At 39.4% G+C, this 288,358-nt stretch overlaps 1 protein-coding gene across 1 annotated transcript; it reads left to right on the top strand.

Moving 5' to 3' along the window:
* Positions 1-51,725: 51,725 nt before the first annotated feature.
* Positions 51,726-256,607, top strand: LOC124154781 (alpha-catulin). Its single transcript, XM_046528668.1, has 15 exons — positions 51,726-52,005; positions 132,997-133,201; positions 195,315-195,472; positions 202,252-202,461; positions 202,833-203,084; positions 211,845-212,018; positions 214,739-214,963; positions 215,728-215,985; positions 221,731-221,890; positions 222,845-222,966; positions 234,176-234,226; positions 234,739-234,847; positions 235,050-235,225; positions 242,961-243,167; positions 250,139-256,607. The coding sequence occupies exons 1-15, from the start codon at positions 51,898-51,900 to the stop codon at positions 250,286-250,288; spliced, it is 2,565 nt and encodes an 854-aa protein (XP_046384624.1). The 5' UTR covers positions 51,726-51,897; the 3' UTR covers positions 250,289-256,607.
* Positions 256,608-288,358: the final 31,751 nt, after the last annotated feature.

The following is a 288,358-nucleotide window of genomic DNA, read 5'->3' as shown; positions in this document are numbered from 1 at the left end:
ATTATTGATATGAAAATATTTGTAAGTTAGGTACTTGTATAATGACGGCAGTTTTCGACGCCCTTTCTCACTTGGGCGATGACTAATGACCAGCAAATGTGTCCTCTGGAATTGGGATCAAGACTTTGATGACTGAGGCTCCGTAGTATACAAAACAAAACGAGCGTAATGATAACCGTGTAAAAAAATCTAGTCTATTTTTTAAGTGTCCGGGGGACGTCCCCCCCTCAATCACCCTAAAACTGTTGAATTTGTTATCTTACAACTTTCAATATTCTATCTTTTCTCAGAGTAAGGATTGGGGTAGAGGGCGCTTTCAGGCTGCGCAGTGGCAGATTCTGTAGCCAACATGGTTACCACGTGACGATGGGAAGAAGTGCGGGAAATTTAAATCTGCCGTAGCACGGGTGGTATGAAGTTACCGTATTACGGTGATACAATGAGGACTAAATAAATACAATCGGGCTCAATTATTTCAAAAAACTCGAAGCTAGTAACAAAGACTCTTAGAAAAAGTAATCAGTAGAATTATATCTACAGTTAATTTCCATTTTGCTCTCACATATGATTTAAAATTTCAACTACGAAATTTATGTCGTAAAGCTTTGTTTTTCTTTTGTATGCTTTCAGCATCTAAAATGGCCAACAATTAAATTTTTCAAAAGAATATCAGAAATCGCAAAGTCTAAATTAAAATTTTGCGTAAGATTCCCAATAACTACTTAAGGGTGCGATTCATAGACGGCACTTTAGGCTAAAGTATACTTTAGCCGGGCTAAAGTCTGCTTTTTCCGTTTCATAAACGCCACTTTAGAAGAAAAATGGCCGAATCGTCACTTTACCGTAAAGTGCCCAACCGGAGCTCACTTTAGGGCTAAAGTGTCCTTTACGGACGAATAAATATGGCTGCACCGGCTGTTATTGAAGTTGAAATATGAAGATATTTGGGTTACGGAAATGAATATGAACTAATTTTTTGGTGAGAACACAGCAGCAAACTGGCGCGTTTCAAGAAATAACCAGACAGATAATATATGTCTTTTCCCTGAATATATATCGAGTCGGTATTGATGGAGATGACCCATTACTTATATTTTGAAGTTTAACTCTATCGGTCGTGTGATAATTACAACACAGTAAGTGGTTGAACAGGCTGGCATAATTTATGTTGATTTTATATACAAGTTAATTGTTAAGTTCTTAGGTTATTAATGCGTTTATTTTCTAGAATTTTCCTTAAAGATACTTGAATATGATAGCAAAATTCTGTTTACATTGGCGTCAATAGCCTTCGTATGCAAAGACTTGATTTATGTCGTTTGGCCAGCCGAAGGCTAGTTGCTATACCTTGCATTGCATTTTAAGCGTTTTCATTCAATATTCGCTTTATGTACTCTTTCCGTATGCCTGATCCATATCACGTTTAACATGTTTCTGTGATTTTGAAACTAGAGTCGAGTTTCTGTTTCGTTTTTAGACTATGCATTTGAATGTTTACAATGATGATATAAGATCTCGTCATGAAAGGCAGCAATAAAAAGTAAAACTTACTTTCCTTCATGGTCATATTATCAGCAGAAAAGCAATGTTTTCTCGAGGGTGTAGGATTGGTATGAAATTTTATTTACACAGCATCACAGACTTCACTGACATTTTTTACTAATGGATACTCGGGTTAGGTATTCACATATGTCGAGGCATCTTTTAAAGTAGACAAAGAGATGTTTATTGATATAAGTTCATTCTCACATTCAACATGTTTCATTGCGTGGCCATTCATTCATTGGTTTTGATAGTATAGATATTCTTGAATGTACATTCTCGTCCATTTCTCTAGAATATATAACCCCTTACGTCAACATTCCAAGAATTAAAATATTGGTAAGCACAAAAGAATTCAACAAACACCTGTGTTGTTGCCGTAAAAATAAGTAAACTCCGATCCGGGTTTCGGCCTTTTTATTCAGTAGCCACCAAGCAACTTTACACTGTCTGATTTTACAGCCAAAATAACCCCCGTCTGCCGCAAGACACGGCCTTTTATATCCGTCGCTCCCGCAGCTCCGCGACCTCGGCGCCCGCTGTCTATCCGGGGTTGTCATTAAATGGGGCCTCCGCGACGAACCCGCCACAACACCCATACCTCATTCAAAATAAGCGTCCAACTGAGACAACCACTGATCGGTAAATCTTCAAATTAATTGGTACAGTTTCAAGTTAACGCGAGAGAATTTCACTATTTCACCCACCTTCAATGAACGTACACCATCAAACTTCGACTAACATGTAGTCCAAACAACCATATGCAGTTAATCACACAAAATGATCATAAAATGACGTGAAAATATCAGAATTTGAATGTTTACTTCGCTGGAAACATCGAAGGGCATTCCCAATGCATGAAGCTAATTAAAAGTGAGCTTTAATTCAGCCAACTCAGTCATTAACGTACAAAAAGGATAGTGAGGAAAAGCTTTCAATGACGCAGTATTCATTTACATTTGCACATAATATGAGAAAACGAGAAAATGCAGCTTAATAAATCTTAGCTAAATAACACGAAAACCCAGTCGACAGAAATATGTAAACAAGTACGCATGTAATAACGTGTGTCATCTTTTTCATCACTTTTTCGCAGCGTTCATTGCCAACACTCAAAAATTTCAATGCATGATCGAGACTTTAGGAGCTAAAGTGCCACTTTATAAAGTGAGATCCTTGGGATGACTCTGAAACGAACTTTAGCTAAAGTCTCACTTTACCGTAAAGAGAGACTTTGTAAAGTGAGCAATTTCAGTGTCGTCTATGAATCGCACCCTAAGTAAAATATACCTTTTTCTACACTAGGGTCTTACTTCACGACTCGCAGCTCATACATTGCGTCAAGAATAAAACGTTTCCAAGATTTGACTGAATTTATAATATTAAACATGTAATTTATATAATGATAGTAAAATTATTTCACCATGGAAAGTAAAAGAATGCCTAGTTTTCAACTATTCCCACTATTACTGGTCTATAGTATTTGCATATTCACCAAAGCATTAAAATAATACATTTTTCAAGTTTAATAGGATTCTTTCTGGACTAAACAACGCACTTGATGTTTTCCACTTTTATTTGGAGATAAATGCATATTTTAATGATAAACTTTTTCCTGCAGAGAGAGCAAGAGTAGGATAAGGCAAAGTTGAGTTATATAGCATGCCCAATAAAATACAAATTTAAGACCCCAGCCATGCGAAAGCCATTCTACCTATTGAAGCCCACTATTGCCCCGAGTTGTGACTTTCTAGATGCCAAGCAAGTCAGCAGCCCTCATTAACGTGTCATTTTAGATTAACTTCACAGTGTCTTGATAAAATCAATGCAAGAGGATACAGGGCAAAGGGATACAATGCCCCTGGAGAAGTAGCAAAATTTGTGCTCATCACAACAGTTAATGTCCACTACATGCTGCGCTCCAGGTCACCATATTTCATTCAAGACTGCTAATTAGAAACATATTGAGCATAAACAGAAGGTATAGAGACGAAAAACGAGAGTTTGGGTTTTATTTCTGTTTATTTTCCTTACTGGTCAATACAATACAATGGAAAAAAGAAAACTGTGATTACATGAAAGGAATAGCAAATTATGTAGTACAAAAAATAAATGAGATCTTGAAGTAACAGTAGACATTATTAAATAAAAAAACCCATGGCAATGTGGCATCAAGCACACATGATACCATGCCAGGTGAATTGCAAATAGGAATTGCATATCATCCACAGTAAATTGGCTGCAAAAAATATCTTTAAAAACCTGATATTATGCATACAAAACAGAAAATTAATTGATTATTCCTTGATTAACTCAAGAATGGCACAGAGGCAACAAATCATGTGCTACACAAAAACACTAGGATCATACGGAAGATTTGAAGAATAAATGGAAGGAATAAATAAACAGGTCATGGTTACAAAATTAGAGACTCTTGGTTGTATCTACCAATATATGAAACATTTTAGCAAAGGATTTGAAAGATTAAAAATTTATCCAAGGAGGAATCTTGGCAAAAAAATAATATATATAGAACAACAGGTTTTTCGATCAACAGGTCTCAATCGATTAAGTCGAAAATTAGATACATCGTAACTGGCACAATCGAAAAATATATCGAGCGTAGCACAATCGATAACTACCTCCCATGGCCCTTATACACCCTTGCCCCTTTTATGAGGCAGGAAAGAAAAAAAACCACAGATATACATTACCGATATTATTTATTTTCTTTAGTCAATCACAATAATATTTCCAATTTTCCTTTCTAACCCACATCTAATTTGGCGAAACAATTACTCATATTCTCTTTCGAAAAGAAAATTATTTAAAAGAGAACCGGCCGATACATAATAACTATCTCCAATACCTTCTCCGATGAACGTTCACTATCACAGCATCCACTTGCACAAAACAAATCCACATCCACTTTAGATCTATATGTCACTTCTGCCACGATGTCTTTCTTCTTGACGACAGGTTACTGCGAAGCAATGGCACCTTCCTCCAATCTGGGCGCCTTCAATTCAACAAGAATTTTCTCCCCGTCTTCTCGTCCAAGACCACAGATTATTTTCTGATATCACAAGGTGTGATGTGAAGCTCGCACACCTGAAACTAATAAATAATAAAATACATTGTAACTTACTAGGTCACATATGTCGTATTATTGATAATTGTCACAGTTATTGTATAAAGGTAGGGCAATAGTCACAACATACTTATAGAGAACAACTCACTAGTGTACCTCCTTTATTAAAAAACACGCACTGATAAACATTGTAAAACAAAACACATACTATAATAGTGCTACCAACCCTACTTATACAAAATTATCCCAATGAGGTTATTGCCAACCTAAAATACATTCCAACAACATCATTTCCAATGTTTGGTATTTCTGCATGAGAAATCAAATTACTAGGCTCGTAAATATAATAAATAGTTGTATACCTGAATATTTTTTTTAACTATAGCATAAGATAATTTTAAATGATGAACGCCGACGTATAACAAACCATTGAGCGAGCAGCTGGAGAAATGACTAATATGAACTGACGATTGTACCTATGGAACACTACAGCTGCCCGTTTCTATTACTATGATTATCGGATAAGGACCTTATTTTAGAAACTGCTAGATTAGGAGAGAAAAATGTGATTTAAATGCACGCTTACAGCACTATTCATAACGTCTCCTCAACCACAATGTCCATCATTTATTAATAACATTTTCCTCGCGGGAATAAACTGCCTCACGTTTGTATCCGGGCGTTTTATTCTGCCCTCAACCTTACTGATAAGGGACATGAAAATATCCTCACTTGTCAATTATTATCGATAATAAACGGGAACATCGGCGACCAACTCCTTCTCCAACATGTTTAGCATGCTTATTCCAACGCTTTCATACCCCTTTTCCAGCCAAGGCCAAGTTCAGCATTCCTTCTGTTTTCTTTTTTTCGCATCTTTAATGTTCAAGAGGCCTGTTCAGACAATTTCGCCTGCTAAAAAAGAAAGAATCCTCCACCTCCACAAGTTTCCTAATTGTTTACATAAATATCGTCTTTCGTTTGTTTTTGATCAAAATGAGATGCATCGTGGGACACCCCCAGTCCAGTTGTATCAAAATATTTGCATCAAAATATTTGGACAAACATTTTGATGCAAATATTTTGACGCAAATTTGACCGTGGGACATCGGCTTAAGACACAATTTTCGATTCTATAAACTTGGCTGCTAATTCCTATTTTCTCCTTTAGCCACACGTTTACCGAATGAATTAATGCAAAAAAGACAACTAAAATGCAAGAATTTTCGAATGAATTGCTGCTATAAAATTTTGAATCACCATTTTCAGTGCTGATGTTATGCATCAACATCCCGACGCCACTAACTTAAAATTACATCCAAATAATTACAGCGAGAAAGATTAAATACCTTACTGTTTTTCGTAGAGGTGAAATGTTTTCTTCTTATCGCCCAAATGCACTTCTTCTTCAACTCAGGATCTTTTTGCGAGCTAAAAACTTGAACCATGTCCCGGAGTTGCCTTTACATCCCGGCAATACACACACTAAAGGCATTTTTAGCAAAAATATCTCACAAACACGTTTCTGAAGCCCAGTGAATGAAATTAAAGAATAAGGAAAACTTTACCATTACCAAACACTCTATTTTTCACCAACTTAACCACAAAAATCCCTGAAATGTGGTGAGAAGTTACGTAAACAACGCGATCTCCAAAGGCTTGTGCAGGCTTGTGATCGGGGATTGGGCCTTCTTCCTAGGAGAATATGTCACCACCCGCGAAAGAAAATAATCCCAGACCGAATACAGTTTTATCGATGAGATACAATTTTATCGATGCATATGAATTTGCCAGTCCTCTTGTATATTTTTTCGTCATTAGAGGAAATAAAGAAACAACCTTTTTAGTAACTTCCTAAGCGCGATTTATTGTATCTGATGGTCCACCCTCGTATTCAGATACGCAAATTTCCTGTGCCGTCTGGGACAAATATAGTAAATGGTAAGTTCCGATAGTAAAAGTACTTCTGTAAATTAATAATTTATGCTAAAAGAAATTTTAATGCAAAACAAATATCTTCTTCTAACAATAAATCCAAATCAGCATGGGACAACTACCCCGGTTAATCACAGTAAAAAATTTCTAATAACCCTGTCTTTCTTGAAAAGGACCTTTGAAAAGGTGTCTGAACCCAATGATATAGCCAACCATTTCAATCACCATTTTCTTAGCTTCCTTGAAATTACATTTCGTCCAAATCTTGCTCCCCAAATACCTAGAGGACAATACCCAGTCATCTCAGTTTCTAATAACATTTACCTTTGCCCAATATGTGAAAAGGGAAGTTAAATTAAGTAGAGTTCCAATTTGGCTTTATAAAAGGACTCCGATGAGCTTGCTGAACACAAATTTATTGACTCTGTTCTTGATAGCATAGATAATAATGCAAATATAATTAGCATCTGTTATTTCTTAGAAAAGTTTTTGACTCTGTTGACCATGTAAACAGTACTATGGACTAAGAAGTATTGCAACAGAATTAATTAATGATAATGAGAATGCAATATGTAACTACATATTTCCTGTGGAAAAATGAAGAAATGGTCATCCTTGTACCTGGAGGTTATCAAAGGGGTTCCCCAAAGGCTCCTGGGGCCACAGCTATTTCTGTTTTACATTAATTACCAAAGTTGTACCAAACCCCTTAAATGATGAGGATTTTATGTATTCAGACGATACCAATCATCTGTTAAAGCAGACTGGAAATGTAGTTCTTCCACCTCAAGAGGGTATGACGAATATGTAGAGTCGATGTTTAAAAAATAAGGTTTTAATACATAAAAATAAATCATCCTATATGCTGTTTGATACGCCATAAATTAATAAATCTATCCATCTGGAGTGAAGTCCCCAATGCAACTATGGGATAGATAGTCATTGTAACAGGAAATGGCATAATAAAGATAACTACTAATATTTTAGTAGAAGAAGGTTATTACTAATGTAATCTATGAGGTGCTGTATGGATCGATGTATCATATGTCTGATTTTTTTCATAAATTCTAGCTGAATTTAAGGGCACAGGTCTATGAGAGAGGGAGGGAGAGAGAGAAAGTGAGAGGGAGAGAGAGAGTGAGAGAGGTCCACTCGATTCAGAGATATCTACAACAAATATAAATCAGAGAATACAAAATTTTTTCTGACTAAGTTCGGAATGGAATGACATTGATAAAATTTTCAAATATTTTCCCTTAGAAAATGAATGTATACCAACAAAGATGATTTCTATTTTGCAGCAATTTGTCACACTGTTCTACTTCCTTCCTCCAACCAGAATCACTTCATTTGCAAACCCTTTAATACCTAGGATACCATTCTCTGTCGACACAGTAAACTTTTCCCACGACTACATTTAGAACATATGCAACCCAGTGGCATCCATTCTGTCTTTCATGCCCATGTTATATGATGAGTTAAGTCAAAACAGCCCATCATAATTAGTCAGCAAAACCTGACGCAGGTACTAACTATGAATCACCACACAACAGGTTATTGGTTGTGACACAGAGGTAGAAATATAATAATATAGCTTGCCTACAAAAAAATGGGAGATAGGGATACTTATAATAGTCAATTTATAATCCCAATGAAAACGTTGACAAAAAATATTAAACGTTGTAAATTGGAGATAACACTGCCATTATTCAATTATGAAAGGTAAATATCCTTCCTATTAAACAACTGTTACGATACCAAAATACTCTTGCACAGACATTAGGCTTAATTTGGACAACAAAATGATTTTGATGAAAGAAAGAAATGTTCGTGATTGTCAGCACCCTCACATCTGCATGAATGTAATTTTAACCACTCTCAAGTGCCCTATATGAGTAAAATACTCATGCCCCTATTGAAAAACTGGTAGCTTAATATACAATACTAAATAACCTAATAAATTAAATTACAGTTCTGATTTCAATGCATACACGTATGAAATGTAAGGAAATAAATGTAATCAAAGAATTTCCACGAAATCCAGACTCGACCATCTAAAAACAATAAACACCTATAGGAAAACTTTTCCTATCAAAAGATATATTTCCATCACCTTTAGGCCTCAAGATTTGCCTGATTCCAACAGCATACTTCGAGTTCAACAAAATTTATACACCCTGTGACACCTGTGACACCCGGCTAGCGATTTTTTCACAAGTTGTTTACTCCGTCATATCTTACGGCAAAGATGCTTGAATGAATAAAAATTGTAGTCACAGCGGTAGGTTTCCGCGAATGACCACCGAAATTATCACTGTCAAGGGATTCCACTGTAAGATGTGTCAAACACACTTGCTGGGCACGAAATATGCTCTCCTTACATTCCTCACCCCTATGAAAAAATTGTATAAAACCGTATAAAATTTCTATACAGTTTATACAGGTTGTATACAATTTGTATACATTGTATACAAATTGCATAAACTGTATTAATTCACATGCTGTATACAGCATATACAATTTGTATACAATGTATACAATTTGTATACAATTTGTACACAATGTATACAATTTGTATAACAGCAATTCAAAGTAGGCCTCAAAAACTGAAGTCCAAAAATGAACTTAGTAGGGGACAAAAATAATGTTCCACATTCGAGAGTTCAATTGCTTCTAAAGATCATGAATCGCGTTTTAAACAAGATTCTCGGAGATCCATCAACGCTAGTCATTCAATGCCACTTGGAAAACTTTCAACCGAGGCGTCAAAAATTTAAGTCCAAAAATGAACTTAGTAGGGGACAAAAATAATGTTCCACATTCGAGAGTTCAATTGCTTCTAAAGATCATGAATCGCGTTTTAAACAAGAGTCTTGGAGATCCATCAACGCTAGTCATTCAATGCCACTTGGAAAATTTTCAACCGAGGCGTCAAAAATTTAAGTCCAAAAATGAACTTAGTAGGGGACAAAAATAATGTTCCACATTCAAGAGTTCAATTGCTTCTAAAGATCATGAATCGCGTTTTAAACAAGATTCTCGGAGATCCATCAACGCTAGTCATTCAATGCCACTTGGAAGATTCAATGTCACCAGCGGGCGTCCATATCTCCATAGTGTCCCCGTGTCCCGTTTGTATGAAGCGGTACGAAGGTTTTAAACAGTACACTGACAAATTCATATGCAGCGATAAAATTGTATCACATACGCCCAAATTTCCTAAAAACTCGTGATTTAATATATGACACAGTAGTCATTTCGTTTCTGGATACTCTGGATAAAAAAATTCATATCCGGTGTGGGACTATTTTCTTTTGCGGATGGGGCCATAGCCACCGAGAAAGAGAGCCCGCGGAAGGATCGCCCACGATCGCCGTTGGAGATTACGTGGATTACGTGGTTTACGTTGTTTCACCATATTCCTTAGATTTTTGTGGTTAAGTTGGTGAAAATTAGAGTTTTTGTGAATAGTGAAGTTTCCGTTATTCTTTAATTTCATTCGGTGGGCTTCAGAAACTTGTTTGTGAGGCATTTTTGTTAAATATGCCTTTCTCGTGTGTGGTGCCGGTATGCGAAGGAAACCCCTGCAGGACTAGACCCAAAGTTCAAGTTTTTACCTTTCCTATAGATCTTCATGGATTGAAGAAGAAGTGTATTTTGGCGATAAGAAGAGACAAATACACCCCTACGGAAAACATTGAGGTATGTACCCTTTCTCCCTGAAATTCTTTGGACGTAATTTCTAGTTAAAAGTGGCTTCATGATGTTGATGTACAGGACAAAGTGGTGTTTTAAAATATTGTAGCAGCAATTCATTTGGAAATTCTTGCATTTTAGTTGTGTTCGTTGTATTCTGTCGTTCGGATCTGTCGTGCAACAATTGCTCTATGAAAAATGTTCTTAATTATAATATATGTATTACTAGTATATTTTATAACTTTCATTTATAAATATATAATGTATTAATATTTTTACTTAAAATCTTTTCTTTTTTAAGAAGAAGAAAAATCCAAAGAAAAGTTTCTAAAATGTTTACGGCCTAAAATGGACAGGTTTCCTAATTTTGAAACCTTAAGAATGTTAAACACGAGACTAATAAGACTGTAGTTTCCTGTCTTATGTAATCTGCTTGCTACCTACAAGAGACAATTTCTTGCTACAAGAAATTTTTATATACTTCATTACTACAGTAGCAGTGCAGGAGAGCATGTCAGTCCCCGAAAAAGATGTGGAGGTGGCTATTAGAAACTCACTAAGGCACGCCAAGTGACAGCAACAACACGGTTGCAGGGGGAGAAGAAAATTAAGTACATAATACTTATGTAGTTTCTTGTGTTGTATTATTTCACCAAAGAAGCCCAATAAATATTGTGTATGGAATTGAAGCCTAATTTATTTAAATTCTTGTCTGGACCTATTATTTAGATACTAGTATCGAACGAAATTCAGTCCTAACCTAAACGTGTCTTTAAGGTGTCCGTGTGCTGTGTGGGAAGTACCTTGTAGACGTTTATTTTTTTATGAGTAAGTGATGTTTTACTTTGAATTAATTACATGCTATTCTTAATTTCCACTGTTTAACTTGAGAATCCCCTATTTATCATTTAAAAATCTGGTATTGAATGGTTGGTTAGTTTTCAGTTTAACAATGTTTAAAGGATTATAATGTTATATTTTGGACAGCATTCACTCCATTTTTATTTATGCCTTTGTATGCATGTGGGTTCCTAGAGGAAGTATGGTAAGGGAAATGGTCTGTTGGAATAATTTTTATGAGTGTTTCTTTATGACCTGAGATGAAATGAGGGAGAAAATGGGTAGTATTACTCCACCTATTTTGGATGAGGTATTCTTAGGTCTTCTTTCATACAGTTTGTATACAATTCTTATTCAGCCCGTATACAGCCCATGTACAATTCTTATGCTGCCCATGTTTAATTCTTATACAGCCCATGTACAATTCTAATACAGCGTGTATGTAATTTGTGTAAAAATGCATATTTTTATACAAATTGTATATGTACACTCATTTTTGTATATAACTTGTATACAGACTGTATAACATCTGTATAGAGATTTTATACAATCTGTATTGAGACTGTATACAACTTGTATAACATTCTATACAGAATGTATACAAAAATTTTATACAATTTTATACAGGTTTTATACAATTTTTTCATAGGGTAGGTCTTCTTTCATACAATCCGTATGCAATTCTTATTCAGCCCGTATACAATTGTATACAGCCCATATACAATTCTTACACAGCCTGTATATCATTTGTATAAAAATGTATATTTTTATACAAATTGTATACACTCATTTTTGTATATAACGTATACAGACTGTATAAAATCTGTATAGAGATTTTATACAATCTGTATAGAGACTGTATACAACTTGTATATAATTCTATACAGAATGTATACAAAATTTTTATACAATTTTATACAGGTTTTATACAATTTTTTCATAAGGGCATCGATAATTTCCTTCTTCTTCACTTGCAGGAGACCTAAAGAGACACTTTTTAAAGTTAACACAAATCAGCCGTAAGAAATATTTAAGTAAAAGCCCATATTTTAAAGGAATAATAAAAGGTTAAAATATCCCCATTTCAAGGCACGTCAAACATTCCAAACACACTAAACACAAATTCCATTATAAAAGGAATACCGTTGAGGCTAGAAGGATACGGAAATTATATGAATACTATGACACTATGAAGAATCAATCTACAAAAAATATCAATGAAAAGGCATTCCACTTCCTTTCGCGAAACATTGTTTACAGCTCCAAGCATAGCAAAACATTACCATGCTGACGGTACGGTATTTTAGAAATAGGTCTCCGAACACCTATGTAGGTAAAGACGTTTCTGAAAAGTAGGTGTAATTATTAAGCTAAAAGTTATAACTATATGGCTGTAAAGTCATCTATTTTTTTATTATGAGCATTTAAAATACGTCTCACAAGCCATCAAGGAAAAACGTAATTCGCACCGCCACCATCTTGAATGACGTCAGCTCATGCAATAGTGTTGTTCTTAACCACCTTGACCGTGCACATTATTGAAGTTTACAGTGGAGATATTGTGGTTATTACGCCGTATTTTTCGTGTCGTAGTTATTCCTCGATATGTCGCAGCGTATAGCTTCAAGTACTGCATTGTGCCTAAGTGCAGAAATACGACTAGAAATGCTCCAAATAAATATTTTCATACGGTCACCCAAGACTTAGAACGAAGATTGGTTCGGATGAGAAAGTGCCGACGAATGTGAATGAATGAAAAAAATGAATTCTAATATTAACGCATTGTTTATCAGATTTGACACAATCCTATACCTACTCATCTTCACCAGTGGAAAGTTTTTTCACTTGCTGGCTTTATCCACTTCGAGGCTCTGTCCGACACTTTTTGAAAAATTTGTATTCCTCAAGGAGACTAATGCAACCATATAGAGCAACATTTGAGAAGTTTTACTTTAAAAAATAAAAAATATATTTTTAAAACATACCTTTCTCGTGTACTATTTGTAAGATTTTTTAAGATCTCTTAGTTTCCATAAGCTGAGGTGGGGTAAGTGCGACCCCCCTTCAGGTAAATCGTATTTCCGTTCTCGAAGCAGGTGGCGGTCGTGCAACATATTCCACTCGTAGTTATGAAACCAGAGCCAACGACTTTCTAATACTTATCCCTTAATTTCTCGTTCCACATGCTTAGGAAATATACCCGTCCGTTCATCTCGTAGTCTTAGTTGGTTGTGAGGAGAGGCTATACCGCAGTTCCCTCTGAATCAACGCATCGGAGGTGTTAGGTAAGAACTATATCTTGTTTTCTCTTCTTCATGGATTGGTTTTCCTTGCTTTACTTTAAATTAGGAACTCGGGTCATTATATTTAGTTTAGATGGGGGGTCGCACATTCCCCGTCGTAACCATTCATTCCTACCTCCCGGGGCAAGTGCGACCCCGTTGCCTGGGGTAAGTGCGACCCCCTGTCGCACTTACCCCAAGGCTACGAGGTTGAAGTATGGATTGAATTTTTAGCTTCTGTCTAACAGTTCTTGCGTTAAACATTTAATTTCTGTCTGGCAGTTCTTGCGTTAAACTTTCTTAAATAAATGTTGCAAAACACCGAAGTTTATAAAAACTGGGTCTTTTAATTAGAGTCCTCTCATTAACTCTTATTTTGAAGGCTTATCTGATAAAGATAGCTTACTTCAGTTTGTTGATTGATTATGATAGGGCATTGGATATCATGTCTTCTGACGAGGAGGATGTAGACGACATGGTATTAATTAATGGTCTTGTTTCAGGCATTAATGACTGAAACAAGATAGCATGAGTCGAAAAAGCTTAACAAATTCGGTGACTAACATTCAAAGTGGAGATTGGATTCTGGCTAGATTCAGCAGCAGCTCACTATGTAGGGAAAATTCTGGAGATTAATGAATAAGGTGATGCCGTGGTTTGCTTTTTGAGGACATTTTTTGGAACTGAAATAAGTTTCACCTGTCCATGGAATGAGGATTCCAGCGAAATACCTAGGGAAGGTGTTGTAAAAATATTACCGAAGCCCCCTGTCGGCCGTCGACCGGCCGGCTTACAAATGTTTTTTTTTTCAAAAAGTATTTCAAATACTGTTTTAGATTTCAAAATCCCAAGTCACAGGTATTGTGCACTTCAATTTTGCCCAGCCCTACTTACATAGTACTTAAACTCCTCTCAGAACTAGCTATGCAACCATTGCAAGAAAGGCTGTTAGCTTCCACCTCACCGTCCTCCTCAAAATCTCGTGCCTCCACATAATAGGTTGTGCCCGGGGCACACACGAGCTCGAACGATACATTCGTTTTGATTGTGCGTAATTTGCACGCAACCAATGGCAGTCTAAACATATGTTTAGACACTGTGGTTTGAACTGCCAATGGCGTCGTCAGCGTAATCTTCTCGTCCGACCCTAATAAATGTAATTTCATTGTTAAATTTCATAAACACATTTAATATTTATTTTACAAGAGCCGGTGATATTATATTTCCATAGCTATGCATCTTCACTCCCCGGCTTTCAGCATGCATGTAGCAATATCTGTTGCTTATGTAAATAAACATTGCTGCCGTTGTAATTTTCGGCAAGTTTCCGGTGTCAGCCTTGGTGAAGCCAGGTTCCGTGGCGTTTATTTTTTACGATAAAACCTCCGAAAGATATATAAGAAATAAAACCTCACGTTAAAGTCGTTAAATGAACCGAGAAATTTGGTGACAATGCGCAACGCCACTGGATTTCCCACACGATTGCATAAGCTGACGTCACTTTCCGGCTGGCCAATGGAATTGCGTTTTGAAGTGGATGTGTTTTTGGAACTGTTTCGGTCATTTATTTTGTAAATTCTTAAGAAAATATGTGAAATAAGTGCGTTAAAGTGGCCTTTATGACATTTTTACTATGTTTTACGATTTTTAGTTAGTATTTGAAGGGATATTAAAATTTTGTCCAGAGACCTATTATGCCCCGTTCACATTACCATTATTCTCAACCAGCGTAAGATGCCGTCAGAACTAGCGTGCGTTCACACTCAACCATGGTTAGACCCTAGCGACATCTGATGAGTGGTAAAGTAATTCCAAGTGAAAAATGAATTGACAAGAGCGAATAACTTGTTGGAAGGAAATAGAGACTGTGCAGGGAAAAGTTCTTGTGTTAATTGCAATGAATTTCAATGTATATGCATATTATGAGCTGCTTATGAATTAAAAATTGCATCCCGGCGTCGACAATCATTGTTCCTTGCTACGTAGAAGGATATTCCAACCGTATCCAACGTTCTAAGGTCACGTGACACCATCTTGACTACATGCGCAGTAGCCAAAGCGCACTCTCCCCCATCCTTACTCTGAGTATCTTTTCTCCAGTTTTTTGTTGTTGTTATGTTTACATGACAACTTGTATCATGAAATGTATTTACTTTTTTCACGTATTGTTGTAGCAGGACTAAGCTCTTAAGGCCGTATCACACTAGCGACTGCGACCGCCGCTGCGACCGCGATTGGCCCGTCGACCAATCAGAGCGAGGCAGTCGACGCTGCGACTCAGAAGAATAGCCGACTCTATTTCAATCTCGCGTGCTTGCGGCAGACGTGTTTGTTTTGGTTACCGTAGCGAGGGAAGTTCAAGAAGGTTGTGAGATAATGCTGAGATAATTTCGGATTTTTAAAGCGAAGATGGAAGCCCAGCATATTAGATATTGGACCCGAGTACACAGGTGAGTCATAATGAAGTACGTTTTAACATATTTTAGGAACAATTTCAACAATTGCTGCTCTCTATCCGTTCTTTGGGCTTTCGTAAACAAACAAGCCACAAGCAGAAACGTCCATACGTGCGCATGCGCGACCATGGCGTCGGCCGCAATGTGTGATCGGGTGCAGTCGCAGCCGCAGCCGAAATCGCGGTCGCAGTCGCTAGTGTGATACGGCCTTTAGAGTAAACTTATTCCACTTGTGTTAACTCTATTATTTTAACAAGCTATGGACCCAGAGAACGTGAAAGTTTTTCTTTATTGAGTGTTATATAGTCCGTTATTAACGTAGTGAACATGGGGAATCCCCGGAAGCCCGAAGATAGTTTGGCGACATGCCCAATGACGATTTCCACTTCTGTACCTAATATTGACAAATTAGAAGGCCAGCAAAATTACGGTACGAGGAAATTCGCTATGAAAATGAGCCTCATGTTAGAGGGATTATGGGATATCGTGAGTGGTAATGAGACGGTGACGGACAGTAATCGGGATAGAGATTCGCGGGCGCCAGCCAAAATATGCCTGAGTGTTAAATGTTCCTGTTATATTCATGTCCAAACTGCTACATCCGCTAAAATGGCCTGGGAGAGTCTTCGAGCTGCATTTTAAGGGTCAAGTATGAGCCACGTTTTCGATTTAACAAGACGACTGTCCAACAGCCGTCAATCCCAATTTCCATGCATAGAAGATTTTATTAATGAAGTAATTGCAACTCATCGTAAATTACTCGACATGGGTGAGATCATCGAGGACAAGTACCTTTCTTTTGCTCTGATGAACGGAGTTGATGAGAGTTATGAGACTCTTGTCATGATGCTGACGCGAGACAAGAAGACGACTCCTCCTTCGGACGAAGTTAAGATTGCTTTTCTGGAGGAAAGTGCTCGTAGAAAACTGAAGTGTCAAGAGGAGAGTTCATGTGCATTGCTGTCTCAAGGTGCTAAGAAGAAGCAATGGAGACCAAAGAAAGAAAATGCTAAGGTGGTATGCTACGGTTGTAATGAGGAAGGACACATGCGTCCTGACTGCCCAAAAAGGTCAAGTTGGTCAAAGAATGAATTAAATAGAAATGTTAGTAAAAGTGCTAACTCTGTGCGTGTTCCTAAACAATCTACTTTGTTAACCACAATGCTTTTGACTTCTATATCAAAAGATTCTTGGGTTCTTGACTCTGGAACCACTAATCATACGTCTCCCAACAGAAGTATGATGGTTGATTTTCATAAAAATTGCTATCAAGATATTACTGTTGTTGATGGTAGTAAAATTATTTCAGATGGCATTGGTGATATTAATGCTAACTTTAAATGTTCGAATGAAAATATTCCGATGACGGTTAAAGATGTGTTAAATGTACCTTCGTTAACTTCTAACCTCTTATCTGTTTCAAAAATTGCTGAAAAGGGTTATGTTGTAATGTTTGACAAATATGGTTGTAAAGTGTATGATGAAAGTCTTATTTCCATAGATATTGCACCTAGACTGTCTGGAACTCTTGTAGGAGGCCTTTATATTTCTGATCAATATAGCCAGGATAAAGAGCAAGTGAGGGCCACGTTGGTGAGTGCAATCGATCATGTTCTATGGCATAGACGTTTAGGTCACTTAAATCGAAAAGGTTTACGCCTACTTCAGGGAGGTCTTGTAAAAGGGATCGCTTTCAATAAGGCATGTTCGGACCCTTGCATCATATGCTTAGAAGGTAAACAGACGGTTACTAAGTTTCCTAAGTGTAGGGCTAAAAGAGCCAAACAGCTTTTAGAGCTTGTTCATGCTGATATAATGGGACCGATGGAAAAACAATCTTGGTCAGGTGCTAGATATTGTCTGACATTTGTGGATGACTTTAGTCGCAAAACTTTTGGCTATATGCTTAAAGGAAAAAGTGAAGCCTTCTCTAAATTTTTGCAGTTCAAGGCAATGGCTGAAAACTATACTGGTAAACCTTTGAAAATAATTAGGACTGATAATGGTGGTGAATTTACTAGTCATCAGTTCGAAAATTTTCTGATAAAACATGGTATTGTTCATCAAAAAACCATTCCCCACACACCCCAACAAAATGGAGTGGCGGAACGTACTAATCGTACTCTAATTGAACGTGTTAGATGCATGCTATTTGATTAAGGATTACCAAAGGAGGTTTGGGCCGAAGCTATGAATACTTCTATTTATATAAAAAATAGGTGCCCAACTGCTGCCGTAGAAAATGCAGTAACTGAGGAAATATGGTCTGGTGAAAAAGTTGATGTGTCACATTTGCGAATTTTTGGAAGTAGGGCACAAGTTCATATTCTTGATGTAAAGCATAATAAACTAAATAAAAAATCTGTTGAATGCATTTTTGTAGGATATGGAGAAAATACTAAGGGGTATCGTTGTGTTCTTGCTGATGATCCTAAAACACTTGTCTTTACTCGTGATGCTGTTATTATTGAATCTGATTCCAAATATGAAGTACCCAGTTCAGAAAAAGACAATACTTCTGAAATTGTGTCGGTCACTGCAGTTCACCATCAAAGTTTAGTCCCTGTGAATAGTATTGAAGGTGCTGTGGAAATTTTTATGAATCTGATTACAGTAAAAAGAGTGGTGATGACCAGGGTCAAGTCAAAGCTTTAGGTATGGAACCCCTACAGCCAGTACTAATAGGTGATAGATACCCTACTAGACAAAGAAATGATGAATATGAGTATGACAATTTTTCCTTCTTAATTCAGGATGGTGCTCAAAATTTTGTTGTTATTAATGAACAGGATCCACAGAATGTGAATGACGCTTTAGGCCGAACTGATAAAAATATGTGGAAACAGGCCATGAATGAAGAAATGGAAGCCCTAACTTGTAATGAAACTTGGGATTTGGTTGACTGTCCAAATAATAAAAATATTGTTCAGTGTAAATGGGTCTTTAAAATAAAAGTGAGCGCAGATGGCTCTACTCGCTACAAAGCAACACTGGTAGCAAAGGGTTTTTCACAAAAATATGGGGAAGACTTTATGGATACTTTTGCTCCTGTTATTCGTTTGACTTCAATGCGTATCCTATTTGCGTTGGCTGCTCAGTTAGACTTAAGGCCTGGTTACACGGTGCATTAACCCGTACGGGTTAATGTCTAAATGTATGAACGCGAGAATGAACGGAAAAATTCACCGTGTAACCACCCCAAAATGTACAAATGTATGAACGCGTGAACGGAAAATAGAACCTGTTCTAATTTCGTTCATGCATTCGCACAAGTTGATAACAGAGCCACCTGGTGGGAAACGACACATATAGTTGTCATCTGCAGGGCTATTCCACGGCCGTCTTGGCTATTCAGTAACTCTTTACGCGTATTTGTTCATTTGTACTGTATCGTAAGTGCTTGAATCCTACCACAAACTCACCATTTGCATCTACACTAATATTCGCGTAGATTATCCCTGTATGTATGCCGGACATACCAAGTTTATGCCTATGGTATGTTATTGGTTGTATTATGCCGGAACAAAACAATCGATGAGGTTGTCACAGAGTTTTCAACGCGACATTTGTGAAATACAACGGCTATCATACGACTTATAGAACACATTTAAACATAATTTATATCTTACGAATTAACGACAATTCTACCTTTTATACGTCCGAGGTGGGAATGCGCTGGCTCACCACAAAAATACGACTCACATTACGCAAGTTCATAAATCGACAAGACCTCTAAACCAACATCTTTTCCATCAACAGCAAATATCTTCTTAACTTTATAACCGTCCCGGACAAAAGTAGAACAAGGTATTAAAAATATCTACTCTCATACATCATCTACACTCAGTGAAACAGATGACAGAAAAATGTCAAGTAAACACGGCTTAAAAACAAGATGCGTCTACAAATTTTCAGCCTAAGTATTAACTTTGATAACGGTTTGAAATAAATAGAGTACTATTGAGATATAGCATTAAGCGAGCGATAACGATAAATATTAAATATAAATAAATATTACTGGCACGAAATGAAATAACTTCGGCAACTACAATGAAAACCACTGTTTACACGGCAGCGCAAATGTATTACCAGTATGTGAAATTTCCTGGTCCTACATGAAACAACGAAAAGGGAATTATTTTCTGGTAGGTATCGTCTGCTTCCTACCTAATGATACTGTTTTCACATTTAAATTTTGCGCACTGTAAAGGGAATAAACAAAAACTAAACGCCTCGCGTTACGAGAAAATGTGTGAAAACTTGTGCGAACGCATGTACCGTGTAACCGCTCATTCATGCTCCTCGTTCACGCAAACGTCCATGAATTCAGACATGCAAACAGACACGCATTCATACATTAACCCGTACGGGTTAATGCACCGTGTAACCAGGCCTTTAGAAATGGATCATGTAGATATCACTACAGCTTTTTTAAATGCGGAGCTAAATGAGGAGCTGTATATGGAGCAACCAAAGGGATTTGTTGAGCCAGGATGCGAAAATAAAGTATTGTAACCAGCCCGTTCAATGGGTCCTCCCTTCCCCTGATGCCTACGTCCCAAGGAAGTGGTTATTTGCAAGAAATAAAAAAAATTGGAAAATTTTGAAATCCCAGATGGGTGTTGGGGTTCGCCCACGAGTAAAATACGCTGATGATTCGGATGGAAATGACGGTTAGCCACCTTACAATACAGAAATAACAATTTATTATAGCATCAAAAAAGAATTGTTGAACAATGAAAGGACCAAGTTATAACAACCAAAGAGAAATCAAAAAAATCGTTGAACAATGAAAGGACCAAGTTATAACAACCAAAGAGAAATCAAAAAAATCGTTGAACGATGAAAGGACCAAGTTATAACAACCAAAGAGAAATCAAAAAAATCGTTGAACAATGAAAGGACCAAGTTATAACAACCAAAGATAAATTTAACAACAAAAAAAATCCCTTTTCCCACACACGAACAGTGTTCACCGTATACGAGGAGGGGGGGTTTTTACCTGGGGGGTGGGAATGGAGAGCAGATACTTTACGTTCTGTGCTTGACGTTACTGCGTCCGTATGCCTCCGCGGTGTCGAACTTCCTTTCGTTCTGTCCTTGACGTTACTGCGTCCGTATGCCTCCGCGGTGTCGAACTTCCTTTCGTTCTGTCCTTGACGTTACTGCGTCCGTATGCCTCCGCGGCGTCGAACTTCCTTTCGTTCTGTGCTTGACGTTACTGCGTCCGTATGGCTCCGCGGTGTCGAACTTCCTTTCGTTCTGTGCTTGACGTTACTGCGTCCGTATGGCTCCGCGGCGTCGAACTTCCTTTCGTTCTGTGCTTGACGTTACTGCGTCCGTATGGCTCCGCGGCGTCGAACTTCCTTTCGTTCTGTGCTTGACGTTACTGCGTCCGTATGCCTCCGCGGTGTCGAACTTCCTTTCGTTCTGTCCTTGACGTTACTGCGTCCGTATGGCTCCGCGGTGTCGAACTTCCTTTCGTTCTGTCCTTGACGTTACTGCGTCCGTATGGCTCCGCGGCGTCGAACTTCCTTTCGTTCTGTGCTTGACGTTACTGCGTCCGTATGGCTCCGCGGCGTCGAACTTCCTTTCGTTCTGTGCTTGACGTTACTGCGTCCGTATGGCTCCGCGGCGTCGAACTTCCTTTCGTTCTGTCCTTGACGTTACTGCGTCCGTATGGCTCCGCGGTGTCGAACTTCCTTTCGTTCTGTGCTTGACGTTACTGCGTCCGTATGGCTCCGCGGTGTCGAACTTCCTTTCGTTCTGTGCTTGACGTTACTGCGTTCGTATGGCTCCGCGGTGTCGAACTTCCTTTCGTTCTGTGCTTGACGTTACTGCGTCCGTATGGCTCCGCGGTGTCGAACTTCCTTTCGTTCTGTGCTTGACGTTACTGCGTTCGTATGGCTCCGCGGTGTCGAACTTCCTTTCGTTCTGTGCTTGACGTTACTGCGTCCGTATGGCTCCGCGGCGTCGAACTTCCTTTCGTTCTGTCCTTGACGTTACTGCGTCCGTATGGCTCCGCGGTGTCGAACTTCCTTTCGTTCTGTCCTTGACGTTACTGCGTCCGTATGGCTCCGCGGCGTCGAACTTCCTTTCGTTCTGTGCTTGACGTTACTGCGTCCGTATGGCTCCGCGGTGTCGAACTTCCTTTCGTTCTGTCCTTGACGTTACTGCGTCCGTACGGCTCCGCGGTGTCGAACTTCCTTTCCTTGGTTTCACTCACCACTCACTGCAACATCGTTGCACTCCTTTTTCTGTCCCGAGTCCTCTCTCGCCGCACCTTTTTATGCCCTCCCTAGGGACGGCGGCGTGCGAAAACCAGCCATGCTATCGAATCATCCGATTCGATAGCCCGCGAGTTCAAAACAAAGCATACAACATAAAATAAAATTGTTGGTGGCTAACCGTTACAGTATGTAGACTGAAGAAAGCAATTTATGGTCTAAAACAAGCTGCACGGTCATGGAATATCAAAATTCATTCTTTTTTGACAAATATTAATTTTGTGAGATCAAAATATGATCCTTGTGTGTATGTTAAACATCATAATGGAATTTTTATTGTAATTGGTCTTCATGTAGATGATTTTTTCATTTTGTCCAATAATAAGTCGGAGACAAGAGAATTAAAAAGACAAATTGGTCAAAGCTTTAAGATGAAAGACTTAGGCGAATTAAAGCAATGTTTGGGAATGACAGTTGTTAGGAGCAAAGACACTGGCACAATAAAACTCAATCAATCTAAATATGCAGAGGAAATGATTGCCAAGTTTGGCATGGAAAGCTGTAAGCCAGTTAAGACTCCAATGGAAGTTAATTTAAAACTTGAAAAAGAAATAGATAGTCATAAGAATTTTGATTACCAAAGAATTATTGGTTCTTAAATGTATCTTGCTGTATGTACTAGACCTGATATATGTTATTCAACTAGCTATTCAAGTCAATTCAATAATTGTCATGGTAGGAATCAAGGTACTCTTGATTATTCTTTGTGTTTCACGAAATTTGATAGTAAACTGACTGCATATGCTGATGCTGATTATGGAAATTGTACAATAGATGGTCAGTCTTATTCTGAATGTGTTTTGACTTATAATAATGGACATATATCTTGGATTTCCAAGAAGGAAAGTACTGTATCATTAAGTTCAACTGAAGCAGAATATGTAGCTATATGTGAAACATGTAAAGATGTTGTTTGAGTTAAAGGATTAATTTCAGAGTTGACTAAAGAAGTTGGAGTGACAACAATCTATAATGATAATCAGAGTGCTGGGAAACATGTGGAGAATCCAGTGTTTCATAAACGAACCAAACATATTTCAGTTAAATACCACTACATAAGAGAGTTGGCTGAAAATGGTGGGGTGAGTGTTAAATACTTGTCAAGCACTGAAATGCCAGCTGATATGCTAACTAAAGCTCTGTCTGGAGACAAATTGTTAAACTGTGTCAAACTACTGCATTTAAATACTTGAATTTTTTGTTGTACGCAATGTCAGTTGTTAGATTAAGTGAGGGTGTTGAATTTTTAATCTAACAACTTTCAATATTCTATCTTTTCTCCAGTTTTTTGTTGTTGTTATGTTTACATGACAACTTGTATCATGAAACGTATTTACTTTATTCACGTATTGTTGTAGCAGGACTAAGCTCTTAGAGTAACTTTATTCCACTTGTGTTAACTCTATTATTTTAACAAAAACCGTCAATGGCCATCGTAGAATTGAGCTGTGGTCAACGGTACATTTTGGAGTGAACAAGTGACGACAAATTTCCGGCGATCGAATTCCGGCTGTGACGGCGAAAAAATATGCATCTATTCATCATATTCACATAAATATTGACTACTCTAAATGGGCAGACTATTACGCACATTTCTGAGATTGTTTACAAAGGTCCTAAATTTAGTGGCCATCCGAAAAAAAACTGGCGATTCGATAAAATTCTATGGTAATTCTGATTTTAGAGTGTACTTACTTTGAGAAATATCCCGTTGACAATGTAGATAATGTATTTAACTCCATTTTGTTGGTATTCAGCCACTTTCTTCTCTTATTTTTGTCAATTGGGACACAAGCAAAAACCTTCTCCAGCCAGATAATAGAGGTACTTGAGCACGGGGCACTATACTTGATTTATATGGTTTTCACCCTTATTTCAATGGAATATCCATGCTGCAATACACTGATTCCATTTAGAAATGATGTAGGTGTGTAACGTAGATCACAATCCGCAATGAACTTATTTTCAATCTTTCCTAATCTCCCAAACAATCACCTTTATTTGTTTTAACAACGCCTTGGCAACCCAACTGCAGTTTGACGTTATAACAGCGATTATTTTATCCAAATTTGCGTTTGAGCGGGTGCATTCTTTCCATTCATCGACAAACGTCAATACAAGTCGACTTGCGTCGCGGTTTTCGTGTTCCATTCTATGTCTGTCGCCGACTGTTGTGACACAAGTCAACAAACGATAACGCGCAGGAATTGGAGAGTTATAAACAGTTACCGCGAGTCGACACTAGTCGAGTCGTGAGTCGCATGAATGGAAAGCACCCAGCGTGGTTTGAGCCCCATCCTTACTCTGAGGTTTGAGCCACTGCATTGACAGTCTTTTTTTTCTATCCACTCCCTCAGTCTGTCATCAGTGGATACTGTGCTGTGTCACGCGCGCACGTTCCGGTGACGTCCTGTTTTCAAGCAGCCGATGAAAATTAATTTTAAAAGACTTTTTTGATTTAGCTCAGCTAAAAAATATTATTTAACCGCGAAATTTTCGGCGGGTACATTTGAGGTATGGACCTTCTTATTCTAGTACTTAAAAATATTGTATATGTTCCCCAATCGTGTACATATACGCTTCCACAGTAGGAAAGGCGGTGTCCGCCATTGTTAGCCTTAAAGCCCCCCAGAGTTTTAAAGGGGAATAAATGGGCAGATATCAATTTGTTTTACAGGTATATTGACCGCACGAAGGTCGTCGGGAATTCGAGAAAAAAATGAGATGTTTTCTATAGCCTTTAAGTACCAAACTACAAGCATTTGAAGCGTGACAACTATGGGAACGTCGGAAATATTGTGGAATACCTGAAAATCCATCATGAAATTATTAGAAATGTTTATTGCTGACGAATTTACAATTTATTCTAGTTTCCAGTTGGGAAATTAAAACAAATGAATAATTCAATTGAATTCAATGAAATTTTAACGAGCTCCACATGTCTCGACGTCTATACCCTAACCACAGATGTATACTTCATATATACTTCGTGTATTACTACTACTAGATATCTGTGATTCCAAAGCAGTCCGCCATCAGTGATTTGCAAAAAACAATTGCTGCAATGACACCAATTTCTAGTTATTCTGAGGAAATCGAGAGGACTCCTCCCACCACGGAGCTTTCCCAAGGTCGGTGGCGTTCCCATTGCTAACTGGTTTGCATTATTTCTGGCTATAATGCGCACCTTGTGTGTGGTCATTGGGTTGGTGAGGGCACGGGTGGATGCTGCTGCTATGCAATCTCCGCCAAATGACTCGAGGTTTGCTGCTAATGTGTGTCGTCCGTTGGCTTGTTTGAGGCCGTTAGGCACCGCCGCTCTGACACTGAGTGTACACCCATTACCGATCGATCGCGCTGTCATTAAATCACTCCAGCCCATCCTTCCCTTCCTATCGTCTCCTGCCAACAGATATTGGTTTATCATCCTCTTGGGATGAAGCGTGGAGGTCTTTTTCTTTTTTGCTCCGAGGGAGCATCGGTTTTGTCTTACACGTGCAGCGGCCGAATATGGACCAATTTCCCTCCTTTTTTACTTTGGTTAGTCTCTGGAATTTCTCATTTAAAATTATCAGAATTTGCCTTGTGGGTTCAGAACATTATTGGTAGAGCTGAGGGAGTATTGTCAAACGTATTCGTTCAATGTAGAATACACGCCCTACAATATTTCTCCTTAATCTATAAGGGGAGACAGTTCGGTGATTTCCGCGATAAGATAAATTAACAACGATTGCTAGAGTGAAGCTAATTTTGTATTCCCATTTTGGCTGGTTTCTATATTGCGCAGTTGTATTTATTTTTTTTCCAATTACGTATAACTGTTTGAGTGCGACATGAAGGTTCCGATTTCTTAAAGACACGACGGAACCCCCCCCCCCCCCCGCGCAAATGCATCGCTCGACTCGAGGACTTCTCAGATATATATTATGAATTAATTATATTGTTAGATCTTTTAAAAATGACACGAGACTCTCGGCTTTACACATTTATTCGCACAAGTACAACACGACCATACATGTGCTCAGGCCAGGGCTCGCATCCAATATGCCGCCTCCGGACAGGCTTAGCTCGTCGTCAGTTCTCCTTCCCTTCGCGAACGCTAGCGGCGCACAGTGGTCTGAGATGCCCTTTTCGGCGGACAAAAGTCGATTTTTCGATTGCGTTCAAACTATCCAAAAATGCTAAATATGTAAAGCTAAAACATCATTCCATTGTGTAATATTTCTGAACCTGCCGCGTGAACGGCGGTGAAATATACAAGAATTGCCATGAGAAAAAATTCCCCTGGACCGGGAATCGAACCACGGACCTTTGGCTTTCCGGGCCACTGCGCAGACCGCTACGCTATCCAGGTTCTTTAATTCTCATGGCAATTATACCGAGGCTCATGGTACTAGGTGTTAGGCCCTCGCGGTCCATCAAGGATGGCAACGCGAGGGAGAGAGGACTTCCAAGAAGCCACAACCGGTTGAGAGCCTCAAACCTGCGCTATAGCCGCGCAAAGCGGTATGTGTAATATTTCTGAACCTGCCGCGTGAACGGCGGTGAAATATACAAGAATTGCCATGAGAAAAAATTCCCCTGGACCGGGAATCGAACCACGGACCTTTGGCTTTCCGGTCGGTTCGATTCCCGGTTAGCGTAGTGGTCTGCGCAGTGGCCCGGAAAGCCAAAGGTCCGTGGTTCGATTCCCGGTCCAGGGGAATTTTTTCTCATGGCAATTCTTGTATATTTCACCGCCGTTCACGCGGCAGGTTCAGAAATATTACACATACCGCTTTGCGCGGCTATAGCGCAGGTATGCGAATGAGAATTAAAGAACCTGGATAGCGTAGTGGTCTGCGCAGTGGCCCGGAAAGCCAAAGGTCCGTGGTTCGATTCCCGGTCCAGGGGAATTTTTTCTCATGGCAATTCTTGTATATTTCACCGCCGTTCACGCGGCAGGTTCAGAAATATTACACATACCGCTTTGCGCGGCTATAGCGCAGGTTTGAGGCTCTCAACCGGTTGTGGCTTCTTGGAAGTCCTCTCTCCCTCGCGTTGCCATCCTTGATGGACCGCGAGGGCCTAACACCTAGTACCATGAGCCTCGGTATAATTGCCATGAGAATTAAAGAACCTGGATAGCGTAGCGGTCTGCGCAGTGGCCCGGAAAGCCAAAGGTCCGTGGTTCGATTCCCGGTCCAGGGGAATTTTTTCTCATGGCAATTCTTGTATATCATTCCATTGTAAATAGATCTTTATATCTTCCTTTACTGCCCATTTTTCGAATTACAGGAGTGGTTTTTAGCGAAAGTTGTTTGAGTGTAATTTCTCAAATTTTTGACGGCTTTTTAACTTCATAAATACCATAACCAATTGCCATTTTTTGTTTTCTTTTGAGTTTATTTCAGCAAACTCACCTTTTTTATGATCCATAAACCTAATTATTAATGTTATGAAAGCGTCCGGGGTGTCAGGATAGCGCGCTATAATATCATATGCAAATATTTTTTTTAATTATGCACAGTTAGAGATATAAAAAACCACGCTCTACCACTGAGTTCTCATCTAATAGAATGCAAAGAAAGTAATATCCTTGAAGCAATTTAGAAAGAATTATCTGCCTTTAGTTGCCTTTTTTTAATTTATAAGCCGAAATGTGTCACAGAGACGCCTGGCTATCCTAACGCCATGGCGCGCTATATCTCTGCAAGTCGCTTTCGCTGATAAAATCCTCCGTTTTGAGTCTCTCTATCAGACGCAATTGGTTCATTTATTAGCATTATCAGCAACAATTTTATCCATGCCTAAACACTACATGATTCAGTGACCATATCAGCAACAATATAGCCTATTTGACACGGCTTAAACTGACAATTCGGCTGCCACTAGGCTTCTCCCAGTGTGCGACAACTCCAGCTATTGTTAAGATTCCTCTAATTGTTCAGTGAAAATTCAATACTTATTTTCTGTGAACCAGTCTTCGGATATGGCACTCGTGAAGGAATATTTTTTCAATTTACGAGAGAAGTGGGCCGAGAAGGACAGCGTTCGTTACAAGCATCTATATGAGTACATTTTAAGGTAGGTGGAAGTGATTTAATTCCGAGGTGCAACGTACTAAGTGGATTCATTAACCCATAGCTTGCGTATCGTATCATTTTTGTGTCTTATTCTAAGGTCACAAGGAAGGTTGGACGTGAAAGATGACAGGAAGCTTAGAATTCAAAACTGGCTGTTTTCTTTCATTACTCGGGCGACACTGAGATGGGAAAAGAGCCGTAGAACAATAATCGTGTTTTTGCAGAACAAAAATCTGTCTTAATTAAGATATTGATTTTTTTGGCGGGAAAAAATCGAGCCCCAGATAACGAGCTCGGAAACTTCTCAACCCTCTACCTCGGGTAAGTTCAATGCTATCGATGGGATATATTATAGCATTTACGTAAATGAGAGTATTACCTATCAAAAGATTGATTTTATTTAGGTGTGTAGTCCATTCAGTCGTCCGTGTAAGAATTTTGAAACGTTGTGCGAGCGATCAAAGCGGAGGAGAACCACGGAATTGCTCGACACAAAAACAACTGAAGAGCTGGTTTATGCGACGAACGCAAGTCTTCGGCCAAGCAAACAAAGCGATGCAGCTCATATGGTGGATGAGGCAATTCATATAAGCCCCAGTAGAGCCAGAAATATAAGGCAAGCTTGTAATATCCATAGATCTGACACCAAGGTAGTTCTTCCCTACAATGCAGACGAGGCATTAGGCTTAATGATTGAGGCAAAGTTGACTAAACATCAGTATACTATGTCCATCAGGAAAGGGGCCAGATCTCTAATGGCAGCAAGTCTTTATCCTCCCTAAGAAGAAATTCTTTCTGTAAAAAAACCTGTGCTATCCTTTTGGAGCTACGACTGCTTTCATCCCCAAACGTAGACTCTGCACCCGTGTACATATAGAGTGAAGAAACTACGGATGAGGAGTAATTGTTTTACTTCCTCATATCCATTTGCTTCCCTTAATTATTGATTCATTAATTAATTATTCTACGAAATACTTTCATTAAAGATATCTCCCCCCCAAGCATAATGGTCATGTAATTATCTCTAAGTGAGAAAACATCCATTCATTCGTGTAAAACTGGTTTTGGCGACTTATAAATGCATAAGTGTTTTTCAGACCACCATTGCATCATACGTCGTTGTAGTATAATTATTCAGAAAAAATAGCTAATGCGTATTTATTTTTTGAGAAAGTCATTATGCATGCATTAGAGGATATATTTAAGTTGTGTAACACCATCATATACCTCTACAAATGGGTCAGTCGACTTTTGTCCGGAAAAAAGCACTCCCCAGACCACTGTGCGGCGCTCCTTCCGCCACATCCGTCGTCAGCCCGACGTATCCCTCCGCCGTGATACTAGCGCGAATTCAAACGCTGCTAACAATATCATATAGCTAATTCTGAATATAGGTGCACTGAAAAAACACTTTGGATATGAGAATCGTAGGTTTGGGGTTTCACACCCAAACATAAAATTCACTCCAAACACACAATTTTTCTCAATCTCTTCTTGTTCATTCTCCTTTCCTCGTCAATAACAACCGTGCCAACGCTCTCGATGATTACTCCGCAAGGCTCTCGATGAATCCACCTTTATAATATCATAAAAAGTGCACAAAACACAGTGAATTGATATCATTATCAAATTCTACGCCAATAACATAAAATATTATTAAAATACAATCACAACATACTATAAATATCATCAGGAAATACAAGAAACGTGAGACAATTTAACCTCAATAAATAAAGGTCAATGTTAATAAGCACAGCAGCACTTCCGACAAAATATGATCTGAGAGTTTGAACTCTGTTTTAATAAGCACATAGAGATAACAATAGGAATCTGAAGAACTCATAAGGAAAGGGTGGTAGTGCGGGCATGAGAATTAATGCAACATGGCGGTGAGAATAAACACAAAATGGCCGTGAGAATAAACAACAACTCGCAACTTAACAACGAACACATGTATATAGGCTCCAAGTCCAGCCTTCGATAAGAAATTCGCCGTCCGCTCGTCCATAATCTCGAGCAGCAAGAGCAACGAAGCACAAGCGGCAGCAGAGTTCGCCCGTTTTGCCCACAACAAGTCCACACGTGTCTACGGCTTCCACGGCTGAACACAGAACTGCGGGTGCTAGAGAGCTTCATGAGATTGCCACCAGAGCGCGTAACAATAGATTTAGATTTCGCACCTAAAGAGTAGAGGGCACTAACCATAACTTTGGTTCTCCCATCCAAAGGACGTTGACTGGACGTGTTTGGTGTGATATTCTTTGCCTTTGGTTCTCACATCCAAAGAGTTAGTTCTGACGTCGCATGATTCTTGATGGCGTATCCAAACCTCCCCGCCCAAAAGGGTTTAGGGTGTAGCATCCAAACCTGTTCTCTCAGTGTGCTGTTATCGTATGCTAATTGCGTTTAGAATACTTAGTGTCCACGAGCGTGATGCGCCCGCTCCCAGGGGCCTTCCCCCGCTCTTTTCAATGCAGGTCCACAGAGGGATAGGCGCGTTTCTAATTTTAAAATGTAGAAAAAAAAGGCAGGGTCTTATGTAAAAATTTAATTGGAATGTTCATGTACAAGTTGAGGTCAGAGGACCTCTTTAAACACAACATTGGAAGTAATTACACTATCCTCTGTTAAACACACATGATGACTCATACTTACGTATCAACAGGAGACTTGAATGTGGAATCAGCCGCATTTTGATAAAAGTTATTCAAAGAATGCGAGATATTGTTGCAAATGAGCAAATGTATCAGTTTGTGCGCCGTTAACGTCAGGAATATTTACCGGTTTTAGTTTTTTTTTTTTATTTAAAAAACCAATTTTAGGAAACAATAGCAATATTTAGGAAGTAAGATATGCCGTCTGTCTATGTTCTCTGATAAATTCTGTGCATTTTGGTACTTCATTTGTAGATTTTGGCTGCGTATAAGTTGAGAAAAAAGTATCTATACAGTAGAAATAATATGGAAGATCGTTTTTTCCGCTGTGGTGCATTGGCCGACTCTGTCTTTCCTCACGGCCGTATTTACGACAGAAACAACTTGGAGAATGGACTGGTGCTAATATCGACTTATTCTTGAAATTTCAATTCTTGAATCTTAGTGGAAAATGAGCGATTAAGATGTGGGACGGACGGAAACCCTCAGATCGAGCCCAAATTGTTGTTGCCGCTCAGAACGTGAATAGCGATTCATTTTGACGGAGGAAAGATTTTCATGGCAAATTGGTCGTTTCCGGAAAATTCACCTAAAGATGAATGCACTTGCCTATGTGGTTCTGCAATTGCACGAAAAAAGTGTTAACGTATTGAATTTTATGCCTTGTTATTGTATTGAAAAATAGCAAGATTTAACTGTTTACCATTTTATCGCACTTTATTTTTACTCACAAGAAGCGCATGCAGGTACTTCTGAGATTCCAGTTTAACAAGAGGTGAGGGTTCTACACGAGACAGGTAAATGTGTTTGAAATTCAGAACAGCTCAATTTTCGGTCTTTGTAACCGGAAACTTTACGATAGCTAGAGACGAACATTGTCCTCGTGCAGCTGTGGCCGAAAAAAGTAGTTTCGACAGTGGTCCAGATACTCCCGAGCATTACTATATTGGAGAATGAGCGGAGGTTTCTTGGAAATCCTGTCGTAGTTTTTCCTTTAGAGCTAACTTGGCCTGGAAGATGGAGGAACGTGGGGTTCCTTCGAAATTCCTCCTCACGTCGAAATTATTGGGAAATTGAGGGCCTGATAGCTTATTGGTAAGAGCATTGGAAAGGCGGAGTTCGAATCCGAAATGGGTCGAATGATTTTTCCCTCCAATTCACGCACTAATATTCTCTGCCATGGCCGGATTTTGCATTCATCATGGAATGCTCATCGAAGCCGAACCAATCTAGAATCCCAATTTGGCAATTGCGGCTCCGTCGCGAAGATCCCCCCCTCTCGGCGGATCCACCCAGTGGGGATTTAGTGAAGAGTGCCAAATTAGGATTGACGCTCATTCGAGGATCTTATTTAGTAAGATATAATGAGATATCATTTTAAAATAATTTTCGGTACTTTGCATTAGTGAGGGACTGACTTGGTCGTTGCAGCTAGATTCTCCTTCTTGATTATCGTTCTTAAATATAGGTCTTACATCAAAATTTGAATGATTAATTTGAATTCAATGATTGAGGTACGTGAACAGTGTCTGTCTTTAGTTTAATGAAGCTTTTCATTTTTATTTGGTACTAGCTGACCCGACAGACTTCGTCCTGTCAAATAAATTTGTAATGTGGCAGTGTTTTGTTCCTACCTTTTTTATATTCTTTGCAAAAAATTATCCTGAACAGAACCGTCACCCTGGTAATAATTCGGTGTGAATTATTGGGATTATGCCTGAACGCCTCTAAGGCAGAATCCCCTCTAGCCGATGAGGCAACGGTGATTTGAGGAGGCCCGAGAGCCGGCAGGCTCGAGACACTTTTCTTGCTCTTAGTCGACGCGCCTTGCTTAGGGGTGCGTCGGCATCCGAGCCGACTTGCCGATCGGGGAAACCGGGGCTCCCGGGGCGTATCCAGCGCCGACGGGATGCCTCCCCCAAGCGGTCGAACATGGGTGACCGACTGAGGACGGCGTCGGGTCTCGGAATTGTCTGTAGACGACTTTGGTACCGAGCGGGGTGTTGTACTCGGTAGAGCAGCTGCCACGCTGCGATCTCTTGAGACTCAGCCCTAGCTTGGGGGATTCGTCTTGCTTTACTCGGCAAGACCCCCGCTTTCGAAAATTTTTCGAAGTCCCTCCGTCGTCTCAGGTCCGGCTTCGGACTTTGAAAAATGTCGTCCGAATTCCGTCGTCCCAGGTCCGGACTCTGGACTGAAATTTTTCGGCACTTCGAAAATCGTCAAAAAAATTTTCTTCCCTTCGAGCGCCTGCAGATTCGTAGGTCTATTCCGTAGTATGATCGTACTGGTGCCGTAGTCTGATCCCGCCGTGGGTTGATCTTTTTTCGAGATCCGAAATTCCGTCGTCCCAGGTCCCGACTCTGGACTTCGTCGTCCCAGGTCCCAGGTGTGAAAAAGAAAAGGGCTGTTTTTAGGGTTTCCCGGCAATTATTCGATTTTTTCTCGCCGTAAGAACCATCCTTGGACTTCAACGAACATTTTAAAAAAAGAATTGGCCAAATTGGTCCACGCGTTGTTGAGTTATGCGCTTACCAACACATTTTGCGATTCATTTTTATATATAAGATAATATTTTGGCTTCCTAAAATATTATAATGGAAACAACGCATAACAATTTCATGCGGCCGTTGTTGATTGCCAAAACTTAATAAATGATATTGGGCGAAGATTTTCACGACCGTTTTTTCCATTGGCCGAAGTACCTTTATTTTTTATTGGCCTAATTCAGGATTTTTTTCAGTGATTGAAGCAGATATATCAACTTATGCTTAGTCTCGACAATTTCTCTTCCTCTTGTTAACAATTCAATTTTGAAGAAGTCATCTCGGTACGATAATTCTTAGATTCTGATATTATGTAAAGCTCTGAAATTAATTGCTACATAGTGTCATGCGTAGTATTCGGCGCTGTACTCATTTTTCAGCTTATGTTGTTTCGGATATCAATAGTTGATTACACACGGGTTTGTTAAGTGAAGGGATCGCTGTTCACCTGATAAGAACATCCATTTAAGTTCGCGCTATCTGCGAGTGACTCTACCGCTTCGAGACTGTCGTATGTTTCTAAATAGTGGATGGACTGTAGTTTGATCCTTTGATTTGGATTGTCTCCGTTTTTAGTGATCCACCAATTTCAGACCCAGACGGCACAGAACCCTCCGTATCTAATTCGTATGTACATAGTACCCATTGACTACGGGGATACTATGCCGCTCCGTCGCTTTTCGTCAATGGATAATTTCCATTCGCGGCCTGTCGACGAAGCGTGTACGCAGCATGTGAATGTCCGCTATGAAGCACGTACGATAGGATACGAAGCGCGCAGGAACACAGCACTCAGGCTAATCTCAATCGATTGGGTCGAAAATTAGATATATCGTAACTCGCACGATCGAAAAATGTATCGAACGCAACACAATCGATAGCTACCAACCGTAGCGAGAATGTTATGAATCATTATGAATTGTAAGTTTTCAATAGGTAAATAATACTATATCGTGGTATTTAGAATTCATGATACAGTATTATTTACCTATTGAGAACTTACAAAACTTATTCGGCCACTTAAATAACTGCGAGAAATGAGATTCTCAAGGCTAATTCACGCATCCCCAGCATCCAGCATTCTTAAGTGGCTCGTACTTACTTGGAAACCTTGAGATGTTAATAAGAGTAAATTCTTATTAATTTTGACACTAAATAAGACATCACATAGCCCACGAGCATTAAAAAGCTTACCCTAAAGCCTGACGAAATAAAATTTTTAAATAAAAATTGCCGATGAAACAGGATTGCTGACACATCTGCTATTAGTATGATCGAATTCATCAAAATGCAAGCAAAAATTAACGTATAGTTCAGTCTCAGCTACTAAAACTTACCCATATCAGGCGCTAAAGTATTTGAAAATTTATTTGGGATGAGTAAAAGTCTCTAGGTCACTGCAGTAAATGTATCAACCTATTAAAAATATGAAAGTCCTGCCAAATCACCAGCATAAACACTTGTAAAATAAAACATGGTATCTCCTAGATCACACCTCCGATTTTATACTTACTTTGCATGAAGTCACCACCACAAGAAATTTTAAAGAGGCAGGAAAGAAAAAACCCACAGAAATACAATACATATATTATGTATTTTCTATTGTCAACCACAATTCTATCCCACATCTAATTTAGCGAAACAATTACTCTTATTCTCTTTCGAATAGAAAATTATTTAAAAGAGGACTGGTCGATACATAAAAACTATCTTCAATACTTTCTCCGATGAACGTCCACTATCACAGCATCAACTTGCACAAATCAAATCCACATCCACAAATATGTCACTTCTGCCACAATGTCTGTCTTCTTGGCGACAGGTAACAGTGAAGCAATGGTACCTTCCTCCAATCTGGGCACCTTCAATTCAGCAAGAATTTTCTCCTCGTCTTCTCGTCCAAGGCCACAGATTATTTTCTGATATCACAAGGTGCGATGTGAAGCTCACACACCTAAAATTAATAAATAATAAAATACCATGTAACTTATTAGGTCAAATCATTTCCAATTTTTGGTATTTCTGCATGAGAAATCAAATTACTAGGCTCGTAAATATAGTAAATATTTGTATGCCTGATATTTTTATTGTTTTAAACTATAGCATAAGATAATTTGAAATGATGAAAGCCGACGTGTAATACACCATAGGGCAAGCTAAGAAGCAATATTCGATCCTATAAACTTGGCAGCTTATTCCTAGTTTCTTCTTTAACCACACGTTTACCGAATGAATTAATACAAAAAAGACAACTAAAATGCAAGAATTTTCAAAAGAATTGCTGCTACAATATTTTGAATCACCATTTTTAGTACTGAATAGTACTATAGTACTTCAGTACTGAATAGTTCGGGATGTTGATGCATCAACATCCCGAAGCCACTTCTAACTTAAAATTACATCCGAATAATTACAGCGAGAAAGAGTACATACCTCACAGTTTTTCGTAGGGGTGAAATGTTTTCTTCTTATCGCCCAAATGCAATTCTTCTTCAACTCAGGATCTTTTGGAAAGCTAAAAACTTGAACCATGTCCCGGAGTTTCCATTACATCCCGACAATACACACACGAAAGGCATTTTTAACAAAAATATCTCACAAACACGTTTCTGAAGCCCAGTGAATGAAATTAAAGAATAAGGGAAACTTCACCATTACCAGACACTCTTTTTTTCACAAACTTAACCACAAAAATCCCTGAAATGTGGTGAGACGTGACGTAAACGATGCGATCTCCAACGGCTTGTGCCAGCTTGTGAAGGCATGTGATCTTTCTAGGAGGATATGGCACGATGGCACCACCCGCGAAAGAAAATAGTCCCAGACCGAATACAGTTTTATCGATGAGATACAATTTTATCGATGCATATGAATTTGCCAGTCTTCATGCATCTTTTTTCGTCATTAAAGGAAATAAAGAAACAAAACCTTTTTAGTAACTTCCTAAGCGCGAATTTTGTATCTTGATGGTCCACCCTCGTATTCAGGTACGAAAACTTCCTGTGCCGTCTGGGGAGATAACTAGGTACATAAATTCCAGTCCCTATTAATGTGATATTATGTAAATAAATATTTTAAATTATGATGTTTCTGTTAAAAGCAAATGTATTCCGGCGAAAAGTGGAATCTTTCATTTTCTTTCTTTTTAAAACGTTTTTTATGAACTCGCTTTGTTGTCTGTCGCCTTTTCCTGGTTAAATCTTGCAACTCAATTTCAACCCACTTTCCGATTAGATTTCAAGTTGAAGTTTTCATGACAAATCTGCATCAGATGAGAATGAAATATTCTAACACTTTAGCTAAGATTGGAACTGCATCTCGATTTTTATTCAGAATTAAAAGTTAACTATGGAGATTGGTTCAAAAACGGCCACCAAAATCCGATGGTGGCGCTGCTGTCATCAAAAGGAACGTTTTCGTTTGTAGCATTGAACTTTCTGTTTTAATTATCAAAAGACTCATTGCGTTGTACATTGTGGTTATTCACATGAAAGAAATTGATCGATTGCTATATTTCATCTATATCTGAAGAAGAAGGAAAATAATATTACAATTTAAAAATAAATTTTTGAAGAAAACAAAATTTTTCTCGCTAAGTAAAAATAATAAAATAAATTTTCTATGAGCCTGACATAGTCTTCGAGTAAATTGCTTCATATGCTAGGAAAAACGTTGTTCCACTATAGCACTCAATTTGTACTTAATGTCCATTAAACTTTAATTAGTGGAACATGCGCCTAAGGTCTTGTAGTTGATTATGAAGCAGTTTATTTAGAGACTCTGTCAGGCCCATAGACAATTTATTGTATTATTTTTACTTTGCGAGAACAACGTTTTCTTAAAAAAATTATTTTTATATTGTAATAGTTTAGTTGGTTGGGAAGTGGTTTCAGAGAGATAGATATGCATGAATCGTGTTTTGAAAAGGCATTGGTTGAAAATTATATGACATGAAATATTAATAAGTTTTAGAATGCCTAAAATGTACTCGTCATATTAAAAGATTTCTCAGTAAACTTGAGAGCGAGCAATATTCCCAGCTTTTTTGTTGGTGAATTGGATTCTTAATACATATACTTTAAATGATGCCGTTTCTCTGGTGCGAATCGATTAGGAATTAAGTATTAATGACTTAATCAATGAAATATGAACTAACTGCTACTATTACCAATGAGTATGACCAATGTGAGTGAAATTGTCAAGGGTATCATAGTTTTTTTTTCTTTTGATCGCGCTATTCAGAGACCAGTTAGTCAGAGTAGAAGTATTCATCTAAGCTTCTATTATAATGAGAATATTTTCTAGTACTTACTTCAGTTTCAAAATTATTCGTGATTCAAATTTCGTTTGATCTCTTTCCATTCATCATTTAAAATTTTATTGTCTTTATTTGGCTTCCGTTTTGGGATGAGTGCATGTTCATATGTTTATTTTTATCTGCCCAGCACGCGAACGCCCACCAATGTGACTGCTATGCGCGCATGTGCTCCAATAATATGCATCCATCTTATCGCATTGGCGTTATGTCCTAATCGGAAAAAGTTCTCCTTTATGGGAGATTTTAACAACGTGATTCCTGGCACGCCTGACGGATTATTAACATCGAATCATCTTTGGGGAATGATTGGGGATAGTGGTGGATATTAATGTCCTGACGTTTATTTTCCCCCTCCGTATGGCTTACGGCTGCAATAAAAAGCTAGCGTTTTAAGCTGTTACCCCTTAAGTCCTCCTTTTGATGTATTCCTGTTCACCTGATTAACTCCAAACCAGCTCCCATTTCCTTGCCTCAACAGCATCATCTGCTCACGTTGATTGGAAGCATGAGATTACATCGGAGATAATCAACAGATGAGGCCTCTGGGAATTAGAAAAAAATACCCCACTTCTCTCTCTCTCTTCTCTTCTCCTCCGCCTTTGACACGACGCTCCTCCCCCTCCCCTTACTCCCCTCGCCTTGTCGTGGCGCCTCCAACCCCATTCGCCCCTCCTGTCATCTTATTTACCATCCCCCCCCACCATCCCCTATTTCTATTGCTGCCACGAAATCAAAGTTGGTTTTTCGAATTTAGGTTGTCAGCTGTTTAAAATTAGTACGCCTGTTTTGTGCAGGTCCTCATGAGGATACCATGGAAATTTCCTTATGTTACGTTATTTGGGCTGCTAATATTTTGTTGCTATAGTAAATTTCTGTATTATAATCATCAAAGTGATTTTCCCCCGTAATACAATGGTGCATTGCTGTTTCAAATGAACGAGAAGTCGATATCAAAATAAGTGAAGCGAATTTATGTTATTTTTTTTCGAACTCAATAATTAGCGAATAGAGAGGGAAGCGACGAAACTCATCATCGTTCTCTGGTAATAATGGCCTCAAATCCCGTCTTACATAATCCAAATGCTTTCCCTTGTTCATAAATATTGTAAATGAGTTTATTGACTTGTGTTTGTAGTTTTGACCAGTGATGATGATGGTTCTGTAGTATGTTGACGAGAGTAATAGGATAAGAAAAATATTTATTAATGTCGCCGTTCTTTGCTCTCCTGGTGCACATATTCTTCTCTTTCTGGAGTAATTATTGTTTCTCTCGGTTATCTTATCATATCTTCCAAATTCGAGAGACGGACTCGTCGAGGGTTGTTTGGAGTGGGGGGGAGAGGAACGATGGTTCGACCTACCCTTTGACCCCCCCCTTCCCCCCTTCTCACCCCCTCCCGCAATGAAATCCCGCCATCGATCGCCTTTTGATGAAGACGATGCCGCCGTGTAATATCTCCCGTGTAATGGAGTCGCCGCTCGCGTCCCATTTATTGCTCTCCTGTTCGCCCTGTTCTCGCCTGTTCGAGCTGTTGGACTACGGCTACGACTTGCCGATTGACCAAGGTCGTATCGTTTGAGAGAATGGAGTGGAGAATGCATCGTTTGCTTTCTACTTAACTGACCCGTAGAAGTATCCTCAGCTACATAATAGATTGGCTTGCTATTTTTCCCTAGAGCAGTAAACGCCGAACGAATGATGTAACTGTATACAATGAATTAGAACTCTATGGAATGACCCTCGTGACTGTAGCGTCATACGATTATCCGAGAGGGGTCGTGTATAAATCGTTTCACCATCGCTCTCAGCTGGATAATTAACATTCAACTCATTTTTGTGCATTGTTTTATTATTTTTTAGATAGCTCTAGGTGGTAGCATCAAATTATTCGGTTAGTCTTAAAATATTTTCTTCTCTACGAGATTTAAACCAATTATTTCGTGTTTCCCGAATGCAATGAGTAAGTCAATATTATATGTTCTTTTAAGTCAAACCGCAGCCAAAATAGGGCATTAAGCGTCATAGGAACGCGGTCGCAGAACGAAACTCAGGATCGCAAAAGGATTAAATCTGTAAAAGGAACGTAAACTATTGGTCAAATGCTCGCTCTCACGAAAAGGTTTTCGTTCTAGTACCAGTCGACGCTGATAGATAAACTACCTATTGCTTGTGGGTAAACTTTTTTCGGGATTCCCACCGGGTCCGACAGTACTTGAAACGTTGGCCGATATAAAAACATTAACCCGGTGGGAATCCCGAGAGAAGTTTACCCACATTATTCGCCGGGAAAGCATTGAATCATATTACCTATTGCTTGGTGGGTTTTCAGAATGTAATTTTGGATTACTTTTGGTTTTCTTATTTTCTGCTTCTCCCAAGAGAGATTTATTCTTATCAATTCCATCCAACGATGAAGGCTTCCATCGTGATATGTAATTCTCCTGTATTAACTCAAAATTTCTATTGGCTCGGTTTCGCTTTCAATTGCCATCGCGGAGTAGTGCTTCATCTCGCAGGTCAATGTTTACGGGTTTCCCCACCAATCACAGATTGCCACGTGGAGTGGATGGGAAGGACGGTTGAGGCCATTGCTTATCGCATTCCGCCGCGCTTGTTACTGCTAGGTGGTCATTGAATGTGTCCTTTGTGTGGGGAGAGAACTTTTCCATGTTGGCTTGTGCGCTGCTGTGGAACGCAGCAACAGATAGCCCGCCTTGCTAACTACTGTTCGTGACCGAGCTGTACCAATGTCCCCTATCGTAGCGGAGAATTGCTTCAAGATGTCCTTTATAACAGAATGTGATGTCTGTGTGCCCTCTATCCTCATTGCTAACGATTACATCACCTTGATACTCCCTTCTGCTGTTAAATTTACCCGATCGGGTTTTCAGTTTGTATATCACACTCGCAACGATAACTATTTAGCACTGCACTCGAGCCCCATTGTCTTGGAACTTTCATTTTATTGGCGAGAAACGCGTAAAGCGTATTTAAAATTTAAAGCGTAAGCCGTAGAAAGAAACACTTAGTGGTCACATTTATTTTGTTTATTGAGGGTGAAAATTAATGTAAAGGCCCTTTTCGAAAACCAAGAATCCTAGACGAAGTGTTTATAACGCCCTCTGGGCTTTTATATAGTCAAGGCCTGCATGCCGATGGTTAACATTTTTTACGACTTTTTCGTTCGATTTGAGAAGCCACATGCTTACACGTAAGTCATACAATCACTTTCAAATTTTGCAATTAAAATCAGAGTAATTTATGAAGTGGGGGAGCTTATGATTCGAACATGAAGAAATGTTTTCAAGGCCACTTCACAAGTTATCACTTGAGGATAAACTTTGTGAAAGTTGCTTTAAGTCATAAGTTAGGTTCCTTGTTTAAAATACACTCTTATAATTTCCAAAATAAACCCGTGGGGTTCAACGCAGTCCTTATCAACATGCGAGTGCACGTGAGGGCATCCATCAAGACGGCGTGTGGGAAAGGAAGTGAAATGATCGAAGCAGTTGTTTTTATGTGTGGAGCAGGCGAAAAGAAATGGCTCTGCGCGTCTATCTCATCTCATATCCTGTCTGTCTATGTAGATTTTCCTCGAGTGAAATAAGTGATATATTTTATTTAAACTTGTATGTTCCAATATTAGATAACTATTGCGCAACTTATGTCAAGGTAAAAATATGTAGAGATTTCGGAATTACAATTCCTTCAACGGGGCAAACTGTTTTAATTGGAGCAATTCTAGCCAAGAATCAAATATATGTGACAAGTAGATGTACAAAAATTAAGGAGAAAAAATTCAGACTGGCGGTAATAGCCTTCTGGGCACGTATTCTGTTTATGCTTAATTTTAAAAAAATGAGTTTATTGACTAAACGATCACAGCGTGAGGAGACCAACGTTATTTAGTGCTTTTCTCGTCGTTATAAAAAATGATTCAGCTACATACATTATTTAGATTTAGTTATATCAGTTGTTTTTAATTAGATTTGATTTCATTGCTTTTGACTTCAGGTAAGCAATCTATAAAGATTTTACCGGAATATTTATAGCACAGCACCAGGAAACCCCGAAGTTAAATACGGCCGAATAATAACGGAGAGTATATTTTTTTGCCAAGACTTAAGAGAGTAAAGAATTTTTCTCCACTCAAGGAAGGTTTGTCTTATATCAATGGCTCGTGCTGTATTTTGAGGCTCTAAGTACTAATGCGTCAAAGTTAAACAAACGATTCTTCTCGTTCTTTTTGTTTTGGTGATAAAATCGAATAAGTTTATCTTCCAAGAAAATAGGTAGTGGTGGAACTGATGTAAGGTCGAAAATGTACGGTGTATTTATTGGATGATTATTACCTATATTGTTGTTAAGATTAAAATTTCGAGGCTATACACAATGGATAGAGAGGTTTTTGAAAGAATCCCTGTAAGTATTGCATGTCCATAGTAATTGTAATATTGCCGTGGAGGCATTTTCCATCTTTGCGTGAATTGGCCCCCGCGGAGTGTGTGTGAGTGAGTGCATGGATTCGCGGTTCGCAGTTGATCTGCATGTGGTGAGGAGCAGTCAGCCTGTAGCGCCGAGCGCGGCCTCCTTTGGTTCGCGAAAGCGACGCCGAGGCGGCTTTGAGGAATTGCGTGAGGGAGGGAGGGTGTTGAAGGTCGAGGGAGGGTGTTCGAGGAAGGGCCGAATGTGCTTCTATCCCGAATGTGAGTGGGCGTGTCCACCCCACCCCTTCCGCCTGCGTCCGTCTGCGAGGGGGTGAAGACTCCTTTGAGACAATGGCTGCGATCGAATTCGCGTGGGTGGTGGTGATGAAGGGCGACGAGGGGGTGATGGCGGCGTCGGAGGGGGTCGTTCTTGACCCCTCTAAGCCCTTGGAACACCGTGAGCATGAGGGTCCGAGCAACACGTTGGCGGCGACATTTTTCCCGCGTGATTCCAAACAGACAAGGTGAAAGTAATGCCACGGTCGATGTTGACACTGGGATTTGTTTTCTGAGGGTTGCAAGGCTCTCACTGGCTCTTTCTTTCTCTCTGGCGGTCCCCCGGATTTCCGAAACCTAGGAATGCCTTTATTTTTCTGAACTCCGAAAATGAACGTTAGTGTTTGAGTTTAGAAAGAAGAAAACTTTGTACATAACAGTTTTGGAGTTGAAACACTTTTATCACACAATAAATGTGATCGATTGCAATTTTATTGCGTATGGCGACGCATTCCTATTGAAAATAATGAATTTAATCCAAACGCTGTTTCTCTCCATCATTTTCCTTTTTGACATTATTTATTGCCTTACAATTATCATACCACGCAATGCCCATTGAATGCGTTCACTGCTTTCAAATGTTAACTCTGGAGCGGATAAAATGGGGGAGGCAGCCTTTGCGACTGAAAGGTGTACTTACCTCTCGTCCTATAAAGTGGCTATGCGGCATAAGATGCTCGGCTTCGACTCTCTTCTATCATGGAGTTAGTAATTAGTTACATGGACAGCATTTCACTACCGCATTAAAGATAAAATAACTCCTAAAATACGAAAAGGCTGAATCGAAAGCGATAATAGATATATGCCATACATATATTTAACTTATATAACTTAACGTCATAGCTGCATTAAATGATAAAAATTAAAATTTTGGCTGCCAAAGCAGTTTCAGTTGCTACAGCTTTAAGATCATCTCTCATGTTTACGAGTTACTTTACTATTCTTTCGGTAATCGATACATCCGAAAACATCAAATATCTGAAAACACGGACAATCAACCATTGATATGGAAGAGTTATTGCATTATGAGCAGGGATCCTTTAATCTGTCATGGAATAAAATGTACAATCAACAATATAAGCCCTCATAGCAACGCATTCAACGGAGAAGAATTCATTTTTAGAGAAAACGTATCTTACATTAGCTGCATCGAATTGAAGTTGGAGTTCCTCTCTTTATTTCGCGTTGGATAGCCTTCAAGGGATTCGCATCTCTCTCCCTCTCTCTATCTCTCTCTATATATTAGATGGAATACTCTCCGGACAGATTGAGATGACGATTTGGGTGTAAATAAAATTCAAATATTCCTTCATAATCTACTATATGCGAAGTGAATCGTCATGATTTTCACTGTTGATAGCAGATTCCTTAAGTATCAGAGTGCTACTAAGAATGAAAACAGCGGAGTCTGTTTGTGTCTTTGATATACTTATCATAGGGCTTGATGGGATCTTTAAGGTAATCACTGCGAAATCTACTTACAGTTCTAGCTTTTCTGTGTTCACCTGAAGATATCATGACGTTTACAGCCTTCGCCGACCATGCACGCCCCGTTATATCACACCAAAACAAGTCATTGAAGCTCACATTTAAGATGATTTACTGACTCAAGTTAATGACTTTCAATCTTTGCAGTTTCCTCTCCGTTTGTCGAGGTGTGTAAGACAATTAATAAAGTCTTTAATGTACCGAAATTATTATTATTGTTCTCAAACCACCGGATAAATCTCTCATTGGCCATTTTATACCGGGGTATGTATGTACTTATGCTTGAGTTCATTGAGGCTTTTATGCATTTTAATTTCGAGTATAATTGCTTCCTTCCCTTTCGTCATAGTTTTGTTCCTTTTTATTTCAACCAAGCTATGCGCCCACACCCAGGACTGCCTCCCATTATTTTGTCTTTCCTCACATTGTAATTTTCTCTTTCACTCCACAGGGGGTCCCTGTTCTCCCCCTTCCTCTTTTCAGCGTCCATCTCTCTTTTCCTGAATAAACCAACTGCCTCTCGAAAATCCATCCTGGTTCACTCTGCTTGTGGTGACTTGTTTTCCCTCATCTTCATTCCCGTTGCCTTTGCGATTTTCCATCTCCTCTTGATAATCCATCCTTTCACTTTCCATTCCAAGAGTCTTCTTATAGCTTATAAATAAGCGATTCTTGCTATTTGGTTTTTTCCATCACCTGTGCCCTAACCGCTCCCTGATGATCCATAGTCTTTTTATCTTTACTCCGTTATCTGTTGGGTCATCTATATCCACACACTACTTCGCAAGCTGCCTCAATAGATGTGAGGGGGGAGGTACTAGGACACCAGCCCTGAACTTTTACTAGAATACTAAGAAAATTACTTGCCCTCTGTTAGGTATTTGCCTGCCTGAATTTAAACTAGCAATAGGGTGGTTTCCTATTATTTTCTTATTGCCTAAATCAAAAGATTATTTCTCCTGAAGTACGCATTTCACGCTTTTAGATTTTTCAATGCCGATATCTATTTTTGGCGATTAAATAAAAAGTGAAAATTTTCAAGCGCGCGAAAACTCGACGGCTAACTATGAATCCTGGGTAAAGCCCGTGTGACATCATTCTGGTTCCCGGCTCCGCCGTGTGAGGTGACCTCGGGGCGAGGATGCATGCGCCACTGTGATGCAGGCGGCTGTCAGGTAGCTGAGTACCCTGCTAACAGATAGCTCTCGGCTTAAATAAGGTTTATTAATACCCTATCAAACGAAGGGAACTTTTTGACCATTGTCAGTTTTAACAGGTGACTTTTAAGACATGTTTCCCTGAGCTCATGTGCCTCATACATGGATTGGTAATCTCAGACGATGTAAAACTCCTATCTACTCGTATAGAAACTAGGTCCCTGTGACGTCACGTGGAGTGGCATCGCATGGGTGCAAATCTGGCCTTTTTCAAATGCGGTTAAAATTGACCATTGCCATTCGTCTAAACTGGGATTTCTAAAACCAAATAATTTGTGCATTATGAATACACTAATTGTGGGTAGCGAATCGCAATCTATGTCTTTCGTTTTATTTGATGAAGGAAACTGCACTTATTAAGTGCTTCATTGCCAGACGGATTTCCAATCCTTTTGATGAAGTATCTATTTTATTTTAATTTTTTTTCTGGCTGACATGGCAAAATGGTGCAGTTCCAAGGTGATGTCCGCTGGGTCTCTTTGAAAGGAAAATCTCTTCCTGGCCCTTCACCCAAGCAATTGTAGCGCGTCCGAGCATGTAGCGGCGGCAACAAGCGCAATTCGTGGAAATCTGTTCATTGAAATCTCTCTGCTCGCTCGCTCGCCGTGGTTTTCATCAGCTCTTCCATTTATTACGACATCTTTTTGGCATTCTTGCCTGAACTATTGAAAATTATTAGATCTTAATTTCATTGGCGATTACATTTTTCTTTGAATAGCCTTCTCTGCATTTACCGCTCTGCATTTTGATTTGATATCACACTTCACCCTTATTTCTTCGCTAATAAATCCGTCCGTATTTCCTAATGAATCTCTCACCACTTTCTTTTCAGTAGTACTCGCCTTTCTCCAGCGCTCTTCATGCTCTAGTTGATGGTAACGTGACCTAAATAAAGATCAATAATTAAATTTGATACCTGATATCCTGTGATTATGATTTCTCGGTGGTGTCTCCGGTTGAACCAAATAGTATGGTTTCTTAGTCCATTGAGAACAGAGTTTCTGTACATTCTTGTTCTATGCTCTTCCATCCATATCAGAAGAAAATCCTCTCTTTGGAGATGATGAGGAACATCACTCTCGACCTCCAACTACTTATATTGATGAATCCCTAACTTGGGATGAACATATCGACTTCTTATATTCTCCTGTAGCATCGGGATGTTATTTGCTGTGCAGGACTCTACTTACTTCTGAATTTAATATTGTTTTATGCGTGTATTGTGCTAGCACTTATATTCAGCAATCTGAAGCATAGTGTTGTGGCCTGGAGACATGCTTGTGATTTCTCTAGCCTGTTTAGTCTCCAAAAATGGGCAGTTACGATTTTAACTGATATAAATAAATACACAAGCCGCAAATATTCGTTGCAATTATGCACGTGATAGAGCAGCACTAAGCCTTGGGTTTGAAAATGTACTCAGGCATGGCACTAGAAGTATCAGTGACTTCAGAATTATGGCTCATAATATCTCCTGGCACGCTAACGAGCCATCATATGCGAGGTGCAAGTTTTATTATCTTTTACCTGCTCATATTGAAGGTTCGAAGAGTCTCCCCGGATATAATTCAAAAGTTAAAAAGTATATGCCCTTGCATGCACTTTATTCTGGAAATGAATTTTTGTAATCTTTATGTAATTTATGGTGCATTTTAAATCTTGTATATGTTTTCTGACTTTTCCCATACGTGTAATCACGTCTTGGGATCCATAAAGGTTTTTTTTGTTATTATAAAATTTCATGTCCCCTTCATCCCCATAACAGTCAGTCCACAACATTCCCATTTTCGTCCCCGCCGTTCTGCTTTTCTTTCTGCCTTTTAACACATCCTATGCCGTGAGTTACTCGAGGAGATGACGTCCGAATCGAAAGGCCCTTGAAGTTCCGTTATTTCTTTCAATTTGGTGTGCTTCCATTTCGCTCTGGGAAAGTGACGGTCCCCATTGCTTCTCCGGCGAAACCAACGATCCCCCGTTAAGCTAGCAGCGATTTTTAACGTGTTACCATCAACCACGGCTGTCCTTCGAGTGGCTGTCCATTGACTTCGTTGGGTTCCACTTTACCACGAGCATTCGCTCTTGTAGATTGAATGAAAACCACAGGCGATTTACCTCCGTTACTTAATTTCCATGATCGATTTCCATGTTTTCGCTTCTTGTACAGTAGGAAATGTTCCTGTGGTTTTCATTCATTGCAAAAACATTCCACCATATTCAACACGCTCAGGATATGACAGAATGGGGAAGACATTTTTTTCGTAGTAATCTTCGCAGTAAGTCTTCCATCTACCGAATTCTTTAAATTTGGTACGATTCGCATGCGAGCATATGTTAACACCATTCCCATGTACATATATGTCGTGGCTGGTGTTAGCATTCAGGCGACAGATGAAGTGAAATACCTGGGAGTTGCGATGACTTCTAACCTATCGTGGGATACAGAAATATTTGTGGCATATCCCTGAAAAAGCTAGGATTTGTCAAGAGTGTTGTGGGAAGATTTTCGAATGAGAAAGTAAAAGAAAGGTGCAATTTCGCACTCGTCCGACCACACCTTGAATAAGCAGCGAGCGTATGGGATACAGCACAGAAATTCTTAATCCCTGAAGTGAACATTAAAGCTGCGCTATTCGTCAAAAAAACTGCTGCGGGCGCACAAAAAGCCTTATAAAGAATTAGGTGGGATCGGCTCCAAACTCAAAGTCTTTGATATTGCTTCAGAAAATGGGAAAAGACAGATGGATATCTTTCAGAGCGACACGGAGAACTTCTTGCTATAATTCCTTACTTATTTCAGTGAGAAATGAACTGATAGAAAATATTGGAAGCAGCCTTGGAACCAGCGTATGGAAATTAATGGTTGGAGAATTCCGGAGTGCGACCAACCCCCGTAATTTCCTGCAAATATTTAAGTTGTGTCTCCAATGGAAGTTTTTTTTTCTGCGGATTAACCAGCTTATGTGTAAAAATAATTGATAAATGTATAATACCAACTTTTCTTCGCATATCAGGCCTCAGACGCATTACATCGTAGTAGTATTGCATATGTACCACCAAGTGACAACCGCGGAAAGTGATGTACCGTTTATTCATACTAATGAATGATGAAACCATGACATGAAAGATAGCATGACATGAATTACCCTCCCCCCACAAAACAACGACATTTATAGTGCAGACACGATGCATGGTATTAATTGCTATTTACTTTTCCCCGTCTAAGATAATACAAATCTATTGCCTCTGGTAAACAGTGATCCAAATTTTCCTAGATGCTCAAGTAATATTTACATCCGTCTCATGTTAAATGCTTCAGATTTATTTTTCCATTGATCTCTCGACGATATTGCAGTCTAATTAAAAAGATGAATCAATGTAAAATCATCCTTGGGGAACTCGATCTACAGTAGGTAATCTTTTTCTAATCTCGATCTAGACTAATTCTTCATCCAGCCTTGTATAATGTTTTTTCAAAATCAATAATCGTTCATTAGAAGTGGATGCATGTTTAGCTTCATTTCGGTGCTTGTGGGCCATTTAGAGCGCAATCTCTTCTCGTGTCGGTTTGCGAAGAGCCTATTCCAGTGTCCGGTTTTACTTGCCAGGCATTCCTCCTCGGATTTTTCTCTGGCTGTGATGGAGTCACTTGATGGTTGCTCTGTCTGAGTCATTCCCTGAATGATACTGCCTCGGGCGTCGTAGTTTGGTGCGGTATACCTACTGCCGAATGTATTTAGTTATTGTTTCGTTTGTTCGCGGTCACTTTGTTCACATCACATTAACAGCTATTGCATTTCTGTCACTGTCCTTGTTAAGGGATTCAATCATTGGCAGAGGTATGCATTAACATGTTACCCCGCTGCATGAAACAACTCCGAATTTCAGTACTGTGCCAGCCGTTATTGTGCCTCATCCTAAATGCTCTTTGGAAGCAAGTTATTGGAAAATTATTCGGCTGCGTTGCATACTAGCGTTGAATGTTTCACCTTCATTCTTCATATGAAATAATAAAATCAAAGGAGAGCGCTAGATTTTCTTTGTGGCAATTTTAAATTCATATTACAATCCCGCAATGAAACCATGTGGTCCTTCATGTGACACCTTCTTGCGAGGGCCCTCGGTGAGCGGCAGTAGCTGCCTCATGCCTATGTCTCTAGCCTCAGCCCCACGCAAACAAGTCTCCCAAACATAGCGATGGAATGAAATTGCTTTCTTCGGAAGGTAACCCATGCATTGGATCTCTTGCAGAAGGACTCAAATCTTATTCTGGTTGATATCAGGTAATGAACATTTTGTTGTCTCTTTTTCAGAATTTGAATGATCGTGAAGGGAATACGAAGTGAACTGTTGTCATCACTGTCATTCCTTCTTAACTCTTGTAAATGAACCAAATATGCGGTCACTTCATTTGTCGGACACTTATGATGAGCTTAGTTTTATAAAAGTGATCAACACGGGTGAATCTTCAATCGCCAATAGTTTCTATTTTTTAGAATATGGCAACGGGGTTAATGCGGTTTAAAACATGCTTGCACTACTTCTTACAATTAGCAGGGATGCGCTGAACAATCTGTCGCTTTGTATTATCTTTCCCAATTTCGGATTTTGTGACTCTTCATTAAGGCATGTGGTTCCATGTGAGTACAAAGGACGCACAGTGCGCCGTTCGTATCGCGTTTCATTTGTCGCCCCTCGCGCAGGTGGACACCCCCCCCCCCCTTAGGTGGGGCGCAGGTGCCCGCGTCTTCTCCGTTGGCTTATTCGGCGGGGGAGGTGGGGTGGGGTTGGGTGGGTGGGGGGCGGGAAGGCAAGTTATGGGGTCGTCGGAGGGAAGATGAGTGGATGGGGGAATTATTTCCGGGAATGAGGGGGGGGGGATGTCGTCCAAGGAATCTCTTTTGCCCCGGATCAATCGAACGTGCGAGTAGTCAACCCCCTCCCCTCCCCCCTCCTCATTATCACTCTCTCTCTCTCTCTCCCATAGTCTGGTGGACTGATAGTGGAGATGACGAGTCCCAAGGGAAAGATGCGAAAGATGAGGCGAGAATACAAAGCGACAGATTTTTAGCGTATCATTGCTGAGTAGTGCAAACATGTTTTAAACCGCACTGACCCCGTTGCAAGATTCTCCAAACATAATAGTTTACATGCGATTGAACAAGAGGTAGGGGTTTTGGGGGATAAACCCCCCCCTCCAGAGATCAGATATTTTTTAAAGTTAAACCGATTTCACTTAATTTCATTAATATTACTTATATAATTTTGTAATACTTTATAAAATATCCCTCAGAAAGTCGTAAAACTCACTATTTATCCTAATATTTCTCTGGCAGGGCCCCCGCACCTCCCGATTACCATGGCGGGTATGCCATACTCCCAGATTCCGAGGTATTAGCTGCGCCTAAAACTCCTCCTAGCCTTAATTCCTAGCTGCGCCCCTGGTCACCGCTGATCACTTTTGTAAAACCGAGCTGACAATAAGTGACGGGCAATGAAGTGACCGCTCAGCTGATTCTTTTAAGAATTCTTTGAGAGGAAATTACCACTGTCCATTTTATTTTTCTCCTTCAATGGTTGATATTCGGCGCAAGTCGCGAAAAATTAGGAGGCGACTTGAAAAGTACGCATAAGTCATTATCGTAGTTGCGTGCGTGGGGTTGGGGAGTTGACTGCGTCCCCCCTGCCCTTGTGTCGTCCGTCCGTCTGACTTACTTCCATCATCTGCCATCATCCCCGGCTCTTTCTCGGAGCGACCGACTGCTGTTGTCTTCCCGCCGCAGCTTGAACAGCGCTGGTGCTGCCCCCACCACGGCGGTGGACGTTGAACGCAGGATCATGGACTCCCCTCGCTCTCTTTACCCGCCACAGGTTCGTTGTGGAACCGCCAGAGGGCAGGCGGAGGATAAAAAGTGGGGAAAAACTCGTGCGAAATGGGGAAGATTTCGCGGAAAGTATGACCAGAGGCGAAGAAATGACTAATGGTGATGACTTCGTAGCAAAAAAACTTATCGCATCGTTGTCATCATTCTTGACAATCTCCTGCCACAAACCAACTCTTACTCTTCTCTCTCTCTCTCATTCCGTTTTTGCATTTTTTTACGCTGTCCCATCCGAATGCATGTTTACCCTCCTTCGCCCTCCCGCCCCCGACCTTCGCCCCACCTCCCCTGCCTGCGTCTTCAACTCCTACCAATGGAAAAAAGGGCGAAAAGAAAAAAATATACGTACGTGAGGAAGGCTCTTTTTATTATATTTTTTTGAGGGGTTGACGTGAAGAGTGACGGAGACGTGGGGATCTGGGTATGGGGTGGGGGACAAATATGAGCTGTCAGAAGGAGCGAGGGTGGGTGGTTGGGGAAGGTGGTGTGTGTGTGTGTGTGATGGAATGCGCGGCGGGGGAAGGGCCGTGGCGAGGGTTGCTTCGGCGGGGGGCGGGCATCGATTCCCGCCTCTGCGCATGCGCAAATCTGCATCGATCCCCCCTCGCCCCCTCCCGGAGAGGTGGGCTCTGGTCGATGGCGCTAGTTTCGCGGGTGGCGCCTCGCAGTCTCCGGCCGAAGGGGTGCCTGTAGCGAGGGAGCCGCTTTCGTCGAATGCGCTGCCCCCGAGTCGCCGCCGTTGGATGTTCGAGCAGGAGTAGCGAAGGGAGAAGCGGAGAAGAGAGGTTTCGGTTGGGAGGCTGAGAGGGAGGCTGACTTGGACCGCGGCGGGCGTCCATGGAAGTGGCGGAGAGGGGCGTGGGAGGAAGGGCGCCGAGGATCACTCGCAGGGCCACCGAGGGACCGGATGGAAGCATGGCGGCCCTCTACGACCGCCACCATCACGTGAGTAAGGGCCGGGGAAGGTCGCGGCGACGAATAGCTAGATGGTGAGGGTTCGCTCCGCTTTATTTTCATATTTCAGGGGCACATGCACTCGAGGGGGCGAGCACCTCGTCGAGGGCCAAGAAAAAATAATGCGATGGTGAACGGGAAGCAGTGGTGCTGGGGATTTGTATGGGAGGAGGGGGCGCGTAGTGGATGGTGATTGGGGGGCGGAGAGAGTGAAAGTGGTGTGGGGAGTGAAAGTGGCGAGGGGGGAGGGGGCCTTCTCCACCACCACACTGCCATCTCGGGCTCTCGACCCAGTGTTGAGTGTGGCCCCCGTAAATCTCACCCCGCCCCTCCCTCCACCCCCTCCCTCCCTCATCTCCCCGGTTTCGGCAACAACCTTCGCGAGAATCCTCTCTCTCTTCTCGCGGCCTCCTCTCGTTGAAACCTTTTCGTGACATTCGCACGCGCTCGCCACTTGCCTCGCTCAGCGCCCGCGTGTCATGGGGCCGTGGCGAGTGCAACTGTTCATGTGGAATTGACACTGGAATCGCGTCGCTGCCGTGCATGTTTCGCATCGAATCACTCCGCCGTCCTCCGCCCCCTTCCTTCGCCCCTCCGTTCTGCGCGCCGCCCCACTCCCTCTCCGCCCCCCTCAGCGGCGGGGGAGCGGCGTACTACCCGCACCTGCAGAGCCCCTCCCCCCCGCACCCACGGCAGCCCATTGACACCTTCTTCCTTCCCCGCTCCCATGCAGTGTTTGTAATCGAGAGAGAGAGGCTCCACCTCCCCCCTCGCCTCCTCTCCAAGGCCCCCGGACACCCTCCCTTGTGCTGTGCTTGCTGGGGGCGGGGACCTCTTCCTCTCCAACTGTGCATTCATTCCATTGTGGAGAGCGATGTGCGGTGCGGAAAATTCATTCGTAAATAATAACAGATTTTCTAATTGATCTCTGCTTAGTCTTCGTTCCACGCAATAATTTTTTCGACACATTTTGGTGCTATCTCAGGTTTTGGTGGCATGGATGCCAGCCTCAGATGTTTTGGTTGTGGAGAAAGCTCCCTGGCGCTGACTTCATAGATGAACTAGAATGCATTGGGTGAAGCCTAACCTGTATCCTGGATTTTGCATTCAATCGTATCGAAAACAAAAGACTCTCTCCCATCGCCTAACCCCATCAATAAATATGCATTCCCGGCGAGGGAGACGCGGGGAGAAGATATAACTCAAACCCGCGAAAAATGCGTGTGAAAGTGGCCATTGTAAATGGAATGGCACTTGGATTCCTGGGTCCCTGAACACGTTCCTCGAGACGTTGGAAGGAGACATGGAAAACTTCACCCGGTGCGAAACCCGAAAGATCTTCGCCATTAATCGTACCCATACCGATCCGTCATGATGGTGTTTCGATGGAACTTTGGGTGTAAGCGGGAGTGCGCTTATGTATGGCCCAGGAGACGAGTGAAAGACGACTCCTGGGAAGTGTCCTCTGTGCGTGCGACGTGTTTTTGTCCTCCCCTTCCCCCCTCCCTCCCTCCTTCCATCAGCTTCCCCACCTCCTCTCTCCCTCGAGGGGAGTTTTTGCGGCTGCATTCACTGTTCGCGTACTTAAAACGAACTCTGCGGGAGTGGAGAGAGAGAGAGAGAGATATGGGCGTATAGAGGGCGTGATAATCGAGGCGTGAGCATGAGCGTGGTCCCGGCAACAGCAGCGCCGCGTCCTATCAACAGGGGTGGCGGGCGGCGGGTGGGATGGGGCCTGAGTGGCATGTTGATCGCACTTGGATGCTGCTCGCAGGGGGGGGGGGGGGACTTTGGCACCGGCTCCTCGATCTCCTCCCATCTCTTCCTCTCATAAAGTTTCCTGGAAACCTGTGTACTATTTTTCATATCACGTCTTATCTTATTCCCCAGTTCAAACTCAGAAGGGGAAGTTAAGGAGTTAGGAGTCCCAGGTTTTTCGACTAGACTCCGTGATGTTTGCTCGAGGAGTTATTCTCCTGATCAAGTGCTCTTTTACCACAGACATGCTTGCCCAGTCTAGGGCTTGATGCCTTGACAATGTCGTTCACACGCACACTCAAAAGCACACTCGCGCATTCCTCCCAGAAGGAGGAACGATTCGATCTTTGTTTGTTACAGTTGCTGATGCACGTGTCGGCAAAGGGTGAGATGATGAAAAAGGAATTTAATTGTAAATATGTGATTGTAACCCGGTGCCTGTGTCTTAATTTGAAGTATGTTAAAGTTATTTAAGCACACCAAAGGATGAGTTAGCCATGAAATATTCATTTGTCTCAGCCGGGACTCGAACCCGGATCACCCGATTGCCGGTCTGGCGCGTTACACCGCCGAGCCATTTTATCAGAGCGAACTTCGGGGTGGGTTTTACCGAACTGCTTTCAACTCCCCGACACGCCTGACCGTCAATCGGTAGATCCGGGTTCCAATCCTGGCTGAGTTAAATATATTTTCTCGGTGAACTTCGTCCTTTGTTGTGTTTGCGTGGCTGCGTACAAAGTCACTCGTTTCGTTCATTGCTATGAAATTATTTCCTTATATATCTTTAGAAACTCTGATTATCCAATGTATTTATATTTTGAGGATCGAGTTAGCTTTTTTATTTGGGCTCTTGCTCGTAGGTGAACTGTAGGTACCAGTGAAAATATCACAGAGGCACACCCACAGCCAACGGCAATCCACAAACTATACTCCGCATCCTCGGAAGCTCTCCATGGCTAGAGTAAAATAAAACTTTTTGATTTTTTACTCTCCATAACTTATTGTGATTTGAGAAAAATAAAAATTTGTAATATGTTCGGCGTGCTTTTCCTCAATATCTCGCGAAATAAATGTCTTCTATGATGTTAGACACGATGTGGAGGAAGTTCTTAATATTTTTAAAATTGGAAATTGCAATATTTCCACTGAGTTTTATATTGGCATACGCGTTTAGTTCCTACAAACAACATGAACACTTGATAATGTTGTTTGCAACAAAGAAACGCGTAGTGTCAAAATAAAACTCAGTGGAAATATTGCTATTTCCAATTTTACTATTATCGCGAAATTCTGTTGAATGCGGCGTGCATATGGTTGCTTCGTCCCTATATTTTACTCAATATTAGAGAAGCAGTTATCATGAAATTTTATCGTTTATTGAACGTATTTGGCTCTTTCAACTGTGAATGAGAGATTGAATTATTTATGAGCTTTAAGAAAAACGTATCCTGCATTAGGAAAAATCTGGAATATTATGGATCACGCACAATCGCACATATGCCCGCTTCTATTGCCACTTATGCTCCAGATCCAGACTGTGCTGCTTTGACCCGTGCTGTCCTTAATGCATTGAAATTATCATGAATCAATCACATTAACAATTTATATTTTCAGTGAAACACTCCCATGTCAGCATGGGATTCGATTGCATCGTTTGAATAATAATAATAATAATATCAATGCTTTCAACGCACGCGACTCTTCACTCCGTGTATTTATCTTCATTCTTCACTCACTTAGCCATAACGCAGACAAGGTTGAATGCCAATCCAGGGTTGAAGTGCTTGCTAGCATATTTGATTGTACTACTTGAATTGTAATATATTTGCTGCTGTCCATTTATATCGTCGCGACGTTTCGATCGAGTGCTTTTACATCGTCCTCAGGTGATAAAGTATTCCAACGAAACGTCGGCCGAAATGGAGAGCTTAACCCAATTGGAAGCCGAAGAAAAACTCATCATCATCCTTGTTACTGCTGGCCTGTTTTGAATGATCGCTGAGACTGCGTGGGCGTTTCTGTGATGTTGAAAAGGTGACGGAGACATGTTTTAATGATGTTTAGCCGCTGATAGTTCAAATAATGATGAAATGGCACTTCTGAAGTCCCCTAGAAAGTGTTTCATGAGGCAGGGAAAGTATCAGTGCTAAAAGGATTACGCTTCAAGCGGCTGAAGCTTCTTTACAAGAAGCGAATGAAGAGTAAGCCCAAATACGTACGGAATAATAGTAGTTTCCTTCATCAAAGAAAACGAAAGGCATTTATTGCGATTCGTTACCAACAATTAGTATATTCATAATATACAATTTATTTGGTTTTAGAAATACCTGTTCAGACGAATGGCAATGGTCAATTTTAACCTCATTTGAAAAAGGCCATATTGGCGCCCACGCGATTCCACTCCACGTGAATATATACGATTAGATAGGAGTTTTACATCGCCTGATATTACCAATCCATGTATGAGGCACATGAGCTCAGGGAAACATGTCTTAAAAGTCACCTGTTAAAACTGACAATGGTCAAAAAGTTCCCTTCGTTTGATAGGGTATTAATAAACCTTATTTAAGCCGAGAGCTATCTGTTAGCAGGGTACTCAGCTACCTGACAGCCGCCTGCATCACAGTGGCGCATGCATCCTCGCCCCAAGGTCACCTCACACGGCGGAGCCGGGAACCAGAATGATGTCACACGGGCTTTACCCAGGATTTATAGTTATCCGTCGCGTTTTCGTGCTCTTGAAATTTTTCACTATTCATTTAAATGCGAAAAATAGATATCGTCATTTAAAAATCTAAAAGCGTGAAATACGTACTCCAGGAGCCATAATCTTTCGATTTAGGCAATAAAAAAAATAATAAGAAACCACCCTATTTCCATTTCACTGAGTAATGTAAACAGAAAACGTGATCTGTTGAGTGTGTGCGCTTATATCGGAAAAATCCGTTTTAGCAGCACGGATGGAACCTTCTCGTTCGAAGAAAAATTAGGTTTAGTTTCAGAATATCATCCAAGTCCAGCAATTATATTGTATTCGATTCTTATTCGCCGTAAACATTCCTCGTTAATAATACTTTTTCACAGCCTCCGCTCGTTTTCGTGCGATGCGGGAATTGAGTGGGACGTAGTCACAATGGGACTTTTAAAATTCTCAACAACCATGAGCTATGAAATAATTTTGGCCTGACTTTTTTTGGTAATTTTACTTTCAGATATGCGTGGGTGGTTAAATGAGCCTAGAGATCAAATTGCCGCTGCCCTCGTGCCTTTGTCTGTTTATTTTTTCTCGCGTACAGTCGTCGCACGTTTCATATCTTTCGTCCAATCGCCCTCTCTTTTCCTAAGCTCACCTGAATCACCTCTCGACCCTTCAAGTGAAAGGCAGCGTGATTGTTGGACGAGATTGTCTAAGGTATAGAATTCAATCCTGCCCCTCAACTACAGCCATTATCAAAAAAATTCCGTTTACATTTCATACTTTTTCACGGCTGCGTAGTTATTGTACTAACTAAACCCTTAAAACTCAGATAGAACTAAGCCTTTTTTACATGGATTAAAAGCATTGTTTTGGCCTTTTGTAAAAAAAAGGAAACAGTTCATGGAGTCTCATTATATTTCTTCATTTTTGGTTCTAGCTCATTTTCTCTTATTCTCATTTCAATCTTTTGTGTGATTTCTTTCTTAGTTTGCTCAATGGATTTTTCTCGGTACGGTGCTCATTTGGTCCTCATGGAACCATCTGTACTAGTATAATCTGTAAAAGTAATAATGTTTGAAGAATAAAGTTACTTCGGTCTTTCTCTTTATTTTGAAATAGATGCGATGGAAGTTAATTGCCTCGTAGCGGTTCATAAGCTCCGTCTCGGTTGACCACGGCGATGGCCACAGACGTTTTCACAGAATGTAATCCAGGAATGTGTAGAGTGATGGCATTCGGTTCTTTCCTCCTTGCGAAGGGCGCTTGCGTCTGTGCTGTTGCCTGTCTCTCTCTCTCTCTCTCTCTCTCCCCCGGATGCCCTCCACATCATATGAAAAGCCTATCCATCATTATATTGGCGAGACGACTTTAAGCATCTGCTAAAAGTGGACACTGTAGAGCTTTGTGTTGATGGACCTTTGGAAGTGAAAAGAAGGCAGGTTTGAACTATGAAGCAATAAAACTGCTGTTAACACGTCGTTGGATGAGTTAACTTAATGCAATATGAGCATAGGCTGAAAAAAGTTTTGATCTAAAAGAAAGTAACTTATTTTGCAGATTTTATCTGCCGATTTGAAGTAGTCCTTTGTCAGTTACGTATTTAACATGCAGGAATGTATTTTTTATGCGTTTTAAATGTTATTAATGAGGGATGTACGTTAATAAGTTTCATTTTCATCTTGCATCAGTATTTATTTTCAATTTAGGCGCTTCTTTCTAACCCAAAGTCCTACATATTTTTAAGCTAGGTCAGTAGTTATTGTAAAGGGTGTGGATTAATACTATTAAAAGTTTTTTCACAATGAAAAAATCTGCTTTTTTTACCTAAAGGAATTATTTTGATCTGATGTATTCTTATAGATTCTCCAGCTCACAATGGCTTGAGATGTTCTTAGGGAGACTATACCTTTTGTTTTTGCAGAATTGAAAATATTTGTTGAATGGCGTGTATGGATGGGTCCACTCCACCTGATGCCCGCCCGCCCGCCCCTCCCGCGATCATCATCCCTTTCCTTTCAGAGCCCGACGCACCCCCCCCCCTCTTCCTCCTTCCGTGCCCTCCCCTGCGGTAATAGCCTCGCTCCCCATCCTTCGCCACAGGTCTCCCATCTTTATATTTTTACGAAGCCCTCGCTCCAGTCGCCGTCCTCGGGAAGACGAAAGGCCCTCGCATCGACCCGTCCTCTCCCCCCCCCCCCGCCCTCCTCCTCATCCCCCTTCCACCCCAACGATGATGAAGCAAACGCATGCAAACTTAATAGAGGGCTGGGCTAGTGCCGCTGCTGCTGATCATCACAAGGGCCCATCCAAAAGGACGTGCAGAAAGAGAGCCATTCTTCTCGTGCGATGAGATGACCTACGGGCTCTCTCTCTCTCCTCACCTCTCGCTCTCTCTCTCTCTCTCATACCAACCATTTTCCAGTTTACTGCAGTTAGCTATTGTAGTTTATATTTCTGTTGCGTTCCTCGCAAGTGTTTTCGCGTGGCTTGAGGGACGACTCTTTTGAGTGCAGACACATTTTCGCAGTGCGTGCGGTGCCCAATCAATGCAAGCCATCATCGAATCTTCTTCCCATTGTCCCATTTTATTGGCTCCCTCTGGCAGCGTTAATTTTTACTCTGACCACTCTGGAAGGTTAGCTGTGAGAGGCCATTGAACTGACTTGGCCGTTCCATCATGTCAAGGTTCCGCGGTTTCAGTTTAGATACTCCATGCTAACAGTTGGTAATGATGAAAAGATATCACAGGTAACAAGTTTTTTGAATTTCCCACGTGAGGAGAGATTCTGGGACTGACCCTAACAGCAAATAACTCCCAACTTTGTTTGGTTTGGAATTAATGGACGAATTTCGGGTGTTTTTTCTCGTGAATATCAGAAAATACCTCAACTTGCCTTACAAGTATGCCGAAATTGAGTCAATAGATTGGTAAATGAATGATTTATGGGAGGAAGTCTTCGGAAGGTGTCTTCAGCCTTCGAACTTTCTCCATTCTCCTCTCTAACCTCTAGTTTGACGTGGCGTTCTTGCCTCCTGCCAGCTCCTTGTTACGGGACAATAGCATCACGGTGAATCCATGAAGAGTAACCCTTCCAACCTTAGCCTGGACCGAACATAGCTCAGCTGCGGTGATTTTAATGGATAAGTCAGTGGGGATAAGCATCTAACGCCACGGGAGCCGGTGAAACATGCGTAAGAGCTTCGGGGATAAGCATCTAACGCCACGGGAGGCGGTGAAACATGCGTAAGAGCTTCACCCCGCGTTGGCCGCTCCTCTGACATCAACAGAGTGCAAACGTCCGTCCTTATCTGGAATTCCGGAGGCCACGGGTGAATACGCTCCTTTCATACTCGCTGCGGTGCGTTCTTGTCTCAATAATAATTTATATCTACTGAATGACGTTTTCCTCAATATATAATTTTGGAGAATATATTATCTGGTATTAATCTTATTTTTATTGATAGAGACCCGATCGATTCTTTAAAGACGTTGTAATCATTTCTTGGATGTACCGAAACATTTGTTAAAACTTAAATTCATCATGTCAAATTTTAAGTCAAGTAGCAGTCGTCAGATGTTTTTGTTGCCATTAATAATTGTAATGTCATTTTGCCCCAACAAGGCCCTCCGCCCTCATAAATATTTTTCGGGAAATTCAATGTGAGGAGGTACTTTATTTCGCGGAGGTCATTTGGAGGGAAAGATTTTTTTATGTTTTCAAGTAACAATTAACTTTTATGCTTTAGTTGTTAGCTATCATTAGCGTTGTGAGCATTATCATTGCTAATATTTACGACTGATGATAAGTAGCCATGGATTCACTCATTTCCCACCGTATGCCAAATACCGATTTAGCGCACTGTATCCTTTTCGGCATTACTTTGGATTACCCCTTGCCCATTGGAGTTCAACATCATTATTGAGCTTTTCTAGGCCCTTGAAAGACTCGGAAAGGCTTGCATGCACGGAGAAACATTTTGTTTTATAGAAACTCAATTGATTTCTGTGCTAACTTAGAGTTGCTTTCTTCGGTGATACTTTCGCTTGGTGCTTTTAAGTCAAGTTATTGTTTTAAATTAATGGATATATGTATATATATCCATTAATTTAAAACATTAATATATTCCATTCAATCCATTAATATATATATATATATATACACACGTTTGAAATAAACTCACACGAGCATTATAAATAATGTAAAGGAACTTCTTCTTGCCCTAGGGTGGGCACACAAAAAAACTTAGAAATTGACAGAAAAACGAAAAATAAAATAAAAGTGAGGAACTTACGGGTGGAAAAAAGCCAGAAATCAGAGGGTAAAAATGCGGCCTGACTGGGACTCGAACCCAGAACCTCCTGGTTGCCGGCCAGGTGCTCTACCAGTTGCGCTACCAGGACGCTTAGATTTACCATGATTTCGGCGGGGGTTTATACACAGGAAACTCCCTTTGCTTTGGCCCACAAGAGTAACCAATAGATGGCACTGGGGCAGCTCACCACTCACCAACGGAAGGAATGGACGAGGACACAAGGATGAAAGGAAAGGTACACACTCACACGATAGCAGGAAAGAGACAGGAACATGCGTTTCGGGGCACGCAGAGCCCAAGTGAAATAAGCCAATATGGCCGATACACTACTTCATTCATTCACACGACGCCTTAAGCGTAAACATACAAATAAATTCACAGGTATGGATATATATATATATTGTTCTCTCCACAGTTTCAGGTATTATTCTTTGCCATTTTATGTTAATTATGGAACTATGGACGATTATGCCAAAACTTCTGCTTATTATTCGTTGAGAATATTTCTGGGCAATTCAATTGTGATGGAAAAATTTACCAGGTAGCCAGTTAGAAACTCCTTTAAGTCATTATGGATATTATGGCTGAAGAGGTCGAGAGATACTTACATACAAATAATAATGGCTCACTATTGCCGAAGCGCATGATACAGTTTTCGTTTTCATTAGATAAATAGGGAAATTAAAATTCTCCAATATTTTTTTCTAACATAATAAGGTATTTGCAGTTTGAATTCTTTCTCAATCAAGTCGTCATTTTGTATACCGCGGTTTTAATAGAACTGAAATATTTTTCTGCGTGTTATTGGTTTTTTTTCATCTGTATCGTTTCATTTTTGAGCCCTTTTAATTCCTTCACTTCGCGAGAATGAGGTAAATCGCCCTAAACAAACTATTCTCCGACTCGAGCTATTTTTTATTTGGACCACGAGTTTTCTGGCATCATCATGCCGTAAGTCTGTGACCTCTCGTTGCTTGCTTGACTCTACAAGTCGAGATGTTGTGAGCAGGTTAAGGCATTTCGTCAGCATTAATTCGTCTTATCCATTTCAGTATATGCCCGGTGACTTCGGCAGAAAAGTGTTGCGTAAAATAAAAATTTGACCCCACGAGAGAATAATTTATTTCGTCTATTAAACCTCTTGATCTTCCGTTATTTTACTCTTAATCAGTGAGACAGAAAATTGTCTAATTGTGTAATGTTGTTGTGTCGATAGCTCCTCGCTTTTTTTCTATTTTGTGTACAACGCGCCCAGTTAGTTGGTGGTGCGAAGGGACGTCGTCGTGCCATTCACCGCTGCGGGATTCACTCCAGAAAGCCATTCGCCCTCGCTCGCGCTCTCCAAGGTCACGTGACCGCGCGAATCGATCCCAGGTCCTTCGAGCACGGAGGCGCTCCCCTCTCCCTCATCATCTTTCTCCCGCCCTCCTCCTTTCCTCCGACTCATTTTTTCCTTTTTTTCCTCACGTCCTCTCTCCCACTCACACACACACACACACACCAGCTCGTGTGCTCGCTCTCTCGCGCTCCTCAACCCCGTGACTCGCGTCGTCCCAACGCCGAATCCCCGTCAGGGAGAGCGCGGCCCACCGCCGAGGGGACCGACCACTGCTGGACCTTGCGCGCAGCCTCTCCAGGAGGAAGGAGGAGGCGATCCCTTGCTTATGCGTTGACGTCTTATGCCTCTTAGTTAGTGCGAGCGAGGGACGAGCACCCGGTGTCCGACCAACGAATGAGGAAAAAGATTCATGCAATAATGGGCGTTTGAAGCTCGCTTTACTTCTGCGAAAAAATATTATAGGTATCGTACGTATTTATTATTATTTATTTATTCCAGAAATTCATAAATGTAAATTTTCCCTTGGAGACTCGATTTTGTGGGAATTAATACTCGTCTGAGGTACAGTAACATGCATTCTTTACTCAATAGGTACTCATGTAAGATTAGATTAGCGAACCTAATGGAAACGCGCGAAACTTATTCAAGTGTTCATAATTTGTATAAGAATCCATATCGGCATGAATCACCGTCGGACAACAGATATATCAATGGTAGTATGTAACCCCTTTGTATACGTACGTTTGGTAAGCATGCACTCACTTCGCCTTTATGTGGCCGCTGAAACCTTGTGATAGAGGGGAAAGTGTGGCAAAACCGACCGCTTAACCTTTGTTCATTGAACACTTGACCTTCCTGTGGTTAATATTAATTTAAATGTGATAATACTAAAATTTAAACATATAAGTTGTAGAATATTTATTTAAATGCATTTTATGATAGTGATTACATATATGTATGATTTTTTTCAAACATAGACAAAATGACGATTTTGCCCCATAGGTGGGGCAAAACAGACACCCATAGAGACTACGTAGATTTCCGCGGTGTTCAGGTTCCAATTTCTCCATATTTCCGGTGCAACCGCGTCGGTTTGTTGGTGATGACAACAGTTTCGCTGGCACTGCTGCCAGCGTCTTCAGGTCGAAGATGATGCCGGTCCACGATTTTCGTCCTCCTTATATAGGGGGTCAGTCCCGCCAGTTGTGGCTGCCGCTCTCCTATTGGTCCGCCTAATGAGCCTCCTCCAATGGGCATCCAGATGGTAGCCGTCGTCTCTGTTAAAATTGTCCGTCCGGGCTATCTCAATGGATTCGCGGATGAGTCTGGGAAAATATCTGCCTTCTTTCACTATTATCTTGGCGTCGTCAAACTTAATGTCATGTCCCGGGGTCCAGGCGTGCTCCGATATGGCAGACAACTGGAATAGGGTGGTTTCCTATTATTTTTTTATTGCTTTAATCGAAAGATTATTACTCCTGGAGTACGTATTTCACGGTTTTAGATTTTTAAACGACAACATCTATTTTTCGCGATTAAATGAAAAGTGAAAATTTTCAAGCGCGCAAAAACGCGACGCTTAAGTATGAATGTCGGGAAATATCCCCGTACGTCGTATTTCTGGTTCCCCCTCCCGCCCGGTGAGGTGACCTTGAGGCGAGGCTTAGCGCTGATACGTCGCAGGATGCTAGCGGATAGCTGAGTACCTTGCTGAAAGGTAGCGCTTGGCTTAAAAAAGGTTTATTAATACCTTATCAAACGCAGAAAACTTTCCGAACTTAGCCAGTTTTAATAGGTGATTATTAAGACACGTTTCCCTGAGCTCTGTGCCTCATGCATGCATTGGTAACCTCAGACGATGTATAACTCCTATCCTCTCGTGTAGAAACTAGGTCCCTGTGACGTCATGCGGAGTGGAATCGCATGGGCGCCAATCTGGCCTTTTTCAAATGAGGATAAAATTTGACCCTTGCCATTCGTCTAAACCGGTATTTCAAAAACCAAATAATTTGTGTATTATGAATACACTAATGGTGGGTAATGAATCGCAATCAATGCCTTTCGTTTTTTTGATGAAGGAAACTACCCTATTGCCTGTTTTTCGTTGCCCTTCGGTGCTCTTGCATCCGTATCTTGAGTGAACGGCAAGTCTCACCGATGTATGCTTTTCCACACGAGCAAGGGACCTTGTAAACACCTTCATGAAGGTCGTGCTGTAGTCTGTCTTTGGCTGTGGGCAGCAAGTCACCAATTTTTGTCGTTGCCAAGAAACTGTTGTCATCACCAACAAACCGACGCGGTTGCACCGGAAATATGGAGAAATTAGACACCCATAGAATTTGCATTTAAAAAACCTTTGTTGTACAATTTTGGAAGATTCATTTTACAAACACACTTTTAACACGTGTGTGATATTTCTCAACATGAAATAGTAAATTAACAATGTGTGAGATTGGATTTGAACTTAAGTACAGAAATCACAATTGAAATTGTCATCTTCTTCTTCACAATTTGAACACGCTTCGTGAGCCCACCCTTTGCAGTTCTGACATTGTATACAACCCACTTCATTCTTGTAACTGGAATACTACTCATTGCAAAATATACAACCCTCCTCGTCTCCTTAGTCACAATCATCCTTATCTTTATATCTCTGTCTCTTATAAGAGCATCCAACCTCTGTCGGTCCTTCCCCGTTCTCCAGTGACGGTTTTGCCCCTTGGCACGTAGCATAAGAAATATGGCAATACAAGCGTATCCATAATCAACCATTCAGCTACATGTGCTTAAAACACAACTCAAACACTAAGTTATTTTATTATCTTACCGTTGGTGAATCATATTGACATAATAGCTGTCAGATCCAAAACAAACCAAATAAAAATCCTTTAGAAAACTGTCTAAAACTTGAAAAATTTACAGAAACTAAACAGGCCATGGGCATTGCGATTTATTTACATCACTGGCAGTTTCAGGTCATAATTGCTTTATTTCAGTATGTCATTGTATTTAAATTCTTAAGACATTTCGTGCTTTCTTTTATGTCGGGTTTTCTCCTTCGAATCACAATGTCTTAGTGATAGTGCAAACACTTTAAACGATGGTTCCCATGATACTTTAATTGATTGGCGGCTCAACAGCATGCATTCTTAGCCGTTGAAGAAACCATTATGAATGTACACTCCAAGATTGACTCCGTCTTGCATGCGGAAATGAGAATACCTTTTGCAGGACATTATTTCTCATCATAAATGCTTTAAGAGTCGACAGCAGCTCGTTTAAACGGTGGCTACCGTTCTTTGAAGATAATAGCAGCGGATGTCGCGTCCTGTCTTCGTACTTTGCTCAGTAAATCCAATGTTTTTAATCTATTTTGCCGTTTGCTGCTTTATTTTTCGTTGCATTGTATCCTCCATAGGTATCGGTGATTTGGACCGCAAATTAGGATAATAGGGTGGTTTCCTATTATTTTTTATTGCCTGAATCGATAGATTATTACTCCTGGAGTACGTATTTCACGCTTTTAGATTTTTAAATGACGATATCTATTTTTCGCAATTAAATGAAAAGTGAAAATTTTCAAGCGCGCGAAAACGCGACGGCTAAGTACGAATGATGGGAAAACTCCGTGTGACATCATTCTGGTTCCCGCTGTTTCCGTGTGAGGTGACCTTGGGGCGAGGCTTTGAGCGCTGATACGATGCAGGCTGCTAGCAGGTAACAGAGTACCCTGCTAGCAGGTACCTCTCGGCTTAAATAAGGGTTAGTAATACCCTCTCAAACGAAGGAAACTTTCTGATCATAGGCAATTTTTATAGGTGATTATTAAGAGATATTTCCCTGAGCTCTGTGCCTCATATATGCATTGGTAATCTCAGACGATGTAAAATTCATATGTACTCGTATAGAAACTAGGTCCCTGTGACGTCACGTGGAGTGGCATCGCATGGGCGCCAATCTAGCCTTTTTCAAATGAGGATAAAATTGACCATTGCCATTCGTCTAAACTGGTATTTCTAAAACCAAATAATGTGTATATTATGAATACACTTATTGTTGGTAACGAATCGCAATAAATGCCTTTCGTTTTCTTTGATGAAGGAAACTACCCTATTTCAGCTCGTATTGAGGGCGATAGTCTAATACTTTCAGTCATTCGCACATTAGTCGTGAAACTATTATTATCTTATGAAATTACCGAACAAACTCCCTACTTTGCGATTTCTTGATCAATTTTTTCGAAATACGTAAATCGCCAGCAAAAATATCATGAATCGCATTTCGAGTGTCTGGACGGAGATCGTATCCTTGCATTTGTTTACGCTTCGATTAGTAGACAATACATTTGTAGATATTGCTGCTTAGCTTAAAGGCTGGTTTTCGTGAACTTAAATGAGTAGTTTCATGGATTTTATGAAATATTATACAAATTAGGTTAAATTATAATAATCACTTCTAGTACTGTCGTCTGTCGCGGCCGAAGACCCATGGCGGCACGCCATAAACCCGTATTCTCTCACAGTCAGTTAATCATAACTTTATTTGTAGTAAGACGAATCCGCGATTATTCGCCTTTATATTCTGTATTTAAACACACATTAACACTGCAGGAAGCGCAATTCGAATCAATAAGAATTGGATTTGTGTCTAACTCGTCTTGTAGCACGATCACATTATTACTAGGCCGCAGAAAATATAATATCATGTCAACAGGGGCAGTTGTCAGTGTAATACAGAACCTCATCACTAGTGACAGGGGAAGGTCAGTGTACAAGATTAAAGGTATAAATATTGGCAACTGTATTGGCTGCAAATATTTCAGTCGGAGGTGGATAAGCAATAATTATGTGAATATTAACCTTACTATAGCGATAGAATGATTAATTTCAAGGAAAAGAGTATAAGATGTAATACCATAAGGGACAGGTGTGGAAATATTTTAAATAATAAATTGAACTTCATTTCATTCCATACCGATTAGTTACCGAGATTTAGCACTGATTTTTGCGAGTACTGTATTTCCTGATGCTAAATCTCCGAAAATCCGCCAACTTCCAACTTCAATTCATCCCCATCAAGGCCCGTCGAAGATGTCCTAACAAAATTACATCCAAATCCATGATGGTTCCATCCGAATACTAGATTTGGAATGTTTCACCTTCAAAATCATGTCTTAGCTCTGCCATCATCTTTTGTCGATTTCACTCTCTTGAAGTACGTCACGAGTCACTTTACAATGAATAACCTACCAAGTAAATCTATTCGTTTGTACTGAGAGGTAGTTTCTTTGGAGCAATAGGGTGGAGAGAGACCATAAAGCTATTCACGGCACACGCTTTAGCCATTTCTATTTTATGGCATAAATTTTACTTAATAATGGAAAAGTCTGGGAAAGGTCTCCAGGAGGAGATTTTATCATGTGAATACATTTATCGCGTTTTTTCTCTGAATTTCTTTCCTCCGTTTGAGCTAAGACGGAGTGCTATAAAGTGTTTTTTCAAGATGACTGGCAGTCAGTTTCCGAGGCTATCTAAACGTAATATTCTATTTATTCATGGCAAAATACGGTGAGTAGAAGTTATTCCTCCTATTCTCGCTTATTATTATCTGTCATTTGCAGTAATTTTTACATTTAATTTGCTTCCTCGAAATTGTTTCGTCATTTCGCTCTTCGTCGTTTCCTAATTTCAGCTCGCAATACAAGCACTTTTCTTTTTCGGCAATCTATACTCATACTTGTTAAGAGTACATTTCTACTGACTTCTTATATCTGTGAGCCCTTACGCTGACAGTGACTCCTTTATACAGTCGTGGAATTTTTAGTTTTGATGGTGCTCACCTTAGAAGTATTGTAGATTTTAAATTATTTTATAAAATAAGTATGATTCCGTATTTTGGGATGCATATTCTCAGGATATCAGTTAATTCAATGATATCTAAGCATGAAATAATTCTATGTCTCGTAAATCAAACTTGGGTATTATTAATAACTCATACTTGATTATTTGTAACTCATGTTCATACTTTCGGCAGTATCAACTATTCTTTTTAGGTCTTACTCAGCGGAACTCGAAATAAGAAACAGATACGTTTGCCCAAAAGAAAAACTGATTAGCTGGATCTGTATCGCAAAACTCCTTAAAGCACGTTCAGACCCATATGTGATGATGCCGAAGCCGCCTTAGGAATCCAATATTTCATAATGCTTACCAAAATTACCGTTTTTAGGAATTCAACTGAGCGAATTCTATTGTATAATATGTTATAATTTATTCAAATGAGCTAAAGAATGAAAAAATATGTTTTGATACCATTTAAGGAATCAAACTGAAATGCAGTAAGTGGAGAATTTATGTTAAAATTGAAAGAAATATTTGGATATGAATTGGTTGTCTTTTATCGTGAGCTGAAATTTCAGTCTCACTGTTCTTTTGCGATGGACATAATAGGTCTCTGGACAAAATTTTAATATCCCTTCAAATATTAACTAAAAATCGTAAAATATAGTAAAATTGTCATAAAGGCCTCTTTAACGCACTTATTTCACATATTTTCTTAAGAATTTACAAAAGAAATTACCGAAACAGTTCCAAAAACACACCCACTTAAAACGTAATTCCATTGGCAAGCCGGAAAGTGACGTCAGCTCATGCAATCGTTCGGAATATTTCAGTGGCGATGTGCATTGTTTACCAAATTTATCGGTGTATATAACGTCTTTAGGTGAGGGTTTGGAGGTTTTATGGTAAAAAAACGCCATGGAATCTGGTTTCACCAAGGCTGACTCCAGAAACTTGCCGAAAATTACGACGGCAGCAATGTTTGCTTATATAAGCAACAGCAATTGCTACATTCAAGCCGAAAGCCGGGGAGTGAAGATGCAAAGGTATTATTACTGGCACCAGAAAAATATGTATTAAGTGTTTTATGAAATTTACCAATAAATTTCCATTTATTAGGGTCGGACGAGAAGATTACGGTGACGATGCCATTGGTTATGTGCAAATTATGCGCAATGAAAACGAATGCATCATTCGAGCTCGTGTGTGTCCCGAGCATAAAATTAGAGCTAAGGCCTATTCTGTGGAGGCACGAGTTTTTGAGGAGGACGGCGAAGTGGAAGTGAAGAGCCTTTCTTGCAATGATTGCATTGCTAGTTCCGGTAAGCAAAACTTGAACGTGAGAGCAGTTCAAGTATTATGTAAGAGGGCTGGGCAAAATACAGGCCTAGGAGTCTTTGAAATGCACAATAAATTTTTCTAATCTTCTAAATTGTATGAATCTCCTTCTCCCTTTTTTTTGACGTGTCTTATATCTTCTTGTAGATCCTTGGACAAATAAAATCATTATTATTATTGAAATATTGCCCTGCCCTGTATGTAAACCTAATTTTCTACATCTCTCTCTCTCTCATGCAAGCAAAATAAGTAGCTTTCGAACCGAAAAAGTAAGGTAACTCCACCTACCCAATCCCAAAGAGTGCCTACGTAATACTTGAACTTCCTTTGGAAATAATTTTAAGAATGTATAAAACACATCACCTGTGCCTTACTAAAGTCATTCAAAATTTACATGAGGTGGATGCAAGCACTCGCACGCTTTGCTCTCGTGGTTGCACAGGAGAAGTGAGGGAGTGGCATGCACTTCAGTGTCTTGCTATTGGAAGAAGCCAAGGCTTGCAACTGTCGGGGCAGTAGCGCGAACAGCCTCTGAATTGAAGAGCAGCTCCAAGAAGATGAAACGTGAAGTTTCATTGATAAATAGAATCAGCTTCTTTGATGAGGTGGTTGAGGAAGCCAGGAAAAGGAGTGCAACATCGCAAATGATGCTGCATTACTTACCATTACCATTGACAAAATCTCTCTCAATTCACCTGTTGATGCGAGATTTCAAAATAATTGGAGGAGGATCTGAAGATGAATTTTTACTTTTTTGTAAGGAAAGGTTGTCTGAGGTTTCAACCAAGGAAATAGGAGAATTAACAATGGGTCAGTCACATAACCCATCCTGGCACCATATGAAATATAGCAGATGGTCAGGTAGCACAGCTCATGAGTGTGCACACTGCAGAACAGAAGAGGGGTCACTTGTAGAGAGGATTTTAGGTGCCCAGCATTTTGTTACCACACAAATGCAGAGAGGACTCACCATTGAAGTTGATGTCCTCAATGTGGTGGGTAAGATGCTGGGATTAAAAATTAATGTTTGTGGTTTTTTAATGAACAAGGATGTGGCTGAGGGTGGGTGTTCACCTGATGGCATTACAGATGATGCAGTTTTTGAGGTTAAGTGCCCAAGTAAAGTGTCATCTCGTGACAATTATCTTGGGGAAGACAATTGTATAAAGCCGAAAGTGTATGAACAAATACAAATGGAGATGTGGTTTTCCGGAAAGAGAAATGGGTATCTTTGTTTGGCCAGTCCTTTGTTTGAAAAGGACAAGATGGTTGAAGTGTTCAAAGTAAATTATGATCATGATTTCACCGTTTCTCTTATTTCTAAATGCACGCAATTTTGGTGTGATTATATTTTTCCTGTGTTATACCAGAACACGTAACTCAATTTAAAAAAAATCAATTCTTCAATTTTGTTTATACCCCAGTATAAATTATAAAAAAGAACATTTAAGGATAGAGACTGGTTGAAATAAATGCTATCTTTATTTGAGTAGATTATTTTATTTTACTACTCTTCCACTAACCCTTATTAAGTTACATGTAAAGATTTCTTATATGCGGACCAAGGGTGAAGAGCAATTCACCAAAGCACAAGTAATAACGACAGTATCATCACAGCAGTCATGAAGGTGATGCACAATTGTGGAATGGGGATCTAAAAATTTGTATGCCCTTAACCTACCTACATCTACATTCCCTTATTTACGTTTAAAAAGAGACAAGCAAGAGACAAGTTTATCGGTTTGTTTTACTCTCACTCAAATCTCTGTTAAGCGCAGCTCCCGTCAGGTTAGCTTTTCTGAAATCCAAAGTTGCGATAGTGATAGGATGCCTTCGAATAGGTCACCCGTTGCCGGAGTTGAAAACGCCGGTGAATGCGAGGCTCTCGGAGACCGCATTACCGCGTTGGAGACGATGGTGCGGGAACTTCCGGCCCAGTTTGAAAGGGTGGCTGATACCGCTGAGGGGAATGGTCAGAGGGGTGGTTCTTCGAAATGTCTACATCTACAGCTATTTCGAATTTTGCCGCACCCGAGTGTTCCGCTGGATCGAGTCATGCTGACAGCTATCTACATCTAAATAATACCCTGCGAGCCATCTCTAGGGTGTTTGGCAGGGGGTGATCAATCACCAGCATGCAGCATGCATTTGGACTCCCACATGCACACCGCACCGTCCAAAAAACGTCCCGTATACTAACAAACTATACTACTATATGCTGTTAGAAACAATAATTGAATTAAGAAACATGCAGTAATTTTTACATAGGCTAGTAGGCTACACTACAAGTTACGGGAGAGGGCAGACCGCGAGGGTGTAAGCGACCGTGTAACATCATGGTGCATCCCTGGTGGCGGTGTTCCTCAGGTGACGCAGGCGATTGGTGCGGTGGTACGGGGCACGAAGTGCTCCAGACTGCGGGTTGTGGCTCATGTCGGCGTCAATGATGCCACCTTCCGTGGATCTGAGGAAATTCTAGATTCCCTCCGGGATCTGAATGCCGAAGTGAAGCGGGTGGGTGGGACCATTGGGGTCGGCATAGAGCTTTGGATTTGCAGTCTTGTCCCGAGGATCGATCGTGGTTCTCTGGTTTGGAGCCGAGTGGAAGGCATAAACCAGAGGCTAGGTCAGTTCTGCAAGGAAATCGGAGCCTCCTTCGTGGACCTTAGGCCGGACATCCGATCGTGTCGGACACCTCTGAACCGTTCGGGAGTCCATTACACGGCCGAGTCGGCTAGTCGGGTAGCGAGTAACATATTTGAGCCCTGTAGGTCTTTTTTAGAGTAGAGAGTAGGGGCAGAGTGTAGATACATTAGTGGGTTAAAAATAAAGGGGTTAGTTCAAAACTTTTCACAGACAAAAATTCTTCCAGAAATGAGAATAGAGTAGTAGAAAGAAAAATCAGCGTTTCAGAATCAGCATTACCGATTTACAATAATACAGGTATTACTTTTAAGCACGAGAAGCGTTAGTCGAGCAATACTTTCAAAGGCAGTACTCTCAAGTAATTTTAATAGTGAGACAATAACACATGCGTTTCCATTTATCATCGGTATAGAGCCTGTGAATAGTCTATTCGACAAAAGCAAATCAGAATTATTCCCGAATCGCAATAATACTACTTCCGAAGTTTTAATCGTGGCTGTGGTTAATTGCCGTAGTTTAAGAAATAAGATTCCCGAATTCCACCATTTAATTCATAGTACGAAGTGTAACGTCATTTTTGGAACAGAAAGTTGGCTAACAGATGATGATTCAGACAATGAGATCTTCCCAAAATCGTTCACTGTTTATCGGAAAGATAGAATTTATCGAGTTGGGGCGGAGTTTTTATAGCTGTAAAGAATTCAATCGTCAGCCAAGCGATAACCGTAACTGAGACCAGCGATGAATCTGTGTGGTGTTTAATTAAATGTCCAAAATTCAAAACTATTTTATCATGTTCGTTTACAGATCACGTAACTCAGATATAACGTCAATGTTGGATTTTCAAAATCAAATAAACAGCGTAGCATCCAAGTATCCTGAAAGAAACATGATTGTGGGTGGACATTTCAACGTACCTTCTACAGATTGGGAGACTTATAGCTTCATTCCTGGTGGGAGGGATGAAGTGATCTGCGAGGCTTTATTACACACTTTTACATCTAATTCATTGTTTCAAATAGCATCAGCACCAAACAGAGGAGAAAATATTCTTGATTTATTAGCGACAAATATACCACATCAGGTAATAAACGTTGCACTGTCGAAGGAATAAGTGACCATGGGGTAGTAACTGCAAAGTTTTCTCTAAATACCGCTGTAAACTTTAAAAAAGAGCGTAAAGTTTTCATTTTTAAAAGAGCTGATTTTGATGGGTTTAAGAGTCATCTGAAAAATGCTTTCCCCGAGTTTCAAGAATCAGTATCACATCTACATAATACCGCCACGAAGGAATGGAACCGTTCAGGAATGCGTTCACGAATTTTAAAAGATAAACACTAGTAGAGCAGTTACAGGATAACCCAAAAGCATTTTGGTCATATGTTAGGGAAGTTCAAGGTAAACCATCTACCGTATGTTCACTGAGAAACGACAATGGAGATGTGTTGACAAGCAGTTACGATAAAGCCAATTTATTAAATTCCTACTTTAAGAGCGTGTTCACGGAGCCTTCTGAATACTCACCCGAGACCGATGACAATCCCTGTATACATAAGATGCCACCTATTGACATTAGTACGCTCGGAATAGAAAATATATTGAAATCGCTCAGTCCAAATAAATCACCTGGTCCAGACGAAATCCCTTCTCGCGTATATAAAGAACTAGCCTCAGAAATTTCCCATTACTTGCAGCTAATATTCAGTAAATCCATCAAGCAACACGAAGTACCTAATGACTGGAAAATCGCTAATGTAACGCCAATATTTAAAAGTGGAGACAAGGAACAGCCATCTAATTACAGGCCGATATCTTTAACGTCCATCTCTTGCAAAGTCCTTGAACACATCGCAGTCGGCTCGGTAATGAAACATCTAGACGCGCAAAACTTATTGATGGCAACTCAACATGGATTCAGGAGAAGCAGATCGTGCGAAACTCAGTTGGCGTTTTTCGCCCACGATATTTTAGTCTCCGGGGAAGACAACATTCCAGTAGACGCGATTTTTCTTGATTTCAAAAAGGCATTTGATAAAGCACCCAACGGAAAGTTAATAATAGAACTGAAATCTTACGGTCTAGACGAAGATGTCATTTCCTGGATAAGAGAATTTTTGAGCGACCGCGTCCAAAGAGTAGTATTAGACGGTGCAGTCTCCAATGAGGTTAGAGTCACTTCTGGCGTTCCTCAGGGTAGTGTCATAGGCCCACTCCTATTCCTTCTTTATATAAACGACATTGGCGAAGTAGTGCAGAGTAAGTTACGATTATTTGCAGACGACGCTGAAGTTTACAGAGAAATCCGTTCCAGCAAAGATATAGATGAACTAACGAATGACCTTGCTGCTATCCAAGCTTGGTGCGATGCTTGGTAGTTAGAATTAAATTTGGAAAAATGCGTCGTAATGAATTTCTGGAAGAAGAATAACTCCCTACAGCGTAACTATATCATTCGGGGCACCCAGTTAAAAGGCAGTTGAATCCGTGAAATATCTAGGGGTTAGACTCAATAATGATCTATCGTGGAATAAACATATTCGAGAAATAACCGGTCAAGCTAATCGTAAAATGGGTTTTGTTAAATGAATATTAGGAAAGTGCGACGACAAAGTGAGAGAAATTAGCTACTTTTCCCTCGTTAGACCACATTTGGAATACGCTGCCAGTGTTTGGGACCCTCATGAAAAAGGCTTAATAACAGAGTTAGAACGCATGCAAAGAAGAGCTGCCAGGTATGTGAAAGGTCGTTACGATAGTCTTGTTAGTGTAACTGACCTATTAGATAAACTCGGATGGGAATCTCTGTCGGACCCTAGATTGAAAAATAGACTAAACCTTTTAGATAAATTCAAGAGCAGTGTCTTTTCTGACGAAGTTAACCATATCTTACGGACGCCAACATACTACGGAAGATCAGATCATATGAATAAAATAAGAGAGATAGATTGTAGAACAGACAGATTCCGAATGTCATTTTTTTCACGATCAATAAGAGATTATAACGGCAGCAATAGAACTCGTAAATAGATTGCATGACTTGTAGTGTAGCCTACTAACATATGTAAAAATTAATGCATGTTTCTTAATTCAATTATTGTTTCTAACAGCATATAGTAGTATAGTTTGTTAGTATAGGGGACGTTTTTTTGGACGGTGTGGTGTGCATGTGGGAGTCCAAAATCATGCTGCATGCTGGTGATTGATTACCCCCTGCCAAACACCCTAGCGGTGGCTCGCAGGGTATTATGTAGATGTAGTTGTAGATGAACCTCCCAATGCACCTTTAAATGTGGATTCTCAAACTCGCTACTTTTTTCCAAACATAGACACTGTTTTATTCATTACTTCCCCATTAATCACACTGAGAGGCCTAATTAATTTACTTCCCTGCTCCATCAACAGACACTCCAGTCCTTTAAATCCCCGATCAGCCATTACATGTACACCTTTTTCAAATTCTGACAGGAAGCCACTCTTTTTCGTCACCTGGCTATCTGATAATCTCCCTAAGAAAGCATTAGATATGAACATTATGGTCCCATAAGGTGATGCCCCAATTAAATATTTTAACGTATTGCATTTTTTGTATTCAGAATAAGTTTCTGACTGATCAAATGCATTAGTAGGTTTTTCAAATTGTATTTCGAATGTGTCAATAATCACATATGTTGATTTAAATGGAGCCAAAGACGCCAGAGGTAAATTCTCAGCGACTGTCTGGGGAGGTAACCATCTAATTAGCTGTCTCATAGCAGAGGCAACAGATTTTATATTCATGTTGAATAACCTGACTTAGACACACCGTACTGATGTCCCAATGTCTTGAAAAGGAAATTCCACCTTATCTTTCTCAAAATAAGAGTGAGAATATCCATATTCTCTAGGCATTTACCACTATATGATAACCTATTTTTCAATATGCCTAGCAGAAATGAGAATTCACTTGGTACACCCATGTAGTGCATACCATCATGTTCATTATGATATCTAGTAAGCTTTAGTTCCTGTTCGCCAAAAGTGTGAAATTCACCATCCGAACCTGATTCTGGCTCATATAAACTGCCACAGTCAGACTGGCCTTCAGATGAGCTGACTGAAGAATCAGATGAATAAATTTCTTCCACATTTAGCCTAGCCTTTTCCACACACGTACGCAAGTTTTTCACTGGTGAGATGCTTGCATCCACCACTTTTGGTTTTACTCCCTGATCAATGCTGGTCTGGACACCTTTACTTCGGTAGTAAGGTGACCCTTTGGTCTTCCGCCCTCTCCTTAATTCAGCAGAAACAGGTGACTTGTTGGCATCAACCTCAACGCTGGGTATCTTGGGGGCAGGTGCAGGGGCAGGCTGGGTATCAGCTGAAACAAAACTAATTTAATTTTTACTTTTTGTTATGATCCGCTCGAACAATATTTTGGCCATTAATCACTGTGTTGGTCTTTTAAATAATTACAATTATCTTTAATCATAATATTATCTAAAAATGTCACCTTTTATTTTCTCACTTGCTAGTTTGAAGATTGCACCATCAATTACAACAATAAAAATTATATCATTTTAGTAGCCTTTGCTTTTTATCATGTAAACAACAGAATCTGGTGCTGCATTCCTTAGAGGCAATCCTTCAGAGTGGCAAAAAATTCTATTTACTCATTCAAGTTCCATACCAAATACTTTTATAGAATCAAATGCATGTAAACACCCAGAGGTTGGCCCTACCGCTATGATTAGCACAAAATTTTGAAATACAATAAGAAATAAAATATAATCACCTAAATCTAACGGCTGTGCAGGCTGGCTAACATCATCTGACTGCTGTTCTTCGGTAGCAACATTTTCTGAAAGAATAAACACATTGATATGAATTGCACTGACAAACTGTCATAAATATTTTTAATAATTGGTCGTACTAAAAGATGTTCATTGGAATTCGTGTCTAAATGCAAAGGTACTTTTGACTTTTTCGTCTCATGGCCGATAACGCCAAAATAAATCAACTATAATATACGATGACCTCAATGTCAGGGGAAATATTCACAAGTATATAACATGGAAATTATTATAGGTATCTACAGTAACCATTACCTTGCACTAACTTGCTCAAAATTTCCTTTTGCTGTCTCTTCAGTGTACTTTTTCTGCCAGATCGTGGTAATCCTAATCCTTGGCAAACAAATTTTGAAGGCACAGCACTTTTCTTCAGCCGTGGTCTTGCTTGCGTGAGGGTCCTTTCGTAATCATTTTCAAGATATTCTTTGTTCTACACCATGCAATAATAATTTTTTCAATTAGCAACAAGCCATCATCAGTTACACTAGGTCCAGATATAAAAAATTACGATCATTACTATAAAATAAATACTTAGAAAGAGAAACTTTAAGACGAGGATTCATAAAGAAGGAAACTTTTTTTTAGATTACGTACGCAAAAAAGCTTTTTCACGCAATAAAGTAGCAGTATATAAGAACTAAAGGGTGGATCTCTATTATTTTTTATTGCCTACATCGAAAGAGGAAATTACTCCTGGAGTACGCATTTCACGCTTTTAGGTTTTTAAATGACGATATCTATTTTTCGCGATTAAACGAAAAGTGAAAATTTGCAAACGCGCGTTTACGCGACGGCTAAGTATGACTGCTGGGAAAAGCCCGTGTGACGTCATCCTGGTTCCCGCAGCCGCCGTGTGAGGTGACTTTGGGGCGAAGACATGCGCGCCGCTGCGATGCAGGTTGCTAGTAGGTAGCAGGGTACCCTGCAAGCAGGTTGGGCTTGGGATAAGGATTATTAACATCGGCGTCGTCAGCATCAACACTTTGGGGCGGACAGATGGGGGTTCGGGGGTATCCCCGGGGGACAGGACGGGGGTCCGAGGGTCCACCCCGGAAAATTTTAAATTGAGGTGGACGCGTCCCCTGTGGCGGCGACGCGTCGCGACGCCCGTGATTATTAATACCTTTTCAAACGAAGGAAACTTTCCTACCATAGGCATTTTTAATAAGTAATTATTAAGGCATGTTTCCTTGAGCTCTGTGACTCATGCATGCATTGGTAATCTCAGACGATGTGAAACTCCTATCTACTCGTCTAGGTCCCTGCGACGTCACGTGGAGTGGCATCGCATGGGCGCCAATCTGGCCTTTTTCAAATGAGGTTAAAATTGACCATTTACACTTGTCTAAACTGGGTTTTCTAAAACCAAATAATTTGTATATTATAAATACAATAATGATGGGCAACGAATCGCAATAAATTCCTTTCGTTTTCTTTGATGAAGGTTACAACCCTATTATCAGAAAATCTTCAATGGAAGACTTGTTTAGCAATAGGTTTCTAAATAATAATAATTTTCCCTTAAATATATTACATCTATATACAATAAATAATTAAGATCTTTATTCAACTTACATCAAAGTGATCATTACATACGCACACCGTTGCTTTTGCAGACAGGATGTGCATTAGGGCGGATCGCAAAAATCGATTTTTTTCAAATCCATTTGGCCCAATGAAAAAAAGTTGTGGGACCGATCAAAAATAAGGCCTGAAAAATTTGAGACCTGTACGTGAACCCCTGACCCTCGCTCAAATGCAATTTAGGGGGGGAGGGTCAAAATTCGAAAAATACAATATTTTATGGTCATTCCCTATAGATTTTGCCGAGTTACTGCCCTTCTAGGGCAAAAATTTCGTGCATTTTGACGTATCTGCCACCGTTTAGCCACAAAATGCCTAATTTGAGTCCGCGTCCGCGAAGAAAATATTCCAACGCCCACGCAGCGTCGCGGATACCAGTGCCGCAGGCCGATCCCTTCCCCTCCACGCTCGCTTCTCCCCCTCCCACGCCTCTAATACAGCAAAATTCATCCCGCGCATGCTGCTAGGAGGTCGTTTATCTTTGATAATATAAATAAGAAGATGGTAGAAGGTAAAAAGCGATGCGTAGTGAGACGACTTGTCCCTTATTTGGCGCCTCGTCGGCGTTAAACAAATCGATGTTACCAACTTTTAGACATGTGATGAAATAATTTTAGACCTGCGCACGCAGGAAAGGAGACTACGGTCTATGAAGAAGCCTCTCGAGTGGCTATGAAGGTGTGCGAACTACGGTGACGCGCTTCTCTTCCATTATGAATGTGACTAAATGGATTTAGCGGTACCACAGGAAGTACTAAAACTTACGGAAAATCGTAATAGGCCAAAAGTGGGTTTTATTGAAGTATAAGACTCAAACAATTTTAAAGGAACATTTTAAATTATGCGATATTTTTGCGTGTAAGTGCATGGAGGAGCATAAGGTTCCCCCAATGAGAAGTATTTTGAGAGACAATCTGACGAAAAGAAAGATGATGGCTGCTGGATTGAACCCTAAAGAAACTCGGCAACTGAGGAAAAAAGGGAATCAAAGGAGAGTGTTGAGTCGACATTGTCAATTCTTGTTCGGGAAAATAGTATCAAAAATTTTCTTCATCAATTCATCCGAAGAAAATTAAACTGGCGAGAAATTAGCCGATTTGTATCTCTACTTTCCTCATGAAATAAACATTAAGGACAATAACCTCAAATTGGAACTTCTTCGGGGAAAATGCGTCTGCCAACTGAGATAGAGGTATATGCAAGAACCAAGCAACAGCAATGCTCGTTCCCGCAACTTTAGCTAACGCAAAAGTCATAACTTCGTAAGATACATCAAAGCCAGTGTACCAGAATTACTTACGTATACAGAAAAAGATGCTAATTCCTGTAAATAAGAAAAGAGGGGCGTCATCAAAGCGTTCCATTTAATTGGAATGAAAGACTATACTCTTGTCTGATGAAAAAAGGCAAGATGACTTATCAATACAAGTTTAGAGGGGAATGTGTGGTGTTAGTTGAAGAAACAGGGTCCCACTTTTGGAGGTTTGCCTCCCCGTCGGAGGATTAGCAAAAGTTATAAAATTTGCGATTATCGATTCCTTTCCGAGTGAAAATCAGATACACAGAATTAAAAAGGATTTGATTATGATGGTACCAAGCGAATACCGCCCAAAAAGGAGGCATCATCCCTTTGCTATAAGCATAATTCCAACATCCCTTGCAGTGTGGGTAAACTCTTCTCGGGATTCCCACCGGGTTAATTTTTCCATAATGGCCAACATTTCAAGCTCCGACTGGGGGCTCATCCTAAGGGATAAATTTTGTTGAACCCCGAAAAGAGTTTACCCACATCATTCGCCGGGAAAGCATCAAATCGTATTTCATCACTTACAGTGGTCTTTTTGCTAATTGCACTATGTTGACTTGGATTTGCGACATGAACGTTGGGAGGGTAATCTAGGGACCGAATTTGCGTTTCTGCAAGGATGCGTTTGGCGACCAATCCGAAATTTTTTTAATTGCTGGATTTTAATATCGACATAAAGGCTGATGATATATTGGAGAGAGACTCCGGTTCCTTCAGCTATATCTAAGCTTAGCGCTGTGGAATTTAAAAATCTATTGATGAAAGTTCAAATTTAAATTTCAATATTCCTTTTATTATACATACGGACGAGAGATTCGCGAAAGAATTTACCAAAACTTTGTTGACAGCAGCAAAAGACGAGGAATGACACTAACATAAGAAATACAGACTGGAAAGCAGGTAATTGAGTAATTCCTTCGTGATTGTTCCTCACTGGACGATGCTGATACATCAAATATTAGTAAGACTAACGAAGAAAGACGCACTTGGTCTGAATTTTGTTGCATCTGGGGCGTTCGAGAGGAGCGGGGAGGGTACGCCGGCGGCCTTCACCCATATTCATCAATTTAGTCACAGCTGTCGGACAATACCGGAATAGAAATGCATAACCTAAGTTCCCAAACCTTCATAGCCACTCGAGAGGCGTCTTCAAGACCGTAGTCTCCTTTCCTGCGTGCGCAGGTCTAAAATTATTTCATCACATGTCTAAAAGTTGGTAACATCGATTTGTTTAACGCCGACGAGGCGCCAAATAAGGGACAAGTCGTCTCACTACGCATCGCTTTTTACCTTCTACCATCTTCTTATTTATATTATCAAAGATAAACGACCTCCTAGCAGCATGCGCGGGATGAATTTTGCTGTATTAGAGGCGTGGGAGGGGGAGAAGCGAGCGTGGAGGGGAAGGGATCGGCCTGCGGCACTGGTATCCGCGACGCTGCGTGGGCGTTGGAATATTTTCTTCGCGGACGCGGACTCAAATTAGGCATTTTGTGGCTAAACGGTGGCAGATACGTCAAAATGCACGAAATTTTTGCCCTAGAAGGGCAGTAACTCGGCAAAATCTATAGGGAATGACCATAAAATATTGTATTTTTCGAATTTTGACCCTCCCCCCCTAAATTGCATTTGAGCGAGGGTCAGGGGTTCACGTACAGGTCTCAAATTTTTCAGGCCTTATTTTTGATCGGTCCCACAACTTTTTTTCATTGGGCCAAATGGATTTGAAAAAAATCGATTTTTGCGATCCGCCCTAATGTGCATTCGACGGCATTTTCTCATCCAAGCTAATCTTCGTTCCGCGTCTATCGGGACCGTGTGAAAATATTTTTTTGGAGCATTTCCAATTGTATTGCTGCACTTAGGCACAATGCAGTACTTGAAGCTACGCTTCGATATATCAGCGAATAACTACGGCACGAAAAATACGGCGTAATAACAACAATATCTCGACTGAAAACTTCAACAATGTACGATACAGATGGTTCAAAACGACACCATTGCATGAGCTGACGTCATTCAAGATGGCTGTGGTGCGAATGACGTTTTTGTTTGATGGTTTGTAAGAGGTATTTTAAATGCTCGTAATAAAAAAATAGATTGTTTTACAGCCAGATTGTTACAATTTTTAGGCTAATGATTACACCTGCTTTTCAGAAATGTGTTTACCTAAATAGGTATTCAGAGACCTATTGCGATGATAGGAAGGGTCTTTCGTATAACTTTGATAGTGCGCATGGGTCTTGTCAAACAGCGGCCATCAGAAGCTTTCAAGTGCGGCTCAGGTGAGCACAAGTGTCTCTCCGACCCACGGAGAGAGTGGAGAAGAGAGAGAGAGAGGTCAATGAGAGAATCGATTTCGCGTGCTGCTACTGCCTTATTTTCAACCTTCATCCCCTCCCTCCCACGCGCGTGTTTTCGTGCGTCGTCTCACGAGTGAGAACCCCCCCCCTTCCCAGCCTCGCTTTCTTCCAGCGCCTTCCTTGCGTAGTGGCCACCGCGCTTTTGAAATGCACACGCGAAGGGGAGGGAGAGAGAGGGCTGCCGCTTCGCTTAATGGCGCGGGCGAAAATATGTGGGATGGATGGTGTTGGTGTGGGGCGCATATGAAGGCGGGTGGCTACTTGTTGCGTGCGTCTCCGCCACCCCCGTGTCCGATCGCCTCTGCCAAGGGAAAACAGGGGCAGGGGAGGGTGGAAGGGGGAGGCTGTCTCCAGCACCCACGCGTTCGCTCTCTAGTAGTCTCTAATGTAGGACATGCTCTTGCGTGCGACGTTTTGCAGTCTTCCCGTCACTCAAAGAGAGTATCTTTGCGTTGATTGGTTAGGATTCCTCTCGTCATCGTAGGAAAGTAAAACCAGCGCTGTGAAATTCCAACTTGTGATATGCGCGCGATACAGCTGACTGTTACTACTGGGGAAGCTCATGTGACAGCGGCTGTATGTATGTGCCTACATCTTTAGAATAATTTGAATGATTACGATGCGACATTGTAACATCTCAATGCCTCAGATTAAATTCTCTTCCTCAATACTCATTCCGCCCCTTTCATCTCTCAAACCATCTGTGGCACTGACTTTCGTCAGATATACTTACCCTATTAAGAGATAAACTAATTCGGGACATTCTGAAATAAATGAGGGGATTGCTAAATATAATAAAATTTATTTAAGCCATTCTCATCTGTTTTTGACTTTGTCATGTTAGGACATCGGGACAGTGCCTTTTCAGCCCCAAAAAACGCAATTGAAGGTCCTCAGTACTTAAGGCCCTTGGGGCACGGGTTCCCGTTATTTTAAAGTAACCAAATTTTAGCAAGTGAATGTAAACAGCATTTGGATCATTTTGAGACTAGGAAAACATAACTTTTCTCAATTCTGAAAAATAAGGTCCGGTCCAACTCATATTGAATATTACGCATCATTACTATATGCTACAGTAAAACATCTTTAAAAGGACCGGTGTAGCCACGGAAATAGATAGCTGATTGAATATTCTGTGAATATGCTGAAAAAAATACGTTATATATCTCGACTAAACCGTTTTTTTTTAGAAATTTGGATTTAATTCGTACGTTTTACAAACATATAATTGTTTCTTTAAACCATGGAATTAGTGGGTCGTGTTAAAAACCGTTTTTCACATTCCTGGGCGCTTAGGGTCGGAAATGTGGTACGAGTGTGGTTAATATGGTACAGGAATCATTTCATGTCCATAGAACTAACCCTGAGCTTCCTCCAAGCATTTGAAGGTTGTAAATGTTAGACAATGAGATGAAACAATAAACAGGTGAGAAATATGGCTCATTTGATTCAATTACACATTTTTCATGTTGCCAGGGGAGTGAAAATGTGCAAGTCATGTCCATTGAACTTCTTATATTGTGAAAGTGTTATTAATAACCAATATCTCGCCCCTAATTTAGCGAAAAATTCTTGAGTCAGTATTCCCTATCTTCTTCATCCGCTTTATCTGCATTTCCCTTGTTTCCGTTCCCATGTATTCCCTGCCTTTGAGCAGAAGCAGAACCTCATGTTCTATCGTTGCGGCCAAATAAATTTAGCATTATACCCACGAGTTAATGATGTCAAATATTATCAGTTCGACATTATGATGCCGAATGTAAATGGGAGTGAGGTAAGGGTTGTCATAATTCCTCAGTATTATTATGTGGGAGTATGTTTTTTTTATCGTGGCCGATGAAGAAGGCCCCCTGTAAGTTGAATTCATCTCACAGATCCGTAAGGTGTGTTGTTGTTACGTTTTCTTCATCCTTCAGTGACGATTTCCACCAGAGAGCACTGAAAATCTACATAAATTACATTTGAAAACGCGTCGTAGTCCGTCAACCCTCATTTAGCTTTGCCAATGGTACAATACTATGTGCAATTAGCTAGCTTGTTATTCCCTGTTCTAAGTCAAATTACTTCGGCTCCAACATTACTCTCGAGACTATTTCAACTGAAGTTGTGTGTAATAAGTAAACGTCAAGCTCTGTTGGTGAAATCCTTTTAAAGTGTAATCTCCTCCGATATCATCTTCCTCGCCGGAGTTCAATGTGTTTTTGAACACGCCTCCCGTTGGCTTGGCGCCCTGCCTAATCGCGAGTGCTCTCAACTTTTCACATCTGCTGTTTCCTGGATTGTGTTTTCCCAACTTTTCCACCCTAGTAAATTGTTCTGTGCGAGAGAAGTTGAAAATTAAGAACCCCACGGAGGGCTTCATCTGGTCCTCTGCGACCAGAGGCAAGTGTGGCGGGCGGGAGAAAAGAATCCTCACTCGTGAGACAGGAGATTTTTTACGTGTGCATTTGGCGCTGCGTGGCTTCCGAGGGTGAAACTGGCCGGGGTGGTCTTCTGCCTTGTGGAGGGCGCCCCTAAGTGGGGAGGGAGGTCCATGTGAAGCCTCTCTCGCGTTCGCTGAACTGCCTCTCCAAGGAACTCCACTCTCCAAGGGAGAGGGAGGAGAGGGGGAATGGGAACAAGGGACCGAACGAATCACTTTCATTGCGAGCGGAGGAAAATATTCGGTTTTTTTGCAGCTCATATCGAGATTCTGCTGCTAATGTTGATGAGTCTTTTATTCACATTTCTGCTTGTTCAGTCTTTTACTTGTCTATATTAAATAGAAGAGTATGACCATGAGTACAAAATAAATTTTTGTCTTCGCAGGGAGAGTAATCAGAGGTCGCGTCGTCCCCACCCGTTTGATTTGCCCGCCTCAATGAAGGAGGGCGGCAAATCGCTGATACTTAATTTTCCCTATAATTTTGGGCCTTTTGCCCCAACGTTTCAAATGCTGAATCCAGATTGTGGGAATGTATATCCGATTCTCTGCCCACGAGCAATTCCATTCCTTCGGTCGCTTACGCATGAAGTTCACGCGAATGCGAGCGAAACGTTTACTCGTCGAAACTTGTTAAAATCCTCAATACGCCTACTTTTTATGGGCATTTATTTTGTGGCCTTGCCTCTCACAGGATATGCTGTCGTTTTCCTCATGAGTCATCAGCCCTTCGTAGATTTGACGCAGCGTTATATTCTGTTCCATTGCTTCCTTCCCTTCAATCAAATTCGAGTCTTTATCACCCTTTATCTTCATTTTATTAATTTTCTTATTTCGAAGTGACGCAGTTGATGATTTTTCTGTGCGTGGGCCATTTGTCAGATTGTCGGGGATGATATCAATCCAGAATATTGAGAGCAGAGGTCGAGTATTTGTGCCCGAGAGGAAGGCGCTCCTGCCTCGCCCACAGGGTCATCAGGGGTTTCAATGTGGCGCCACACCAAGGGGCGCCTGTGGAGGGGTTGCTCAAGGAGCCGGGGGCCGAGGGCAGCAAGGGCATGGTGGGTGCGGCCGTAAACAGCCCCGCCCCCTCTCTCTGAGTTGGGCCCACTTGAGCACACCACGCGGACCCGGCGGAAAACATGCCCGGGACACGATTCGGAGGCGGGGGGGGGGGAAGGAGGGGGGCGTGAGAAAGACCTCCTTCCCCCACATTGTCAGTTGGGACACAGGAGAGGACAATTGTGTGGAAGTGTGGAATGGCGTGCCTCTTTCTGATAATTCCTCCGAGGCGCAACAGTGCCGTTTCGTGCGGCAATATTCTCACCTCCTCCTCCTCCGACGTCATGTGCATGGACTTGGGGCAAAAAATAAAATAAAAAAATGGTGAGGAAAAGAATAGCCCCTTTTTGTGAAGGAAATCTTAAAACTGTATCGCCCCCTTGCGGTTTTCAAAACATCGCGTGCCATCGATTTATCGAGCGAAATCTCCGCAGAGGCGGGAAGTGAGGGGAGGGAGGGGGTGTGGGTGGGCAGAGGCCCCCCCATCCACTTTTACAAGACCTCCCCTCCTCCCCCCTCCCACAATCTTGATCCTCCGCGTGCGTTTTACGCTCGCCGTCCGAAGAGACGCCACCATTGCCATTAATGGGAGCCGGAATTGTCTCTCGCAGCGGAGGGGCGGGGCTCTTGCCTCCGCTCCGCGCGCTCAGATCCAGATATTAGTTTCGGTCTTGGATTACGAGGCGCTGCGATCGTGGAGGCCACTCTCAGAATGCAGAGGAGGGCCGTGCGAGCGCTGAAAGGCGACGACGATGCCTTACTTCCGGATACCCATCCACACTGATTTCGTGACATTTGTCTCCCTCGATCATCGACACGGGAATTTAATTGAATGCAATGCCAACGCAGTCCAATTATCTGAATATCCAATTTTGTTCATTATTCCAACGCAGTAAAACACTATATTCATTCATTGCAGCACTTGGGGTTCAATGGAAACTGGCTCGTTTACTGCAACTGTGCTTCTGCGCAAACGATGCAAACGTTCATACTTGGATTGCTCCCTTATGTGAGATAGGTGCCTAGTTAAGAGTTCTGTTCGCGATGCATGAATCGTGGTGAATTGTTTCCCCACCACGTGGAAAGTGATTTGAACCAGATTCATGATATGTAGTGGGATAGAATTTGCTTCTATCGAAATATATATATTGTAATTAAATGCAGTCACTTATTTTATCGGTAATTATAATTCCCATTTTTATCCATATCTTTCCGGAGGCGAAAATGATGCAAAATTATGGTTGGCATGGTCATAAATTCAATATCTAATGCTACGGTTTCTCTAAATTTTCCTAAGTAATCATATCTTGTAGGTTTTTCAGCCCCAGCGAAGGTCATTGCATTAAAGGATATATTATGTTATAGATGATAGGGTCTATGGAGACCAATTTAGCCTGAAATTGGAGATGAGTTACGTAGAAATAGATTATAGCAAAAGAATTAAGAAGTAATATCTATGTAGGCGATATGTTCGAAATGAAAACAAACCCTGACATTATCTATGAGTGATAAAAAAACGAAGACTTAATTGGGGCTGGGCTCGAACTATGATTCCGTGTGATGTATTATGTTATGGATCAATCGAATGCCATTGGGAGAAGTCGTGGCTGATATTGTAACTTGGGCGCGTGACGCCACACATAGTCAGGGCAAATTCGATTATCTGCGCGATCAGGCCGTCAAATTTGACATACCTACAGTTCCGTAAACCTCCAGTTCCTCCAAATGCCTCGCTGTTCCCATCGAGATATAGTTATCTCCTTGCCAGCCTTCCTCACCACCGACTGTTCCCGACTTCCGTCGATAGTACCTGTCGGATGCATTTGGAGAAATCACTATTACAGCGTTGTCTCGTTGATTTGGCGGAGAACTGCCGTCAGAATCCAGCCCTTGGCACAAGACTTTGTCCGTAAGCTGTAGTAAATGGCTATTCTCATTTCACGAGGACATTCAATGTCTCTTGAGCTGAAAAATGTAATTTGGATCTCAAATGTCTCAAATAAAAACAAGGAGATGGTAATGGGGAACTCAATTTAATTTCCTCCCGTAAAAAGGAGTAGCTTCATATTAATTACTTGTCTCCGCTTAGCAAAGAGTGTTATTTATGACACAATTTTCAATAAATCGACGGCAGGCAATCAGTTTTTGTGGAGCATGGATTATCTTTCGTGTCATCTAGCTACAAGCCGCTCAGAAGTTGAACATCATTGAATGGTTTCAGTCATAATGAATACGCGTGCAATGCAAAGGATAATACGTCGCGTGCCTTCTTGTCCTTCAATGCGATATTCTGCTCTCTCAGTACCCAGAAGGATCGACTTTCTACTCATGAACCTTCGCCAATTCGAATATGAGCCTTGGAATGGGAACTCATTATTCCGGGTAAAGACTGATCACCCTCGAACATCGATCAGCTAGAGCGTTCTCTCTCGATGGTGTAATATCGCTTCTCAGACGATTTCTATTTCCATGGTTATTTCTAATCCTTCTCATGAGCCATTTTTTTACCACGAGATATGCCGTCTCTCAGTGTTTATTTCTAATCCGTGAGCCATTTTTTCACCACCAGATATGCCGTCTCTCAGTGTTGGTGCGCTTCGACCCATACGAATGAATCCACGGGCCTTATCGACTGATTCGAGGAGAGGGTGGATTTCTTTCGCCAAATCAGACGAGAGAGAACCGTGAGACCCCTCGTTCGCTTTTTTTTATTCGTCGGGAGCGAGGTCAGCGCCGACGACCAGTTCTCGAACCATGTGTATTTTTTTCAATCGACCTGCGAATGTTTTTTGCTCGATTTCTTAGCTCGTCATTAAAACCTCCCGTTCTAATGAGCGAATCACTGCGAAGAAGACGTCGTTAAACGATTCCCCAAGTTAGCTTTCAGTGCGCTACTCACTTTAATGTCGTACAAGTATTGCACGTTTACCTAGTGAGGTTTACGACACTAACCTCCCTACTACGTATCTTGTCATGATTATCTATGATCATCTTGGGGGTTAATGAATCGATGCGGTCTTGGCTCTTCCCTGCGGCCTTTGTTCTTTGACTATCTGGCAACTTTTTACAGCTATTTATCCGTTAAGCAACCTCAAGTAGTGATGCGTAGTTTCAAGTCCTTCGATCGAATGTCCTGCTCCGCATCCTTAGTTTGGGATGCACTTAATCTTACCGCCCAGTGAATTTCGTTACTTACTGTCAAGGTAATCGACGGGGTTTCAATTCTTCGGCCATAATCTCAGCGGAGCACGAGGAAGGCTGACAGGGAGAGAATGTGGATGAGGCAGTCTAGGACAAAGGAATGGTGGCGCGTGCAAATTGATGACTTCAAGTCATTGTGATTTACTTATTTTCCTTTAAATTGTAAGCATTGTATTCACTCAAGCATATCTCTTTTGCTCTGTCGCATAATCCGCGCCCTCTTCCCCTGCCTTGCGTGAGATGTTCCCCCTTCCAACACAACATATGCACTGGTACTATGTGCTTACTATTCTCATCGGTACTACCTTCCAAATACCCAAGAATTCCCAGATAGATGCTGCCGGTTGTACCCGATTAAGTCTTAAATATTTTCCCAATTCTGTGTTTATGCGTTATTTTGAGCTTGCGCGTAGTTTGTTTGGTAGTTATTGATCAACGCCTAAGATATTATATCCTTTATTATTGTCTGCCTTAATGCTGGCGAGATTTATATACGAGTGGCGTTTTATAAAGTGCGTTTTCTCTATGATTTTGTCTCAGCTACTGCATTATCTCATTCAATGGCTCTTTCTTACCCACTCTTCTTCATCTAGAAACATTTTTCTGCATATCGGTAATTATTCAATCGTAATCCACCCTCTCCACTTATCCTCTTTCCCATGAGCAACACGCAAGCCAAAGGCAAACAGAGTATTGTGAAGGAGGTCGTCCACGAGCAGAAGCAGCTCAAGTCAAGTGGGGCAATTTACAGGAATACCTCCTTAAATTTTATTCTCGCCGTGGAGATACAAGCCTCAAATTAGGCAGATTTTTGCCCCTGGGACGTCAGTTTTGCTCGAAATTGTACATTTTCGAAGGCGACTATTAGTTTCGTATGATATGTGAGGAGGTATCTCCGTAAATGGTAACATTAGACTTTGTTTACGTTTTTCAACGCCTTCTTCGTGGTTGTTGACTGACACAACTGGCTTATCGTTCCTACTCTCATGTCACTAAACAGCACGTCAGCCAAAGGCAAACAGAGCATTGCGAAGGAGGGTTAAGTTAAGTCGTCCACCGACAGCAGCATCTCAAGTCAAGTTGGGCAACTTACAAAAATACCTTTTTATATCTTATCCTCTCCGTGGGGTTACAGGACACAAAACTCGCAGGTTTTTGCCCCTGCGACCTCTGTTTTGCTCTACAAAGGGCATTTTGAAAGCCCGCTATTAGTGTCGTATGCTACGGTATGCTACGTCAGGAGGTATCTTCGTATATGGTGTCATTAGAATTTGTGTACGTTTTTCGTCGCCTTCTTCGTGGCTGTTGACTTCCCATTGACTTATTGCTGTCTTATCGTCCCTTCCCTCAACGGCTGGCCAGTCGTAATGCACCCCACCCCCTTATCCTTTTTTCTTGAGGCAAACTCGAGGGAATGCACAAAGAAAGAAGACTTGAGTAAAATTGCAATTTAATTCTTCCATTTCAATGCATACATTTTTTGCTAAATAATGAGCCAAAAGAAACTTTGTACTTTCCATTCAGCTTGTTATTTAACCCGATCGAATTCAACAACAGTGCGTCACTCTCAAGGATGAGGTGCCAACTATTTTAGCACAGCACAAAATATTGAAAAAAAATACAATACAATAACAAAAGAGGTTTTCTACCAGTTACAGTAAATTTGCATTGCATATGATAAACATTTCTCTGTCATCCAAACCAGTCTCCTATTCCACAGCAATTCACTATTCTGCCCTTCCGATTTTTGCCTGCCGCAACTTTGAATCTTTTCAGCTCCAAGCTGAATGAAATAGCCACGGGAGGGGGAGACGGAAATGTGAATTACTATCCACACGTTGAGAATCACATCGTCCTCTGTGTAGTTCCGGGTCGTCGTCCGCGGTTGACGATGTGAATCGCGCAAATATAAATTCACATGGTTAGGGGAACAGCCTAACATGTCGTCTCCCGGTCAAATAAAAACTTTTGGGCTATGTCGTCGCGTCAATTATTTGGGTGGCCCCAGCGTTTCCCGACCTATGCTGGTCGCTTTCTCTTGGGAAAATAGCCTGCTTAGGATATTCCCTTGAGAAAGCGACCGGAATAGGTCGGGAAACGTTGGGGCCACCCGAAAATTGACGCGGCGAAATAGCCCAAAAGATTTTATTTAACATGACGAATGCCCACGAAAGTTTTAACGAAGAATTCTGTCGTCTCCATGTAGGCATTTAAATGATATCTAATGGGATGGGAATGGGTGACGAATGGACATTTTAATAGAGAATAACATTTTTTCACAGAATGTACTCTGACACTAACGTAATCAATGGTTTATCATCATCAAGTGGTTTTCTGTCTCTCACTGGCAGCTGTTCCAAGCACCAAAGTTGTCTCCACCCCTTCACCCCCTACTATCACGTAATTCTCCTTGGTTTAATCTTACCCTCTTTTTAACCTCATTTCGTCTTTCATTTTCAGCCTCCTTCTCCCTCTCCTCTTTTCTACTTCCACTTTTCTCTCGGCTGCTGTATTTCCATCCCCTCTTAAAATACGACCAATCCAATTCCCCTTTCTCTTCTGTATGGTTCTCAATAATGTTCTTTCCTCCCCAATTCACAGTGCCTCACTTATCCACCCACTTCACTCTCCACACCCACATCTCTTAAGCGTTCATCCTATCACTATCTCTTCATCCCAAGGTCCACGGTTCGCATCCATACAACACTACACTCCACACATAGCATTTCACCTGTCTCTTCATCAGCTGTAGGCGCATACTGCTACATAAAACTTTTCTCTTCTTAATTAAATCTTCATTTACCGTCGATATTCTTGACTTCTTGTCTGTCTCAATCGTCCAGCCTTCAGTCAGCATGCTTCATAAATATCAATACCTTCTAATTTGCTCTGCCCTTTCCCGGTTGATCGTAGCATTCACATTTCCGCCATTATTCACTGTCATAACTTTCGTTTTCTCAACATTTATTTCACATTATAGTCTTTCATTTTTTCCTTAATAATTTTTAACATTCCTCGAACTGCCATCGCCTAGGATCACCATGTCGTTGGCAAACCTAATGCATTTTTATCTCTCCTCCTCCAATCCCTATTTCCCCTTTTAATTTTTATGGTTTTAATGATCATCTCCACTATGTACATATGAAAAAGGGTGGGTGAAATGTAGCAGCCCTGCCTTACCCTCCAGCCCATGGTCCATCCATTCAGTCAATATTCCTTTCACTCTAACAATCACCATCTTGGTCTCCTACAATTCCCTTTTCAGCCTCCAATCCTTCCAGTCTACTTTCTTTATTTAAGAATCTCCATTGACTTGACTTCACGTCTACATTTACAAAATACCCTGCGAGCCACCTCTAGGGTGTTTGGCAGGGGGTGCTCAGTCACCAGCATGCATTTGGACTCTCACATGCACACCACACAGTCCTAAAAACGTCACGCTTGCTAACACATTATACTACCATATGCTGTTAGAAATAGAATATAGAATAGAAATTCAGAAACATGCATTAAGTTTTACATAGGTTAGTAGGCTACACTACAAGTCATGCAATCTATTTACGAGTTCTATTGCTGCCGTTATAATATCTTATTGAACGTGGAAAAAATGACATTCGGAATCTGTCTGTTCTGTAATCTATCTCTCTTATTTTATTTATATGATCTGATCATCCGTAGTACGTTGGCATCCGCAAGGTATGGTTAACATCGTCAGAAAAGACAATGCTCTTGAATTTATCTAAAAGGTTTAGTCTATTTTTCAATCTAGGGTCCGACAGAGATTCCCATCCGAGTTTATCTAAGAGGTCAGTTACACTAACAAGACTATCGTAATGACCTTTCACATATCTGGCAGCTCTTCTTCGAACGCGTTCTAACTCTGTTATTAAGCCTTTTTCATGAGGGTCCCAAACACTGGCAGCGTATTCCAGATGTGGCCTAGCGAGGGAAAAGTAGCTAATTTCTCTCACTTTGTCGTCGCACTTTCCTAATATTCTTTTAACAAAACCCATTTTACGATTAGCTTGACCGGTTATTTCTCGAATATGTTTATTCCACGATAGTTCATAATTGAGCGTAACTCCTAGATATTTCACGGATTCAACCGTCTTTAATTGGGTGCCCCGAATTATATAGCAATGTTGTGGGGAGTTATTCTTCTTCCAGAAATTAATTTCTACGCATTTTTTTTTTCAAATTTACTTGCTCCGTACCCCACTCAAACCCTCGTTTACCCAGTCAAATGGTGTTTACAAGTCCATAAAGCAGAGTATTGTACTTATTCCTCTTTCCCAATATCTTCCACCAATTTTCCTCAGCAGTGCAATACAGTACGTCACCATTTTAAGATTCATTACTATTCTCTCGATGAGTTGCCGACATTTTTAATTTGTGTGAATCTAGCATGCTTTAAGGCACCAAATTGTAGTAGAGCCCCAGGAGAACTATAGCATGGACACGGGCTTCACTTTCCGTACTGCAATTCGGTTATTGTGCATTGTATTATGTTGTGTATGTATTGTGGCGCTCCTCTCCCCATCGGTTCGTTCTCTTCCCTCTCCACAGCCGACGCCACCTCCAGTGCCACCCCTCCTCTCTCTTTCTGTCCTTTCGCCCCATTCCAAAGGGTGAAGTGGTGAAGGGTAAGCGGCCTCACTCTCGTAGTGGTGAAGGGCAAGCGTATCATCGCTGCTGCCGTTGCGATGGGCATCACAGAGGCGCGACGGCAGCGCCTCCTATTGGACGAAGCACTTGGCATGCCACGGGATTTCGCTTGAAACTCATATACACGTAAACCTGGTCGCCAATTCTCCTAGATGGTCGCTCCACTCCCGTTTCAAAGGCGTGGCCAGGATGTTTGCCGGAAACAATGACATCACATGAAACTCTTTCGCCAAATTAAGTGGTGATGAACAGTTTTCGTTAGCAATTATATCGATATAGTTAATCACGCATGCTATAAGATCCAGCGCCGAGGAACCTGGATAACCTGCTCAGAGGGTCTGCGCAGTGGTCCCGAAAGGTTCGAATCGCGGCCTGAACGAATTTGAGGTATCCAGTCAATGTTCGGGGCTGAGTGCTCGATAACGAAGACGAGTACCTACATGAATTCGCAAATGAAGAATGCGTGCCAAGTGGATGCGACAGTGAAATGCGAAGGCCCACACATGACCACCGCGAGCGCACCGCGGGTGCAGCCTGGTTGAATTCCACCGCCTCACTCCGTCGTGCCACTTTTTCTCTCGGAGCAAATTTGAAGGCCCGACAAAAACGTTAAGAAACGGGAATTCGATGTTTCACTGGCGAAATCGATTAAAATCTGCAATCACAATTTGAGCCTCTTATGTTTCAGTACTTCCTAGTCTTAGTTAGATAAACTTCGTAGTCTCAACCATTTCCTATTTAGAATGTAGTTGCTTTAGTCCATACTGCGAAGAGATTAATTTCGAAGCTGATTACGCCTCATTTGGAGATGGCCGTTTCACTCCAGTGGGAATATGAAAAATATCCCCGTGATAAGTAAATTCTTAATTCTCCTGATTCTAGAGATGTTTCCGTGTAGATACTTATGACATTTTTTCAACGCTTGAGAATTTTATTTCTATTTTCTTTCCACATATTCGAATATAGTGTGTGGAATAAATTATTGGTCGAAATGGAAGAAAATGTCTCGTAGAATAACTACTTTTTGACTGAATGACAATTTTGTTTTCAAATATTTATCTTTATTTTCAATCCATATGCTTTGAATATTTAATTTTTTATTGCGAATTAGTGAACTTGTTGAAAACCATCGCTTACAATTCAATCAGCATGATTCAGTAAATAGCCATGGCTATAGATATTGTACGTGGATGCTTGATGAGGCGATGAGGCGAGTCAATAGAGACCAATCATTGTATGTAATGGAACTGACGCTTGGGCACATTGCCTCCTCCTTTCTAATGAAATATGTTTATATTAGTGACGGTGAAAGGAAGCGAATGAGTTGCATAATTCATGAAAAAATGTCATTCTATTATTGATTACGGTTCGATTTTTTAAAATAGTCTGTTATTTTCATCTTTTAAAAAAATTAAACTTTATTCACTTTTGTGTAATACTTGCTGTTAATATCTCTGATTATGTTGCAATTAATGAAAATCCCAACCGAGACGCTCAGCTGTCCCTCAGGTTGTTTGTATATGAATATTTACGCGGAACGAATTTTAAACTAAATTGATTTTTTAACCTATGTTATTCCAGGACAGAAATTCAGCTACAAAAATCACTTTTTGTATGACCGACTAGAGATTTGCTTAAATTATTGGTTTTTATCCTTCATCTAATAAAGATTTTAATTTATTGTCAAATCCTGTTGATGAGAAAATAAATATGCATATGATTACTCAATGAAACCGACAATGAGATTTTTCTGGCTAGCTTCAAGCTCTACGAAATAAATTTAAATTATTACGCCGACCAATATTTGCGTGGTACTAGTAATATTCTAAACAACAAGTTATCCAAAAATTTTATGATCTGATTTGTCTATAACTGTAGAGGGCATCGTCGAGTGTATTACAAAATAGCCAGCTTTCAATGCAGTATCTGGAGTTCCACAAGGCTCTCCGTCAGGGGCCCTTTCTATTTTTAACATTTATAAATGATAATTAAGCCTATAGGGTACTTAAAAACCATAAAACATTAAATTTATGATGATGATCAAAAACTTTTTCGTACTGTTGGTTGTTTTCAAGGTGTTTTAGCCTAATAGGACTGTTTAGTTTTCTTTTCTACCTGTTCTGGTGAAAATTCGATGGAGTTAAACATATAAAAATGTAGCATACCAGCAGTTTTTAAGGGCATTTGCCATTCATAGTTAATTATTATAGTTTCCCTTGGAGAAGTCTTAGCAAAGTAAATAAGATCTCGGAGTCACACTTGAACCACAATTAACATTTTAACTACATATTGATAATGTGTTTTCTAAGGCCTATAAATTTATTGGTTTCGTTTCCAGAAAATGCAAATATTTAAATTATATTTTCTGTTTCAAACTATTATTTGTAACTATAGGCCTATTATTAAAGATTGCTCTGTAGCCCATAGATGCATATCAAGCGCAGCGTGCTGGGGCTATCGAGAGAGTCCAAAATAAATTCCTAATGATAGTGGCTTTTTTTCGCTTTCAATTATTAAGAGAAATAGGTTCTTTTGACGTATCATTAAAATTGTTTAATTTAAAATACAATCTGAAAGAAGGACACAGTTAGGACCACTATTTTTAAAATTGCTGCTAAACAATAAAGTAAAAATTTCTCATTTTTTCTCCGTAATTAAGATCAAAACACCGATAGATTTCAAAATATATTCTATTTCCCATGGTTTAATAGTAAACATTTAAACTAATTACCAAACAGGATGGCCAGGAATCACAGTAATCATCGCCTTGATGTACCTAGGCATTTTTGACTCTTTCAAATTTTTGGTACTTTTTGAAAGGGATCTCGAGCAAACAATGGTGTGGCTTAATTTCCGAATGTCTAATTTACTATACTATGTGCATAATTACCCTAATTAGTCTAATATTAAATTATTTTTTTTTATTTTTTACTTTTTTATTTCAATATTTGTATTAATGTAGTGTGATTCTGCATGTGTGGAAGGATTAAAGTCCGTAAATTAATATTATTATTATTATTCACAATTGCTCCGACTACGATACAGATATATTAACGATGCGTTGAAGGGAGTAATAATGACTAAGTAATTTTCCACAAAATGTTTATTAAACCCCGGCACATATATGCGCCATTATCAAGGGTATAACTCCGTCGAGTACAAGAGCTGTAACAGTTGGTAATGGCACAGTAAACATCGCAACCGGTCGAGTTAAATAATTGCGTCATCGTTTAGGCTCCTATCTTCGTATATTTTATAAGCTCTTTAAAATGGCTCCGTATATTTGAATCAGCATACTTCAATAATTAGCCATGGCTTGTAGCAGATGGATACTGCAAGAAGATTTCTTTGGTGTGACATCCGATTTTTTCATGCAATAGAATCTTAAGTAAGCGTTTCGTGGAAAATTACCAAACCTCTATAACTTCTATGACAGTGCCATTACCAACGGTTACAGCTCTTGTACTGGTCAGAGTTATACCCATGATAATGACACAATATGTGTCGGGGTTTAATAAACGTTATGTGGAAAATTACTTAGTCATTATTACTCCCTTCAACGCATCGTTAATATATCTGTATCGTAGTTGGAGCAATTGTGAATAATAATGATATTGCGGGGTATTATGTAGATGTAGATGACGAAAGGCTGAACCAGCAGCGATTGAATCACTACACGGTGCTGCTTGTGAAGACATATCCTGCCATTGGCGTGCTTTTTTCTTCCATGTTGATAGGGGATGGCTCTCATTTGCTACGAAACTAATTAGTCTCGTATTGCCTGCAGCCACTTAATATTTGTCTCACACGAAATCACATTTTTCCTCCTCGCGATGCGATTCATTCGTTGGTATCTCACATGACTCTCTCTTTCCTCGCATGTCTTCTTAATTTCTCCCATCCCACCCACCCATCTTTTCCGCAAAACGGTCGCGTCTCCCCCATGAATCACCTCAGCGCGATGATGAAGAAATATGCGCTGCGGAACCGTTCTTTCCCTTGTTCGTCTTGAGGCGCGGTTTGATTCCCACACGCACACCACTCACCCCCCCCACCCCCCAACATAGAGCCTCGTGGGGTCGATCGTTGATTCGATTCGTGAGCGAAATTCAGATTGCGGGGCGGCGGTGGGGGGTGTGGGAAGGGGAGAAAGCGCATCATCGAGGGTGGGGAGAAAGGGATTATGAAGTTGGGAAAACAAGGCGGGCGTGCTCCTTCCTCATGCTCTGCAGGAAGCTGCGAAAAATATGGTGGATTAGTTGGAGGGAGGGAGATGTCATGTCAGCAATACTTCGTCTGGTCGTTATTCTTTTTTCTGAGCTGAGATCCGATTCGTTATTTTTTCCATTTATTTTTTCCACTCCTACGTTGAAGGATGTGATCGTTCGCTCAAACCCGAAATCGCAATTATTCGAAAGAATTCGGTAGAAAATAGAATAGAGAGATAAGTTACGACTAAAAGCAATTTTCGCCATCTAGCAGTTCGCCCTCAAGTTTTAAAAAGGGAAACGCGAGCGGTGATGCCAAATTTTCACAATTTGGTCATCAAGAGTTATGGTTTCATGTAAAAATTTAAAGTTAAAACCTTTGACAAAGGGGAGGAATTTCTCATACAGTATAAGTATTGAGAGCATCAAACCGACCAACCAAACACAAACAAAGACTTAGGCGCGGCAGCTCGCGCGGCAAGACTTCGTGACGTCACCGACTTATGTGCGAGAGGGTTAAAGACGAAATTTTCTTGTCGCCAATAGCTCGAGAAGTTTTATACATTTTTCAAACTGTATCGCAATCGACTTTAAACTCATGAACGAGTCCATTGCGACGGAATCTATTTTTTTTTCATTTTCTTGTTTGGGAGGCTGAGGCAATGTCTGCCTCCTTGCTTTTTATATCGTTCATCGTGCTCGGTTTGGGAAAATAAAAAAAAGACCCGCATGTTCGAAGGTAATAAAAAAATAGTTGGAGGGAAAAGCGTTGAGGGGGAGGGCGCAGTCATTACCGCGAGTAAATAATGGGTATCGGAGTGGTTGGAAACGGAGACGCCGAGGAAGGAGTGGGGGAAAAAGTGCTAATTAAAGAGAGGAAAGAGCTTGGCGCATTATAGTAGTAGAGCAATTGGTGTCGAAAAACTCATTACGACCCGCACGGCCCACTGGAGGATTGTCGGAGTGTAGAAATTACGCCAAGTAAGCAAGCAATTGAGGTTTATTTTTTCACAGGATCCAATTTTCACTTTAGTCTGATTTCTGCGCGACTGCTGGCTCTTGCAGCTTCTTTTTAACCACTCCAAAATTGTGAGGCTGGTGTGTGAAATTGCGAACCAAAATTGATCAGAAAAGTAAGGTCGGAAAATACAATTCCAGGGGGGTGTTTCAGAGTCTCATAGGATTGGTGGCGTCGGAAACGGATTCATTCCGAGTCGATCGGGAACCTATCCTACGCTCGTCTTCCGTGCGTTTCACACATACTATCGGAAGCGTTCCGCTTTTGGTATGACGTCAACAGTCATCGTAAACGGGAAACGAGAAAACGTCACAATTTTCAAGTGACAAGTGAGCAGCGAAAATAACCTCCCGCAAGATTTGATACTTGACAAAGGAGGCGAAAGGTATATACCTACGGGCACAAATAAGTGCTAATTGATACATTGTCACATAATTGACGTTTTTGCCGGGTAAAATTATTTTAGAATTGTTCGTCTGTAGTTTTTTTAACGTAATGCCTTGTCGTTTTGAGCAAATTTCGGGAATGAAGGAAAAATTTGAACGAGTTTGTTCTTTCATTCTCGTGAGAGCATAGTTGATTGTTCTTAAGAACTAAACTACAGGCAGTCGCGAAATCCATCATTTTTTCCAACAAAATATGGTTTACTTACTCTATTGTTTAACCAAATTGTCATATTTTCATTCAGTACCTCAATTAAATATGAATATTGACCATCATAAATGATGTTATGGCCTTCATGATATGCCGTAAACGTCTTACAAATTTTCCGTGAAAGTGGAGGTACGCTGGAAGGAAATACAGCGATTAAAATAGGTTGAATAGTGTCCATTATTAGTACTGGCTTGAGTTATGTAGTACGTTAAATTAACGCAAAATAATTTGGTTAGTTTGTTATCTGTTTTGCACGTTCTCGGTTATTTTTATAACACCATTTTATTTGGTACGAAAATGACAAACAGTTGCTATCGATGCACCTTTAAAGACATCTTCTAAATTATATTCCAGTGTGCGATAATTCAACAAAGAAAAAATATTCGCTGCAAAAGGGAACTGACCTTATAATCTTTTCCTCGCTGCATCCTGCCGTAACCCACTGCGCCATTGTCACTGATTGGTATAAATGTGAAATTTTTGGACTATAAACAACAAGATGGTATGAGGGAGCTTCCGTATAGTTGTTACCGTGGCTATTCCCGTTATGCTTGAACTAATATTTCGTATTAAAATGAATATTTAGAATGTACACCATGGAATCAACTGAATTACGTACATAACCACGTCTTTGATACGCTGGACCATGGTATTTTATTACAAAAGATGCATGATGCTGGTATCCGTGGTGTAACATCAAATTGGTTGAAATCCTATTTGTCTGAACGTACTCAGTGAGTTAGAGTGGGCCTAAAGTATAGTGAATTTAAAATAGTGGACACTGGTGTGCCACAGGGTTCTGTACTAGGACCAATATTATTTCTAATGTATATAAATGATTTGTGTAGTTTTAAATTTAATGGTCTTTTGACAGCTTTTGCTGATGATGTCGTCTTAAGTTACAGTGGTTACGACCAGTTATTAAGCATTGCAAATGACGTTCAAAATGACTTGTACTTCATACGTAAATGGTTTGATTATAATGGGCTTGAACTAAGTGAAAAAACCAAATTTATGTTTTTTGATCGTAGCAACTGCTATGCAATCCATCTTAAATTATATTGCCATAATGTAGACTGCCTAAATCAGAACTGTAGTTGTCTAATAATTGAGCAGGTCAGCAGCATAAAATATTTAGGAGTAACATTTGATAAATACTTGAAATGGTATCACCATATAAATGATTTAGAAAGAGTCTTACGATATTATGTATCGAAGCTTTATTTTATTCGACATAAGTGTCCTTACTATTTTCAAGTAATATTGTACAACGCTTTGGTTGGCACTAAGTTAAGTTACGGTTTGATATGTTGGGGTGGTGCCCACAAAACGGCATTGAACCCTGCAGTGGTACTTCAAAAAAAGTTAATTAGAATAATTGCCAACAAAAATCGTTTTGAGCCTTCTTACCCCCTATTTGTTAGTCTTAAGTTATTGCCATTAAGGTACATGTTTGTTTATAAAACTTTAAAGTTATTTTTTTTGCGAAGTGGTAGTTTTCGAGCAATTTCTGGATCCGAGCATGGTTATAACTTACGTAGGAATGTAAATTTTCTTGTTCCTAAGCCTAATCTTTCTTTATTTAAAAGATCATTTCTTTATTTGGGGCCGAAGATTTTTAATAAATTACCTTGTTTGATCAAAGAGTTTAAGAGTATAAATAAGTTTGGTAAAAAGGCCAAAGATTGGTTGTTGTCCCATGGTGATATGTATGATCTTTTTGATGTTTGTGAATAATATACATATTATTATATATTATTTTTATATTTTTGTGAAAGGAGGAAAAAGAAATTAATTTTGTTCTGTTCCACATATTATACTTTATTCTTGCTTATTGTAAGTTATTGTATCACATTTATGTTTCATAGTGATAATGTTTCAAAAAAATTCTATATACTTTCTTTTTGTTTCTAGTCTGCCGTGAAATTAATTTTTAAGATGGTAGCTCCCATGCTGGTTTTCAACCATTGGAGCTACCTAAAGCTCCATTTGTGTTGTCCTGTTAAAAAAAAAAGAAGTGTACATTCAAGCTTGGAGTATTAAATTCAATTCAATTCAATTCCATTCTAATTTCGATGTAACTACGATGCCAAGTCACACACTAAATCATTTCAAACTAGACAAATTGTTATACTTCCAAACTCACGGACAGGCATTCAATGCGTTATGCTACCTGCATATTTGTAAGTCATTACGCCATGCATTCCAACTTGTTTCACGTTCCTTTTGCCAAATTACTCGTCCAAATAACAATGCAAACGAACTTGCACCGACAGTGATACAGACTGCTCATTTATCGTCTAATTTACGCGAGAATTAAAGTCACTTACACCTATATTACTCCATCAGAATATCCACATGTATCAGCACTCATGAAATAAAGTGGTATGATTTTATTATAGCCAAATACTTAATAAAAAAAAAACAGCATTATAACATATCTCCACTCGCAACTGGAATGAGTTTCCGGCACCTCTAGCCCACTCGACTTCTATCCGATCGGAAAGCCGGCCTTGAGTCGATAGGAAGCCAGTCTGAAACGCACGGATTGCTTGGCCGATAGTAAGTGACGTAGAATCCGCGTCAAGTCTCCCGATCCGCTCGGAAAGGGAGACTCTGAAACACCCCCCAGATATCGATAATTTATGTGTACACTCATAAGCTCACGATTCTAATCGTCGGGTCATGATTCTTATTAAAAAGTATGCTGCGATTTAATCCAATAATCTTTATGTCACTCTGATTTCTTTTCTTATTTAGACGAAGAATTTTTTTCTAAATTTTGTAAGTGAATTTTGATATTGAGGATAAATATTGTACGGATTTTTAATTTTAGTGGCTAAACCTAGACAGTACTATTTCATGAAATGTTTCAAAATTTTCATAATTTATTTTGTTAGCGTTCTCCTTACGTCCAAGTGAATAGGGTTGCTTCTTCGAGGTGGTACCAAAAAAGTTTTTTTTTCAATCTGTAGATGTTTTTGATGTAGATGATATTTTTATTGCTTTTTTGGATTAATTTTACCGTATTTTTATTTTCTAACTTGATTAGGTAAGGTTTGCTCCATAGAATTTGAAAACGTATTGTCATTTACAGTTTTCGAAATGAACGTAAATTTTTACGCGAAATTTTTTATAATGCCTAGAATGAAAGTCTTTGATTCCATGTTATTATAAATAAATTTAGTTCCTGTGTGTATCTTTGGGATTGAGACGTAACATTCTCTTCAATTATATTTTTTTCCAGTACCCCAGTATTGCTTGTTTTCCCTTTATACTGATGCTGACAGTCAAAACCTTCTGTCCAACTTCATCGGAAATGACTTCGAGTGGTCGTGAAAGTGTGGAATCGATATCAAGTGCGATATATCTCGCTGTGCGCCATCTCTTATATTTGGGAAAAAATATTTGAAATGTTTTTGAAATGAATCTGCCATTAGATACGATAGCAAATCGTAAGTGACTATATTCAGGCCGCTGTTATACAAATAACCCTAAGTGTTTTTCTTTGGGTGCTCAATTGATGTTCAGTCTTTACTCGCATAGAGTTTGCTGCCATTGACGACCGATGCTGCGGATTGATTCAGAGAAGCGTCTGTTTTAAGCTTAAGAATGTATATAGGCAGGGCTGGGCAAAATACAGGCCGAGGAGTATTTGAAATACAAAATACTGCACAAAATGTATTTGAAATGCGAAATACCAAATACCTTGGACTTCGGTATTTGAAATACAAAATACAAAATAGTATTTTAAATACTTTTAAAATACAAAATACACATGTAAGGAAACTAAGACATCTTTAAAAAAGTTCTAACACATAAATAAACATAAAAATTCTAACATACACATATACATTTGAGATTTTTCAATATAAAAATTATCAAATGTTGCTCTCTATGAATGAATTATTCCCCTTGAGGAATACAAGTTTTTCAAAAAGTTTGTCTGACAGAGATCCCCTCACAGGGGAATGGATAAACCCAGCAAGTGAAAATAGTCTTTCCACTGGTGAAGATGAGCATAGGCTTGTATTAAATCTGATGAACATTTTCTTAATATTCGGATAATTTTGTAAACTCGACAGCGATTTGTTCTTGTCATTGAAATAGCTGATCACTTCCAACTCAATGTGGGACTGTTGCTTTTTCTCACTAGTATTTGATAGCACCAAGAAGTCGTCCTCCTCTCCACCACTTGTAGTGTCACAGGTATCATCATATATACTAGAAATGTAAGACTCTAAAGAATTTATACATAGATTTTGAATGCGCTTTCGTTCACAGTTTGAAATATGGTCAGGAAGCCACCGCAACTTGAAACTAGGATGAAAGCAAGCAGCTAAAATAGCCTCATTCACTAGAGGAGACAAACTGAAAAATAATTCAAATCTATCATGCAAGCTTTTCACCAATGCTGTTACTATTCCAGCTGTGTGACGCAAATTATTTTCCATCAAATGTTGCAACCTGATAACGCAGAGACATCAGTGTGGGTAGTAATTGTCCATAGTAACAGGCTTTCTGGCCCTGAAGGTAATCTAAGGCAGTGGCGATTGGCTTCATCATGACGATGAATTCCTCAAAATATTCAATTTCTACTTCTTTGAATGTATTACTTAAATTGAGTTTCTCAAACAATTTATTCAACCTGTCTTTATGCTTCATTAATTGACGAATTGAGTCGTACAGTGAATTCCACCTCGTGGGGCAAGGATATAATAACTGATATCCTAATATACCCTGAATGGCTTCTGAAGATTTGGGTCGACGTGATGCTTTCCGTAATGTGGAGCACTTTGCAAGAGCTGGATAATGTATTCCATTGACAGACGAACCCTTTAGAGCATTTTGTAAATCAGTTGTCGCCAGTAAATGTAAGGTGTGACTCGCACACCTCATATGGTGGGGTAGAATTATGCCAGCGTTCCTATAGTCCATTTCTGAACCCTCTCCGTCTATCTCACAATCTATTGCTCGAGGCTCCAAGCAATGGAAAAATACATTTTCCGCTTCTTCAGCTTCAAAATCATCTGCAGGATATAAATTTTAAAGAGATGAACATTATTACATTTTTGTGCATACATACATTTTCGTGTATAATCTTAAGATAATAGAATAAGCTCATAATTACCGTCGAAATTCAATGGAGTGGAAAGAGAACTGCCAAATTCTTTGAATGCTTTCACAAAATTTGAACCATTGTCCGTAATAGTTGAGACCAACTGGTCATGCCTTACATTGAAATCTGAACGTATTTCAAATAAAATTTCAGCAACTCTGTCATTTGAATGAATTCCTTTAAATCTTCTGCAGGCTAATACGGCACTAAAACAGCACTAACTAACGCTCTAATGTGAAGTGGTTAATCTAGAAAGTTTGAAATAGAAAAATGTTCATTTTACGAACCTGTGAAGAACAGTTCAAATCGAACAGCAGTTTAGGTATAAATAGAAGATTAGAAGTTGAAAAGAGTGGATTTTATTAAGAAAGAGTAGAAACATATTTCATACCCAATGTGCCGTGACACCCATAAAACTTTTATGCTTTGTTGACCAAATGTCTGCTGTTGTTGATATATGCGGGATTTTTTTAAAGGCTTGTTTTAAATTCTCGCATAGAAACTCATGATTTTCGCCCAGTTTACGTCCTAAAGAACGTCGGGACATAATTTGGATTGCTGAGTCAAGACCTGGAATTGAAGTACACCTACCTTGATTAACTGTAATTAATTGCAGAAAAGTTTCTCGGGTTTTCCACCGGTTGATGTCGTCCATGTCTCCCACTGACGTTTCGATCCGCGACTTACTGATCGAAACGTCAGTGGGAGACATGGACGACATCAACCGGTGGAATACCCGAGAAACTTTTCTGCAACTGATACGCCGGGAAAACCTAAGATCATACACAACTGTAATTAATCTCCACATTTTTCTAAGGCATAGATTATGTTGAAATTGCCTTTACAAATTTTGATGAAATTCTCATCTTCTACAGTTAAAAAAGGTTTCTTACTATTGACCACATAGTTAATAACGTTTTGATCAAATTTTCCTGTCTTGTAGGTAGGGAAGTACTACAAACCTGAAAAACATACAGCTTAGATTGTTTAAGTTTCTTTTCAGTTGGATCATCGTTCTTCCTTTTGAGTCTGATCCCACATATTTTATTTTTTACTTTATATTTTTCATACTCCTCAACAGCGTGACGATGCACTCTCTGAAATAGTGAAATTTTATCGGTTCTGTTAACCAAGTTAAGAGAATATCAGCAAGATTTACGAATAAAACTTTCACTTTCATCATGCCCTTACCTTCAAATGTGTTTTAAAGTTGGTAGTTGCTTTCAATGTACCACTTATTACTGTTTCTTTATTTTTGCACAGTTGGCACATGGCTTTCACTTTTCCGTGCGATTCTGAAACACATATTTGAAAATATCTTCCATCTAATATAGCTGGTAGTCCAAATAAATCCTCTGAGCGCCCTGCACTCTATTTAGGATTCTCAGAAGTATTAACCCCTTCTAGTTGTTCCATTACTACAACTGCAACAAATTCTTGATTATCATGTGATCACTATGCCAGTCGTTGCCTCGGTGCGTTCAGAGCTACCTAGATAGAAGGCCCGATCGCTTGCGCGTGACGTCACTGAATGTAGTGCTAACGCGAGAGCACGGCAGAGCCGAACCAGCCGTGGTGCTCTCTGCGACGCCCGTCAATAAGAATGTAGCGGGTTCCGAGAAAATGGCTATTCGGCTAAATGACAACATTTTTCAATTTGAAATGATAAGTAAATGTTTACGTTGCGTCTAATCCACCTAATAGAATACTTAGATGTTCTCCTGGAAAAACCTATTTTATGTCAGTTTCATTTGCCTTTCACGATATCTTACATTATTATTAACGTCAATCAAAAGTAATCACGCGAAAAATAATATGCTATATGTAAATGCTCGAATTTCGTAAGCACTGCGAAAAACTACGATGCCTATTACCATTTCCGAGAAATTTCATTTATCGGGTTCCGAAATTTATATTTTGATTGGAAACAAATTGAAGACGTAGTACATTGTCGTTGTGAGCTAGAGGTACCACATTCCAAGAGTTTAATCTTAAATAACTTCCTAGACAGGATTTTTACATAGTGATAAAGTGATCTGGGATAAAGTGATCTGCGAGGCTTTATTACACACTTTTACATCTAATGGGGAACTTGCATGATTTTTTTTATTTCATAGGCGGACAGAAAATTATTTTCTGAATACAACAAAGAAAACCGCATGTAAATCTGAGTTTTCCTTCGCGAGATATTTAATGATAAATATAACGCATTTTTAAGCGCGGGAAAAACTCCCTCACCCCCCAAGCCACTGCCGACGAAGCCTCGATGACGTCAAAGGTGCCTAAACATCACGCGAAGCTATTGTTGTGATTGTTTGTAATAGTTGCCAGCAGTTGTGAGAGCTTCGTTTGTTAGACGTGTTGATTATATTATATTATATTTAAAGATAAATATCCGACGATAGAGGCTTGGAAGCCCTCGTATTTTGCATTATTTATAATATTAATATCTGAGTAAGGGCATAAAATATAAAACTGGAGCAGTTAAACCAGAAATTTGATAATACCTAAATAACATCGTTGTAGGAGTCTGAGCCACGGCCATTGGAAGGGGGATACGTTAATTGTAAGTTTATGTTATCGACGGCATATCATTCATTTTAGTATGTAATTAGAACGATTTTGATGTTTACTAATGTCCGCTTAGCTTTTATACACAATAAATTCATCCGTTTATTCGTAGGTACCGGAGAATTCGTCGTTTAGGACTGTCTGTGCTTGTATTATGGGGTGAATTCCAGTCAATGCAACTTTTGCTCGCTGATTGGAGACATCTAAGAACATTTTTGTGCCAAAATAGTGTTATTTTCAACGTGACATCTCCCGTTAAGCTACTGCTAATAATCACAGTGCCAGTGGTTGTAATGCACAAAGTTTGACAAGGTTGAAAAATATCGGCCAAGAGTTATCAGTGTTCCATCGTGATTGAATTGTAAAAAGTGCTATTACGCTATCGATAAATGTCTAACAGTAGTGTAAAAATTGTCAGTGGCGTGCTAATCTCCGTTGTTCACCGTAGATATGACATTTCACGATCACGCTATTGAAATAAAAACTGTGTGTGAAGTTTGTTATTCCATTATTTCAACGAATAGTAGTGAGAAATGTCACCTGTGTCACTTGTGTGGGCTAATTTAAAGGTTTAAATCAGTGATTAAATAGTTGTATTCATCATAACGAGTTCTGTTATTGGAAGTTGTACGTACGTGATGAATATAAGAATGTGATAGTGACATCCAGTTTTTGATAATAGTATTTGCCTATTTTCCACTATATTTTTATGGTATGTGCTAGTATATTGTTTATGGATTTACCTATATTATTGAAATAGGTTGTAGCTTGTGTGTGTGTTGGCAGCGGAACCGATTCGCGATCTCACATGTGGATTGTGTGCAGACTGTTTTGCTGTGAATTCGTACCGTAGGACGGATAGGACTACCCTCTCCGTTAATCCGGCGTTGCCAAATTCAACAGCACAGCTTACTCTAATGTCAACAGCACAGCTTACGATCGTTATCCTCCAGTATTACAAGTTTCTTTTACAACTCGATTTGCCGCCGACGTATAGCAATAATTTGTCTTAACAAATTCCATGAGGAACGTGGCATCAATTTTTGGTGTCCTAAAAAAAGGCTGGTGTCCTAACACCCCATGCCACACGCCTTTTAGGCGGCTTGCGGGGTATTTTGTAGACGTAGATGAATTTCACGTGTACTATTCGAACGAGTGGCAACGTTATCATCCATTTTTCTGAACCAAAACACACGAAGTGAAACGCTTGTACTTCATCATCCCGATGCCGCATTATTAATATCCCAAGTAATAATCTAGGCACAATAGCAATAGGAAAACTTGCCCAAGAATAAAAGAACAAAATAAAGTGACGATGAGCGGCTAAATACTCCCTCAAAACAAATTTTACACCATGCGCTCAGCGTATTTCCCTGCTCCCTACGGTTGTTTAGGCACCTATGACGTCACGCCTGGCCTCGGCAACGCTCGGGTGTCTTCGCGCAGTGGTCGGCTCAGAGAAATTTTTCTCGATTTTAAATGCAATTTTTTTATTTCTTTTGATGTTGAATGGAGACACTGAAGGTATTTTTGCGAGCTAATGTATCCATTTGACTTATTCAAAATAGTTTTTAGAGCAATCTACGACCCATGCAAGTTCCTCATTCATTGTTTCAAATAGCATCCGTGCCAAACAGAGGAAAAATATTCTTGATTTATTAGCGACAAATATACCACATCAGGTAATAAACGTTGGCACTGTCGAAGGAATAAGTGACCATAGGGTAGTAACAGCAAAGTTTTCTCTAAATAACGCTGTAAACTTTAAAAAAGATCGTAAAGTTTTCATTTTTAAAAGAGCTGATTTTGATGGGTTTAAGAGTCATCTGAAAAATGCTTTCCCCGAGTTTCAAGAATTAGTATTAAAGTTAAATGTAGAGAATACTTGGAAAGCTTTTCTTTCGCTCGTAACTTCGGGAATAAATAGCTACATCCCTAGTAAAATAGTAAAAGAAGGTAGCGAACCGAGATGGCATGACGCGGAAGTGAGAAAATCATTGAGGCGACAGAGAGCGTATCATGATAAAATGAAAAAAAGTCAGCACGGATTTATCCGCTAATGAACGCGAGCTAATAATTAAAAAATATAGGATGACTAAAGCCGCCACGAAGGAAGCGTTCAGGAATGCGTTCACGAATTTTAAAAGAAAAACACTAGTAGAGCAGTTACAGGATAGCCCAAAAGTATTTTGGTCGTATGTTAGGGAAGTTCAAGGTAAACGATCTACCGTATGTTCGCTGAGAAACGACAATGGAGATGCGTTGACAAGGAGTTACGATAAAGCCAATTTATTAAATTCCTACTTTAAGAGCGTGTTCACGGAGCCTTCTGAATACTCACCCGAGACCGATGACAATCCCTGTATACATAAGATGCCACCTATTGACATTAGTACGCTCGGAATAGAAAATATATTGAAATCGCTTTGTCCAAATAAATCACCTGGTCCAGACGAAATCCCTTCTCGCGTATATAAAGAACTAGCCTCAGAAATTGCCCATTACTTGCAGCTAATATTCAGTAAATCCATCAAGCAACACGAAGTACCTAATGACTGGAAAATCGCTAATGTAACGCCAATATTTAAAAGTGGAGACAAGGAACAGCCATCTAATTACAGGCCGATATCTTTAACGTCCATCTCTTGCAAAGTCCTTGAACACATCGTAGTCAGCTCGGTAATGAAATATCTAGACGCGCAAAACTTATTAATGGGAACTCAACATGGATTCAGGAAAAGCAGATCGTGCGAAACTCAGTTAGCGCTTTTCGCCCACGATATTTTAGTCTCCGGGGAAGACAACATTCCAGTAAACGCGATTTTTCTTGATTTCAAAAAGGCATTTGATAATGTACCCCACGGAAAGTAAATAATAAAACTGAAATCTTATGGTCTAGACGAAGATGTCATTTCCTGGATTAGAGAATTTTTGAGCGACCGCGTCCAAAGAGTAGTATTAGACGGTGCAGTCTCCAATGAGGTTAGAGTCACTTCTGGCGTTCCTCAGGGTAGTGTCATTGGCCCACTCCTATTCCTTCTTTATATAAACGACATTGGCGAAGTAGTACAGAGTAAGTTACGATTATTTGCAGACGACGCTGTAGTTTACAGAGAAATCCGTTCCAGCAAAGGTATAGATGAACTAACGAATGACCTTGCTGCTATCCAAGCTTGGTGCGATGCTTGGCAGTTAGAATTAGATTTGAAAAAATGCTTCGCAATGAATTTCTGGAAGAAGAATAACTCCCTACAGCGTAACCATATCATTCGGGGCACCCAGTTAAAGGCAGTTGAATCCGTGTAATATCTAGGGGTTAGACTCAATAATGATCTATCGTGGAATAAACATATTCGAGAAATAACCGGTCAAGCTAATCGTAAAAATGGGTTTTGTTAAAAGAATATTAGGAAAGTGCGACGACAAAGTGAGAGAAATTAGCTACTTTTCCCTCGTTAGACCACATTTGGAATACGCTGCCAGTGTTTGGGACCCTCATGAAAAGGGCTTAATAACAGAGTTAGAACGCGTGCGAAGAAGAGCTGCCAGGTATGTGAAAGGTCGTTACGATAGTCTTGTTAGTGTAACTGACCTCTTAGATAAACTCGGATGGGAATCTCTGTCTGACCGTAGATTGAAAAATAGACTAAACCTTTTAGATAAATTGAAGAGAAGTGTCTTTTCTGACGAAGTTAACCATATCTTACGGGCGCCAACATACTACGGAAGATCAGATCATATGAATAAAATAAGAGAGATAGATTGTAGAACAGACAGATTCCGAATGTTATTTTTTCCGCGATCAATAAGAGATTATAACGGCAGCAATAGAACTCGTAAATAGATTCCATGACTTGTATTGTAGCTTACTAACCTATGTAAAACTTAATGCATGTTTCTGAATTTCTATTCTATATATTTTATTTCTAACAGCATATAGTAGTATAGTTTGTTATTATACGGGACGTTTTTTGGACGGAGTGGTGTGCATGTGGGAGTCCAAATGCATGCTGCATGCTGGTGATTGATCACCCCCTGCCAAACACCCTAGAGGTGGCTCGCAGGGTATTATGTAGATGTAGATATATATTCTAGTACACGCCGGACTACTCACACCATTTATCTCAGAATACTATCATGGTGAGATTCGCGTGACTGAGAACTTAAGCCCCGCCTTGTATTTTGGCACCGGGAGGTAGTCTCGAGGAATTAAGGAATAGAGAAGAATACCTTACGCGGACGGTGAGAGTGAGTCAAAGTGGCCCTTCCAAGGCACTGAAGGCATAGGCAATACCAGAAGTTCGAGCTTAGCGGCAAACGTAGTTGTTTGCCCTGGCCGTGGAGACCAACTTCTTTTGAAAGTGACTGCACGGCAGTGGCGGAAAAAATAAATACGAGGCTCAGTTGCGTCTGAATGCGGCCATCTCAGGGACTACTTGAGTACGTTCGTCTCCCAAAAGTTTGTCTTTGTTATGCCCTTATACAACCAGCAATTTTCAAACTACATACGCCCTCTTACGGAGAAATTCACTCACATGCGTCGCAGAAAGACAACACTTAAAAGACCCAACTTTCTGCGTAGTCTGTTCCACCAGATCATCTTCAATGCAGATTCCAGTTAAGCACCAACCATGCAAGAAAATGCCTCAAGAGTAAGTGAAAGATTATTTCTCAATACATGATACCACTGTTTTAGTATACATTCGGCGGCTTAGTGGATAAATTGTTATGCAATGACAACGGCTAGATCCGATCAATATTCACGGGATCACTTATCGCGTACGGAACAGAACAAACCATTGCGTCTCTCAATTGCTCATGCATTTGTTTCCACCTTTCTTTCCATAATTTTTTAACATCCATCTAGAGTCTCCTCGTCCGAGTTCATAATTACGAGACTGTGAATGGTTTTAACTATTTTATATTTTTAAAACGTTAAAACGGAGAAAAATCGTTTTTCCCACTTTCTCCTCTGCTCACGGATTAATTATTGTTGCTGCCCTTGGGAAGATTCCGCTCGCCTCATCAAAATACGCCGTCACATTTATTCCGCGGCGTTCGCTGGCAGGAGGCGGGCGCTTGGGGCGGCAGTTCCGCACAAGGACGCGCGCGACCACGGAGTTGCCCCGAGCGAATGAACGAATGGCCTTTTGCAACACGCGGGAGCAATTCGTGGCCGTGGCGTCAAAGGAGCGAGCGTCCGCAGTCGTGGGCTGAATGGCGCGCGCACGCGATACGCTCGCTTCTCTTAACCCTCGACCCCGACCGCATCTCCGCGCTGAGATCTTTCCTTCGCCATAAACTCTCCCTTTCATTTTTAAATATCAACTCTTGAAGCAAAAATGGGGGTTGAACTTCTACGGCCTCGGAACTGTAGAAAGGTTGCTGATCCCCGACGACGCTCTCTTTGGAGCAATTTTATTCTCCCGCAAGATTGAAGCCATCTTTAGGCGAGTGAAGGTTTGAGTGACTGCTTATTGAGTGCGTGTGCTTCCACGAATCACTGGCTATCCCTAGCAGGCCCATCCTGCGAAGATTCCTGGTTTTTTGTGGAGCGAGAATCCTTAGTGGAGGTCCCTACAGCCCCTACAAAGGATCTTGTTGTGTATATTTGTTGTGAGTGAATGTGTGTGTGCTTTGGGCTTTCCGGTTGAGAGGCTGGTGTTTGGTCCCTGCGGTGAATTTCTCTCCCTTCCCGCACACCAACGCAGTGACCATTAAGAATTGCAAGGTGGACGAGCCGTGGGATACGGCCATTTGAGTATTTTCCTTTCTACATCAACTCTTGAGGTTAAGATCGTGGATAAAATACTTATCTGCCCAAGTTTCGGAAATTTATTTGCCTTTTTCAAGGCTACTTGTATGAAAAGATGAAAGGGGCAATGAGCACTAAAGGCCGGCCATAAAAATGACCTAAACCTCGTAAGAGATCATGTATAAATATAAACACGAGGTCAAAATTAAATCTCTCTTTCTGCAATTCCTTTCGTCGTCATAGGGGTGGGTCTTAAGTACGAAGCGGATAACCGGCATTTGTCGCCAAACACTGGGATTTAAATCCAAAGAGATATTAAAAATTTCGTTCGAATCCCAATTTCTAATCAGCATTATTGGGGAGCTCTTACGCCGCTCGTCTTTTGGAATGCAAACAGACAATCGATCCGAAAGTGGATCTCACAATGGAGTCCTCCACTCCCCCCCCCCCTCCGAGGCCTTACGTTGCTAGGCACACAACAACTTCCGCGGCTGTTCCTTTTGCACTAACATTTCGTGAGGGAGCATATCTATCCTTAGTTTTAATAGTCTTCCAACTCATGCGTAAAATCTTTGAAATCGGTTCATTGTCTGTACTGGTACATCCATTATTGAAAATAGTCTTTTACTTTCTCCATCACCAATTCCATAAACTCGGTGTCGGATTGACCGAGCATTAGAATTCAACAGTGCGCATTCGCTAATAAGTGCGCGATTTTTGCAAAGTTCTTGTTGGCGACCGCCAGTGTGATCTGCTCTATCGAAGCACTCGAGAAATGGGGCGAGAAATTCTGGATTATGGAATAGAGAGGGAAGGAAGGAGACGAGAGTCGGAAGACTATTCCGTCCCAATGGATTGGTTCCCAGCGGATTGGAAACCATAGAGTTTTCTACGTGACAAATGAACTCGTCGATATAGGCTGAATTGGATACGAATTATTTGCTTCTAATTGTAATCCTTGTAACTATTTGAGGGTAAAAGTTTATTTTCTGATTTTCCAATTTGTGACGCGTGCCTTTGACCTCGCGATACGTACAACTTCTCATCCACTTTGATTGCTTTGTTTACAGTAAGTATAATGAATGCGTAATTTTCCATTGCTACTTTTTCATTTGCCTGAGTGCCGAATCTCGGCCAGATATTTTCTCTCGTAGTTTCACGATAGCATTTTTCCATTTGCACTATATTTTATGCTCTATGAGCGGAAAATTTCGATTGCTCTTCAAAGTAAATGTCTTCTCTACCATTTCCGTGGAGTTGCACACATTCCTCGTCTCATCCGTGTTAATGTTGCTAATTTCTCAGCCAAAGAAGCGAGCCGGCGATTGTTTCCGCGGAGTGCCGCGCGGCCCAATGGCGCGCCACTCTCCAAAACAAACTCGCAGCGCTTGTTTGGAAGTTCGGTCTCACTCTTTCCGCCTCTCTCTCTTCTTTTTCCCGCCACTGCGGTTTCACGCTCGTCCAATCGCCTTCGCGGATTCCGTCTGCGCTTCCATTGTCAATTCTCTTGTGAGTGCGTCCTAGTTTCCAGGCCTCTGTGCGCTTGTTTCAAAAGTGGAGAATTCAATTGTTTTTCTCCTTGTTGCTAACACGTGTCGTTCATTCATCCCTCGGGACTGGAAGCACGCGCTTATATTAATCAGCCAATTACCAGTCCTATGACGAGACTCTTCTTTAACGTCATGAATCCCCACAACGTACGATCGCACAGCTGGTATCATCCGTGACAAATTAGCTTTTTACTAATGTTTGGAAAATAAGAATTTTTACTTCACCGACTTGTAAAATATAAATAAAAATTAGCCTCATTTCACAGCAGAACTATGGAATATGAAAAAATCCAATGCAAAATGTACGTGTTCAGTAATAACCTTGATTGTTGTAGTTATCATGTCATCGCTATAAGCATTAAAGATGAACGTCCCTTAAATTTGATATTCACTGCTATTTTTATAGGTTTAGGCCGTATAATTTATGTAATTTATGTCATTATCCATGGCGCTTTATTGTATGATACGAATTATTCTTTCTTGGTCCTCTTCACAGCATTGTGTTGCTGGGTCTATTTCATTGCAGGCAAATTTTGATCCAACATAATTTCATAACGAATTGCTGTCACATCCAAAGGACATGTCTTTGCATAAAATGCCCTCTTTCGCGGTTTATTCTTAGGTGATGTGGATTTCCAATTTCGACATTTGTTCCAATCAGTGTCATCATCCCGGATTGTTTTGTGTATCTATTTATCGTTTCAGTGAGGGGAAAATAATTTTATCTTCCATCGCCGGATTTGAACTTAATTTCTCCAGCTGATCTGATGACTTCTTTTATTTAAGCCGACACCGCACGCCGAGTAGCATGTACAGTATGGATGCATTGCTCATTGCGCACGCCCCTGCTAGTTTGCCAAGGGCTACCGAGAAATGTGCCTCAACTTTCATAACCGGAGCAACGTTAATTTGATGTCCACTGTTTGTTTCTTGGTTAGAAATCGATAGAATGTTCGTTTCCCGGCCTCGTAGATCACCTGCCAAACCTTGGGTCGCGTGTTCGAGTCCCGTCTGGTTATCCAGGACTTTTAATTGTGCTTCGTCTAAATGTTTGTAATTGTCCTTTATTAAATTGCTTGTAATTGGGGACAGTGTTGAGCAGTGCAGAAATTATTGTCGTTATTATTATTACTATTGTATTGAAGGGAAGAAGAACTCAGGTTTGAAAATATTGGCTGATCGGAGAATTGAGTGGCGTCGAAGCTATCTTAGGATATTATTAGGACCAGTGATGATGATTATTGTTTCTATTTCATGGAGACTCGGTCAAGGTATGCAACATATTGAGTTAAGCACATTAAATAGCGTGGCTGATTATTTTATGGACGAATTCTCCATGAAATAGAAAAAATGCATGAAGAAGTGGTCAGAAAAATACGACCTTCTAATATGGACTTACTGCACTTTCGAGCATGCCGGAATAAGGGTAGAGCAAGTTATGAGACTTTTTCGAACCGAAAGTGTTAATGCAGGGTCGTTCACTAGATGCTGTCCTTTGCAATAATGTGGAGAATGGCAGGGAATGATAAGTGGGGGGGGGGGGAATAAGAAAAGGCCTTCCTAATCGAGTGCGACTTTAAAATTGAAAAAAAAAGAAAATCAAAACGTTGCCGCTCACTTTTTGTGAGTTGGTGACGTCATTGGAGGTTACGCTCATTAACTCATTGTAACTCAATGTTGCTTCTAAGCAACATTAGAAATGTATACATTTTCAGCTATATTCAGGAAATATCTAAACTAAGAACTATTTTTTGGTGTAGAGTTTAATGACGAAACATTTAGCTGTCAAGATAATTATGATTAATTGCAAAATTTTCAAGTTTACCAAATAAGAAATCTTGAAATTAGATTTCTCTCAGAAACAGATCTGGATTAGAAAGGGTGAACTCATCCAAAGAGAAGCTATCCTTAGGGGAAAGAATCGCTCACTTGAGTGTTAAAAACTACAAGCCACGTGAGAGGGATACGAAAAGCAGAGCAGAATCAGTGAGCCGCAAGAAAAAAGTCGGTGACGTCATTCATTTTACTGCGAAAGGATTGATGCGTCGACAAGTCGTGGCAAATAGCTCGAGAAGTACGCGGAAATTCGAAAAGCTCAAAGTGCCTCTTCATTTATTCCGCAAACTCTATCGCAATCGACAATAATAACAAAATGGTGGAGAAGCCCTTCAGGAGAATCTTCCCCTCCCCTAGTAGTGGGCACAACCTAGTATTCGCCCGTTTTGAGGGCTTTGGAAGTTTGATAATTTTTTCATTACAATGGTTTGCTGCAGTCGTGATGGTCTCTCTAAATTTTTTCCGACGGCCAATAGCTCTAAATTCGTCTGTTATCTTCTGTGTGTTCATACCGTACCAATATGAACTCTTGTGTAGTTTATTCCTTCATAGATGCAATGCCAGATACTTTGAGGTGGGGGCTAAAACCGTATAATGGTGATAGGTTACTTTTGTTTATCACATATGCACTTGTTTTGTTTATTGTTGGATAGTCCCCATGGAGCCTCCACTGACTGAATGAGGTTTAGCAGCAGCAGCGGAGTTTTCTTTAATAGCAGCAGTACTAGCTCCCAGCCAATCAGCTGTCTTCTAGTTGATTCAGGAACGGGATGGTTTCTTATAGTATAGTTGGCTTCTTTTCTTAAGGTTTCAGTCTAAGCATTGCATTGGGTTAGGTGGGGAAAGGAATATGGGAAGGTTTTAGGGCAAATTTGGGAGTTTTATGTCTGGGTTTATTTGGAATAATGTAATCCCAAAGATTCATTAACAGTTCGTTATTGGTTTTGCCAAAAGAATGTTGAAATTTTTCTATTGCGGTTTTAAGAAATGACAAAATTGGTGTTATTTTGAGATCGTTTCGGATTTGGCGGTTGCTAATGAACCATGGTGCTCCAATTATTTTCCTAATAATTTTATTTTCACAAGTCTGTATGCGCTTCAGATGGGTTGCTGCGGCGTGTAGCCAAACTGGAGAGGCGTACGTTAATAGCGGTTTGATCGAAGAGTTGTAGAGTAAAAGCTTAGTTTTTAAAGCCAGAGGAGAATTCGACTTCATCAGTGGAAATAAAGCGGCATAGATTCCCTGCGATTTCTTAATTGATGACAGGATGTGACAAGACCAGGTGAGGCGTTTATCTAGCGTAACTCCGAGGTATTTTACAGTAGAGCATTTCGGAATACGCGTATTTCCGTAGTAAACATTATGGCCTTTGCCGGCTTTCGGTCGTCTGGAGAAAACTATATGATTGCATTTATCTGCGTTGACGCTGAGTTTCCATTCGGCCGCCCAATCTTCATATTCGTCCAGGTGGTCTTGGAAAATGTCGGTTGTTTTATGCGGATCGGATCCCTGGGCCATTAAGGTTGTATCATCGGCATACTGATAAAGGCGGGTTTGAGGAAGGGAAGGAGTATCATTCACGTAGAGGTTAAACAAGATTGGGGAAAGGATTGCGCCTTGCGGCACGCCAGAGGAAATGGGATGGAAATAGGATGCAGAGGAATAGATTTGGACAAAAAAGGATCGATCGGAAGTAAAGGATTGGATGATTTTGATTAGGTAAGGAGGAATATTGATATCAGTTAATTTTTGTATCAGGCCCAGAGTCCATACGCGGTCGAATGCAGCTTCGAGATCCAACAGCACGCAGTGAGAGATCAATCTTGAGTTGAAGCCGGCGGTTATATCTTCTACCACTCTCAGCACTTGATGAGTAGTTGAAGTGTTGCTGCGGAAGCCGGTTTGCTCTGGTCGGATGATGTTGTTTTCTTGCGTGAAGTTGCGTAAGCGAGAATGAATAATCGATTCGAACAGTTTTGATAGAGTATTTAGCAAACTGATCGGACGGTATGAAGATGGATTTGAAGCCGGTTTATTCGGTTTGGGCATCATTATAATTTTTGCTAATTTCCATGCTGTAGGGTGAATGAGGTTTATTTTTATTCGCCCATCAAGGCAAGGCATTTTAAATGACCGTTATTTTGTCCGAGTGTCTGATAGGCGTTTTCTTCAAATCGTCACGTGGCATGTGTTTTTGTTTGAATCACGTGACATTCTTGTCTCTGGTAGGTACTTCAGTTTTACTGCGATAGTGGTGGGAGGGGAGGGGTTTGAAGTAGTGCCTTCTCGCATTACACGCACTCGTTGCACTTTTGTCATGGGTTCACTTCCTGTTTTCGCCTCCAATCAATCCACGGCAAAGCTCTCAGGGTGCGCTTTAAGAACGGTCTCTCAATGTGACGACGTCCCACTCCTGCCCTGCTCTTTCGCCGGCGCGACCTTGTGACATCCCATTCTCTGCGATTGAACCTCCTTCTTGGCCTGAGAGAAAATAAAAAGAACTTCCACTCCGGCGCTCACACTTCCACGGGCAACTTTTCTTAAGATAAACCAAGTTACCAACTCTAACGAACCTCGATCGATATTTCTGTCCACAATGCTCGTTAGCGTCGCGTCTTGTTTGGTGTGTTATCCTAGGGTTGAATGTTACCGAGGTCGTATATTACGTACAATGGTCTCCTGATTTCGTAAATGGTGGTTTTACGACTGCGTTTTGCTGTACCTCGCTACAAATCTTGTCAGGGTAATTTAAATGAGAGAAAATGTTTTAACTTTTACAAATTTACATGCAAGTTTCGTATTTTAATAGCTATATTTGCAGCTGGACATTCTTTATTTCTCATTTTGTCTGAAATTACACCTATATAATTTACGAATGTTTTTTTAATGAAGCAAGTGTACAGTAGTAGTTATTTTCTTCTTGTGCTGACGGAAATCATAATTGTTTATTTATAAACGACTGGATAGAATAGGCTGTCACCGGCTTGCATCTCCTCCCGATTGAATGTACATTGTCTTGATTGTCATTGTCAATGTATATTGTCTTGATGTTACAGGAGTGATTTCAATGGAATTGATCGCATTTATGAGTGATTACTTTGGTGAAGTCATTCTGTGATTCATAGTAGTTCAGTGATAAAATTGACAAAGCGCAAGTTTCATTTTTTCAATCCGCGTTGATAAACATGCAATATTTTACTGTCTTCTGGAATGCTTCCATTAATCCTGAGGAGACCAGTGAATCAGGCGTATTTTATTTGCTACAAGATAATACAAGTTTCATGAAATATGAGTTTCTTCAAAAAAGTTAAGAAGGAATGGAAGGAAATCATAAAACGAATTTGAATTATTCCCTAATCGACCTTTTTTGGGTTGAAGCCCTCGCGGGTCATTTGAAGCTGTTTTGAGATGTTTTTTCGGCTGTGCCGCGCGTCGGTACTCATTCCATTTGTTGCCCGACGATTCGTGGTCACTTTTTCTGAGGGAACCTCCTCTATAAAGTTACCAGCAACGGCCACCAAACGTCGGGCAAAAACCGAATAAGTACGCGCGGCACGGCCGAATAAATATCACCAGCAACTTATTGACCTTGTATTGGCATGGATGTGTGAATCAAGGCTATGCTAGCTATTTTCAATGTCACTTTTTAGAACTGCTAGTGAGCGGATGATTTGAGAAGGTTTTAGACAAGAAAATGTGGAAATTATACAGTTATTAAAGATACAATCGCCTAGGGCGTCGTCTTGCTTGTAATTTGTTTTATTTTTTTTTACATGAACTCAGTATTATCCAGACAGATTAACACCATGCAATGGATAAAAAAGTTGACTTCCCAGTTAAAAGTCATATGTCTCTCGTTCCTACAGTTTGTGTCTGGACATTAGAGGCCTTCAAGAGCGTCACAAGTTCGTCCGGAATAGCTCACCCCTTGCTGACTGGTTTGCCTCGAGCTTTTGAGAATTTCGCTCCTGTATGGTGGTCTTTTTCCGCTAGAGGGTCGCAAAGCCTGACGTACAAAGAGTCCTCTGGATTGTTGATAACACATGACATAGACGGAAGAACAAATATGGCGTATTTCTGAATTCCCATAGTGGAAGTGTATGGAACGACTCGACCCTATGAGGGAGTAGTGTAGAAAACTGACATCCAGAGGACTCTGGACCTACCTGAATTCAAATCCGCGGTCAAAGCCGTTGCGTATCCCTATTTTTTCTTTTACATCAGGTGTATAATCCTAACTTATTAATACTTACTACAGGCTAGCGATATATATTTTTTTTAAATACATTTCTTTTTTTCTTATAGAGCTCTTAATATATTATTTGTTACTGTTGTTTTGAGGTCTATTTTTGGCTGTTAGGATTATTATTGTAATTTTCATACCGCAGTACTCTCATTGTGAGCTTGTAAACTCTCGTTCCGATCTCCAGTAGTGGTCATTTTAGTACATATCTCCCCTTGAAACACAGGTCGTTTCTTCCGTCCCTCTTTTTGTTAGTCATTGAATCACACCCACACTCCTACCTCTCTCAAAACAACACTTGCGTCCTAGAAGAGCAAGGCACACCTTTCACCCCCCCCCCCCCCCGGGTGTCAATCCCTTTTGCTAATCCGTTTCTTCCACTTGCGTTTAACTCGAGTGACTATTTAGAGGGTAGGAGGTTGACCTTTTTCTTCTTCGGTTATTTTCCATTGCATTTTCGAGTGCGGTTTTGATATTTTTGCCTTCCACATCTACATCTACAAAATACCCTGCGAGCCACCTCTAGGGTGTTTGGCAGGGGGTAATCAATCACCAGCATGCAGCATGCATTTGGACTCCCACATGTACACCACACCACCCAAAAAAACGTCCCCTATACTAACAAACTATACTACTATATGCTGTTAGAAACAATAATTGAATTAAGAAACATGCATTAATTTTTACATATGTTAGTAGGCTACACTACAAGTCATGCAATCTATTTACGAGTTCAATTGTTGCCGTTATAATCTCTTATTGATCGTGGTAAATAATGACATTCGGAATCTGTCTGTTCTGCAATCTATCTCTCTTATTATATTTATATGATCTGATCTTCCGTAGTAAGTTGGCGTCCGCAAGATATGGTTAACTTCGTCAGAAAAGACACTGCTCTTGAATTTATCTAAAAGGTTTAGTCTATTTTTCAATCTACGGTCAGACAGAGATTCCCATCCGAGTTTATCTAATAGGTCAGTTACACTAACAAGACTATCGTAATGACCTTTCACATACCTGGCAGCTCTTCTTTGCACGCGTTCTAACTCTGTTATTAAGCCTTTGTCATGAGGGTCCCAAACACTGGCAGCGTATTCCAGATGTGGTCTAACGAGGGAAAAGTAGCTAATTTCTCTCACTTTGTCGTTGCACTTTCCTAATATTCTTTTAACAAAACCCATTTTACGATGAGCTTGACCGGTTATTTCTCGAATATGTTTATTCCACGATAGATCATTATTGAGTCTAACCACTGGATATTTCACGGATTCAACTGCCTTTAACTGCGTGCCCCGAATGATATAGTTACGCTGTAGGTAGTTATTCTTCTTCCAGAAATTCATTGCGACGCATTTTTCCAAATTTAATTCTAACTGCCAAGCATCGCACCAAGCTTGGATAGCAGCAAGGTCATTCGTTAGTTCATCTATATCTTTGCTGGAACGGATTTCTCTGTAAACTACAGCGTCGTCTGCAAATAATCGTAACTTACTCTGCACTACTTCGCCAATGTCGTTAATATAAAGAAGGAATAGGAGTGGGCCAATGATACTACCCTGAGGAACGCCAGAAGTGACTCTAACCTCATTGGAGACTGCACTGTCAAATACTACTCTTTGGACGCGGTCGCTCAAAAATTCTCTTATCCAGGAAATGACATCTTCGTCTAGACCGTAAGATTTCAGTTCTATTATTAACTTTCCGTTGGGTGCTTTATCAAATGCCTTTTTGAAATCAAGAAAAATCGCGTCTACTGGAATGTTGTCTTCCCCGGAGACTAAAATATCGTGGGCGAAAAACGCTAACTGAGTTTCGCACGATCTGCTTCTCCTGAATCCATGTTGAGTTGCCATCAATAAGTTTTGCGCGTCTAGATGTTTCATTACCGAGCCGACTGCGATGTGTTCAAGGACTTTGCAGGAGATGGACGTTAAAGATATCGGCCTGTAATTAGATGGCTGTTCCTTGTCTCCACTTTTAAATATTGGCGTTACATTAGCGATTTTCCAGTCATTAGGTACTTCGTGTTGCTTGATGGATTTACTGAATATTAGCTGCAAGTAATGGGAAATTTCTGAGGCTAGTTCTTTACATACGCGAGAAGGGATTTCGTCTGGACCAGGTGATTTATTTGGACTGAGCGATTTCAATATATTTTCTATTCCGAGCGTACTAATGTCAATAGGTGGCATCTTATGTATACAGGGATTGTCATCGGTCTCGGGTGAGTATTCGGAAGGCTCCGTGAACACGCTCTTAAAGTAGGAATTTAATAAATTGGCTTTATCGTAACTGCTTGTCAACACATCTCCATTGTCGTTTCTCAGCGAACATAAGGTAGATCGTTTACCTTGAACTTCCCTAACATATGACCAAAATGCTTTTGGGTTATCCTGTAACTGCTCTACTAGTGTTTATCTTTTAAAATTCGTGAACGCATTCCTGAACGCTTCCTTCGTGGCGGTATTATGTAGATGTAGATGTGATACTGATTCTTGAAACTCGGGGAAAGCATTTTTCAGATGACTCTTAAACCCATCAAAATCAGCTCTTTTAGAAATGAAAACTTTACGCTCTTTTTTAAAGTTTACAGCGGTATTTAGAGAAAACTTTGCAGTTACTACCCCATGGTCACTTATTCCTTCGACAGTGCAACGTTTATTACCTGATGTGGTATATTTGTCGCTAATAAATCAAGAATATTTTCTCCTCTGTTTGGTGCTGATGCTATTTGAAACAATGAATTAGATGTAAAAGTGTGTAATAAAGCCTCGCAGATCACTTCATCCCTCCCACCAGGAATGAAGCTATAAGTCTCCCAATCTGTAGAAGGTACGTTGAAATGTCCACCCACAATCATGTTTCTTTCAGGATACTTGGAATCTACGCTGTGTATTTGATTTTGAAAATCCAACATTGACGTTATATCTGAGTTAGGTGGTCTGTAATACGAACATAATAAAGTAGTTTTGAATTTTGGACATTTAGTTAAACACCACACAGATTCAACGCTGGTCTCAGTTACGGTTATCGCTTGGCTGACGATTGAATTCTTTACAGCTGTAAAAACTCCGCACCCAACTCGTTAGCTTTTTTCATTTGTTAGGATATACTTTCCACCAAACGCATTGCAAGTGATCACACTTTTATCCCAAGGACTCATATACTTTTTTTACCTATTTATTCAAAGTCTATTTACACTTATTTATATATTGTTGCTAGTCTTTCACCCTATATATAGCTTTGCTCTTTCGTGGGGATTATATTGCGGGGAATTAATATTTTAGCTAATTAGTTTCGTTTTTGCTATCTTGTTGATTATTATCGTAAATCTAATTGTCCCACGTTAAGGTCTATCTTAATTTCGTCAATTAGTCTTCTTTGGAACTATATAGTTTTCCAGTTTTAAATCCAGTAATCTATTTCATCCATATCCAGGTAACTACATTCCCTTATTTACATCTACATCTACATATTCATAATACCCTGCGAGCCACCTCTAGGGTGTTTGGCAGGGGGTGATCAATCACCAGCATGCAGCATGCATTTGGACTCCCACATGCACACCACACCGTCCAAAAAAACATCCCCTATACTAACAAACTATACTACTGTATGCTGTTAGAAATAATAATTGAATTAAGAACATGCATTCATTTTTACATATGTTAGTAGGCTACACTACAAGTCATGCAATCTACTTACAAGTTCTATTGCTGCCGTTATAATCTCCTATTGATCGCGGAAAAAATACATTCGGAATCTGTCTGTTCTACAATCTATCTCTCTTATTTTATTTATATGATCTGATCTTCCGTAGTATGTTGGCGCCCGTAAGATATGGTTAACTTCGTTAGAAAAGGCACTGCTCTTGAATTTATCTAAAAGGTTTAGTCTATTGTTCAATCTACGGTCAGACAGAGATTCCCATCCGAGTTTATCTAATAGGTCAGTTACACTAACAAGACTATCGTAATGACCTTTCACATACCTGGCAGCTCTTCTATGCACGCGTTCTAACTCTGTTATTAAGCCTTTTTCATGAGGGTCCCAAACACTGGCAGCGTATTCCAAATGTGGTCTAACGAGGGAAAAGTAGCTAATTTCTCTCACTTTGTCGTTGCACTTTCCTAATATTCTTTTAACAAAACCCATTTTTACGATTAGCTTGACCGGTTATTTCTCGAATATGTTTATTCCACGATAGATCATTATTTAGTCTAACCCCTAGATATTACACGGTTTCAACTGCCTTTAACTGGGTGCCCCGAATGATATGGTTACGCTCTAGGGAGTTATTCTTCTTCCAGAAATTCATTACGACGCTTTTTTTCAAATTTAATTCTAACTGCCAAGCATCGCACCAAGCTTGGATAGCAGCAAGGTCATTCGTTAGTTCATCTATATCTTTGCTGGAACGGATTTCTCTGTAAACTACAGCGTCGTCTACAAATAATCGTAACTAACTGTGTACTACTTCGCCAATGTCGTTTATATAAAGAAGAAATAGGAGTGGGCCTATGACACTACCTGGATAAGAGAATTTTTGAGCGACCGCGTCGAAAGAGTAGTATTAGACGGTGCAGTCTCCAATGAGGTTAGGGTCACTTCTGGCGTTCCTCAGGGTAGTGTCATAGGCCCACTCCTATTCCTTCTTATATAAACGACATTGGCGAAGTAGTACGCAGTAAGTTACGATTATTTGCAGACGACGCTGTAGTTTACAGAGAAATCCGTTCCAGCAAAGATATAGATGAACTAATGAATGACCTTGCTGCTATCCAAGCTTGGTGCAATGCTTGGCAGTTAGAATTAAATTTGAAAAAATGCGTCGTAATGACTTTCTGGAAGAAGAACCACTCCCTACAACGTAGCTATATAATTCGGGGTACCCAATGAGAGACTGTTGAATCCGTGAAATATCTAGGTGTTAGACTCAATAATGATCTATCGTGGAATAAACATATTCGAGAAATAACCGGTCAAGCTCATCGTAAAATGGGTTTTGTTATAAGAATATTAGGAAAGTGCGACGACAAAGTGAGAGAAATTAGCTACTTTTCCCTCGTTAGACCACATTTGGAATACGCTGCCAGTGTTTGGGACCCTCATGAAAACGGCTTAATAACAGAGTTAGAACGCGTGCAAAGAACAGCTGCCAGGTATGTGAAAGGTCATTACGATAGTCTTGTTAGTGTAACTGACCTCTTAGATAAACTCGGATGGGAATTTTTCAAGTAGGCTTCCGCGGAGATTATGATGAATTCTGCTGGTTTTTCCGGGTATTCTTCCGCGTTTATCCATTTGTAGGACGATATTTCGCCAACGTTCCAGTTGGCTTCCTCAGGTCCACTGAAGTGTTGATGCAGAAATTTGTTCATCTTATATACACCCCGTTTGCCGCCTTTTTTCTCGAGGTGTGCCCTGATTGGTCAGGATCTTTGAAGACCCTTTTCCACGCGCTGGCGAGATTGTAGCCGTCTTCACGGTTGAAGTTCTTTGTCGTTTTGGCGATTTCAATTGCCTCCCTGATTATTCTCGGATAGTAGCGGCCTTCTTTACTTAGAAGAGAGGACCCAAAAAGGACCAATGAAGAGAGCTTACTACAGAAAAGGCGAGGGCACACGCTATCCTACCTTACGTCGCCGGTACCACGGAAAGGATCGCGAGAGCTCTCCAGAAACACAACATCATGACCAGATTCAAATGCGTCACCAAGATGTCGAATATCCTCGTCAGCACGAAAGACCACCACCCTAATGACATCTGTGGAGGAGTATATCAAATTAAATGCAGCTGCGGTGAGTCCTACATCGGCCAAACGTCACGAGCACTGAAATGCCGAGTCCAAGAGCACAGAAGGGCAGTAAAAAATAGACATCTCACCCAGTCAGCGGTGGCAGAACACCAATGGAGTGGACCGACACACAATATTGATTTGGACAACGCCTCTCTTCTGAGCAAAGAAGGCCGCTACTACCCGAGAATAATCAGGGAGGCAATTGAAATCGCCAAAACGACAAAGAACTTCAACCGTGAAGACGGCTACAATCTCGCCAGCGCGTGGAAAAGGGTCTTCAAAGATCCTGACCAATCATGGCACACCTCGAGAAAAAAGGCGGCAAACGGGGTGTTTATAAGATGAACAAATTTCTGCATCAACACTTCAGTGGACCTGAGGAAGCCAACTGGAACGTTGGCGAAATATCGTCCTACAAATGGATAAACGCGGAAGAATACCCGGAAAAACCAGCAGAATTCATCGGATGGGAATCTCTGTCTGACCGTAGATTGAAAAATAGACTAAACCTTTTAGATAAATTCAAGAGCAGTGTCTTTTCTGACGAAGTTAACCATATCTTGCGGACGCCAACTTACTACGGAAGATCAGATCATATAAATAAAATAAGAGAGATAGATTGCAGAACAGACAGATTCCGAATGTCATTTTTTCCACGATCAATAAGAGATTATAACGGCAGCAATGGAACTCGTAAATAGATTGCATGACTTGTAGTGTAGCCTACTAACCTATGTAAAACTTAATGCATGTTTCTGAATTTCTATTCTATATTCTATTTCTAACAGCATATAGTAGTATAGTTTGTTAGTATAGGGGACGTTTTTTGGACGGTGTGGTGTGCATGTGGGAGTCCAAATGCATGCTGCATGCTGGTGATTGATCACCCCCTGCCAAACACCCTAGAGGTGGGTCGCAGGGTATTATGTAGATGTAGATAGCTGTCAGCATGACTCGATCCAGCGGAACACTCGGGTCGGCAAAATTCGAAATAGCTTATTGTATGGTTTTACACTTTCCCGGCTAACAGGATAAACAAACATTTCTCGTGTTTGTCGCGCGGGTAAGATATTCTAAGAGCGCAGAGCTTTCGGGTTCCGTCTGCGCGGCGCGTCGGCGCTGTTAGAATTACTTACCCGGGCGGAAACCCGAGAAAAGTTCTTTTATAGCGTATTGTAGTGTGCACCATTTGACGGGACAGCATTATTGCATTTCGGAAGACTCTCTCGTTCCTCTGACCCATAGTTCGTGTCCTAGAAAGCGATAGCAGAGTGGAGGCAGTCTCCAGGGTCGATAGATATCGATGAAGTTATTGATAATCGATAGAAAGGGAATCGAGTTATCGAAAGGTCTTGACAAGTCTCTATTTAGCAGTTATAAGTTTTCTATTTGAATGACCTTTTATGTAAATTGCAACTGTCAGACTATTATTTTGCATACTTATTCAAAGAAGTGAATGAAAATATCACCTATTAGGATACATTGGCCTACATCACCTCTCATTTTTAAAAGATAGCTATTTCGTGTTGAGGGAGATATTTTATCTTTTCAGGAATTATTGGGATGGTCTATGTCGCAATTTTTAAAATTTTGTTACAGGTATAACTCGCAATTTCTTCACTAATTAATTATTTTTTATTTATAACAAGTTAAGGTTTCTTTTCCTTTAGCTATAAAATATTTACTCAATATTTTTCAGAAAATTTTATTTAATGTTTCTTTTGCCACAAGGTGAATTTTTTAAATATCAGAAGAAAGAAACAATTATGTTCTTCCGAAGGTAGCATGATTTAATCTGCGTTATTACATAATTTAGTGTATTATTAGGGCTGAATTCCATAATATGACTCAAATTTGTAGTTCTCACTCTACCTCAATGGTACAGATCTCAGATTCAAGTTGAGATTGAGTGAGAGCATGTATTTTAGAAACTAATTTCAGCTCAACTCACCTGACCAAGATGAACTGTGGTCAAATTTACAAAATAATGCATTTACCCGAACTATTTTCATACATGGTCTCCTTCCCATAAAATAAATCAGCATTACTTGTTTACAATATCACACGTGAAAGTCTTTTCTAGAGAGATATTTCATTTTGAAAACGTGAGGCGATGGCTGCGGATATCTTGGAACATGGCGGCTCCATTTGTTATGGGACTACGTATTTGTAATAGAGAGGTGTCGTCGTGGCAACCGAGACGAGTGCGAGTCGGGATGAGGACGCGTTAGTTCCCCTCTGGAATGGGGTGGCGGAATGTCTCCAACCCAGGAGACTGCACTTCGGCCGACTGAAGGAGCCCCTATGAAAAAATTGTATAAAACTGTTTCAAATTTTAATACATTGCCATGGTAATGTATAAGAATGCATAAAATTTGAAACAGTTTCATACAATTTTTTCATAGGGGAGTGATTTAAAAAAAATCTTTTTTGATGCTGCCAGGCACAGCTTTGTACTTAGATTTTCAAAGTATTGGTAATATTTCTTATGAGATTATTAGTTATCGCCGTTGGTTTTTGTAATAATTTTGATTTTGAATATTTCGACTTGGAATACATTTTGATAGAAAATGACTCGTAATTTTGTGACAGTTGTTTCTTTGACTGCTGATTTTTCTTGTTTTGTGGAGTCTTTCCCTCATCCAGTGACAGACGATCGGAGTTACCTGTGTCTGGGGCTTACGTTAGAAATCTGCAAGATTTAAAGACGTAACGCAACAACCTTCGATATCGCACTCAACTCGGCTGCGTCACCCCCCACACCTTCCCCCCCCCCCCCCCTCCCTTTTATTTTCCATCCCATCCGTTGCGTCACACTCCCCAGTTGGATATGCTTACTACATATATGCGCCGGTCCGACCGCGTGGTTTTCCCGCAGCTGAAGTTGTAGGTCGATTCTTCCTCGGATGATTAATTACGTACGTACGCTTTTCGCTCGCCAGTATGTGTGCTCAAGGCTCACGGCAAAGTTGGTGGCACGGCTGCGCTGGACTTTGTTTGCCACCTCCGCTTCGTTTTTGTTCCTTGGAGACCATAGTTTTTTATGGGCGGAGAGTTGAGGGATGGTATTTTTTATCCCGGCCTTCGTATTTTAGCGCAGATTTTCTGCGTTTTCTCACAACATTGTATTTATCATCAGCGCGTTGGATATAAAAAAGATATTTTATAACCATCTTTTATATAGCTGTGATAAACATGAAAAAAACTGAATATAAATTCCGCATCATTACCTTTCTACCCTGTTGGAGTAAAAACATAATGCTATCGAAATTCACCTTGATCGAATTCCCGATGACCCTCCTGTGGTGTTAAGAATTTCGGAGCTAAGGCTTAAACCGACTTTGGAGTTTTTATGCATGAGCCTGATATATTTTAATTCTTTGGACGTAAATAACGAGTCTATTCGTGGGATTAATCAATACAGAGCCACAAATAATCCTTAAATATTTACATCATGTGCACCGCGATGAGTCAGATAGTGGGATTATATTTCCGTGATTGCCTGAGATTCAGTGCTTTAAGCTCTAATACACTCTTCGAGGAAAATGAGGAAAAATATTCTTTTGGTAAAGTCGTACGCACGAATTTTCTGGGAAATTTTTCCCTATCGCTCGCTGAATTAGACATGAAGGTTATTACCGGAGCAATACTGTTCCACTTCTTTCTTCTTGGTTGTAACTGTGGACCTAAGTCTCTAGTACAGAAATCTAGTTGATTCCCTCATTTTTGTGCCAAGTATACCGAATTATCATTCATTTCTGAGTGGGCAAAATTTATTCTTTATATTGAAAACCTAACTTTTCTTCTTTTCTGTTTTATTTTGGCATGATTTTGAGTAATGAAATGTAAATATTATCGAAGTGGCGTTTTGAATAGTTTTCTTAAAAAACTTTTTTTTGATAGTTAAAGAGTTTTAAACAATTTTAATCATTAATAATTTTTGTAACTGCAATGTTACGTATCTTATCTAATTGACTTTGACCAACTTCCTCCCAAAACTGGCTCCTCGCAAAATCTCCATCAGTTTATCAAGTGCACTCTCAGTGGAATCAGCTGTATCACTACGCCGTAAGTTTCAAGAGGCATTTTTATGCACAATCATTTCATTCCTTTAATTTTCACGTATTCGTTGAGGTTGGTGGTTGGTATTTTCATGAATGGTTAGCTAGTTACATCGCGGAAGCCCATCAGCTTTGCTGGAAATAATGAAATACTTTAAATAATAATCGTAACTTTAATATAACTCTCGTATTAAGATAACACTCTGTCCAAAAATTGTGTTTTTCGTTTGCTTGAGATTCCAAACTCTGCAAAATTCACTCACTCTTGATTTACTTTGTCGTATTCCATTATAAGTTTTTCCTGAACATACACAATTACTTTAAAGCACTTATTTTTTCATCAGAGCGCGACCCGAAGACGATGATTATTCATTGAAACCCGAGTCGCGCTCTGACAAAGAATTAAGTGGCAGAAGTAATTGCGGGAAAAACTTCCAGACTCTGACTGAATGGTGGATTTCATCATTCAATGAATCTTTTTTAGATGTAAAATTATTCTTAAAATAAGTATGCCTTGTTAGATGTGGAATCACAGGAATATTAATAAATTGTGAGAAGTATTAACCGAACAGTTTTTGTTTCATCAACCATCGTTTACGACATCGATTGGGAGCTGAGTTAGGTAGACGTACGTATTTATTTCTATATGTACCTAGATTCCAACCGTTTATTGATATGAGGAATAAGGAATAATAATTCATTCTCCTTTCCCTTCTTCTCAGCTGACTAATATTTCGGTGAGTCAACCATAAGTGAGTTTAAGCGTGGACTAGCGAGAAAGGATAAAGATAGTTACTAATGCAAGGATTCAGGTGTGGAGTTCTTTAGAGTTTAAAAGTGACGTAACTAACTTGTGGCGTGAACTTGAAGGGATTCTCTCATATCGCTGTCTTCGAAGTCTCGCATCGATTATGAAATCGAGAATGGTATTTACGGAGGGAAGTGCGAGATATTGAAGGACTAGCCAAGAAAAGTCGCGCTGAGTGTTACGGGCGTATTTGTGATATTGAGTCAATTTTCTCTCTTAAAAAGAGGATCTAAATGGTCATATTTTGAAGGGACTAGGCGTGACAAACACTTTCCGATGAGCCTTGGCAACGGTTCAACTTGGGTGCACAAAAGAGACCTCGGCAAATGAAATGAAGACAATTGCATTCCGCCGTCACATTAGTATCCGAAGGAGATTTCGCTGCTTTAAGTGCCAATTTAAGTATGCCACGAATATTTGGCTATTAATTGATGTCATGGAGATCTTAAAAGCTTAAAAATTTTCATCTTGAGTTACTAAGTGGATCGCAGACTCAATGTGATTATATAGCTAGTTATATTCCACTTTCAACTAACAGAGGAGCAACGCGTCAAAACCACCATCGAAGCATTTTGCCACCAATGTCTTTATTTAATATGCGGTGAAAGGTGCGACGTGAAATAAATGCGATGGCGGCCGAGATTGTTACTTGAGGAATAGACGATGTTTCAGTTTTTACTTTATTCATTCCATGCATCACATACGTATGAAGGTTGAGTTACAATTCCTCAGAAAGGATTTGATGTTTATGAAATTTTAAGATAAGATTGATTAGTGGGCTCAGAAGTGGAATGCTGGAAATAAAAATGGTGCGAGGAAAACTTGTATTCAAGAAAATCGCCGTTCAATACTCTAAAAGACTCGAAAATGCCCGATTCAGCACGAACCTCTTGTGGCTGTGAGGGCGCAACATCAGGTTAAAAGTACACAGCGTTTCCTCATCGAGCGCGATTGTATATTTCATGATATATCCTTCTTTAACCAACAGTTTATGTTGGTTTTATGGGTGTGAATGTGAAGTCTATCTGAAAAATGTGAAAAGAAACATCGTAAATTGAATACTTCTCCATTGACTCGGCGCAATATCCAGGATATTGCATTGCTGCAAAACTTATGAATATCATTGATCAATTATTTAAACAGCTGAAAACATGGAAAATTTCATGAAAAAGCGTCATCGCACTGAAGTGAGCGTTAATGGAATCGCAAGCTACCGACGCGACGCCCTGCATGCGCTGCGTCTCCCGGCCACGTGTTCTATAAAATAACGTATCTATCGTCTTCGCGAGTGATTTTTTATTCTGATTACTCTTCATGGCACATAATTAAATACGTAATGTGAATTTTTTGACGTTTATATTTTTAAAAGTTAGTTTTGCTGCATTTAATGTAAAAAAAAAGCGTAAAATTTGCGTCCGCCATTGTATTACGCACAGGCACACAAACTCCGTCTGAAATTAATTTAAAATATAGAAAAAGTATCTTCTGGATAGTTGATCCCTTGATTTATTCCAATAACGCAACTAACTATTTTTTCTTGCACTCAAAATGCTCTTTATTCTGTGATGACTTCGAAATCCGGCTGTACATCTCGGATGACTGAATGCCCCCTGTAATTATTCATACATTGATAAGTTGTATATAAAGGAGGAATAAAATAGAATGACCAATGTGACTGTTCAAGGCGCAGAAAGTTTTGTAAGAAAATGAGATGAATCCATTTTCTTGCGGCCTTTCTGCCCTCTATCAGGAGGCAATAATCGCTTTCAACAATCTCGAAAATTTCCTTAAACTATTTTGATTTCTCACAGAATTATCCTCGGAATGAGAATACCCTCGGCAGCGTTTCGCGGATAATGGCAATTTTGCTGGTTGAGGCCCTCTTGTATTTGAGGGAATCTCATTTTCACGAACAGGGGCCATTATCTTGTAATTATTTAATCTTGTGGAGTGTGTGAGTCTGACTGGAGTGTGTGGTCGTTGTTTTCAGATCTCGACGCTGGTGTCGCATGAGGAGGGTCGCGGGGGGTCGGGGGCGCTGGTGCCCTCGCCGTCGTGTCGCGCGGTGGCCCGCGTCGGAGTGGCCGTCAACCTGGCCGTCGAGCGCTTCGTCACCGTGGGCGAGAGCATCGCCGAGGGCAACCCGGAGGTGCGGGACGAGATGTACGACGCGTGCAAGGAGGCCAGGGCAGCGGGTGAGTGAGTGAGTCCCCCAACGTCCCAATCTCCTCCTCTATTTGCACGCATCCTAAATATCATTCTCAAATCGCGCCTCTGTTTTAGTCGTTAATGTGTTTTTGGAGCTGCTAATTATCTCCTGCTCCGGAAACCATAATCCTGAAAACGATATTTACGCGCACACACTTTTACCCTAACGGTGCAGTATAAGAATTTGGACGGGCCATTGATCGCTGTAAAACAAATTTTAAAGGCGAAAAATACCATTTACTTTCGCAAAAAGGCGGAAATGTGATTCCCAACAGCCACACAAAACCTTGAGTATAAAAATCGCAGGATATTCTATCGCTCTTTCCAGGTTAGTTTTGAGGCTGTTGTCGAAACGCCGTCCGTTGCACGCACACGCAAGCAACTCGCCACGCCATTTATGGATTTAAACGAAGAAAAACGTCACGGTTGTTTTTCAGATGTCGTAAATAAATAAGATACATAAAATGATGCTGTTCTAGTCAACGCAGAGTTTGTTTCAAGTACTCCAGCGTTCAATGACGATAGCGTCACCATTAAGAAGTAAAAAAGGTAAGACACCCTTGAAATTAAGAACACGTGCCTATATGTGCTAGGCATGTAATGGTATTTTATAGCTGGAAGATTTTTTGGTAGAGACTTAATCCCATCATTCATTTACTAACATACAGGTTCATTCCGACCGTTCAATCGTTCAATGACAGCAAAGTAACGTTATGGCGAATAAAAAAATGTCCTTGCTTTTTTTTTACTCACAAGCTTAGAATATAAAAAAGCCGCGAAAGTAGCCGCCCACTCTTCACGAGTTTGTGACGTCATTAGAGTTCCGGCTCGTTCAATGAGAACAGCTCATTGAGAGGAGGAATCGCTCGCACGCGTGCAGACATGAACGAACGCCGCGGTGAGGCGGATGCGGGAGAGAGAGGAGAGGCGGTTCACATTCGCACGTCAGCAGTTCATGATTTCATCAAATTGTCTGCAAAACGGTTGAAACTGGTCTTCTATTGTTCGCCGAGAAGTTGGCGGCGGATCAAGAAACGGAATAATAAGCGTATTTTGGAAACTCTCATCTCAATCGAAAATTGAAAATAATTGGTGAGCGATCTCATAGTGATTCATCGCTTATCATGCATGTCCATGCGACTGCTGTTCATTTTGTGTTTTCTCGGGAGTTTGCAATGACCCTCGGCATACTTACTTTTTTATCCCGTAAATAAATGACTGTAAATATTCAATGGATTTCTGATTCAGGTTGTATTTTGCTGGCTTTGGTGGTATTGAGCGATTGATCGAGGTACTGAGCGACATATATTTGAAGACATTGAAACTCTGCTCTCTTAAACGGTTTCTCAATATAACTTCTTCCGAACAATATGATAAAATACTCTTTCTAAAATATTCCATGGCAGGGTAAAAATACTTTTCACGCCACGGAATACTTTTGTCTCAGTAAGATAACGAGGAAGTGAACGTCCTCTTCGCATTACCTTTCTCAAGGCTCCATTCTGAAAAACGTAATCATTATGAAAATTTTTAATTTCTCCTTAACGTTTTTATATAGATTATACGAACTACCTTTTCTTTCTTGTTGGTAAAAAATTCTTGATGGATATATTATTTCATTACTAGTTATAGAAATGAATGGATTTCCTTGATCTATTGTAAAAGTAAAAAAAAACACACAACTTTGTTCTAAAAGATAAATTTAGATTACTTGGAGTAACAAGCTCATCCTGCGCCCCAAAATATCACTTATACGCAAATGAATTGTTAGCAAATCGCTAATAGGTTCACCCAAGGAGTCATGTAGCTAATTGAAAAGACATGTAAAATGCTAATTGAAAATAAGTGGCCGCGTAAACAAGTCGTTACAATCTATTTAATTTACCTTAAGTAATGATTGAAGCCGTGATTTCGTAATGAATAAATTTATTCTTTTATATTCCTGATTTTGATACAGCATTTTACGCTAATCTGGAAATTTAACGAGCTACCATTATTTCGAAAATTTGTTGTTTTTTTTAACATAAAAGGTATTTTAAATCCATCGAATTGTTATTTTTAAATTAAAATTTATCTCCATCTTATTTTTCATATTTATTTTCAACGCCCAAGAAACTGCGCTATTAGACTCTACCACACATAATGATGAGTGATCATGATCATTCATGCTTTGAGTAGAGGTAACCTACTCACGCGGGAATAGGGAAGTGCACTAATTTTTTTATTGTTGAATTTGAAAGTTTAGCCTAAAAAAGAAACATTAGTATTGTCACTTTTATTTCCTGCATCTGGGGTATGCACTTTAAAACGTTTTGATAGTCGGAAAATTTCATGTTGCGCTGAAACACAGTGTCTCCATCTTGATTGAGATGTGACGTCACAAGGCAGTAGTCACCAGTGGAGTATCGCTGTATTCCGTCGCCTTCTTTAGTGCGGCGAGAGTTTCCGGGAATCGGTGGAGTTTGCTTCCTAAAAATGGCGGCTAGTACGGAAAACATGAATTCAAAAAAGAATTGTACATAAATGATTTTTGTTCCAAATTTCATCTCGACGTCGAAACAAAAGCCTGGAGAAGATATTCATTCCCGTACCTTAAGCACAAGCCATACGGAATAAATGGTTCAAGGCTGCTCCTGACTCTTACCTATCGATGATATTCTGTTTTGAAGATCATTTGAAGGTATTGTAAGATCAAATTGATATTTATATTATAATAATTTACTTAATAGGTACCTCATTCATATCAGAAAGTGTGTTCATCTTCCGCGTAGACCTATGTAATGTATAAACTGAAAGTAGTTTGGTTAACGAATTATGGCGCGACTATTATTTTACACGTCCGGGCAAAATGCGTACTTTGCCCATGATATGTGCATATATGATAACATACGATTTTTGTTAAAGTTAATCTTTATTTGTTGAAATTAGTACATTTATAGGTGATACAGATATAAAGGTATACGGCAGGTCGCGCGGCATAATTTATACTCCACTGGTGACGGGTTCATCTTGCTGATCTAAAAAAATAGCTACAATACAATACAAATACAATACAAAAGTAACTTTGAAAACTCGTAATATAGGTAGTCAAAGTACATTGTAGGAATACACGAGACCATTGTAGCCCAGAATGTACGTACAATGTTGAAATCCTTGGTTTTCATAGATTGATGTATTTTATACGCTAGTGCGCCCGGTCCAGGGTTATCAACTTTTATTTCATCTTATTTGTTAATTGAAATTATATTTCGGAATGGTTCTTTTAGCACTGCTACTGAGGTAAACTGGTAGGTAATGAGTAGTAGATACTGAGGTGGGTACTGAGTAAGTAAACTCCCTTTGGAGTAATGTGAATTACAAGTGTTCGAGATATATGGCATTTTATATTCGTTTTGTGTTCTTATTAATTATGTCTGTACGCATATTGTTGCTTGCCGCGACCCTTTAATGGTATGTGCTCTTGCAAGAGTGGTTTCCATTTTTAATGTGGAAGTTGGTCAGTATAAGCAAAGAAAACATGAACATTTAGCGCAAACCAACCCTTGTAGTCGTCGTAGGTATCTCTGCGTTTGTAAAGACACTGCTAAAATACCTAAACGCCATTATGATGATAAAAAATTTTTTTGTCAGTCTATGATTGCTGCAATTAAAATTAATGATAAACTTGACGCCGTATGATCACAATGAAGACAACAAAATATAATGCCACGACGGAGTCTTGATCCATGGTCCTCGTGGTGGAATTTGTACACGCTCCCACTACCCCAACTGAATAATAAGGTAATGGAAGATATTTTGGATTTATATATGACTTGTGAAAAGTACCACATGAAAATTAATTAATTACAGCCTAACTAAGGCCCTAATTGAAAAAGACGGAGGAAGGCACGTGGTCTCCCCTTGTTAGCCTTAACGCCTCGCATTTCTATGGAGCTTTGAACCTGTCCTCCTTTTCCAAAAATTCAGTGACCATAAATACATCAAAGTTTGGTATACCATTTATAAATCGTTGGAATTATCCTTCTCCGAACCAAGATTAACTTTTCTTGAACCCATCCTGGACAGCGAACCATTGCAACAACCAGCCAGCGCGGAAATAAGGCTAACATCCCATGATTCTAGTTGCGAAGGGCGAACGTTCCGGCCGGCGTGAATACATACGCAACGAATAAGTCTTGCAGCAAACGTCTGAAATAGGTTTATTAGTTTGACTCAGTTCTTACAAACAAGGTTTTGGCATGATAAACGGCATTGTGCCAAAATATACCCAGCGAAAAATAAATACCATCATCTATTTATTAAAGATTCAATGTGCTATTCGCACAAATCTTTCTAAACTTGAAGTTGACACGTAATTGAATAATACATTACGCAATGATGAAGTAATGTACTCAAAAGAGAAGCAGCCACATACATATTCTGAAGATATTTTATGACAGCAAAAAACGGATACCCTCAAATTCAGTAATTTTTCTATGCAATAATAGTGGTAGAACTAAACGGCGTAGAAGCTGCCTTCTGCTACTGCCTTGTGACGTCACGGCCAATATTCAACATGGACACCCGTTTCAGCGGCCTTTGAATTTTTCCATATTTCAGACGGTTATCTCGAATCAAGTATTCACTATTAGGATTTAAACTGTGGTTTTACGACATTATGTTATCCTGAACTCTAATTTAAAAAATGTGTTTGGTGCATTTGAAACACTAGTGTACTTCCCTATAGAACCGGGCACCTTCAGTTTTGCATGAGAAGAGTGTACGCCACCGCCTCCTAGGACGGAAAATTTAATAATGTAATAAAACAATGGAAATAGCTTAATCTTTTTCAATGAGAATCTTATCGCAAGCTTTCTCTGCAATGGTGATATAATCAGCTCCAAATTTAACGTTAATTTTACTTTCATGATCATTAGGGACTTCCCTTGTATTGAAACAGTTACGAGCGTAGTGAAACGATAAACTATTATCACGTAAAAATATCAGAAATTGCTGTTTTGTATAATAATGCAATGCTTTTCAAATGGAGTTCTGCAATATTTACTTTTATTCTTCATTCAATTGGAAGTGTACGCACGTATAATTCTGGCTGGATTTCAAAGGGTTGAAACATTCATACGTAGCTAAATAAATAGTTTAAAATTGAAATTTTGATCAATATGATTGTTATTGGGTTCCATTAAATCCATGCAGCAAGCACATTGCCTATGTTACCATGCAGCCGTTGGAACGAGGTGCGGTTATGGTAAAGGAGAAACTATTATTAGAATTCGCTTGAAGCTTACATCTCTGGAGTTGGTCATGTCCTAGTTTTCCCATAAGTGGTCAATCGGGTAGGTTCAAAAAAGCTCGCATCGAAAGCGGCAAATATCGGTCGCAGATAAGCTGTTCTCATTACATCCATTGCGTCTCCCCAGCCAACTTTCCTTCGGATACATCATGAAAAAAGTATTATATTTTTTCATTGTTTTATCGAAATTTCGTCAGATTACTTAAATGACGACAGACAAAATAATGTATAACCCGAAAAAAACATCGGAATTGCTTTATATGAAGAATATTGTTGATTTTATCTCCCTAGATTAGCGAAAATTCAAATGTTCCTTTTCGGTGATGGCCTAAATTCCGTTTAGCATACCGTAGACATTTGTCTATATTTCCAATTAGCCTAGACTGTCTAGTGTCTAGCCTTTGGCAAAAATCCTTAATTATGTTATTGAAAATATAACTTTATTTGGAATGAATATTCACCCATGTCAGTTCAGTCAGGGACTTCTATATTCTCCTTCAATGCACGCATCAAAGACCGCTGTCAATGCCCGTATAAATAAACAAATTCATTACACTCAAATCGCGTTGTGGATGATCATGAAATAAGTTGCTTAGAAAACTTGGTTCGGGCTCTTTTATTTTTATGCAATTTATTCCGCTTTACTACCTTCATACATGAATATTTAACCTAAATCAACTTCATTTATTCAACTTTAATTGCCATTCCTTCGTAAGTCCTGCTTTGATGATTCCATTCGTAATATTCTGCAATGTACACAAAAGATATTTTATTTTTCGAATATTGCGCTTTATTGTTAGATAAGCCATTAAGCAATCCAGTGACAAGTGAATTTTAGTGAATGCATTCAATCTAATATTCCTCGGTTTCATACTGCCATCTTACGACTCATGAAGCTTTTATTTTCAATGTATCTGAAAATTGTCATTTGCTATCGTAGTTATTGTCCTTGAACTATCCTATTAAGACGTTGATATTCTTCGAATATTGAAACATCGCATTAATGCCAGCGAAGATCTAGGAGTAGGAATATCGTTTGGAACTTGTTTGTATAGGTACTGCTATAAGTTCTCGACTCCTGGCATAAAATACTACTAAATAGGCTAAAAAGGGATTTTCAGGCTATTGCTTCTCTTTCATGTTATTGAACCACTGCAAGGAACAAGAGACTTTGTACGCAGTCACACGCGCGGTGCAAAATTATCTACGATTTAATTCGACATTAAATAATAATTTGGCTTAACCGGGATTCGAACTTGGATCTCCCGATCGCCTGTCTGGTATGATACCAGTTACACCACACGAAATTTGGGGTGTGCACATGGAGGGGAGTGCCTTTTGTAGTGGGGGGGGGGATTATTTGGTGGGGATGCGCCTAAGACATTATCTATCAAATATCTCGGGGGGTGTTGAGGGGAGCTACTTGTTACATGCAGTGCTTTGAATATCGAAACATTAAAGTTTATTTCTCGGACAGTGGCGGAGCGAGCACCGCATCCGTTTCACATCCGACACACTGTGCACTTGAGACGACAAAACTTTGTTCCATAAATTCAGTCTGAAATTCGCGTTGGACCGCGATGGCTTGCTTGGCGTAAGTAACTCGTGGCATACCACACCGGGAATAAGGGTGTCCGGCTTTGAATCCCGGCTAAACCTAATGAATAAATTTCGCCCTTGGTTTTATGTTTTTTATTACGTCGCTACTTTCAAAACGAATTTTATGGTAAATTACTATGAGTGACCTAGTTGTGTTCGTGGTCCATTTCCTTTGCTGTTGACTGCTAAATCCCCTCTTCTAGGAAAATGCTCGCTAATTGAAACGTTCACCGAAATTACCCAGCAGCAGCCGGCGAGAGAAATGCGCTCGTGACGTCAGCGGCGGTTCCTCGCTCGGATGATCGCGGCAATTTGCCCTCGGGCGGAAAAACAGCGCGGCGGCCGGCCACAGAGGGAGAGAGAGAGAGAGAGGGAAAACACCCCATCCATTCATATCTGCGCTGATTCGCTGATTCCCATTGCATTTGAAAAGGAGCGGACACTCTCAAACTCGAGGAGATTTCATTCCTCATTGAAATCATGGAACCAATCTTGGCATAAAAAACATAACCAACTTGGAGTGAAGAATTGTTCATCGCAAATTCTGGAAATTTTTTAAGGCCTGGTAGAGTAGACGTGACTGTTCCACTCTTCCTGTTTATTTTCAAAACTTCATCGGGGAAAGGACACTACATTCGCTACAGTAAATAGAAGAGAAGTAAACAAATGCTTCACCAGGCTCACGAGAGACTCGCAATTTACAATGGGCTAAGGAATTATCAGTAACGCTAATGGAGTCACAGAATCATTTGCATTTCAGCGATAGTTTTTTTAATATTTGCAGGGCTAAGAACGAACTCTAGCGCTGTAAAACAATCGAATGTAAAAAATGTGAACTCCAGGTAAACAAACCCCTTCTTCTCTTTAAAAAATAGAATATCGTCCAAATGCAATGCCGTGTGATCACTCATGAAGTTGGCTATTATGTCGATGCAAGGAAATATTTGGGGGTGTTTAATTGGAGAATTGCGGGAATGCATTTTTAGTGGGGACGGACCTGAAATACTACCTTCCTACCGTTTCGAAGGTGGCGAAGGTGTATGGAACCCTTGACCCCTTCCCCTTTCGCTACGGCCTTCGTTGGATGTGAGTCTTAAACAATGAATTTCTATCTACCTTCTGAATTGATTAGAATCGTAGTAATAAGAACCATTTTGCCACGGTATTCTTCGTTTTAATTCAAGTGATATGCCATACTACCTGTTTTACTTTGATCAAGTGCAAATTTCCCCAATTCTCTCCCCTCGTCTACCAGAAATACTACTGATACGCCTTCGGATCCCGCCGCCATGAATTTGTTTCCTAAATGGCTGAGGGGGGGGGGGCGTGGAGTGAAAGGGGTGAGGAAGGGGGCGGGGAAAGGAGGGAGCGTGCGACGACAAAGTTTACGCTCAAGTTTACGTGTGAGTGTCATGTTTGTGAAGCATATGGTGCCATGGGAAATGGAGATCGTTTAAGTACTGCGCCGGTCTAAAGGAATGCTGGAAACGGATGTCTGTGCAGCGGTGAGGCGGGGCAGATGGTTGCGGGTGTATGGCAGGGTGGATCAATGGATAATTCTAACCGGTGAAGAATATGCGTGAAAACGATTCGGATGCGATGGCATTTATCGAATTTGGCCCATGAAATAATCTATTACTACTGTTAAATATCATTGACGGATCATTCTCTCTGGATTGTAAATAATTTAATGCTGATACTCCTCTTCTCCCTCAGTGAAGTTAAGACATTGCGTATTCGGCCATATTGACAACCACAGCTCTTAGAATGACGCTCCAATTTAATATTTGCATGGGAAATTGATTTTGTTCCTAGCTCCTACAATTCAGAAGAGGTTGCGCCTTAAAGGATGGAAATTACTTGGAAATGGTAGTTCTTTTTTCACCTCAAAATAAGCTACTTTCACTCGAAAATTGCGTCATTTCCCTTTTAATGTAATGAATTTTTTAGTAACCGTCGATTATAGTAATGTAATTAATTACTGATTAAAACAATAATATGAATACGTCTCGTTTTACTCGAGATGTATTTAATAGAGAAAATATTTGAACCCCTTGTACCTTTTCATTCCGATAAAACCGCGGACTAAGCGCGGTATATTACCGAAAAACATGGTGAGGGTCCTCATCATAAATGGAATTGGATGACTAATAGTATTTTTTATTAATGGTTTATTGGATTATTCACGGATGTAATTTGTTTTGGGTAATCGATTTTTTGTTGTTGTCTACCAGTGGAACACCTCCTTTTTTCATCAAGCTCTGGACTAGAATTATAAATGAAGAGATTTATGAGCGCTCTGATACATCCACTATGTTGTTTTTTCGTTCAAAAGAATTCTTTTGAACCTTTTTTTTGGCAAAGAGAACCAAGTCACGCGAGTTGCGTGTCAAGATCGGTTCATTTCCTATTACCGCGAAAAGCATTTGCGGGGGAAATAACAGGTTGCTCTTTCATTCCGTGCATGTCGCTTTAAGTGGCCTTTCATGCAACTCGTTATCTGCCCATGAAAATCATCTCGGCGAGAACATTTTGTGTGTTTTCCAAAAATTCGGTGTATTCCGTCATATATTTTTTAAATTTTATGCTTATGCAGCGTAGATAATACTGCGTTTATCATCTAGCTTGAGCAACTCTCCAAAATTAATTCCTCAAACAAAGACATTCAATCACGTGAGGTATTGCACATGAATTTAATGTGTTAGTTAACCATCTGACATAAATTCTACCTTGGAATACTCTGCAGAATCTTTTCCTATTTTTCTGTCAAATTGTATTGTTAGAACGACGGCAGATCATTGGTCATTACTTTTCTGTTGTTCATTATTTGAGAGGCTTTATTAATCGGAAATCAGTTCATCAAATCAGTCGACTCGTGTCGACGTGTGTCGATAAATGGAAAGCACCCACTAAGGAAGCAGTGAATTTTTTATTTGAATGTTTTCCTACGATACCTCGTAAATCACCATGGAAACTTGCGAGACCTGTCAGAACGCACCAGCCCTGAATGCAATGGCGGTGAAGTCACTAATAATCGGACAACATGCCTCTTTCCATTGCGGCACAAGTTAAGGTACGTGAATTTTCAATGCTTCCCTGAAAATTTGGCTGTCGAAAGAAATGTATCCACGCTGTCCAGAATTCGTAAATAATGAATTGTTTCCCTGAGTGTCAACACTTTCACAAATTCACAAAATAAGTTGCGTGACGAAAAAAACTGTTTCTATAGATTTCAAGGTTAGGGATTTCTTTAAGGATATTTATGTGTAAAAGTCTCTGATACGAAGTGCACAATCACATCTTTTTCTTGTTTACATTATTTTTGAGTGAATCGAAGAGAAATATTTGTTGGGAGAGCTTCCAGTTACGCTATTTTTACGTTCAGTCCCAAGTGTTGCAATAAGAGTTGAAACATATTGTTATTCCGATTGTGTGAAAACAGTATTTTAAGTAGCCAATTAGGTACACCTTTCCTTGGAACTACAACCTTGTCGCGATGGAAAGGCTTGCGCGTTCCGATAACCCATAGAGCTGTGCTAGCGGTATTAATTCTCAATTACACCCGGTGGGATCAGATAGGTCGAAAGTTAGTCCACGTGATGGTGTCACGAAAAAAATGTTGGCATGGAAGTTGGAAACTATCAACTATCCCTTCCCTGAGAACATGGAGTACAATCAAATGAGCCTCATCATTTTCCTCATCATTTCAGAAGGGAAATGGAGAAAGGAGGATAATGCGAAGTGAGGTGGAAGGATATTGGGGAGTGCTGGATTGGTGGATATTGTGGTTGGGGGGGGAGAAAACGAAGGGCAGCTTTGGTATTTAATGGGAGACTGATTAAGAGAGTGGTAAGTATAGATAGGGAAACCGATAGGATTATAGTGGTAGCAATTGAGACACGACCCACCTAACATGTAGCGGTACAAGTTTGCATGCCGACTAGCAATCATATGGAAGAAGAAGTAGACGAGGTGTAGCATAAGAATCTAGCAGTGATGAGGGACTGAAACACCTCATTCGTGGAGGGGAGGGATGGAAACGTAACAGGAGAATATGGATAAGGAATGCGAAACGACCAGGGAAAGAAATCGGTCGAATTTTAGAAAGTGGTACTGAGGGATTCAAATAGATTAATGGAGGAGAATAGAAACGATTACTTATATGGGCTACGATCAGTTTGGTTTCAGAAAAAGAAAATTAACTTGAGAGACAATAGCGGTAATGAGGTCCCTAGTGGTGAGGAACCTAGAATATAACGAGGACGTGTATATTCAACGGTGTTCGGCGAGATGTTGTGGAACATAATGATACAATGATAAATGAAGAGCAAACTTAGTGCATGTCCACAGTAATTTTATTTGGTACGACGCGTTTCAGCGACCTTGCTTCGCTATCATCAGGTACAAAATGCCATATTTTCGTCAAGAAGTCATATTTATATATACAATCATGCACATGGGAGGGGTATATTTATGAGCTCGCGGCTGAGCTTAAAGCCACCGAGTGCGTCCACCGGGTTGCGGATGGTGGGTCGACCTTTAGATATAGAGGTTAGCTGCGAGATAAGCGAGTTCTCTCGTCGAATAAGCAGTCGTGGACAAAAAGCGGCGGTATTCTGAGGGGGTATTGGGCTTCCCTTGGGTAAGGTAGGCCATTTAAAAGATACCAAAACCTGTGAAGATACCGTGACTTGGCGACTGGGGGCCGCCAATAATTATGCCTCTCATCACCCGGGGGAGAGGGCAGCAGCTCTTCTTCACATGTGCGAAGGTGGAGACCATACTGGTCGGTACAGCGACACACATTCCACTACGGGCGTGGTAACATTTACTTTAACGGCTGTAGTACTGCGATGTGGAAGGCAAGGGGAAACCACCACATTATCATCCCGAGGAGTCACAGCTACTCCACTCAATTTATATAATGACATGATGGAATTCTCTCGGGTAAAATATTCCGGAGGTAAACTAGTCCCCCATTCGGATCTCCGGGCGGGGACTACTCGAGAGGGTACATCGGTCAAAGGTGATAGAATGTTACGGATAGGAACATGGAACGTCAGATCACTTCGCACCTGCGGTAAGCTAGAGAACTTGAAGGTGGAGATGCGAAGAATGAACCTCGATGTATTAGGCATCAGCGAAATGAAGTGGCCCCAGGAAGGAGACTTTTGGAGTGGAAGCTACAGAATGATACACACGGGATCGCTAAATGGTAATGCTGGAGTAGGCATAATGCTTAGAAAGAGCGCCGGGATGCGTGTTAAAAGCTACCTGCAGTTTAATGAAAGGATAGTAATGGTGAAGATAGATACTAAACCCGTAGCTACTGTAGTGGTACAGGTTTACATGCCTACGTCAGATTATGAAGACGAAGAAGTAGAAGATGTCTACCAAGATATAGCGGAAGTTATCAAGCAGGTAAGAGGGGAAGAAAATCTTATTATTTTAGGGGACTGGAACGCTGTCGTCGGAGAAGGTCAAGACGGAATAATAACTGGGAAATATGGGTTGGGTAACCGAAATGAAAGAGGAGAAAGGCTACTTGAATTCTGCACGGAGCACAGGCTAGTGGTTGCCAACACTTTATTCAAAAATCCCCTGCGAAGAAGATACACGTGGAAGATGCCAGGAGACCGTAGAAGATTCCAAATCGACTACATTCTAGTGAAACAAAGATTCAGGAACCAGGTGAAGGACTGCAAAAGCTATCCAGGGGCAGATATCGATAGTGACCATAACCTAGTTATGATGAAATGCCACCTTAAATTTAAAAAGTTGAAGAAAGCCGTGAAAAACATATGGCAGGTTGAAAAATTGAGGGAGGTTCAGCATCAACTGGCTTTTAAAGAGGCTGTAGAAAATAAAATAGGAGAGGATACGACAAACAAACCAATCGAAGAGAGCTGGAAAACCATTAGAAGTGGTCTGCAGGCAGCAGCTGAGGAAGTTCTTGGTAAAAGAAGAGTCGTTATGAAAAAACCATGGATCACGCAGGAAGTATTAGATCTCATTGAAGAAAGAAGAAAATACAAGGCTGCGAAAACAGAGGAAGGACAGAATCGTTACAAGAGGATAAGGAACGAAATATGTCGTAAAGCGCGGAAGGCTAGAGAAACGTGGATGAAAAGCATTTGCAAAGACGTGCAAAACAATCTTAAACATGGAAAAGTAGAGGCCGCTTATAGGATAGTGAGGAACCACTTTAAGGAAAGGGGCGTAAGATGTAATACCCTTAGGGACAAAAACGGAGAACTATTGATTGAAAACGAAGAAAAAGGGAAGAGATGGAAGGAATATCTGGAAGATTTGTACAAAGGAAGTCGCCTCAGAACGAATGCTATCGAAAACGAGAGGGAAGTGGATGCCGATGACATGGGAGCCCCAATTTTAAGATCGGAATTTGATGCGGCTGTAAGAGACCTCAGGATAAATAAAGCGTCTGGCATTGATGACATTCCTGCAGAAATAATCAAAAATTCAGGAGAGAAGACGTTGAGCCAGCTATACAAAATCATTAGTGAAATGTATACGACAGGTGAGATACCAAAGGATTTCGAGAGGAACATTATAATCCCTATTCCTAAGAAGAAACGAGCGGAGAAGTGCGAAGATTTTAGGACCATAAGCCTTACTACACATGCATCAAAGATACTGACAAGGATCATCTATAGAAGAATAGAACGAAAAGCAGAAGAGTACTTGGATGAGGACCAATTTGGATTCAGGAAAAACAAAGGCACAAGGGAAGCAATATTGGCCCTAAGACTGCTCATAGAAAAGAGAATGGAAAAGAGCAAGCCAACATTCGTTGCGTTTGTGGACTTAGAGAAAGCATTTGATAACGTGGATTGGAGCACAATGCTTGGAATCCTAAAGGAAATTGGGGTTCTTTATAATGACAGAAGAATCATCCACAGTTTATACAAAAACCAAATAGCCGTGATAAAATCAGGGCCCAGCTGTGAAGAAGCAAGAATTAAGAAAGGAGTGCGACAAGGCTGTACATTGTCACCCGTAATTTTCAACGTTTACATTGAAAAAGCCATTAAGGAAATCAAAGAAAAGGCATTGGGAGTGGATATCCATGGAGAAAAAATAAGCATGCTAAGATTTGCCGATGACATAGCCGTTATAGCAGAAACAGAGAAGGATTTGAAAAATATTCTGGTTAATATGGGTAGGGTAATGAGTAGATATCAACTGAAAATAAGCACGAAGAAAACCAAGATCTTAGTATGCAGCAGAAGAGAAGAAGTCAAGACCAACATTAAAATAGGGAGGAAAAAAAACTGATAGAAGTGGATGAATTCTGTTATTTGGGAAGCAAGATAACTAGTGACGGGAGAAGCAAGAAAGAAATTATCAGCAGAATAGCCCAGGCGAAGAGAGCATTCCACCAAAAGAGAGACCTTCTTACAGCGGGAAACTTAAATATGGATGTAAAGAAACAATTTATAAGAACCTACATCTGGAGTATGCTCCTATACGGAAGTGAGGCATGGACAATGACCGCAGCGGAGAAAGCAAGGATAGAGGCCTTTGAAATGTGGTGCTACAGAAGAATGATGAAAATCAAATGGATCGACCGAGTTAGTAACGAGGAAGTCCTAAGAAGGGTAGGAGAGAAGAAAAACCTCATGAAAACCTTAATAAGAAGACGGAACAACCTTATAGGCCACATCTTGAGACATGATGGCCTGATGAAGACAATCGTCGAAGGACAGGTGGAAGGCAAGAATGGAAAAGGAAGACCTCGAACAAAATATATGGAACAAGTAAAGAGAGATGTGAAAGAGAAGAAATACGTAGGAGTGAAAAGATTATCTGATAGGAGAACTGAGTGGAGAGCTGCGTCAAACCAATCCTAGGATTGTTGACCAGTGATGATGATGATATTTATGAGTCGGTGGAAGTGGAGAGGAGCTGGGGGGGAAGGGGGTGGGGAGGTGGTTGGGATACGTAAGGATTTGGGGTTCGGTTGAAGGTTTGAGAGGGGGGAGGGCTAACAGCGGGGAATGACTCAGGAACTCAATGTCATTCAAAAGATTTTCCTTGCGTTTTCTCCTCCTGGTGATCTCCCATTGCTCGAGTGCGTCGAGCCGACGTCCTTTTCCTTCGAAGGCCAGTATTTTAGGTTGGAAACTGCATGAATGATTCTCGTTGATAAGGTGAGTGGCTAGCTGGGATTTGGTGTCTTTCTTCTCGAAACATCTTTTGTGCTCTGCTGTCCTTACTTTGAAATTCCGACCAGTTTGTCCTACATATGTTGAATCACATGAGTTGCAGCTGATTGCATAAATGCCGGATCTAAAAAGAGGGTCCAATTTATATAATGATTTGTCAAATAATTTTTTAAGCGTCACTAGGGAATAAAAACAGAATTTAAAACGGTCTCTCGGGAAGCACTTGAAAACTTTGTATGACTCTTTACCTACGTAGGTAGCTACCTTAAGCTCCCATATCACCAGGAGGAGAAAACGCAAGGAAAATCTTTTGAATGACATTGAGTTCCTGAGTCATTCCCCGCTGTTAGCCCTCCCCCCTCTCAAACCTTCAACCGAACCCCAAATCCTTACGTATCCCAACCACCTCCCCACCCCCTTCCCCCATCCTTTACCCCCCAAACCCTCTCCCACTTCCACCGACTCATAAATATACCCCTCCCATTTGCATGATTGTATATATACACCCCTGTCTCGTATAGCGCAATTTCGATATAGCGCAAATTCGTTCCTCGGGGAAACATTGCAACGCAGTGTAGCCTAATCAAAAATCTTAAACGCTCTCGTGATAAAACGTGAACTTGCGCCAAGTACACACGAAATTTCTATCAATTTACGCACATTAATGTTATTTCTTGCCTCAAATCTTCTTTTTTGTTTACATGTTAATCGAAATCCATTGCTGTGCAATGGCCAAAAGTATTACTCGTCATTGGGTCCAGATAGCCGGCCTACCGAAGTAATTTATCTCGTCTCCTTAACAGAATGATAATAAATAATTTAGATCGTTAATTAAGCGTGGGGCTAGTGGAAATGAGTTTTTTTCAGCAATACGGTTTGAGACGTATTTTTGCCGTCATAGGTTATCGGGCTTGACTTCCAAGTCGGGATTGACTTCCAGGTAGAGGGTCTACGCTAAAGCCTTCAAGGTCATCGGTATTCACGAGGGAGAAATGGAGCGGTGGCCGAGTTGGGCATGAATAGCATCAACACATAAAAGGGTCCGCTATAGTGTCTCAAACACAATGGCTTCGTTCCCTCCCCGCGGTCGTAGGCCTTCTGCGTCTCAGGAATACAGTTCAGCAGTAGAAGGTGATTTAGCTAGAGCCATACAGAGTAAAAACCTAGAGAATATGGCAAAGAATAGGAATGCGTGTAGAAAAATCAAGAATTTATCAAGAAAAACCATAAACCTAGAAGAGGATTTGAAAGAGGTAAATTGCTTTGAAAATGGAGAGCGTCAAAGCGATATTGCGCGGAAGTTTAAACTCACGATGCCTTATTCTGAATAAAGACGAAGTTAAAACATCAGTGACCTCAGCCGCACCAACTTCAACCAAGCGGTCTACACATACGGAAAGTTCATGGTGAATCTGTACAAAAAGACGAGAGTGATAATCGCTCCGAGATATTTAGTGAAAGCTCCGGTTGGTTCCAGAATTTAAACGGCAAGCAGGTATTTTCAGTGCGGCGAAATAAGGTGAATCTGCAAGTGTTGATAGCGCAGCCACCACAACATTTTCTAATGTACTCCAAGCTGTGATTGAAAGTGGCTCCTTTTCCTCTCAACTAGTTTTTAGTGTTGACGAGACGATATTATTTTGGAAAAGAATGCATTCTCGTTCATTCATTTTCAGGGAAGGAAAACCTGGGTCAGGTTTCAAGGCATTTAAAGACTGAAGACTAAAGACATTTATGAATTTTTTAAAGTTTAGAATAAAAACATGTGTGGAGTCGATATACCTTGAGCGAGTAATCGTCGTCATGGAAAAAATCGAAACTTTTAAGTCACATTAATGGGTAAACAGTGAAATTTGAGATTGTATTTTCCGTGAGAAGTCGGTGATCCAAAGTTTAAAATGATACAATATTTTTCAGCGTAGGTGCAGTGACGGAATGATGGAAAAAAACCTTTTTTGTAAACATATATGATATTCATAAATGTTTATTATATCACAGCGTCTGTTTTATTCGAGTAAGGTGATTGGAGGATTTGGCGAAGGGACGATGTCTGGGCGTATTGATCAGCCATTGATGACGTGCAAACAGCGAAAGTTGGATTTATTCGGAAATTCCAGAGAAATTAGTCACAACGGTACTCGAAGTTTCTTTTGAAGCATACGATGAGTCCAAATACATCATAGTGATTGAAAGATATAATATATAAAGGTCAATTTTTCTCTTATTCGATTAATACCTAAAATACGGAAGATTCGGAATGAAATATTTCCCCCTTCTCGCTTGCCGTCATTTGTCCCAATTAAAAGTAGTACTTATTACCTTTTACAAAGTAAAATTAAAACTGAAAATTGATTCCCCGAGAGACAACTCAAACTGTGCTCTTTTCTTTTAGGTATCTGGTGTTGGTTTTCCAAGTGAAATGTGCTCAAGGGATTATATTTTGTTGGCAACTTTTTACAATGGTCCTCGGGGATTTTTGGTATACAGCCCACCCTCAACAGAATTTACCTGTAAGTGGAGCATTATACGGTTTCATTAATTTGCATAAACTGCTGCTTCACTTCGGCGTTTGGTATTGGAGACTTTCACTGCAAATAAAAGGCAAAAACCGTGCAATATTGTAGAAGTATTCCCATCGTTTTCCTCTAACTACAAAATCCACACAACACGTAGCATAATCATAATAATCGTCCCGGGAAAAAATCTGACAAGTTGAATATCAAAAATAGCAAGATAATAGTCAATAATTTAAGAAAATAAAACCATGCGTTTTAAAAGTGTGGTACCAATCGGGAAAAGAAAATGGCCATGAATTCATCTTGTTTATAGATATACAATTTTTTTATTGTTTCTCTTCCATTTTATCAAGCGACAATGATCATACTACTCCTATAAGTTGAAGCAAATGTTGCTTGTAAATTTAAATCATTTATTCTATAATATTATATCCTTATAAGTTTTGCCAATTAAAATATTCCAGTGACTTTTGTTGAAGGATTCCATCTTATGAGTTGACGGAAGCTAACTAAGTATTCCTTTTAGATCCGGATTTCGCTTCAGTCTTTGAGTAAGAAGTGTGTCAAAATAATTTTGTTCCTAAAACAGTAAAGTTTCCACTAAATATTTTTTGTGCGTTATGTAATAACAGAGGTACAATAGGTGGTTAGGCACCAGTAGTCCTTGGAAATTTCGGATTCCGTGTTACTGTACCAATGGAGCAAAGCAAAATTGGTTCGAAAAGTTTTTTCTTGTGCTAACGCTGTCAAGCCCATGTTTAAAAAAACTTGAGTTAAAGGCATATTTTATACATTTTGATTGCTTACAAGGATTAATATGTCTCCCCTACTTCAGCGCTAGCAGTACTTCAAAGATCAAATGATTAGTGAGGAGAAAGACGGTAAATTTCCCTCTAGTGCGTGCGTGAGGACAAAGTGAATGGTAACCGTTAATGGTTTCTCCAATTCAGTTTTTTAATGTTCGCATGAGGAGACTTTGAGTTAAAGCCTTCGCCCGGGCACATTGGAGTGTGGTACAATAAAGAAAGCTGAAAACCTTGGAAAATCCACGGCACATTTTTACTAATACGACCGATTTTCATCCGCCAGGACATCTTTGGGAATCGCATTTAATCCAAGTTCAATTTCCCACTTACACAAACTTCGTCAAAGCCTGGGAGTGGGGAATTTCGATTTTATAAAGTGCATTGCAGGTGTTCAACCTCAGTTTTAATGAAATTTTGAGTGATTGTAACGGGATGGATGTAGTTTTTAGCAGTGAATGTAATATCAGGTATCTATTTTGTACTTTCATGAGATTTAAACCACGAAACCACTTTAAAACCACGAAAAGAGTATTGTGAAAGCCGGAAGGGAAAAATTTCAGCCTAGTATCCAGCCAAATAATGTGCATTCGTGCGATGGGCAAGGGGAATTAGCTGTGCGGAGAGGTATCTCCGTCAGTGGTTTTGGGTCAGTGGACTCAGACACGGCCAGACACTCGCCCTCACAGACCACCATTTGGACTTGTCGACGTCGCACAAGACTTTATTAAATCATCTTGCTCTTCCTGACTTTGGAGTTGTGGCCCATCTGTAGCTCAATGGAATCGTCCTTTTGAGTTATAATTCATCTCACCATTTCCACTTAGATTGAAATTTCTCATCTCCATAATTAGTTGACCAACAATTATCTTTCTCATGCTCGAAATGACTCGCCATCTGAAAACGATACTCGGCTCCAGTAGGCTTCCCGGCTTAACCTACGGAGACTAAAAGTAAATCAATTAAATATCGACTTACATACCATTTTTAAAAGTAAGAATAGGGTATGTTTCTATGAGTTTATTATTTTTATGGGCTTCGATTTTGCGGATGTGGCTAATGGAGTTATACAGATTGTTTTCGCTCAGCTCATAAATTTCTGCGGCTAATAATCACCCTTGGTTCCCATGGAAAGGAACCATAAATAACAGGTTTGGTGCGAATTCACACTGACGATAAATAGATTGACGTCTTAGCGTACGACCTCATTCCTTATTATTGCTTTTCCTCCTCCTCCAGGAAAAAAAAACAAATTATACGAAAAAATGCTGTGCGATTTTCATTTCCTGTCATTTCAGATCCACTAAATGCAAGATTATTCCTAAAAACTATCGTTTTTCGCCAGTCCCAAAGTTACCCACACCTTTAATAGCTCTAATATCTATGGGTCTGTGGGTCCTGACTGTTATTCTGGCTGTGCATCGTCCTGAGATAAGGTGTTCCAACGATTAACAGAGTAGGAATGTGGCCATTGTGTCATCATCCTCATCGCCGAAGAGGCTAGGAACTGGCTGTGTGTGACTCTGGTCTTCAGGCTTAGGGCGAAGTCTTTTGAAATCATTTCAAGCTAGGCTTGGTGGAAATGCCATATATCCAGGATTAAATATATAAAATACGAATAGTAACTTCCACACTTTAATATTTAACTCCACTTTCTATGCCATTTTCAAGGGCTCCTTCTCCCTGAAAATGACAGAGTGTCGAAACCATAGTCGGCCGTGGAATTATATATAAAAGTGTGGAAATTACCATTTGTGATTTTATATTTTCTAATGTACAAAGGTGTAGTCTCCGTGGCATATTTTCCTCGAGGGCTGTGGATATCTGTTCTGCCTTTCCACCTTCCTCAGCTCATGAATATGAGCTGGAAGGAATCCTCTCGACAGAGAGAAATGGCTGGTTTCCCAAGAACACGATACATGGGAGGAGAGGCCCATGCATACTGTCCCCGTTCTCAGTGTAAGCTGCAGCAGCAGTCTTATCCTTTCTCCGGTGCATGAAGATATCATGTCGGTTTTACTTTTCCTGCCGAGAGGAGGGAATTTGGTGAATCGCGAGGGAGAGGAGTTTCAAGGTAGAGCTTCGGAAGCCATTTAATCGCATCGTAAACATTCTCCCTTATTCTCCTTAAGGCTTCGCAGTCACAATTGAGGAGAAACTCGAGCTCTTTCTCGAGGAAAGATATTAATTGAATTGCCTAGACGATACGCTTGGATGGAAATGACGTTTGAGATGACAAGGTGGAGAGGAAAATTCCGTATAAGGCAAGAGTGACGCGTCCAAAACAGCTTGAGGAAAGTGATGGAAAGAGGAAAGAAAGAATTGAAAGCGCGGTCTCTTGATAAGAAGCGCTGAAAATTCCTAACTACTGCGCAAATCATTTCCAAGTGGGCGGGCACATGCCTTGTGTTTTCTTGTGGCCCTGCCTCTCCAATGTGCAGCCCATTGTCCGTGATTGCGACTGTCTCCACTTAAAGGGAAGTATTCTATATATCAGGTGCATTAATACACCTTGCTCGATTCCACCCCACTACTGGGAGCTCGGCCACTTTTTCACCACTTCAATGGCACAAGTGCGAAATTTAGTGATCCTCAATTGATGAATTTGTATTAACGTAATGACCGAGAAGGCCAATTCTTCTCTCCACATGAATTTCCTCAGATTAGCGTATATGTAATATGGTTTTAATCTCGGAAGAGGCGCTTGGGTGCTTTTTAGTGCTTCATTGTTTAAAACGCATTGATGTGACAAATAATATTTTGAATATATTCAATGGCAACTGAAACACGATTATCCTGCCATTCCATCTAAAGGCAGTCGGTAAAATAAATCAATTAATCAGGTGCTTCAAATTCGCGCTCGGCTGTGGGAGAAAGACTCAAGCCAAGGAGTCCCACTAGAAGAGAAAATTAAATCTCTGAAAGAGTTCCTTCGGTGATCAAGGCTTCCATCATTTGGGTGGGGACTTTGGTATCAGATCGACGTAAGCCAGATTTAGGTCGAGGAGAGCCAGAAGTAACTCTTTTCCTTCAGTAGCTCATGCATCACTCAAGATGATGGCCATCTGAAATCATTTTGTGTTTGACAGAAGTAAATGCTGACATATGTTTTTTTTTAGCTCTTGCAAAACTAGGGGCTTCGAAGAGACCAAGCGTTTTTAAAACTCGAGTCTGAAATAACTAGACCACTGGATTTACATCCCTTGCAGCTACCTACGCGTGATAGGTCAAGACAATTAAGTGCCATCCTTGAATGTGAACCCTATATCAAAACCCCATAGGTTTGTAAATGATGACGTCGTTTGGAAATCACAGCAAAATGGTGACCATCTTCTCGTGAATTGAATCAGTGATTCAAACTACATTGAGTCATTTAGGCTCAACGAAATTTTCTTGTTCCTATTCTTCGCCTCTATGGCTTTCTTTTAATGTGTCTCTTGGTCAGGTTTTCCACGATCAAATAATTATGCAGAAACACAAAAAATCTGTCTCCAGGTTAGCCATCAATGACTGCGGTTTTTCTTTATAATGAGCCATTATCACTCTCGTCAGCTTCTTCCTCTCACACTTGTCTTCAGTGTAATTGTATGAATTTTTAAAAACTAGGGTGGAGTAAAATATCGACCGACCTTGCTTCGCGTGATGCCATCAAGTGACGTGGCGTTGTAGTGGCGGTGGGGAAAATGTGCCCAATCTCAGCTTTTTCAATCTCCCCGCGTGCCACGCCAAAGCGCTCGCCGACGGATCCTGAACGTTGCCGCGGACACGGAAGGAATTTTTCGACACCACCACCACCAGTTCCGTTTGAAAGATTTGTTGTGTGAGTTCGTAATTTTTTCGGGTTTCCCACCGGGTTTGGAGTTCCATGTCCGCTGAAATTTCGGTGAACGACTTGTTGTCTTCAGTGCTGTTTTTTAACTGTCAATATGTCGGACATACATACATACCATAACCCGTTCATCCAATTTATTATTTCGCCGATTGGGATAGAGTTCGACAAATCTATCGCCTATTTGCCGAGCTCTTGCCGGTGAAAAATCAACGTCTTTAACCCTTTCGCAGGTAAGTTGATGACTTCACGAACTCATTTCGCGCGAGTCTGTCTATTTCTCAGTTAGTTTTCGTCGTCTTACAGCATCTGATTTCTTGAAGCGTCGTCCAAACTGATTCTCATTATTAAGGTTGCGTATTATATGTCCATCATAATTCCGCTGCTAATCTGTTTATTCATTTCGTTGATCAAGTTTCGCTAATCGGCACTGAAACTCTGCATCGCGATCACTCCGTTCGTGCGATTTTTTCGTGGGGATATACGTAGGTTTCCGTTCCTTGATTCCCACAGCCTAAATGTTGTGATTTTGACTGCATACTTGATACAAGTAACTGTTGAAATACTTTAACAGAAAAAATTGAACCTAATTAGTTTTTTCATGGTGGAAAGTTTTCTTTCAATTAAAAAAAACATGGTCTAAAGATCATTTTATGTTCATTCTCGCAGTTGAGATAGTTTGGTGTTCCAAAGCATTAAATTTAGAAATCTCCCCTTAGCATAGCTTTCGGTTTTGGACGTAGTCTTGCGGTTGGTTTTCTACTATTCTGTAATAAAACATCAATAAATTCGCGAATAAACTTTGAAGATTTAGTCGTTCAACTGAATTTAGGCTTCTGATTCTTCAGTATTACATCTATCTAACATACAGTAATTATATTTTTATAAACATTTACAAAACATATCATTTTAATCAGTAAAAATGTAATCTTTGGTAAATCCATATTATTGGTTCATGGGAATGGCTGAAGGTGATGGAGCTCCACGTAATGAATTGATGCATAAATGCCGTGTCTATAGGAACACGTCCATGTGATCGGGCTCATTCACCGTCTTTTTCATGATTAATGTGACCTACTACCAGTGTTGAAGTTTTTTCGCATTGAACATCAGATGGCAATCGTCCGTAGGTACCTGTATTCTCCGAAATGGATATATTTCCCCTCAACGGTCTCGCCATTCGCCTCGGATTGCCGGAGGCTTTTCCGCAGATGAGGGCATGCTGATGCCGTGCGGCAGAAACTAGTGTAGTCAGCAGAGGGAGAGAGAGGGGTTGAAATGGAGTAAATATAAAGCCCCCATGCCCTCTGAAACTTGTGTCTCCCGCCTCAGTTGAAATGAGAGCCAGCTAAACTTTTCGGACTTCCGTAAGACAGTGGCGGTGCGTGGTTATCATCCAGCGGCGTGCATTCAGTCTGTGATAGACTCGGGGCAAGTGTCGCATTGGCATTTTATTCTTCCCTTGGTGATTTTACTCTGCGAGATATAACCTTCCTCCCATATTTTACCAATTTAGATCTCTTCATTTGAATTTTATGCCCCATAGCATTTGCTCATTTATTCATTTGCGACGACACGAAGTTGTGTCTAAAATCGATTATTAACCATCCCGTTTTGATAATCCATGCGTTATATACTTGTGTTAATAAGTTTTCCGCTGACTTTATTTTCGTCTCTTTTAATTTTTGGAAAGCATATCCATTTGATCTCAAATTAATACTTCATTTCATTCATTATTTATTTTACTGAAAGAGGCAACAAGAAGCTGCTGCTACGTTTTCTTGTACTTATGAAAGATATTATTAACTTTCTGGCCCTCTTCTGGTCAACGGAAAGAAATCTTTGCCATTCATTTCTAATTATTGTGGAAATATAAATGCCCGAATGACGGATCTTAAAGACGGATTTGCTGACTTTAAGATGGATCTTAAAATCGGATTAATTAGCATAGCAACTTGAATAGCATAATTATACACGAATTTAAAATATTTTTCAACGGTCCTCTAAAAATCCTTTAGTTTATTCTATAAATTGTAATTCCCTATCAATACTTAAAAATGTAATGTTTAGTGGATTGGGTGAGATTCTTGAATCAACGGATCCCTAATGTGTCAAAATGTGATTTCTCTCGTGCATGACTTCACTTGGTGAGGTCTACCGAACTCATTGCTAATCGCATTTTCAAGAACTTTCTCTGTTGGTTAAGGAGATTTTAGTGCAAGGAATTTCTTCTTAATGAATTCATCCTTCTGAGTGAAGATCCAAGTTCACCAGGTGTAGGTCCTTGGTGTTTTCAGCTGATTCATGCTTTCAGCCAAAATTGTCTTTAGCCCGTCGGGTAATTAGTGGAGCTTAACCGCAGGTGCCTGTATGGGTGCAGGAACTGCGATAAGGACGACCTTCGTATCTCATGAACCTTGTTCGCTACAAAACCCTTCTTAAATTAAGATTTAAGACTTAAGATGACTCGGGAAGATTCAATGGTGAAGAATTTGGGGTATTTTTTTCTGTTAATTGTATCTTTTATGCCCTTGAAAATGGGATTTTTATTCCTCGCATAGCTCATGTTTGATTGATTGATATATTTGCGATTTGAGTTTGCATAAAGCATTCTGATGTGTAGTAACTTGTGTAGTTTCCCCTTTTTCACTTGGGTCACGGGATTGCCCAATATTCTTAATCGACCGATTTAATGCATTACACGAGCCAAAATGTGCGTCGATGAGAATTTCTTTCCTCCCATTTAACCATAAATAGTGAATAAGAAGGATATAGGAAGTTATTAGTCTCTTTTCTTTGAAATAATCTCTTAATCCTTTCCTCGCAGCTCTTAAACTGTTGAAATTTACTTGTGAAAATAAATTTTCTTAGGCCTGCTATACCACCCATTGGCATCAAGTAGATCCTCATTAATCATTGCGCGAGACTCGAAGCTTTCATTCGAAAGCGCAAGTCTCAGCAGGGCAGGAAACCCTTCTCTTTTCCGCTAGATTTAATCGGAAATATTTTACCGACTTATGCACCAATGAATCACCATGATGTATTGTAGCCGTCTATTGCGAAATTAAACAAGATTTTTGTGATCATAAATCGAGACGGTTAATTTTATTGCCTAAACGAGGAACAGACTGCTGCTGCTGCTGACATTCATTACATGGTTTTTATGTTTGGTTTTTGTGCCTTACTTTAGATTCCCACGGAATTGAAGCTGTTTTGATGTATTTATGGGGCAGTTTTACGTTGGCATTTTAACCCGAAATATTGTATTTCTAATCGACATAAACTTTTTTCCTCATTATTTTATGGGTTTCCATGACGGACACAGAAAAATTAACCTTTCTCGCATCCGAGACAACTTTTCCTCAAAATTTCCTCGAGTCTTTCCATTTATAGCCTCCCTTGTTCATATTGGGAGGTTTATAATCTTTATGAACGAACTAATTTAACGTGTGGTAACACTTTACTTTGTGTTGACCTACATTCCAAGAAATATTTTAATATGAATTAGCGAGGTCAAGATAAGGAAAAAAACACTTTACAAGTTATTTGTCGATAGGAAAATTCCGTATTGCATGAACACACTGGTTACGTCAAACTGTAATAAAAAGATACTTTAAGATGCTTTCAGAACCAAGGTGCTGTCTTCATGTTGTAAATTCAGAGTGGGTAAGTGAATGTTTGTCAAGTAAGTGTTTCTGTACTCCTCTCCACATATGTATCACTAAGTAAATAAAGGGAGTATTTTGTAAGTATGAGGGCGGTTTTTTTTCAGCCTCCGATCGCTCTTCAAAAACACCAGACAAGCGAGAGGCGTCCTCCTCACTACACGCCCAACTCATTTCTAACCGTAAGTTGTTAGTTTAAGGTTAGTGGCAATCTCATTAACAACACTGTTTCAATGAATTCTCCCGCCAAGTGTGCACTGCGGAGAGGCAGTCAGAAAACTCGCCGAATGGCTTCAGCATTGACAAATCTTGACCTTTATGACGATAAAAGAGAATATTTTAATGCACTGCGGCTAGCGTGTGAAACAGTGTGAAGCATTACGTCCATTACTATTCAAAATACAAGAAGAGATATGCTGACTTCTGGAAGTGTTCTGATCCATGACAACGCTCGTCATCTCAGCGCCGATGCAGCCCAACTGCTCCTTGAGCAATTTCAAAGGGACATTTTCGATCACCCAGTGTGCAATGTCGATATAGTGCCGTGTAACTTTCATCTTTAGGCTGAAGTGAAGAAGTGGCTGGGAGGGAAGCGTTTTCAAACGGGCGATGAGCGGCAAAATTCGTTGGAAGTCATTGGCGGTAGCATCCTATGAAGAAGTACAATAAAGCTTGTCCTCAGGCTCGAACAATTCCTGAATTTCCGAAGCGATAATGTCGAAAAGACACCACAAATGTCCTCAATATTTAGTGATGAAATAATTTTTAATCGATCACTTCGTCTTCTCTTCATGACCCACCGGAGGTTGAAACAAAACAGCCCTCGTATATGTCTCAATGAACTCTACTATCGCTTCAAGACAGATATTACAGGAATAATAGATTTTGAAACAGAAAAGGAGACCAGCAAGCAATGGACTTTCATTTACATTCAATAGAAGTACACTAGTTAGTAATGTATTCTAGAACTTTGTGTAATGGTCCAAATGCGGACCTATGGCCGAGGAATAAATTATAGCCCGTTTCGTTCTCATGCAACCTCCTCATACTCTCATCTAACATCCACAAATTTTGCAAATTTCCTGGCAATAGAAGGATTTACACTACCAAATATTTTGTCTGATTTATAAAGCTATGGGTGTAAGAAAGGCTCTCACCAAATTTTGCCATTGAGCGCAGAATAATTTCGCCCCTAGAGCAGTTTGAAGTTTCAACTTGAATTCCGCGCCAAAAACGTATTTCTGGGGCGACGCCATGTTGATGACGTGTGAACCTCATGATATGTGCATTGCTTGCATAAGGAGTGCATTGTCGTATACGTTATTTCGAGTATAAGTAAATACTGGATAAAACGGAGAATTTTAAATGAGTGGGTGGAAACCTTGTGTATATTGTTGTGTGCCGAGATGTGAATTTACCTCTCAATAAACGCCAGAAAAGTATTTTTTGTGGTGCCAAACGACCCAGACCGGGGAAGGCGGTGGTGCGACGCTGCATGGAGACTGCATATTCCCACAGAAATAGGCTGTTATAGAATGTGTGAGGGCCATTTTAATGTAAATCTCTTCTGCTTCTCAAAGAGATTTAATTTCCATTACTCTTTTTGTTGTCTTTGACCACACATCGCAAAAAATTCGTATGTGCTTAAATCTCTACGCACTCAACGGGAAATTTTTCTTTTTAATTGCAAATATATCATTCTGCTTCAATTTATGCTGAATATGATGATTATTTCGTGTGAATTTACTGCATATTTGCCCTGGTTTTCACTCTTTGTTTCTATCTTGCGCATTAAAAGCCAACCACAGCAACGGAAAGGGTCTTCGACGCTAACCTGGTTATGCGTCGAATAGTACAAACTAATACATGATAAACTCAAATTTGTACTCCAGGAACACTACGATATCGAATCACTCACAATAAACAGAAATAAGCACATTTGACTCCCGGTGCCGCCAGGTCTATAAATAGAAGAACAAATAGTAAATAATAAACACGGATAACTTTGCAAATCTTACAACAAAACAGAGAAACCGGAGGCAAACACTTACTGAATGAATACTAGCAAATAGTTTGAACTGTCATTAATCGAAAAAGAATAATTGACAAATAAAAATTCAATTGTGTGACTCCTTTCGCCAGACTTCAAACTATACGTTAATGCTAACGCCAGGATTTCATCCATCATTTTTCTCTTAATTTTAAAAATTCGCATCGGCAACAATAAAATCATAATATCAAGTACAGCGAAATTACGATTATAAAAAAGCTGTTAATAAGTAGGAAAAGAAGCTGAAAAAATTATGAGAGACAGTCCCAACCCCTCAATCTTCACTACCCGAGCTCAAAGCGTTACTCACTAGGCCACCGCCGCGGCGACCCGTTACATCTCAAAATTCATATAATAATTACTTTAACCACTAAGGGTAAAAACCGGTGCAAGCATGCAGTAAATGCTCACGAAATAATCACTACACCCTACATAAATAGAAGCGGAATGATAAATTTGCAGTATAAAATAATTTGTCCCTTTGTGTGCTTGTATATAATCACAAGCGGAATGTCAGCGGAGTGCAGAAGATAACAACGAAAGGAGTATAGGACACTAAATTTCCTTGAGAAGCTGAAGTGATGCCACAAACTTTGCCCTAAAACTTTTGAAAGTGACTGTACGTGTAACTCTGATGTAAATATAAGTGAACTTACGGATATTTTCATGTAAAAATCCCCATCTCTGAGTCACTGTTTCATTTTGATGACAATTGTTTACCATTTTTCATAGTACGAAACTGACTTGAACATTTATCAGGAACATAGGTGGACCAAAGCGAGACCTCTGCTTTAAAAAATGCTGTTCCAACGAAATTTGAATGCTAATCCTAAAAGAAACAGAGAGAACCCCGGATTTTCTCCCTTCAGAGGGCAAGAAAACAGCTATAGCTATAGCACATTTGTTCATTTATTTCACAATTTACATCCGGAAACTAAAAACCAATAATAAGTAAAATATTTTATGATGGTAAATCCACAAATTAAAACACCCACGATAATTGCCGTGATTAATGTCTCTTTCAAAAGTGTAAACTTTTCATCTTAAGAAGTTTCATTTCAATGAAATGATTCTTTTTGAGACAAAAAATTGTCCAGAGTCCCTGTTAATAATGTCAGTACACTTCTGGTACCTGCCAGAACAAAATTAACATTGTGTTTCGCCATGACGATAAACTATTGGCCAGTATTTCCACGAACGCAGTGTGTTTACGGCTTTTTCAAGCATTACTCTCGCGACATTCATGAGGTTCACACGTCACGCGCCGTCAGGCAATAGAAATACGTTTCGCGCCGTGGGCGTGGCCGAAGCTCCTAGCGGACTTTCAAAGCTACTTATCTCGGTTAAAAATCGAATTTGTGCTCTAAAATTTGGCGTGTGTGTTTTTTATTCATATCTTTTTGGTTTTAAATAACGAAAACCAATTTTTAATTTTGAGTGTTCCCTCCTATTCTCACTTTGAAATACTGAACTAGCACGAAATATTTCTGATTTCTTAAACTGCATGTTATTCTGTTTTATGTATTAGCGTTTAACATAGCATAGGTCTCAATCAGTACATCGCTGACTGTTCAACTTAAAGAGCAAGTTCTCAAGGTTTTTTTTTTTGGTCTCTGGACAACGAAAGCACCTATCTGATAATATAAAAATTTTCTTCTTCAAATAATAATATATTTTCAAAAAAGGCTATTCGGGCTTCCAGCCGGGTGGTCTCCCTCCATTCTGCCGACGTTTCGGAACACGAGTCGGGTTCCATCCTCAGGGCTAATGGTGAGTGGATGAAGTTTGCCAGCTTGTTTACTCTTCAGTTGGTTGTGAGGTCTAACGTGATTGGCTGGGAGGCAGCCAATCTTATTTTCTTGAGTGCCGGTTTCCATGCATTACTCAGTGAATACCCTGTGTCACGGTCGAGGGGTTTTAGTTGTCAGCCTGATCTCGATGGATTCCTTTAACAGTCTTTTCCAGAAATCAGTCTCGCGGCATAGAATTTTCACGTGATCCCACTTCACCCTATGGTCGGATTCAATGGCGTGTTCTACAACCGCGGATTTTTCCGGTTGGCAGAGCCTAAGGTGTCTCTTATGTTCTTTTATCCTTGTATTGATAGTTCTTCCCGTTTCCCCCACGTACACCTGCCCACACTCACAAGGAATTTGGTAGACCCCTGGAGTTTCAAAACCACAAGGATCCTTCGCTTTAAGAAGTAGATCTATTAGTTTGGAGCATGGTTGGAAAACGGTGTCAATACTTTGTTTTTTGAGGATCCTTGAAATTTTCCCGGACACCGTAGACATATAGGGAATTTTGGCTATAGCGATGGGCTTCGGTCTTTCTTCCTCCTTTAAAGAGCCTAGGTTTTTAATGCCCCTTTTAGGGCCGAGTGTATCTCCTCATTACTGTAGCCATTTTGCTTGAAGGTGGTTTTCAGATGTCTTATCTCTTTTGGCAGGTTTTCTTGGTCCGCTATGGCTTTGGCTCGATAGAAAAGGGTGGACAAAACTGCTCTCCGTTGGGCGGGACGGTGATGACTTCGTCCATTCAAATAGAGGTCCGTGTTGGTCGGCTTGCGGTATCTATGGATAAGGATATCGAGAAGCGGGATTCGGTTGTCTTTCTCGATTTCCATCGTGAATTATATGTTTGCATGTCGCCTGCTCATATGGCTCAGGAAATGTTGTAAACTCTCCCTCCCATGAGGCCAAATGATGAAGGTATCGTCACCAGAGCGATAGAAGCATCTGGGCTTGAGGGTTGCAGATGGAAGTGCTTCTTCTTCGAAAGACTCCATGAAAAAGTTGGCTATTACGGGAGATAGTGGAGAACCCATAGCAACTCCATCTGTTTGTTCGTAGAAGGTGTCGTTGTACTTGAAGTAAGTCGTCGTAAGGGCGTGATGAAAGAGAAGCACTGTGTCATGGTCAAATTTTCCCTTCAATAGCTCCATCGTATCCATGATTGGCACACGAGTAAAAAGAGATACGACATCAAAGCTGACCATTATGTCTATAATATATTTTCTTTTCTAAAAGATTGTTAATACTTGCAATATATTTGGCTTCAGTTAAACGTAAAGCTAGATAAGTTGTGCGATGAATTTAAATTAGGGTCTGCCATGCGTCTTTTTAATTTGGGGCTATCAGTCAGTCGTATATTTTCCTACTCTGCGCAGTTTTTCCTTTCTTGTAAAGGAAACGAACCCATTTTTATCAAAAATGCTGGACCATGAAAATAAAAGAATGCGAAATATACTGTTGATGCTGTGAAAAAAAACATCGGTAACTCATCCTTATTGAAATCTTCTCTTAATTCAATTGTACACTGTGGGTCTTATAAATACAAAAATTAGAGCTATAAAATCAGTTTTGACAGCCACTATTTTCTAAGCACCAAATGCATAGGAGTTTATCTTATAGGTTCAATTTGAAATTTATTGATGGGCTGTGAAACCTCTGGTGAAACAAACTAACTTTTCTTCGAGAGACTTCGTCTATTTTTTTATTATTCCTGAAACACCGACAACCCTACCATTGGTTTTTTAGACCGAAGTTTCACACTTTATAATTAAACGTGCGCGAATATCCATGCTCAGCATAGGGGCATCTATCTAATATATCTACCCAGGCGGGGCTCAAACCCGTGACCTCTTATGTGGCAGGCAATGATTTTACCCCGCCGCCACCGAGGCGGGCGTTATGCAATTTAGAAAGTAATCTTTGGATAAAGAGAATGTCTTTATCGATAGTTATTCACTATAGTACTCTCAATCTGCCTTTTAGTTTTTTACTTACTCTGAGGTAGGTAAATTTAATGGCAGTGCTTCTTTGGTGGTAGCTTCTGCGATTGTGGCTGACCACGTGCAGTGTCCGGTCTCGAGCAGAGGAGAAGACGGCATTTGCGCGCCGCGGCAGGCGTGTTTTTCCTTTTCCACCCGTCCCCCTCCCTCGGGTGGGTGGGTGCATTATATCTCCCTCTCGGCCAGCAAGAATTCGAGAGCGAGCAAAGAGGAGAAAAGTGTGTGAGGGAGCAGTCCTAGTCCCCGCCAACCACCGACTGGCTGCCCCCGATCTTCCACTGCCCTCCACGACCCAGAAGGTACACTGTGTTGCATAATCTATAGGATGCGATTTGCTCTCTGCCTGCTGATGTTTCCTTCTCGTCGTCGCGAGTGAGACCGGCGTGATTGAAGAAGGTATAAGGGTCTCAGTTGGTATCTTTCTGGTAGGTATGAGTCCCAGGAGAACAACTCACTTTGTCGAGGTTTGAACGCTTTTAATGGAAGCATGGTCTTCGATCGTATCCAAAGATAACGAAATGAACTTCGATGAAACGTGCAAGTACATCGCATGAAAAACCTCCACAGTCTTCACCACAGACCATTTGAGAATCGGTGTCTTGAAGCCAAACATAAAAACGGCGAATGTTGAGCGTTAAAACCCATACAGCTTCAATAACCTTACCGCTGCGCGGCTAATCCAACTCCCGACGCGCGGAGAAGAACCCTGCCGCGCGATCGAAAAATCAATGTAATTTCCGGCGACGCAAACTTATTTCAAAGAAAACTGCATAAAGACCTTAAGAAATCTTCAAACAATGCTCTCATATAAGTTACTCTGCGCGACCTTGCCGAAAACCTATTTGAAACTCTACCTAAATGTAAAACTTCGTCGAAAAACAGCATCCGCCATTTTGTTACTGCACGGTAAGAATTTATGGGCTGTATTCTTTAAGATTACGGATTACTAAAGAAAAAACACCATGCTAACAGATTATGTGGTTTTTTATTCGGCAAGAATCCACCCATAACTTCACCATTCACTTACTTTGGAAGATTTTCAGAGAAAATTGAAGACGGGCGTTTTTATGGAAATTTGCTCACGTTTGAGCCTCTGTATCTCAGTAACGGGTAGGATCTTTGTCAAATGAAGTACATATCAATAAATTTCAATCATTTTTGAGTATACATGCGAAGTTTCAAGTTTATAACTCAAAAAAAGCCATTTTGTAATTTTGTCCGGCTTTTTCCGATTTCCGCCCACTGTGCGGCGGCGGATTCAACCTCTATCCATCGCGCATCCACTCCTTTAAATACCATCTCTTTCTTTTTGAAATGATAATTTCATGTGAGCCATTCCACTTTCAAGTCAACGATTGATTGCCCCTTATGCTTCCTTCCATAAGTTTTTCAAACCAATGTTCATTTAAACACTGCGTGGAAGCTCATGTATGGAAAAAGCATTCCTTCGATTTTCAGATGACATTTATTTCATTCTGGTCTGGAGTTAATATTTTGTGGGGTTATGCTCTTTTGAATTTAATCCTCGGAATAAGAGAATGTCTTTATCAATAACTATTCATGATCGTGTGAAAATGCACAATAACTATTTGGGAATTCATTGCGAGCTACCGCTTTACCTAGATAAAATTTTTGGTAAACCCCCTCTTCGGTTGCAGAACACATTTCTACTCAATATTTGCATTCTTTGGCTCGCTAAAAAGCTGTGTGTGTGTTTATAATAATAATAATATAAATATAATTATATATTTTTTCTATGAAAGATGAGGTATTCCTTGTGTTCCCGATCTTTCCAACATTCTTCATAAGCAGTAATCAGAATCTAGACGAAATTATACCAGGTATCATTATTATTCATATTTTGGGAGTAATTTAATGCGAATAAATTGAATTTAGCAGGGTTGTGCGAAAATCCACAGAGAAAAAAATCATTCATCTTTGGGGTTTCTCACAATTCGTGCATTGCGGGTGACTCCCGTAAAGGCATCACCTAGGCTAGTCCCGTTATACTTTAACTTAGCAGAGTTGTTACTAATACTAATGCAGTGCATTATATTAATGAAACAATACAAATTACTCATTTTTATCTCTTTATTTTAGGTCAATTTAAGATATCACAGCTCCAGAGAGAGAGAGAGACAGAGATAGATAGATAGATAGAGAATTCTAGATTCTAAGAGATTTTTCTTAAAATCTAGATATTAGAAATCTCTAGACTTAAAGAAAGCTTTAAACATGGTATCTCACAAATGTTTTATACAAATTACAGTCATGCGCATTAAACGAAGCAGTGGTAAACTGGATACCAGACTTTCTGAATGATCGTAAATAAAAAGTAGTTCTTGACGGAATTAGCTCTGATGTAATTAAAGTGACATCAGGTGTTCCACTAGGAAGCGTAATCAGCCCCCTTTTATTCACTATATAAATTAATGACCTCTGCTCTCGAATAAGCAGTAAAATACGTTTATTTGCTGACGACGTTGTCATCTATCGCGAAATTAGTGATTACTCTGACTATGAAATTCTATCATCGGATTTAAACAATGTTGGATTGGTGAAGCCAAGAGTGGGGACTCGAACTTAGTCTAAGCAAATGCATCACGGTACAATTTTTGCAGAGTTTGTCCAACTATAATCATGCTTATGGCGTATCATGTTTATGCCGTACAAATATATACTTAGAGGTAGTTTAATAGGCTGATTATGGTGTTTCTTTTAACGTGAATACGCATCCACATGCGTAATCAAAATCATCAATCAAATTCTGAAACCCTAATTGTCTGTCTACTGAAATGCGGAATAATTTATTCTTAAGCTTCTACTCTCCGAGTTCAATTGTCAGGGTCATGTCGCATACCCCTCAATATTGCCACTAAGGTACAATTCCTTTGGCTCACCTTTCCCGTCTGCCATAGGGAAGTAAACTAGTGTTTCAAACGCACCAAACGCATTTTTTAAATTGGAGTTCAGAATAACATAATGTCGTAAAACCATAGTTTAAATCCTAATAGTGAGTACTTAATTCGAAATAACCGTCCGAAATATGGAAAAATTCAAAGGCCGCTAAAACGGGTATCCATGTTGAATAATGGCCGTGACATCACAAGGCAGTAGCAGAAGGCAGCTCCTACGCCGTTTAGTTCTACCACTATTATTGCATAGAAAAATTACTGAATTTGAGGGTATCCGTTTATTGCTGTTATAAAATATCTTCAGAATATATATGTGGCTGCTTCTCTTTTGAGTACATGACTTCTTCATTGCGTAATATATTAATATTCATTTACGTGTCAACTTCAAGTTTGGAAAGAGTTGTGCGAATAGCACATTGAATCTTTAATAAATAGATGATGGTATTTATTTTTCGTTTGTTATATTTTGGCACAATGCCGTTTATCATGCCAAAACTTTTTTTTGTAGGAACTGAGTCAAACTAATAAACCTATTTCAGACGTTTGCTGCAAGACTTATTCGTTGCGTATGTATTCACGCCGGCCGGAGCGTTCGCCCTTCGCAACTAGAATCATGGGATGTTAGCCTTATTTCCGCGCTGGCTGGTTGTTGCAATGGTTCGCTGTCCAGGATGGGTTCAAGAAAAGATAATCTTGGTTCGGAGAATGATAATTCCAACGATTTATAAATGGTATACCAAACTTTGATGTATTTATGGTCACTGAATTTTTGAAAAAGGAGGATAGGTTCGACGCTCCATAGAAATGCGAGGTGTTAAGGCTAACAAGGGGAGAACACTTGCTTCGCCTTTTTCAATGGCCTTCGGAATGGTGAACGCATCTCTGAACTAGTAGTGGTTCCGTTGTATGGGCCTTAGTTATGCTGTAAGTGATTAATTTTTATGCGGTACTTTTCACAAGCGATATATAAATTCAAAATATCAACCCTCTTAAAATACGTTAGGTGGGGTAGTGGTAGCGTATAAGACTCCCACCTCGGGGGACTGGGTTTAAGGCTTCGTCGTGGCAGAAAATTTTATTGTCATCATTTTGATCATGCGGCGTCAAGTTTATCATTAATTTTAATTGCAGCAATCATAGACATGAGACAACTTTTTATCATCATAATGGCGTTTAGGTATTTAAGCAGCGTCATTTCAAACGCAGAGATACGACAACTACAAGGGTTGGTGTGCGCGAAAATGTTCATGTTTTCTTCGCTTATACTGACCAACTTCCACATTAAAAATGAAAACCACTCTTGCAAGAGCACATACCATTAAAGGCTCGCGGCGAGCGACAATATGCGAACAGACATAATTAATAAGAACACAAAACGAATATAAAATGCCATATCTCGAGAACATTTGAAATTCACATTACTCCAAAGGGAGTTTACTTCCACAGTACCTATGTGCGAAATGAACCATTACGAAATATAATTTCAATTAACAAATAGGTTGAAATAAAAATTGATAACCCCGGACCGGGCGCGCTGGCGTACAAAATACGTCAATCTTTGAAAACCAAGGATTTCAACATTGTACGTACATTCTGGGCAAGAATGGTCTCGTGTATTCCTACAATGTATTTTGACTGCCTATATTGCGAGTTTTCAAAGTTCGAGGTATTGCAGCTAATTTTTTAGATCAGCAAGATGAACCCGTCACCAGTGGAGCATAAATTACGCCGTGCGACCTGCCGTGTACCTTTATATCTGTATCACCTATAAATGTACTAATTTCAACAAATAAAGATTAACTTTAGCAAAAATCGTTTGTTATCATATATGCACATATCATGAGCAAAGTACGCATTTTGTCCGGACGTGTAAAATAACAGTCGCGCCATAATTCTTTAACCAAACTACTTTCAGTTTATAAATTACGTAGGTCTACGCGGAAGATGCTATATTTTGACTCAACACACTTTCTGATGTGACTGAAGTACCTATTAAGTAAATTATTATAATATAAATATCAATTTGATCCTACAATACCTTCAAATGATCTTCAAAACAGAATATCATCGATAGGTAAGAGTCAGGAGCAGCCTTGAGCCATTTATTCCGTATAGCTTGTGCTTAAGGCACGGGAATGAATATCTTCTCCAGGCTTTTGTTTCAACGTCGAGATGAAATTTGGAACAAAAAATCATTTATAATTCTATTTTGAATTCATGTTTTCCTTACTAGCCGACATTTTTAGGAAGCAAACTCCACCGATTCCCGGAAACTCTCGCCGCGCTAAAGAAGGCGACGGAATACAGCGATACTCCACTGGTGACTACTGCCTTGTGACGTCACATCTCAATCAAGATGGAGGCACTGTGTTTCAGCGCAACATGAAATTTTCCGACTTTCAAAACGTTTTAAATGCATACCCCAGATGCAGGAAATAAAAGTGACAATACTAATGTTTCTTTTTTAGGCTAAACTTTCAAATTCGGCAATTAAAAAAATTAGTGCACTTCCCTATTGCCCTCCCTATTCATTCTCCATCGTTGCAGCGCCTCTAGAGGTTGAGGATGCTTTTCCGTCTCCCGCTTGAAGTGGTTAGTGGATTCATTTTCTCTTCATCGTTTTTATATAAAGAGGAGACGAAGGTGGCATTTCTCCGAGTTAAAGCTTCATCTGAAAATCAAGACAAATTTTTGCGATGCCTGAATCACGTAATTCTGGGAAAATGAAATCCCCCAAAGATTGATCTTTCTGGCGTACACTCTCCGCTTTCTCACAAACGTTGCAGTGGCATTTTCAAGGCTTTTTTCCGTTCAACGGAAGAAACTGTTTCATTCATTCAACGCTATTACGTTTAAGAATTCCTTTCTACCTCTATTACAGATTCCATCGCGGATTGGAATGGAGTTTTAGGTCGTCCCGTGGATTCCACAAGCGTCCATTCTTTCCTGCCTCTGAGCCTTTCCTTTCGCATAGCGATGCGTTTGAACAGATGAATCCTAACCCGTGGGGTATCTTGCTATCTCGGTTCGCCAATTACGTTGCCTGTGAAAAGTGTGTTTTTGTGCATCTTTGATTTGATAAATGGCATTGAAGGGGCCTTTCATGCTATTGTGGCCTTATATTGGTATTTTATTTTAGAATTCTGGTTATTCGAGAATGGAAAAAGCAGTGTCTGTGGCCTTTGCACTTACATAAGCTAATTGAGAAACAAGCTCCGTCAGTTTTGGGGTCCAAACGATCCGAAGAACCTGCTAGTTATTAGTTTCATTTGTCTCTTCATGAAGATTTTTCCTTTTCAATTTCCTCCAATTCTTCCTCTCGAATGAAAATCCAATCAACCGAATTGCTTGAAATAGCACTGAAAATCATTGCCGCCGTTTAGCTGTCTTGACAGGAATACAGGAAAACTCAATGAATGGACCATCTCACATCAATTAGACGCTAAAAAGTACCGTTTTCCATACAAATGACAAAACAAAGTCTTTTATGGCACTGTTGATAACAAATTTTTTTCATTTTCTTCCAGTTTTCTTCATTTGAATGAATTTTCTGCATTTGAATTATGGAATCGTAGGTCAGTACCAACCAGGATATCAAAGAATTCAGTTATTATGAATGCGAAAGCGATTCACAAGAAAAGTGAGCGAAATCTAGAGCCGGTTGGTGGCTCGACGAAGACACGTTAAGTGTCTGATTGGTATGCGGCTCTGTCCTTGCTCAGACCTCTCCCTGCCCTACTGGAAACCATCCCTCCATCCCAAAGCCTCAGCATATATGTTTCTTTTCCTCTCCATCGGTCTCTACTCTCATTTTTTTTTCCGCGACGCCAACACCCACCCACCTTTCACCTTTCGCCACCCCCTTTCGCTCCCATCGCCTTTGGCGATGCACCGCTAATCCGTGACAGCCGTTCGTGAGAGGGCCGTAAACCTATTAGGGTTTCAAACAATGCCATTCCCTCTTCACGTGCTTATTGCCCCCCCCCCTCTCCTCACCAATTTCCGCTAACTTCCCACCCACCCTCGTACGTCATCGATCCAATTCCGGTGTCATTCAACCACCATAAATTGCTTCGGCGGCGGCGGTTGTGCACCTCGGCGTGGGCTGCAGCACCAGACACAAGAAGATATGGGTTTGCGGGTATGCAAGTAGTTTGCACTGCCTGGTCTTTCCTTCTCTCTCCTTCACATTTGCCGACTGCACCAGGAGTGAACGCTTTCTGCTCCCGCCCTGCCTGGCTTGCTCACCTAACCTTTTTCGGTGCGACGTACTTATCCGGTTCCTTTGGCTTCCCAATGTGGTCTGTGCATCGGCAGTTAAAGTCTCCTTTACTTTCTGCCATCATTCATATCGTAATGAATGTTAATCTTCTTTAAAAATGAAATTGTTGCCGTTTTTTATGTATATATCCCATTTAGGTTTCTGAAGATTCCGAACGAGGGATCAAATTGATTCGTTGTATGAATGTTGTTTTCTTTTTATAGTCTACTACTATTTTACAATACCGTTTACATTTGAAATGGTGTGTAAGAGTGTATGAACATCACTTCTCTTTCCGATGTGTGTTTTTACATGCATGCCAGGTCCAAGAAATGGACTCAAGCCGGACTTCGCCTGCCGGGCTTTTCTAATTGCACTTGAAAATTTGAAATGTGTTCATTCTGCGTACATTATTATGGCTTTTCTTTAACTCATTTTTTGGATGTAGGTTCGAAGATTTTCGCGGCGTTGATTAGATGATCTCTGCATTCTATTCGGGTTTTCACCGCGTCCGTTGTGTTTTGGCGACAACAGTTCCAGACGCTGACTGCAATGTCAGCGAAACTGTTGTCACCAAAACACAACGGACGCAAATGAAAACCCGAATAGAATGCAGAGATCATTTTTTGGATCTCTGTGTTTAGTCTCTCACTTTTCGATGCCCTAGGATTTCTTTTATTCGCGATATGTTCTCTTGCAAATTCTTTTTTTCTTTTAGCGTTTTACGTTTAGTGCAGGCGGATCGGCTTTTGATGCATCTCCCGCCGCTTCTTTCTCTTCCGATTTCACTTTTTTTTCTCGCACACTCGAGCATTGCTCTCGTGTTGTGTCCCGGCCGCCCCGAGGTGCCCATTCCCCCCCCCCCCCCACCCTCCACCCCTCCCTCTCCAACCCCTCGCCCCCACCCCTCTCCATCCTGATACCCATCGTTGGTGAGGGTGCGTGAAATCACTCCGAATTCATTTCCTCTGTTTTTTGGCAATATCGTTCTTTTGTTCCTTAAACATTGCATAAAAAATACGTGGGTGAATTTGAAGGAGGATGATTCGGCTGCTATCATTTGCTCATATTTTCCATTGGAATATCCCTGTAATACGGTAGGTAGAACGAAGCTTTCCAACTTCGCTAGATGTCACTCGAGAGGCCGGGTCTGCGAGGCCGTGACTGCTTTAGCGTGCATCCTAAGGAGGGGTCGGAGTTGCGAAGGATGAAGGGGGCGATTACATCAAAGACGACTCTAACATCCGCTGCAAAACTCAAAGTTTGAAATCCCGTGTCTCAAAGACTACACATTCTATTTAAAATCAAAAGACGCCATGTTAAATGTCCAATATATCAGCTTTTATATTGACTTGTGGCATGTAACCTATATCACTTTTTTAACTATTTTAATACGCGCTTGAAAACTTAATTTTAGCGCATTTTTCTTGCTGCAGTTCGGATGCATCGCGTTTACGGCTTTGCAGCAACAAAACGGATTGAGATTTCATAATTTCCTTCACGAATGCTATAAATACAGGCTTTTACTGATTAATTGCTATGTTTCATGCTATTATGCTCATTAATATCTTAGTATTTGATGCAAACCTAAGTAAATAGTCTTAATTTTCCGATCCGCGTACCCACGAAATCGCCATTTGGGCCGACTTTTTTCTCTATAGGTCATCGTTAGTACATTCACTAATGGTACATTAGCGGAAGCTGTGAGCAATTCGAACTTTTAAACATTTATTTCGGTTTGCTAGCGTTCTGAACTGCCTCTGTAGTCAACTGAAAAGAGCAAGAGAGGAGGAAGTGCTGAGAAAGGGGATGCCCATGTTGACGGCCGAAACCTAGTTCATTTGTCACTAGGACTCAAAATTGGTGGTGTTTCAAAGGGTATTTTTTTAAGAGTGCTCATTTGTGGCGTTTTATATTCACACGCAGGGGAAATCCTAATGGAATGTGGGGAGAATCCCCAAAGATGCCACTGTAGAGACACTGTCGCCAAAGAGATGGCAACTTCATTGAAGGGTCCATCGCTAAATGAAGGTGAATCAATTGTGATAACTTCATGCTTTGGCTGGGGGGGGGCACGGGTGGAACTCGATGGTAGCCTCTTCCTCGTGGTGAGTTCTGGGTAGTTTCTTTACGAAAATAGCAGAGAGCTACTTAGTGAAATGCTTGGTGTTCAGGTTCTGTTTTTTCTAAGCCTTGGCTGAATTTCTTGTTGAAAATAGTTCCATAGGTAAGTTATTCGTCATTATGATTGATGCTAATTTCAAATAATTTACCTTATTATTACTTTTTGTGGGATTATTTACTACCATATGATGACTTATTTGATAAGAAATGAAATTCAATCGAAATAAATATTATTTTACCTGCAATTTAGCCCCCAAAATGGAGTTTTAGAAATGTAGGCAAAAATGAGTTGTGCTGTGCGGGTGGTCTATACTATAATTTTGTTGTTAATTCATAGACATTTTTTGAACCATAGATTCTGTCAAAAAAACTTCAAATTTCTATTTCATAAACTATGAACATGAATCCACTCTTTGATATTATCCATTATCCCATATTTTCATAAAATTCGTCTTCATAGCCGTTGGATTCTGAAATCAGCCTGATTTTTCGCAAAATTTTAAACTTTAGAGCTCGGGCGGCAGTGGTTAATATTATCCGATTTGAAAAAAATTTTGTGTGCGAGATCCTTATATCATTTCGCAACTTTTCCGCATAGGGCAAATTTGATCAGGAAAAAAAACCTTTTTTCGGCCCACCCTAATACTCATTGTCAGTCTTCCGACCAGCCCTAGTGTACGTCAGCGAATGGATGGTTAGTGATACTCATGGAATTTAGACGGTGTGGAGATGAAGTTTTTAATAGAATGCCTTTTTATTGGCCAATAGGATTAATACCATATGTTTCCGTCGATTTGATATTAATTATGTATTAGTTGGTTATGTAGCTTAAAATGTAGCTGAATCATGTCATGAATCGAATCGACTTTTAAATCTGATCTTTCTCACATCACGGTATCGCTGCAATTTTTACTCAATCCGCTGATTTGTTCATTCTTCTTTGATGAAGTGAAAATTTTCAAACGATATTTGTAGGAATCGTTCGGGCTACAAATAATGTGTGATCAAAATAGGTGTATATACTTCTTTCTATCCTTTCATTGAGCCAATGTATGTATTTTTCAAGTGTTGCGTCAAATATTTTTTGCAGAATTTTTATTTCCTTTCTCGGCGCAGCGTTCATTGGCTCGTTCCGGCCTTTACTCCTTGAAGCGCAGTGAAATCGTTCGACGCTTCGAGACAGTTGACTGGGTTCATTCTCAAGCTCTCGCGGAAATATTTCGCGAGGAAATGCGTGACGAAAGGGCATAGCCGAATAAGAAGGTCAACAGTCCCCCTCCGGGATTTTTCCCGTACTTGGGGTATGCAATTTTGGATCAAATAGGACAAACCTCCCCACATTTCGGCTACCTTTCGGCTGGCGTATTGAAAAAATAATTTTTAGGTGGTGGAACGTCGCGAAAAAATGCTATTACAAATATGCGATTTTGGCCATTTGGCTCTATGCTCTGGCCCTCTATGACACCTCTTTTCATTTATTATAGTATTCTACCGATTAAGGTGACCACCACAGGGACAGAATTGTATTTATACTGGTGACGAAAATGGCTTCTCTGCCCTTAAAAACGCCCGAGTATGCTAAAAAGAATTTCCCGGCCTCCAACCACCTCCGTCACTCCTTTCAAACGTTAGAATTTGTTTGATTTTACCGTAATAAACGCACCATGAGAATTTATTAAACTTCCTCAATGTCCTCCTTATCAGATATAAATTCATTGTAATTACCTCACCTATGCTAAACCATAGGGATTTAATCATAAGTTAATGATAGCTGTTTGCTGAAATGAAAAAAAATGGGTTTCAAATTTTTTCAAGTTGGCATACAAATTTTAAAAAATCTGGTGAACAGTATCTAGCCAAACAGATGAATTTTGGGTGAATTTTCACTACACAATTTTATATTGACTCCAGGATGTCAATGAAAATCGGTCTTTAAAGGTTATTCGTCGTCCTCGTCATTGAAGGTCATTCGTCATTGATGCATGTCATTATATTTCCGTCAAAATAATTCTAGTTAAAATCACAGCCGATCTTGCGATTTTATCTTGATACTGCCCATTGGATAAATAATATTAATAATAAAATAATAAATAATAAAATTTTGCTGCTATATGAGCCGTATTCTTCTATTCACATTACCACAATCACAGCAATATGTCAATATGCTGCCTCATACGATGCCATTCGCTGTAAGTAAATTATAAATAAAAATTACCTACCCGTCTTAATTTATCCACGAACCACAATTGATTCAATTGTTTAGTCGTTAACTGAGCTCGCTTGCCTTTCAACGTCGGCATCAGCACACTGAACCCTAAATCAATTTCTAAATATGACACAACATCCCAAAATCCTCTATCCAGAATCAACATGTCACCCTTTTTCATGAAACTTTTCATTGGATATGCCGGTTGCAAGATTGATTTTAGAGAATCGGCATCATTTCGATTGGCCAAAAAAGGTCCGGGCATATAAACCACAACCAATCAAGGGTAAAAATAGCGAATGGTTACAAAGAGGAACTAGTACTTTTCATGTTTCCGGTTTGCAGCTTGAAAAGAAAAACTATCAGCCCTTGAGTGACTGACCTACAGGACCTACTGACCTGTAACATCCGAATTTCTCGTCGACGTTACTCAGTTACTTGGTCCCATGACAAACCAGTAAAAGTTCGTGGACAATCAGTTTTCTGGAAAATGGAAGTCACAAAGTTTCGCCGTCAAACTGCGGTTAGAGTAATCTGCCACTTTGTCCACAAATAGACGAATTTTACTAACATGCAAGGAAATACTTATACAATAGATACGGAAAGTGGTAATTTCATTGGTAAAAACCGCTTATCATGTAGATAATCTTTACAGACAACATTTTTGAAAGGAATGATCAACCTTCTCTCACCTGCAATCTAGCTTCTACGGTAACAGGATGGAGATAATTTGTAGCGGTATATCCACAAATGAAACGACACTTGTGCGTAGATACAATGCGGGGAAAACTAAAATCAAGCCCATTTTCTTAATCTATATTCTTAAATTCCGGCCCTGTAAGTTTTTGGAGGCCTTGAAGCCATTTTTGGCACCAGTATCCATACAATTCTGTCACTATTGTGGTCACCTTAATCGGTAAAATACTATAATAAATAAAAAGGGGTGTTATGGAGGGCCAGAGCATAGAGCCAAATGGCCAAAATCGCATATTTTTAATCGCATTTTTTCGCGATGTTCCACCACCTAAAAATTATTTTTTCAATACGCCAGCCGAAAGGTATTAAGAAACACCTCCAGAAAACGTTTTTTCTTTTTGGCCCACTCAAACATATTTTATAAAAACATGCGTTAGAAATTTTCAAATCAACGCCATATCTTCTTGTCACGCTCAAAGTTCTTGAAAACAATTGAAAATCTGCTCCGCTAAATAAGGTTTCAAATGCCGCGAACAGCATTAAAAATATGCATTCTTGACCGAGATATTAAAAAAAGAGTGAAAATCGTATTTTCGATCTAGCCGGCCCTGGTGGGCCTCTAGCGGGCTGGAAATGTGGGGAGGTTTGTCCTGGTTGATCCAAAATCGCATATCCCAAGAACGGGAAAAATCCCGGACACTTTTCACCCTCTTTATCCGGCTATGCCCTTTCGGAAGTCGGACGGTGCGATGCCATTTTTCACCACTTGGAACGTGATTCTGGAACTCTACCTCGTCATCATTCCTGAATGCTCGTAACTATTGACGCAATGTGGGTGGGGGGAGGAGGGGTGTGTGGATTTGGGGGGGGGGTGCGGCAGGGGGACGAACGATTTAAGTGCGTCCACTCGGGGCGTGCGGCATGAATGGCTGATGCGCCTTCCCCCCGTCAGTTATGGCAATACCCTACGCAGGCACATTTCTTCTCCGCTTTTTGTACATATTTTGAGGAAACCTACATTAAACTCCTAATTTTATGATTTTCAATCAGAAAAACGTTTTTTTTTTGGGTGGAAAATCTTTTGTAGGCTCACGCTACGTCGGTTTTATTATGCGTTTGATCTTAGTTGTTTTATCGAATTGATGGGTGCCATATTAATAGTATTTATCGAACTACATTTATCAAACTTTGTTTGGTCAGAGTAACAGAAATGTTGAATGCTTCATATGAATCTAAATTTTGATGAGCTCGATCAGAAACTTGTGTATATAACTATAAGCACTTTGGAGGGCTTACTCGCTTTATGTAATGCTTTGTCAATTAAAATGTAATTAACTGTAGTTCAGTGTATTTCGTAAATTCATTATGTTTTGATATTAAGTGAGTGTTACAGTGGAGGAACACAGTGGCGGCTCGTGAGTTAAATGCTGGGGGGCCGCACTCCACCGGGGGGTCATAATTTTTTAATATTTCGTGTATTTTATTAAGTTTTTACGGCAATCTAGGAATTAAATTTTGTGATGATATATGTTCCGTTTTTTTCAACAAAAATACGACTTTTCCTAATAAAGCTTGATTAATAAATACTTAATGCAGTAGACTCTCGGTCATACGGATCGGCTTAGTCCGGACTCTAGATTATACTGATCAATGATCTTGAAGAATAAAAATATATTTGCTGCGATATTTTGCAAATACGAACGAAAATGCGCAACTTTAGGTTTTAGCGCCTACTTTCTTCGTGCGGTTATGCCTGCAATACACTTCTGTTGTTCGTTTTGCAATCATAATGCGTTATTTGTCAAATCTATACGATATTTGCAATGATTTAGGTAGCAATGACACTTGTAACACCTGAGGAGGGAGGGGAGTGTCACTGACTTCCACTAGGCAACAAACACTACTAGAATGCATGCGCTTTGCTATGGCAGATGTAAACTTTGATTGCGGTGTTCGCGTTGCTTCTTGGATACAATATGATTTAAAATCGATAACTAAACATATCTTTAACACATATAACATTTTTAACAAAATCTGAAATACTCAAATTCCTTAGGTTATATTGCGAAAGTCCATCCTTCTATCCTTTTGTCCAGCAAAGTGATCAATTACACGTTCGCTGAAATCAGCGCCGGACAACAATTTCTTTCCAATTGAACACATGGCAAGGGTACTAGTCTATAATAAATAAGGGACTTAATAAACAAGGGACGACACAAAATAGGCCGACGAAAAATGCGACCAAAAAAAACAAAGTGCATGGACACAGAATTGGGACAATTTTTCCCTATATTTCCCTAAAACAAAAACGAGCACTGTTGATTAATTAAAATTGTCTTCTTGAATGTACACACAGCACTAAGAAACTTCTTAATCGGCAATTACGCACAGTTAACTCCTCTAAAATGATGTCTGAACTCCTTTCACTCCGTTCTTTCCGAGAGTCTTGCCGTTACATAAGGACGACTCAAGGGAGATAGAAGTCGCGGTCCACTAATGCTGATTCAGCTGAGGGACGAATTTAAGGTCAGCAAAGGCATTCAAGCAAACAAAAGACGTCACGGACCATCTCCTTAAGTTTAAGATTCATATGTGGTAAACACACGAAACGCCAACGAGTCGCACTTGGAATAACCAAGTCTTCGAAATCATTGCCATGATATAATAGAAATAAATTCTAGATCGTAAAAGAAGACGACTCTGAGCCACAGATGGGAGCTGTAAGGATCTCCGCACCATGATATGAACTCTTCGAAGCCACTTAAATCAGACCCAAGTGGACATTTTCCGTCAGACAGCTACCGCTCTGCCGCTGAGGAATTAGGTGAACATGAACTACGAATGAATGACTCCTCAACAAAATGCAGAAAAACTATAATTACTTCGGGTTCAAGCACTCTTAGAATTCCAGCGAAATAATCGCGCAAACCCACTCTGCCTCGCATCGGAAAAACATACATTACATTAAAGAAACTATAAGTTTCTAGGTATAATGCTGAAATGTATAGTGATCGTTGGGTTTTACCGAAAATGCCGTTGCAATAAATGGGCTTGGATTCTATCGGCGTTTGTTTCCAAAATCTTTCTGATTTTTCGCTAAAATTTTAATTCTATTGCTCTGATAGCAGTGATTAATATAAGTATTCTCGCGTGAGAGGCGACGCAAGTCTAGTGTCACCCCTAAAAACTCAGCCCTCCATGTTATGTTTAGAAATAGGATAAATCTCTTCCTTTCGTTCACAATGACTGATACTCACTTTCATAGTGACCATTCCAAACCCTTTTCACTAGCTAAGTTCACCGCTTACAAAATTCATGGAGAAAGAAAGTATATATTTCTAACCCCCTAAAAATACGTCCATTGCTTAGAAGGCTGGTTTGGTTTCCCGATGAACTTGATTGGTCGGCTATTCCCAATCACTAAAAAGTGACTTTCGTGTTTTAAGATTCAGACAGCCGTGCTAATTTTCCACACTTATTTTTCCGCACAACCGGTTCCAACGTTAACACGTCTTTTGACTTGAGACAGCTCTTAAAAATTACTTGTAAACTTTGAAACCGTTCGCGCGAATAAATAATTGTGGAAAGTCACTGCGGCTGCATGTATCTTATTACAATATATTCACACAAAGTGAACTCGTTGACCATCACTATAGTGTTCCCTAATTAGTAATTGCTGTGGAATAGGGTGAGTCGAAAATCACATCCCCTCGGAATCAAATTTACCACATACGAAAAATTCATGAACCGTATATTAGAATCTCATATCCATTATTTTCGCTCAAAATGCGTAAATATTATCCGCTAAAGCCATGCTGGGTACTAAATCTTACATTTTTGAAAACTCAGGGGTATTTCGGGTACTGACACAAATAGGGACCAACGCATGATAAATACGGTCATTTACGTGTTCAGTAAAGACGACTTAAGCTTTCGCCATCTTGCAAACGAAATTTTCAGCTTAATTAATAAATTCCGCCAATACCTAAGAAAAATTAATCCAATCAAAATTCTTAGAGCACCAAATGAAAAAAATTTGGAAAGAATGTAGATCCAAGTGAAAAGACACCATTTTCACCAATAAATTGGATTTTATTTGCTTTTAAATGGAGAAAGTAAAATATTTTCCGTTACGAGCGAAAGAGTAGAATGAGTTCCGAGTGCAGGAAATCACCCCAAAGTTATGTCGATTCGAGGTCCACTTCACGTTATGTTTTTTGAATCCTAATTCGCTGTTAATTCAATATTTTTTCGAAGTATTTCAAAGATCCAAAGGAAGAAAATAATTGCATTTATGAAGCATTGACTACTTTTGACTCATAAGCGTACATTTGACGGTATAGCACATATTGTCCGTTTTGAAAAAAATCGAAATACTTTTTTTTTAATTTTTTCGGCCCATCCTGGTGTCAAATATTCGCCTTAGGAATTGTTTCGTTTAATAGGCTACCTTTATTATGATAACCTTCTTTCCGCAAATTTACAAATATTATAACTTTCACACATGTATAATACTATTTCCTGTTAGAATGGACTTTTGCACTTTTCGTCAAAAGTTTTGTATGATGTGATGAATGTTTGATTAATTTCACTCTATTAAGGAGGAATTTTTTTCTCCATTTCCTCTTACCTTTGATATTAACTTCCTTACTTCATATGTGGTGCTAATCCCATCGCTACATTAAAGACTGAATCCATCCATGTGCTTACATACTTACTCTGTCTCCTAGCAGTGGACCTAGCATTTATTTTGCCTCCAACCTGGTGTTTGATAATTCGACATGGGTTTTTACGTATTACTTGACTCAGTTGATATTTAACATATGGTTAACTGATTCACTTCACTAGTCTTTTCAACGTGCAATTGACAACCACCAATTTCCTGAGGAGATACCTAGAGATCTGGGCGAGAAGGGTAATCATGTGAGAAACATTTTTAGGGTTCATTCGGTGTTGAATTGGAAACACTCAACAAAACATAAGAAAAGTAACTTTCAAATAAAGACGATTTAATTTCATTTTTCAAGCATGACGTTTGGTAAGTATATATAACCTTTGAAAAACAAATCGGCATCGCAATGCGCACGTTATTACGGGGCGTAGTACAGATTGCCCGGATTGGAAACCGTGGAATATTATTTCCACCCTGCCGGGTGCGATTCGCTGTCCAGAATGCAGAATTGCGACTGCGCTACAGACATTTTTGAGAATTATGACTTCCGATAGAATTGCAGCCATGATTACTCCGTTCAGAATACTGTATTTCAACTGGGTCGGAATAGTCATGAATACTACGCTTCTCCCCCAATATTGGCCTCGCAAGTCCTCGCAAGTATCTCTCTCATTGTTTAGTCCGCAGTTCCCAACCAATCCGGCTGTCTCCTGGGTGTTTCCCTTTTCTTGTTGTTTCTTGCAGCTAAAGACAATCACTTTTTAAAATTTTACATGAGTCATGGCATAGTTAATTGGGGGAGTTAGGGATTAGGAATGTGGGTAGGGTTTAGGGCAGATTTGGGATAAAGGTATTTTGGTTTAACACGTATTTCGTAGTCCCAGAGATTTTCTAATAATGGATTTTTAGTAGCAGCGAAAGATTTTTCGAATTTAGACAAGTGCGATTTTAGATAAGTTAGAACTGGACATAGTTTGAGGTCTTTCCTGATGTTTTTGTTGCTCATAAACCATGGCGCATTTATTATTTTACGAATGATCTTGTTTTCGGCGACCTGAATTTTCTTGAGATGAGATGGTGCTGCATGAAGCCAAGCCGGTGCTGCATATGTGAGTATTGGTTTGATTGTAGAATGATAAAGCAGAAGTTTAATTTTGATGGAAAGCGGCGACCTCTTCCTTAATAAGGTCTGGAGAGATGAGCTGATTCCTGAGGCCTTCTGAACAGCAGATTGGATATGAGTGGGCCAGATTAGTTTATTATCAAGTAGAACTCCGAGATATTTAATTGTTTGGCATTTTGGAATTGTTTTATTTCGGAAGTAGACGCGATGTCCTTCGCCGACTTTTCTTCTTTTGCTGAAGACTAGATGTGAGCATTTGGTTGCGTTGATGGATAACTTCCAAATGTCTGCCCATTCTTCATAGGAATCAATATGGTCTTGAAGCTGGTCCGCTGTCCGTTCCGGGTCGGAACCCTGGGCCAATATGGTGATGTCGTCAGCGTAGAGAAATAGTTTGGTTTCGGGGAAGGTAGGAGTATCGTTGACAAATAAGTTGAAAAGGGTGGGGGAGAGTATGGCTCCTTGTGGGACGCCAGAGGTGATGGAGTAGAAGGAAGAGGAAGCGGAATTAATTTGGACATAGAAGGTTCGATCGGAAACAAAGGACTGTAGGATTTTCAAGAGGTAGGTTGGAATTGGGAGTAAGGAAAGCTTATATATTAGGCCCAGAGTCCAGACCCGGTCGAATGCTGCTTCGAGGTCCAGGAAGACGGCATGAGTAATCAGTTTTCCATTGAATCCGGCAATGATTGATTCAGTGAGTCGGACAATTTGATGGGTTGTGGATGTCTTGGAGCGAAAACCTGTTTGTTCTGGCTTGATTAAGTCTTGTTCAATGAGGATATTCTTCAGACGGTAATGAAGTACTGCTTCGAATAGCTTCCCGATGGTGTTTAAAAGACTAATCGGCCGGTAGGATGATGGATTAGAAGTCGGTTTATTGGGTTTTGGTAACATAATTATCTTCGCAAGCTTCCAAGATGTAGGGAAGTATGAAATTTGGACCAAAAAGTTGAATAATTTAGTCAGAAGGTCAATGATGGGGTTTGGCAGATTTTTTTGGAGCCTGTTTAGGATCCCGTCTGGGCCAGGAGCCGATTTCCGCTTTTGATGGTAGTTTTCACCTCAGCAGACGTGATAAGATGTGGCTCAGACAGCGGGCAGAACTGTAGACTCAGCCAGGCTTCTGTGCACTCACTTTCTTTTTCTGATTGTAAATCATTTGTAAATCGGAGTTCCAGCTGCTTCGCAAAAAGTTCTGCTTTTTCATTATCCGTGATGGCGTGGCGGTTTGAAGATTGTAGTGCAGGAATCTGGCGTCTCGGTTTACGCAGGGCTTTGGAAACCGGCCAAATGGTGCCGTCTTCGCTGCGAAGTAATTCCACTTTTCGGTCCCAGCATTTCTGACGATGTTCCTTTAACATTCGCTGTACTTTGTTGCGTAGCGCGTTGAACAGTTGGCGATCTTCTCTTAGTCGAGTGCGCTGCCAGATTTTTCTTGCTGTGTTCCTCCGCGCGATGGTTTTCAGGATGTCCTCCGGAACAGCATCAGGAAGAGTTTCCGGTGGTGGTGAATAAGTGGCTTCTTTTTCTGCATGTTTAATCAGGGAGGTAATTTGATGAATTAAATTATCAGCGTCACCTCTGCATTCTAAAGGAATATCTTGCAAGTGGTGGCAATTGTCTCCGAGAAAGTGTGCAAATTTGCTGTAATTTACACGCTTCTTTGATGTCGTTGATTTATGAGCCGGTGAGCAGTTTATTGTGAAAAGGACAGGCAGATGGTCGGAGGAGGAAGTGTGTAGGGTAATTGGATGGCTGGTTTGGGGAAGATTTAAGGTGAGAGAGATATCTAGGATATCAGAGGTTGCTTGCGGAGTGAAATGGGTTGGGGTACTGGGAGCGAGGACGTTGAGGTTTCTGGTTTTTTGAAGTTGCTGTAGCATTAATCCGGCTCTGTTCGACGAATTGCTGCCCCAATCGAAACATTTTGCATTGAAGTCCCCGCCGGCGATGGCTCGTCCGGTGAGAAGAGAGTTGATGTGTAAAATATCTTCCTTCTTTGGACATTTCGGAGGCCGGTAGACAGACCAAAGATTGATGTCTCCAATGCTGGTTCGGATCTTGGCTCCAACTGCTTCTACTGACGATTCATGACTGGTTGATATTTGTGTTGATGTTATGGAACTCTTGATCAACAGAAGAACGCCTCCTCCTCTGGGGTCTTTACGGTCGCGTCGATATTTCGTGAAACCTGGCACATATAAGTTTTTGTCTGGCTTAAGAAACGTTTCCTGGATGAAAGCTGCGTCGATTGAGTGCGTAGAAAGTAAGTGTCGGAGTTCTTCCTGTTTTTGTGCTATTCCGCAAATGTTCCATTGCAGTATTCTGACTTGCGTCGCTCGGTGACTAGCCATCGCTTAGGAGAGTAACCGCCGCTTGAATCACTTCGTTTATTATGATTTCTGATTTAGGAGTGGTAGAGGGTGCAAGGAGTTTTTTAACCAAATTGGAGAGGAAAGAGGTAAGTTTTTGTTTAACGGAAGGAGTGAGAAAGGACGAAATGATCGATTGCAGGTTGAAGTCGGAGGATGTTGGATTTTGCTGGGAAGTAGAGGGAAAAGGGTTTTGTTGATTTGGAAAAGGAGGAAAGCTATCAAGCGGTGGCACGGTAGCTGTATTTGCAGGAGAAATTCTGTTGCCGCGAAGTTTTTCTGCGAAGGTTTTGTATGAAGGACAGCCTTTGTAATTCGCTGGATGATTTCCGGCGCAGTTGGCACATTTTGGCGGTTCCGGCTTGAAGAGCGTGCAGTCTTTATGTGAGTGGAAGTCTCCGGCAGATTCATTCTTCGCAAGTTGTGTCATGCAGTAAGCCGCGAACAGTGAGAAATATTTTCTTATCCTCAGGCAACTGGTAGGAATAATATTCCCATTTCTTTGCATCAAAAAGCTTGACTAGGGCGCGGTAATCGTCCACTGATTGAGGTTGAACCCTGATCTGGCTGCCCGTTGAGTGACTAATCGGAAGAGAATTGCATGCAGAGATGATCGCGCGGTGTTTGATTGACCATTGCGTGGAATCTTTTAGAAAAATAGGTGGAATTTTAGATCGTTTAGCCTGAAATTGCGATGAATTTCCACTTTGACGGTCCTGAAGAGGGTCGTTTTGACTTGTTGTACGTAAGGTAGGTGATCTGGGCCAAGAGGCGGCGGTAGAAGTTGATGCCGCGTGATTTTCTGAGTAACGGTCCAGAAGAAGGCCTAATTGATCAGCGTTGTCGTCGAGGGCGGCGAACTGGTTGACGGTAGTCACTGGTTCTGGCAGCGGTGGAGTTCCGACGCGGCAGCGCTTTTTTGGCCGAACGAATTGATCATCAGATGAACATGGTGGTTGACTAATAATAATAATCTTTATTTGCCGGAAAGACAATTATATGCAATACATAAATTGTATAAGGCACGTCAAAAACACAGGTTGGGTACAAATAAAAGATATAAGGCACAAACAGCAAAGTGAGGTGAGCATATATAGTATTACTGTGACAGGTACTCTGATATAGAGTAAAAGCAGCCTGAAAGTAAAAAGTCTTTCAGCTTGTTTTTAAATACCCCTTGACTCATGGGATCTTTTAGCTCCATAGGGAGCTTATTGTACAAAAGTAGACTCATAAATTGTTCACCACAGGCAGCACTTTTAGTCCGTACATAGGGGACATGCAAATCTTTGTGCTGCCTCGTATAATGAGTGTGAATGCTGGCGTTTGGGACAAAGTCTTGGAAGTTAGTCTTTACTTTGAGAAGTATGGTGAATATATAAAGACAGGGCACAGGTAATATTCGTAGATCTTTAAACAATGGCCGACAGGGTGTCCGATAGGGTTTGTTGGACAATAAGCGTACCACTCTTTTTTGAATTTTGAATATGGTAACGGCATGTGGAGATGAACCCCAATGCAGAATGCTGTACAGAACATGAGAGTGGAATTCACCATAATACAAGAGTAGCAGAACATCTAGTGACACAGTGGAGCGTATATACCTGATTAGATAACACACAGAACTGAGCTTACGTGCCAATTCGCTGATATGCATTGCCCAGGAAAGATTAGAATCAATAGTCACACCCAAAAACTTTGTACTCTCAACTTGTGGTATACATGCACCGTTAAGGTCCACAGTGATCTGCCTATTATTTTTTCCAATATTTGTGAAGTAGATAAGTTGAGATTTACAAACATTAAGCTTCAAACAATTTTTAACACACTATTTATACAACTGCTGGGATACAGAGTTAGCAGAGGTACATAAGCTATTCACTTGAGATGAGGTAACAACAAAATTGGCATCATCAGCATATAACACTGGGGTGATATCAGAGGATCGAGAGACAAAGTTAGTGAGATCATTCACATATACTAAAAACAAGATAGGGCCAAGAACAGATCCTTGGGGGACACCTTGGGAAATAACTTTTGGTGGGGAAATAAATTTCACACCATTGGACACTACAGCAACAGTCTGTGATCTGTTGGCGAGGTATGATTCCAACCAGAGAAATGGAATACCTCTAATACCAAAATAGGAAATCTTATTCATAAGAATTTTATGGTTGACACTATCAAAGGCCTTAGATAAGTCATAGAACAAGCCAAGTACTTCAGCTTTGTTGTCTAGAGCATTCAGAATTATATTGACTGCCTGAGAAATAGCTTGGGAAGTTGATCTTTTCTTTCGAAAACCATATTGATGGGGAGAAAGATAGTTATTTGATTCCAGGTAAGAGGTCAATCTGTTGTAGAAAATTTGCTCGAAAACCTTGCCAAGCTGATTGATAATTGAAATTGGTCTAAAGGAGTTAAAATCATGAGCAGAACCCTTTTTCTTGTAAAGTGGGATAACTTTAGAACTCTTTAGAGAATCTGGGAAAATTCCTAGCTGGAGAGAGTTGTTAATGAGTAGTAGAAGAGGAGATTTAATGTATTCATATGATAAACATATTAGAAAATGGGGGACATCATCAGGACCAGCACAATACTTAGGGCTAGACTTGAAGATGATAGAGGTCAATTCACGTTCAGAGCAAGGATGAAGGAAGAAGGAGGTAGGTGAGGGATGAGGTTGGAGGGGGAGGAAATCAGGAGGGGGGGATAAGCCAGAGGGGCAAGAGAAGTGATCATTGAAGGCAGATGCTAGTTGAAGAGAATCAGTGATGAAATTGCCAAAGCTATCCTTGAGCTGAAGGTGAGTAGGATTTACATTCAGTTTTGAACTATTTATAATCTTCCAAATGGCCTTGGACTTATTATCAGCAGATGCAATTTGAATGTTATTATAGTTATGTTTAGCTTCAGAGATCATTTTTCTATATTTCTTTTTCAGCTCTTTGTGTCGAGACTTAAGTTCAGGATTATTAGCCTGGTGACAAGCATATGCAAGGTCTTTCAGGATGTGAGAAAGGTGACGTATGTCATCTGTGATCCAAGGATTACAAGGAGAAGGTTTAGCCTTAATTTTGGTCACAGGAAATGAAAATTCAAAGAAGGCTAAATATTTAGAGTAAAATGAATTGAAACTAGTGTTAAAATCAACTGAGGAGTAGACCTCATCCCATGACTCATTATCCAATAAGCTTAGGAAAGTTTCTATATTGGATTGGGACCAAGAGCGACCCATACGAAATTTGATGGGGGCTGCAGTTGTGATTGCAAAGGAAGCTACAATAGGATAGTGATCAGACAGGTCACACTTGAGAACCTTTGAGACAGTAGATGTAGGGTCAAAGTTAGAAATGATGTTGTCAAGCAAAGTAGAGGATTGGTCTGTCACACGGGTAGGTTGATCAATGAGAAGAAAAAGATTAAAAGACTTTAGGAGGCAAAGAAAGGCTTGCTGGTCCTTGCTGTCCTTTGACATATCTACATTAAAGTCCCCAGAGATAATCAACAGTTGATCAGGTCTGGTAAGGGTTATTTCATCCAACAAACAGTGAAATTTCTCCAAAAAGAGTTGAAAACAGCCAATAGGAGACCTATACAGTGTCAATACACAAATAGAATAGGTCCCAAAGATAACATCGGCCATAGAGAATTCAAATGACCGTTCTATCAATAGATATTTGTAGGAAGTATTTGAGGCAGCCACTTCAAGATCATTTTTACCCAGAATCATGACACCACCGTTTTTAAATGATGATCGACAAAAGGAATCAATAACTTTGTACCCAGGTACAACAATAGAGGCTAACTCATCCTCCTTGAGCCAGTGCTCACATAAACACACAATAGTTGGGTCCATTTCAGCTAGAAGGACTTCAAGCTCACCCAATTTGTTGCTAATGCACTGTACATTGGCATGAAGCACAGCAAGAGCCTTGGCATTTAATGAGGTAACCTTTTTTATCCCTGCGGCAGGTTCACATGAACCCTCCGAAAAAAATAACGCTTAACCATGACATTCTTGGGCCAAAAAGCAGGGTCCATTAAGATATTTTGACTTTCAGAGTCCACTGAAACACGAAAGGAGGAATAGTCACCACGAGTGTTCAGTTGTTCAACCTCCACATAGTCCAGGGATTTAGATAACTTGTCGGCAACGGCCTTCTGGATAGTCCCTGGTAATGTCCCTTTTTCAAATCGCCAAACGTGTAGATGGACCTTTCTAGGGGCAGCCAAAACAGGAAAACTGGCATTCTCCGGGGCACTTCCGACAATTGGTTTACGGAGATTTCGAGATTTCGATAATTGGCGGAAGGCCGAGAATGACGCGCACTTTTGCATCTAAGAGCTTGTCAGGATGGATCGAAATTTGCACTGAATCACTGTTACACTCTGGGACCACATGGGAGGGAGTGGGGTTAATGCCATGACTCACCGAGACAGGAACTGGGTTGTCCGGCTGTTGGCTCTCTCCTGGCGATGATGGCGCGGATTCTGACGGCAACTTGGCTGTATCCTCTTGTGGAAGCTCGAATTCCCAGACGGAGTCCGGCGACTCCGGCGAATCGTTGTCCATGGCGCCTTGTGGCGCCGTTGACGGATTCAGCAACTCTGTCGTTGACGCGTTAAGATGCACTATTTTAAAAAAATACTAGTACGTTGTCGCAGCTTGGCACACACTCAATGACCGAATGGTTTACCAAGGCAGGTTCCAATGCGGGCCCAATATTGGCGAATAGCGCGGTTTGATCCCATCCAGAATAGCAGCCCTGGAATCTTATTCCGCTCGGCTATAGAAAAGGGTGGTTTCCTATAATTTTTTAATTGCCTAAATTGTAAAATTGAAAGAACTCCTGGAGTACCCATTTCGCGCTTTTATATTTTTAAATGGCGATATCTATTTTTCGCGATAAATGAAAAGTGAAAAATTTCAAGCGCGCGAAAACGCGACGGCTAAGTATGAATGCTGGGAAAAGCCCGTGTGACATCATTCTGGCTCCGGTTACCGCCGTGTGAGGTGACCTTGAGGCGAGGATGTGTGCGCCACTGCGATGCAGGCTACTAGTAGGTAGCAGATAATACCCTGCTAGCAGGTAGTGCTTGGCTTAAATAAGGATTATTAATGATCATTAATAATCCTTATTTAAGCCAAGCACTACGACAAGTCGACTTATCAAACGAAGGAAACTTTCCGACCATAGGCAGTTTTAATAGGTGTTTATTAAGACATGTTTCCCTGAGCTCTGTGCCTCATGCATGCATTGGTAATCTCAGACGATGTAAAACTCCTATCAACTCGTATAGCATTTAGGTCCCTGTGACGTCACGTGAAGTGGCATCGCATCTTTTCCGTGAAGGCCTCAGATCTCAATCGTCTTAATCCTTCAATCTAGAATTTCCTTACCTATTCCAGTGTCTGTTTACCTTTTGCTTCTATACTTCTCCAGGCAACCACTCCTACGCTCTCTCTTCAAAAAAGGATTTCTCATAATATAAGTATAAAATGTAATATGCTAAAATCATGTAGCTACAAGTTAAATAAGGAGACTATGATTTGTCATAAATGTTATGTTTGGAAGGGCAATCAATAAATGGCTTTTAAACACCAGCAATGGCAGGGGGGTTTCATCCCAAGTAACTCGTAGCTCGTTACGCTTATGGCGGGTATCATCTTTCTATCCCCACTCGTGTCTTTCCTGCACCGACTCTGGAACTTGAGACGCGACTCTCGCCACGTCATTGGGCACGTTAATTTTTTCGTGAAATCGTAAACGGCATTATGATTCCTGTGGAAAATAAGAACCGAATCAATTATTGCTACCACGCTTTATCGATATTTTTGTGAATTTATATTTTTTGGCCAAAGTTAATTCATGTTGAAGGCTAATTCCAGATTTAAGATTCGCTTGGCTTTGTTGAATCCCGTCTTTATCGGCTTTTTAGAAGAATCGGAATAGTAGTCTAATCATCTCGGTTGAGCGCAGTTAATAAATGTTGTCACGCAAAGCAATTTATTTCTTGACACGCAAAAGGGCACTAAATTAGAATTTGGAACTGACCTAGGTTCTTTCTTACGTTGGTCAAGTGATGGAATGGATATTTTTACTTCAGAAAATTTTAAAGTGGCTTTGTGAAAGTCGAAAGCCTTTCTATTTCTACCTCTCCGAGTCATGTAAATTTGTGCATTTTATTATATTTTCTTCGTATCATGTCTTTTACTGCTGCAAGGTACAGTTATAATTTACACTACGTTTGCGAATATTCTTCGGGTGTAGTTTAAACGTGTCCACAAATGAATGGGTTTCTAGATTTTATTTAGATAGAATTTTAGATAGAATTTAGGGCCATTTCGGAGAGAAATATTACAACATAGTCTCAGACAAATGTTCAACATGTGCCTCGGATCTGTTCGCCGATGTTCTGGGCGGCGGAAATGCCCTCCGAGTACGAAAGCTGTGTTTATGTCTTATTGTAAGGCAAGGAAACTTAAGTTTCCTTGCCTTACAATTGTAAGACTATGGTATCTACATTTTTGTTCTCGATCCTAATCATGATTATACCTCCATTGTACTGCAGAAAGCTTTTCACTCGCACTCCGGCGCTCTTTCTGAGCATTATCCCGGTAAGAGCGGCGGAATAACCTAATATGTAATTTGGATTATTGATAAAATGTATAGTGTGGCTCTTTTTGTTGACCACAACAGGGGCGATTCAGCATAAAATTTGGGGGTAGGGTACCGTATCACCTAGGTCCGGGGCGTATGGATTACCCGATTACCCCCCGAGAGGAAGAGGCTTTTTCCCGTGTAAAAATTTTAAAATACCCATTTTTACGCATTTTGGAGCCAAAAATGTCATTTTTATTCTCACTAACAGGTGACAGTGAACAATTTTAGACATTCAAGGACACAAAAACTGTTAAATTAATAAAAATTAAAAATTTTTGATAAAATTTGGGGAGTCATGACCCCTGTACGTGTCCTCCCCGTGGATCGCCCACTGGTTTACAGCAGGCTTTGCTTCAATTTCATACTTGGATGAGTTAAATTTTTGATCAAAATAAACATTCAAGCCAAATCTATCCTCAGAACCAACCATAATCGGTTCCAATCACGTGACTTTGCCATTTCATTATAAGTCACATGCGCAGATGCGTAAACGTCTCTAGGTGTACATTAACCTACTCTGAAATCAGCTGAAATCCCGAGAGATGGGAGAGATACTGGAACATTTTATTCAATGATACAAAAAGGCTCTATCACAAAGGTATCGTGTTGTCCAATCAATTTTAATTTCACCAATAAACTGTATTAACCGTGTTTCGTTTGGCTTGCAGTCATGGTCAGGTATTAACAATAATCGCGTATTGGCAACAGGAATCAAAGTAGCTGACATCTGGTGGCCAATTTCAGAAATGAGACATGGAGGATCGGCCGGTTTGTTTACTAATGCTACTGCCTAGCGGTGTGCGAAACGGATGTGTTTTCAGCAATTTTGTGAAGCGAATACTGATGTATATGGTAAATCTCAGTTGTGAATAATGGATGAAGTAATTTTCTCCACATCTGACGTTTTGGAGTTCAATAGAGACATCAAGAGGTCCCTCGTTGAGGGCTATGAGGTGGAATGCTGTAACCTGTCATGGTTGAAGCACTGTTGGAGTATTTGGTTCTTGCAATGGGCTTTAGCATACAAACAAGCGTTATTAATGGCATGTCACACGAGATACAAGCTTTTCAGAAGAAAATTGGTGCTTCTTTTTCCGTTTTCGTGTGTATTGTTTGACGATTTTATCCACCATCATTACAAGAGATATATCATTATTAAAATCATCAAACAATATGATAGGCATCTACTCACATAAGCCATCCGTCCTCAATAATCTATTCTTCTTAAGGGAATTCGACGTCGGTGTGGTCGTGAGTGGAATTCCCCTTGCATTGGCGTTTTGACTGCTATGTGGAGTCACTCGACTCTCACCGGCTAGCGAAGATCGATGGGGAAGTGGCGAGACGGGTCGCGCGAGGGTCTCCGTGCCTCGGCCCCGGAATTTTGGCCATTTGGGCAAAGCGACTCGAGAAATCCTTTAACCCAACGAAGCACGCAGGCCTTAGAAACGTCGGGGTTTCGCACCGCATCGTATTCGGAAGAGCAGGGCCTAATTATTAAATGAGGAAGAGACAGATGTTTTAAGGGCCGACCCGGTTTTGACGGGCCCCCGGGCGGAAGATGTCCCGGCGATCGTGGGGGGGATCGCCTGGGAAAAGTTTGTGCGACTTTGGGAGAAATTACTTGTCTCAAGCAGACTATAGTCCCGGCAATTGGTGGGTAGTCGGCCGGGAATATTCATATAATTCTTAGTTGTCGCGATTCGAATCATTTCCCCAACCTTAACTTTCCTGGCCTATTGGATATCTGAAAATTCATTGATAGTTATTGCAAGTTTGTTCAACCTTCTTTCCGTCTGCATCTCATCCTCTGACACCTCCATACTTACGCGAACAATTTTTAAGTAGGCATTAAATGATACAATGAAGGTGTCATGCCTTCATATGTTTCTCTAAGACCTATTCTTGTTTTTTTCTTAAATAAAACTAGCATGCTAGCTCACTCTTGCCCATTCTCATGACGTGCTCCCACTTCTTTCCCAAATTAGGGGTGTTGCGGAATCTATGTGGAGAGATAGCTTTTGTCTCACACTGGTCGGTGCAATCATAAACACCGCACATTTTGTTGCTCATGAACTTTTCCTTCTAATTTTTTCATCGTAATGCCATTGATATTCGGCTAAACGGTATAGTGCTGGCCGGCTAACGTTTCACACGAACAAGCGTACTAATGCATCCGATCCTCCATATTCGGCCATGACACCTAATTTAGTGCTGTCACCTGGATTCCCTTCCAGATGCAATTGTCAATAAGAACAATGACGCTTTCAATAAGAACATAAAACTCGGGTATTCGCAGGTTATCGTTCCACACAAACAAACGTACTAAAGTGGGCGATCCTCCCTATTCGGCCATGACACCTAACTTAGTGCTGCCACCTGGATTTCCTTCCATTTGCCAATAGTAGAGTTCGTGAAATGAAAGTTAAGTGGACTATACGATATCTTTGTTTTTCTTACTATCTTTACTCTGAGGCCTCTACCACCTTCTTCGTCAACGCTCTCGACGACGTAAATCATCGAAGGCATTACCTTACCTTCGTCATAGTTGCGTATTGTAAAAAAAATTCCAGGTTTTCTTTCCTTTCTGTCCACCGTTGAATGGGGAATGAGAATTTTCTAGTAGGACAGTCTCTTTGACTTCCGGGAAGCAGAGAACCATCATTTTATTTGGAATCCAAAATATTTTATTCCGTGCCTTTTACTTCGGAAACCAAGCTTGGATAATGAAACAGAAGTGGATTCCGTATATCTCCTTTCACTCTTTCAGTGAAGCGAACTGACTGTGAGCAGTCGAACTGTATCTAAGCAATCATCAATTTAAGTTCTTCGAAATGGAAGAGAGGGTTGAAGAAACTTTTTGGGTAAGTTTCAAGCCAGTGTAGAAAACGATATACCGGAAATCGAGTGTCGGAGATTAAGTCAAAAGAAGCGCATTAGTATCTCGAAAAAAACTAAAATATATCTTATAATTTTCATAATAAACTATATGGAGGAGAATTTTGTCTAATCATATGGTGTAACTTTTTGAAGAAATCTTATTATATTGGATAGCGAAATTTTCTTTATTTTATCTCTTGGCGAAACTGGCAATTTGCCGGTCCCTCGCCTATATTGGTTATATTTCACTCAAATTCATGGTGCTGAGATTAGGTTACACAAAGCAAACAAGTAACCATGATTGAAGGAAGGCCATGGGAACACGAGCTGATAACTTGAATTAATCCCATCGTGGTTCAATACCAGTGGTGGGAAAAAGATATGTGTGTGTAAAGATGACCAGCAGTAATTTTCACTCTCTCTCTCTCTCTCTCTGAACAATGCTGCAGGTGGTGCCATCGAGAGGCTCTGCGAGGGTGCAAGTGAGGCAGCCAGGGAGAGGGGCACGGTGGTGAGGGCGGCACGGTGTCTGCTCTCTTCAGTGACAAGGGTGCTGCTCCTGGCGGATGTGGTGGTGGTGAAGCAACTCCTCCTTGCCAAGGACAGGGTGCGATTCACAGGAGAGAGCGACCTCCCCAAAAAGACACCATTCTGTGCCCTCTCTCTCTTTCTTTCTCTTAGCTCTATCCTGACTTGTTACCGCCCCCCCCCCCTCCTACCTAAAATGCCATGGTAATCGTAAAAATCTATGTTGATGGAGCATATTTTTTCTATAGCACTCAGACAGATTAATTTCAATCTGGGAAATTCTATTTAAAGCTATCATGGAAATAAATTTAATGTTGTAAAATTTGGTGATCCTGGTTGGTATGTTGTACATATAAATACCATTGCTTACATCCTCCTAAGATTGTCACTATATATTTTGTGATTAAAACCAATTGCATGGTCTCGTAGGTAGGGATGTGGAAAAATGTTCTAGAGTGTTCAACATGTGTCAGTTAATGTGACTAATAGAGCCAGATAAGGTATTTGAACTTCCTCATTAAGTCCAATTGAAGCAATTTTTCTACTAAGTGATAACTCTCTCAAGTACTTTCAAGTAAATATGTTTTTATGGTTTGGAGTGACTCCTGCCAGGTTCCGTCATGTACTTACACCTTCATTATCTACACATGTATTTCATCCAATAGTTTTTATTGGAAGTTTCTTTTAGAGATCAACATTTCTTTCCTCTCGTCTACAATTTTATGGCTTAATTAAAAATGTCCCTTGGTATTTATTTGAAGGTTAATAAGGTCACTTCCTAAATGAAATCTCTTTTTTTCCCACTCCGTTGACGCCAATGCCCGTTGTTAGGGTTGGAGATGGGGGCTGTTTGTGATGTTATACCCTGCATTTCTATGTGTCAGAACTCAGCTAAGATAAATGGCGAACATTTGGGAAAATATTCTCTAATTGCATCGCGATTATCCACAATTTTACTTTTCACTTTTAAAGAAAACGGGATAACAGTGCAAAAATAGAATCAATTGAATTGTTTTAATAAGTTAAGATTAAAATGAGACCTGGGGCATTAAATGCATCAAGGAAGTTTTGTGGGTGCTGAAAATATTATTGGAGTTTCCTAATGCACAATTAACTATGTAAATCTAGTATGAATTGCTATTATTTGTATTGAATATTACCTTGATTCATATGACCTGATAGTAAGAATAGGCGCTTCCTGTCAGGATCTCAGGAACACCAGAAATCATGGAATGCCACAACAAAATTGAATAAATGGAATCATTGAATAAATGGAATAGCTAGCTAAGTAGCGTGGAGGAGAAAGGGATATCAATCCTCTCCTCCTGTAATGCTTAGTACAGCCTTCGCCATCAGAGCGGAGTTGCTTGCAAAAAAAATTTCAAATGTTTTGCTAAAGCAACTATTTTGTCCATTAAAGCAACAATCTGCAATTTCTGGCAGGCTAAGACTCAGTTCACTTTATCTTTGCGGGTGAATTGTTGTGGCGAAAGCAAGTGGAAGGGGTAAGGGGAGGGAAACTTTCTCAGCAGGTCACTTTCCCTTTTGCCAAGCAGCGCTGATACATACATAGCAGGCGTGGCGTAGCACTTTGGAAATTCAGTAGCACTCAGACTTACGTCATGTTAACATCATGAATCTGCTTGTGGAGCAGAGTTGCCAAACCTCACGAGTTCTCCTTGTGTATCTTTAAGTATGCCTTTCACCAATGATGCCCCATTCAGTGTTGCTGCTGACAATCTCAAGGGTCAACCATGATTCACACGTTTTCAGTGGCAAACTAGGGCAGCTATCTACATGTGGCAACGTTCTCTCTCTCTCCCTCTCTTTACTCCCCCTCCCCCATCAGCGAAAGCCTCCAAGAGTGTCCGGCTTCTCTCGAAAGCTCACCTGCTAACATAAAGTGAGAAGATTACAGCCTCATCATCCCACGATTGTCGGTGGGATTTCCTCTCTTTCCCATATTGTGAAATCAGTTCTGTTTAGCTATAAACCATTGAACTGGCTCAGCTGTTCATTTTTGTGTAATGGGTTGCCCTGAAAGATTCAACATTTATGCTTTTCCCAATTATAAATCATCTAAATAATTTTCTCTTGCAAGAACTAGCGTACTCTAGTTTCCTCTTGCTTTCATGAAATATTTTTACTATGTTGAATGCTGAAGATTTCAGTCTAGCAATGTTTCAAGGGGAGATTTTGAGAGGGGGACCAGGTTCAGAGGTGGGAAGGGGCCTATTAAGGGGGCTTGATTTAAGGGGGGTTATGTATCCCTCTAGTTTTCAGTGCTGCCCTCTGATTAGTGGCAGTGGTGTCTAATTTTGGGGGAGTGCAGCCCCCTTAGAAATCTCTCCCTGATCCCTCCTGCTTACGTATCTGGCAGCAAGATATCAAACATAAATTAGTGACGTTTAGAGTGGGGAACAATTTTATGCAAAGGTAAACCCTCATTATTTTTGGTTCTGGCTTTCAAAATCAATATGATTTGTTCTTGCCTTGAAGCTGTATTTGTGAAAGAAAGGAAAATTATATGTAATCAATAATAAATGGGGAAAGCACTTTCATTTATAAGGTCATGGCCTAAAACGATTATGAAACTTTCACAATCATTTTCTTCCATTTAAGATTTATTTTCTTAGTGATTTAGCTAAGAAATTTACTTTCAAATTTGGGATTTCTCCTTGAGCTCTCATGAACTCCTGCCAATCAAAATATTTTAGACATTTTTAATATATTATGGGCTTTTCCAAGATAAAATTCTGTCATTGGTGCCTAACCTCTGTTATTATTTTTAACAGCTCTTCCTAATACGTAAATATTTTTATTGAGTTTTCGATGGTGATGCTCTTTTCTTGTAGCACTGTGATTATTTTCATGGTGCATATCAGGTGTATGAACTTTGTTGCTGGTCTTTTTTGACATTACATTTTAATAAATTAATGAAAAAATATCATTTTATAAATACATATTGTGCCGAATATCCAACATGATCAATTCTATAATGTGTGAAGTAATGCAGATCAATGGCTCCACACTTAACAGATATTTGTTCACGTGTGGAGGACCTTTGATAATTAAGAGCATTTCAAATTATGTATTTGCCAATTGTAGCAAAATTGTGTGTATAATGAGTGAGAGTGGGACTAGCAAAGTTTGAACAGCAGGTTTCATGTGATGCAGATAACTTTAAAGCAGCTCCTGATATGCATCACTCTCCTAGGGTTTCTCAAGATTAAAGGAAAAGACATTTTAATTTTAGTATTTGAATGCATTCCATGGGATAGGAATTTGCCTTCTGAGTATTGTTGAGAATGTATATATATGTCGGGAGCACCACGGTGGAAGTAAACTGAATGCAACAAGACAAGCATCAAGAAATGCAAATGAGCCCTGAAAAATGCTGAACACCTTCAGACAAGACTGCAAGATCCTTCACAAGAATTTTTTAATTAATAAATAATTTAACGGGAAATATAGCCTAAGCATAAGCCACAAATATCCGAAGTAGAAATTTCCGTATTAGGAGAAGTAACCTCAGATATTGATATGAATATGTAGTTGTATTATTGGGTATAAATGGAATAAATGAGCATTTACCAATGGTATTACCCATACTTTTCCCCTGAAATGCGATTTTTTTTGTCATTTTGCCAAGGATATATGTAACTTGATTGAGAATGAGGTGCAATTCCTTTTTGAGACCTTTTCAACTGGTGAGTCCAGAGTTCGAATTGTGTGTGTTAGCCGGTGCACAACATGCTCCTTACCTCCTCCCCAGATCTTGCTGGAAATCAGACCATGGTTGGATATAGTAACTAGCATTTAACTGCAGGGATAGGGGTTTCAACGTAAATATAATGAATATATTTCCCACTTATAATCCAATCTGCAGGCTATGGATTGCAGAACATTTCCGTTGCAGCACAACTCTTTCTCTTGGATGGTGAATTTTTCAGTGGAATTCTGAAGTGGTGCCTATTGTTGGGAGTAGCTTATTTCCAATACTTTTCCTAACCTCAAATATTTCTCACAAGCCAAAGTCCTGCATATCCAATAGTCTTGTTACCCTTATTGTTGTAAATTATTCCAATGCTGCCCGTTCAAATAACTATGTATAGCCTTTACCTGAGGTAGATCTTTTTCCCATTGGCTCTGTCCCCATTGATTAAGCATCTTACCCATACATATTTTTCATGTCTACTTTTCTTATTCCTTTTTCATATTTCTTCTTCCACTTGATGATTTATTCCATTGTTTTGCCTCTCCTCTGGGAGACTGTTTCAGGCCAGCCACCCTGCATCACGTGGCCTGGTGCCTCACTGTTGAAAATTGTTGCTTATTAAAGCATCGTCTCAGAAAGGACGAAATATTTTCCTTCAAATTTGAATTATGTAGCTAATTAGATTACTTATAGATATTTAAAATTCTGATCTTCTGGAGTGTGCTAATTTTACTATCATTACTTGTTCTCTTAATTATTATTTTCCTTTCGTGTGATTCCTTTACGTATTGGTTATTTTAGATAATTGATAATTTATATGTACTTGGGAATTTTTTATTTAAGTTATTTATATATATTGCAATTTTCTCATTCTACCTCTTCAACTTCTCTTCATATTTTTATATATTATTTATACTCTACAGTATTTGATTTTTTTTCATCATAATGACTCAAAGAAGAACACTAACATTCGTTAATATTAAATTATGATTTGTATTTTTGTGGACTATCATTATTTATGAAAATTAAAGGCTGTTCAGGATGATGGCCTGGTGATAATGATTATAATTACAGACATCCATGCCTTTGGCAGGATTCTAACGAGCGGCCACGCGGGCATGACGTAGACATGCTTCCCCTCCGCCATCAGGGCCAGCTGTGTAACTTACAAGTGTGTACATAAATACTAGCAATGCATATCATGCTGTCCTTTGCTTCATAGCTACTTAGTGCCTTTATTATATCTGAGACGTACGGACCACAATCAAATATTATATTCTCATCACTCATCTGCAAAATTTACACTTGCAATTATACTTTAACATTGTTTTCTACTCCACTAAAGTTAGCAAAGGTGGTGGACTGACGATATTTTAATTACATTTTTAATCATTGAATACTTATTTCCATAGTTGAATTATAAAATGAAGAATAGGGTTTTCATTGTTGATTTTCAGTCATTTCCCAATTTCATTTTCAACTGGTGAATAAGTTTCACTTACACTCATGAATTAAAATGTTCAATGAAGCATTTGGTGTTAGACATTCATAGCAAAATTACAGTGCACAATATACATATGTCCCAATAAACATGTTATGTTAGACATTCATCATGAAACTGATCATGTAAAATCAATTCATTCAATGAAATCATCCACGTAGCTAACTGAAAATACCAAGAGTGCCTATAATTTAAAATTTTTAATCCAAATTGAGATTTCTTCATGCAGTTTATTAGCTATTGTTGCTTTGTCTAAAAAATGTGTTCATGACATAATTACTATTATTATTTGTTGCAGTATAATTACATCAAGATGAATAGAATTATACATTTGCTCACTCAAATGGAAATGTTATTTTATTTTAATTTCCATTCTTTAATTTGTGTTAAACCAGAAGAGACAGCAACCAGCTAAAGAAAAGGAATTGGCACTGATCATCAGTAGTCATTTCACATGATCATTTGACAGTCCATCATTCTGATAAGCTGTAATTATGTACCTAGATATTGAGAATTCTTCTTACTAGAATTTAAATCAGGCATGTCTTTGTGCAATTCTGTTTTTCCAATCTGAAGACATTTAAAGTTATGTGAAATACGTAGAACAAAAATTGGTAAATTTATCTTTTTATTTCACATGATTTGTTACTATTCGGTATTCTATTTTTATGTGCAAGAAATTTTGTGTATATTTGTTACACATGCAACTGCTTATGCAATTCTTATCTCTGTCTACCAGAGTAGAGTTAATTGTGCCTGGCAATTTGTACTTCTGTTTTAAAAAGCTCTTGTTAGATACTCTTTAGAATTGATGTTAATTTTAGAAGCTCTAGTTCTTTGGCGATGCATTTTCTCCTCAGTACTTTCATATCCCAGAATGGTAATTTGATCTTTATGCATTTGCACAGAAATGAATAGTAATTGAGGGTTCTCTAATTCTGATTAGCTTAGTGTTGTGATGCATTTGAGCACATCATGAGTAGCATTTTCCGTATGCTTCACTTCCTTTTCATAGGCAATCAATAATCTTCTGTAGCTCAGAAACTGAAAATGCCGCTCTGCACTCACCCCTCATTGAGTAAATCGCCCAATTCTGTGTATTTTACATGCGAACAAAGTTTTCTATTCCCAAAATATATCTTACATGTATAGGAGAGGAAGCATGCTATGGGGAAGTTCCATGTTTAAGTAAAAGAAGCACATGGAAGCTGAAAGTTTTACTTGCTAGCAATTATACTATGCTTGCCTCTAACACGATTTTCACAGTTTGTATTCCCCACATGTAGAAATTTGTTCCCAGTTTTGAATGCTTATCTTGCTCGTACAAAATGATTTAATTAATGCTAATGCATTAAAGTAATCTTTGTCTGAAAAGGGCTCACTCATTCTTATTAACATTCAGGCGTTACTGTTGAAGTTATCAGTGTATGTACTGTGATAAATTAAAGTCAAATGAAATAAAAAATTTCAGCAGTTTGTCATTTTTTTATTCTAGCTCTTTAATAATTCAGGCTTTGTGAGATCATAATGAATTAAATAACATTTTGAGAAGTAATACTTACCAGTTATGCTTGCAACTGCTAAAATTTATCATATGTTTATATAATGAATTTTGAATCTCATTTGCTGGATCTCTCAGGTGGCCAGGAGCCTTGGCCGACTAGAAGGTGTCAATAACTTTACGGAATTTGTCAAAGCATTTGGCCATTTTGGTGCAGAGATGGTGGAGCTAGCACACCTCACCGGAGATCGTCAGGGAGACCTGAAAGATGAGAGGCGGAGAGCGCAGATGGCGGCTGCAAGGCAGGTCCTTGAAAGGTCCACCGTGATGTTGCTCACATCATCAAAGGTAAGAGAGGAGAATCAATCGCTCTACGTTTTGCACCACTTCTATTAATTTTTTCTGGGAAGAGGGTTCCATTGGGGAATTCACCTTTGAAAAATTGCCACATTTATTTCCTAAGTATGTTCTATGCCACATAGTTAATTCTCTGCGATAGAGACTAAATAGTTCATGATTTAGCATTCAAAAATAGAAGTTCGCTTTCCTATGAAAAAAATCTCTTTGTGATCAAACTTTTGGCTTTGGTATCTCCAGCAGTTTTTGGAGTTCAAGGGAGATATTTTGGAAATGTAAAATTCTCAAAGCCTTCTAAACAGTGGAATTTGTTACTATTTCATGAAAACTGTCCATTTAAAGTGTCTCCTTGTTTGTCACAGGCCTGCCTTCGCCACCCAGACTGCCCTTCAGCCCGAGAAAACCGTGACACCGTTTTCTGTCAGATGAGGAGGGCAATGGATCTCATTCACTATGTTGTTAAGGATGGAGTGTTGTCTGCTTCCGAGGGCAGCCGAAGGCCTCCAGGGGCTTCTTCGTCGTCCTCTTCCCCCTCGCCATCGCCCTCTCCACTCTTCCTCGCACCGGCTGCTGAACACAGACTCCTCCTCCAGCATGGCCGCAGAGCCTCTGAGGTACCCCTCTCCATAGTCCATCTTCACGCCACTATCCTTCTTCTTGTTTTTCTTGGGTTTTCTTATTTCTTACGGTTTTTGATGCCAAATGATACTAATAGGGTAGCTCCCTTCATCAAAGAAAACGAAAGGCATTGATTGCATTTCGTTACCCACCATTAGTGTATTCATAATATACAAAGTATTCGGTTTTAGAAATCCCAGTTTAGATGACTGTTTATTTTAACCTCATTTGAAAAAAGCCAGATTGGCACCCATGCGATGCCACTCCACGTGACGTCACAGGGACCTAGTTTCTATACGAGTAGATAGGAGTTTACCATTGTCTGAGATTACCATTCTGAGATTACTGGGCATGAGGCACAGATCTCAGAGAAACATATGTTAATAATCACCTATTTAAATTACCTATGGTCGGAAAGTTTCCTTCGTTTGATAAGGTATTAATAATCCTTATTTAAGCCAAGTGCTACCTGCTAGCAGGGTACTCTACGCTACCGCCATGCTCGGCAGCAAGCAGCCTGCATTGTAGTGGCATTCATAGCCTTGCACCAAGCACTCACACGGTGGCAGCTGGAGCTAGAATGACATCACACGGGCTTTTCCCAGCATCTATACATAACCGTCACGTTTTCACACCCTGGAAATTTTTCACTTTTCATTAAATTGCAAAAAATAGATATTGTCATTTAAAAATCTAAAAGCGTGAGATACTTACTCCAGGAGTAATAATCTTTTGATTTAGGCAATAAAAGAGTTGGTTGGAAACCACCTTATTCCAATTGTTTTAGAAAACTTATATTGTCAACAGCAAGCATGTAAAATTAGATCTGGTGCTTACCTGGGATATTGATTTTTTGTGTTTTGTTTTTCTTTTTTAATTTCATCCGGAATTGGTTCATGAATTCCTTTCTTTTTAGATCCTTACTTTTCCTTTTAAACAAAGCATAGTGTATCTTTCAGTACAGTCAGCACCTTGTAGAGAATTAAGAAGAAAACTTGAAAAATTATCATACATTTGAAAGGTTTCTGCATGAGATTCATTAGACATCAGTTACTAGATGTGATACTGTACAGTTTTAATTTTGCTGTTAAAATGTAGAATGTTGTTATAACATAATGAAATAATCACAAATATTTACATAGGTAAGACGTTATTTAAAGATGGGTGGCAGCAAATAACACTGTCCCACAAAGAGAGTTGGCTTGGACCTCACAATGGCCGTGAGCTGCCCCTCGTGTCTCAGACACCTAAATCATGGAAGGACTCACCTCTTAACTTTCCTCTTCATCATCTCCCCTATCCGTCTGTTGTTCCGCGCATCTGATAATTTTTTTAAATCCATCAATTTCATTGGATTCTATTGCCTACCTCCCTTGCATGTCCTCCCTTCTCTGAAATGTACAGGAAGCAAGATATGTATTTATTTGAATTCTGACCTCTCACGGGCATGAGTGGAATGCCCGACAGCTCCCCCCCTCGGATACGAAGGAGCCACCACCTTTGTGGCCACTCCGATGATGGCTTACTTTTTAGTAGCTGTGGGCCCCAGAAAAAAATACCTTTTTTATGATTTCAAAATTTGAAGTTAATTTATTTGGGTAGATTCCGTATTTATGTATACATTTAACTGTAGGCACTCTTTTCCTTAAAACGTGCCCAATCCGTCTGTCCAACCACTTTCCTTAGGCCTCTTTACGTTTCCATTTTTGTAGTCCCAGCAAACACATTGAAGGAGAGTGTCACACTGCCTATTTAATAAATTGTGTAGTCAGTTATCAAAACATATGTACATATTTAGTTGCTTACTTGTTAGCTTTATGGAGACATCAGTGAAATGTCTCAAAACTGTTGAGCAAGTCCTGAAAATCCATCACCTTCATTATACAAGACTGTCTGTCAGCAATAGGCATTTCTAAGAACACCACCTTCTCTCACATGGAGAGCTCACTCAGCATTGGCTGCAATGTGCTTGAACATAACATAGACAAAAACTGCATCACTGGTAGGAAACTTTACTTGCATTGTACAATTATGTTGAATGTTTGAATAATTTAATAAATAAATAAATAAATTATGTGAAATCATAATCACGACGGTTAATGTTCATCATTTAATATTAATATTTGCTCTATTAGGAAGAAGCAAGTCCATGCTGAATGCTTTGTTTATGATTTTCAATACTTAATGTGGTTTGATTACTCTTCCCTTTGAGAAAATAAAGATATACACAGAATTGAAGTATTTTGTCTGAGCTTGCAAATGTTAGAAATTTATGTACTATCGTTTTCAAAAGTATGTAGACACCCACGAGCCCCACTTAACTGATGTGGTAGGGTCGGTAAAAACTTGGAAGGTTGGCACATGAGGTAGCCTGCATCCCTCACCAGTACGCCAGCAATAGCCGACGAGGAAGGACGCGGGGGCGACCGGGCTAGCGAGACAGGAGTCAAACTACAGGCTCAAATGCCCTAGCGAATAGAATGCTCTGAGGAAATTCACGTCCACGCACAGGTTGGGAGTGTTTTCTTGCGAGCTCCGTGGCGAGGATTTCCTCTCTTCAGACTCATATTTGGACTCACCGTGAACACGGAATGTGTATGTGGCCCCGTAGCTGAGTAGGATTACTCTACGCGAAGTTGATGCACTGAAGTTATTGTGGGGATTCGAATCTGAGCCAGTTGTATTTTTTTATTTTGTGAAAGGTCAATTGATAACATCAAAAAAATACACATACTTTACTGAATAATAAAATTAACACCGAATTTTTTACCGACTAATTTTGTTACATAAATGACTCAATCTGCCTTAACACATTTATTTCAAAGCAAGTTTATTCAAAGAGTGGAAATAAGCGCGGAAAGTGGCAGAGGTTGTATTTCATCCTTGCTACTGTCAAATTTCCGTTGATAAAAATCTCTACTCATATTATGGACAATACTCAATAAATAGCCAGATACACTCGTTGTTGAAATCAGAATGATATCCCTATAGCATGATGTTTGCAACTCAATCGATAACACTGATCAACCAAAAAATTATATTTTCTGTTCCGGCCATGTTTTTGAGTGATCCTCTGGTATTTTTCGGGCTGATTCCGAATCTGGGCCCAGATGTTTTCTATCACGTTAAGTTTTTTTTAGGACAATCGGATTCAACGGGGATTCAATGGAGTTTAAGTAAATAAACTGTGAGTTAAAATAATGTGAAAAATGGGTACTTACCGTATATCTCCGAATATAGTCCCCCCCCCCGAATATAGTCCCCCCCCCCCAATTTTGAGACCTCAGTTTTGGGAAAAATTTTAAAATGTAAAGGAAGGCAATTTTTCTGTGGTTAGCAAGTTAAGATTCTAGATTCGATAAAAACTATTATTTTCTGTGAAGATTAAGAACAAATCTGTTCACATATTTTCCATCACAACAAAATAACTATACCTATAACATGTTGTGATCCATTGCATGTATCAGTAATTTATAGTTCCTTAACCAGATGTAATGAAGAAATGAGAATTTTTTTTAAGTATCCAAGGCTATTGTATTTTTTAAACCTTCACAAATTATTAATATTTTTGATTTCCAAATGACTACAGACAATGTCAATATATAAGCTTTAACTTAAAGCCCATAAACAGTATTGCATTTGGCCCTGAAACTTCCTTAGATCCAGTGTAACACACCCATCAAGTCATCACAAATCCAAGTGACCTGAAGAATTTAGGAAATCTAAATAAAATTGTGTTAAATAAATTATAAATATTATAAAAATATTGCTATCAAATGCCTGCTAAGCAAAACAATTAAACTACAGGACTTACAAATATCAAAGTAATAAAATTAAGAAATAAACTTTTTCCAACAAACATTAAAACTGAAAAAAAATTATATCAATTTTCAATGCCTCGTCGCGAATCATTGCATAAGTTACACAAAGAGCTTCTGCTCTGCATTTGCGCACAAATTCGACGATATTTTCCTCTAATTCTTTGAATCTGCCGCATCGAGACCCCCGAAATGACTTCCGCGATGTATTAGCGCTTTGCTAGCGCTGTAAATACTATGATTTACGGCGTATTCTGCAACGGCTATTTTTAAATTGGCATCGAAACTCCGTCTTTGAAGGCCTCTAATCTGCGGTAGGATTGATCCTCATCTTTCTACTTGATCCATCACCTCACTGTTGAACGTAAAATTATTTTTAATAAAGAAAATATCGCGGAAATAATTGCGAAACGTTATGCGACGTAATTTATCGATCCTATTTACCCTGACGAATTGAAGATATTCCTCAATAAATTGATTACACTTTCGATGCTGAGTCGCTGTATTTCGATCAAATGCAGTAATGCCGGCGCTTCTGGTTTAAAGTCGTCGATTATTGCGCCTTTTCAGAAACAAATGCATCACCTATTGCGCATTCTTGTTCTGTGAAGGCGGTAAAGGCAGTGGTTGTAAACACGAACCGCACGGACGTATAGTAGCTACGGACGCAATGAAATGCTAAATCGTCACGAAAGGTTCACTTTATCTGTTTATTTTTCGCAATTATTTAAATCGTGTAGTTATTAAATGAGCGACGGGTACATATACTATTGATTCAATTCTAGTGTTCGATTAATGTTATGATAGTGTGTGTTTAGTTTTCATTTTAATTATTTACTGTTTTGCGTCATTAAGTGATCAGTGTCGATTGAATTATTCTAACAATACTTTTCCAAGAAAAATTAGCGGCTACCCGATGGATTCCGTGAAAACGCATATTCGATATGCTATTTGAATCGGAATAATCGTATCTGTACAACATTTGTGGTAAAAATTGTCTTAATTTCCGGTAAAACGTGGCAGTATTTACTAATATCTCCGATTATAATCCTCATAAATATACTCAAATAGAAAGACTACGAGAACATTAGCCATTATGCCGTTATTTATTACTTTATGGTCACCTTTAGTATGCTAAATTGGATTACACTCGATTATAGTCCCCCCCCCTTACTTTTCCGCGGCCATTTTTGGAAAAAAAGGGGGGACTATATTCGGAGATATACGGTACTCGGAATTTTCACGCATATTTAGCTTCTGACGAATCCCTTTTCAGTGTCCACCACTAATCTGATAACATGTTGCTGAACTTTTCTAGGTGCCGTTCGTGCATTAGTAAAATATTCTGGTGGAAACACCTATCGTGTTGATCACTAACGGCGCCAAGGTTTGTAGGAAAAAAATCCAGGTGTGAGCCGATGAAGTGATTTGTTTTGAATAGTTAGATATTACTACTTTTTACTTTACTTTACGTTTACTATCCCAATCGCAGAAGAAACAATAATATTTTTGCAATTTAATTACATTAACCACCAGATCGTGATGATATTTAGCCATTCTCTTTCCTAAAAAACCTTCAAATCCATTTTTGAATGCCTTCCACGCGCTTTTTTTGTTGACCTCTTGCTGTCAAAATTCCGAATTCTTCAGAGCTTCCTAAAAAAAATCTGTGGCCCAATAAAAAATCCTTCTATTATCTGTTTTCGCTGATTTTTAGGACAATTGTTTCAAATAAGTAAAACCTGCACCATTTTTGCACATATCTTTTACACAATTTTTAAAAAGCCCTAATTTAATACTAAGAGTTGGCAAAATAATATTTTTAGGATCGTAAAAAAGTTAAAAGGGACATTTTGGAATCCAGGAACGAGTGCTTACGTTATAGCCAATCTTTTTTCAAGTAATGATTTTTTCTGTCCCTACTATCCCAATCGCAGAAGAAGCAATAATATTTCGTGTTGGCCAACTGTATGCCTAGTAAAAATGCAGCTACTTTTAATTTTCCACAGATTTTGCATAGAGAAAAATTTACTGCACATTCTGGAAAGATTCTTTCATGTCAGTTCCATGAGCTAATGTTTTCGAGGGGAGTTCAATTCCATTATGTTAGAAAACAGCCTTTAAACTGACGTTAAAGGAATCAATGAACCTAATCATCTGTGTTGTATTCAAAACTAAGAGTATCCATAACAGAGAGAACATCATTGCAAAAATTAAGATTGTTTTCATGAGAATGTATCGCTGTGATTTTTTTGTATTTCGATTTAGCAAAATCCAACCCTTCAACTGTTATTCTAAGATTTCACTCTGCTTTTTAGACAAATTTAAATTGCGCAATAGATCACTTAAATCCTCCTGCGTCATAAAATGAGGTCTATCAGGTATGTTTGGTCCGAAAATTGGGTCTTTCGAATCCATCATTCTCACATACTTTCTGAATATTCGCTAAGATTAACGTTTTGTGTGGTTCTACCACTGGTAAAATTTTCAAGTGTGGGGCTGATTCTACGTTGTTTGGATCTTTAATGTGTATTTTGACTTCGGTGTTATTCCTTTAATTTCTGTTTCACAAACATAGTAGTCTGAAATATGATCCTTAGCTTCCCGCTGAATCATGAGGACGGAAAAATTCATAGGACGCTTTCCATCAGTCCAACCAGTGAGAAGCCTTTCACACCTGCTACATATCACAGAAGGCTCCAATCCTGTATCCAGGTCACCCAACGGACAGTCAAAATAAAGTCTAAAACACTGTCTCTATCTTTAACCATGTTCCCCCTCTTAGCCTTAAAAGTAATTTCATCGCACACGTAACAAAAGTCACCGTGGTAGTTCACACTCTGTTTAGGCCCATTCGCCCTTTTAAAAATATCTGCCAAAAAAGTATGCCTTGTAAATTTTTTTCAAATGGTGTTTTGTGTTTGTCTACTTGAAGGGAACCGATAAAAAATTCAGGATAATTAAAAATGCTGAGCAACATTACCTCGGTGATTTGAAATGGATTGACCCCACGATGAAAGCTAAGACACTTCACAACGATTACAATGTAATAAGCTGACATTTCCTGCGAGCAACAAAATTCTCAAACCGTAGGCAAATGAAAAACACACGTCTTTACGCGCCTACAGTCACATACTTATTTGGAGTGGAAGCTGATTATGCAGTGCATCGAAAAAAACGATAGGTTACTACAAGTTTAATTATATATTTTGTTGGGAGAGGAAGGCATGCCAACGTAGGACAACATGTTATGAGAGGAAATTATTATTTTTACCTGTTCTTGCTATTATGATATATAAATGAAATAAATTACTACTATTGTAAAAGAAAAAAGCATACATTCAGCTGCCCCAATGAAACTAGACGTGATGGAAATAATCTAAGCCCAGATTCCGAATCAGCAAAAAATACGTCTAAGATCATCCAACGACGTCTTCAGGACAAAATCTTTATTCACCAGTGTGGGAAGTTGTGTGAGTAAAAGCACCAACTCTTTGCTTCCAATAGGAGTGCGAAATACAAATATCTCCAAGGATTAAGTGGAAGTAAATTGATACATGAAATCTTTCACCCTTAAAAACGGACGAGGGGGCGGCCTGGGGTGATTGTGTGACCTCGGCTGAGGCCCTTGGGAAAATTTTGGGAAATCGCATGCCCAGAAATGGATTTTGACGCTATTCTGGCTCTTAAAATGTAGATTAAAGTTAATAAAAGGTAGCAATTTCGTAAATAAAAATACTAAGAAAAATGAAAATTACATAACTTAAAAATTTAGATAGGTGTGATGGTTCTGTTACCTATTTAGTATATTTGTACCTTAAAACCGCGCTGAAATCTAAAAACCCTCCAAAATAACTTTCGAATTACCCTTTCAAAAAGCATAAGGTTCTCTTTTATCTTCTAAAATCTTTATTTCATTAATTCTTTTACAAACTTTGTATGCTGATTAAGCTGTAAATGAAGCAAATAATCTGAGCTTAGAATTTTATAATTTTTAAAAATAATTTGGTTCAAGTAATCTGAGTTTTTTATTACACTTTTCATATACACTTCGAGATAGACGCGAGCGTTGTGGGGGCCCTATAACCTAGGGGCCTCGGAGATAGCCGACCAACCAACCTGACCAGACCGCACCGATCGAACAACAATAAATAATTATAAATTTATGACCGAATGGATATCATCCATTTCTTCAACGGAAATTTGACAGTAGCAAGGATGAAATACAACCTCTGCCACTTTCCGCGCTTATTTCCACTCTTTGAATAAACTTGCTTTGAAATAAATGTGTTAAGGCAGATTGAGTCATTTATGTAACAAAATTAGTCGGTAAAAAATTCGGTGTTAATTTTATTATTCAGTAAAGTATGTGTATTTTTTTGATGTTATCAATTGACCTTTCACAAAATAAAAAAATACAACTGGCTCAGATTCGAATCCCCACAATAACTTCAGTGCATCAACTTCGCGTAGAGTAATCCTACTCAGCTACGGGGCCACATACACATTCCGTGTTCACGGTGAGTCCAAATATGAGTCTGAAGAGAGGAAATCCTCGCCACGGAGCTCGCAAGAAAACACTCCCAACCTGTGCGTGGACGTGAATTTCCTCAGAGCATTCTATTCGCTAGGGCATTTGAGCCTGTAGTTTGACTCCTGTCTCGCTAGCCCGGTCGCCCCCGCGTCCTTCCTCGTCGGCTATTGCTGGCGTACTGGTGAGGGATGCAGGCTACCTCATGTGCCAACCTTCCAAGTTTTTACCGACCCTACCACATCAGTTAAGTGGGGCTCGTGGGTGTCTACATACTTTTGAAAACGATAGTACTTGTTTCACCTTGCTGATTTTGCGTACTGGGCACACCTCAAGCTATGTGCCCATTTTCGGGGAAAATTATCGACCTTTGTGTCTTTCCGACTTTTCCCTGATGTGGCTGAAAGGAGGAGGACTGGGAGGCGGGGCGGACCGCCCACGCTGCCCTTCGTCAGCTGGAAGACCTCGCGTCGACCGTGCGGCTCACGGGCATGAGCGGAATGCCCGACAGTTCCCCCCCTCGGATACGAAGGAGCCACCACCTTTGTGGCCACTCCGATGACGGATTGCCCCCCGAGGACGTGAGTGAACGCTGTTCTTCCTGTTTAGTGCATAATTAGCAGTGACTTGAACTCCTCATTAACGTCCATTTAAATCCTATGTTTTCAAAGCTATAAAGTTAGTCTATTTAGGTATTTACATTTATAAATTTTCCATATTTTGGTTTGAAGTAAGCTCAATTTTCGTATTGTAGCTATTAGAGATGATTATTCGCTACCTCAGATTGGTTCAGTGGAGATTCTACTGTTGCCACTATGAACACTTGTTTTCAAATCAAAGATTTCATTTGGAAGAAACAGAGGGAGTCAACTTTGAAGAGTCAAAGAAAATCAAGAATGGAGAGAGGCTCTGTACTTCTCTCTGTCTCCCATCCATAACTTCATCTAAAATCCACTTCCATTTGAACAGCAGCATATCCTACTTGAAATGGCCAAGATAGAGTACATAATTGTTAAAATATTATGTTCAATTAAATTACTGTTATTTCTGAGTTACCATGCATATCAATCTTTCCCATTCAACTGTACTAATGTAATCACTGACTTCAATTTTTGTAAGCATCAGTATTTTTTTAGTCACTTTGATTTTTCCTTTCACAAGTTGCATTTAATATCAGAATTTTCTCTTTAGCTGATTGAAATGATAGATTATGCTCATTTAAAGTTTGATGGATATGTCATTATTGGCTTGACATTGATCTCAAAAATTAGGATTTGTGCTACAAAATTGGCTGCTTCTTTATTTTTTATACCAAGTTCATTGATCAATGATTGAAATCTCTCAGAAATGAATACTGTAATCTATAACTCAATTCTTGAAGAATAATATTGAACTATTATAATCTTCATTATCAACATACATAGATTACCTGGAAGCTATAAATTTTCATAGTCAGGTGTATTTTTTAAGCAGATTTTTTTGGAAATAAAATTTGCTAAAATGGTACATATATATGTAATGTAATGAGCTACTGCAATCATGAGCAGGGAGAATGATGGGGAACCCACCAAGTGCCATGCTCCAAAGTACGATGCATTTAATTGCTTTTAAAGATTACCATTTATTTAGACTGTTCCAATTTCAGTTTCAAGTGTGATTTTTCTTTCTCTGCTTTGCCCTTCTCAGTTCTTTGGCTTTCTGCCAAGGTTTTCTTTCTTTGATGTGTCACTTTCTCAGTCTCACACACATGTACGCGTCAAAGAAACCCTGAGCCTGATATCGACATCAGGCCGTTCGCATTCCTACATAAAGATGGGCATATTATTCTGGCAATTTGAAAGAAATTAATGGTTTCCAAGATACTTCAGGGCCTGAATTCACTTGTTAAAATCATCTCCAAAATAAGAAAGAATGAGCATAGTAAAGAAAGTAATGAGTGTAGAAAATGGGAAAACTTGTGTTAAAGATGTTGGCAAAGATACTGCAAAAAGTAGAAAATGGAACAAGTTGCGATATTTGCCAAACAAATTTGATTTTAAGACACCCAGTTTTAGTTGAAGTTTGAATGCTCTTATTATTCCCTATTGTGAAAATAAAAGAATAATTATTAAAGTAAATTTCCTGTAGTGTAGCTGAGGGATGAAGCCAGTAAATAACCTCCCGTATAGAATGTACCACTTGTACATACTTGAAAAATAGAATGAAATTGATAGTAAATTTCACAAAATTCATGTTATAAAATAATGAATACTTATGTAGTAATGTTAAAAGTATTAATATCACATGAGTTAATGAAGTTCATAGTTTTTACTTAATGTTGAATGTTAGTTTTCAAACCTCAGTAAAGCTAGGGTATTCTTTGAAACAATTATGAGTCCCTGGTTAGCTTAAAAAGCCAGTAACTGAAGCCATGATTTCCAGAACAGCACAACTCCACTGGGAAGGAATTTGGGATGAACACTTTATTTGTACGTAATATCTTTGAAGCTACAATGGCCGTTACTTTGATTGTTTTCTGTGAATGAACAAAATGTAGAGTAACATTACGGTCGGCAGGGAAAAGTTTTTTGAAGAATGAAATAAAAGAATAAAAAATTGAAGAATGGCTTATATTGCTTAGAAGATGTGCAAATAGAAAGTGGTTTGTCTGCTGAAACAATTCACTAAATTGATTTGTGCTGTTTTGAAATTCAGATCATCAGTTTTAATCATAAATCTAAAGCACTTCAAGCAATTTTTTTCTTAGCCTACTTCTATTAATTCGTCATTCCTAGAGTGCCATCTACTTTAAATACCCTGCGGTATTTAAAGTATGGATAAAATAATAATTTTGTTCAGACCGCCACTACTGCTTGGAGGTTACTCCCCAGGCCCTCCACCTGGCCCCCCCTCCCTTGTCCCTATCCTGTATCTGCCACTGCTTGTTCTTAATCTGATTATATAAATTAACTTTATCATTCCAGTTTATGATCATCACTATTTTATCATATTTTTAATTTCTTTCATTTTCAAACTCATCTTGATTATTTGATGGTGAAACTTAATTATCTTGCATGATAGTCTCAATAAAATTCAAACATCAAACAAAAGACAAGTTCACTGAAATTGATTCCAGTCACAAAATATTTGCCAAACAATTTCACTAAACATCACTCAATATCTTACATATAATCTTACATTTCAATGAGCAGTTTAAAGATGACAAGAATAAACATTTCAATTGAGGGAATATTTTCCCTAAATCCTCGATGGCATAACTCCGTTTACCTGCGAGTCGTGGAGCTGTGATCCCAATTCACAGGACTCGCTGGAGGAGCGCAGTCCGACGCCAGAGGAGGTGGTGCCTGGAGTTGGTAGGGGAGGAGACAGCACGCGAGAGCGCTTGAAGGCGGCCTTGGACGCTGTGGTGGAGAGGACGCAGGACTTCACCGACTCAGCCTACACAAGCCACGAGCATCGTGAAGGCATCCTCTTACTCTGTGACCGTGCTCGTTTGCAGCTCAATGCTCTTATGCATGAGGCTGAGGTGTGTGCTCACTCCATTCTGAATCAATCCTGATCCTAATTTCTAGTTCCTTAACAGCCATTCTCATTTGATGAGAAGCATTGTATTCAGCTCAAAGAAAATTCAGACTTTAAAAATGAGTGACTATATCCTAGGAAAACCTATTCAAGATGTGGAGAAATATGCTAAGCAATGGCTGAGCTGAGGGCCCAGAAAAAAAGCTCTTCTCAGAAAGTGTCTGTGATGCCTGTATGGGCAAGAGAAATTTAAAGGGCTGGCATTAAATCCAAAATATGAGGGTGACAATAGGGTGTTCAAATCTGGTGGCCAATGGTTGAAGCGACTTCAAATGGTGACTCTATAAATTTCTCATTGGGCTATTTCATTTATGCATCATACTTGTTCTATAATGGAAAAAAATTATGGTTTTTCTTTTTTTGAGAAAAATCTTTTTTAATATTTTAGAAGGTAACAGTGATACATAATCATATAAACTTAAACCAAAACCAAAATATATAATTAATATAAACCAAACTATGCTTGTCCATGCTGAAGACTTGCCATAAAAGTGATCACATAGTGAATTTTGTCATTAATTTGAGAGTATTTATTTAATATAGGAAACTGCATTTTATTTTGATAATGTGAAAAATTTTTCATGTAAGATACGTGGATAGTTCAACGTGGAACCTTAAGTTCAATTGCATTTAATTTAGGATTTAAACACGGCCAATGTATAAGACCTTTGGTGGAATACTTAAGCATTGATGATCCCTTCTTTCAAGGACTCGTTGGGTCCGCATCAGCTCGATGCAGCCACTGGTGCCCTACTCCAAGTCACGGCTGACCTTCGGTCACTGCTGCGACGAGCTACCCTTGAGAGGGCATCCGATCTCCTGGCTGGTATGGGAGATCCTACTTCAGGTTCAGGTGTGGTTGCTGAAATGGTGGCAGCCCTGAGGAACGTTGCACAAGCAGGTGACTCTAGACGCCTTGATGAGGTGTCGGAGAGGTTTGCTGAATATGTGGACCATGTGGTGGAGGTAATTATCATATTTAAATGAAGCTTGGATTGGGTATTCATTCTACAGTGGACTGTGGTAACTTGCTTAAGTATTCTTTCCATGTGAGTATTCATAGAATCAATGTTTCTTCTCGGTGGTCTTTAATAATTAGACACTGTTGTCCTTTTTGTAGAGTTGTATCTTGGTAACTACTCAATCAGTTTTTCTGAAATGGACTGGAAAGGAAATACAGGAGACTCTCGTTAATACGAACAACGTTATTACGAAGTTCTCGTTATTACGGAGAAAATAGTTGGTCCCGACAAAAAGGACTATCCAATCTATGGTTAAAGAAACATTATTATGTGGCATCCCACCCCCGACTCGCCCGGATACCACAATAGAACCGGGGGGAGACGTCGCACAAAATAAAAAAAATACAAATCCGCGAAGATCCCTCCCGCATGGGACCTACGGGACAAAACAATGCCACTCACTTCTCGTAATTCACATAAAATAAAAAAATATTCCCCTTCTGTGAAGATGATTGCGGGTGGGGGGTTCCCGATTCAAACTGATGGGTGACGTTCGGGCGCTGATGCACTCGTCCAACACGCATTTACGGGAAGGAAATCAGACGGGGCGAAAGGAAGGACGAAGGATATTTTCAATGGGGTGACCCGTAGAGGAATCAGAACAAAACACTCTCTCAAAGCACTTTCAATTAAACAAAATATAATTCACACAAATAAGGTTGCATATGACAAAAAAACAAAAGGAACCCTCTTATACGCTAATGAAATATGAATTGGTGAAAGCCACTTATGAAACATCGATGATAAAAAACAACAATATAACTTGGTTTCTAGATGAAAATCAATATAGAAAATGATGATAACAATGTAAAGTTCGGTGGTGAACACGTAAATATGATACAAATTCAATGATTTCTTGACTGGGGAGGTAAATGATAGTCCATCCCGTCGAATGTAAATTTGGGGTGCGAACGTTAATTGTACTTGGTGACTGATTTCACTTTCACTAATGTAACGGGTGCGTTCCGTGACTGTTTGTCTTAACTTGGCTTGATAGGAGACACAAGGAGGCTTTGGGGGGGGGGGGGGGGGGGGGGGGGGGGGGGATAGCTGCAATCTTACTTTATCGTAGTCCGAGTCTGGACCAGGTTGGATCCAACACTCTCTCGATCCATTTACTGCACTCCTTTCTCCCTTGTTGGAGGAAGCTGCATCCGGAACGGAGATAATGCGTCCTCTTCAGCTGGTCCTTTGCTCCTTCGGACGGGGGGGGGGGGGATTCTTCTTCCAGATCAATCTTTCTGAAAATACTTGGGCCCCTTGTCTCCTCCTGCCGTGCGTCGCACTGATTTTGGGCATAGGCTCCGCCCGACAGTCACTTAGGAATTCTCCCGGTTCTCTTACGCGCACCACCTTTTATCATACCTCAACTAGGGGTGGGGGTAATGCACAATGAAGGGAGGGAGGAGTAATACGCCACTCACTCAGGGAAAACCCGAGCTCCCCTCCTCCCACACACACACACTCACACACAACCATACAAAAATCGGCGAAAACACATTCATCCCCTCTTACTCATCCACGCCTTCCTCCACGGGCCATGGTTTGGGGGTGGGGTTTTGGGAAAGGTCGTGGAACGAGCGGGTAAACTGGTAGGGAAGAAAATGCGCCGAGTAGAAATGCACTGTAATGGGGCTTGAACCATTACATAGCCCCCTCCCTAAACTGTGGATACCGTTCTTGAGGAGACGGATCCGCAGTTTAATGACAAACAAAAAAAACAACTCCATCCGCCTTGGATTGGATTGAAATTAAATTTTGCCCATGTGAAACAAAAAAAAAATCACCTCTTTTTCTTAAATAGGCTCATGGTATACCTTTAAATTTCCAAAATTATATATCCCAATTTCTTTTCCCTCTTGATCAGATAAGTGACACGAGATGTCTGGTAATGCTGAAGGGACCGGTATACAAATGAAAGAATTTGCGAACTAAATTTTGTTTAGAATCAGATGACCGAGGGGTCTTCAAGAAGACTTTCTCTCCCACCCTGAACTGATGTCCTTTTGCCCTCTGTTGATCCTTTACTTTATTCGTTAATGCGTGAGGAATAGGATATGACTTTTGCGCAAATGGTGTTTCGTTACACAATTCAATTCTGCCAACGAAATTCTTTGTCAAACCTGGTGAAAGTGAGAAAGCTGCACTGTCTTCGTTTAATAACATCTGAAATTCGTTTTTCTCGTTGGCTGATAATTGACTGTTCTGTGACACAGACTCCCTAACGTCATTGAATTCATCATTTTCACCCATGTTTGGCTTGCACTGTTCTCCGTCTCCTATTACCTCAAACGACCCTTCTTCAATCGCGGAAACTTCGCTTCCGGCATCTATCAAAACCGATACAGATTCTCCCAAACATTTTACATTTATTTGAGGACATTCTCTCCGTTGGAGAGTCACGTCTCCCTCCGCCATGAGGTCATCAAAAGGATTTCCCTCCAACACTGCTGTGGCTACTCTCTTTACTGCCTCTCTCTCCTCGGGATCCGCGTCGGCGAGACAATTCGACTCGGACCCTTTTAGTTTTCCGTCCCTGGACTAAGTGTTTGGCTCCGCTGTTGAGGCACAATACCCGTTTCCTGATTCACGCCAGGGGATAGTGAATTATCCACCTGCTCCCTTCTTATCTTCGTCATGCTATCGTGTTCGGGTCTAGTCACTCCTCTCCACTGACTGTTTCTCTGCCACTCTCTACGATTTGCGTTCGCCCCTGCTGACCATTGTGTGGAATTTACACACGGTGGCCTTTCCCTTTGCGGCGGCCTAGCGTAAACTGGTAGGGAAGAAAATGCGCCGAGTAGAAATGCACTGTAATGGGGCTTGAACCATTACAATTACGAAATTACAAACTTCAGTCCCGGTCCCAGCAGTTTCATAAAGAACATTATTACGAAGATTATTCAACGTCAGAGCAACGGCATTTAGGAGGATATACACTACGCTAAGTTCTAATAATTGCGCCATGTTTAAGTTCTCCTCCTGTAGTGCCAATTATGGTTTTTTTTCTTCAGTATACTTGCAACATCATATAATATGCATCATTCCTGTGGGATCATGGTTACCCACACATAACCGCTCATAAATTGGACTTACAGTTAGTCCTCTTCCTACCCACATTCGATTTACAAAATTTCAGAGATTCAGAATTTTCAAATTTTGAATTTGGTGCCTTTTGATGTGGCTGATGCGATGTGGTGTGGCATAAAGGAACTCGCACTTTGGGCGTAATCTGAGCAAAGTGTCATTGAATCCGGTGTGAAGTGTTCAGGAACTGTTCAGCATTTCGCCCATCCTTCCTTGCCGCATAGAGTGATTTTTCTCTGCTCCGACTGCGTCGTATGCCCAGCTAGATCAGTTCGTCGCAGTCGTGAGTTAGCGCACCTTTGTGATGCAGTGTTGCATTCTGCAGATTAACCGTACTCCTCATGCCTTGCATTCAGTCCGGCCAGCGAGAGTTGTCGGGTGACAGCTCAAAAGGAGGGGTGGAGTTCCAGCACTGTTTGCAGCCAATCGCTGACCCCCAAGTGCACCTCACACCCTCTCTCGCCTAGTATTACGACGTTGTCACACGCACACGAAGCACCAAAACAACCCCTCTATTTAAACCACCAAAGCAAGGGATTCTTCCTTTGGGTCCTTAATGCTCATCGTCCCTTCCTGCTCTTTTCTCTTCAGGGAACCCTTTGTTTACAAGTGACGTAGACGTTTCGCTTTTCTTACCTGGTAACCTTGCACCCTACTCCGGACTAGAGCATTCTTGCCTGTCTTTGAGCAACCCTCAGTGGCCAGACTATAGGGTTATGAACTTGCGATCAAGTTCTCGGAACGCATCTAGTTTGTATATCGATGACTTTCTGTTTTCAGGAAGATATGAACCCTTGATTGCGTTATGCTGCGTTCTTCTGTTGAGAAACCCAGTCAACGCGTAGGACTCACACATCAGGTCTTGAAGAGATCTCAATAAAAGGGTATGACTACTACAAGAAAGTTCAAAATGACTTCATAATGATGTCTTCATGAGGTCGTATGCACTCCTGTAAGAGTACTTTTCAAGGCCTTGCAGGACTCTTAAAAAGCTCATACAAGAGGTCTTTCAGGACTCCTATACGAGATCCAATTTGATGTAGCCGCAAATGTGGTGCCACCATGTGCCTGATTATGGAACTATCAAGAGAACCAAAAATCAACCCTCTTCATAATAATTCTGATAGATGACTTTCAAATCGCTGATAAATACGCCAGGTCACCTACGATACCCCATTTATTAAGATTTCAAAATACTTTGTGCATCCTAAATAAAGAAACACACTTGCCGATGAAGTTAGTTTCCAATTAAAATAAAGCAAAAGAGCACATTAAATGAGAACCTTAGGTGGAAGTAAGGCAGATAAAACCAAATGGAATAGACAACTACAAAATTCATTCTTCATAATATTAAGTCAATAAACACACATCCCAAGTTTATTTCAAATTCTTCCTCTCTGCATGTTTTACACGGTCTCCTGCATGATGCAGCCACTGCTTCCCAACTCTCTCCAAGGCGACAATACTTGCTGAGGTTGGGTTCCATTATTGGGCTATTTTCGTTGATTCAAGACACAGAATATTTTAAAGCACCTTGAGCGCTGCATGCATGCACAGTGGATGATGTTTGCATTCAAACAACAAAAATTTATCAATTCTTTTTTGTATCAACTTGTATTTGTTCTAAAAAATTTCCTTAGGAGAAAGCTGTGCCAAGGGCTAATAGCTATGCTTAGGAAGATGAAATACCGTCAACGTGATGCCAAGTCCATATGCTCATTTTGAGTCGGACATTCTTGGGGGCTTGTTGACAAGGGTCAAAGTTGTAACCATGCGTCCCTCCTACTACACCTTCCTTCTCCAGAGCAAAACGGACCTCTTAACCATGGATGAACAAACATCTAAATGGAAGTAAGCTACATGTATCTATTCCAATACTCATCAAGTGGGCAAGCAAGTACTATTCCCGGAAGTGCTTTCATTTTTTCGGAAGAGCTTTTTTTCAGTCTTGAAATGATAGTAGTAGCTGAGTTCCCTTTCATAAACAATTTTTCGCATCAATAAAATTGTCATAGAGTTCTTTTCTGGGGCATGCATTTACGAGTCCGTTCCTTCATTCCATGAAACCTCACGTTAATTCACCTCAATATTCTTGAGAAAATAGAAATGAGATTCTCCCTTTTCGGAATGCCAAAAACTGTATCCTTTTATAAAAATCTGGGTAAACAAGTTGCAATGCAAGGATGAATTTCTGATGATATTTATGAAATATAGAAATATATTTCCATCCTGTCCAGTTTATTTTAGTACAATCGACAGAGTAGTTACCGAGAAAAGCTTTTGAAAGAGCATGAAAATTATTTATGAACATCAAACTTTATCAGTTGACATAATTCTATCATTACTGTAGTCTATTCTATAGATCAGGAATATTATAAAATCAACCAATGATAGTTCTGCCATTTTTTTCTTAAGGCTGGATATATTGACATTGAAATTTAATTTCCAAGGAATCAAATTTTCCCATTGAAGAAGTGTTACGTAAGGATAATGCCAGAATGAAACGATCGGTCATACCTAATTGTTTTAAATTATGAATATATATTTTTTATTTGAAGATTTATCGGTGGTAACTTCTTGAATTGTATAATTTATTTTTCAGGTTGTTAAACTTCTGAGGCATGTAGCTCCTTCAGATTCACTACAGGTTTATGCTAAGCATTCAGAGATAGGCTTACGTACTTACGGACCACAAGTTGTTACTGCTGCTCAATCATTGGCAAGGCATCCCACATCGAAAATTGCCAAGGAAAATTTGGAAGGTATGGCTAATGACTGAAATAACACGACCTCTCCTTGTCTCTTGCTGTTGCCTATAGTCCAGTGGTAATGGTATTGGTATTTGAAGGAGGTGGATTACAACTTAATCATTAGATAATCTTAGCCTAGATAGTGGTAGGGAATGAAGGGTATGGATAAGCATTCCCCTAGTGGTAGTAAAAGACGCCTTGGGGATCACAGGTTATGTCCCATTTAGTGGACAGAGTGGTACAGTTGAAATACCCGCGATACAGCAATCAATTGGCTCAGTATTTCCCATGCCTCTAATGCTAATGTTCAGAGCTTAGTCAACTTATCTTGATCTCTCCTTTCATATTCTGTTCCTTTCAGATCAGTCAAATTGCAATCCAAGAAGCATTCTGACTTGAAAAAAATTATTAATCTTCCTGTAAATGATATCAAAGCCTATAGGAGACGTCAGACTGAACTTCTCTTCTTGACTTCAGTGCCATTTAGACTTTCCCTTTTTCTGCTCCTTAATCTCCTTCAGGACTCAGCTCATAAGTGTAACCCTACCAGGAATGCATTGAGGATGGATGGGTCAGGATTAAGTTCTTAGTTGGCCCTAATATTTTGCCCTTGGATCAAGTGATATTATAACATTGAACCTTAATTTAATTGTTACACGTTTTGGATTGACTTCTATCATTTAACTTTAGTCTTTTATTTGAGATTGTAAATTATAGATTGAAATTTCTCATACAAATGATTCAAAATTAACAATTCACTGTGGTGAACAAATCGAACTGTTGGTTTTTGTAAAGAAAAATCTTTCAATTAGGACAAAATTTCATATCTTTTCAGCTTTTTTCACTGAAAATGACTTCAATTTATTATCCAACTCAATAATTGAGTAAAGGAGTAATTGGGTAGTTCAATCTTAGTGGACTTGCTATTAAAATATTTGTTCCCTAATCTGTTTGCTTCCTTTGCAGTTTTTGCGGATATGTGGCAATCGTTGATGGGTGATGTGGCGCAAGTGGCTCAGGAGGTCACAGTTCAGTGCAGAAATCGTGTTCCCGAGAAGCAAGTGTATATGTCTCTTCCTCGACCTGGGGTAAGTCCGCCAACTGTCACCCCCCCCCCCCACCCACGGGGTAACATTATGGGACGTACATGCATAGTTCTTATAAATTATTTGGTGGTAGGGTAAATTATCAAGTTGATTTTCACAAATTCTCATGAACTGTGTTACCTGAGCATAATATTAATTAATTTGGAAACAATACAGTCATCATGAACATATTTATTAATGATGACAGCTAAAATGCCATTGGCTCACATCAATCTCATTTGAAAGGCAAAAGGATCACTGTAGTCATTCTAAATGAAAACAAATCTTTCAGCCATCAGGATTTCTATGACTTGCAGGAGAGACGTCCTATGAAGAAGAGCTTGCAAATGTTCACAATGATTGTACTTATCATAATAAGGGATGAAATAACATTTCCAAGCATTTAGAATCCTAATATCCCCTGATTGACTTGATGGGAGGGTGGACACTGCCAAAATAGGATAAAATCGTTTCAGGCCTGATCTTGAGGAAGTTCGCTATATTCATCATTGGTCATTTCCACACGTTTTGAATCCAACACTCAGTTGAGTGTTGGATTGAAAAAGTATGGAAATTACCATTTGTGTTGTTCATGCCAAAATAGGATTTTATTTTCCTGGTGAATGAAGGTTTCTTGGGTCATGTCCCCCACGATCAAGTCTTCCGTGGCCAATATGTTGAAGGTGTTACTGAATCGGTCAATGCATGCCTCATGTTGTTTCCTGCATCTGTTTTCTTTCTCTCCCCAAAGAGGTTTCAAAGCTTTGCTAACTGCATACAGCATACTGGATTGACCAATCAGGAGATGCCTGTCAACCAATCAGGTGCCACCATTTGACAGATGTGACAGACTGCCACGATCATGTGACAGAGTGAAGTGGCAATCAGCGTACGTTATTCAAAAGGGAGACTATAAATGGTGATTAACTCAAGAACCCTTCATTCTCTGGAAAATAACCTCTGAATTATTTTGTGTGGTAGCGATGGAAGAGTGGGTGGGATCTCTTGAAGCACTCACTGCCACTCACTGATTGGTCAAAATTGGAGGCCATGCTCGTAATGTTGCTCTGGTCTCTGAGAAGCACAAGAGAGCAAAAAAGGGAGATCGTGATTGGCTGACTTTGAACACTCCACCTCTAATATATTTTAATACATCCACTGGACAAGCTCTAAACAACTGCTCACTGAATCAAATCTGCTCATCTAGGAGTCCAACACAATACGAATCTGCTCAGCTGGCAGTAGATGGCCCGAGCACAAGCGCTCATCTCTGAAGCTTGGAGAATTGAAGGTGAGCGTTTATGCTCTGGCTACTGCCAGCAGAGCGCATTCATATTGTTGGACTCCTAGATGAGCAGATTCGATTCGGTGGGCGATTGTTGAGCGCTTGTGCAGTGGATGTATCGATTTAATTGCAATATGGGAAATTCAGTCAAACTTAGAATTGCATAATTTTGATTAGTGCAATTACACTTTGAATATGACTTTATGCATACAATAAGTCACCTGGTGGAAATAGGGACTGAACTGCTACATATTTTGGAATATTCCAGTGTGTGCCACTTGCACTTGCATAGAAACACACGATGCACTAAAATGACGCACAGAATGAAAGGTGGAAATGCATGTTACATCTCAACATATCAGGTATCCAGTGCGTAGCAATTAAAAAATTCCCCAGATTTCCAGGTTTTCCAGGGGAATTGCTATGTTTTCCAGGTTACTATTCAGGCCCAAGCGTGAGTATTTTTATGTAAATCTTTCACATGTGTAAGAAATTACTGGTAACTAGAATAATTGTTAAGTCTTTCTAATACCGTGTGTAACATTTTGAGATGATAGTGACTTATCTACACAGTTAAGGTACACAAATTAGATGAGGTTAGATTAATTTTCTGTGTGTATTCTATTTAAAATTTACCTCAAATATTTAAGCATAACAAAAAACAGCACAGGCATTGTCATACATATTATCCTGAACCTTACAAACAATACTATGGCAGACACACTCTACTACCTTCTCCAAAAGACTGCTTCCTTAAGTGCTCTCCACATGATACCAAATTTAAGAGCATGAAATGCCCCAGGATGACACTGCTGTCACCTAGAACTGTTAGCTCAAGACCAACTAGTTTCCAAATATGAACTGTGTGTGATTAAGTTAAGAATATCAATTCTGCAGCTAATCTAGCAGAAGATTTTTTGTAATCGAAACTTAATGGAAGCAAATCAAGTGATTTGGATTCCTGATAATATTAGAGAAAAAATCTATTAACATATTTTATTATTTCCTTTGATGTGGGTGTGTCGTGAAAACCCAACATAATGGGCTAGTTTTTGCCGGAGACTGCACATGACAAAAGCCAATTTTTCCAGAACAATTGCCGATTTTCCAGAAAAGCGAAATTCCCCGAGTATTCTGGATTTCCATGGTAAGTGGAAACCTTGCACTTTGCCTGTCCACGCAGCTCTATGTGGACAAGAAAATGTTGTGCTCATGTCGTCTCCTCCTTGCATCTACCTTATCATCATCATCGAGGTAATTCAAGGCAACCCTGCATAACTCAGTGCCTCTTACAAGAAGAATACATAAATAGATGATAAAGATTGGGATATGGGGTATAAGGATGGAGAAAATTCCATGGTCACTTCAGCGAACTCACTATGAAGATGGCACCGGGGTACAATAGCTTAAAAGTCCATCCAGTGGACTGAACATTGCACTGAAGAGCTCCACTCAAAGCAAAAGTTGGATCAACTCTAAAATAATTTCTCCCACCCTTACAACTTGTCCTCTGGCCCCATGAATTCTAATCACCTCTCTCCATTGATAACATTGTAGGTACATAATTAGTTGAAAATATGGAATCGGTGCAGTTGAAATTTTTGTCATGCCATAAAATTCTTTTCGGAAATGAACTTATTCTTTTGGAAATAGAAGGGTCTGACTATGTGTAAATGATTGACAGAAAGGGAGAAAAGGGGGTACAGTAGAATCCTGATTTAACGTTTTTCAGGGGGACAAAATTTAAAGACACTAAATGCGGAAAAACACTAAATGAGGACCAGCCATTTACTTCTGCTTTTAAGGTCTGTAATGATTCGAATGGCTTTCTATTAATACATAATACATATATTTTTAAGCCTCTAAAAGGTGACGCACAGTGGAGTAGCCAGGAATTTTGTTTGGGAGGGTCCAAAACCGGGGTCTGGGAGAAAATAAAAAAATAGGGTAGTAAATAGAGGGATTTAAACAAATTCTAACAGTTTTTGTAATGGAAAATACTTTATTTTTCATAGAAATCTCTTATAAATTGCGAACCTGATGCTCTTTTGATCCCATCTATTTGAAAAGGTTATTTGGAGGTATGCTAGATTTCAGTGCAGTTTCAAGGAACTAATTCCTAAATAGATGATTGAATACATTATTAAATTTTCTAAGCTTTGGAATTCTAAATTTCCATAGTATTTTTCTTACAAAATGGAAATTTTTTAAATTTAAATTTAATCTAGTTTTAAAAACTCAAAAAATAGTCATAATAGCATCAAAACCCATTTCTTGGGATGCAATACCTAAAATTTTCGAGGGGAGGGGCCCCCCATTCTCCCGGTTAGGTGCCCTTGGCAAGGGCCCCCATTAACCCCCCCCTGAGGTTTTTTTATCCTGAATCTACTGAAGGTGACTGAAGTTCCGAAGGAATTAGTGAATGACGGTGTCAATGTGATTAGCACCTCAAAGGTTTAGGATTGGCTTTGAAGATTGTGGAAGGGAGAGTATTGCACTGTCATTGCCAGACATTTGCTTTATGGTGCAACGTGAACAGCCAAAAGAGCAGGGGATGCCTTAGCTAAGGCGTATGAGTACAAAGGTGAATGGCAATTTGTTTTTCTGCTTCTCTCAACGTGCCAAATGTGACTGGACATCAATGGACTCGTACATTAGCGAGGTGACACTCCAGCTCAAGGGTATTGGTGAGCATGTGGCTGAAAAGTTTTTTGCTGCAATTCTGCTTCAGGGGCTGCCAAATTATTATGATTATCTCATCATAGTTATTTCTAGAGGTCCGTGAAAGTGGTTTTATTCTTTGCTAAAATTCGTTTTAAAACCATGTGATTTCGGTGTTATAGAAAATCCTGGCGGTGTTATTATAATGCTACAATTTTCCCACGTTTATAGGCGTTTTATTATTTTATGGCACACGTTTCATGAATACTTATACTTTTATTAAGCATTTTACATAACATTTAACACAATTTGGATTGTACAAAATTTCTGATAAAACTAAATGAAAGAAATGGTTTAACTTAAATTGGTTCAAGGTGTATGAATGGTTCAAATATGTAGTCTTGGCGAATACGATCGGCAAACAGCAAATTCCCACTACTCATACGTGTCTACTTCGAGAGCCATTCCAGAATTTTTGGATTGTCAAGTTTCTCTACACTAAATAAAGCCTTTAAAAATGCTTCTGTAGTAGCAACAACAAGCTCCTCCTTTGCTTCCTTTGACTGAGTGACTGTGTGTTCAAATGATAGCTGTCGTTTTGCGGGTCCCCTTTCTTTCGCACGTTTATGAGTATCGCTACTGATGTGCTTTAATGAAGTGTCTCATCTTTCAAATTAAATATTTAATCACAAACTTCGCACAGTAATACTCTGTTTTTCACATAAAATCCTTCTCAGCTGAATTCACTTGCCCTGGTATGAACAGTATCTCTTGCTTTTGGCATTTTAAAATTCCTATCCTTTGTTCGATATTTAAAGCTGGAACTACAATAAAAAAAACAGACCAACCGCAAAACACAACCTATCACAATGGTGTTTTCAAACTTAGTGCTGGGTAGCTGCGGTATAACCATAGTATGTATAATTTACAAATCGGCCGAAATGTTTAATGTCGCGGGTTACCTTTCGATAACCCTCAGCCAGGTGTTGAGGGAAGGTAGGACAGCAGCTAGATACAACAAAATCACTTAGTTTTGATTACAGCTGTTGCCAATCGGTCAGGAAAGGCAGTGAAAGAAGCACACTTAACAAAACATAATCGGATTCAAAGAAACTTAAAAAATTATTTCCCATTTATCGATCCTGAAAAATCCAGAATGAGACGCTTTCTCACCTGAAGAGTTAGATATTAGATTTGGCTAATGTCGAAATGATTTTTTTGCATTGTAGCTCAGTGGGGAGCCGAATATCCGACGATCCATCCGCTAATAAGGAGAACCCCCTCTCCTCCTATCCTTTCCGTTCCTTCCTTCCCTTCTCTCAACTGCTAGCGCTTTGGGCGTTCAAATACCCATACGTGTCTAGACGTCTTTAAACGAATCGAATCGCACATTTGACGGCCACCGTGGTCACCACGGCGCCCATTTCAATCTGGCCCGGTGGTGCGCCGGGCCAGATTGGCAGATTGCCAGTGAAATACAGACAATGCTACATTGAGGCCGCTTTTTGACGAAACGACTTTTTGCCGACCGCCGTTCACATCACGACGGCTGCACGCCCGAAGTTCAGGCCGCTTTCAGACGAGACAACTCTCTGCCACGCTGTGGGCCGTGCCGTGAACCAGCCAGCGACCTTGTTTAAGTCAACGAAATTGTTACAATATACCCACATTCAAGGTTTTCCTGCGACAAGTTATCCAATAATGCTGTCTAATGCATCCCGGTGAGTCACCGGAATTACTGCTCGGCATTGACGCTTACCGTTTGTGTGAGCTTGTATTTCCGCTCTTCCGCGGCCGCGTTAAATTTCGTTCCGCACATTTTTAATTAATAATATCTAATTCTTCAGTTGAGAAAGCGCCTCATTCTAAATATTTCAGGATTGATACATGGGAATCAAAGAGAGAGGCTGTGATAAATTTAACGGCAAATTCTGGCGGAGAAATCACTATAGTGCGCGATATTATGCTGATGTGTTATGCGCGGGACTAAAGGAGCCAATTGACGTTGGAATCGTAATGAAATAGAGCAAATGAACGTTGGCAGCATTAAACAATGAAGGTTTAGTCTTTAACCCATTATTCCCCAGGCTGCACATAGGGCTTTTACCTTCGGTTATTTCGTATTTTACGGTTTATATTGGCCTAATTAAGATTAATTTTCAGAAAAAATTATTATATTCATCATAATATATGATTTGCATAATGTTGCGTTTACGCAACGCTGGGAAAACTCCGGTAAATAAAAACAAAAAAGAACTTTTCAAAACTTAGGTTGCATATTTTTTTTCATCGTCTTTTCTGATATAATGTTCAATAATATAATGCTTGGAATTAAACGTAGCACTTTTAACAATATAACTTATCTTTGATTTGCACGCACGAATTCTTCGCCGGGAGTTATAAGTATGCCTGCGGATGAAATGCATTATTCTATTTTGACGGGCATGCTGGGGTATGCCATTTTTCCTAGGGTGTCCTGCATGTGAGCACCGATTTTTATGCCAAATCTCATCAGCAATTGTATTGGAAACGATTTCTTGCCTCAGTAAAATTATATGATCTCGGACCGAAATTCTAACAATGGAATAGCTTGGCCTGTAACGTTGGCGTAAAATCACCACAGATTCACCACTGCACTATCAATCCCTTTTCGGAATAGAGTTTTTTTGCCGTTAATCTGGATACATGCAACATAATTATTGAGTAAATCTACCCCTCCCATTCCCTGATTGTAATCGTTGATGATATTTCGATTGTCTACGGAAATCTTCGTGCCTTTTTGTCCTTTCTATGGGTTCCATATTACCGTAGTTTGAAACAACAGCGATGACAGAGTTATCATGCCATCGCACCAAGAGAATATGTTTTGACCCGTCAGACGAATAATAGAAATCCCTGTTAGGTTTTTTTGTCAAATCTCTCTAAGACATGAGTGCGCAGTTTTCTGTTCGATTGTCTCTTAATGTTTCCGTTGAAAAATAACAGTTATCACTTTAAAGTTGCTAACAGATTGTAACTGGTGAAGAAATTATCAAAATACGCGGTGTGAAATTTTGTAGTCTTACAAAAATTCAGAAAATTTAGAACAACCATTCTCCTAGTGAGCTTAAGAGATCCTAGAAATATCACTTTCAAGTTCCACCTCTCCATATGGCAAAAATTGATAGAGATAGCCTGTTGATGAGGCCAGACACGACAATGCATAACCTACTCTAACATTTTTACCCACGAATGAACATTTTAGCTGCGTGCCACCTGAAATATGGAACCATTTGTTGGGAAAATTCCTGAAACTGAATGGAATTTTGGTATAATCTATTGAGATTAGGTCCGACATTCAAAAATGCCTAACTTTGTGTAGTTGAGAATTATCGTAGAGCTGTCGATATTTTTTCAATTCATCAAACCGAATCCGCGTCATACATTGCCTCACAATGCGACATACATCTCCTCTTGGCTTGTCCAGTACAACTTAGTGCGCGGTAATATATGATACCCCGACAACATTATGATTCCAATAATTTTTTTTTAATCTGCCTTACTCTGAGTAAATGTATGGTTATTTATCTCCTCAGCGTAGTTATTTGAGTAGCTCAAAATTAATTCAAGTAATTTTCCACTGAGAAATAAGCGACGGATCTCGCCATTTTTTCACATTTAGATGGACCTGTTTGTTCTCTGCATCTTTTACCTGGGCGTGCGCGGTTACTGGAAAATATTTCTTTAGATACTACTTGAGTAAACTGTGATTTGCCTTGCAGCACCTCCTGCAATCATCCATATTTGAAATACTGAGAAGATGTAATCCCCATTGCAGTTCCAAAATTTAGAAAATATTATACATCGCCTCTCCTGTTAATTTATATTCTTCAATTACCTTCTTGACGCTTCTTCTAAAATATACGTCTGAGGCGTAGAAATAACGGGTAAAATTTTCTTCAGTTTTATATCTGAATGAAACCCCAGGATGAATTATTTTGCAAAACGCCGATAAAAAACTACTGCGGTATTATTGATATAATTACTGGATGAGAGATAAAGATGCATTTCAGAGGACTATTTAACTGATACGAACCCAACTGAAGCTAGGTAGCCTTACATCACCTAAGCGATAGAAGAAAAAAATAGGTAATTCAGGATTGCACGGAGAAAATTCCAAAGAGCGACTAGAGGAACAGTCCACCTTCCATCACAATCCTGCTTCAACTAATAGGTTTCTCACCCTCTCATTCAACCGTCTCTGAAACTAGATGCATCGAAAGCTGAATTTAACGTCTACTAAGTAATACTTCCACTCAACGACATGGGAATGACATCGCCCTGTATCGGTTCCACGTGCGCGCGCAACAGTTCGACTCTACGAAGTACCAGAGTGTTCAATGTAAAATTCGTACAGATGGCCATCTTGGAATTTTAAAAAGCCATTCACCATTTACTTTGTTAACTCACAACCTGTGAGTCCTAAAAATGCTGCTAAACTGCCTCCAAAAGACTGCGCTGTCAATAAAAAGCCATACTGACAAGTTTCGTTATGCTTTGAGAAAAGCCCTCTGGTCTACCAGAGAATTCACATCATTGCGTAAACGCAACATTATTTACAACAACCATATTTATAGCATTAACGACGAAATTTCGTGACAAAAATAAACATGATGAATAAAGAAACTTAGAGCTAAGATAAAACATTACCTCTAGTAAGATTGCTCAATAAATCTTGGTAAAAAATCATTTACAATTTGTAGTACTTCAGCGCTTCGAAATAGGCAAATTTCGAAGTAAAATAAAAACTATTATTTTAATGAAAATTTTTACAAAACTAACTGAATTAAAACGAAAGGTACTTCAGAAATTCAGAAAACCTGAAAAATAATTATCCAGACGCAAAGGTTTTTTCTAATAATTACGATGCAATAATGCTGCGTTTACGCAATGCTGGGGATTAATGGGTTAATAGATTATGACTCATTAGATGTGATTTTTTCGCTAATCCACCTAAAAACGTGAAATTTCGTTTTTATTTACCGATTGCGCGTTATTTCGTGTTATTTCGCAATATCGCATCTCGTGAAATTCACGGACCTCTAGCTATTACTAGTGGGGAGAATGTTTTGGATTTGGATTGTGTGAAAACTATATTGCTAGACAAGAGCTATCGGAGGGGCAGAGCAAGTGCCGGTCAAAATTCAAGTGTATTCGCGAGTGTAGTGCCCTGCACTCCAAGGGCATGACCTCTTCAAACATGGCTGGGAGTTCATTGCTTTGAAAGCATGGAAGTGCTGGATTGTGAATCCTAAGCGAAAATGAGATAATTTACTCAAATGCTAACTAACAGCTAGCCTGGCAGCACAATGAAAACAATAAATGCCACATTCCTCTCTTGATAACAGGAGATATTGAATGGAAATGAATTCCATTGTGGGAAATCCCTTCCACCTGTATTTTGGAAATAAGTATGCACATGCATGGGAGGGGTGTAAGGAAGGTGCAAAGTAATGTATTGCTATTTAATGTGCTTTCCTAAGTACATTAAATAGCAATTTTCATTTCAAATCAGCTCTAATTATGGCCATAAAGTCACTGAATGTCAGCCTATTTAGAGGAAATGGGCGAGTGTGCAGCCTGCGAGAAATCAGAATCAGCTATCAACTGGAATGCATATAGATTCTTCAGGACTAGCATTTACTTTTAGATAAACGACCCAACAGTGATGATTGAAAGCAATTACATCAGTGCTTTATTTTTTCTAGTACACAGTTAGAGATATTTAAATGAATATTCTGAAAAAAATGCTCCAGACAAGCACTTTGCACCTTTGAATGCCTATGCATAACATTTTGAATGTGGTCATTTGCTCACGGATTGCACTAGGTATGTGGTCAGGATCCATGGAAGAAGAAAATTCTTGGAATTTGTAAGTGCCAATAGTACACACATGGTGTATTCCAGGATTTAATTTTCCACCCTTACCTTAACATTGTATACATATGTATGTATGTAGTAAGTTTTGATACTCTATTGAAATTGTATTACGTACTTTTTCAATGTGTTATCAGCCAAGTTATACTTTCATTATGAAATATGCAGAGCATTTTTCCATTAAAATTTGCTTATGTGTCCTGCACACTGTGCCAGATTTAAAACATTGAAGAACAACAAACACATATCTTAATGGTCCTTGGAGGTGGGTTACAAAACCTCAAAATCTAATTTTTACTTATTTTGTCTCCTTCTTGACTCTGAATCCATGAAAACAGACTCAAACATATTTCTCAATGCCATCTACTCATATAATTGGGAGTAAGTTAATTATATCAGTGGTGATGTTAATTGCCGTAAAATAACCATGTTATGAAAAATGTCCACTATGTCAGTGATCCTAAGTGTAATTACAATAGGAATACATAATACCAAATTGTGGGACATGTGAGAAAAATTAGTAAGGATTTGATTTGATATTCCTATATGTTTTAATAAGAAGCTAGAAGTAGGTAGATAGTTGATAGGTAGCTAGATAAAGCTTTGATTGCTCAGTGTACAAAGAATTACATATGTGAGAGGAGGGTTCTTAGTTTTATCCAAGAAAAAGTTAGACCATCAAAATGAAAGAATTACAGTGGCTGTCGAAATTTTAATTTTCTACACTGAATTTAACTATAGTATAAGAGTACCTATTAACCATATCATGTGTACTGAGTGGAAATCTAGATCTTTACTAATAAATTTTAAGTAAATCAGTCGTTTGTTATAACAAAAATTATCCTAGTGATATTGAGAGTTAGGCGAGATCTCATCTCTTTACGGAAAGAAAGTAAGGTCCAGCTTGCAACCCCTACTAGGTGAGTAGCTTTGATTTTTCTTACTTCTGCCCAAAGATATGCATTGCCAGCTTCAGCATGAGGCTAAAACACACGCTATTATGCTGATATTCTTACTTATGAAGAGGGTTATGTTTAATGATGTTTTCGTCAGTTATGTTATCTTCCTCTTAAATTTGGAACATGCACTTGCAATATTTGAATGTGAATATTTACTGATAGTATGTTGATTTGAAGTCACTTGTACTCTCCATATAATAGTGCTTTCAGCCTTCTAAAAAGTGGGGTTTGAAATTTAGACATCCATTTGTTGCTACATATTCATAGGCACAGAAATACGCTTGAATGCTCTATTGCTTGAGAGTTATCCAGCATTGCACTTAAGTTAATACTCAATTAATTTCACTGAAGCTAGCAAAAAATCCTCACGGTTGTTTTCTCTTTTATACAGAAACATGGAACCACATCAAAGCCTTTGAAACCTGTCCACTTGGATCCTGAGGTAGGCTAAAAAAAATTTATCATAAATTTGATGATTAATGGAAAAATAATTTAATACCATATTTATTTAAACAATTATTCATGAATTTTTCAAGACTGAAGTGTCCTTGGTTCATAATTAGTAGTTGTTTTGATTTTAACAATGATTAATTAATGTCTCTTAAATAATTAATAATCTATCCCAACCGAATGGTAACTTCAAGTAGTCATGTTAAGTATCTTTTCTCCTGTTGCGGTTGGCAATGCAGGAAATTGGAATGTAATAAGTACCTACTTAGTCAATTCCAACATAAAACAACTATGTACTACTCCATGATCATGTAAAATTATCATTAAATTAGTTTATTACTATTTAATCATCGTTATTCAGGGAATCAATTATTGTTGGATTATGTGTCAATATTATCATGTGCTTCGGCATGGATTGTCATTTTTTTGCTTTCCTTTTTACCTCTATGTGGGCATTGAGCATGCACTGAGCTAATAGGGGTGCAATGCCTCTTATCTTAACAGGAACAAGCAAAAATAGCCAAGGCTGGCCTTGAGATGAAGCTAATGTCGTCGGAGATGGATGCGGAGACGGAGCGTTGGGAAGAGGGCGGTGGAGTGGATGCCAGCAATGGTGGTGGTGGGGGGGTGATGGACGGGGGGGGGGAACGTTGGTGGGGACCTGATGGGTGGGAGGCCGGGAGGGGGTGGAGTGGGGGAGGAGATGGGGGAGGGGGAGGAGGGCACGCAGGACGGCGGGGGACGCTTTGACGCAGGGGGGCGGAGACGGCGTGCCGGTAGTGCCCCCGGCAGTGCTGCCCCCCCTCCTGGCGCAGAAGACAATGACATTGTGAAGCGAGCTAAAAACATGTCGGCGATGGCGTTCAGCATGTACCGATTCACGCGTGGTGAAGGCTCACTCAGGACCACTCAAGACCTGTTCACGCAGGCGGAATACTTTGCTGAGGAAGCCAATCGCCTCTACAAAGTTGTGCGTCAATTTTCCTACCAGGTGGGTTTTCCTCTCACTTAGAATTGCCTTCAGTCTTCGTGCAATTCCACCCAGTGCTTTCATTTCTACTTCAGATCCAAAGGAATGATGTGATCATGGGTGGAATCATAAGGTGATATTAAAGCCTTTGCCCCTCACATGACTCTATGATTTCTTTGCACTGTAGAACAAGAGAATTACTTTTTAGGTTAAAAGTAGAAAAATGTAAGCAAATAATAGCATCTATAAAAGAAGTTTTTGTATGGTACATTTTTCAAAAAATTTGCTACTCCAAAACCCATTTGATATTCTACGCTCCTGCTAAATAAACCTTTGCTCACCTTTGCTCATGTACGTTGATAAGTTCCAAAATGTTACGTTGGTCTATTGCGACATGACTGACTGACAGCAAAGGATATACGTAAATCAGCAGCTTACTATTTCATTTCACTTAGTAATTTTGTTCTTAATGTTCAATTTTAGCTATTTCCATTAGCTAATACCAAAGGCTTCTTAAGAATGAATTTCTATAAAAACTTAAATGTTTTCCCTGCAGACTGTTCGTTAACTTCTTCAAGCATTTTTTACAATTCTCTTTCCACATTTAATATTATGTAAATCTTCATCATCATAGTGCATCTGGAATAGATGCCAGAAGTGCAAGAAGAACCATATAAATAAACAAATTAAGCACTAAGCACATACATATTTCAAGGAAAATATGTAATTCCAGAAATTGGGTATGCTTCCACTCAACTCTCCATTGTAAATCAATGTAGGCTGGCTTTGTGATCAGTGTTGCTGAATACTCAGAATACTATGCAGTTTTGTATCCAATTGCTTAGCTTGTTATTTTGAGTGTGCATTTTACTACAAGGTAGGAATTGCCACCATAAGATCTTTAGCCATTTCTTAAAATTTGCCTGAAGTGAGACTAAACCAGATGTGTGTCCAAGCGAAATCAATTTGTAGGAATTAAAAATTATTTTTGTTTGCTTTGAATGTGATAAGATTTTTCTTGATGAATTCTTCTCGGGTTCTCAGCCAGGTTAATGCTTTCATACAAGCTGACGTTTTGGGAGACGACCGGTCTCCCATCTTCAAGGGTGTGTTACTCTTTAAAAGTCCAATTTCAAACTGAACCGATACGACCGTTTACTGAGGAGAACAATACGGCTCAAGTGTCGTCCGATTAGCTGTAGGTCTTTTGAAATTCGTCATGTTCTTCCCTTATATCTTTTATACATTACTAGCAATACATGGAGACCCGAGTACAGGTCTCCAGGCAGATCTCTATTGCTTCCTTAATTATGTGGTCCCAGTAACGTTGTGCGTGGCAAAGGATTGTTGTATCTCCCCATCTAATAGCATGGTCTTCATTAATGCTGTGTTCCGCCACGGCCGACTTTTCTGGCTGCGCTAATCTAAAAATCTTGGGTGTTCTTTTAGCCTCGTCACAAACATTTGGCCTGTCTTCCCCGCATGTATTTTACCACATTCACAAGGAATTCTATAAACCCCTGGTGTTTTCAGTTCAATCGGATCTTTCGCCCTCACCAAGCGGTGCCTTAATTTAGGTGATGGCAGGTGGTTTTGATGTTATACCGTCGTAGAATGTGGTGGATCTTACCAGATATAGTTGACTCATATGGGATTAAGGCTTTGGACAGCAGTTTTTCAGGTGGCTCATCCGGGCAACTCTTTTGTTTTATGTTGGATCTATTTAGGGCCTTAAAATTTCTTGTTTTCCATAGCCATTCTATACAAATGTTTGTTTAAGATGATCTAACTCGGCTGAGATGCTTACATTATCTGATATTTGTTAGGATTGGGTAGGATAATTAATTAATTAACACACGGCTGTATAGGTGTGAGATCTTCATTGGAAAAAACCGGAAGTACAAGTAAGAACAAAAGACATACGAAAAAGGAAGATATTTCAATTATCAGATTACAAATAACACACCCCTATAATCTAATAATTGTACCAGCTTAATTGTACTACAACCAAGAGTATGTTCAATTTGTCCAAGCATAACAATATTGATTAATTCAAACCAAGACCTTCAACACAAAAAATGTGTTTTGGACTGTGAAGTCCCTTTGTCATAACATCAGCTATCATCTCATTCGTGGGAAGATACAGTAAATTTATCACTTCACTTGATACCACCTCCCTCACAAAATGATGCCTCACATCTATATGCTTTGTTCTATTGTGGAACACAGGATTTGAGGCAATCTTTTGGGCACTTTGGTTGTCATTATATACATTTATGGCCCCACAGTTCCCTAGCAGTTCTCCAACCAATCCCTTTAAGTACACTGCTTCTTTCGCAGCATCTGATATGGCCATATACTCAGCCTCAGTGCTCGAGAGAGCAACAGTCCGCTGCTTCCTACACTCCCACGACACAGCAGCACCAGCATACATAAACACATACCCGGTATAAGATTTTCTGTCACTCACATCACCTGCCCAGTCTGCATCAACATACCCACTTATGTCACTTCTGTTTTGTCTGTACACAAGTCCAAAATCAATAGTCCCTTTTAAGTAGCGCAATACTCTCTTGGCGTACTCCCAGTGTTCTTTACCATGCAAAACATTGAATCTGCTCAAGTAATTCACAGCAAACATTATGTCAGGCCTTGAGCACACAGATATATACAAGAGTGAACCAATGAGGTTCTGATAAGGGAAATTAGTCATGTCATTTGAGGAAGCCTCTAATTTCAAATTGGGTTCAATAGGGGTCGAAGCAGCCTTTGCATCTTCCATACCAAACCTTTTCAGTAACTCTACAATGTACTGCCTCTGGTCAATTTTTATGGTGTTTTTGCATCTATCCCTGGTAACCCTCATGCCTAGGAAATGACTTACTTCCCCCAAGTCCTTCATTTTAAATTTCATCATCAACTTCTCTTTAAGGTGTGTTACCTCAGTCGAGTCGTTGAAAAATACAAAAAAATCATCAACATACACTGCAATAATGACAATTTTTTCACCAGTAATTTTGAAATACATGCAAGACTCGTAACCAGATTTACTGTATCCCATTTCAATTAGTGAAACGTGAACTTTATCGTTCCAGTTCCTTGAGGATTGTTTCAGCCCGTACACTGCCCTTTTCAGAAGGCAAACTTTGTTCTCATTACCTCTAGCAACAAAACCCTCTGGTTGGTGCATGTATACTTCTTCCTTAAGGTCCCCATTCAGAAATGCAGTTACTACATCTAAGTGATGCACTTCAAGTTTCAACTCAGCTGCCATGGCAAACAGCAGTCTGATGGTGGCATGCCTGACCACTGGCGAGAAGGTTTCCGTGAAGTCAACCCCTTGCCTTTGCGAGTAACCTTTTGCAACCAACCTGGCCTTCCACCTCGAGACACTGCCATCAGAGTCTCTTTTTACCTTAAAAACCCATCCGGATTTCACAATATTTTTGTCTAGAGGCTTGTCCACTAGGGTCCAAGCATTATTTTCAAGAAATGATTTTATTTCTTCCTCCATTGCACATTTCCACTTGGCACTGTCCTTACCTGACAGAGCTTGACTCACAGTTACAGGCTCATGTGATTCCTCAGAGGTGTAGTACAGGACATAATCTGGGAAGTCTTTCCTCTGCCGCTCCCTCTGTGGATACCTGGATTCACCCTCACCCATTTCCTGGACCTCTGGGTTTGCCTGAAACTGGACCTCTGGGATGGCAACATCTGATGGCTGGGTCTCCTCATGGAGTCCATTCACATCTTCCGGAACCAACTCTCCTGTACTGGGTGAAAACATTTCTTCCAAAAGAACACAATCATTTCCACCCCCCAATTCAACTTTGCATCTCTTGTTGAATGAGCTGCCAGGGTCATTACAAAAATCAGTATCATGATACGAGTCCTCAATAAATACCACATCTCTGGCTCTACATATTTTTCCAGGATTTTCAGTGTCAAATTATCTATAACCCTTGCTCTCATCACAATATCCCACAAAAATATACCTTTTTGCCTTTGGATCAAGTTTTTGACGCTTTTCACGTGGTACATGCGCAAACGCAATACACCCAAATACTCTCAAGTGAGACAAGTCAACTTTTACCCCACTCCACTTCTCTTCCGGTGTCATATCAGTGATAACCTTGTGGGGGGATCTGTTCTTTAAATAAACAGCCGTGTTAGCAGCTTCTGCCCACATTCTCTTGTCACACTTCGACTCAAAAATCATGCACCTCACCTTTTCCATCACTGTCCTATTGACCCTTTCAGCCAACCCATTTTGTTGCGGATTGTAGGGAATAGTCAGCTGATGCTTGATACCGCTCATTCGAAAGAAGTTTTGAAAATCACCATTTACATACTCCCCCCCATTGTCAGAACGGACACACTTAATTCTCAGGCCAGTCTCATTCTCCACTTGCAATTTGAACTCCTCTAAGGTTTTTCTGACCAAACCTTTAGAATGCAAGAAAAAAGCAAAAATTTTTCGGGTGTAATCATCTACAAATGTGAGCATGTATTTTGCTCCATTCCATGATGGTACATCCATTGGCCCACATAGATCTGAGTGCAACAATTCCAGTTTTTCCCTGGCCCTCTTATGCTTTGATGGCCTGAAGGGCTTTTTGCACATTTTACCTTGAACACATGGAATACATTGAGCTTTTACATCGTCAACAAAGGAGATACCAGTAGCCATTCCATTTTGCAACAAATCCATACTAATCCTATTTAAGTGACCCAGTCTTTTATGCCACAAGGATTGAGATTCACTTTTAATAGTGACATTAGCCCTTTCCTCTACTACATTGAGGCGATATATCCCACCAAATTGTGATGCCGTTACAACAACATTACCATCAATTGTACAATCATCATCTAATATTTTGCAACCTTCACGATCAAAAATCACAATGTACCCTTTAGAAACTAATTTGCTTACAGATAACAAATTAATACTCAAATCAGGGACATACATAACATCGGTAATTGTTGTAAAATGATCATTACCATGTAGTTTCACTTCCACATCACCAATACCATTGGCAGATACTTTATCGTCATTAGCTACAGTCACTTGCGCATTAACATCCCCTTTAAAATTACACAGCCAATCTTTTCGTGCAGTCATGTGCGCGGTGGCACCAGAATCAACATACCATTCATCCGACTTTGTACTGACCCCAAGAGCAAAGAACAGTGCTTTGTCCTTAGTTTTCCAGCCAGATTTCGATGACCCGGGCGTTGATTTTTCACTGGCGTTAACCCTCTTTGGACACGCCGGCTTGACATGCCCAACTTCACCACAGCCCCAGCACTTCACTATTTTGGGCTTCGATTTTTTGCCAGCCCTGGAAACTAGAGCAGATTGACCACTTAGCTTTTCACTGCCCCACTTGTCGTCTTGTAGCAGCTTCGACTTCACGAAGTCACTCGATATTTCGGCCCCAGAGCTTTCCAGAGCCATCACCATCGGCTCATACTCTTCCGGGAGCCCCTGCAACATAATTGCACCAAGGAACTCGTCGTCCACAGCCTTGTCCACCGCTGCAAGCTTCTGGGATAGGGACATCACCTCGTTCACGTAGTCCTCCATGGAGGAGAAGTTCGTCAACTTCACCGAGCACAAGGACCGCAATAATCGCAAGCGTCGATTAAGGCCCTTGTCTTCAAAGGCTGCCGACAAGCTCTCCCAAGCTTCTAAGGCTGTTTTCGTTGACCTTACATGAGAGAAGGCACACGGCTTGACCATCAAGCAAATTTTAGCGTGGGCCTTCTGATCTCGCCGTGCTCTCATTTGTGGGCTGGTTTTGTCTTCCGCATCGTATCCCTCAATACAAGACCAAAGGTCCTCATGTATAAGATACATTTTCATCGCGAATTTCCAATCACAAAAATTCTCACGACCTTCAAGCTTTCCAATAGCCGGCAAGCCACTGCTCGCGCCATGTGACTCGGCCATCGCGTACTTTTCACGTAAAAAGAATGATAAACACACAACCGAGCTATACCGTGCTACAAATACTTAAGCCGTTATTTCGGAATTAATCGTTCTGGGCAACCATAACCTGTTAGGATTGGGTAGGATAATTAATTAATTAACACACGGCTGTATAGGTGTGAGATCTTCATTGGAAAAAACCGGAAGTACAAGTAAGAACAAAAGACATACGAAAAAGGAAGATATTTCAATTATCAGATTACAAATAACAATATTAACTTGGCTCTTAGCTTGGCCTTCTGTAATGGATGGTGTTGGCTCTGTCCGTTGAGGTACAGGTCAGTATGCTTTGGCTTCTGATAAATGGAATGGCCTAAGCTTCCATCTTCTTTCCTACGTATCCGGATGTCCAGGAAAGATAGTTGGCCGTTCTCTTCTATCTTGTGACTGTGATGAAATTGTGCTGGGGTCTCTTCTAGCAATATCCTCACTCTTAAGCTGCAAATAAAATTTGGACCATTGGGATGAATAGGAATATGCTTTTTATTGTCATATATTGTTTATGACTGTGTGAGGAAGGAGATTGACATTGTTAGCTGGATGGTCTTGGTTAGTCTCACCTATCTGGGGGAAAACCGAGCATCACATATTTGAAACTTAGGCTGGTTTGTGTGCTATTACTAGTCCTAAATGAAAAGAAAATGCCCTAAGCATATTGAAACTATATATCTCCCATCTTAATCCTCCATTTATTCTATTTGTCTAATGTGACACTTTTTAAAAGTCAAGGAAAATTTTATTTTCATGCAGAAAGTCACGAAAAAATAGTGAAGCATTTAATTCATGGTAAGAATTAGATGTGCCCCTTAAGCTTTAAATTGTAATGGCCATTTTTGTATTTATCTTACTGAATGCATTATGAGAAATATAGTCAATTAGCTATTGGCCCAATTACAATTTTATGACCTAGAGTATATGCATTTGTTAATGCACAACTTTTTTTTGTGCACACCTATGTTCTACCATTGATAAATCTCTTGATTGTTGAAATGAAATTATATAAATATCTTGTAACTTCAGAATCCAACCCAAAGTAGAGTTTCACACAAGTGTTAGGAAGGAAAAAATACCTCAGAACTAATTCATTCCCTACTTTTCTTTCCTCCTTTCCATGGTCCTGCTTTCTCTCCTCAATGATGTGCCTTCCTCGGGTGAACACTGCTTATCTCTCTATGGATTCTCAAATCTACTGCTGCTATTCTTGGAAAAATACCTTCTTTCTTATATATGTCAATTTCCCCAATTTGATGAGATAATATTATGGTTTGTATGGACTTTATATCCTATGTATTGAAATATATTGTCTTTGTTAATAATTTGACTGATATTTAATTAATATCTTAATTTACATAATGCATTTAATCAATATCACATTACATGAATCAATATGTTTGCTTATTTTCTTTACATATGCATTTAATCTAACTTAAATTTTTGGACTTCGGTGTCAAACACCATTTTACAAAATAATTATTCCTGCTTCATTTATGTCTAAACAATGTTACATTCAATGTAATATAATACGTTGAATTTTTCCCACCTGATTTTATCTTATGAGTTACGTACTTTATTTTTCACATATCACTTAAATATATTATTAACGATGTGATAATTTTACTTTTTCATCATTATGCATTTGGTATATTTTAATGTTTTGATAACTTTTTCAAATCATTCATGTATGGTATCAATTTTGTATTATCTGTATTGTTTTGTTCCCCTGCGTTGAATAATTGCGTTTTTGGGAGGAAATGGATATAGGTGCCTGGGGGTTCTCACAAAAAGGATCTTTTGGAAAACTTGGATCGAGTGCCTACGTATGTGCAACAGCTGCAATTCACGGTGAAAGAGCCGACCGTGGGGAAGGCTGCTACATTCTCCAAAGTAGACAGTGTCATTCATGAAACAAAGAATCTCATGGATGTCATCTCAAAAGTGGTTACCACCTGCTTCCTCTGTGCTAATAAGGTATGTCATTATTTTTCTGAATGTTATCATGCTCAGCTCATTACAATGAATACATAAATCATTTGTATTTACTGAAATATCATTTTTCAGTATATATATTCACCTAGAATTGTAATTACCAATCAAATAACATATCACATAATTTTTCTCATGTGGAGCATGAAAATATTCGTGTCTCGACCTTTCAAATGTACATAATGTGCTAGCATTGAAGGGAAAAAATTCATTGCCCACATAGCAAAATTTATTGTATTCTATACTTACAATTAGTTTACATTTTGATACTTAACATTTTTGTGCCACGATCCTCAATTGTTCATTAAATTTCCTTGCCTGGAGGGTGACCGTGAATATGACTGAAGTCCGGAGTGAAAGTAGACAATGATCACACCTGAAGAGGAAGAAGGCATGAAGATCAGCAAATATATAAGTTGAACCGAATCCATCTCCGGCAAATTTCAGAAACACAGGCATATTTCGTGAAAGCCAACATCATTTACTTTATTTCTCTGAATATAGTCCCCCTTTTTTTTTCAAAAATGCCCATGGTTAAAGGGAAAGGGGGAGTATATTCGGACCTATTTTTAAAATTTTTTCCTAAAACTGAAGCCTCAAAATTAGGGGGGGGGGGGGAATTACTATATTATATTATGCTATACTATATTCAGATACTATATTTGGAGAAATATGGTACTTGACAAATCATTCCCATCACAACTACTGTCAACCTTGCTGGCCATAAGAAGTGTTCAAAGAGATATTTTCAAGCCTATTCATATGTCATATAGGATAATAGAATGGAAGCTACCTTCGATGCTTGAATGTCACCACCAAATTACCTTAGAACCCTCTGATTCACAATGTTCGAATTTTGCTTCATTTAAACTAATTTATGTTAAAGTTTTATGGTAATGGTCTTTGTGATGTAACTTTTATAGGATTTAGTTATATGTGTTCATAAAAATGTCCATTAACACATTCAGCACGTCAATTGACGTGTTCTGCTGGTCGGACGGGAGCCCTTTCTCCTCCTCTGTACGTGAATAATATCCACTTCCGAGTCTTCCTATGATCGTGTTTATGGCCTTCATCAGCAAGCTTCCCTCTTTCGAACCATGTGCACCGTTTGTAAATAGCGGTATTTAAACGGAAGTTATGGTGCGATAACCTCCCTCTATTTTTCTTTCTTATTTTAACTTATTCCGATTCTGACGACTTTAATGAGAATTGGGCTCGCATTGAATGTGTTAAAACAAATCTTGAAAAGGAGACTTTAAAAGGGCAAATGACTAATTTTTCTCTGACAGTTAAATGTAGTTGTTGCTCACAAAATTGGACATGTGGCAGTTGAAAGATGATTGTCATTTAATGATAACCCCTATGAAAAAATTGTATAAACCTGTTTCAAAATGTTATAAATTACCATGGCAATGTATAAGATTGTATAAAAATTTGAAACAGGTTTATACAATTTTTTCATAGGGGAAACTTTAGCTAAATATTATTATTTCTTAACACATTATGGTCCGCACACGTCTTTTTACGTGTTTCCGCCGCCAGCGCTTATGTGCCGATCACGCGTTTTTACGTTTTTATGCAGTGTAGTCTCCTGCTGACCTCTACGGATTTATTTGGAACTATTTCGACCTAGTTCTGGCAGTTCTGGTTTGTGCGTCTTCAGGTAGCTTTACTGTTTGTTTTTGTGAAAGTTTTTCTTATTGACGTCTTTTTTATCGACATTATAATAGTTTGAACATATATTGAGGCCTATGGCATATAATATGACCGGCCCCAATGGCTAGTTTAGTTTAAAGGGTGCCGGACCAAGAGGTGTTAAGTAGTCTGAGTGAGTATTTGCCTATCAGAAGTACCTAACTGTGTATGTACCTAAAAAAATTCTTTCAAGAACTACAAGTGGTATAAAGAATGAGAATAATTCCCAGATATTCCTACTTAGGTAGCTTTAAAATTGTTAAGTTTGTCTCTACTTTAGATAATGACTTTTATTAATTTGTTTCTGACTTGATTCAATTGTCATCATCATAAGATAATGTAGTATGTATTTATGTAGCTCCATTTTTCTATAATTCAAGCGCAGTCGATTAGTTACTCTTCCTTGTGTGCTTTTCTTGTCCTCCATGAACATTTATGCAAGTACAATGCAATTTATATGCATTTCCACGTGTGGAAAGATTGCTGTCAGTTAATAACCCAAAAAAAAACAGGAGAATTATAGGTTTCTTCATAAAAACTAAATAATTTGCAGAAAAATTTCCTTTTATAGAACTTGAGTTTCAAACTATGTAATTAAGTAGGCCACACTGTGTATGGCATGGGTACCAGGTTCTTCTCTAATGTCTTTCCTGATGTCTCTCATTTTCCTCTCTAATTGTGTTAGTACCTTAGCAAGAACTTATATTCCCACCGGAACACACTGGTTATCGCATAAACGAATAATAATAAGACTTCAACTTAGATCAATTGACACTCCATTTAAAGAACATTGCATAAGAAGGTATGTATTATTGCTGAGAGTACCTACACAAATGAATACATATGTTTGACTGCCAGCCAATGAGGGCGAAACATCAGAGATAGATAAAGAAGTGAACATAGAACACAACTGAAGATTACAAATAGCAACTAATTGCGAGTAATCCTCTGAAGATAATAACACCTCCCATCCACATCTAGTCTATCCATCAGATCCTTTCCTGGTCATTGCTTTCCATAACTTTGTTTTGCAATTACTGATCGGCTTGAGTTAAGGGCATGTGAGGGCAATTACCCGCTATCAATATGGAAGTCATAATTTTCCAAGGCATCCCGCTACATTTTTAAGTACTTTTCGGAGTTGCAAAGATATAATGATCTTAACTGAATGGTTCTTGAGCAATATTCCATCCATGTATGCAAAATTATAAAAGTGGCCAGCGACTACTACAAAGGAAGGTTGACATGATGAACTAGTAATTTTAAAGTGACTCAGTGTGTAAGTCAAGTCCTTCCATGTCCAATAATTACAAGCCATCATTTCATTATGGTGATATAACTATATTAGCTAGCCCATGGCATCATCAAGATGGTATGCATTTGCTTTTGGTGGCATTGTAGGTCACCATCCTCAGGTAACAGCTAATAGGGAAATTGCATACTTTTTATAAACAGTATGCTGATACACTACAGTAAACACTTAGTACAGCAATATACTTTTTTCCACTTAAAATTCAGTTTATACACTATAAAATGACTTCCAAAAGTCTCCCGAGTTTCGCGGGCTAAAAAATACCGCCCCCACTAATCCTTGGCCGTGACGTCATAGTTCAGTAGGAATCCAAGCCCAAACTGCAGGTTTCGAAGAGCCACGTTGCGTTTAAAGGAGAACATGGCTGAAATAAGGAAAAATTACAAGTGGTGCACTGTTCCTCTGTGCAATAACACCCCAGAAAAAATTTTCGTCTGCATTCCCACGGAGGAAATTAGAAGAAAAGCCTAAATGCATGCCGTCTGTCGGGATGAGCGTTACGGAAAAATAAGAGTATAATAAACGGAATGATAAACCCGTGTGCTATGTGAGCGAAGATAACTTTAATATAAATAATATTTCTTTAATTCATCGACTGAATAACTTGAAACTGAGATTTTTCGATAATTCGGCCGCTGTAGAATAAAAACTCAACTTCACAACAAAAATCGAGATAGGTGTTTCTCGATGGTTACGATGGACTCAAATTATTTATGGCACTTGTTCAATTTCAGTTACGGAAGGACATAGAAAATTCCATGATGTTTAAAATCAAGGGAGGAAATATGAAAATATAGAGCAACGTTGATCCCCATGCATTCGAGTGCCAGCCAAGAAGACAGCGTTTTCTTCTGCTGTCGGCGTCAAAATGATGTGCCGCTGTACTTTGCAAATTCATATCCTGGCTTCACTGCATGCTATAATAATGGACTATACATCATTTTAAAGGAAATTTTATCCTAAATTCTGATTTGTTTTATTACAAAAAAATTCAAAAATGTAGATACGGCCAGTGCAATAAATGACTCCGCGCACCGAAAAATTAGCCGTTTTGTCAACTTCATGAACTTTGCAACTCAACCTAGGGAAAACTACTATGTCTACAGCATTCATCTTCCACATTAATTTATACTCATCAGTGCGGATTAATAAAATGGCTTTTGGGTATTTTTAGAACTTATATTTTGTTATAAATTAATGAAAATATTTAAACAATATCTTGTTCCATAGTTTACCCCGAAAGATAAAGGAAGTTGTAGATGGAAAAAGAATGGAATCCAGAGGTGGTCACAAGAAATGAATCGCAGCATTCCTTGATTTTATTCTGCGCCGTTGCTTAAGCAATTGCTTTTCAGAAAAAGTTGAGTCACAAGAGGAATGTTCCGCGGCCCTTGATTTGGAAACTGTGGAGATAGAGGAAGACGTGTGGATCAGCAATTTCCATTTAGTTGGTTGTCAGGATAAACCAAGGATCCATTTAAAGGTTGTCAGGCCATCGTATAAAGATAGGACTGATGTGCACCACAGGGGAAATGGGGTGTTTGAGGGAAAGTCAAACCCAAAGTTGCCCAAAGAATGTGCAGTTCTATGTTGCTCTTTCCCTAGTTAAAACCAAATAGAAATGGGATTGGGATGATATTTTCACCACGGGTTCCAGTGATAGTGAGAGTGCAGGTGATCACGGTCATCGTCGTAGGTCATCCCTCCAGGATTTCCGATACGGAATTTTTAAGTGACAACCAATCGCAATGACGATGAGCTCGCCTTTAGAGTAGGTTTCAGATATATTGTGAGAAAAGCTACCAAGACTCTGTTTGGAAAATATTCACATTTTAATGCTACTTTAGGAAGGCTTTCATTACAAAAGTAACTTCTTAACACCTGAAGACGTTGTGTTTATTATATTGATCGAAGTGCTATTGACCGATTCTTTCTGCAGAATAGGAAGTGGCTTCGGGGTTTTTGAGTCACAAGATGGTAGATTGTACTGGAAGTTCGTCTATATTATCGCTACTAAATTGAAACATTGATAGTCTGGCTTCCTCAGAGCTTCCTGTCGCCCTCCAGGCAAGGTATTTTTAAGTTGAAAGTATCATCGACAGCTTCGAGGTGGAAATAAGTTCACCATAAGACTCTCTACCGGACTGCCAAAAGAATACACATTTCACATGAGCACACGCTTTTGTCAATATTATACGCAAGTCTCACTTTGTTATGAACTATAAAACATTTCAGATGCACATCAGCTACCTTTCCATTTCTCGGCATCGACTTTCGGTGCCGACGAAGTCTACAGTTTCACTAAAATACCCTGTTATCATGATGGAATCAGTAACAGGAAGCTTGCTAGGATCAGCCTTCCTTCATCTTTACTCAATCTATCGCTTTCAATGGAGGAGAAAGAGATCAAATAATAGCCCTGAAGTCACAATGAACAACTCTGAAAAGTCTGCACTTCAATAAATAAATCATAACCACGCCGTCGCTTGTATTCAAGTATGCAACCTCTACTATGGCCGTGCCTCCTCGCACTGAACTATGACGTCACTTTTCTACCAGCCAATCATCGGGCGTTTTCGATTCTCACTTGCATTTGAAAATTCTCGTGAACTTTGATGCATTAAATATCGCAAACCACGTCATAAAATAATAAAAAAACTTTCACCGAGGTATGCAAACATATATTTTTGTATAATTTTGGGGCTATTGATTATATCTGAAATATATGCAAGTTCCCTATTGGTGCTTCAAGGAAACCTCCGCTAAGGTCACTGGTAAAATTTGCTACCTTGCCCTCTCAGTATTCTCATTACATATGAGCTGAAGAATATGACTTGGAATTCACTCAAAGTGTGAATTGAGTGAATCTTTGTTTTTTTTGTGTACAAATTGAATATTCAACAAGCAAATCACAATTTTCTTTCCACTGATTGCTACACTGCTTAAGTCACCAAACAAAAACCCCAACCTATCAACCAAGATAGAGATATTGTCTACAGTCACATGGCATCTGAAGTGAACATTTTTACGGTCCTCCGTAACATACATGCTAAATAATTTCATTTTCAAGATGCCTTTGATAGTTTTACTCCAATTCCTGCTAAATTGGTGCTTCCATTGTTTCCTAATGAAAAAAATGTATCGCATATTCTTCCCATGTTTTAATTACATACTTTATTTTTACTTAACAATAATTCATTGTTTAATTCTATTGGTGTTAGACACTATATTTGAATTTTGAGATTAGTTTATGAAAAATTTCAGCTGTTTGAAGCGATAAGAAATGAGTAATGGTTTTGAGAAAATATGATGTTTACATTTGCTAGCATTCTTTGCTTTATAGCATTATTTCACATATGATATGCTGAAACATTAATTGCATGCCAGTGATTCATGAAATTTATCATTCATTTATCCATAGGATATTTCACATTGGATAATTCCTTTGGCATTAAAGGGTGATTCCTGTTCATCAACAGATTATTTTCCACTTATAAATGTATCCTTATGAAGAGAATGTTTTGATGAAATTTGATTGAAATGTAATTTCTAATAACATTACTGATTAATGTAAAAATCAATAGCTTAGAGACAAGTGATTGTGATTCTCTTTAAAACTTCACCTTTGATGAGACTTAAAAATATTCAAATGCTAATTATTTTCTCAAATTTAAAGCAGTACATATTCAGTTGTGTTGAATCACTAACAATAATTGGGTTATTTACAAGAGAGGAAGTGGATTAAGCTTGTTGGTTAACAGTCTCTGTATGAGCTCAACTTGATTTAAAAAGTTGATGGAACGGTGATGAAATTTCTCTGCAGAGTTGAGTATCTGCTAAAATATTGCAAAGAGTTAATAAATATGTATATATGTCCACCACCTGAGTGAGTGAAGACGAGCTTTTCACGTCTACCCAGCTCTCTAACGTTGTGCGTTTCTTGCAGTACAACTTGGACTTCCGTGGGCTGTCCTCTCGCGGCGGGTGCGGGCCTTCCTATGGGGGGGCCGGGGGCGGTGACGATGATGGATCGGGAGGTGGAGGAGGGGAGGGGGGGAAACTGGGGACCGCCTCTGGCTCAGACCCGTCCATATGACAGTTTGGAATGGCCCGGAGGGCCAAGGGAGATGCACGGCGAACGCGCGTCTCCTTCTTGCTCTTCTAAAGGGCCTCCCTCCCTCACCCTCTCTCTCATGTCCATTCCCACACACACACACACTCTCTCTCAATCCAAAGACCTCCTCACACACGCAGCCTGGCAGTCTTTCCCCAATGCATTGCACTTGATTTTCACATTTCTTGCCGTAATAATCATGCCACCAATCCCTGCATGTGCTTGGCCTGAATTATGTATTCTTAACAAAGAGGTCCAACTGCCTGCATCCAAGGCTTTGACCATGGGAAGGACATAAAAGATTTGGAGGGTGAAGATTTGGATGACTGAATTTTTTTTATTTATCAGGTATTGCACATTCTTGTATCTGAGAAAAAAAGACTAAGAAATCAATTGATTAAGTCTTCCTGAGGTGTAATGAAAAAAGATGGTGAATTGTTACATATCCAAATGCCTAATGGCAACCCAACCACTCTCATTGGCCGCTCTGTATGAGTGCATTTGCATACTTTTAAAACACAACAATCATTGTATGTGATACTTTAGGGGGGTTACACTATTGTCTTTCTGCTTTCACTGAAGCAAGGACTAAAATGAAAGTATACAGCTTTCTTGTTATGGCATATCTAATAATTATCCATATAACGAGGAAAATAACACTTTCTCACTCAGCACTTTTGTTTTAAAATTTCATTAAAGGTAATGACATTTCACGTACATAATCACTCACCTATTCTGATGGAATGGAATACATAAGAAACCATCGTTTACAGAGTGTAAATTCAGTTTTTATATTCTCAAATGAACTTTATTTTTTTAAGTAATTTTTTTCATGTAGCAGAATATTTCACATCAATGCAACATGACCATGGCTAGTGTTGAACTTCAGTAGGAAGTAAATATCTAAAGCTGTAATTTGAGACAAAAAAAACGATACTTGAAAATTTTAAAACACAAAATTAAGATGCTAAATTACTAACTGATAAGAATAAGGCTTCACATTCCCACACTTTTTTTCACTGGTTTAAACATTGACATAGTATTTTAGTGGTTACCTTAACATGAAAACTTTTTTCTCCTCTATACAATACTACTGAGCTTTCTTTAATTTTTACAGGAAAAATGACGGCAAAAGCAGCAGAGCATGAGCAGCGGGCTACACTGTTGATCAATCGTATTTCATCATGGAGAATATTTCCTCAACATACACTGACCTAATATTTATCATTTCTAAGTAATTCAACATATATGTATTACCCACTCAAAATGTTGCCTGAATTTTTATTATCTAATCAGTTATAGCCTTATCATCCATGAGGGGTCACACAACAGTCTTGCTATTCAAAATTTTATGGACAGTGTAAAATATTTTACTATAGGGATGAATTTGCTGTTGAGTTATCTGAGTTGCAGTGCTAAGAAATTTGATCAACCAAACCAAATCATTTACTCAATTAAGTAAACTAGGTGAATTATAGTGGATAAAATGTGATATGACTAAAATATTGGAATATCCTCAGAAAGTTGGGAAAAATCATTCATCACGCCTACAAATTAATTGCTGACCCATGATGCGTACTTCTTTACGATTCTTGCTTCCTCCTTCACAAAGCAGATGTAGTACCTTACTTTGAACATATGCTCTTGACCAATCCAAGGTCCCGTCCTTGCCAACTATCTTTTAGCTTAATTTTAACACTTATAATTATGACAATTTATACCATTTATCATAAAAAGTGAGGAGGATGTGATATCTCATCCCTATGGGGCTTTCCTTTTTCCTGAAGTCATCAAGGTAAACTGCAGTTAAACTTCAAATTCTGCATCTCTATTTGAAAATTGCATTTTACTCTATGCTGCTCTTTAGAATTCAAGTACGCAGTCCTATCTTTGAATTCTAAAAAAATATAGCTCCATATTTTAAATAATGGATTAACCTAAGAATCACTGCAATTGTTAATAAATCACATTCCTCCACATTTTAACTTGCTTTTTGTGTTCCCACAGCAGAAATACTTTTTGCAAAAATTTATGTAATGTTTTGGAATCAGTTTGCATGCATTATTTTACAGTTTGTTTATTCAGCAATGTCAACAAAATACTAAGTAATCATAAAAAATTTCTTAATATTGATTGCCAGGCTGTTTCCCTTACATCTTTTCTAGCATTAATTTTTGGTTTCAGCCACCAGATGCCAGTACTGTTACAATGCAGGAATTTGATTGATGTGATTTTAATTCAATGATAATCAAAAATGTGTCCTAATTGAACACTAATCACTCTTTCTGCCTGCTTGATTGCCGAGGAGAATGTATCAATTTCCAGGAAGTTCCTAAAAGAAAAACATTTCAATATTTAATGCATCCTAGAGTGGCCTTGACAAATGAGGTATATTTTCATTGATATCTCATGGAAAGTGCGAGTGCATTCAGCAAATGGATGGAGTTCATCTGGTGGCCAAAATTACCTTCCCTACCAACCTCCTTTCACCCTGAATGTCCATCCTCATGCCAAAAATACTGATCTCATCAATTTTCTAGATCATGGACTTCATTGTGTCCTTGGAGCAATAAGGAGATGCATCATCTCAAACGGAAGGGCAACTAGTACAAAATGGAGGAAGCAGCTATGCAAGAAGAGCCGTTGATGAACTCTTTAAATAATACTGAATATGGTAACTGTTCACCCTCATCTCAATTTATGATTTCTCGAATAACCTAAGGAGACTCCTCAAGTGACTGAATAGTTATTTTGAAATGCTTTTTGATAATGAAGATTCAAAATTTGTGATTGTCCTCATCCATATGCCTGTTTATGCCAGTTGGTTGTTTGAATAAGTTTGCAACTGTTATAATATGTGCATCACAATAACCTGTGATTGTCTCAAGGGATAGTTTAACAAACAATAGTTGAATATTAAGAATGGTTATAGAAAACTGATGCCTTTCAAGAAGAAGTGGTCAATGTCCTTCGCATCAAGGTCTAATATTGGAACACAAGCCACCGCACTCAGCATGGATTTCACACTGAACATATTTTTGCTTTGCAAGAGGAGCGATTGATCGATCTCACTTGATCATTGCGCTCAGGCAGAATTTGTGAAGCAAAGACACTGTTTTGAACAAAATATGGTGTGGCAAATGATGAGAACTTTTTGAAACTCAAGTTGTGTGTACATAAGTCTCGCAAATCAGGAATTCATGAAGAAGAAATCAGTCTTCCAGAATATGCATTATAATCTGGCTAAACAAATATTTTTGGTGGAAAAGAGAATGTTAGAGTAGCAATAGAGTAGATAGACATTGAAACTGATTTGTTTTACACGTTGAAAGAGGGAACAGGGTATATAGTAGATTTGAATCACATTTGGTGCATACCCTGAGTGTTTATTAAGTGTGTGGCAGCCGATGTGGAAGCTGCACTGACACTTTCCCTTTCTTTGAAGTTGAGGTGGTTGAAGTGGTTTTTTTTTAATTCATTGACACCAACAGTGCTCATATTTCCATTGACATATCTCTTAACATCCGTATCAATATGTGCTTCCATACCCATACATACACCTGCTGGCTCGCCAAGTAATGCATTCCACATGGGACTGTAGGATGGACCACCAAAGGCTTCTAGTTCCCTAGCATACATGTGTTCTCCATGTGTTGATATTATCGTTAACGTCATCTTCTACTTGGAGTTAGACATTTAAGGTACAATTATCATTTTTTTTCGGTTCATACACAAGGTTAAGCCTTTGGCGGACACCAAGTCTAACTGCAGTGTTGAATGCTTACATTTTTGAATGGGTAAAACTCATAACTCAGGTACCGGTGAGGAAGAGGAAGTGCGCCATGCCTTTACCAAATGCTGTTGTTTAAATCGAGTATTGTTACTGTTTTAACAAGCAAACTCATGTGAAAATAATTTCTTGTACAATTTTTAGTTGGTAAAATGGAGTGTCAATTTCTGATGTTGTAAAAAAAGAAGTGGGGCCATGCTGGAAGAAATCTTCCTCTATTTTGGGTTTATAAATGGTCTTGTGGCCATATATATTTGTGGTGGACCTCCTGTCATTATGTTCCCTAGTCAATATTCAACCAGGTTTAATTTGGGATTAACTGACCATGTATAAGCAGCTAGAAGACCTGAAATACTGTGTTCATTACTTTCCAAGAGTTTTGTGTATGTTTGACCTTTAGCATCTAGAATTTAATTTAAAAGCAAACTCAATGTTTGCAGAAACGTTCCATTTCCAAATATAACTGTCTTCATTCCACAAATTAGGTATGTTTATTATGAGCATCACCTATTTTCAATATTAAATATTCTGCATTCATGATACCTTCATCAATATTTACATTAATGGAAATAAACTTTCTGTGTGCACAAAATTCTAGATATCACTTAAATATTGTACCAGAGATTGAAAAAGGGCAAATGTCAACCTGAAAGTAGAAATAAGATATCATTAACTTTTCAATAAATTTTTTTTACATAGTAGCATTGGTTTTGCCAGAGAATGTATATAGAATTTCCGAGGAGTTAGCATTATTTTATTTAAATAAATATGGTAAAATTTAAAAAGTGTTATTGTGTAGAGAATAACTGGTTCTTTATTTTACAAATGCTAATTGTTAGGAGGTAAATAAGTACTAGAAAGTGTAATTGGCCACGTTTGTGGAAAAGTCTAATGATTCTAAATATTCATTGTCTCCTAAGGATGGTTAGATGCAGATAAGGTGGTTCAACTGTGCTGCATGGCTAAGGGGCAATGACGCTTAATTCATGTAGTTATCAATAGAACTGACCTTTGACAATTTTTTCATGATTCAGTAGGCTATTGGAGTAGCATTGACTGAGACTGGCTACTTATGTGGCTGGCAAACATTTTTTCTAACGTATAAGTTCCTAGGACCAAATGTGGTCAAGATTAATTTTTCAATGATAATTAATTCTCGGAGTCAGCTGCACAACATCCGAGGTTCCAACAAGCAGGCCTAAGTCAATAATTATGGTACAACTCCAGAACATCATGTAATTCTAAATAAATAACTCTTAATTTCAATTTGTGAGAAGACCGAAGCAGTGTACATACAACTCCACTCAACATGGCAAAAAGCAAGTGTCTTCGAATTTTTGAACAGGTGCTATTTATGTGCCTTTAATAGGCATTACAAGAATATTGATTGATATTGTTGTCATAATATCATGGTACATTTTTTGATGTTTTATGATGCAATGTACATTATTACCATTTTAGATCATAGGGGCTGTGCATAATGGAAACAAATCCCACTGCAAGTGTCCAAGCGTATAAAAATTCCTCTTTCTGTAGGAAATTGTCTCTTTTAACTGAGACACTACAATTAACTTGTAAAAGTTAAAGTAAATCTTTAATGACATTTCACTTTTGTAATTTCATCTAGTTGAATTGGATTTTACACTTGAATTTCTGACGTTTCGAAATGAAGCAATGGATATCTTTACCTATCTGGTTTAAAAGCCAAGAAAAACATTCCTAGTTATATCAATACTTGTATCCCATCATCAGACGGAACAAATTCGATCTAACTCTTTCCTGTTCCATATCTGAATTCATATTAATATAGATGATGACATTTGCCCTTTTAATGCTGTGGTACAAGTGTCCATAAGTTTTTAGATGTTTTTTTAATTAATCTACATTCTATAATGCTATTTAAATAAACGCATTAGACCAGCCTCTTTACATAGATGCTCTGGTGTGTTATGCTGAATTCCTAAGTAAAGTTATTTCATATATCTTTTCGTTGAAGGGTTACAACAAAATGTGGAATTTTCTAACACATTTTTTGAAATCTTCATTTTTATTGCCTGTAAATCCCAAATTGCTGCAAACTGGTTGTTTCTCAATTGGTTATCTTGCTTTGATAAAGCATTGATGAAAAAATGTACATTTTCTCAAATTATATTGCCACTGCACTAATGTAAAGATATAATTGGTTCATATTATATTAATACCCTTATTAGGGTAAATAAATGTTTCCTTTTGTATGAATGAAAGTTTGTTTGGGTTTACTTCTGTCCTTGTTAAGAAAAAGAGTTACACAAAAATATTGAGTGGACTTAGCATGATGTATAACAATACAAACTTACCTGGAAGGGCTGACTCACAGTGGGCTGAAATCACAAAAAGCTGGCCAAAAATCAAAATTTTAACTTTTTCATTTTAAATCTCGATTCAAATATCCACATTTTAGACAGCCCAGGGCATCTAAATCTAATGCTAATATTTTTCCAATATAATAATTTTTGCAACCCGCTAAAAATCTGTACAGCATGATTTTTAAGGAATGTGTATACATTTCCCCAGACAGCACATTTGTGGTAATACATTTGTATTACAATTGTAATACAGTGTCAAATGTCCTCTATTACAATCGTATTACAATTGTAATACAGTGTCAAATGTCCTCTATTACAATCGTATTACAAATTCCCTTGTATTTTGCCTTTGTATTACAACTGTATTACAAATCATCTGTATACAAGACGTTTGAATACAACTGTAATACAGTTGTATTACAAAAATCGGTACAATTTGTAAGGTTACAGAAGATTTACCATTTGTATACAAATGGTTGTGCTATATCAATGCTTGTTCCCAAGGCATTAGTATCACATCATCATCATCATCACTGGTCAACAATCCTCGGATTGGTTTGACGCAGCTCTCCACTCTATTCTCCTATCAGCTAATCTTTTCGCACCTACGTAATTCTTCTCTTTCACATCTCTCTTTACTTGTTCCATATATTTTGTCCGAGGTCTTCCTTTTCCATTCTTGCCTTCCACTTGCCCTTCGACGATTGTCTTCATCAGGCCATCATGTCTCAAGATGTGGCCTATAAGGTTGTTCCGTCTTCTTATTAAGGTTTTCATGAGGCTTCTCTTCTCTCCTACCCTTCTTAGCACTTCCTCGTTACTAACTCGGTCAATCCATTTGATTTTCATCATTCTTCTGTAGCACCACATTTCAAAGGCCTCTCTTGCTTTCTCCGCTGCGGTCATTGTCCATGCCTCACTTCCGTATAGGAGCATACTCCAGATGTAGGTTCTTATAAATTGTTTCTTTACATCCATATTCAAGTTTCCTGCTGTAAGCAGGTCTCTCTTTTGGTGGAATGCTCTCTTCGCCTGGGCTATTCTGCTGATAATTTCTTTCTTGCTTCTCCCTCACTAGTTATCTTGCTTCCCAAATAACAGAATTCATCCACTTCTATCAGTTTTTGCCTCCCTATTTTAATGTTGGTCTTGACTTCTTCTCTTCTGCTGCATACTAAGATCTTGGTTTTCTTTGTGCTTATTTTCAGTTGATATCTACTTATTACCCTACCCATATTAGCCAGAATATTTTTCAAATCCTTCTCTGTTTCTGCTATAACGGCTATGTCATCGGCAAATCTTAGCATGCTAATTTTTTCTCCATGGATATTCACTCCCAATTCCTTTTCTTTGATTTCATTAATGGCTTTCTCAATGTAAACGTTGAAAATTACGGGTGACAATGTACAGCCTTGTCGCACTCCTTTCCTAATTCTGGCTTCTTCACAGCTGGGCCCTGATTTTATCACGGCTACTTGGTTTTTGTATAAACTATGGATGATTCTTCTGTCATTATAAAGAACCCCAATTTCCTTTAGGATTCCAAGCATTGTGCTCCAATCCACGTTGTCAAATGCTTTCTCTAAGTCCACAAACGCAACAAATGTTGGCTTGTTCTTTTCCATTCTCTTCTCTATGACCAGTCTTAGGGCCAATATTGCTTCCCTTGTGCCTTTGTTTTTTCTGAATCCAAATTGGTCCTCATCCAAGTACTCTTCTGCTTTTCGTTCTATTCTTCTATAGATGATCCTTGTCAGTATCTTTGACGCATGTGTAGTAAGGCTTATGGTCCTAAAATCTTCGCACTTCTCCGCTCTTTTCTTCTTAGGAATTGGGGCATTAGTATATATGTTGAAAATAATTCGGTTCTTTTAAGGTCATTAATCTATGCTATTTTGTTTTAGATAATTAGAAGCTAAACTTGTGGCTCACCCTTTCTTCAATGGCTCTATGAATTGAAAAAAACATCATTGTTTTGCACTGATAATTTACCCATTGATAGGGTAAAAGTAGTTATTGTCACTTCCCCCCTGAGATATTTACTACAGGAGTTAGACAAGAGTATATAATATTAAATGCAAGGGTAAAATTTGGCTTTAACTTGCACCCCTATTTCTTTTTCGCAATAAAGCAGCATTATAGCGGGCCATTCTCGCAACCCTTGACCCACAACACGCATATTAGATGCTCAGGAATATGGTGCCATATGGTATCAGTCTGCTTCAGGGACTAGATTTTTTCTTGCACCTAACCATTTAATCTTCGCAGTGCCTTGCACCCTCTTCTGATGGAATCACCCTTGAGTCAACGCACCTGCACGCCATTTTGTGCACTCCCCCGCCCCATTTTCCTCAGCAGCTCCTTTACGACTGTAAACTTCAGGCAACGCAAACTACGTAGATCACATTTGAAGGCAACGACTTCACATGCAAGATCGGACGTGTTCTTCCGTTTCTCCTTCGCCCGTAGCCTTGTTGGGAGGCACTCCTTCCCCTCGACCTCTCCTTCGGCGCTCTTCCCTTATAAGCATTTCTGATTTCTTCTATTCACCATTTAGTCCAACAATGTACACACTCGTTTGAATTTTTTAATTTGCAAGTTTTGACACCAATATAATTTTCAATTGCAATAACCCTTATATAATAGCATCTGCAGGTGATTTTTGAAAAATCAGGCTCTTGGAGTAATGGAAATTACTCGGCAAGACAGATGTTGACTATTGACAAGGTATTGTCCTTCAAAACTGCTCATTTCTCTACGTTTGATAAGCGATCACTAAATGCAGTATAAATGCCGTGGCATGCCCACTCGTAGCAGTAAATTTAGGGCGCCCTCAAGAGCGAAATACCCCGCACGATCTTTTCCATGTTCACATCTGAGGTGCCGACGTGACTGTGCGATGCTTACGACTAAGAAACGCAAACAGGATCATTGTAAAAATACATCACTAAGGGAGAAACTCCCCTCTCCCACTTGTTTTTGACCTTGGTTTTTAGATGACTAACTCACGCTGAAAACCAAGACCACTCAGTTCCTCTTGGGCTTACGACCGGGGAAAGGGAGGAGGGGAAGATAAGAAGTTAGTGTAAGAGGCGCACCCCCATTTCCGGGGAAAAAAGGTGTGCCTCTTGCACGCGCTTATATGGTATACCGGGATTGGCCACGGTGATATCTTTACGGAGTCACGTGCAACTTCCACACGGGAGAATGACGCCTCGGTGGTGATGAACTGGCTGAAGCACTCGACCGGACATCGGATCCGCGTTCGAATCCCGCTCAAGGCGAATGGTTTTTTCTCTGTGGATTTTTCGCACAATTCATGCCTAAGGCCCGAAGGATGTTTACAGTGTTGTTGCCCAGTTATGAATACAATGAAAGTCACTCGAAAAGATGTACATCGTTATGGGAATAGTCACAGCAATTTCCATTAAATTACATGCTTCAAGAGAAAGAGTAGCAAAGGTTGTAAAAGAGGTGACAACTGGAAGCCCAAGAGGGTTTTACATTTCATTGGTTTGGTGCCTACTGTTATTTTCACGCTATAAAAAAGTGAGGAAACTGTGCCGTATACGTACATCACAATTTTTTCAGGAATTGAATAGGATCTCAATATCCCTTTCTCAAAAATGTTAAGAGTTGAATCCACTGGGCATCAAATGAACGATTGCCTTTTATCAGAGAATTGCCTTAACACAACAACAGTGGTTGAAAACTTAATTCGTGGTATGTATTACATGCTTTGCTCCACAAAGTTTGATAAATGCAATGGGAATAAAAACATGTCTATTGAACAGATTTCAAAAGAGGTCTTGAAAGCCTGGCACAAATATTTGAGAAGATAATGGGGGAAATATCAGGAAAAGTGAATAATTTAGCCACGAGCTATGGTCTTTTCTATAGACTTCAGCTGACATCAAATTCTTATATTCGTTTCACTCTGGGGGTTCCCAGTAGTGACAAAATTATAGGATGAAGTGAAAAATTCCACAGTGATGGAGGCTTTTCCTTTTATTACCGATTCCTTTATCTGCCGAGGCAGAATGGGAGATTAAATGGAATTCTTTATGTGCAATGACAAATACAAAATATTTATTGATAGTATTTTTTGCCATTATTATGCTTCAATGGACAATGTTCCAAGTTTAGGGAATCCATAGGAATGCTTAATGTTTCTTCCAGGATTAGGCTATTAAGCCTGTTCTGGCTCCAAATCAGCAAATTTTTTTTGTTTTGGTCTTCCAACACTTCTCTTGCCAATTGGTTGATATTCCATTGCTTGTTTTGGAATTCTTTCATTTGGAATTGGAAGTATTTGTTCCTTCCATCTTTTTTTGTAGTCTTGTAATTAATCAGTAATTGCCACCCAATCAATCTCTTATTTGAGTATTTCTTAATTTATCCATAATTTATCTTGTGCAGCCTTTCACTGATCTTAAAAATTTCATTTCCCATGATTCAACATGCCTGCCTTAATTCATTCCTTTTTGGTACCCCACATTCTGATCCATAGAGTACAGTAGGGACTGCCATCACTTTATAAAATTTTATTTGTGTTTCTTTTCTCGCCTTATTTTTTAGAGTTCTTCTAACTGTGCCTCATATTCTCTGGAAAGTATAACCTGTACTTTTAATATCTTTGTCCTCGTTATATGTTATATTGCATCCTAAGTATTGGAAATGGGACAGTTGCTCCAGGACTTGATCTTCAATAACAATTTTTGCTAGTATCGGGTTGCTTCGCCCTAAAAATGCCATAGTCTTTCACTAACTCTTGGTTAACTATGTGGTATTCCATTATTTCCTGGATATAGACAGTTACTAATACCACTTATTTTATAAGAGCGCGACCCGGGTTTCAATGAGTAATCATCATCATCACACAAATATTTGAGAAGATAATATTTGTGTGATGATAATTAGCGCCTGATGATGATGATTACTCATTGAAACCCGGGTCGCGCTCTTATAAAATAAGTGGTATTAGTAACTGTCTATATCCAGGAAGCCATAGTCTTTGTTTTGGTTTTTGAAATTCTATGGTTTTGTAGTTTACTCAACTGGTGCAGTCTGTGTACTGCCATCTGTAGTTTGTTTATCTAACATAATCACAGTCATTAAAAATCCTTAATGTTGCAAACAATAAGACCACATAATTCTGTCCTTCCGTTGTTATTCCAGTATATCACAATTTGGTGCATCTCCAAGCCACCGTACTTCCTGCATCACTATTCACTATTTAGAGCAATTGTTGCCCTCCCATCTGGTATTATGATCTAGATCAACCTGAATGTGTTTCCTTGCATCCTTAAAATAGATAATACATAATAATTTCTATTATTTTATCAATAATCGTGTTTAACAATGTCCTTTGGTCAGAATGAACCATTTTGTTGAACGAAATTCATACAGTTGATAATTTCAACTTCTTGGCCGCTATTTCAATTTTTTTCAAGGGTATGATACCATACCACAAAATTATAGAGGCAATAATGAAACTTGATACAAGGCAATAATTTCAGATTGAGCAATTCATTACATATCCATCGCATGGGAAATTAATTTTTTTTAACCAACTAGAAAGACAATATGTGCAAAGGATTTTGATCAAAAATACATACATGAAAGGGTCACATATAAACGAAAACAACCATTTTAATTTCAGGAAAGCAACTTTTAAAAATTCCATACTAGGGAAGAAATAATTATTGATTGAGTGTAGATAATCATATGACAGAATGATGTCTTCCTTCAAAATATGACATTATGTGAGGAGTGATACGAATAGAGAACATATAAAAATTAAATAGCAAACACCAGAATAAACCTTTGAATTCTCAATTCGAAATGCAAAGCAAATAAAAATTATGCCACAAAGAAATTATGGAAAGAATTCTAGAAAGCTAGCACTAATTGCCGGGACAAAAAACATTGGACGAAGGACAGTCACATTGATAAGGAAAGTGAGGCGTTAATTTAATTTTTTCTATCGAGAGAGTTCACTTAAGTAGGACTGGAGAAATTAATTTCCCATAAAATAAACTAACATCTGTGTTCAGAGAGACCAACAGTAGAGCAGTTATCAGTGTGCCTGATTACAGAAATTCTGTGCTTGACTCATTAAATACTGCATTTATGGCATATGGTGTATATGAATTAGAAGTCCATTAATAGCTTACAAATATTTATTTTTTAACAGCCACTTGTTTCTAACGTCACCAAATCATTTCCACATAGATGAGATAAATAAATTCAGGAAAAATGTAGGGGAAATTCTTCTTGCTATAATAAAAATAGCAGACACTTTTCCACAATTATTTTAATGTGTAAGATGCATTTTGGCTCACAGAGCCATCATCTGGTACATCATAATCCGTGCTAGGCTTAGATTGCTTGAACAATTGAGAATGGATATCTTTAAGAGAGACACGGAGAACATAATATTAGAGCCACACTATATTTCCAGGTCCGATAGAAGTGATAAATTAAGAGAGATGTTTTTCCGAACGGATAGATATGCGAATTCGTTTTTCCCCCCGAACCATAAAGGACTTTAATAAATGCTAGTCCCAACTTCGATAGAGCACTTCATTTTTTTTAAAGCTGTAAATGGCTGGTGTCCTAACACCCCCTGCCACATGCCTTTTAGGAGGCTTGCAGGGTATTATGTAGATGTAGAATACAGGAAAACACCCCATTTCTACATTTTGAGAAGGTGGGGAGGGTTAGAAAAGTTTCAGGAAGGAGTGGGAAACAAGGAAGGTCAACAGTGAGAAACGATAGTGCGATGTTGACAGGATGCCTTTGTTGTGGGAATTCAGCAGGTGAAGGCCAGCTGTAAACATGAGCACATCTGTAAATGTGAATAGATATGATAGGCTACTTAACCTGGATCCGCCTAATGTAACAAAAATGTCACACCCTGTATCGCTCCACTGTAATGGCTCTTCCATCGCTCGGGCACGGTACATTGTTGTGTTTTATACTTTATTAGAAAGAGGAAGCTAAGTGCTTCAATTCAGGGTAAGAATTGTCAAGTGAGAGTGAAGACCTATCCTTTAAGTACCCCTGGTACTTTGGCACCTTCCCAAGACACTAAAAATAGACGTTTGCTTTGTGTAAGTATTTTATTTTTTCATTAACTATATGCGCTACGGCGACAATTTTTGGTATATATCAACATAATGATACAAAATTATTAATAATACATTAAACTGCCCAGTGAGAAATGGGTGGTGGAATCCACGTTGACTCGTGGATATATGGTGGTGGTGGATATTGAGTGATTGGACCCACGTGGAATCCACGTTGATTTCAAGTGGATTTGTGGTGATTAGCATAAAATGTTAAACAGAATTTCTAATTTGTGGAACTTAACTCTCTGGTGACATTGCGTCATATATCATCCTGAAACTACGCTAGTTATGTGAAAATGTATCGCACATTCTATTTTTATATAATTCGTGGAAAGGCAGCCATGAGAGCACATGAAAAATCGTAGACACATATATAGAAGGTTTAGATAAAGAGTGGTTGAGGTTTTAATGGTTTTAGGACAGCACCTACTGCTGTTTTAATTTTTCCACCAAATTTCCACGTGGGTTCCACGACCAAAAACACGTGGTATCCACGTTACATCTCCACGTGGATTCCACCACCCATTTCTCACTGGGTGTATGGTATTGCTTTCCATTTCAGTAATATTTTCTGATAAATGGTACAGTGACATAAATGTCACATTGGGCGGATCCCTATGCAAATCTTAAAAGTGCAAATTTTATGCTCTAGTGAGAATTTATTGTAATTTCAACATTTTTTCCTTCGTATATTCTTGCCAAACGATTTATTATTTATCAATTAATCGATAAATTAGCAGTTATTAACTTTTATTCTGGTAATTACTTTTTAATTAAAATTTTTAATATTGGTGATATTGATAGCTCAGAGATATTGCTCACTGCGTGAAGCCGAAGAGCTTCCGGAAAACGAAGACTTTGACGACGTATAGTTAATATTCGTTGAGCTACCAGAAGCTGTAGTTGTCAATGATGACGACATTGCAGATAAAGAGGCTGGTGGACTTGTGGAAAATTTAACGGGAAGACAACTTCGGGCAGGAGTGGAGCTAGTTTTACGGCTTGATAATGATAATGCCAATGAATTTCAAGAGAATTCCGGAAGAATTTGGGTACCAGTCAAGAAAAGGATCCGAAGTCAACAAGGCTTACATCATTTCTCCAATAGAAAAAAGTAAAAAGAGAAGCAGCCAATTAACAACGGGAAGGTCTTTTTGTAAGATATAGGTTATTACCTGAAACAGATCTTCCTGTATTGAGGGAAAAAGTCATGTGTAGAAATTTTTTAAATGGTTTTTTCGGATGACATTCTTTTTTTCTCAAGGCAGAATCAGATGATTATACTACGTTTATTGTTTTTTTCATCTTCTAGTATAGAAGAGATGAAAATTTTCATAGTAATTTTACTGTTATGGGGTTGTAACAGGGTTCCATCCAAGCAATGCTCCTGGGAAGATTCTGGGGATATTCACAACTCAATGCTTGTGGTAGCCAAGCAAAGGAATATGTTCCTGGTAATAAGTAAATACCTTCACTGCGCAGACAATATGATGCCGGACATGAAAGACAAATTGTGGGAGCTATGCCCGTAGATCACTAAATTGAAAGAATGTTTCAGGGGGATTTTTCCCACTGAGAAAACACTATTTTGGCAGGAGTATGATTGCGTATTTTGGTGTCTATCCTTGCATGCAATTCATTCGGCGGAAGACAATTCGTTTTGGTGGTGGTGGTGGAATATTTTTTCTTGGCTTTTGGATGTAGCTGTTCACAATCTGTTCATAAGCGAAATCTGGTCCTTGCATTTCACAGAGTTCAGGCGTGTAATAGTGCAAACATAACTGGTCATATATCGATGCGAAGCCTAGAATAGCCGCCGTAGTACTTCATTTTCAACAGAGGCAGACAATGAAGTATTTTACGATGCTAATGATCATTTAGTCCATGTTATACTAAATAAAAGATGACTTCGCCGTGCTGGAGAATATTGCGCCTCCGTCAACCGCACTGCATGCGATACATGTAATATGGACAAATATTGCTTTTCTACTTACCACTCAAAATGGTACGTTTACGCCGGCATTCAACTCTTAATCAACCTTTAGTTTATTTGAAACTAACGGATTCAAATTTCACTCAATTTCATACTATATTACACTCTTCTGTATTGTGAGAATATTTTTCAAATACAGTAAAACTTTGATTTTACGCAGTTGGAGGGACCGAAATATGGGCACTGTGTAAAATCAAAGTGTGTAAAATCAAGATTTGGCATTGAGGAGGAGTATACTTTTCAGGATAACACTAGCTCATTATCTTTAGAAGGCTTAAAATAGCATACCATAGGTAAGCACGCAGGACCCGGGATATTCGGAAATTCAGATTTTTCCGGTGTTTTGATCTCTTTTTTAAAGTTAGCTATTTAAATAACGGCGCATCTACCGTCATGCCGCCAGTGATGAATAAAAAAATATTAATAGTCCGGAACAATTTTCCTTCTTTATAATTTATACGCATTAAAAAAGCATTTCCCCATGAAATTTTAGCATTAGTAGATTGACTCTTCCGGGAATAGCTTCTCTGTCGGCATTCTTCCGCGAATTCAGCGCCGGGACCTTCGACTCACAAGCCGTGTGACTCAGCTTCACGTAATATTTTGCTTCCCCATATCTGATAACAACACCGGACACTTTTTGTATTTCGATTTAATGGTGCTAAACCATTCCTGAGTTTAAATGGACTGCCTTACCACTCACGTCTTGAATTTGACTTCAATGATTACATGACGATTGACGACGCGAGTCATTCTCTGAAGGCATTTACTCCCGTTCCGTTAAAAAATAAACGCTTGCCACCTAGCGGAGTTAAACTAATAGCTATTCAAGTTCCAATCATATTTCATTTAAACCCACTGACAATGAGATACAAGTTGAGTCAGTTCTGATACGTGCGCCGTGCAAGCAACTTTCCCTCGCCTCCATTCGTCCCGCAGATGTGGGGTTAGCCCGCGGAAAGAGACAACGCATGCTGCTTTTACCATCGTGTTGAATCACCATCGACTTACGTCCATACTAGAAGTACGACTATCTTTTTTGGATCACCTTGGAAGCCAAAATTTTGGCACGGGAGGATTTTTAACGGCTCATTTCGCCGTTATATTTCGCTGGGGCGACGGAAAACATAGCGTTAACAAAATTCTAGAAAACCCTCCGTTTGGGATAGGTATTCCGTAGTTCATAATTCCGGATTAACGACCATCTACTGTAATTACAATAAATATGTTATAAACAGCGTCGATCAATAAGTCGAATAATAAACGAAAGGTGATAATGTTAATATCTCCGGCGATCATCTGTCTTAATCAAAAGTAGTTACACATACACGGCGATTGCCGTAAGTTTTAGGTTTCGATATCCTTCTACGGCAAATTTGAACTAAGAGCGATGTTCGCGTTCGTAAAGGAGCCTGAAATATTACTTAGAGGGCGCAGGGGGAAGCAATAATTAGATTCGCGATGTTTTTAATTTCACGCTCAACAGCGCGACGTCATTTCAACTGCGTAAAATCAAGATTAGCAGCCTCTTTGGGGCTGAGGTAATGCTGCGCAAAATCAAAAAACAGCGTAAAATCAAGAAAAGATGTAAAATCGAAGTTTCACCATTGCAATTCCCTATGCTTTCCGGCCGGACTTGAGTGCCGCTGCGTAAAAACGAGACTTGATGTAAAATCAAAGTGCGTAAAATCGAAGTTTTACTGTACATATGTATATATTCTATGTATTTTCCAAAATTGGGGAAATACATTTTCATCTATTTTACTTATTAGCCACGCAAAAATATTATTTCAATGTATCTTCAACAAATCCATTTATTGTGTCAATTCAAGGTTCTGTAATTTCATAACCCTCCTGACGAAAACTTTATCTAAATTTAAAATAATTTTTCTTGATGCAAAACACAGAGACATCGGAGATACCTACTGGGGTCTGCAACGTGTTAAGGTTGGAACACGGTGCACTATTTCCATTGATAATCAATTTAAATTTTAAGACATGAGAACAAAATTTTCTGCCACTGTTTATTTGATAAAAATCAAGGCATTAAAAATGTCAAAAGCATTTAAGCTTTTACCATTCATGTGCCCTGGAAAATTGGCTTTGAAAATGGAAGAAGACATGGCAGGGGAAATACCTCGAACAGAAACATTTTTGGAAAAAAATTCATTGCCAGTGAGGAAAAACTTTCTTTGATTACATTTGTTTATACATTTTACTTTGACTTAAAATTGATTTGCAGAAGACTTAAAAAGTTCTAATTATAACCAGTAAAAAGGGTCAATCCAACTACCATGCAGACAACCAACCATATAACCAAACACTTGATTGGTTTACAAAATTACTTTACTGGATAGTTTCAATAATATGTACGCATATTCATAATCACATCTAGTAACACCCTTGAGGTTTTTTTTTATCTTTTTACCTTTTCTGGTAAGCAGCCGAAAACATAATTTTATATCAAGTGTATTTACTGAATATTTGGAGTGACTTTAGCCTTGTCATAAGTGCATGACTTTCTTCAGTTCATAGGCTACCATGGTAGCCCACATTCGAATACTATATAATACATAATATCATTTGAAATTAATTATTTAATCATATATACATACTCTTAAAGCATATTTTTAAGCTCCTCATATCTTACTAATAGTTTCTACTAACATATGATTATAGTTGCTACTAACTTTACTTTCGTTAAAATATATGCTGAAAACACATAAGGAAAGAAAATTCACCTCGACAGTGAATCAAACCTCAGACCTGCCTCCTGTGCAGTTGCTCAAGCCACCAAGCAAGCGAGGTTACCTCAATAACCAGTGTTTTTATGCAACCCATTCCCTCAGCTGTAGCCCAATGTGTTGGCCAAGAGATAGCTTTGGGGGCAGATTCCCACCTCCAGGGAAAAATGAAATGAAATAGCCACATTCTAACACACAGTAAAATAGAACACATGTGTTTCATGTGATCCACACAAGAAGAGATCAACCATTTTGGTCGCATGCATATTGAATGAACAATCACAAAGGTCGGTATAAGCGAGATGCAAACATAAATATGTACAATTAGAAAGTGAAATAAATAGACAGGAACACAAACACGTGATGTTGACACAGCAGTGGCATGAAGATGTAATGATGTCCGTAAACACAGGGAGAAAAACTTCACCATGACCAAAAAACAAACATTAGACCTTATCTTTTCCAAGCAGATGCTCTGTCCACAAATCTACCAAGATTACTTTAATTGCCAGTGTTTTTGGCAGGGGTTTGTGCAGGCCAAGACATAGTTATGGGTATGATTCCCACCACCAGGGAAGAAATAAACAGATGACGACATGATATGAAAGATAGACATGCACTTGATAGATGTAGCATGTGATAGTGAGAATTCAGGTCCCTAAGAGAAGAAATCAATCTTGCTATGAATACTATTTTTATTTACAGTCAGTTCTATGATAATTATACATTAAAAACTGACTGAATACAATCAAAAAAGAATGTATTCAATTGGGAAATGTTCTTCCTCTCTAACTCACTACCCACACCTTCAGTGGCTTGTTCAAGAGGTTTGGCACCCAGCCTCTTCAACACTACAGCAGACTCACGTAGACGCTTATCCGGGTACAGCGGGTGATCCGTGTTGAGGATTATTATTATCCATGCATGAGTTCACACTACATACTTCAATGTTTTCTGCAATCTTTAAAAATAATAAAATCGGACGCAAAAGCAGCAGGATATGTATTTACATTTTAATGCATGGCTACACCGGACCCATTATATCCATCAGAATTCCCTTCGTAAAACGAAATTACCTAACTTATTTACTCACTGACAAGGAATGTTTCAAGATTCCTTGGATGTGATTTAGCATTGCAGACGACGATCTGTGGTGGGAAAAAACTTTTGAGTGATTTTGGAAGATTCTAAGATTATTAACCTATTGTAAATTAATAAAAATTTCATCTACAATCAATAAATGTACATTTCATATCGAAAAAGCACAATTATTGCCTTGGACTCGCATGCAGTTGAATACGGCCCAAGGGAGCCAGGGATTTCGTCACGTTTGGACGTCATGGTGACCAGTCAAGGTCAAACTGGAGAGGAAGTGAAGGCAATGGGGAGAGTGGAGGTGGAGACAATGTGTCGTAGTCACCTATACACCTACATATGTACTTGCATTGACAGTTTACCATGAGCCCTGGTTTCTCTAACCGCTGCTGGGTGATGGGGTGATTGTGCGCCATCACGGGAGTTGCGTGCTCCTGTTTCACAAGCATCGCGGTGCCTCGCTCAGTGATCACAGATGCGCATCCCACAGCGTTGCGGGCAACTTGTCCGAGACGCGGCATGGTGCCTGACAGTGTTGTTTCCGATGTCGTGCCGTGATTTTGAAGCATTCGTGCAGACCACGTTTCTGAATCCATAATCTTGCAGCCTTGGATGCATGGTTTTACAGAAACCAAGATCGTATGTATCACACAGAGCACTAAGAATGTGAGTGCAATCACGTGATCGCCACTAAAACAGATCGCAGTCGCAATAAGAAAGCGCTAAATGATTTCAGAAAGAAATAAAAAATATCATAAAATGTGCATAGATAATAATAGGCTCATATTGATTGATTTACGTGAATGATAAAACTAATGAGAAATTCATGTGAAAGTTCGGATAATCTGTGTTTTCCAATTGTTTGTGCCCCACCATCTTTAGCACATAGGATAATCGGGATCAGTGCACATAGTGTACGAGAAGGACATGTCAAATGTTAGCAAGAAGATTTTTTTTAAATCAACTACCTCACTACTCCATCAGAACTCTACAAAAAGCACCACCAGCAAATGGAGTGCTCTCAAGGGCAGACCCATTATGAATTATGTACCATGAATTACCTTTTATTTACCATAAGTGCACTTTTATTAGGATTTGCTACACTGAATATTTCAGAAAGTGGATTGAAATCAGATGCAGTAACCTCTGCAAATACTATTTTTTCTGAAATATTCTTCCAATACTTCTTTTTAATTTCTCATCAATCCTAATTGAATTTGTCAATAATTCAAGGAGCCTTCATTTTCTCCTTTTTAATAAAACATGTTTTTTTAAATAAAAATTTTATTTTTATATTTTAATATCATTTTTAGGATCTACACAATTTAAAACAAACTAATTTTATGTATTGACAAAAAATTAATTTCCAATTCAAACGACCACTTGATTCTATGTACTACCCTAGATAAAAATAATCTCAATGCAAAAAATATTCCTCAGACATCCTCTCTGGACCAGATGAAAATTTTGCGCCAAGCCAGCCTGGCATGTTTTAGAATAGCACCTGATGTGTCAATCATAACATGTTTTTGGACCCTTTAATTTTACAAGATAAATAAGAAAAATATCAAATCATAAATGAGAGAGTTAAGAGCATGCCTTGTAAGTAGGAAATATTCTATTCATAATTTAGGCAGCATGTGGGGGGGGGGGGGGGAAAACATGTATAATTCCCAGGGGCTACATACATTTTTTTACAGAAATAACTTCTCTAAATGTATCCTTTAAACAAAATATTTTATGGAAGCAGGCATATAATAAATTACAGTACAACTGCAATAACACAAACACGGATATAATTTTGATACTTCGAATGAGGTCAAACCTTAGTCCGTTTATAAATAAATCGTACAATACAGTGCAAAAGGCAACAAATGGATCGGAGAGTGCGCAAGGGGAGAAGACTCAAAAAAGAATGCAAACTTGAGTCTTGGCCTTCACCAAAACCGAACACAGGCCCAATCTGGGGTGCCATATCAAATTAACACCTGCATCAGAAATAACCGTATTTTCTACTGCTTAACCATTAGAACTCAATTTTCAGTTGAAAAATTGAGAATTTTTGTGCATACCGCTGGAATCGAAGCAAGTATGCCAACTCACCCGGTAAAAATTCCCGCTGGTCATCACCACATCAAATTAAACTGTCACAATTTATCATAACTGTAGCAAAACAGTGACCAGGGTAACTTTGTGTGGGAAGAATACTCAAGGCTGGGTGCCGGACATTCTAGGGTTGCATTAGCAGAACCCAGATGAGAGGTTGAGGAAGCTACGCACCAAAATTTTCTGCACTGCATTGCAATGCGGCAGTTGTAGGAGATCACCATAAACTTGAACGATGATTTAAGATTTCACCCTGATGGAAAGGATAGCAATGGAAATACCCTGAAGGTTGTCTATTCGTCACAAGTTAGTATTTGAGTTAATTCCTCCCCTACCTCGACACAGTTGCCACCACACAGTCACCAGCCTACTTGCATGACAGTGTGATTGGCCGCAAGTTGAATTCATAGGAGCTCTATTCTATTGGTTTACAAGGATTGTGGACAGAGCTGCCTCTTTAATTTATATTATATAGCACAGCAGCTGCCACCTCGGTAACTGGTACGAGATGCAAGTGTGTGCTGAGGTGCCTGACAATTTAGTGTTCCATGTCGTGCAGTGGCTTGGCACATCCTAACAAACCACTTTCCTTCATCCTTGATCACTCTTCTGTACATTGTGAGGCTACTAATGCATGGTTCTCAGAAACCAGCCCTTAAGATTGTATAACTCCCAAAAATTACTCAGTAAAAGAAGGAAAAATGCTTATTTTGTCATTGTTTCAGTTTACCTTGAATTTCAAGCTACAGCATCATTAAAATTTTGGAAAAAAATCACTGACACTCAAGCACACTCTATGAAACCATAGCATATGTTGTGAAAAAATTTAGCTTCACAATAACATATTCACTACTAATAGGTCCCTGGAATTTTGTTATATCGAGCTTCTTTTGTACAAATATTTAAATATACATAATAGACCATATTTTCATGGCTACAAGAAATCACCACCTTAACTATTTTCTGTGTTTCAGTATGGATGAAATTATTTCGACAATGGTCAAAACTTCTGCCATGGCACCAGTTCCTTCATCGCCACAGGCTAATTTCTTAGAAATTGGAGGTACCAGCGTATGACCCCAGGATACAAGTTTGGATATATGCTCTTCTGTCATTGGATGAGTCCACATTCTGGTGTTCATTGCCGGACAGAAGACTATAGGTTTCCCAACATCCCAGGCACGAAAGGTACACGTTAGGAGGTTGTCACACAATCCCTTTAAAAGAAAATACACAGAGTGGAAGATCCATTAATTAATTTATATTGGCATTAGTGCATCACCACAGAAGGAAACAAAGCATAAAGGGAAATTTTTACAATTTTATTAGTATAACTCTGTACCTGAAATGGTGGGGGAGCTAGTCCATTAAAGAAACTGGGATATTTCCAACCCAGGCAATTATGGAGGATAAAATATTATGTAATATCTACTTAAACTACTAAATGATTGTAGGTTTGCCTGGCACACAACATTACCGAATGCTTCTTGGACTTCAGCTGTGTTAGGCCCCTTGCACACATGTGTACCAATTTTTGACGGCCGGTAAAATATCAGCCGTCTGCATTCCAACAGTGAACAATGCGAGGGCATGCACACTGACCAACAAAGCACTGGTACCAATAAAAAGCCAGTTAACAGCTGGCCATTGCCACTATGGATCACCAGCACTGATATATGTAGCAACCAAGCAAGTGATCGTTTAGCCAGATAAAATCTGACCTGTGGGCAAGCAGCACTCCACTGGTTAAATATCGACCAGTATTTCACCGGCCTATCAAAATTGGTGCATGCACAGGGAGCCTTAGGGCTTCACTTATTCCACTAAGAGCATTCACTTCCTTTCCAAAGGAGTTGAGTGCAGAGGCTTCATTTCTGGCTACTTTTCAACGATCTTCGCAATAGTCGGCCATCTTGTGAGCAATGGAGCAATAGTGCAATGCAAGTTAACCTCTTCCCTACGCAGGGCGTGATTTCACGGCCTGAATTTTCTGATGCTAAAGAAGGAAGGCTTTTCACGGCTTGAATTTTTCGAAGCAAAAGGCCAAAGGCCGTGTTTTCACGGTTTCGCGGTCAAGCATGCCAAGTGGGTCCCAACCGCCATTAGGGTCCCTTGGCGCGAGAGGTCCCTTTCCTATTGTCCGTGTGGGGATTACCTCGGCCAATTCCGGCTCTCAGTGTCCCACTCAAGGAAGGTGCTCATGGTCACTTATTTGTTTATAAGTTAGAATAACTAAAAACGTTCATGTTGCATTTATTGAAAATCAATGCGAGGAATTACATTCTGTATGTTCTGCTGATTGGTTCCAAATTTTAAACGGAATTCTAGCGTTCATATTTACGGAGTTGATCATCACCTAGAACAATTTTTGGAGACGCTAAGGTTAGATGTTTAATTGTTATTTTTATAACTAACTAGCAAGTTTATAGGAGCGATATTGTAATGATTTACATCTAAAAATATACGTTACTCTGTTAGCTACATTCTAAGAGTACATTTGTGGTGAAATTCGATAGAATATCCGATTTAACTTTTATGAAAAAAATCCCTCGTAATGTAATAAAATATGATTCTCTCAGTTCTTTGTCGTGAGCCAAAATTACAGTGGCTATTTTTAATAACCTCTTACCAACCTTTGAATACAAAGGTATTATAAACGAATTTCGCTATAAATACTGATTAATGCATATCCTAAAAATTCGTAAATTTAATGTACCAATAGGGAATGTTTTACGTAGACATTCGTTCTGTGTTTTCTCCTACTGAAATATGTACGTGGAAGATGATAACCTCACTCTTCTCGGAAAAGCTCATTTGGCTATGACATAGTGCCGTTTTGCTGAAAACCCTAAAAATAACCGTAGAACTTCGTTTAAAAGTTCTACAGGCATTGCAAAATGAAAGGAATACATTGATGAACTGACATTTAATGCAACAGTAACAATTTAAAAAATTAAAATTGCACTGGCAACAATAAACTGACCACAAAAGTACGCCGGGATGGGCTGCCTTCGGGGAAAAGGGTTGAGGATTATATTTGCCCAGTTTCCAAGGAAAGGGTCCGGGACCCCGCTAGGAAAAAGAATTTCTCAAACCCTTCATAGAGCCAAAAGCAACTTCCCGTGAAGAAGCTCGGCGCGAAAAGGTTAAAATCGAGACGAATGCAGAAATTTTTTAGACTCTTTTTTAATTCTTCAATGCGTGGGTGAGAGTTGATTGTTTTATTCTCAGCACTTACACATTTTTTTCTGATTTTTTCCATCCTCAACTTCCTCGAATAATAAGTGATGATCATTCTCAATCAACACAATTTAAGCAGGTGACTACATATATTGTAATTGCCTTATATATTTCATTAAATAATTTATAGAAAAGACATTTTAATCATAAATAAACTTCTTCTTTTGGTGTTAACCACATATTTTTGTATCACTCCCACTGATATTTCCCCTCATGTGATGGAGGCTTCCTAAGAGAGTAACGGTTTTACGATTGATGTGGTTAGGGGGTGGTTCTGTGAGAATATACAAGTTGAAATCAAAGGTCTCCATTAATCGCTGATCATCAGCCCTGCTTACTCACAAAGAACAGGAATTTCAATCAAGACACTAGCCTTCAGTTGAATGATGCATGAAAACCAGTTTTGGAATGTATCCAGAATTGTACCCCATTTTCAAGCTCTCGTCATATTGCCAAAGATTTATATACTTACTAAAATGAATCAGTGTCTCGTTCAGAGCTCCTAGCCCGAGCAGAACTATTCATGATGAAAAGAGGACCACCAAGGAGAAATGAGTGGTAACGATTAATTAATTAAAAAGTGAGTTGGTGATGGTTTTCCGGGTTTACACCGTGTTGATACATGTTTTGCGGACGACAGTTTCGGGTGCGTTCCAGCTCCCGTCTTCGGGTCCAAATGATTTGCAGATCTGTGATCCTTATTTATTTACAGCTAGTCAGACGGATGTTGATTTTTAATTCCATTGTTGGAAAAGCCGTTTGAAAGATGAGGATAAAGGATAGCCGTCTTCCCTATTGAAGTTCTTAGGGTGACTCGCTATTTCAATCGCCTCCCTTATCAGCCTAGGGAAATATTTATTTTCCCTGGTGATGATTTTCGATTCCTTGAAAAGTATGACGTGCCCAGGTTCCGACCATGCATGCTCTGCAACCGCAGAAAGACGAAAATTTTTCTTTTCGGTTGCCTTAAGATGTTCATTTATTCTGCATTTGAGGGATCTAGATGTTTGCCCGATGTATGATAAACCACAGGAACACGTTACTTCATACACTCCTTCATAGATATCTGATGGATGACGATCTTTTTCACTCCGGAGGAGGTCAGAGGTCTTCTTCAAACTTATAAATCGCGTCAGAACGTCATGTTTGGCGAGAACTCTAGCAATTCTTTCCGACGTTCCAGCCACGTATGGCAAGAGAGCATGTGCCTTTGCCTTCTGCTGGTCTTCCTTTGCAATGTCCAAGGCCACATCTCTTTTCTCTTCTTCCCTACGCGCGATTTTTTGAATCAGTACCCGATCGTAGCCATTTTCTTGGAGCGTGGTAAGGAGGTGTTGTTTCTCTCTAGCGAGCGAATCTGTATCCGATATGGAATATGCCCTATGATATAGAGTTTTAATAACTGATGCTTTTTGCCTGGGATGATGGTGTGATTTGCCATTCAAATAGCGATCAGTATGCGTTTCCTTACGATAGACTGAATGTCCCAATGTGCCATCTGATTTCTTCTTTACGAGAACGTCCAAAAAGGGAAGTTGGTTATTTTCTTCCATTTCCATAGTGAACTGGATGGAATTATTTTGGCTATTAAGATGTTCAAGGAATCTTTTCAGTTTATCTGTCCCATGAGGCCATATGACGAAGGTGTCGTCAACATATCTCACAAAGAGTTTCGGCTTCATAGGGAAAGAATCCAGGGCTTTTCGTTCAAATTTTTCCATTTAAGGATCTGCGACGACAGGTGATAAAGGAGAACCCATGGATGCCCTGTGGTTTATCATACATCGGGCAAACATCTAGATCCCTCAAATGCAGAATAAATGAACATCTTAAGGCAACCGAAAAGAAAAATTTTCGTCTTTCTGCGGTTGCAGAGCATGCATGGTCGGAACCTGGGCACGTCATACTTTTCAAGGAATCGAAAATCATCACCAGGGAAAATAAATATTTCCCTAGGCTGATAAGGGAGGCGATTGAAATAGCGAGTCACCCTAAGAACTTCAATAGGGAAGACGGCTATCCTTTATCCTCATCTTTCAAACGGCTTTTCCAACAATGGAATTAAAAATCAACATCCGTCTGACTAGCTGTAAATAAATAAGGATCACAGATCTGCAAATCATTTGGACCCGAAGACGGGAGCTGGAACGCACCCGAAACTGTCGTCCGCAAAACATGTATCAACACGGTGTAAACCCGGAAAACCATCACCAAATAACTAACCGCGGAAGCCTCCGTAATAAAAAGTGAGTTAGCCAATCAGATGAGAACCACCCCTGAGGCATGGACATATAGTAGCAACCAATAAGACTACATGTGGTGTATCTAACTACAGCACGGAAAGCATTTTCTTATTCAATAAGCAGAGGATTGATAAAATCTTTCCATTAATTCATAATATTAATATTCGACAAGGCAACTATAAATATAAACATGGAAAGTGATTGGTTATGAGTTACACAGCCAACAGTGGGCTCCACATATAATTCTAGCATGATGTATATTTGTTGTCATTTACTTAAGACTATCACTTGAAAAGTAAACACTTACGTTGGCAAGTTTCCCCAAGGTGTTGGCATCCAACGGGGCAATGACAAATATATCTGCCCATTTGCACAACTCAACATGCAAAACTGGGTCTCCAATTTTCTCCCACGAAGACCACTCATTGTCATCACTTAAAACTTCCAATGCTATGCAATCAGAGGACTTATCACTTTCCTCACTCTTATTGAGTAGAGTTGTGCCTTCTGGAGTTGTAGGCTCAGCATTATGCTGGCTGTTGCTCACTGAAAGAATTATGACCTCTATTATCATTGATTAAAAAATAATCAAAGCCATTTTAGGTGTGTCCGTTAGGACTCCAGGTAGGCCAACATTTGAAGCTCTTGGCATTCTTACACTCCCCTGTATATGTATTCTGCAATGCTCTACGTTGGTTAAAAACAATCCTTCTCTATTCCCACCAAACAGTGACTACCATTCATACAATACACGTGGTAGAGGCAATATACATGCATTTGGGCACAATTTAGAGCATTTTAGGCAAAGTCCTTTCCACCCAGCTTCCCAAATATACTACAATAAGCTCCCAAGTTCTTTAAAGTCTGTCTCTTCTCCGGCCATTTTCAAAAGCAGATTATGTAAAATTCTTTATAACAAACGGTATTACAACTTGACTGAATACCTGGAAGATATTCTCTAATTGATTTTTTGTGTATTGCAATTATTGTAAATTTGTATTTTGTATTATTATTGTATACAATATGTATGTTTCCAATTTGACGAGTTCTATGTCACATGACCAGCGGAACAATAAATTTTATTATTATTATTATTATATTTTAAATTTGTACTGATTCCATTTCAATAACGAAGAATTCATAATGGCACATGACTTCCCTTTACATACAGATTATATGATACATTCCTCAAATTATGATTATAATCAGTTTTCTAGAATTAATTTTTGGAAATATGTAGTCGATTCTGACCACAATTCATTTATTTTCTGTTTATTCAGAATCACACCCAAAAGCAGCCGATAAGTCCCTTACATCATATTTAAACAATTGATTAAACCGAGATACTATGTAAATCCACTGACATAAAAGGGGTAATTTCTGGGGGGGGGGAAGTGTGGGAGGTTTAGAGAGGAAGCCTGCTGATGGTAGCTGTGAATGATATTATGTCAATGAACTATGGTGTAGAAGGAATTGTAGGCAAGAGGTAGCTGCAAGGAGGTAGGGGAAGGGATCTATGGGTGGTCACAGATGTGAAGTCGTTGGAAGAGAGATGAGTTTGTTATTTCATGGGAGAAAGAACATGGGAAGAGTGTAGTTAAAACTGAGATGGCCATTCTATGAAAACATCTCAGGTCGCTAAGTGCACACTAATGTAGGAAGGGAACGATTTAAAGTTGGGAGAGCAGATGCAGAGATTATGAAGGGTGGGGTTACGATGATGATTAGGAAGTCAAGGGGCTTTGAGAAGAAGAAAAGGCAAACAATAAACTATTAATGGATGAACACAGCCAGAAAAGGTGGATTTCAGAGCCAGAGGAGAGGGGGGTGGAACTTGCTGGATGAGAGATGGCTAGCCGAAGTCATCGGCAGAATAGTTATTGAAGGTGAGCGAAATATGATTTTGATCCCAAACAAGGTAGTGGGAATCCTAGTGGCTTTTCATCTACAGTGCTTCCTTGTTGCGGAGGGTGGTAGTGGCCTCCTCAACCATCCATACAAGTCCCTTTTTTGAGATTTTGTGGACAGGGACAAAATCATTAATGTCACTATGAAGAAACTCATTCAAAGGAGAGTCCTCGATTGACTTGCACTTCAGGATGTTCCATGGCAGAAAGGAAAAGTAGCCGGCATCTCAATCTGCTCTCTCTTCCCAGCATGAAGACTTTGAAGGGTTGCGGAGGCCTGGTTGTGCAGCAGAAAGGGGGAAGTTGGAACTCAAAGGATTCGTGGTCACAATGTTTCTGCTGGAGGACAAATTGTACATAGGATGAGAGGCAAGAGCTACCTGGTTTCTGGTTGGATTTATGGACTTATATTGCACTGCACAATGCCTAAACTTTTGATGAAGTGGCCGAGGAAAAATTCATCCTGCAAGCCTTTAGGGACTTAATTGTCATCAGACTTCCAATTTAAAAGACACACAAATTAAAGTCACCAAATATTACATAAGGTACAAAGGCACAGACGAACCGATTGACAGCTGGGTGGATGATAAAAACCAACAAACCACCTTCCACTCACAATGGAGTTATTCAGGAGGATTTCACGTTGCTCAACTCCTGTGCACACTTTAATACAGATTATGTCGCAGTTACTTTCAAGACCACATCCGGGTTTAGAGGGAAGAGAATAATTAATAGGGTAGTTTCCTTCATCAAAGAAAACGAAAGGCATTGATTGCGATTCGTTACCCACCATTAGTGTATTCATAATATACAAATTATTTGGTTTTAGAAACACCGGTTTGGACGAATGGCAATGGTCAACTTTATCCTCATTTGAAAAAGGCCAGATTGGCGCCCATGAGATTCCACTCAACATGACGTCACAGGCATAGGCGCCGACTCAATGGGGCCTGAGGGGGCTCGAGCCCCCTCAATAATTCGTTTGGGGGGGCTCCGCCCCCCCAATAATTCAAGAAATTAATTAAGTTATATTATGCTTTGTAAAATCACAAAAATATGTTGGTATTTTTTATTTTCCTTGTTTGACGATAGTTACCTTTTAAAATACATTCAGTAATGATATAAAACAAATAATTATTGCGGTATTAAACAGGTTAACTGAAAAAAGTGGTGTGAATCATGATAGTATTCCGGTGCTGCGACACACTTTGAATTTTTCCCGGTGCGTGAACCTTAGGGTGTAAACTGGCGGGCCAAGAGGGATGTAAGCTGCCTCCCGGTTGATTTAAATGGAAGAATGACTTATTTTTGCTCCAATAATGATCACAAATTGACCAAATACAACATAAACCCTACTGAAACCGGCCAGATAATAATGGGAGGTTTGTGGCGTTTTGGACCCTTTCTATTACTGTAGTTACTCACACATAAGATGGGTTTGAAAAAAGAACAATATAGGATTTTAGAGAAAAAAAAGAAATTGGAACTTCTTGCTCCTATTAAGTATCATGGATGACGTTTATGGGAGAGTGGGGGCTAGGATTGTCTTACATGGTCTTACGTAACGAGGGACTGGAACAATATTACGTAAGATCTTGTCCGTATTGTAACATTGTACTGTTCTTCAATAAAACTTAGTTGTGGAGGTTAAGCATTCACTCGCTACTTTCGTACATTTTGTAATCTCACCCCTACCATAATTCTACTCATCTGTCGCCTGACTGCCTGGCTACATTACCTTCATGGTCAACCAAAACAGGATGCATGCAGGAGACATTGGTTGATCGATTGGTCAATCCACCTCACTACATTGTTGTGGAAGGTGCAACAAAGATACTAGCCAGAAATTGTCGATTTGCGCCTGGGTATCAGATGACATTGCCGCCACACCGGGCTCATCTACACGTTCGCTTCCGAAGCATACGCAGCTTGGAGTCGTCTGCCGCGAATCCGTCTCTCGCGCTCATATAGCAACCCCGATTTAAGCGAGTAAAAGCGGCAAAATCCTCATCCTACTTGTAAGTAAATACGGTATAGAATTGAGTTTTAGAGACTTTTTAGAATTATAATGACTTTTAATGATCAAGATCAGCAGAAATAATGGCCAATAATGGTAATAATGACCAATTTGCAGCCCTGCGGGCCAGCGCTGCGGCCGCGGCGACAGAAAAAAGGCCTGAATCAGAAAGCAGAAGCAGGCGTACTTTATAAACTTTGCTAACTGTATTAAAGGATTAACGTTGAGATATTGTTTTAATTAAATGAACCCGGAGTCTTCTTCAAAGTAAACTTAAATTAGCTACATCACTTATCAATCAAAGTGCTATTGCTGAGCAACAGCAATATTTTGTTTTATTCTTTTCATGATAGTTTAGGATTTATTTAAATATAATTTTAGTTTGTTCAGAGCTATATATTTATTGCTCTGTAATAGTCTATGAGCGTAATAATAACTGTAAATGAAATTAGCTTTTTACCAAAATACCGTGCTGTTGATGTTTTGTTTCTTTTTTCAAAGCCAGAAAATGTGTCAGGCTTGCAGAGTTTCCCCAAGTGTCGAGTTATAGAGAGTCGAGTTTTCGGGGTTCTAATGTTGATCATATGACCCCTCTAAAAGGCTTTAAAAAAACTTTAAAACTCACTATTTTTCATCTAAACTTTAGAAATTTACCCGGGGCAAGACCCGCGGTATGGGCCCCCCCAATATTTTTTACAAGTCGGCGCCCATGGTCACAGGGCCCTAGTTTCTATACGAGTAGATAGGAGTTTTACATCATCTGAGATTACCAATGCATGCATGATACACAGAGCTCAGGGAAACATGTCTTAGTAATCACCTATTAAAACTGGCTAAGTTCGGAAAGTTTTCTTCGTTTGATAAGGCATTAATAATCCTTATTTAAGCCAAGCACTACCAGCTGGCAGGGTACTCTGCTACCTGCTAGCATCCTGCGTCGTATCAGCACTGAAAGCCTCGCCCCAAGGTCACCTCACTTGTGGCAGCGGGAACCAGAATGACGTCACACGGAGTTTTCCCAGCATTCATACTTAGCCGTCGCGTTTTCGCACGCTTGAAAATTTTCACTTTTCATTTAATCCCAAAAAATAGATATCGTCATTTAAAAATCTAAAAGCGTGAAATATGTACTCCAGGAGTTATAATCTTTCGATTTAGGCAATAAAAAAATAATAGGAAACCAACCTATTGCTATTAGTACTCCACCACCTCTAGCACTAGGGTCTCACCGATCTATTTGTGCTTCATTGAAAAACAAAGTTCACCATCACCAACCACACTACTAAGCAATATTGCTTTGAGAAAGCATAGCTTTGACAATGCAATAATGCTGAATTTGGATAACCACCTTAGCTTGTTATTGCACATTCTTTAGCATATAAGTAGCATTTTAAGAGCAGTATTGGATAAACCAAACTGATATATCACCGTTGTAGCTATCAAGACGAGAAATGTGATAAGAGAGATTTAACAAAAAAAAACTCATCTTACCATTATCATAAGAAATAAAGTAAGTAGCGAGGGCATATTGTTCAGTTGCATCGATTTCCGAGATGGCCTCGGTGCAAGCATAGACTGTGATTCAATTAATAAAATTTAAATACTATTATTAGTTTATTTGGTATGACACACAGCATTTTTTGGTGTTTTTAAATATGAACTTTGAAAAAAGAATGAAGACCACAACTCATTAGCCATTGATTCTGCTCAATATGCATGCTGCAGTAATGTGAACGGAGGCATAGGATAAGTTAAATGCCAAAGAAAGAGCTGGGAGACTTAAAATCAATGAGATTCATGGATGATCAGGCATTAATTAACTAGTTAGTGAAAGGCTAGTACGCAAAGGTGGATGCATTCTACAAACACTGTAAAAAACGGTTGGAAGATAAATCCGAGACAGACCAAACTCACATACGTTTTTTTTTAGGAGTTAAAAGCAGAAGGTAAGGCCAAATATGAAAGTAGAATATTGCAAAACTCGATAAGATTAAACAGTTTAACTATTTTAACAGTACATCAGAGGAAAACATTCACAGCAATAACAATATCAGTTACCACCATTCAAAAACTGGGTGTGAAAAAGAATGAAGAAGGCGAGATGGACGGGAAAATCATGAAGGATGGATGGAAAATCATTGTAGGAGCAGGAATAGGGAGGAGTGGGGTGTAAAATCGCTGTTTCCAGTTCCACATAAACCTGCCTTCACCAGTAAATTACCAGCAACAATAACTGAGATTTAAGATGCAAAGTATAAGATCATCTCAAGAAACAACACTACAAGAGCATATGTTGCCCACTTCTTTTCCTTTTCTAAACATTACATTCTCTATTATAGCAATATTTAACTCATTTTCCTGCATGATACATAGGTACTAAATTTTTCTCCCTCCTTCACAGAAGAAACAAAGTATATGGGTGGACAAGAAAGGGAAGTTTGAGTTCATAGGCGAAACCAATTACAACTTCAAAACTCACTACAAAAAAAGCAAAAGTAATATTGTATTTGAGAGAAGCAAGGGCTTAGCTGAAGTTAACTAACAGTAAAACACAGAAGGGGAATGAGAGGATAGGGGGAGGGCAAACTCCGGTGATTCTTCTATTTTAGTTCAACAGAATCAGAATGAAACACATTTAATGACATCCACTTTTGGAGGAAGCAACCCTATGCCACTGATAATACAATACGTTTCGTTTTATTGCAATACCTCTCTAATGAAAAGCACATCCAAAATATCTTGATAAAAATTTAAAATATTTTAGAGGTAAATACCATACCGTGACTCAGTAAATATCTCATTTGGCTGGTTTAAAGGGAGTCTCGTTGAAAAGTTGCAAGACTTAAAAGGTTGAAAGACTTATTTAAAGTATTGTTTAAGTGGTGTCGTTGCATATTAAAAATATCCAGCTTTGAATACAAGGAATAAAAAACATTTAACTAACCCACATAACACTCCTGAACCATTAATAATAGGAAGGAAGAGTGGTTAAAGATGAATATCACTTTATTACAAATACAACCCATTCCCTACAGGTTAAAAAAACATTGGCATTTCTAAGCATTATGGCCACATCCCCACTCTCTATTGAAAACACTGCGACCCAAACTTACGCATACGAACGTAATTATTGTCAATTTGCCGCTTTTTCAAGCTCCTTATTTGTCAATACAGAAATTAAAAGAGTGAACGGGGAACTGTTAAAAATTTGCAATGGTTTCAAGAATTCAATACTAATTGATATCAACAGTATATTGACCGAGCTTTCCTTACAAGACATGGCCTCCAATTGAAAGGCATGGGTAAAGATCATCTTTGTTCAACTCTGGTTAACTCACTAATTTCCAGTATTCAAAATGATTCAGTGCCCACTAACGGAAAATAATTATGACAAAATGAAGCCTCAGTTTGCAACGACTCAGATCCCAATTTCAAGTTGCCTAATGTGTTTGAAGCTATGTGTTTGAGTGAACACTGGTGCAAGGAGTATGAAATTCCTCTGATTAAATTAGATAATTATGAACTTGTTAGTAGTTTTACTAGGAAGGAACATATTCATGGTGGGGTTTGCATTTTTGTAAGGAATGAGTTGTTCTCTAAATGCTCTAAAATAGATATCGATTTCTCCTGTCATGAGCTTGATTTGGAAGCTGCCTGTGTTGTTATTGAAGCCATTAACTTATTTATAATTTCATTAATTTCATATTACAAACCTACACCAAACCTATGTCAGGACTAGACATACTGCACTAGGACCGAAAAATATGGGCCTTATACTATTTAACAAGTTACCCACTGAAATAAAAAACTGTGAATCGAAAAGTTCATTCAAGTATGCACTTAATCAATATTTAAAAATAAATATCTTCTACTCAGTCGACGAATTTATGCAGCACACATAACTTGCATTAATTATATCTTGACCTGGTACGTATTTGTTTGCAATTACAAATTGCTGGACAGTTTACTAAAGTACTTGTATTAAAAAGTGTTTTTGTGTATATATTTCATTTTTTGAATTGGGTCAATATTTTCTGTACTTGTAAATGATGAATCCTATACCTACACATGTTTGTACGGTCTTTGGAGAATAAATTCTATTCTATTCTATTGTACAGATCCCCTCATGGCAAGATGTCTGTATTCTTATAGAAGCTGGAAGAGCTTTTAATCTTTTTCAGCAAAACCTGTTTTAAAAATTATAGTTTAGTTTTTGTCGGTGATTTTAACTCTGATTTTGATGCTACAATGGCAAAATGCTCAGTGCTTGAGTTTCGGAATATCTTAAGGCAATTCAATCTCAGCATTCATAATAAAAAACCAACCAGAGGATTAGCATGTCTTAACAATATATTTAGCAATGTAAATTTGGCCAATGTTTGTTGCAATGTATCTAATTTTTTTCTTTTTCTGATCATGACTGTGTTTGGGTTAGCTTAGGCAATTTAGCCCCTAATAGTGAGTCTCTAACGTCTAGACCAATCACAAATGAAAGGATGTGTCACCTAAGAGATACACTTAATAGTATTGATTGGTCCAAATATCTATTTGAATCGGATCATGCTGATACAATATTTAATAATTTCTTCAACGTTTTTATCCATAATTTTAACATATGTGTTCCTCAAAGAAAGTGTATGAATAACAACCCTAAAGCAAAATCTAAGTCACAAACAAAAAGTAACAATGTGAACTGCTACACACCCCAACTTGCTAGTGTAGCGTTCCTTTGCTTGCTAGAAAACCAGAGTATTGCTTTACAGAGATTTATACAAAAGGGATAAATCTGAAGCTTCGAAGTTAGCCTATCTGAATATAAGAAAACTGTACAAACATGCAATAAATGAAGCAAAAAAGGCATTCAATACATCACTAATTGAATCTGCAAACAACAAATGCAAAAAGGCATGGAATATAACCACATCAATCAACAATAAATGAAGCAAAAAAGGCCTTCAATACATCACTAATTGAATCTGCGACCAACAAATGCAAAAAGGCATGGAATATAACCACATCAATCAACAGAACTAGGCAAAAGACTAAGTTATCATCCATCTGTTCCACCAGATACTTTCAATGATTACTTTGTGCAATCAGTTAATGAAGTTCACAGTAACATATTATTAAACCTAGCATTACTGCTCAGCGTTTACTTGAGAAATGTGTTGAACCTCCAAATAATGGTTTCTTATTCAAGGAAGTCTTCCCTCAGGATGTTGTAATAATTGTAAGTAAACTTAAGCTATCTCATAGTAAAGATATCTATGATTTACCTACAAATTTAATTTAAAATATCATTGACTGTATAGTTTATCCACTGACATTGTTGATGACTGACATTTGAATAGATGTTTAGTTGAAGGACATTTTCCAGATGCATTGAAAGTTTCTTAAAGAAAGTAGAAACTAGTTCCATCGTGGAAAGTAGTTCCAGTTCCTGTAAAGAAAGTAGTTCCAGTTTATAAAAAGGGACCTAGAGATTGCCCAGAAAGTTATCATCCCATCTCTCTAATTCCAGTTTTTGCCAAAATCCTAGAGACCATTATGCATGAGCAGTTTTATGACTGCCTCGACCGAAGTAAATTAATCAGTGGTTCTCAGTTTCGGTTTGTTAAGGGCAGATCAACAACAGAGGCAATGGTCTCATTAATTGATAACATTATCAATTCTTTTGAAAATAAAGAGTTTGCTCAGGCCACGTTTTGTGACCTGAGTAAAGCATTTTATTCTATTCTTTTAGACAAATTAAATCACTACGGTGTAAAGGGTACTAGCAGGAAACTGTTCAGCTCCTATTTGGAAAACCGAAAGCAAGTGGTCTGTGTAAATAAAGTTGAATCTGGTATGGCATATGTTGATTTTGGTGTGCCTCAAGGCCTAGTGTTGGGCCCCCTTTTATTTGCGGCAATAATTAATGGCTTGTCTTATTCGCTTAATTCTCACTCCATTTTATATGCTGACGACACTACCTTTTTTGTAGCGGTTCTAATGTACAAACTCTTAAAAATACCACAGAAAATACTATGACTCAAGCTGCTTTATGATTTCAAGCCAATGGGTTTATGCTGAATCAAAGTAAGACCCAAGAGCTGTGCTTTAGTTTAAGAAATACACTAGAAGATAATTGTATAACTCACATTAAATTTTTAGGAAAGCTAATAGATAGTAAACTCTCTTTGGAGTACCACATTGATTTCTTGACTTGAAAACTCTCTAGTTATTTTTTTACTTAAACAGTTAAAAAATCATGTTTCAGATCATAATGTGCGGACTACTTATTTGGCATTTTTTCATAGCATAGTCACCTACGAAATTGTACTCTGGGGTAACTGAAGTCTTATTAATGATATCCTTCTATGGCAGAAGAAAGTAATTCGTATTATGATGAATGCTGATAAATTAGCTCACTGTAAGCCTTTGTTCATCAAACTTAAAATATTGACAGTTGTTAATTTATATATTTACTCTGTCTTATAACATACAGAGAATAATTTACCTCATTTACTTCAGAGACAAGATATTCACTGTCATAACACCAGGAATAGCAACAAACTAAACTTACCATACAACAGGTTATCCAAATCTTTTAACAGCTACAAGAGCATAGGGATGAGAATCTACAATAAATTCCCATGTAGTATGGTAGATGTCCCTGCAGATAATTTAAAAAATAAAATATTCGATTGGCTTGTTGCAAGACCCTTTTATTCCTTGCAGAAATTTTTTGAAACAAAAATCTAGGTATTGCTGGTCTTTCATAATGGATTGGCAATGTGTAAAGGAAATTGTACATGTATTTCTGTGATGCTCTTGGTCTCAAATTACATAAAGCTACAATGCATACTGTAATAATATCTTTAGATGTAAGCTTCACGTTGTCTATTGCTGTAAAGGCTGAATGGCAATAAAATAATAATTATTATTATTATCTCTACCAACGTCAAGTACTTCCTTACTCACAATGAAGTGAAATCTGCGATTCAAGAAGGAAGGAAAAGTCACGCGGAGAAGACTTTTACATCCAATCATTTAGATATTCATCGTAAAAAATAAATCAAATATTTTAACTCACCATCATCACATAAATCTGAGCACGAAAACTGGGAATTTTCTCCTTCAAGAAGTTCTTTTGTACTAAAGAAATGTTTAGCTCTCTCCGTGGTTATAACTTTTATCCTAAATTCCCTACTCATTCGCCGCAATGAGTTAACTATGATAGGCAATTTTATAGTTGCGACACTACCTGTCACTCCGATTAAAATGTTTGCTTCTCGATTTGTCATCATAGCAGTACGTTCATAGCCTTTTGGATTAAATATCTTCGTCACTCAACTTGAAATGGCGTAAATATTATAGTTGGAATACAGATTCAATTTGAGAATTCACCGTACCAATTAAGATTGGACAACGACAATAAAATTCAATGATGACAATTT

Source organism: Ischnura elegans, chromosome 1 (genome assembly GCF_921293095.1).
Source record: "Ischnura elegans chromosome 1, ioIscEleg1.1, whole genome shotgun sequence".
Lineage (NCBI taxonomy): Eukaryota > Metazoa > Arthropoda > Insecta > Odonata > Coenagrionidae > Ischnura > Ischnura elegans.
Note: the sequence above shows the minus strand (reverse complement) of the source record. Positions and strands in the feature narration are given on the sequence as shown.

Bases quoted from the DNA above. Each gene is read 5' to 3' on its own strand.
- LOC124154781 (XM_046528668.1), top strand. From the start codon at position 51,898: ATGGAAGTGGCGGAGAGGGGCGTGGGAGGAAGGGCGCCGAGGATCACT. The intron at 195,473-202,251 runs GTGCGATTCACA...TGGATCTCTCAG, and splicing joins TCCTCCTTGCCAAGGACAGG to GTGGCCAGGAGCCTTGGCCG. The intron at 215,986-221,730 runs GTAATTATCATA...TTTATTTTTCAG, and splicing joins ATGTGGACCATGTGGTGGAG to GTTGTTAAACTTCTGAGGCA.